At 43.8% G+C, this 288358-nt stretch overlaps 1 protein-coding gene and 1 long non-coding RNA gene across 2 annotated transcripts; one reads left to right on the forward strand and one right to left on the reverse strand.

Annotated features, from left to right (window-relative positions):
• The first annotated feature begins 72025 nt into the window (after positions 1-72025).
• HTR2A (5-hydroxytryptamine receptor 2A) lies at positions 72026-242652 on the forward strand. Its single transcript, XM_063952802.1, has 4 exons — positions 72026-72444; positions 72826-73592; positions 149684-149884; positions 239541-242652. The coding sequence occupies exons 2-4, from the start codon at positions 73142-73144 to the stop codon at positions 240338-240340; spliced, it is 1452 nt and encodes a 483-aa protein (XP_063808872.1). The 5' UTR covers positions 72026-72444; positions 72826-73141; the 3' UTR covers positions 240341-242652.
• Positions 184170-224482, reverse strand: LOC135015477 (uncharacterized). The gene is made up of 3 exons (XR_010213730.1): positions 224314-224482; positions 220204-220340; positions 184170-184726 (listed from the first exon to the last, which is right to left on the reverse strand). It is a non-coding gene; the product is annotated as an uncharacterized LOC135015477 (long non-coding RNA).
• Positions 242653-288358: the final 45706 nt, after the last annotated feature.

The following is a 288358-nucleotide window of genomic DNA, read 5'->3' on the forward strand; positions in this document are numbered from 1 at the left end:
GAAATTCACATTGTAGCACACTGAATGAGCCGAAATTTACATTGTAGCACACTGAATGAGCCGAAATTCACATCATAGCACACTGAATGAGCCAAAATTTACATTGTAGCACACTGAATGAGCCGAAATTCACATTATAGCACACTGAATGAGTCGAAATTCACATTGTAGCACACTGAATGAGCCGCAATTCACATGATAGCACGCAGAATGAGGGAAAATTCACATGATAGCACGCAGAATGAGGGAAAATTCACATTATAGCACGCAGAATGAGGCAAAATTCACATGATAGCACGCAGAATGAGGGAAAAATCACATTATAGCACACTGTATGAGGCAAAAATGACATGATAGCACGCAGAATGAGGCAAAATTCACATTATAGCACGCAGAATGAGCCGAAATTGACATTATAGCACGCAGAATGAGGCAAAATTCACATGATAGCACGCAGAATGAGCCGAAATTGACATTATAGCACGCAGAATGAGGCAAAATTCACATGATAGCACGCAGAATGAGGGAAAAATCACATTATAGCACACTGTATGAGGCAAAAATGACATGATAGCACGCAGAATGAGGCAAAATTCACATGATAGCACGCAGAATGAGGCAAAATTCACATGATAGCATGCAGAATGAGCCGAAATTGACATTATAGCACGCAGAATGAGGCAAAATTCACATGATAGCACGCAGAATGAGCCGAAATTGACATTATAGCACGCAGAATGAGGCAAAATTCACATGATAGCACGCAGAATGAGGCAAAATTCACATGATAGCACGCAGAATGAGCCGAAATTGACATTATAGCAGGCAGAATGAGGCAAAATTCACATGATAGCACGCAGAATGAGGGAAAAATCACATTATAGCACACTGTATGAGGCAAAAATGACATGATAGCACGCAGAATGAGACGAAATTGACATTATAGCATGCAGAATGAGGCAAAATTCACATGATAGCACGCAGAATGAGGGAAAAATCACATTATAGCACACTGTATGAGGCAAAAATGACATGATAGCACGCAGAATGAGGCAAAATTCACATGATAGCACGCAGAATGAGCCGAAATTGACATTATAGCACGCAGAATGAGGCAAAATTCACATGATAGCACGCAGAATGAGGCAAAATTCACATGATAGCACGCAGAATGAGCCGAAATTGACATTATAGCACGCAGAATGAGGCAAAATTCACATGATAGCACGCAGAATGAGCCGAAATTGACATTATAGCACGCAGAATGAGGCAAAATTCACATGATAGCACGCAGAATGAGGGGAAAATCACATTATAGCACACTGTATGAGGCAAAAATGACATGATAGCACGCAGAATGAGGCAAAATTCACATGATAGCAAGCAGAATGAGCCGAAATTGACATTATAGCACGCAGAATGAGGCAAAATTCACATGATAGCACGCAGAATGAGGCAAAATTCACATGATAGCACGCAGAATGAGCCGAAAATTGACATTATAGCACGCAGAATGAGGCAAAATTCACATGATAGCACGCAGAATGAGGGAAAAATCACATTATAGCACACTGTATGAGGCAAAAATGACATAGCACACAGAATGAGGCAAAATTCTGCCAAATAATGCAGGGAGAAGAGGGGGGGGGAGAGAAATGGGAGACACACACACACACTCACACTCACACACACTCCCACCTCATAGATGGAGGCCGGGTCCCGCCGCGGTATTGGGAACGGGGTGCAGAGCGGTGCAGCGCGGCGGAGGACGAAGACAGAGAGAGAGCGTCCTGACGCGCGTACAGGAAGGAGGGGGCGTGGTCAGAACAGAGGTCACTGTACGCGCGTCAGGACGCTCCTCTCTCTCCTTTTACCCCGCCGCGCTGCACCGCTCTCCACCCCGTTCCCAATACCGCGCCGGGACCTGGCCTCCATCCCGGAGCCGGTATATGTAGGGGGGGCGTTCGCCCTAATCGCCCCCCGCTAAATCCGCCACTGGGTGGAGCCCTGTCTGCCTGTATGCTTATGCCATCATCTATCAATTTCAGGGGTACGTAATTGGCTAGTCAGTATCTACAGTAGCATAGGAACTAAGAAGGGCACAGTCACACATTACTGTGTATGTACCCTAACACACCACACTACAGCTGCCACTGCAGATGCTACCTTGCAGTGATCTTCTAATGCCTAGCACTCTTTCAGATCAGAATTGCGTGTTGTATGTCTGGAGTAATGGGGAGAGGGCCCCCCACCTTTATAGCACTAAGAGGGAAAAACCTAGGGTTAGGGTATTAGGGTTAGTTTAGAGGTTTTGGTTAGGGCATTATGGATAGTGTATTAAAGTTGGTGAAATGGTTGATTTAGGGTATTAGGGTTAGTTTAGGGGTTTCGGTTAGGGTATTATGAATAGGGTATTAGGGTTGGTGTAGCGGTTTTGGTTAGTTTTGTAAGTTTAGGGGTCCGGGTTAGGAATTGGGTATTAGGATTGTGTAGGGTTTAGCAGATTGGGTTTGGGGTTAGGGTATTAGGGTTAAAGGTTATAGTTAGGGTGAGGTTTTGGGTTAGGGATGAGTTAGGGTCAGGATTAGGATAGTGATGCTAGGAGTCCTGGATTTACAGATCTAAATATCTTTGTGTAGATTAAGGCCCAGAGTATACAGTTTTTAACTACTGTGTATAGTGGAATTACAGTCTCCTTTACACTCATCTATACAGCTAGATCCTGTCCAGTCCAAGAAATACAAAGCAGAACCAATAATCCTGAGAATGCAGCCTGTTGACTATAAGGACTAGTGACCTAGGGCCTGATTCAGATTTGTATGCAACACAGATGTTCATGCAACTGAGCGACTTTTGATAGACTGCACAAGCACCGCGATCGTACTACACATGTGTCAGGACTGGCCGGCTGATTCTACAGATAGGTCAATCTGAGAATCACCACCAGTGATTTATGGTTACCTCAGCATGTATGGTTCATGAAACCCGGTAACTGCCACCAGCAAAGGAACCCAAAAACAGAAATTTATGGACACCAAACAGTCCTTTGCAGCTTTTTGCATCCAGAATTATTAATTGCACACTCACTTACACTTCAGTAAGTAGCTTTGGCCTTACAGGCTCACAGATTCACCAAGAGACACAGAGAATACACTAGAATCTTTTAATTCGAACAAAATAATCCAAGGTATGATTATAAAATAAATATAAGATTACAAATATGGGCAGAAATACAGTACATAAACCTCAGAAAAATTAATACAGGAGACAATATTTCAGAAGCCTAACACTTACTCAAAAGAATGATGTAGGGGACTTCACAATTGAGCATATAGGTTGCACTCCTCAGCACGTGGCTGAATCCCTAGAAGAAATAAACACAAAATATTGAGAAGTGCAGTTATACTTACTTGCTACCTCCCACCTTTTTATTTTATCTAGCTCAGTGCAAGACATTGGACATTTAAGGAATCATACACTCCCAAGTCTGTAAATCAGTAAATAGGAGAGGGGAAGGTAGCCCAATGATCACAGAAATTCGACCCTTCCCTAGATGGTGAAACTTTCATAACCTTGTTTACAATTTCCTGACCTGGTCTGGTTGTTGGAAACTGAATGTCCTCCCGTCCTCCGGTTTATTGGGGGTTCTGGATAAGAGATCTTTATCTAACATTCTGACTGGCCAAGAGACATCAATTCCTTTCTCCAAGGCCTGATATACATGGGGTCAAAATATAGGACACAAGCTATTAATCCATCTAGTTGAAATAAAACCATTTCTTTACATACTCTTACATAAGATACAATTCTGATACTGCTGACTGCGTGTAAATGTCACATCTCTGTCACAGCATGCACCAAGGTAAATTTATGATGCACATTCTTTAAGCAAATATACAGTAATCAGAAGGAGGCACACAAATGAAATTGCAGTCAAGGGGCAGGTAGCATAATTTAACCAAATCTCCCCATTATGGGGACCACTGTTGATCGGTCAGCATGGCAGGATCCCCCCCACCAGGTGGCTGCAGACAATAGCAGCCGCTGGGGAAGTGAAAACTGCCCCCCCCCACCCCCACCCCCAAGTGTGTACCTGGTGTCTGCTTGGCTGATAATGAAAGTCGCAATGTTTCCAATCTTCCTGATGTTCCTTTGGTGCCAATCGATGTTCTGATGTTTGAAAAAAAAATTATATTTTTTACAAATATAAAAGAGAAATGTTTCTTTTTGTTTTTAAATAATGTAATTTTGGATAAGTATAAATATATGTTCTTCACCTAATTCACTCATAATAAAATGACAAATTCTGAGCGTAAAAATAAAAGTTATGGTCAGTTAAGTGGTGAAAAGCAGCTCACAGCCAGTGTAATTGGTGCTGTCATAGACTGCTTGACCAAGTGCTGAACTGCGGAAAGCACAGGGATGGGGCCTCCTCTCACAGACAGAGCAGTGGCCGTTGTGTTCCGAGTGTTGGAAATGGTGTGTTTGCTGGTGTTTATATTGCAGTCATATAGGCACATACCAGCAGATGACTAAAACTATGAACAGCCCAGTTACTTAACCAGTGGTGTTGGCTTATTGAGTGATAGCAGGTACAGCCATACCCACTGTTACATATACACTGGTGATGAAGCGGAGTGGGGTTTCATACAGCTCACAAGGCGGTGAGTGTATACTGCAAACGGGTAGCTGTGAATGGATGCTAGAACAGCTTTATAGCAGGTGTTAACCATGTCTCTCATAGGAGCTGAGCAGGAGACTTCTGTCTCCCACCAAGTCACTACATAGTCATACAGAAAAGAAATAAGATTGCTGCTATACATTCTCAATAGTGATCTTGGTGGCCATCCTGCGATAGGACATGAGGCCTCCCATGAGCACAGGGAGACTAGAGTGAAAACACACTTTTCTTCCAACACCCACCTCCACCAAGGTACAGCCTCCCTGTTCTCCGTACAGTACAGGACTATGTGCGGGACTGTGTGATTGTACTCCCATCATTCTCTCCCTGTCACCCACTGGCTCTCCCTGTTACCTCTACCTGTCAATCAGTGCCTCTGTTTGCCACCCACTGTTTCTCCCTCTCATCCTCATTGCATATTATGAACTTGTGGTGGGCCAAAGGAGGGGGGCCCAAAGTATATGTTTGACCCTGAGCCCACCACTCACAAGTTCCACCACTGTCCAGTGCTTCTTGAGAGACACCTCTCTCCTCATGACCCTACCCATGAACCTGTGTGCACCTTCCTCCTGCACCTGGTGTGATCCCACTCTCTCTCCCTGCATGTGGGGCTTAGTGGGCAGAGTTGTCGCACTGGGCTGCGCAGTACTTAAGTTGTCCTATCCCTTCTGCCGGCTTCCTCCTTTCCAGGAGCCATGGCGCTGAGCACGCTACCCCCACCATTCATGCTGGCCCACGAAGGCATAGCTAGAGATGCCCGGCAGCATCCTGTCTACGGGACATGAGGTGAGGAGGCCAAAGGACGTATTATTCATTAGACTGAAGCCTAGAGGCCCTGGGGGGAATAGTGGCCTGTCATTTTTTTTTTTACTGAGGCACTGTTACCTGCACCCTAGGGCTCCCTTGGTTAACAGCACTAATGTATGGTTTGAAACAATGAAGGAGGTGGGGGGAGAGGAGAGACAGTGGACTTATAGCACATTAGCAATATTCCAAAAGAAAAAAGTAAAGGAAGAACGAATGCGCTGTGGGAAAAGAGTTTATTTTAGACTTTATTTTAACTAGATTTTGCTGTCCGTGTGAATACTGAGAGAGTGTAAATGATGGCATTAGCTCTGTTTCTTAAATGTCAGCTGTAGTCGGGTGAAAGATTGAAGTGTTGGAGGGGCCCAAAATACCTGGAAGCCCAGTTGCCTCACCATGGGTTAATATGGCACTAGGCATAGTCAGAGATATACACAAGCAATAGATGGTTGCAGACTAGCGCTGAGTTTAAAAATAATGAAATTTATAAACAACTTGAGACTTTTCAATCTTCGTCCAAAGTTTCTTTCAAGCTCTTTCCACACATCAGAAAGACACTCACTTTATTATTCTGTCTCGCTTTCATGTAAAGGTATCTTTCTATCACCATACATCCACGGTACACTTCACTTGCAATGGACTTAGCTATTGGAATAACACTTACATTAGTGTCCTATCCCGCGTACACATCAAGGTATCTTTCGTATCCCTCACAGTATGGGCGGCAGGAATAAGGCAGACCAGTATTTTTCCAAAAAACACACGGCTTCTTTATTCATCCAATACAGCAAGTAAGTGATCTGGTATGATGGTTAGCAGCAAACTTCAACGCGTTTCGGGGATACCCTCCCCTTCCTCAAGAAGTAAAATGTATGTTCTAATCAGCCCGGTTATATTTAGGCTTCACAAGGTCACATGATCCATTTTGACCAATCCCTCACCATAGACAATTAACAGGTGTATATGTTTAAACAATTAAGAACTCCCACAACAGGAGTAACTTGCACATAAATCATACAACATGTTTTCAATTCACAGATTAAAAATATGTAAACCTAATTAAACACATTCAGCGTTGGTAATGATTAGGATCAGAATATCTGGAAACCTATCTGAGTTTAACTGTGCTTAACATACAGCGGGTCCTATTTATATCGTATCTAGTGAGAGAATATTCTCCACGTTTCTAGCGCTCTATATGGGCACATAAACTAAACAGTGCGTTTTGGTTTTGTACTGCTTGTTTTCTTAAAACTAAACAGGTCTGCTTTAATGCATGTTTTGCTTATGAGGATCAAACATTCTGATCCTAATCATTACCAACGCTGAATGTGTTTAATTAGGTTTACATATTTTTAATCTGTGAATTGAAAACATGTTGTATGATTTATGTGCAAGTTACTCCTGTTGTGGGAGTTCTTAATTGTTTAAACATATACACCTGTTAATTGTCTATGGTGAGGGATTGGTCAAAATGGATCATGTGACCTTGTGAAGCCTAAATATAACCGGGCTGATTAGAACATACATTTTACTTCTTGAGGAAGGGGAGGGTATCCCCGAAACGCGTTGAAGTTTGCTGCTAACCATCATACCAGATCACTTACTTGCTGTATTGGATGAATAAAGAAGCCGTGTGTTTTTTGGAAAAATACTGGTCTGCCTTATTCCTGCCGCCCTACTGTGAGGGATACGAAAGATACCTTGATGTGTACGCGGGATAGGACACTAATGTAAGTGTTATTCCAATAGCTAAGTCCATTGCAAGTGAAGTGTACCGTGGATGTATGGTGATAGAAAGATACCTTTACATGAAAGCGAGACAGAATAATAAAGTGAGTGTCTTTCTGATGTGTGGAAAGAGCTTGAAAGAAACTTTGGACGAAGATTGAAAAGTCTCAAGTTGTTTATAAATTTCATTATTTTTAAACTCAGCGCTAGTCTGCAACCATCTATTGCTTGTGTATATTTCGTGTGGTTCATAGGGATAAATAAGGGAACATCCCACGTGTTGCAAACAGGCTGCTTTTAACTGGCAGCGCAGGGCTGCATACAAAAACTATTGTCAGAGTGTGTGTTCCCTTGCTGTGTGGCCCAGCTGCCGCCTTTTATCCTAATTTAACCTTGTTTTAGTAGTATTAAACTTTGTCTATTAACATGTTTAAACACAGGAGAGAACGTAGGGATTTACTACAGAGTGTATTTGATCCCAATGGTAAAGATATTACATTGCAAGATGATACTCTAGAGAGTGCAATGCGCAAATTAGAAAAATTACTTCTAAAGGAGGGGAATTTATGGTGGGAAATTGCCACCTTAGAAAGGTATATTAAAGATAACCTTATACCACGGGGATTAAGACTTAATAAATATCCCTCTTTCGAAGGGGAATCGGACACTTTCAAAAAGGAGTGGTTTTCAATTCTGGATTCTTGTCCACTATAACCGGGCTGATTAGAACATACATTTTACTTCTTGAGGAAGGGGAGGGTATCCCCGAAACGCGTTGAAGTTTGCTGCTAACCATCATACCAGATCACTTACTTGCTGTTTTGGATGAATAAAGAAGCCATGTGTTTTTTGGAAAAATACTGGTCTGCCTTATTCCTGCCGCCCATACTGTGAGGGATACGAAAGATACCTTGATGTGTACGCGGGATAGGACACTAATGTAAGTGTTATTCCAATAGCTAAGTCCATTGCAAGTGAAGTGTACCGTGGATGTATGGTGATAGAAAGATACCTTTACATGAAAGCGAGACAGAATAATAAAGTGAGTGTCTTTCTGATGTGTGGAAAGAGCTTGAAAGAAACTTTGGACGAAGATTGAAAAGTCTCAAGTTGTTTATAAATTTCATTATTTTTAAACTCAGCGCTAGTCTGCAACCATCTATTGCTTGTGTATATTTCGTGTGGTTCATAGGGATAAATAAGGGAATATCCCACGTGTTGCAAACAGGCTGCTTTTAACTGGCAGCGCAGGGCTGCATACAAAAACTATTGTCAGAGTGTGTGTTCCCTTGCTGTGTGGCCCAGCTGCCGCCTTTTATCCTAATTTAACCTTGTTTTAGTAGTATTAAACTTTGTCTATTAACATGTTTAAACACAGGAGAGAACGTAGGGATTTACTACAGAGTGTATTTGATCCCAATGGTAAAGATATTACATTGCAAGATGATACTCTAGAGAGTGCAATGCGCAAATTAGAAAAATTACTTCTAAAGGAGGGGAATTTATGGTGGGAAATTGCCACCTTAGAAAGGTATATTAAAGATAACCTTATACCACGGGGATTAAGACTTAATAAATATCCCTCTTTCGAAGGGGAATCGGACACTTTCAAAAAGGAGTGGTTTTCAATTCTGGATTCTTGTTCATTTAAATTGATGGAACATATAATTAAAGAAAAAAAGCACATGCTTGTAGATATAGAGAAAGAAATTGAAATGACTGAATCCTTAATTAAACCATCATCCGATTTGAAAGATTATAAAGAACTAGAAGACCGTATCTCGATTAGAGTAAGAAGAAATGAACAAGAACTTATGAAAAAGAAACAAAAAAAGTACAATAGAGACAAAAACGATTATAAAGAAGGTAATGTGCACGAGGTTAATACCAATGTGGGGGTCACAACAGCTCCACCCGATCGGGATGTACAAAATCCCCCTTCGGGTCGTAACATGTTGAGACCTGACAATTATAGCAATGATATACCTCGTGAACAGAGATCCCGTTGGTTAAGGAGAGGTCGGTTCCCATCATATAGGGATAGTGCCACACCTAATCAAAAGAGACGTTTTGAGGATAGAAACACGAATCATTCTAATATTAATCGTAAATATGTAGGAAGAGCTTCACCTAGCAGAAATGAATATCTCATGAGAAGACCACCTGTTCACGATAAGGAAATTGGTGATTTAGGTTACCGTGAAGAAAGGGAGGAAAATATCAGCCATAAAAGACAGTACGAGAAAAATACTTTTTTAGAGAGACGACCCACAAAATACAGACAAAAGTAAAAGGAAAGCTTAACACTAACAAAAATATAAGAGGTTGTAGAGCGGGCAAATTCAAAGGAATGTCAAAAAAGAAAAGATTACTCCTGAAGAAAGAGGGAAAACAAAATGACCAGCCATTAGAAATTATACAGAAAGAACAGAGTAAAACCAAGATATACAATTTGAGTAGTTACAGTCTGTCAAAGGACGAACAAGATCTCCTGGAAAAGGGTTTAAAATTTGCCCCCTCCAGTAAAATTGATAACTTTGGTACCTACATAGACCTACAGTGTTTCATCCGCAAATTAACTTTAAAAAGATTTTTTGCGGACACAACAGATGGTAATACTCTCAAAGATGAAGAACAAGAACAAGTAAAGGTCTTTAAAAAGAGATCCACCTTTTTCCCTAAACATAAAAGGGGTTGTTTTGTCGAAACCTTTGAACGGTTAGTTAAGGAAGATCTAGAAAAAACTCTCTTTAAGCCCCCTAAAAAATGCAATTTAACCAAAAATCAGAGGAATGCAATAGGGACCCTTAGAAGTAACGATCAAATAGTAATTAAACCCGCCGATAAAGGCGGGGGGATAGTCATCCTGAATAGGGATGACTATCATACAGAAGTGGTACGCCAGCTGTCGGATACCACTACTTACAAAAAACTGAAGGGAGACCCATCCACGACAATCATAAAAAAACTAGACACATTTATGGGTTTATATAAGACACTAGGGACATTAACTTTGGATGAACAAAATTATATTAAAATCGATAATCCTGCCATTCCGGCATTGTACGTTTTACCCAAGGTCCACAAAAGTATAGATCGACCCCCAGGCCGTCCCATTGTAGCTGGGATTGGCTCCGCCCTTTCAAATTTATCAGAATTTTTAGACCAAAAAATTCAACCGCTTGTAGTGGACACAAAATCTTATTTAAGAGACACTATATCAGTTATCAATAAGTTGGCTGCTGTACAATGGAAATCACATTACCTCTTGGTAACAGCAGATGTGAAGTCCTTATATACGATTATTTCACACGATCAGGGATTAGAGGCACTCCAACATTTCTTAACTGAAGCAAACACCCCTGTTGTAGATATACAATTTATCTTGGAGGGAGTATCACTCATATTGCACAATAACTTTTTCTGGTATGAGGGAGATTTTTACTTACAGCTGCTCGGAGCGGCGATGGGTACTAGACTGGCACCGAGTTATGCTAATTTATTTATGGCCCACTGGGAAAATCAGACGATTTGGTCTGATCACCAGTGGGGTGCCAGTCTAGTACTCTGGACGAGATATATAGATGACGTCCTGTTCATTTGGGACGGAGATCGTCCATCTTTGGAAACGTTTTGTGCATACCTCAATTCAAACAACAGAAATATTGAATTTACATTTAATATTAATACTACAGAGATTAATTTTTTAGATTTATGCATATACCCAGAGGGTGAAAGATTGGTTACAAGGAATTTTACAAAACCAACAGATTGTAACTCCTTTATGAATTCCGACAGCAATCACCACTCCAACTGGCTGAGGAGTATACCCAAAAGCCAGTTTAGGAGATTACGTAGGAACTGTACGGATATAAGTGCATATGATGCACATGCTGAAATTATGGAGAAACAATTCCTAGATAAAGGATATAATCCTGTAATAGTCACTAAAGCTCGTGCTGAGACTCGGATGTTAGAACGCTCCACCATGCTTAATAGTCAGAAAAAGGATCCCCGTATGAATCAAGAAGTAGCATTCATAACCCAATTTAACTCTCAACATAAACAGTTAGAGCAGATTATTGGAAAATATTGGCATATATTAATGAAGGATCCGTTACTGTCTGGTAATATTAGGAATCGCCCAAGATTCATTTACCGTAAAGCTAAAAACTTAAAAGATATGCTCGTAAAGAGTGCTTTGCCCATCGAAAGAATGCAAACTAGAATTACCTCAAAAGGTTTTTTTCGATGTGGCTTCTGCCCTATGTGTAAAAGCTGTAATGTAAATAGAAAAATAACAGAATACACATCAAATCAGACACAGACCACATATCCGATTAAGGATTTTATTACCTGCTGCACAAAGAATGTCATATACCTTCTAGAGTGTCATTGTGGACTGCAATATGTGGGGAGAACGGGAAGAATGCTAAAAGAACGCCTATCAGAACACACTAGGAATATAAAGAAGGGGTACGAGTTGCACAGTGTATCTAACCATTTTAAAAATAAGCACAACTGCAACCTCGGAGGTCTAAAAAGTTTTATAGGCATAAAAACAGTTAAAAATAACTGGAGATCTCGGTGCACAGAGAAACTTTTAGCACAAACAGAAATGAAAACTATACACCACTTGAGAACTCTAACACCAAGTGGTTTAAATTTAGAGTTCGAGATTAAATGGTTTCTGTAATGCTATATGTATTGTAGTCTGCCGCTCCTAAATTCTCCTTTTTTTTGTGTTGTCTCTGTCATCTTTCATGTTTCATCTTTGAGTCACAATCATGTGCTTTATGCGGAATAAAAAAACTGACCCACGGAAGACAAGAACTGTAACAACAATCCAGCACCGTTTGAGACAACCAGATGAAGCTCTCTGCACCCAATGACTCCTGGACGTCTGTTACAATATGATATCTCTACAATGTTGTGCCACAGTTTATATGTCGGGGGGTCTGTTTAAGTCAGAAAACGAGTATTATATACGCCAAGAGAGCATTCCCATTCGGGTCCGTTTTATCTGCACCGCCAGTCATCTGCCGACTGCATTTATTTTCTGCATTTATTTTCTGCATTTATCCTTCAAATTAGTTTTACTTGGGTATATTAAACCCGCATCGACGGCTATTTGCCGGTTTAATATCTGGAAACCTATCTGAGTTTAACTGTGCTTAACATACAGCGGGTCCTATTTATATCGTATCTAGTGAGAGAATATTCTCCACGTTTCTAGCGCTCTATATGGGCACATAAACTAAACAGTGCGTTTTGGTTTTGTACTGCTTGTTTTCTGAAAACTAAACAGGTCTGCTTTAATGCATGTTTTGCTTATGAGGATCAAACATTCTGATCCTAATCATTACCAACGCTGAATGTGTTTAATTAGGTTTACATATTTTTAATCTGTGAATTGAAAACATGTTGTATGATTTATGTGCAAGTTACTCCTGTTGTGGGAGTTCTTAATTGTTTAAACATATACACCTGTTAATTGTCTATGGTGAGGGATTGGTCAAAATGGATCATGTGACCTTGTGAAGCCTAAATATAACCGGGCTGATTAGAACATACATTTTACTTCTTGAGGAAGGGGAGGGTATCCCCGAAACGCGTTGAAGTTTGCTGCTAACCATCATACCAGATCACTTACTTGCTGTATTGGATGAATAAAGAAGCCGTGTGTTTTTTGGAAAAATACTGGTCTGCCTTATTCCTGCCGCCCATACTGTGAGGGATACGAAAGATACCTTGATGTGTACGCGGGATAGGACACTAATGTAAGTGTTATTCCAATAGCTAAGTCCATTGCAAGTGAAGTGTACCGTGGATGTATGGTGATAGAAAGATACCTTTACATGAAAGCGAGACAGAATAATAAAGTGAGTGTCTTTCTGATGTGTGGAAAGAGCTTGAAAGAAACTTTGGACGAAGATTGAAAAGTCTCAAGTTGTTTATAAATTTCATTATTTTTAAACTCAGCGCTAGTCTGCAACCATCTATTGCTTGTGTATATTTCGTGTGGTTCATAGGGATAAATAAGGGAATATCCCACGTGTTGCAAACAGGCTGCTTTTAACTGGCAGCGCAGGGCTGCATACAAAAACTATTGTCATAGTCAGAGATAGACATTGTAGCATTATGGGTTTATTACTGTATGTGTAGTAAATGTCCATCCACTCCTTCCCTTATATACATTCATCACACCCACACCTTCCTTATATAATTTAATTAATTATTTTTCTCTCACCCCCACCCCTTATATAATATATTTAATGACCTTCTCCCACCCCTCACCTCTGAAAGATTTCATGATAACCCCCCTCCCCCCCCCCATCTCCCCTTATACAGTACATTGGGGCAGATGTATTAAGCCTGGAGAAGTGATAAAGCAGTGATAAGTGCAAGGTGATAATAATGCACCAGCCCTTGAGCTCCAATATGTAAATCAATAGTTAGGAGCTGATTGGCTAGTGCGTTATCACCTTGCACTTATCACTGCTTTATCACTTCTCCAGGCTTAATACATCTGCCCCATTGAATGATCCTCCCATCGCCCCCATATCTTATATATTATATTTCATAATCTCCCCCCTCTCAACCCCTACACATTTAATGATTCTGCCCCCATCCCTTATCATATATATACAGTATTTAATAATTTTCTGACCTCAGCTGCTGACTGGGGTGGGCTAGCTGCATTAAGCTCAGTCTTCCCAGCATCCCAGCATCATATTCCTACCTCCAGCTCCTCGTAGCCTACTTGGGGCTACGTCTCATCCCACAGTAGCAGACTTAATAGTGCAGCCGCAGCGCGTTGTTTCATCACCACCAAAGGAGGGGAGCAAGTAGGCACAGATACATACAGGTGCCGGCCACTGACCAAGGACTAATTCTGTTGGTCACCTGGTTGTCTGTGTGTGCAGGCAATGTTTGCTGTGTTTTGAAGCTTGCGAGTCAGATTGTCTGGAGAATATTCTGTAGGCTAGGCAATGGTATCACTAGGTGGGAGCAGAGCGGCTGAGTGGGCCAAATGTCCCCCTTTGTTGCTCACAATGCTCACCTTTGTGATCATTTTTCACATTTTTGGAGGGGGCGTGACTCAATGATGTGCGGTGGTGTGAGCAGGTGAGGCAGAGCCTTTTCTGTCATACTAACGTATATGCCAGAGATTTGATTATATAAAGTATATAAACAATACAAAGAATATATAATAAAATATTTTCTTTGCATTGTTCAAATTATTTTTATAGTTAAAACTCTGGAGTAAAAAGTCTATAGCAGGTGAGGCAGTGCCTCCCCAGCTTATCTTTTCTGCACATCTTTGGTCAAAGCTCAGCAAATTTCCAGCAATATACACTGCTGCACCAGTGTATAATGCCCATATGTACCCTTTGACTCATATATTGTGTGTAAATCTGGCTCTGGTACTAGTCAGTGCCTCCTAAGCCATTTGCCTCACTGCACGTCCCTGTGTGACCATGCTCCCCGGATTTGTCCACAATAGAGATGAGCGGGTTCGGTTCCCTAAGAACCAAAACACCCCGAACTTCATGCTCCGAGCCTGGTTCCGAGCCCGGCTCGGGACTTCCTGCCAGACTCCAAAACCAGAACGAGGCAAAACGTCATCATCCCGCTGTCAGATTCTTGCAGGATTTGGATCCCATATAAACAGCCGAGTGTCACCGCCATTTTCACTCCGAACTTGGAGAGTGAGGGAGACATACCTCTGTCTCTCTCTGTGGGTGGTGGCGTCGGGTGGGTTAGTTTGTGCACTGTATGGGTGCAGCTGCAGTCACTGTGGTGTACCTGTGCTGTGTTAGGGGTGCTGTCCTGGCTGTCATTAGCTGTCACTGGTGTTTTATGTGCTGCAGCTGTACATGGGTGTTGCTGTCCTGGCTGTCACTGTGTTGTACAGTCTGCAGGGGCACTGTCCTCCTGTATGATGGACTATATAGGGGTGCTGCTGGCTCTGTATTTTGTAAAAATTCAGGGGTGCAGTTGTTAAAAATTAAAAGCACACTGCTCCTATATGCTTTAAAATATTGGGGTGCTGCTGGCCCTGTAGGTTGTAAAAATTCAGAGGTGCAGTTGATAAAAATTAAAAGCACACTGCTGTATGCTGTAAAATATAGGGGTGTTGCTGTTCAAATAACATTACACTGGCCCTGTATGCTATAAAAATTCAGAGGTGCAGTTGATAAAAATTAAAAGCACACTTCTGTATGCTGTAAAATATAGGGGTGTTGCTGTTCAAATAACATTACACTGGCCCTGTATGCTATAAAAATTCAGAGGTGCAGTTGATAAAAATTAAAAGCACACTGCTGTATGCTGTACAATATAGGGGTGTTGCTGTTCAAATAACATTACACTGGCCCTGTATGCTATAAAAATTCAGAGGTGCAGTTGTTAAAAATTAAAAGCACACTGCTGTATGCTGAAAAATATAGGGGGGTTGCTGTTCAAATAACATTGCACTGGCTCTGTATGTATGTTGTAAAAATTCAGGAGTGCAGTTGTTAAAAATGAAAAGCACACTGCTGTATGCTGTAAAATATAGTGTTGTTGCTGTTCAACTAACATTACACTGGCCCTGTATGCTATAAAAATTCAGGGGTGCAGTTGTTAAAATTTAAAAGCACACTGCTGTATGCTGTAAAATAATAGGGGTGTTGCTGTTCAAATAAAATTACACTGGCCCTGTATGTTGTAAAAATTCAGGGGTGCCGTTGTTAAAAATTAAAAGCACACTGCTATATGCTGTCAAATATAGGGGTGTGCTGTTCAAATAAAATTACACTGGCCCTGTATGCTATAAAAATTCAGGGGTGTAGTTGTTAAAATGTAAAAGCACACTGCTCCTGTAGGCTTTAAAATATTGGGGTGCTGCTGGCCCTGTATGCTATAAATATTCAGAGGTGCAATTGTTAAAAATTAAAAGCACACTGCTATATGCTGTAAAGTATAGGGGTGTTGCTGTTCAAATAACATTACGCTGGCCCTGTATGCTATATAAATTCAGAGGTGCAGTTGAAAAAATTAAAAGCACACTGCTCCTGTATGCTGTTAAATGTGTGTGTGTGTGGGGGGGGGGGGATCCTGGCCCTGTATGCTATAAAAATTCAGGGGTGCAGTAAAAATCAATGTACACTGGCCTTGTCTTGTATGAGGTAATAATTCTAGGGTGCAGTGAAAATCAATGTACAGTGCACTAGCCCTGTCTTGTATGCTGTCATTATTCTAGGGTGCAGTTAAAATAATTGTACACTGGCCCTGTCTTCTATGCTGTAATTATTCTAGGGTGCAGTGAAAATCAATGTACACTGGCCCCGTCTTGTATGCTGTAAAATTACAGGGGTGTTGTGAAAATACAGGGGTGCTGCGGTTGCGGCCTAGGCCTTACCTTCACAGCATTTGCACGCCCCCTGCAAGTAATGGGAAGAGCACCGCCAGTCCAGTTGCTGATATTGAGATTAAAGATGTCACTGTAGAAGTACACCAGGATGAGGAGGATATGGGTGTAGCTTGCGCTGCGGAGGAAGTTGACGATGAGGATTCTGATGCTGATGTGGTTTGTTTGAATAAGGCACCAATGAAGACAGCTGTTGGCCATGGGATGAAAAAGCCCATTGTCATGCCTGGGATGAAAATGCCCAATGTCATGCCTGGGCAAAATACCCAAAAAGCCATCTCTTCAGTGTTAATCCATCTGTTGCCTTTGTCAATCCATAATAAGTAGGGGTAAGGACGTTAACTACCTAGGAACATCCTCCCTTATACGTCATCTGCAGCGGATTCATCAGAAGTCATTGTCAAGTTCAGAAACTTTCGGTAATAGCGTAAGCAGTCCACTGACACCTAAATAATGTGGTTTTGTTTGAATATTATATTCCTGTGAGGAGGAGGATGTAAACACTGAAAGGGAGAGGGGGAATCTGAGGATGAGGACGACATCTTGCCACTGTAGAGCCAGTTTGTGCAAGGAGAGATTAATTGCTTCTTTTTTGGTGGGGGCCCAAACAAACCAATCATTTCAGCCACAGTCATGTGGCAGACCCTGTCGCTGCAATGATTGGTTTGTTAAAGTGTGTATATCCTGTTTATACAACATAAGGGTGTGTGGGAGGGCTCAAGGACAATTCCATCCTGCACCTCTTTTTCTTCTTTGCATTATGTGCTCTTTGGGGCCTAATTCTTAAAACTACCATCCTGTCTGACACTGCAGTGCCACTCCTAGATGGGCCAGGTGTTTGTGTCGCCCACTTGTTTCGCTAAGCTTAGTCATCCAGCGACCTTGGTGCAACCTTTTGGCCTAAAAACAATATTGTTCAGTGTTCAGTGTTCAGAATAGACTAGAAATGAGTGGAAATTAATGTTATTGAGGTTAATAATACCGTAGGATCAAAATTAGCCCCAAATTCTGTGATTTTAGCTGTTTTTATGTTTTTTTCAAAAATCATCCAGATCCAAAACCAAAACTAAAACCCGAAAGGGTGGTTTTGGCAAAACAAATCCAGATCCAAAACATGAGCGGGGATCCAGATCCAAAACACAAAACCCGAAAAGTGCCCGCCGCACATCTCTAGTCCACACCCCCATGAGTTACCACGCCGGGTGACTTGTTTCGCTAAGCTTAGTCATCCAGCGACCTCGGTGCAACCGTTTGGCCTAAAAACAATATTGTGAGGTGTTCAGTGTTCAGAATAGACTGGAAATTAGTGGAAATGAATGTTATTGAGGTTAATAATACCGTAGGATCAACATTACCCCCAAATTTTGCGATTTTAGCTGTTTTTATGTTTTTTTAAAAATCATCCAGATCCAAAACCAAAATCCGAAAGGGTGGCTTTGGCAAAACAAATCCAGATCCAAAACACGAGCGGGGATCCAGATCCAAAACACAAAACCCGAAAAGTGCCCGCCGCACATATTTAGTCCACACCCCCATGAGTTACTATGCCGGGTGACACCAACCCTAGTGACACCACTGCCACTCAATGTACACTGGGGATAGGATGTCACAAACTAGTGACTATCCCCATGAGCAGCTGGGCTTGTATTTCTCAGTCTGTAGCCATGCTCAGGGACTCAGGGGTCTATTTACTAAGCCTTGGATGGAGGTACAGTGGACAGAGATAAAGTCCCAGCCAATCAACTCCTAACTGCCATGTCACAGGCTGGCTTTGAAAATAACAGTTAGGAGCTTTACCTGCATCCAAGGCTTAGTAAATACACCCCTAAGGCTACCCTGAGATCTACACACCAGCTGCTGCTGCTGGGTCACACTAAGTGGATTGTCTGCTCCTGGTCACTGCCTTTTCCAGTCACCCTTTCCCTGACACCCATTGCCACACCCAGTCATCCTATACGTCACCCACTGCCTCACCTAGCATCTCCCAATTCCTCCCCCTGTCACCCAATCCCTGGCATCACCCTCTGCCTCTCATTGTCATCATCTCCTGTCACCCTCTGCCTCTCCCTGTCACCCACTGACTCACCCTCTACCACTCCCCTGTGTCACTATCTCCCCATCACCCTCTCTTTGCTGTAACCCTCTATCTCTCCAAGGCAACACCCTTCCCCCGTCAAGCGGATATGGCTTCCCTTTGAGGACACCCCCTTGTTGAAAAGCCACATTCTTGTTGGAGACCAAGACCATTTTTCTAGGAGTGCACATGCAAATAATACCCTCTATTCTTCACACGGGAGTTTCTGATTTTCACGGTTATAAATATAAATGAGCGTTAAAAATTTGGTAAATCTATAAATATGTAAATTTTAGACGTCTTAATGTAAGTAAATATTAATCCATGGTTTTTAAAGTTACACGAGGAGCACCCGTAGCAGATACGGTAAAAAGTGACTGGACCATTATTGTAGTTTATTAAATTCTACAATCCACATTTTGATCCAATTGTCTATTTTGGTGTTATCATTCATGCAACGCAAGCCACGCATCGGTGATAACGTCATTATGTCAACATTGTTGATGTTTATCCCCTTAGAGGAGGTTTATTAACATTCTAATTATGTAGTTTTCTTATTTCCCACCTGAAGAATACTTATGTTAAATTTCAGCTTCCTAACATATCGGGAAGTAAGAAGGAAGGCAGTTACATGACCAGTGGTCAGGAGACTGCCGGTCACAATACTGACGCCGGAATCCCGCACCCTTACAGTCCGGCATGTTTGGAATGCCGACTAAAAGGGACTATTCCCACGACACCCACAGAGGGGTAATATAACCTGTGGTGAGCGCAGAGATCCTGCAAGGGGCTTCGTTTCACTTGTTCCCTCGCCGGGCATCTGCAAGCCGGGATTCCGGAGTCGTTATGGTGACCAGCAGTCTCCTGACCACCAGTCACACATACCCAACCCAATAAAAGAATAAGTGATGGGTCAGTCAGTCAGTGAGTGAGGACTTTCGCATTATATATATTTATTTCAAGCCGCAGGATTGGCAGAAGTATCACAAAGCCTGGGATAGACATAACATAGTAACATAGTAATTGAGGTTGAAAAGAGGCAAAATGCCCATCGTGTTCAACCTGTATTCTGTGTTAAATTGAGTTGATTTTACTGTACCTGCTGAAGAATGTTTTTATGACTAGTTAACAACTATAAGTCATCTTACACCGGATTAACAACGTCAATATTTTAAATGTTGTAACCTTGGATATCCTTTTCAATCAGAAATTAATCCAATCCTTTTTTAAATGCATTTACAGTGTCCGCCATTATCACTTTCTCTGGCAAGGAATTCCAAATCCTGATTGCCCTAACAGTAAAGATCCCTTTCCTCCGTTGTGTACAGAATTTTTTTTACTCCAGCCTCAACAAGTGCCCACGTGTCCTAAACAGAGTTCTTTTAATAAATAATTAATCTGATAACTCTTTGTAATACCCCTTTACATATTTGAAGACATTAATAATGTCTACTTTTAGGCGCCTCTTTTCCAGTGTGTACATATTCAATCTAGTAAGCCTTTCCTCGTAATCCTGTCCCTCTAGCCCTTTAATCAATTTAATAGCTCGCCTTTGAACCCTTTTAAAGTTCCCCGATATCTTTTTTATACAGTGATGCCCAAAACTGAACACAATATTCCAGGTGCGGACGTACCAATGATTTGTACAACGGCAGTATTACATCCTCGTCCCTTGTCTCAATTCCCCGTTTTATTCACGCTAGCACCTTACTTAGACAAGCTGCAGCCGTGTTATTACTAAATACAAATAAATGTTAGGTTGCTTAACTCTGCTGGATTTCAAAGATTTATTTCTCCCTTTCAAATAAAATAATCAAAAGTTCTAATAAATTTAGAAGAATTCTAAGCTTAAACAACTATACTAATATTAGTTGATGGTAAGTTCTTCCATATCATTAATTGTTGCCTAATATTTCTTAATAATAAATGAATGAATAGGATATACTTTAATTTGTTTTTCCACAGATATACTTCTGAAGATATTGAAACCAATCAACCCAAATTAATCCATATATCTTGTTCTGTTAATGTAGTGCAAATAATATAGAGCTATCCAAATTGATTTAAATATCCAAGTAAACCGCCAGTACATTGTGCAGAGAGGATAAGATAACAAACAGAAGCGTATCATCAACATCATTTGATCTTACATTGCTTGTGCCAAGGCCTACACTACCAGAGCAAAACTGATAGGAGAGAGAGAGAGAGAGCATTTACTCCTCCTATTTAACACAAACCTTTCAATCTCTGCCTTCAGGTTTGTTATATAACAACTGTATCTATTAAACAAATTTGGCCAAAGGTCATTTACTTTATAACCACCCAGAAATATAGCCACTCAACAGAATCAAAGACTTTGGTTGTGTCTAAAGAGGCTGTGCATAAGGGTCCCATGCAGTGGCGGATCCAGGGGGGGGGCACTCGGGCCCGTGCCCCCCCTGTCATTTGTGGCCTTCTGTCCCCCCCCCCCGGCGCCGCACAGGGAGATGACGGGCGCCCGCTGAGATTGTGTCACCAGCGGGCGCCCGTCTCCCTGCACAGCGGCAGCCGGAGGCAGGAGCTCAGTACTGAGCTCCGGCTTCCGGCGCTGTAACTGTGCACCGTGCGCTATGGGAGAGTCGTCAGTCATGACGTCTCTCTCATAGTGCTGACTGAGGAGCGGACGCCAAGGGAGGAGGAGGACTGCAGCGGCCTGGAAGCGGAACGGGGCTCGGTAAGTATGTTTTTTTCTTCCTTAATGCAGCGGGGGCATCTACTGGGGGCAAACTACGGGGGACATTACTACTGGGGGGGCATCAACAAAGGGCATTACTACTGGGGGGGCAGTGGCGGATCCAGGGGGGGGGCACTCGGGCCCGTGCCCCCCCTGTCATATGTGGCCTTCTGTGTGTCCCCCCCCCCCCCCGGCGCCGCACAGGGAGATGACGGGTGCCCGCTGAGATTGTGTTACCAGCGGGCGCCCGTCTCCCTGCATAGCGGCAGCCGGAGGCAGGAGCTCAGTACTGAGCTCCGGCTTCCGGCGCTGTCACTGTGCGCTGTGCGCTATGGGAGAGACGTCAGTCATGACGTCTCTCTCATAGTGCTGACTGAGGAGCGGACGCCCAGGGAGGAGGAAGACTGCAGCGGCCTGGAAGCAGGAACGGGGCTCGGTAAGTATGTTTTTTTCTTCCTTAATGCAGCGGGGGCATCTACTGGGGGCAAACTACGGGGGACATTACTACTGGGGGGGCATCAACAAGGGGCATTACTACTGGGGGGGCATTATAACTGGGGGGCATCTACTGGGGGCATCACTACTGAGGGGTCTTCTATTGGGGGCAGCTACTGGGGGACATTTTTACTGGGGGTCATCTACTGGGGGCATTACTACTGGGGGGGTCATCTATTGGGGCAAACTCGTAGGGGGCATTATTACTGGGGGGTCATCTATTGGGGGCAGCTACTGGGGGCATTATTACTGGGGGCATCTACTGGGGGCATTACTACTGGGGGGGTCATCTATTGGGGGCAGCTACTTGGGGACATTTTTACTGGGGGCCATCTACTGGGGGCATTATTACTGGGGGGCATCTACTGGAGGCATTACTACTGGGGGGTCATCTATTGGGGGCAAACTCCTAGGGGGCATTACTACTGGGGGCAAACTACTGGAGGACATTATTACTGGGGGGCATCTACAGGGGGAAAACTGCTGGGGGACATTATTACTGGGGGGCATCTACTGGGGGCAAACTGCTGGGGGACATTATTACTGGGGGGGCATCTACTGGGGGCAAACTACTGGGGGACATTATTACTGGGGGGCATCTACTGGGGGCAAACTGCTGGGGGACATTATTACTGGGTGGCATCTACTGGGGGCAAACTACTGGGGGCCAACTACAAAGGTGCTAACTACTGGCGGCGTAACTACAGGGGCATTACTACTGGCGGCTTAACTACAGGGCCATTACTACTTGGGGGCTAAACTACAGGGGGGCCAAACTACTGGGGGCTTAACTACAGGGGCCAAACTACTGGGGGATAACTACAGGGGCCAAACTACTGGGGGCATTACTACTGAAGGCTAAGCTACAGGGGGGCATAACTACAGGGGCTAAACTACAATGGGGCAAACTACAGGGGGGCATTACTACTGGTGGCTAAACTACTGGGGGCATTATCACTGGGAGGCTAAATTAAAGGGGGGGGTAAACTACTGGGGTCATAACTGCAGGGGAATTACCACTGGGGGCATAATGACTGGGGGCATTACTACAGGCAACATTACTACTGGGGGCAATACGGGCATTGCAAAAGGGGCACCACTACTATGGGGTCTATATAAGGGGCACTACCAGTACAGTGGACATTGCATAATGAGCGCTACAACTGTGGGCATTGTATAAGAAGCGCCACCTCACATGCACCGAAGCCGCACGCAAATGTGCTTGCCCCTTCCATGGTGCCCCCCCTATCATTTTTTTCTGGATCCGCCCCTGGTCCCATGCTCTAATGTGTTCTAAAGCTGGGATTTTGGTCGTTTTGCCATCGGTTTTAACTTTTGTAAATGGTCAGTCTGCAAAACTGATTGGAAAAATCATCAAAAACTCAAAAGTGACCTTTAGTAAATTTATCCCATAGACCAGGCCCACAAGTCCCATCATGCTTTGCCACAGTTTTGCTATTAAGGAATGCTAAAACTGTGGCAGGGCATGCTGGGATGTGTAGTTTCACAACATCTGGAGAGCCACAGGTTGGCCAGGCCTGCCATAGACTCTTGATTCACATGATAAGCTTGTAAACCCTTCACCTTAAATGCTGTGGATATCCTTGGGATAAGGCCAGTCTCAGATGATTACCATGTTTAGAATAACTGTTAAAATTTTTAGTTATAGTTTATCAGTGAGATAAGCCAATGTGAAGCGCATTTAGTAGGGACTGTTCCTGATTTTAATATTTATGTAGTAAGAGCTTGACTTATTTGGGGAGGGAGTAGCCATTTTGAAAGGCCTTGTTCTGCAACTGTAATAATTCAGGAAACATTCCCCTAGATTTTCTATATACAGTACAATTCTGTTGTAAACAATCAAGAGTGCTATGTTGATGTGATAGCTGAATTTACCTCATCCAGGCCAATGCATACTTTGTGTGTCCCTTTTTAGGAGAATCCCGTAGAGGAGATACAGCTGACCATTTTGAGGGCGCCACCAAAATGCCATGAATTACGAGGCTGAGGGAAGGTACGGGGCTAAAATGAAGCAAATAAGCAAATTGTGTCATTTTACGCCTCCCCCCTCAATACTGCCCTGTGGTTCCTGGTATAATCTCCCCAACCTGCCTACTTCACTGGGAAGTAGGTGGGATACGGGAGGTCCACCCACTCTTCCGGGGGGGTATATTTGTGAACCTCCCGCACTTTCCGGGAGAGAAGATAAGTATCGGCCACTGTCAGCCACCATCTATTCAGTCTTAAGATATAATAGTGACAGATTTACAAGATATTGTAAAGTGCTACGTAATGTTTTGACACTTTATAAATCAATTATAATAAGGTAGGGATGGAAAGAGATTTGGACATTTATCAATATAGCAAATTACATATTTTGTTTGATCAAATAAAGAGAAAAAAAAGGAGGGTAATTTATGGATAATTAGTGGCACAATGTCAAATGTATTTCTGGTGCACAAATTGTTTGTAAACTTTTCAGATTTCCAGTGCCATTTGAATTGCCCAATAGTCACCCAAATGAGTACAGTAGTCATCAAACTAGGAGAAAAGTATTTGCAGCACTTAATATACTGTATATTGCAGAAAATTGCACTAAGGCGGATACAAGCCACATCATTTCATCATGCTTTATGCACCATAGAACAATAAAGTCTCCAAATAATTATTATAAATATCCATTTGTTTACTCCAAGAAGGTATTGGTCAAAAATACAAAAATAAAAGAAAATGCAAATTTCCATTTTAAACTAATGTTATTGCTAGTGCTTCCTTATCCTAACTGTTATTCTCTTCACATCTTTCCATCTGTCATCCTGTTTTCTTAAGTCTTGACCACATGAAAACTGGATGATTAATGCATTAGAAATAAAACAGATGGTATATAATTGTGTGGCATTTTTCAGCTTACAATATACTTAAGGCAGAAAAGCACATCCAACACATATTGAATATGTGATACACAGGTATGGTAGTTGCTCAAATTAATATATTGGTACATCACATGTGCATGTAAGGGAGGGGTTAATCTAGATTAGAAAAAATAAAATAAAAAATAACCGCAGCACCAATAATGGACAAGCAAAAGAGATATACTTTATATCCATAGGTGTGCGCAGGGGGGGTTCCTGGTGCGCACAGGCACCCCCTAATGTCTGGCACCCCGATCTCAGATGCCTGATGCAGCGATCGCCAAGCAGGCTGATTACTGTCCCCTCTGCGCTGCACCCTGTCAGGATTGCATTACTGACTGGACACATGGGTTAATCAAGGGTATCACTGCCACCGGCTTTCAAACTCCATGCACAAAAACATGCTCGCACGCCCACCTGCCACACCCGCCACATGCCCACCTCTCTCCTTCTATGCTATGCCAACGCCAGCCACTGATGAGGATCAGCATGCAGCCAGGAAGACAAATTCAATACTGGCAGGCGGTCAGCAGCAGCATTGACACGTCACTCGTTTTTCCAGCAGCAGCAGTACTAGTCTGCGACTGTCAGTGAGTGAGTGACTTGTAAGTAAGCTGCTGCATCTTGCAGGGGAAAGAGACGGGGATCCAGACCAGGCTGAGGAGGAGCACTGTAATTGCAGTGAGTGCAATCAGGGGTGTTTGTTTGGTGCACACCACAACATCTGACAATGTATCTGCTTTATTAGGATTGGTACATGGGTGGATATTTTATATTGCGTTGACTGTCAATAGATGGTGCTAGACACGCCCATAAGGCAGTGCTAGACACACTCCTCCGATGGTGCACCCCCTAATAAAATGTGCTGCGCACGCCTATGTTTATATCCTACTGTACATGATAATAGTAATGCAGAAACCTCAGTTACATTTGCAAACATATGGCAATCCACCAGCCCCGGCAACGCATCTCTGCTTTGGTGATCGTACATATTGAATGTGTGTAAGATTTTCCTGTGTCTGTGCATTTAGTACTGCAAGTGGCAACTTGCCCTAAGAAAATCATTTGGTTTGATAATGGACTTATAACAGGATAAGGACTCAATTAGAATATGTTTCTTGCAGCTACAAAATTCAATTACACATTAAGTTATTTGTTGCATATAGTGTATGCATATTACACAGGACTGCAAAAAGATTATATAATGTTTTACATCAGTCCCTGTCCCAATGGAGTTTATAATCTACATACCTACCACATGGACAACCACATACATTAGGTTTCATTTATTCAGAAAATACAGTTGTAGTCACGCTCATCATGGCTCCATCTCAGCGTGCCACCGCATGCACGTCTGGGTGCTTCTGAATGGGTGCGTCAAATGCCGCAGCTCGGTATGGCTAGGCGCGGCCATGCATATCCGCGGTAAGAGTGCATGTTTGCCACAGATGTAGCCATGATAAGCGTGGCTACATCAGTAGTTAAGTCTTCGGCATACCAATTGTGTGGCCTGGGCCTGACATAATAGGCAGAGCCCCCCTTCCCAGCCATCAACCCTACTGTCTCTCCAGCCAAGTCCCTTTTATCCCTCCTACCAGTCCCCCTTGTCTCTTCAGCCAACCCCCCGTCAGTCTCACCAGACATACCTCGCTTATGTGTCTCCAGCCAACCCCCACTTCTCTGTCTCCAGCCAGTCCCTTCTTTTATGTCTCCAGTCAACCCTCTTCTCTGTATCTTGAGCTCCAGCCCTTGATCCAGTCATCTCAGCGCAAAGACACTTCCCTTCTCCTGTGACTTCTGGCTGCAAGTGTCCTCTACATGCTGCAGCCAGCTCCTTTGTCTGATGACACCTGGTACATCAGTGCCTCTCCAATCTGCCCTGCCTGATGCTGAGAGCAGGGGTATTTAAATAGAGGAGGGGGCCCCTGTGCCGACTCCGGGCGGCATCGTAGTCTATGGCATTGTGCTGGAGTCTACTGCGCATGCGCAGGTCTCTGAAAACATGGTGCCCACCACGTTCGGGAGATCAATGTCAGTACTGCGCACACACGACAGCCATTTTGGAAGAGATTTTTTCTGCAGCTGCAGCGCCCGATTCTGGACTCCGGAAAGGTAAGTATTAAAATATGGGTGCAATGTGTGTGGTGCGGGCACACTGGAGCCAGGGGCACCCATTATAGAAACGCTAATGGCTGAGAGAGTGGCCCACCATTTTCAGGGTAGGTGAAGCGTCCCAAGATACCAGGGAGGTGGCTAGGCACGGAAATGTTCGATAGGATACAGTGACTTGCGGTGGGGTAAGGCAGGTGAGGCAGTGCTTTATCTGTCATACTAACATTTGCTCCAGAGTTATGACTGTATAAAGTATATGAAAAATACAAGGAATATGTTAGAAATATGTACTTTGTATTATTCTAATAATTTTTATAGCCAAAGCTATATGGTAGGTCTATGGAAGGTGAGGCAGTGCCTCACCTGCCAATCTTTTCCACACAGCTCTGATCAACACTCGCCAAATTTCCAAGCGTTTATACCTCTACACTTGTGTAAAATGCCCACATGAATCATTTGGCTCATATATTGTGTGTAAATTTAGCTCTGGTACTAGCCAGTGTTTCCTGAGCCATTTACCTCACTGTATGTCTCTGATAGGCAGGCCGTGCAATTCCAGTGCAGTCCCAGGAGGGTCCAGTGGCAGGAGCAACAGGGAGCTGGCTGTGATGGTGGTGAGGGAGGTCAGCATGCTGCAAAATGGTGGTGGCAGTCCTGGTCATCAGGGCCGGTGCTACCATTAGGCAGCTTTAGGCAGCTGCCTAGAGCGCCGGCCGCTGGAGGGCGGCCACCTCTGTCCCCTTACAACCCACAGGACCATTTTTTTTTTTAATATATATTTTTGCTCATTACGGAGGGCAGGGGGGATTGGAGAGGCAGAAGCCGTCCGCCCCCTCACCAGCAGCAGCCGCCCGCCCCCTCACCAACAGCAGCGCCAACCACGCGTTTATGTAGCTGGGGGCAGTAACAGGAGCAGTGCCTCCCCACCAGTAGGAACAGTGCTGCTAAACCGGCGGTTGTCAGTGGTGTAACTACCACAGGTGCAGGGGATGCAACTGCTATGTGGCCCCGGCTAACTCCATGGCCCGCGCAGCTCCCCTGCACCCAGTCACACTCACACCGAGAACAGGAGACAGGCTGAGGCTGCTCAGGGCTCAGGCACACTGTCCGCGCCAGTACTAGAAGAGAAGGGGAGAGCCGTAGGGAGGGGGCGTGACCATATGCAAAGCATTGCCCATTCACTGGCCAGATGCTGTACCTGAAGCTCCTCTGCAGTAGCCGCCGAAGCCCCGCCCACCCGCGGCTCCTGGTGCCCCGCCCCCATTTTGGCTGTCACCCTCCAGTAACTGTTGGGAACTCTGGCACTGAAATTATGAGAAAAGGGCAGCTGCAGGGGCTGAGCTGCCTACAGGAGTACCAGAAATACCAGAAATACCAGGATGAAAAATGCATGGACACAGGGCAGCTGTCAACGTCTGTGAGGTGAACTCTGCATGTATCCTACAGGTCAGTGCAACGCCTGGAGCTGCCTCACACACACACGCTGCCTCATAGCCTCACAGTCACACGCTGCCTCATAGCCTCACACACACACGCTGCCTCATAGCCTCACACTCACACGCTGCCTCATAGCCTCACACTCACATGCTGCCTCATAGCCTCACACTCACACGCTGCCCCCACACACGCTGCCCCATAGCCTGACACACGCACGCTGCCCCATAGCCTGACACACACACGCTGCCCCATAGCCTGACACACACATGCTGTCTGCCCCATAGCCTGACACACACACGCTGCCCCATAGCCTGACACACACACGCTGCCTCATATTCTGACACTCACACACGCTTCCCCATAGCCTGACACTCACACGCTGCCCCATAGCCTGACAAACACACGCTGCCCCATAGCCTGACACACACACGCTGCCTCATAGCCTGACACACACACGCTGCCCCATAGCCTGACACACACACGCTGCCTCATAGCCTGACACACTGCCCCATAGCCTGACACTCACACGCTTCCCCATAGCCTGACACACACACGCTGCCCCATAGCCTGACACACACACGCTGCCCCATAGCCTGACACACACACGCTGCCTCATAGCCTGACACTCACACGCTGCCCCATAACCTGACACTCACACGCTTCCTCATAGCCTGACACACACATGCTGCCCCATAGCCTGACACACACACGCTTCACCATAGCCTGACACACACACGCTTCCCCATAGCCTGACACACACGCTGCCCCATAGCCTGACACACACACGCTGCCTCATAGCCTGACACACACACGCTGCCCCATAGCCTGACAGCGATCACCGGCATTACACTGCAGGGGGCGTGGCTATGATGACGCGATTCAGCAAGAATCACGTCATCGACTGCCCGGACCGCCCACTTTACACACTAAGTGGGCGGACGGGCAGGGGGGACCCCGCAAATCGGGAGACTTGCCTGCTCTTCCGGGGGGCCAGGAGGGTCACACAATTTTCGGGAGCCTCTCGGCTATTCCGGGAGAGTAGGCAAGTATGGTCACAGTGCCAGTAGCCTCCAAATATCCAGAGGCAGAAATTAGCACAGTACCCGTAATCACCATCCACCCAGCGCCAAGAACGAACATAGTGCCTGTAATCATCAACTACCCAGAATTAGGAACTAACTCAGTACCAGAGCCAGGAGGACCTACACATCCACAACCTGTAGCCATGACGTAGCACAGTCACCAGCTACCCAACATCAGGCACTAGCACATAGAGCCTGACTCAGAGGCACAGGCAATACACCGACTCTGCATAGAAACATAGAAACATAGAATTTGTCGGCAGATAAGAACCACTTGGCCCATCTAGTCTGCCCCTTATTTTTTTTATTTTTTTTAATATTATTTTTTATCACTAACCTTATTTGATCCTTATTTCTTTGTAAGGATATCCTTATGTCTATCCCATGCATGTTTAAATTGCTCTACTGTCTTAACCTCTACCACCTCTGATGGGAGGCTATTCCACTTGTCCACTACCCTTTCTGTGAAATAATTTTTCCGCAAATTTCCCCTGAACCTCCCCCCCTCCAGTCTCAGTGCATGTCCTCGTGTCCTATTGCTTCTCTTCATTTGGAGAATGTTTCCCTCCTGGACTTTGTTAAAACCCTTCATATATTTGAAAGTTTCTATCATGTCTCCCCTTTCCCTTCTCTGCTCCAAACTATACATATTGAGATTTCTTAGTCTTTCTGGGTATGTTTTGTGATGTAGGCCATGCACCATTTTAGTTGCCCTCCTTTGTACAGTTTCTAATGTATTAATATCCTTTAGAAGATATGGCCTCCAGAACTGAATACAGTATTCTAGATGAGGCCGTACCAATGACCTATACAGTGGCATTATTACTTCTTTCTTTCTGCTGCTGATTCCTCTCCCAATGCAGCCAAGCATCTGACTAGCCTTCCTCATTGCCTTGTTACATTGCTTACCTGCCTTTAAGTCATCTGAAATAGTGACTCGTAGATCCCTTTCCTCCTCAGTAGTTTCCAGTATAGTGCCATTAATACTGTATTTAGCTTTAGGATTTTTGAGACCCAAGTGCATGATTTTGCATTTTTTGGCATTAAACTGTAATTGCCAGACTCTTGACCATTCCTCTAGTCTACCTAGATCCTCAATCATTTGTTTTACCCCACCTGGTGTGTCTACCCTGTTGCATACCTTTGTGTCATCTGCAAAAAGGCATACTTTCCCTTTAATGCCATTTGCAATGTCACCAATAAAGATATTAAAAAGCACTGGTCCATGTACAGATCCCTGGGGTACTCCACTGGTAACATTTCCCTCCTGTGAATGCACTCCATTTACCACAACTCTCTGTTTTCTATCCTTCAACCAAGATCTTATCCATTCAATAATCCTAATATCCAATCCCAAACTTTCAAGTTTATTTAGCAGTCTGCGATGTGGAACTGTGTCAAAAGCCTTACTAAAGTCTAGATAAGCTATATCCATGGCTCCACCTTTATCCATCACTTTAGTCACACAATCAAAAAATTCAGTAAGATTTGTTTGACATGATCTCCCCCCAGTGAATCCATGCTGTTTGGGATCCTGTAAATTGCCGGATTTGAGATAATCTACAACTCTTTCTTTTAAGAGTGTTTCCATCAATTTCCCTACTACTGATGTAAGACTCACTGGTCTGTAGTTGTTTGCCTCTTCCTTGCTTCCACTTTTGTGCAGTGGGACTACGTTTGCTCTTTTCCAGTCCCCTGGAATTTCTCCTGTAGCTAATGACTGGTTGAATAATTCTGTCAATGGTGCTACCAGCACCTCTTTAAGTTCTTTTAGTATCCTTGGATGTATCCCATCTGGCCCCATAGATTTGTCCACTTTCAGCTTTGAGAGTTCTGTTAGGACCTTCTCCTTTGTAAATGTACTTGTTTCATTTTCCTGAATATCCCTGCAACTTAACTGTGGCCCCTTTCCCTCTCTTTCAGTAGTAAATACTGAGCAAAAATAATCATTAAGATGATCTGCTATTAAATTGTCTCCTTCAACAAGACTCCCAGTGTCCGTCTTTAGTTTTATAATTCCGCCTTTTGTTTTTCTCTTTCCGCTTATATACCTAAAAAAAGTTTTGCCTCCTTTACCCACTGACTGGGCCATTTTCTCCTCAGCTTGTGCCTTTGCACATCTGATTACCTTCTTTGTCTCCTTCTGTCTAACAAGATATATCTTTTTGTCTTCATTATTTTGTGTCTGCTTATATTTCCTAAAAGCCATCTTTTTTGCTCTCACAATATTTGCTACTTCTTTTGCAAACCACACTGGCTTCCTTTTCCTTGTGTTTTTCCTAACAGTTTTGATACAAAGGTCTGTTGCCTTCAATATTGCACATTTGAATGTTTCCCACCTCTCCTGCACTGTTTCCAAGTTCCTCCACTCTGCCAAAGAATCACTTACACATTTTCCCATCCCTACAAAATCAGCCTTCCTAAAATCCAACACCTTTGTTTTTGTATGGGACGAGTCAGTCTCTGTCTTAATGCTGAACCATACTGCTTGATGATCACTGGATCCCAGGTTTTCACCCACTTTTACGTCCGATAATCTGTCTCCATTTGTAAGTATTAAGTCTAATATTGCGTCTTTCCGAGTGGGCTCCCTCACCAATTGGTGGAGGGATGCTCCCTGAAGGGAATTTAAAATGTTCCTACTTCTAGTGGAACTAGCAACAGACACCTCCCAGTTTACATCAGGAAGATTAAAGTCTCCCATGATTATTACCTCTCCTTTTAATGCCATTTTAGTTATGTCCTGCAATAGGTTCTTGTCAAGTTCCTCTTCCTGACCTGGTGGCCTGTATATCACGCCAATACGAATAATCAACTTTTCCCCTGTTTCTATGGTCACCCAAAGGGCCTCAGTTTTTTCTTCAATACTTTGTATTAATGTAGTATTTATGGCATTTTTTACATACATTGCTACCCCTCCTCCGATTTTTCCAATTCTGTCCTTCCTAAATAAAGTATATCCCGGTATAGCTATGTCCCAGTCATGATTTTCATTGTACCATGACTCTGTAATTGCCACAATGTCTAGATCATCCCTTGTCATTATTGCAGTTAGTTCTGGGATTTTATTTCCTAAGCTCCTAGCATTTGCACACATAGCTTTTAGAGTTTTGTTTGTGCTTTTTCTGTTCCTAGCTATGTTCTTCTCTCTGCCTATTTTTATTTGGTTTTGATCTGAATTATCTTCTGTTGCTGTGGATATGCTTCCTATTCCCTTTGCCTGCAGAAACAATACCTCTGTGTTGGGGGAGCAGATTTCTTTATTCCTATTTAGCTCACTGCCCCCCTTTGTTAGTATAAATAGTTCTTGATGAAGCATCCAAACTGTTCAGTTAGTATTCTCGTTCCCCTTGAAGATGGGTGCAGGCCGTCACTTTTGTATAAGCTCCTATCTTGCCAGATGATGTGACTATGGCCTTTTCACTTTACTGACTGGGGAAGTGGCTAATTGATGGTGTTGGGGGGGCAGTAGGCAGACGTTTTGCCTAGGGTACCAAGTAACCTTGCACCGGCCCTGCTGGTCATGGTGCTTTCTTTCCCTCTGCTTCCAGCTCACATGCAGAAGAAGGCTCCTGGGGCATTTGTTGGTCAGCGGGCTGCTCCTGGCGATGGTGTTGAAGTCACATTTGAAGCAGGAATGTGTGGTGAGGTACTGTAAATGGTTGAAGAGGTCCTAGCTAGTACCAGAGCCAGATTTACACACAATATATAAGCCCAAGGGTTCATTTGTGCATTATACACAGGTGTAGCAGTATATACTGCTGGAAATCTGGTGAATTTTGATCAGAGATGTGCAGAAAATATAGGCAGGGGAGGCAGTGTCTCACCTGCCATAGACTTTGTACTCCAGAGTTTTGGCTATAAAATTGATTAGAATAATACAAAAAAGATATTCCAGCGGGGTACTAGCGGGTCTGGAGTCATGTAGATGGGCTGAGCAAGGGACACTCACACTGGAACAATCGGTGGAGCAGGGCTGGTGCGGGGTCCAATTCGAGTGGATCATTGAGTGGGCCAGTTGATGGTAAGCTGGACCCCAGGGAGAGTGCCCCCAAAGCCTGCGCTTCCCCCGGGAGAGACCTCCAGAATGCCTGATCAGCTGAATTTCCCAGCAAATAAATTTATATGAGGTTTATATTAACCCAGTTTAGAAGGGAAAAGAACAGGATCTAATATCTACTTATACTTTTGACATCAATTGCTAAATCATCATGATATATCATATTAACAATCATTTGCAGTACGTAGAGTTAACAGACGTAACCCTTAGAAGCAGTGCTACAATTAGCATAAAAAAGACCCAAGACAGAAAATAATTGGGCCATTCCCCTTGCCACCACCGCCAACTACAACAACAGTAATAATAATAATTATTATTATTATTATTATTATTATTAATAATAATAATAATAAAAATAATCTCTATTCTTTACCAACAAATATCTCAAAGATGTCGATATTATAAAATACAAATGATAAGTCTTCAGTCTTATGCTATTTGCAATCACACTGGTCAATACCAATGAGTTTAACTAATGTAGAGTGCATGACAAGCTAGGGGCACACAGGGGAGAGCCAGTGGCTGCAGTTAGCATGTTGGCTACATAGCTTACTTAGCCTGACAATATTCTCCTCCAACTTATTATTTCTCAAGCATCACCTCACTCTTGCCTACTCTACACTCTCCTTCACCACATCCAATTATTTACTCTGCATTGTCCACCTCCTATCACCAGCCATTTTTGAATTGTTCCTACTATTTCCAGCTGTCATACTGTATCTCTATGGATTGTAAAAACATATTAAATGAATACGTACAATTCTAATATCATGGAATTTACATTGGAACCTGCTTAGAACCAAATCAAATGCCTTCTCTTGACAAATAAGGTACTTTAGCTAAAGTACCCCGCATATACACATTAGCTTTAACACGATGCTCCACTGACACAGCTCTAGAAGTCTTGTAAGGTAAGCATGGTGGAGACAATTTAGGCATATAATATTCCTTTAAATAAGCTGAGACATTCTGTTAGAGGCATAAATGAAATTACCATGGAATCTTTAAGAAGAGCATAATATTATAAACACATGGCTTAAGCATACATGTTTCCTCTCATAAATCCCTAAAGCTACTAAAAGCTGGTCTAAAAAAAAACCAGACACGCTAAGAGCTATATCCATACAGATGGCGGGTCACAAATCCATCTAAACCACTAAATCATAGAGTCAACACACAGAATGGTAAACAATGAAGGGAATTCATGTCTTAGAATTTGTTTAGTAATTACTTTGGCTGCATATAATTAACTGCAATTAATTAAAAAATAAGTGTAATCTTTATTAAGGTTATTGCAATGAAAGAGTACATAAAACAGGGAAACATAAAACATTACATGAACAATGGGGGTGGACAAAATAGTAGTAGGTTGGACTTATACATGTATGTCAGTTTTACCATATATTTTCTAGAGTTTCCCCCAAACTAGGTGCAGGTTGTGGTTGAGATAGCTGTGTACCTAGAAATGTAGTGGACAATTAGGATCCCTTATGCGCATAGTTATGTATTACAGGTCCAAAGGTTTTAGAGGTTTACTGAAGTGCGGTATTATTAAATTGTGTTTTTATGTGTAGGTTTCTAAGCAGTGTGGCTTACTACAGGCCAAGCAGCAATCAGCATTATTTACTATTATTATTATTATTATTATTATTATTATTATTATTATTATCTTTTTAAAGTACTACACAATTTTCACAGTGCCGTACAAGCAATATACAGGTATCAATAAAAACAGATATAGTATATCAAATGTACAGTTACAGTAATCTGACATAACAATGGAACAATACAGTGCAAGGAACTGGCAAACTAGGCACTGCGCGGTTGGGCAGACGGTTGAAAGACATATATATACATATATTTTATTTTCTATATATATATATATATATATATATATATGTATATATCTGCTGGAAATCCTGCACTCTCATCCACACTATGGATAGTCCTTTAGTGGAGGGTGCTCCCAATAGACCGGGTGGGTCCACAAATGTACCGCAAAAGTTCCAAAGATTTGGAGGTGCACTCTTACAAAGACAACTCTTGTATCAGCTTCTCATTTAGATCACCATTACTTTATTGTCGACGTTTCGGTCTGGTCACAGGCCTTTATCAAGACAGGTGATGTAATGTGTCACATATTCAATGCTTTTGACAAATAAGATAAATCTGCAAATAGACAGTAATGACAATTACAAACAATAAGCCTCACCGGCCCCTATCAGGGCCAATTCACAAACACAGATCCACCACCAATATTCACCTTAAGGTGATAAAAGACATTCAATAAGGTGTACATATGAAGTGAGTTCACAAATACCTTGAGGACCTGCTGTTGTCCACAAACTCTCGCAAGGGTTACAAGATCACATGATTTTAAAATCATACTTGAAAAAATCCATACTGTAAAAAAAAAAGAACCAATACATATAGCCATAAATCCATGTATGGTGTACAAACAGTACCTATCTGACCATATTTAACCGAGAAAATTCAAATACCTGGCTCAGGTGGCCTAGATGTATGGATGCAGCAGCTTCAATAACAAGGCTGACGCCTATAGCCGTCCAGCTGCGAATGGCAATCTAACCAAATAACAATAGTTTCAATGTCTAATCTTATTCATGGTCATGGCAACATCACTCGGAAAAAACAAAGAAAGTAAGTACTTACATCTGACAGGAGCCGCTGGCACGCACTGCTGCATGCTGGCTCACTGCCAGTGAACTCTATGTAAGCTCCCCGGACCGGAAGTGCCCTCAGTTACCGGAAGTAACTATCAGTAATGAGGCGAACTCCAAAACCGCTCCCTCCAACGAACCCCCACACGAGAGACTAAACCACAGATCCCCCAAACAAGCAGCCGCATGCAGAGCACAGGCATTGCGCCCACCAAAACGGTGCTGCATACGAAGCGCTTTTCGATTCCTCTCACTTCCGGGCGTGTCAACTCCCGGAAGTGCGTCATTATGCATTCCACCGCTTATCAGCGGGGACGCATGATCCCTGCATCATCAAGCGTTCCAATACCAGCCAGCGGGGAAAACGCCCAGCGGCGCGCAGTCATACACTGTCCTGTTAGTGACACTATGGGTAAAATAGTGTTCTGATATATATCTACTCATGGGAATGCTGCGCTGTGCGTGCCTCCTCACATGTAGGTGGAACGCTCTAGCACAGCCAATTCCATTTCAACTTACTAATGGTTAGATGTACTAGTCAATCATCCACCTCACTCCAATACATTCTGCATCTATGACTGCAGAAAAACTATTTACATATAATGCTAATCAGGAATTTAGGGAAAATATTAAAATATTCAAGATATGTATTGATGCTGGGTCAACCTATAGTCAGGCTTCCCCATCCTTAGCTTGTGCATCAGGCTCTAAAACCCTAAATTCCACAATAGGAATTTATATACTTTTTAATTTATGGACTTTTAAACATGATCCGTGTTGTGAGAAAAGGTCCTGAAGGGGCCGGTGAGACAATCACAAGATAGGTCCAAGCATACACACATAATGCATAACAAACATACAAACATTAAACATGTAAATTTAAAAAAAATGCCAGTGCATGTGAAATCTACAGATACAAGATAAGCCATCATTCCTTGTATTAGTGAGCGGTCCATACTCCTACTTTATTTATCTTCAAGACAATCAGATGTCATTTCCTAAAGCATCAGTGAGTTCAACCCATCACAGAAATATGTTTAATGAATTGGCCTCGTTGAGGCCCCTAGGTGCTACCGTATCCAATGCATGGATCCAATAGCACTCTCGCTGTCGAAGGGCTAGAGTGCGATCCCCTCCAGTTGGATTTGGAGGAATCCAATCTATGAGTTTGCACTTCAAACTTGCCACTTGATGCCTGGCTTCCAAAAAATGGCGTGCTACCGGCTTATCTGTTTGACCTGTGAGGATTGCCGTGTGGATGGATGACCTGTGATTGGCCATCCGATCGCGGAATACACGTGTGGTGAGTCCGACATAGTACAAACCACACGGGCATTTTAGTATATATATATTACAAAATCAAGGCGGCAATGCAAATGGTATTTGAGTCTGATCACCTTTCCCGTATGGGGATGGGTATACGTGGGTCCCACAATCATGGACCTACACGTGGTGTAACCCCCACACGAGAAGCACCCCGGTTTGGCCTGCATCAAGGAGGTCCAGGGGTTTTTACCTTTTGCTTCCTCCGGGAACATTCGAGGTCTCATAAGAATTTGTTTTAAATTGGCCCCTCTCCTATACGCCATCATTGGTGCTCCCATCCGTCCAAAGGGCAGACTATCATCTGTTTGGACGATGGGCCAGTGGCGGTGTAATGCCTCTCTCATCTGTGCTGAACTTCCGTCGAACTGTGTGGGAAAAACCAGACGTTCCTGAGATTGTCTTTTAGATCTTGTGCCCATAAAGATCTGTTCAGCTTTTTGTAAACAACCACGTAGCTGTCTATTAGAGTAACCTCTCTCTCTAAATCATATAGTGGTCTCGTCACATTGTTCACTTCTGCGTGTCATTTCTGAATTCAGTCTCATTACCCTAAGGTATTGTGAAATAGGGAGACTGTCCTTTAAAGCAGGCGGATGATGACTAGTGGCCTGTAGCAACTGATTACGATCGGTGGGTTTACGGAAGAGTGTGGTAATCAGCCGTGTCCCTGTGTTAATAAGGGTGACCTCCAAAAAATTGATTTCTTTATATGAACAAGATACAGTAAACCTAATGGGGCTGACAAGTGAGTTTAATTCATTAACCATTTGTTCAAATGCAACCTGTGTGCCTCTCCATAATAAGAAAATATCGTCAATGAATCTGCGAAAAAAGACAATATTCTGGCCATATCGGGGAAAAATGTAAGTAGCTTCGTACCATGCCATGAATAAATTGGCATATGCCGGGGACAAATTGGACCCCATTGCCGTACCTGAGTTCTGCATATAAAAATCCTTCTTGTATAGAAAGTGATTGTTAGTAAGCACTAATTCAACTAACTCCAACAAAAATTCAGAGGGATAACCAACACAGGGAGTTCTCTCAAATGCTCGTCTTAATACTTCCACTCCTTCCGAGTGGGGTATCACTGTATAAAGTGAACAGACGTCAAGGGTCACCAGCAGAATCCCGCTGGTATCCTTAATGTCCGACACACATTGCAAAAAGTCTCCGGTGTCTTTCAGATAACTAGGAATTGAATGGACCATGGGTTGTAATACACTATCCAAGAAGATAGCTAGTGGTTGGAGTAAAGAGCCTTCAGCGGCAATAATGGGCCGTCCCGGAGGGTTCGTGAGTGTCTTATGGATTTTCGGCAACAAATATATGATCGGGCATCGTGGATGCTCAACCGTGAAGTATTGTGCTAAATCATCCGTGATCCATCTTTGTGCTAGGCCCCTTTTGATGGCCTCATCTATTTTATTCTTTACAGCTGATACGGGATTGGTTTTAAGCCGTGTATAGGTGGTGGTGTCAGAGAGTTGTCTCATGACTTCTTTGTCGTAATCATGCCAGTCTTGGACAACAATTGCCCCACCTTTATCGGCTGGCCGGATTACTATGTTAGTTGCATCTTTTAGCTGTTTCAGAGCGATGCGCTCACTAGGTAAAAGATTGTCATACATTCTTTTGGGTGGTGTACACTTAGTGTCCCTCTGGACCAAACGTAAAAAAGTTTTGATGCTAGAATTAGCAGAGGGTGGGTCAAATGTGGATTTAGCTTTAAATTTGGGGTCGACGCAGACGGAATTAAACATGGTGTTTAATCTATCTTCAATGGCCTAAGATGAGGCCCAATTGGGTCTCCTTTCAAAAGGGCTCTCTTTTGTGCCAACATGTGAAGCAAACTTGTTTAGACAAAGTATTGACCAATTCAAATTTGGACGAACCATGCGTCTGCGTGAGTTCTTCTCGGATATTACCCCAGTGAAAGAAAGGACCAAATTTAAAGCTAAATCCACATTTGACCCACCCTCTGCTAATTCTAGCATCAAAACTTTTTTACGTTTGGTCCAGAGGGACACTAAGTGTACACCACCCAAAAGAATGTATGACAATCTTTTACCTAGTGAGCGCATCGCTCTGAAACAGCTAAAAGATGCAACTAACATAGTAATCCGACCAGCCGATAAAGGTGGGGCAATTGTTGTCCAAGACTGGCATGATTACGACAAAGAAGTCATGAGACAACTCTCTGACACCACCACCTATACACAGCTTAAAACCAATCCCGTATCAGCTGTAAAGAATAAAATAGATGAGGCCATCAAAAGGGGCCTTGCACAAAGATGGATCACGGATGATTTAGCACAATACTTCATGGTTGAGCATCCACGATGCCCGATCATATATTTGTTGCCGAAAATCCATAAGACACTCACGAACCCTCCGGGATGGCCCATTATTGCCGCTGAAGGCTCTTTACTCCAACCACTAGCTATCTTCTTGGATAGTGTATTACAACCCATGGTCCATTCAATTCCTAGTTATCTGAAAGACACCGGAGACTTTTTGCAATGTGTGTCGGACATTAAGGATACCAGCGGGATTCTGCTGGAGACCCTTGACGTCTGTTCACTTTATACAGTGATACTCCACTCGGAAGGAGTGGAAGTATTAAGACGAGCATTTGAGAGAACTCCCTGTGTTGGTTATCCCTCTGAATTTTTGTTGGAGTTAGTTGAATTAGTGCTTACTAACAATCACTTTCTATACAAGAAGGATTTTTATATGCAGAACTCAGGTACGGCAATGGGGTCCAATTTGGCCCCGGCATATGCCAATTTATTCATGGCATGGTACGAAGCTACTTACATTTTTCCCCGATATGGCCAGAATATTGTCTTTTTTCGCAGATTCATTGACGATATTTTCTTATTATGGAGAGGCACACAGGTTGCATTTGAACAAATGGTTAATGAATTAAACTCACTTGTCAGCCCCATTAGGTTTACTGTATCTTGTTCATATAAAGAAATCAATTTTTTGGATGTCACCCTTATTAACACAGGGACACGGCTGATTACCACACTCTTCCGTAAACCCACCGATCGTAATCAGTTGCTACAGGCCACTAGTCATCATCCGCCTGCTTTAAAGGACAGTCTCCCTATTTCACAATACCTTAGGGTAATGAGACTGAATTCAGAAATGACACGCAGAAGTGAACAATGTGACGAGATCACTATACGATTTAGAGAGATAGGTTACTCTAATAAACAGCTATGTGGTTGTTTACAAAAAGCTGAACAGATCTTTATGGGCACAAGATCTAAAAGACAATCTCAGGAACGTCTGGTTTTTCCCACACAGTTCGACGGAAGTTCATCACAGATGAGAAAGGCATTACACCGCCACTGGCCCATCGTCCAAACAGATAGTCTGCCCTTTGGATGGATGGGAGCACCAATGATGGCGTATAGGAGAGGGGCCAATTTAAAACAAATTCTTATGAGACCTCGAATGTTCCCGGAGGAAGCAAAAGGGGAAAAAACCCTGGACCTCCTTGATGCAGGCCAAACCGGGGTGCTTCTCATGTGGGGGTTGCACCACGTGTAGGTCCATGATTGTGGGACCCACGTATACCCATCCCCATACGGGAAAGGTGATCAGACTCAAATACCATTTGCATTGCCGCCTTGATTTTGTAATATATATACTAAAATGCCCGTGTGGTTTGTACTATGTCGGACTCACCACACGTGTATTCCGCGATCGGATGGCCAATCACAGGTCATCCATCCACACGGCAATCCTCACAGGTCAAACAGATAAGCCGGTAGCACGCCATTTTTTGGAAGCCAGGCATCAAGTGGCAAGTTTGAAGTGCAAACTCATAGATTGGATTCCTCCGAATCCAACTGGAGGGGATCGCACTCTAGCCCTTCGACAGCGAGAGTGCTATTGGATCCATGCATTGGATACGGTAGCACCTAGGGGCCTCAATGAGGCCAATTCATTAAACATATTTCTGTGATGGGTTGAACTCACTGATGCTTTAGGAAATGACATCTGATTGTCTTGAAGATAAATAAAGTAGGAGTATGGACCGCTCACTAATACAAGGAATGATGGCTTATCTTGTATCTGTAGATTTCACATACACTGGCATGTTTTTTAATTTACATGTTTAATGTCTGTATGTTTGTTATGCATTATGTGTGTATGCTTGGACCTATCTTGTGATTGTCTCACCGGCCCCTTCAGGACCTTTTCTCACAACACGGATCATGTTTAAAAGTCCATAAATTAAAAAGTATATAAATTCCTATTGTGGAATTTAGGGTTTTAGAGCCTGATGCCCAAGCTAAGGATGGGGAAGCCTGACTATAGGTTGACCCAGCATCAATACATATCTTGAATATTTTAATATTTTCCCTAAATTCCTGATTAGCATTATGTGTAAATAGTTTTTCTGCAGTCATAGATGCAGAATGTATTGGAGTGAGGTGGATGATTGACTAGTACATCTAACCATTAGTAAGTTGAAATGGAATTGGCTGTGCTAGAGCGTCCCACCTACATGTGAGGAGGCACGCACAGCGCAGCATTCCCATGAGTAGATATATATCAGAACACTATTTTACCCATAGTGTCACTAACAGGACAGTCTATGACTGCGTGCCGCTGGGCGTGTCCCCGCTGGCTGGTATTGGAACGCTTGATGATGCAGGGATCATGCGTCCCCGCTGATAAGCGGTGGAACGCATAATGACGCACTTCCGGGAGTTGACACGCCCGGAAGTGAGAGGAATCGAAAAGCGCTTCGTATGCAGCGCCGTTTTGGTGGGCGCACTGCCTGTGCTCTGCATGCGGCGGCTGCGGCGGCTTGTTTGGTGGATCTGTGGTTTAGTCTCTTGCGTGGGGGTTCGCTGGAGGGAGCGGTTTTGGAGTTCGCCTCATTACTGATAGTTACTTCCGGTAACGGAGGGCACTTCCGGTCCGGGGAGCTTAAATAGAGTTCACTGGCAGTGAGCCAGCATGCAGCAGTGCGTGCCAGCGGCTCCTGTCAGATGATACACAAGGGAAAAGGGGAATGGGTATATTTCTGCACAAGTTTTATTATTAAATAGGTCTCCAATTATTCATGTCATCTGTAATAGGATCCACAAAGTGGGGGTGCTGCCTAAGACAACGAAGATAGAAGACAAAAAAACGAAAGAACAGAATTGTCTTTTTGTTGGCGCACTTAGAAAGGAGATTATTGTATTGTTGTATTATTAATTTTAATAAGACTTAACCTTTATTATATTAGTTATAATTATCCTGTTTGGTGAAATATAAACATACATATGTGAAAAAATTTATGAAAAGTGATAATAAAATTGGCTTTCAGGTTCACTGTGTTGTTATTTCTGTATTCCTAAGCTGTGTGTGTAGTTTCTAAATCTTTAACAAATTCTATACAGGAGGTCTATGATCATCTATACAATCCTATTAAATATCCCAAGTGGGCACAATGTCAGCTTATATTTATCACATAGGTGGATTGATTGGAAAAAGGGAAGGACAAGGAATATTATTATGTATGGAAATAGGATAAGTACAGGAGTAGATAGTAGGAAGCGGAGATCCTCCAATTCAGTTGAAGGGAAATATAGTAATTAGCAATAGTAAGAAATGTCAGTAATGTGAAGCCAAGATACAAGGAGAGTACAGGTTTAGATGTTACTCGGATAGTGAATTGTACAGCCGACTCAGCACAGATACTAGAATATGAAACTGTAACCGAATGCAATCGTTTCCAGTATAGTTACAATTTAATATACAAACTCAGCCATTGGCACAGCTGATTTGACATAGAATATGATTCACAAGGGTGTGTTTTCCCATGCGGCCATAGTGTATTAGTGGGGAGCTGCTGGGAGGGCTGTTTTGATACGGAATGTAATATGTGAGAAACTGCTTCCCTAATACAGCCACAGTGTATCGGTAGGAATTAAGAGGGAGACTGAATAAATCACACCGTGAATAGAGATAGGCAGTATCTCGATTATCCATGATAATTTAAAATATTGGAACAAATCACGAGATGTTTATATCAATATGAATTGTACAGCCGACTGAGCACAGATATTAGAACATAAAACTGTAACTGAATGCAACCATTTTCAGTATAGTTACATTTCATTTCAATACAACAACTCAGTCATTGATACAGCTGACTTGACACAGAATATGACTCATAAAGGTGTGTTCCCTAATGCAGCTACAATGTATCAGTAAGGAGCTGCTGGGAGGGCAGTCTTGATACGGAATATAACATGTGAGAAACTGTTTTCTAAATACAGCCACAGTGTACTGATTGGAATTCAGGGGAACAAATTACATGAGATACCTATACTAACAGTACACACCCATCCCTGTGTATTATAAGTTCCAATTGAATAAACATTTTTTTCATTTTCATTTTGGAATGAAGTGCAAGGGATAATATTGAGAGTACACACTCACTCCTGTACACTATAGCTTCAATGGAATGATATTTTCTTTATTATCATAATTGAAATAAACGGATTCAATGATTATTACCCTTGGAATTGGAGGAACCCTGATTATACTTTAAAAATTAAAAAATAATCATCCCAGTGTGTTCAATGTCCATATTGAAATAATCTATGGGTGAATGACAAGGACACAATGATTATATTATATATATGATGACACACATGACAGGTCTGTATGATTAGACATGGTGTCTATGATGTAATTTTATACATACCTCCATACCATTGTTGATCAATAGTGGGACTCACAGATACATTAAAAGAACCTGTATACTAGACGTGATGCATGTTTACCTTTTTGTGTGAATATATCATTGTCAGCAGGTCATACATAAAAGAGTCCATATACAAGACGTAAAGCAGGATTATAATGTGGGCTGCATATTAATAAAGATACATAGACAGTATCCACTATCTGCTATGTCTAAAACGACATTGTATAACTTGAACCTCTGTCTGAATTACAGACATGGTATGGAAAAGTGAATAACACCATAGTTAGCAGACTTGCTTTATGTGGGATATAATAACAATATTCCTTGTCCTTCCCTTTTTCCAATCAATCCATCTATGTGATAAATATAAGCTGACATTGTGCCCACTTGGGATATTTAATAGGATTGTATAGATGATCATAGACCTCCTGTATAGAATTTGTTAAAGATTTAGAAACTACACACACAGCTTAGGAATACAGAAATAACAACACAGTGAGCCTGAAAGCCAATTTTATTATCACTTTTCATTAATTTTTTCACATATGTATGTTTATATTTCACCAAACAGGATAATTTTAACTAATATAATAAAGGTTAAGTCTTATTAAAATTAATAATACAACAATACAATAATCTCCTTTCTAAGTGCGCCAACAAAAAGACAATTCTGTTCTTTCGTTTTTTTGGCTCCTGTCAGATGTAAGTACTTACTTTCTTTGTTTTTTCCGAGTGATATTGCCATGACCATGAATAAGATTAGACATTGAAACTATTGTTATTTGGTTAGATTGCCATTCGCAGCTGGACGGCTATAGGCGTCAGCCTTGTTATTGAAGCTGCTGCATCCATACATCTAGGCCACCTGAGCCAGGTATTTGAATTTTCTCGGTTAAATATGGTCAGATAGGTACTGTTTGTACACCATACATGGATTTATGGCTATATGTATTGGTTCTTTTTTTTGACAGTATGGATTTTTTCAAGTATGATTTTAAAATCATGTGATCTTGTAACCCTTGCGAGAGTTTGTGGACAACAGCAGGTCCTCAAGGTATTTGTGAACTCACTTCATCTGTACACCTTATTGAATGTCTTTTATCACCTTAAGGTGAATATTGGTGGTGGATCTGTGTTTGTGAATTGGCCCTGATAGGGGCCGGTGAGGCTTATTGTTTGTAATTGTCATTACTGTCTATTTGCAGATTTATCTTATTTATCAAAAGCATTGAATATGTGACACATTACATCACCTGTCTTGATAAAGGCCTGTGACCAGACCGAAATGTCGACAATAAAGTAATGGTGATCTAAATGAGAAGCTGATACAAGAGTTGTCTTTGTGAGAGTGCACCTCCAAATCTTTGGAACTTTTGTGGTATATATGTATATATATATAAATATATATATATATATATATATCCAGATGACACGGTATGTACAGCAGCATTCATGATGGACTGAAGTGGGGAAGGCGAGTGAGGACAGGGAGAGGCAGAGAGAAGGAGGTTACAACAGTCAAGCCGGGAAGTGATGAGTGCATGGATGAGAGTTTTGGTGGCATCAGGGATGAGAAAGGACTTGATTTTAGAGATGTTGCGGAGGTGGAAGCCACAAGAGTCAGATATATTTTGAATGTACAGGTGATTTACAATTAGGAGTCATTAGGAGTCAATTAGGAGTCATAGGATACCCAGGTAGCAGGCTTGGGACAAAGTAGGGCGATGTCAAAAGAAAGTGTGAGAGAAACATGTATTTGAAACCACCCTACATGAAACCACCATCATGAATTTTCCACATGGAAAATATACAAATTATACAATTTACTGATTTATGGCTTGTTAAATCCCATGGCAAATCTACAGAAAAAAGGCAGAAATGTTAGACTTAGTACTGAGAGGCGAGATTGCCCAAATTGTCATTTCAGTATGATACCTACAATAAAACAAAGCATTTCTGCTTCTGAGACTCTTTATTATCTGCAGTCATTTATGTGTGATATAAATCACTCCAGATAATATAGATGATGTAGTTAGCATACTTATATCAATATTTGAATTGAGAATTTCATTCACTGCATATTTTGTTCCCAATGGAGGGAGCTCTTTGTTTGCTGTTAGACCTTGTGCTACAAGAAAACAAACTGAATTCTCCAGACTTATTATCATGCAACACAACTGCCCAAGCAATGGGAGCTGCAGGGACCAAGGGACAATAAGGAAATAGTTTATCTAAGTTTTTTCTATCTCTCTTTGGTTGCCTGTGTATGTGTCAAATCTCAATTACTGTATGCTTCCAAAGAATCATTTTATTTTCGTTAACCTTTACTTTGTGCAGATTTAAATTTGTACCCAGGGCCGGTGCTAGGGTGTTCGGCGCCCCCCTGCAAACTATAAATTTGCGCCCTCCCATATTCCTTTGGCGCGCGCCGGGAAAAGGGGTGTGGTCTCACAAGTAAGGGGCATGGCCACACAGTAGTACCCCCATTTAAAATTACGCCACAATGTAGCACAATCTTATTAATCTTATACGTAATGCCCCACCCATAGAAGTAGCGTCCTTATACGTAATGCCCCACCCGTAGTAGTAGCGTCCTTATTTGTAATTCACCCCAGTAGTAGTAGCATCCTTATACATAATGCCCCCCCAGTAGTAGTAGCATCCTTATACATAATGCCCCCCGAGTAGTAGTAGCATTCTTATACATAATGCACCCACAGTAGTAGTAGCGTCCTTATACGTAGTGCACCCCCAGTAGTAGTAGCATCCTTATACATAATGCCCCCCCAGTAGTAGTAGCATCCTTATGCATAATGCCCCCCCTGTAGTAGTAGCGTCCTTATACGTAATGCCCTCCCGGTAATAGTAGCGTCCTTGTACATAATGCCCCCCCGTAGTAGTAGCGTTCTTATACGTAGTGCACCCCAGTAGTAGTATCGTCCTTATATGTAATGCCCCCAGCCCCAGTAGTAGTAGCGTCCTTACACGTAATGGCCCCCCCAGTAGTAGCGTTGTTACACGCAATGCCCCCCTGTAGTAATAGCGTCCTTATACGTAATGCCCCCCCAGTAGTGGCGTCCATAGAGCGCGCGCACAGACATACCTCACACACACACACACAATTCACACATATATACACACACATACACACCCACCATACACACACACACACACACACTTCTCTCTCACCCTCCACTTACCTAATCCAGTCTCCCTCTGTACAGCAGCCAGGTCCGTGTAGCTCCGCCCCCTTATGGCCCGTTAGCCACGCCCCCTACCGTCCCAGGTAGCTCCGCCCCCTTCTGTCCCGTACTCGGCGCTCTCACACAGATGAGATGAGGTGAGGGGAGGGAGGTGGCGTATCATGCTGCAGGTGCCCGCTGCCAGTGCCTGTCATACAGTGACAGACACAGCAGTGGCAGCAGCAGCAGCAGCAGGGGGGACAGGACGGCGCAGCAGGGAAGGAATGCAGAGCAGGGGGAGCGCCTTTCCGTCCCAGCGCCTCCCTGCACTGCATCCTTTCGCTGAGCGGGTAGCGCCGGGCCTGTTTGTACCTTAATGCGTAATCTAGTGGTTTTCTATAGGCCGCATGTGGTTTATTATAGACTGCCCAGGGTTTTTGACTTTGCAAGCTGCAGAACATTGGATGCAGTCTGAGTTTTTCTCACCCAAGACCAGTATAATAAATCCTGATGTTTGTCTTGCTAGCCACATGAGATGCGTGGAGCTTTGCAAACTGAACACAAAACTGCTTTTGAGTAAATTTCCACAATAGTATTTTGGAATGCAAACAGACTTATTCAGAAACATGTCAGAGTACACCAAATATTACATTATTTCTTAAGCAAAGGTATCTATTCTGACAGCTAATGCGATTCATTCAACTAAAAACGTATAATTGCCAGTAGTTTTTATTTTAATTACACTTTAAAGAGTTCAGTCACTGTTTGACATTATCTACATGAAAGGCTGTGTATTACTGTCCTGAATAAAATGCATGAAATAACTGCAGAGTTTATACTTAACTAAATAAGTTATTCATGCTCTATTTCATTCCTCTGCAGCAGGCTGCCTAGGGATAGCCATCGGCCATCGATAATTCAATAGCATTGATGGTCTATGATCAATGTCAAATACTTTTACCATCGATAGGGGAGAACCACATGGTTTCCCACCATCTGTGATATAGAAGCAACTGAATTTTTGACTTTTTTCTTTAAGGAATGGGACATCAAGCTTAGCTCCCCCAATGCTCCCACTAAGCCCCGCCACTGGGCTCTGATTTGCCAGCAGCCTTGTGTATAGTATAGCAGGGTTGACCATCGATGGTTCTCTTGCAGAGGGTTTAACACCATTGAGGTTATCCATCAATGCAGAGCCGGCCCTAGGCATAGGCAAACTAGGCAAATGCCGAGGGCATTTGGCATGACTAGGGGCACAAGCAGCTTCTGCTGATTAAAATGATATGCGGAATGCCTATATTCTGTGTGTGACTGCGTCTGTATCTGCATACGAAATGTTACGTCACAGCTTATTCCTGGAAATCACTGTAATGTAGCATTTTGTATGCAGATACAGCCACAGTGTATGTTTATAAGGACATTAATAATGGGTGTCATATGTGTAAGGGGCATTACTGTGTTGGATTATGTGTATAAAGGCATTACTAATGTGTGGCATTTTGTGTATAAGGTGCTCTACTGTGTGGTTTAACATATAGAAAGGGCACTACTGTGTGATCTAATGTGAATAAAGTGCAATATGGTGTAGTGTAATGTGAATAAGGAGCAATACTGTGTGATCTAATGTGAATAAGGGGCACTACTGTGAGGAGTAATGTATATAAGGTAGAGTGGTACTACTGTGTGATGTAACATGAATAAGGTACACTATCACATGATAAAATATGAGTAGAGTTGCACTACTGTTGCATAATTTGAATTGGGGGTACTAATGTGTGGCCATGCCCCTTCGCAGCAAGAACACACCCCTTTTTGGGCTGTGTGCCGAATGTGTGCACTGTTCCTATATAAAATATAGGGGGTAGGAGCACCAAAAAGAAGAACTGCTATGGTGCTGGGAAAGGGGTGCAGGGTCAGAGGCAGAACTAGTGGCAGTGCTAGGGGGCACCAGCCAAAATCTTGCCTAGGGCATCATATTGGCTCTGCATCAATCGTACCATCGATGTATAACCCACCAATGGCCATCCCTAAGGCTGCCATGTTCGGAGGGATGGTGCTTCCCTTTCCCAAACAGGGAGGGACAAGCAGTGACTGACAGCTAGTAAAACTTGTATCACAGATTTGCTCAAAATGGGTTGGTTGATTGATTCAAACAAAGTGATGGAACAGAAACTCTCAGCCTTTTTATCTGTATTATTTCCCATGTGGACAATAAACATGTAGTTTACATTGAACAATGTTTCTTATTTTTAATTTTTATATCTGAAAATTACAATTTTAAAATCTTAGGGATTAGGTACAGTATCCCATTATTAAATTATTATTATTATTATTATTATTATTATTATTATTATTATTATCATCTATCCTACTGTATATATTGTTAATTATATTCTCTTTGCACAGGTTCCCATACAGTACTTGGGGGGTCACTCCGACCTGTTCACACGTTGCTTTTTTTTTTGCAGCCGTGTGAACGGGTCCGGAATGCGCATGCGCAGTGGGCGCAATGCGCAGGCACGTCGCTGTCCAGCGACGGGGAATGCCGGGCAGCAACTGAATCAACAAGGAAAATTATCGCTGCCGAGATAGCAACGAGATTGACAGGAGTAAGGCGTTCCGAGGTGTCAAATGACCGGTTTCTGGGAGTGGAGTGGAAAACGCAGGCGTGTCCAGGCGTTTGGAGAGTGGATGTCTAACGTCAATTCCGGGACCTGACAGGCTGAAGTGATCGCAGTGGGTGAGTAAGTCAGGACCTGCTCCTAAACTGCACAAAATGTTTTTGCATAACTCGGCTGCACAAGCGATCGCAGCCTTGCTATGCAAAAATACACTCCCCCATAGGCCCTCATTCTGAGTTGATCGCTAGCTGCCGTTGTTCGCAGTACAGCGATCAGGCTAAAAATCGGCATTTCTGCGCATGCGTACGGGCCGCAATACGCACGCGCGAAGTACTTTCACACAAAACTATGCAGTTTTACACAAGGGCTAGCGACGCTTTTCTGTCGCTCTGTTGAAAGGTGAGTGATTGACAGGAAGTGGGTGTTTCTGGGTGGTAACTGGCCGTTTTCTGGGAGTGTGCTAAAAAACGCAGGCGTGTCAGGTAAAAACGCAGGCGTGCCTGGGGAAATGGGGGAGTGGCTGGCCGAACGCAGGGCGTGTTTGTGACGTCAAAGCAGGAACTAAACTGACTGAAGTGATCGCAAGGTAGGAGTAGGTCTGCAGCTACTCTGAAACTGCTTGAAAATTTTCACGAGCAGTTCTGCTAACCTTTCGTTCGCACTTCTGCTAAGCTAAGATACACTCCCAGAGGGAGGCGGCTTAGCGTTTGCACGGGCTGTAAAAAGTTGCAGCGTGCGATCAACTCGGAATGAGGGCCTTCATTCTTTAATTAGCTAAGAGGCTTTCTTTCCTATGTCTATTCAAAGCTCTTTCCTATTCTATGTCCAATTCCCTTACTCAGTTCTCACTGTAGATGCTGGCAGGATGCTGTAATGAGTGGGAGAGAACAAAGAGCAAAATTCAACAGGATCTTTATCAAAGAGTGCCCTTAGTAAAGTAAAAGTAAGGGAAATAAAATTGTGGTTAGAGTGCTATTAAGAACAAATGTTATGATAGATAGATAGATAGATAGATAGATAGATAGATAGATAGATAGATAGATAGATAGATAGATAGACAGACAGACAGACAGACAGACAGACAGACAGACAGAGAGATAGAGAGACAGATAGATAGATAGATAGATAGATAGATAGATAGATAGATAGATAGATAGATAGATAGATAGATAGATAGATAGATAGATAGATAGAGATAAAATAAAGAGATTTGTGCATTCTGCTTCTCTTACTTAATCAAATTTATATATTGGGAGTTAACTTTTCTTGTACCCTTTCCCTGAATTAATAATTTGCTGTTATTAAAGCCAGACAACAGTAATTGCTGCTTAAGTTGCAAGTGCATTTAAGTAAACAATGAAAGAAGTGGGGGGGTTTCTAATTTTGTAAATAAAAGAAATTGATTTCACAATTTTACCTAAAAGAAGCTCTGCTGGTTACTAAATAAGAAAATTCACAAGTGTATACTGAGAAATGAAAATGTTTCTAATTTATAACCACCAATGTCTTGTGTGGAACATCTCATTACAGAATATTTATAGTCAGCTTAAACCTCCAAATAATGATGATCAATAAAATGAGACACAAAAGGCCTTATAGGAAAAATATAATATAACCTATAACAACTATACTATAACAACTAACCTATAACAACTTTGCAATACTCTAAACATTAAAAGTTATTATAGTACAAACATAAATATACAGTATGTGTCTATATTCTACATCTGGACAACACAAACTCATGTTAAAATGTTGCATACAAAATAATTTCTCCACACAGGAGAGAATAGAATATAAAATAGTATTTATTTACATGGGGTCACTGCTGGTGTTTGAGGCAACCATATTTGTGATTCCATATGTGCTGACATTATAGAAATAATCCATGCTGGCCATCATCATGGAGACATCAGGATCTGTGTAGTCAGGAGAAAGGAGGTCACTGGGAAGAGACTCCATCACAGATTTAGCTGGTGTAGGATTCATATCGCTTGGTGCTGTCTTCTTCATACTGGACAACCACTGCTGCTGCATTTGTCCCCTGGTGATCTGACCCTCTGCAGGTGGCATATAACTTATCTGTGTCAGTCCAGAGTACTGAGCTTGCCGAGTCCCATTGGATATTGGATATTCTCTCTTTGGGTGCTATATGGTACTAGGACCAAGGAATTACATGGCCAATATGGTCCCGTATGAGGTTCCTGATGCCAGCCATTGAGTGCCTCAGTTCCAGCTTGAACTAGGTGTAGGGTCTCATAGCAATGCAAAGACCTCTGTGTGGGAACTGCTTGCGGCCATGCATGTCTTTCAGCATTTAGAGCCACGTTTAAAGAGTGGACATTAAATGCACCCAAGGTATGTCCTGGGGAAAAGGGAAATGTGAAATAAAGAGAATGAGTATTGGAAAACAATAATATTTGCAATAAAATAAACAGTTTCCACATGTTGCAGGTTAAAGTTTTAAGGCTCATATTAAAGAATAAAGCAGATAATAGTTATCAACACATTACGAAGTACACAAGAGAACTGCCTTCAACCAACTGGGTAATTAACAAACCACAGGAATACACATACTGTATGCAGTCCAGTATTATATTCCATACAGTAGCTACAGTACACTTAATTGCCATAACCAGGAGGGCCCCCTGTCTTTAGTGCCCCAGGCCCACCGAAGGCTTAATCCGGTCCTGGTCACATCAGATCTACGTTTGAATCACAGCAGGTCCAGGTGCCTCATGTGCTGCTTGGCTGTTGCTGAGCAACCGGACCTGTGCCAGATACTGCCGCATGGCATATATCCCAACTGCTGGAAGTTCAAATCATAACATGAGCTCCATGATCACACCTGTACATATATGAAGGAAGTAGCACATTTCACTTACAGAAGGAGATATATCAGATCTTTGGGAGATATAAAGGGACGAGAAATAAACTACCAGCCAATCAGCTCCTAACTGTCATATTTCAAACACAGCTTTCAAAATGGCTGGCTTGATACTTATCTCCCACATTATGGTTAGCGCGAATTATGGTGGTGATATATTTTAGCAGTCAAACTGAGTTGTTAATCTAGAAACCCTCATCCTAACTCACCGCTCTATCCTCCAGGCTCACTGTCTCTCCCCTGTCTATCATTGCTGTATTTCTGTCCCCCGTCCCCCCTCACTTTATATGGTAAGCTCTCACAAACAGAGCTTTTTCTTTCCTCACTAATATGACCTCCCTCTCCAACTACACCTTGAAAGTTGGCTTTACCGTATGTGGCCGATATTTGTGCAGCGGTGACATGTCACAGTGAACTGAATTCCCCCCTATGAGTAGTCAAAAAGAGGATTATGTGTAAGTGGAAAACTCTTACGAAGATGTTGCAGTATTTATGTGCTGGTGTCAGGCATATTTATATTCAGTCATATAGATTTTATTTTATAAGCTCCTACTGTATTAAGTTTTTTAATGTCATGTATCTGTAATGTATTTACATCATTTGAAGTACACTCCATCAGGGTTTACTCTCCTTTCTCTCTGCGTGTTGCAGCTACCTATCGCCCACCTGGGCATCCCAAACAATTTCTGGAAGATTTTTCTGCCTGGTTCCCTCACTTCCTATCCTCTGACATCTCCACCATCATCATGGGTGATTTCAATATTGCTATTGATTGTCCAAAAACTGCTGCTCACGCCTCCAAACTACTCTCTCTAACCTCCTTTCTCGGCCTCTCCCAATGGACTGACTCCTCTACTCATTGGAAGGGCCACTGCCTTGATCTAGTATTCACCAGACTATGCTCCATTTTTGAACTCACTAACACTCCTTTCCCACTCACAGATCACAACCTTATCACCTGCATGCTCTCCTCTGTTAATTCAAACTCTGTGTTGCTGAAGTCCTCCAATCCTCCTCAAACCCGCAGAAATATTAACACAATCTTCAAGAACTTTCCACCTCACTCCAACAACTGCTTTCACCTATTTCTGCATTCACTTCTCCTGAGATGGCTGTATCACACCTGAACGAGACTCCAGAACTAGCCCTTGATGAAGTGGCTCCAGCTACCCATCACATTCCACGTAGCCCTAGATGTCAACCATGGCACTCTGAATTAACAAGACAACTACAAAAACTCACACGTAAACTTGAACATCAGTGGCGTAAATCTCGTATTTCAAGTGACTTCCTCACATATAAGACTGTCTACCACTCTTAAAGAAATGCCCTGGACACTGTCAAACAAACATATTTCCAAACTCTTATCTCTGCTCAAGCCTCTAACCCCAAATGACCCTTTAATACATTTAAATCACTTCTGAATCCTCCCTCACCTACCCCACCAGCCACTATCAAGGCACAAGATCTTGCTTCCTACTTCAAGGAGAAGATTGATAAGATCTGAGATGAAATGGTATGCTCGTCGGCAACGAGTGACCTGCTCAGTTCTTTACCTGAACCCTCTGGCACTCTCTCTTCATTTGATCCCACAAATAAAGATGAAGTATCATCACTCTTCTCATCCTGCTTCTCTACTACCTCTCCTCTTGATCCTTTACCCTCACAAATAAGTAAAGCTCTGTCTCTGGTGCTCATCCCTACCTTAACTGACATCTGTAATCTCTCTCTCTCTCTCTCTCTACTGGTATTTTTCCTTCACTCTTCAAGCATGCAGTGATTACTCCCATTTTGAAAAAACTAAATTCTGATGCTACCTCTTTCTCAAACTACCGCCCTATCTCTCAGCTCCCTTGTCTCTCTAAGCTACTTGAGAGACTTGCCTACACTCGACTCACACACTTTCTTAACTCACACAATTTATTGGACCCACTTCAGTCAGGCTTCCGTTCCCAACAGTCCACAGAGACAGCACTGACTAAAGTGGTTATTGATTTGGTCACTATGAAGTCTAAAGGCCATTACTAACTACTTATTCCTCTAGATCTATCTGCTGCCTTTGACACTGTTGATCACTCTCTTCTCATACAAACACTACAATCCCTAGGTCTTAAAGACACAGCCCTTTCTTGGTTCCTATCCTACTTATCTAATTGCTCCTTCAGTCTTTGCTTCTCTGAATCTGCCTCCTCTTTGCTACCTCTTTCAGTTGGAGTACCACAAGGCTCAATCTTGGGTCCTCTGCTTTTCTCTATCTATACCGCATCTCTTGGTAAACTAATCAGCTCTTTTGGATTTCAGTATTATCTGTACGCAGATGATACTCAAATCTACCTATCCTACCCTGATTTGTCCCTATCTGTACTGGGCCATGTCACTGAATGCCTATCTGCCATTTCATCTTGGATGACATCTCGCCACCTCAAACTTAATATTTCAAAGACAGAGTTAATTATATTGCCACCGGCCAATAGTTGGTACCAACCTGATATCTCTATCACTGTTGAAAACTCAACAATCTACCCTACCCCACAAGCTCGCTGTCTAGGTGTCATCCTTGACTCTGATCTGTCCTTTGTTCCCCACATTCAATCTGTCTCAAAATCATGTTACATGCATCTAAAAAACATATCCAAAATACGACCATACCTTACACAAGACACTGCTAAAACTAATCCATGCTCTCATTATCTCCCGCATTAATTATTGCAATAGTCTCCTAACTGGTCTTCCCAAAACGAGACTCTCACCACTACACTCCATTCTGAATGCAGCTGCAAGGCTAATCTTCCTCGCTAGACGTTCATCGTCTGCAGATCCACTCTGTCAGTCCCTCCATTGGTTACCTGTATTCTACCGTATTCAATATAAAATACTTTTACTCACACAAGGCCATTAACCAAACTACACCAACAAAATAAAAGCAGGTTTAAAACCAAAGAATTAGAACAAACGGTTCAAAAATGCATAACCCATAGTTAAATAGGATCCATTTAACTATGGATGAGCTCTGAGAGGACCACAGTACACTTTATTGTTGATTTACTGCTGATTGGTTTATACGTCTTGGACTGCTGTAAGAGTCAGGGATACATCTTTAATACTCTTGAGTCTGGTCACTCACTAGACCGCATTATATCTATGGATCCCATTTAACTATGGGTTATGCATTTTTTAACTGTTTGTTCTAATTCTTTGGTTTTAAACCGGCTTTTATTGATATATACAGTGAGATTAACACTCCCATGGAATAGCTTAAATTTCTGGCACCCGAAATTATCCCTGAGGAAGTCCCAGAAAGGGACGAAACGCGTTGTTTTTTTTGTTCAAGTACTATTATCCATCTGTGCCATATGCTGTTAAGGAAGAATTGTCACAAGTCATAAGTCATATCCAGGACTTCCATCAACAGAAAATCATTGAACTTATTGAATATGTGATATATAAGAATTTGTTGAATTTTCACTGTGTTTTTTATTTATTGTGATTTTCTTTTTATTTATATATATATATATATATATATATATATATATATATTCTTTATGCATTGTGTTTGCTGATGTTATGAGGTTGATGTACTGTAGTTTCATGGACTTTATATTAATACTTGTTTATTTACCATCTTCTAGGATGCCCTTTGTAATTCTAGCATTATATAGTTGATTCTGGTGACACTGTATTAGGAATCTCTATATTGGGGTCTGCAATGTCCTTTTTAGATTAATATAGCTGTATACATTAATCGCCACCAGGTAATAAGAATTGCATGATATTTAGTATACAGTACATGTGTCTTATATCTGTTATGGATTCGATTTTGAGGTTCGTTTTATATGATATATTTTTTATAAAATTGAATGTATCCTGACTCTTACTGCTGTTTTGTCATTACTGCTTTTGTTGTTTTCTGCACGATGGGTAATGTTTTGTTATGCGGTTAATCGGTTACCACTAGTTTGTCTGGGCATGCAAGGGAGTGTGCGTCGCCAACTGGTGATGGCAGTGGACCCATCAGGCGGCGTGGGGACTGCGTTCTTCACTGGAGTTGGGGGTGCTATAAAGGTAAGTAATGTTTTGTATTTTGTGTAATCCTGAGGAAGGTTAATTACAACCCTGCGCGACTCTTCTCCTTGTGGCCACATCCAGAAAAGATGTGGCCGCAAGATGATTGACAGCGGTAGACATTCGTGGGACGTTGGTGTGGTGTTAGGGGGTGACTGGCTGAACAGGGGTGGGCCCGGAGCATTTTCGGGGAGGCTGCATTACGTCACACGCAGCCGCTCCGATTAAAAAATGGCCACGGATCTCGTGACAGTGCAGCCTGGGTCAACTTTAACTCGCAAATGATGGCCCCTCACACATCCCGGGCGGCCCTCAGCATGTGAGGAGATGGACGCAGATCTGGCTGCATCTGCAGCGATCTGCGTTCATCTTTGAATCAGCCCCTATGTCCTTTATTTTACACAGAGATCATCATGAAATATATTTTGCATTGACAGTGAACAATGTTTCATCAAAATATGTTATTAAAAAAAGTGTGATTTTTTTTTTTCTATTTGAGATGTGGTCGTGCCATTGGATATTTCTTTATAAAAGCCTACATTTCACACAACAAAGGGCTTCTACAACCATGAATTGCTTTCAAAAACAGTCACTTTTCAGCCTAGCGTTCCTACTGTATAAGCTGTAACAAAGCCTGGCCACATTGTTATCAATGTCACAAAATGTTCTTTTATATAACTGTGAAGTGTTAAACAAGTATGACTGCTCTTCCTACTGCTGTTCTCAAAATATATGTACGGGTTTTTTTGCAGTGAAAATGTTTTTATTCAAAGGAATTTTTTCAATATGTATAAAACCCACCACTTTCATCTCCTTACACATGGTAGAAACTAACATAACAAAACAGGAGAATGCACATTTATCTATTAAGCAATAAGAGTCATATGTGGAAATTTGGATTTTTGGATTTTCAGAAAAACTTTCACCAAGGCCAATTTCTTTCACTTTTTTTTTTTTTTTTTTTGGGGGGGGGGGGGGGGGGGGGTACAGCTGAAAAAGCTTGAAATTTTATCCCTCTGTGAACAATGATTAATTTGGTGCAAACTTCATTGCCCCTCTTCCAAAAGCTATATATGCGATACAGTATACAGTAAGGGCACAGAGCAGTAACAAGACATTTTGGTGCCCTGTGCCAGAAAAATAATTGGTGCCCCCTCCCCCCATATTCAAAATAGTGACATTGAGGCTGATCCAGGTGTGGTCACAACATTGGTCAAAGTTTTATTACTACGCATGCGTGTGAGCCGCAGTGCGCTTGCGCAGCGAGTTAATTGCGATGACGGTCACATTGAGGAATGAGTCGCAAAGTGAGTGACAGGAAGACAGCGTTTGGAGGTGGGAACAGGGAGTGGTCGGGTAAGCTCAGGCGTGTCATGGCCGTTCAGACTCTGTTTTGTGGGCGTGCATAAATTAGGATTTGTGATCTTACTTGCTACTGGAGAGCCCTCTGCATCCCAGGAGAGCAGCTCAGCCTGCACGTCCTCAGACTCTGCAACTTGACCCAATCTGCAACAATGGTAATGATGGCTCAATAATTACAAGCTGCTGGACGAAAATACTGCAATAGCAGTGGGCGTTTCTATGCTCAGGTTAGCTTCTGCCAATATCAGCATATAATCGCAAAAGATATGGCAAAGATAGCAACAGCAAGAAAACAACACCTGATTGAGCATCAGTGTGTGTATAAGGCATGCATCAAACCAATATAGGGGCATAGCTTCAGGGGTGTCGCCACAGAATAGTACCAATTCACATTACATAGTAGTGTCTGATAGTCACATTACACTACATGGTAGTACCCGTTATACATGTTATTCCACACAGTAGTACCCCTTATACATGTTGTGCCACACAGTAGTACCCCTTATACATGTTATACCACACAGTAGTACCCCTTATACATGTTGTGCCACACAGTAGTACCCCTTATACATGTTATACCACACAGTATTACCCCTTATACATGTTATACCACACAGTAGTGTCCCTTATACACATTACACTGCACAGTTGTAACCCTTATACATGTTATGCCACACAGTAGTACCCCTTATATATGTTATACCACACAGTAGTGCCCCTTATATACATTACACCACACAGTAGTAACTCTTATACATGTTATGCCACACAGTAGTACCCCTTATGCATGTTATGCCACACAGTTGTACCCCTTATACATGTTATGCCACAACGAGGCACCCCTTATACATGTTATGCCACACAGTAGTACCCCTTATACATGTTATACCACACAGTAGTACCCCTTATACATGTTATGCCACACAGTAGTGCCCCTTATACATATTACACCACACAGTAGTGCCCCTTATACATATTACACCACACAGTAGTGCCCCTTATACATGCTATGCCACACAGTAGAGTAGCTTATACCCATTACACCACAATGGAGCCCTTATACACATAATGTCATGGTAGGCGAGATGCTGTGCCGTTACAAGCTTTTCAATGTCACTGCAACAGCAACTAGCACCATTCGCCTGCAGTTGGTTTACCCTCTTATAATAGATTAGCCACTAAGCCACAATAGATTAGCCACTAAGCAACTTTCTCCTTGGCACAACACACACTGAGTACGTATAGAGCATACTCAGCATATAGAGGAAATGGTGGCTCCCTAGTATGATGAATACCTACTGTAAACCCTGACATTAATAATAAACTTATTTAAGATACTAAATTATCTGGCAAATCAATCAAATTTCCTCAATTTATAAAAAATGCTGTAGGCAAAACCAGAACCCAGATAGCTTGTATATATTCTTCTAAAAATGCTTTGATTGTGAACATTATACTGTAGATTTGTTTCATTCTAACTTACGGCATTTATTAATGTGACAGGTCTTGTAACATTTTATTTTTAAAATTACTATTAAAGCTGCTTTTGCATTCTAGACACAGTGCACTGAAAACATTAATTACATTTAGATAGATTGTAAAGAACATATACTGTTTGTTATGCAGCATAAAACATCACTAGAGAAGAAATGTTTGTTGCTGATATCAATTATTTCTCAATAGATTCAATTAATGATCATTATTGAGTGGGTAATACCTTATAATATAGACCTGATCAGTTTAGTAAATCAGAATTACAAATCAAACGTACTGTACTGTACAGTATTGCCAAGATTCTTCTATGTGAAGCACACCAATAAATTGCTTGGACTTTCTGACATATCTGGGAAAGTCAATTGTAAGCTAGATTTCCTAAGTATTCCTGGGGAAAACAGGAATTTTTATTATCTGGAATTCCATTCTTTATTATCTAGAAAGATTCCGTGCCATGTAGGCACTCAGAAGTGGGAAAATGCAGCAGGGAAATATTTAGAAATGACTGCTGTCAGAAGAACGAATTTATGTTTGTTTAAATCAATCTTTCCGTGAGATGCCCTTTAGATGTCTATTACATAAAGAAGATGAAATCATTCTAACTGAAAATTAAATATTGAAATTCTGCATACTACTGTTTCATCTTTAGAGAGTATTATACTGTGCATGAAATAATGTACAACATTTATATTAGAGACAATAGTGTTTTTTTAACATGTAAGATTCAAATGCTGTGTAAAATGATCTCATGTCACAAGTAAATACAGTGTTAAAATGTATATATTTCATGACCAGGGCTGTAACGAGGGGTGTACAACCAGTGCTATCGCCCAGGACGCAAGGCATAGGAGGCTACCCAGACAGACACACCGCTGCATACATAGTACTCTATTACAGCTTCTAGGATGCCTGGAGAGGAACCCCGCTGTGTAGAAAGGTGAAGGGGTACCTCTCTAGACACCCCACAAGCTGTGTCCATCTTTCCCAGTACTGTTTATAATGTCATGTGGGCTGGTGTAGGGGATGCCAGTCCAGGGGCACCCTTGTGTGCTGCTACTACACTGTTATTGACCTGTTAAAATGACTCAATGCATTTAACACTATGGACAATCCAAAAAGAAGCATTACAATGTGTAAAGCATTAAATTAAAGTAGGCATAAAATATAAATAAAGGGTATGTACTTATACCCCCCCCCCCCCCACACACACACACACACACACACAGCACTAGGTAGTCTGTGCTGCAGCCCAGCTGCCCCTGCTCCCCAGTCACTTACTATCTCCCTGCCACCCCAGTTATCCACTATCTCCATGTCACTACTGCCTCCATGATCACCCACTATCTCCCTGTCACCCCTGCCACCCCTGTCGTTCAATATCTCCATGTCACTACTGCCTCACTATCTTCCTGTCACCTCTGCCTCCCGAGTCATCTACTATCTCCATGTCACCCCTGCCTCCCCAGTTCCTTGTGCACTATCCCTTTACAAAGTATATCCCATCAATGGGTGTCAAAATCTATATTCGCAGTATGATAACTTTGTTATTGATTACATGTGAATTGTAAGATACTGTACATATGAGGGTAGTGAGTTGCTTGAGCTGTGGTTTGTATGAGATACAAAGAAGTTTATAGTGTGGTTTTTCTGCAAATGGGAATTTTATATGCAGGAATGTGATACATGTAAGAGATGGCTGCAAATTGTTAAGGTTAGCAAGGGAATAATGGCTACCACTAAGGGGTTAACTGTCTCTGCATTATGGGGTCAAAGATGCTATAGATAAAATATAAGAAGAACCAGGTGCTAATAAATAATAAATATACTAACATATACAAATAATAAATGTGATATAATTATATAAGAAATATAATAAGTGTACTAATCTACAAGACATACTAATATAGAACAGTGTTATCTTTGCTAGTAAACTTGTGATAATGGCACAAATGAGTCAATGATACACGGTGTATAGATAAATAGGAAATTTAATAAAAAATAACCAAAACTGGTTATCATACAATATGGCAATAAAAAAATGATTTGTAAATAAATAAATTAATAAAACTGCAAGTAAGTAGGAATTCAAAAATACATACATAACAAATACTGTCTTAGTACTGTTGGATAACCATTGTTGCTGTTGGGGCATCCATTGCCTAAGGTACAGTACTGTGACACAATGTCCTAAATGATAAAACAGCGGTGATCAGAACAATATAATGATACAGGAACAGTAGTGTCCCAGTGTGAGGTGAATGTAGCAGACGCTTTAGAATTACATAGGACTCTTTACAAATTGATTGGAGAAATGTCCGAAGGGAGTCTCAAATAGGTCCAGCGTTAGACAGGTGGCCACCAGTAGTGATGCATTGTGCTTATCTTCATTCAATCACAAAAAGCTGCACTCTGCAGTAGGCCAGTAACAGCAATCAAACAAAGAGTCCCAGCAGTAATTGGAACAAAGTCTTTGAAAAAGCCTTAATTTGATGAGGTGAAACATGCCAGATCTGTGGTGTTGATATCCCAGTCCATTCTCTAAATCCTCTGGATTTGTACCAATTATAGTCAGTGAAGAAATGAGTTGTTTGCTTGTAGCACATTTACCTTGTGGTTATGAGACTGCATATGAGAAACAAAAGTGGAGTTTGTGAAACAAACTCTATGCTCACATAGTAGGACATACCAACACACACACACACACACACACACACACACACACACACACACACACACACAATAGGCATTATACTGGGCCACACCACAGACAAACTCACAAATATACAAAAGGATAAATAATATAATGTATTGTATTATGTATTACCATCTATGCTTGTTTTACACTGGTTTATGAGTAAGGAAAGTTATTGAAGATCAATATGTTATTAATAAAATGTAATAATAATAATAATAATAATATCTTAAATGTTGAATTCAATCTTTCTTGATATGGGATGTAGTTGGCATCCCAACGTTCATGATGCCGGCAGTCAGAAGACCATCACCAGAATCCCGACAGCGCTCAGAATCCTGACAGCCAGAATCCCATACGTATAGTAAGTATGCCGGGGAGGATTAGGGTTAGGCTGCGGAGGAGAGTCTAGGGTTAGTCACTAGGGGGATAATTAGGGTTAGGCTGTACAAGGGGAGAGTTAGAGTTAGGCTGCAGAGGGGAGTCTAGGGTTAGTCATTGAGGGGATAATTAGGGTGAGGCTGTGGAAGGGGAGAGTTAGGGTTAGGCAGCGGGAGGGGAGGGTTAGGCTGTGGAAGGGGAGAGTTAGGGTTAGGCAGTGGGAGGTGAGGGTTAGGCTGTGGAAGGGGAGGGTTAGGGTTAGGCTGTAGAAGGGGAGAGTTAGGGTTAGGCTGCAGAGAGGAGTCTAGTGTTAGTGATTAGGGGGATAATTAGGGTTAGGCTGTAGAAGGGGAGAGTTAGGGTTAGGCGGTAGGAGGGGAGGTTTAGGCTGTGGGAGGGGAGAGTTAGGGTTAAGCAGTGGGAGGGGAGGGTTAGGCTGTGGAAGGGGAGAGTTAGGGTTAGGCTGCGACGGGGAGTCTAGGCTTAGTCATTGGGGGATAATTAGGGTGTGGCTGTGGAAGGGGAGAGTTAGGGTTAGGCTGCGGAGGAGAGTCTAGGGTTAGTCATTAGGGGGATAATTAGGGTTAGGCTGTACAAGGGGAGAGTTAGAGTTAGGCTGCAGAGGGGAGTCTAGGGTTAGTCATTAGGGGGATAATTAGGGTTAGGCTGTAGAAGGGGAGAGTTAGGGATAAGCAGTGGGAGGGGATGGTTAGGCTGTGGAAGGGTTAGGCTGTAGAAGGGGACAGTTAGGATTTGGCTGTAGAAGGGGAGAGTTAGGGTTAGGCAGTAGGAGGGGGGGTTAGGCTGTAGAATGGGAGAGTTAGGGTTAGGCGGTGGGAGAGGAGGGTTAAGCTGTAGAAGGGGAGAGTTAGGGTTAGGCGGTGGGAGGGAAGGGTTAGGCTGTAGAAGGGGAGAGTTAGGGTTCGGCTGTAGAAGGGGAGAGTTAGGGTTAGGCTGTAGAAGGGGAGAGTTAGGGTTAGGCAGTGGGTGGGGAGGGTTAGGCTGTAGAATGGGAGAGTTAGGGTTAGGTGGTGGGAGAGGAGGGTTAGGCTGTAGAAGGAGAGAGTTAGGGTTAGGCTGCAGAGGGGAGTCTAGGGTTAGTCACTAGGGGGATAATTAGGGTTAGGCTGTGAAAGGGTAGAGTTAGGGTTAGGCAGTGAGAGGGGAGGGTTAGGCTGTAGAATGGGAGAGTTAGGGTTAGGTGGTGGGAGAGGAGGGTTAGGCTGTAGAAGGGGAGAGTTAGGGTTAGGCTGCGGAGGGGAGTCTAGGGTTAGTCACTAGGGGGATAATTAGGGTTAGGCTGTGAAAGGGTAGAGTTAGGGTTAGGCAGTGGGAGGGGAGGGTTAGGCTGTGGCAGTGGAGATTTAGGGTTTGGCTGTAGAAGGGGAGAGTTAGGGTTAGGCTGTAGAAGGGGAGAGTTAGGGTTAGGTGGTGGGAGAGGAGGGTTAGGCTGTAGAAGGGGAGAGTTAGGGTTAGGCTGTAGAAGGGGAGAGTTAGAGTTAGGCGGGGGGAGGGGAGGGTTGGGCTGTGGAAGGGGAGAGTTAGGGTAAGGCGGTGGGAGGGGAGGGTTAGGCTGTAGAAGGGGAGAGTTAGGGTTAGGCTGTAGAAGGGGAGAGTTAGGGTTAGGTGGTGGGAGAGGAGGGTTAGGCTGTAGAAGGGGAGAGTTAGGGTTAGGCTGTAGAAGGGGAGAGTTAGGGTTAGGCGGTGGGAGTGGAGGGGAGGGTTAGGCTGTGGAAGGGGAGAGTTAGGGTAAGGCGGTGGGAGGGGAGGGTTAGGCTGTGGAAGGGGAGGGTTAGGGTTAGGCTGTGGATAGGAGGGTTAGGGTTAGGAAGAAGGAAGGGAGTAGGGTTAGCTTACCTTTCAAAATGTGTAATTCTTCTGCCAGGGATGCGCTGTCGGTATTCTGACCGTTGGCATGCTGACTGACGGAATCCCATGCCCAACCCCTTGATACATGTATACATTAATTTAGAGCAGAAAATATATTATGAGATCTATTTATGATACAGAAAAAGAATACAGCAAAGATTGGTGTTTTTGTTAGACATAGGGCTGTCCTATATTTTAGGAGGCCCCTAGTTAAATGATAGCTCTAGCCAGGTATCACTGATAATAAACACCACTGACCAGCATCTGATAAGACGTGTTTACCTCTACACTAACTTGGCAAAGAGGCAATTTGTGCTTTCATTTTGCTATTCAGATTCACCAGAGAACTGACCACAATCACAGTGGTAAATAACAATGATAGATTTTCTATCGCTGTAACAAGCAGTTATAGAAGATCTTTACTATCAAAGCTGTTTGTTAAATATAACCCTGGATTCATTTGTTGGATTAACTGGAAACTACTGCTGCAAGTGGCTAAATACTTCTATTTATAAATCATTATTAAATGGTCAATAGCATATTTGGAATGTCAGTGCTATGAGTACCGATCCAAAGGTTTGTACTTCATTTTTCTGTTAATAAAATAAGACTTAATATCTGGTGGGAGGAAGACCCACTATCATTCACTAGTCTTCGGAAGCAAGTCTTAAAGCTGCAAGGTGCACTCCCACCAATTCAGGCTCTAGAGATGATGTTTCTTTTTCTAACTAATTTTCCAAACATCATCTTATTAAAAAAGAGAGGATGGGAGATGGGATTAGGGATGAGATTGCACTTGTAATGCAGCAGGATATGATTTTATAAAATCTTTAACAAATATGCATAAAATCTGTCTCTGAGGTGCAGTAAAGTAAAGCATATGGCTTTATTTATGATTATAGAACAGGAGAGATTGTAAGTAAATATAGTCCTTGGTGAACAAGATGCCTTTCATTCTGATTAAGGGGGTCATTCAGACCTGGTTGCACGCATGCGTTTTTTTGCACTGCTGCAACCAGGTAATTGCGGCCTACAGGGGAGGGAGTAATTGCTGTGCAGGGGTTCGATCGGCTGTGTAGTGAGCTGCACAAGTTTCTGCGCAGCCCAGGACTTACTCAGCCGCTGCAACGACTGGGCCGATGCTGACGTCAGGAATCCTCCTCCCGAACGGCTGTGCACGCCTGCGTTTTTCCGGACACTCCCTGAAAACGGTGAGTTGCCGCCCACGAACGCCCTCTTCCTGTCAATCTTCTTGCGATCCTCGGTGCAATCGTTTTCTTCGTTAGTTCTGTCACTGCCCGGTGATCCCCGACGCCGCCGGCTGACGCACCTGCGCATTGTGGTGCATGCGCATGCGCTGTTCAGACCCAATCGCACGGCTGCAAAAAAATAAGATTGATGCTATTATGGAGATAATGTGCAATACTTACCATCTTCTTATTCCCTACTAATGAGACCAAGTGATTATGGGCATATATCCTTAAGATAAATATAGAAATGCTCCAATTCATGAATGGCTGCAGATGTATGGAATTGTAGATCACAGCCTGATGGTATGCCATCTTCAAAACTAACTTCTTTTGCAGGATTTGATTAAATGCAATTGAACCTTTGAGCCGTGCGGCTTTGTGTTCAGGTTCCGTACAAATTCAATGGTAATGCAATGTCTCAAATTAAACATGAGAATTGATTTTCTGGCTACATGATTGCTTTAAGTAACTAAGACAGTTTGCCTGACACCAAATCACACATTCATTATCATAGAAATTAATAGTTTAAATGTACAATACAAATAAAATTGACTAATAAAGTAACTGCTGTAGTTGTAAGTTTAATTAAAAAGAAAACATTTCTATAGCTATAAAATTGTTGTGATTAACAGTAGTAGTTTAAGATGACCTGATGTACTTAGCTTTGCAAAAACCATGGATCCTAACCCCAGACAAAAGTGTTGACTAGTCTACATGTCAAATGTATATCATGAGTTGCCCCAAATACCTTATTTCTAGCAGTGTTGACCGCCAGCATGCCATCACCCGGAATATCGTATGTATCCCATTTCAGCTACAGCCTTCATCCAGGCTGGTAAGTAACAGGGGCCCAACAGAGGAGACCATGCCTCTGGATGCCTGAAATTATCTTCCACCATTGAGTCTATATTGTAACCAGTCAGCAATATATTGCAGAGAAATGTCATTCTTGCAAGCCACAATTTGCAGATAAGTTGGCTTCTATCCCGTATATGTGGATGCTGCTTGCACATGTGCAATGGGACGTTTTTGTCAGAGAATGATTTGCGTTCTATGGGTTTTTTCTCAATAGTTATATTTTGAATGCTTTTAGTGTGTTAAGTCGGCCCAGTGTGTCGTGATGGGCCGATTCAAATTGACGTATCGGGCATATCACTCAATGTGTATGCCCGACATGTGGGTGCCCGTGGTTGCTAGCGACATTGCTTGGTCGGCCCTGCTGCATGGCCAACAGGGCGATAACACTAGCGACCACACCATGTGTAATGAGGGAAAGAGCGACATATCGCTCTGACCTTTATTATATCATTCAATGGTTCCAACATATAGGCTGGGGACACATCATCCCAGTGTGTATCCAGCTTAAGTGCTATCCTGAAATATTTGTTAAATAGGCTGCACCATGCTAATGTTAACGCCCGCAGTAACCACTTTTATGACTTGGGCAAAATTAATACAGGCTGTCTTTTCTACATAGAGCCTTAAGGTGTATACACACGGTGAGAATTATCCTCGCAATTCTGAGTATATAGTCAAAATCGCAAGGAAAGTTATTGCAAATCGCACAGTTAGTCAAGATTGACTTGCCTGCAGTCTATATTTCCTTGCGATACCGACCCCGCGGGAGTGCGCATTGGTATCACATCGCAAGGCTAGATAGACTGTGCAGGCAAGTCAATTTTGACTATATAGTGTACTATCTACTGTAGTACAAAGTATAGTCAAAATTGCCACTTAGTCAAAATCACACATAGTCAAAATCGAAGGTACAGACAGTCAAAATCGGTGCTTCTGGGCTCTGGGGGAGTTCAAGGGAAATTACATATTCAAAATCGGTGATAGTCAATGTCTCACCATGTGTACACACCTTTACACTTGTCGTTGGGACCAGTGATGACTCTGTGATGCCTTTCAATGTTGCCTGCTCTATTTACTCCCATTTAATACAATTAACAAAAGCATCCTACTGACTACAAGTGTAAGTTACCAGCACCACATGTCAAACATGATTACATTGTTTTACCACCAGTGGGTAGCCAGCCTTGGTTGCTGGGAGCGGACATTGGGCCTAATTCAGATCTGATCACTGCTGTGCGCAGGCACGTCGGACGGCCACAACGGGCATCGGCGGTCAGCAATGGGATGGTGCGAAGGATCCATTCGCATGGGCGTTCACAAGGTGCTTGACAAGAAGAGGCCATTTGTGGGTGGCAACTGACCATTTTCAGGAAGTGTCAAGAAAAACACAGGCGTGCTCAAGCGTTTTCAGGGAGTGTATCTAATGTCAGCTCCGGACCCGATCAGCAGGATTCAATCCCACTGGATAAGTAAGTCCTGAGCTGCGCAGAGACTGCGCAATCTGATTTTTGTGCAGCTCTGCAACACGTGAATGCACAGTTGCACAGTGATTTTACCCTCCCCCTGTAGGTGGCGACTAGCTGATCGCAGGGCAGCAAAAAATGCAGCCCAGCGATCAGATCTGAATTAGGCCAATTAGGCCCATTCTCCCTAAAGCTGAGTACACACCTAAATGATGGTGCAACCCAGCAACGCTGTGATGTGATGAAACAATATATCACATCGCTATACACACTATACAATGTGCCATATGACAACGTGATATATCATTGCATATACTGTATAATGTAACCACACCGCTTCATTAATGGCATCGTTCCATCTGATGTACTGCACAAGTGATGAAGTGGGTGTGAATTGTGTAAACACTAGATGATGGCTGTTGCGTTATATCGCAACCATTGTCCAATTTATCGTATAGTTTGTACCCATCTTAACATTAGGGTTAAAATGATTGATAATTATTACTTGTAATTGTGGATGTTCATATTCCTTTATTATAAGACATACCTCATGCAATATTGTCTCAAAGGATCAAGCTGTCTCAGTTTATACTATAATACTGAGGCACACAGCTTCTTCTAGAGCAATTTCTGCTTCCTGAAATGGAACTGCACCTGAATGTTATCCAGCTCATGCTGTGAGTTCAGTTTCCTGTGAATCTTCTGATAACCAAAAACTCTTTCTAACCTCTACATCCTTTCAGAATCATTTTCTTTTATACATTAATTGAATTGTCTGTAGTTCTATATTTAGAATGATTTGATAGTGGAATTACTGTACTTCATTGTTGAGGAAAAGGTCCGTGTATATTGGATATTACCTAGTACTTTCAGGTTTTCTTATCTCTTCTGTACAAATCCTTTGTTGCTGTACAAATCCTTTGTTGCTGTTCCCATAATAGTTCATATTTTACAGCTTACTTTACCTTTTGTTAATTCTTTAACTCTTTCTTTAGTATAAGCTATGCACTAAGATAAATTATAACCAATTTTTCATCTAATATGGAAAAATGTAGTTTTATACATTTTATTTTTAAAGTGACCATGTCTTTATCTGAGATGAATCTATAAGTCCAGAAATGGCAGTATGAAGTTCTCTATACTGTACTTGTGTAATCTGAGTGAAAGGGCTCAGGGTCAGACACAAAGGGGGGTTTCCACATGCTTCAGGTTGGAGCGAGCATGCATAGCATTTATCAAGTGATAGCAAGGCCTCCTGCAGAGCTTATGTGATACTATAGTTGATCTCCTTACTCAGTGGATAGTTTAAATAATGCTATAAAAGTCTAACGATCTTGATCAAGGGTATAATTAGAACTTTGTGATCCCCATAGAAACATTTTGAAAGGTCCTCCAACGCTTCTAGAGAGACATCTCTCTATGCAGTCATTGATCCTTTTATGTGCCATGGTTCGCATTATGCCACACAGTACCTCCATGGCGGGCAGGTAGAAAAGGACAGTCTACAAATTACTTGCCACTATCTGCTGTATTCAGAACACTGTATTGAATACACTATTAGTAGTGTGTAGTTTGCAGACTATTCTTTTTTCTATTGAGTCACCTAGTTCTTCTTACTGCGTTGTTCAGCACTAATGTCAATGTGAGTTGGATCCATGGAAGGCAGGACCTGGATGAGGGCCCTCTAAGCCTCCAGGCCCCATAGCACTGGCACCCCCTGCACCCACTACAGTTACGCCCCTGGTATTGATACTGTGTTTTATACATTGTACACAGTGGATCTGATTGAGAGTCGCACATTTGCACCCGTTTCCAGCAATTAGAAATCCATGCACATCCGTCCGCTCTGTATTCAGAGTTGCCCACATCTGTAAGAAACCTACAGTAGCCACATCTGTAAGAAACCTACAGTGTTGAGCTGGAGCTCCATCCTGGACACCGCTGGCTCCTTTCCTATGGAGTCATCAGGTCAGCACTAGAGGGGCCGTGGCGCTTACCGCTACATAACTCTCCCCCTTCCTTCTCCCTGCTCCATTCTCTCAGGCTGACATCCGATGGTTTATCCCATTTAGGGGTGTCAAAATCTATATTCGCTAACCAAAAAATGTAAGCCAGGGCCGGCCTTGGCTCGGCAGCACTGAAAGGAGAGACACTGAGGGACTGAAGCTGGGGAGACAGAAAGGGGCTGAGTCACAGATGGGAGAAAGGAAAGACAGAAGTATGCTGGGGAGACACTGAAAGGTTGATGCTAGGGAGGCAAAAGGGAGCTGGAGAGACACTGAGGTGCTGAAGCTGATGATGCAGAAGGGCATTAAATAACCTCTAATAAGGACCGATAGGGCAGGTCAATCAGGACTTTCAGAAAATGTCATTGAGCAATGAGTCAGTACACATGCCAATTTTACTGTATGAGTTAAATAGCTGTCTCAGTTTTTTTTTTAAATATGTGATACTTCCCATGTAAATATGGCCATTTAAAATAAATATTTAACCTCAGCATCTACTGTATGACACTATGTGCTGCCAGAGATAGGCTTTTATATTATGCACATGCTCAAGAGCCAGTCTGCGCATGCGCATTACACTTTCACCCGGCAAGGACTTGGTAATTCCTGGAATCCTCAACTGGAGCCAGACAGGCTTTTTCTGGGTCCCCATTGCGATAATAGGGACTGGATCATTATATATATAGATGGTGTAAGCGGTAGTGACAAACAGAGGTAAGCTAAGCTTACTACTGTTTGTTACCAACTGAAAAGAGGGCATTACCCCTTTAGTGAGTGCTAAAGGGGTTATGTCTCATTGTTAAACGGGTCCCCATGAATCAGTTCAGTTGTGTGACATTGCCTGACTTAAAAGGATTTGGACACCGGATATTTATTTCATCCTATCATGTTTCCAGTGAAAACCAGTGAAAGATTTCTGTACAAATGCATTCCCCTTGTACTCTTCTCCATCTTTTATATTAATCAAAATATAACTCACAATTGCTTACCATAATATTACTAGCATCGGTAATTATGATTAGTTTTTATACAGTTGCAATGCCTGCTGCGCTGCTTAAATATTTAGAACCTTGCTAATGCCCATTAATACCATTACAGATTATTCATGAAAGTCACGTCTAAAAAATAAGAGAAGGCCTTTCTCTAACTAGTTTAACCAGACATCTTCCATTGCACATAAGGAGTTTATGAGGATTATAGTGATCGCAGTAATATTACTATACTACAGCCAAGCAGATTGCTGTAGACAGACACAATAAACCACACAACATGCCTGGAGTGATTAGATTGTTCCAAGATCTTGTTCTTATATAATTATGCTTGGAGGGAAACCTGCATAAATATCAGATTGTCACAATCAGAATAATTGTCATTGAATCTGTCACATATGTTTTTTTAAATAGGAACCAATTTATCCTAAATAAACTATAACAAAATCCCCTGCCTACTGCAATCTATAGAATTAACCCCTGTACAGAATGTCTGCTATGTGTATTTTTAGATTTCTTTTTTTCCAAAAACGACACAATCCATTCTTAAATCATGCTGCGTATAAAGATGAGAGAAGAGCATAGATTTCGGAAGCACACAGACTTCTGTTGTTGGTTTGCTGTACGCTGTTGCTACCTAGCAGTTTATGACATGGTTTGTGGTGGGAGGTCTGAAATACTGAACGAGGCACTCTGAAAGAAATGACATTCCTGGTTAAATCACTATGTAATCTCATTGTGCAGACTGCTCTTTCTAGTTAGAGAGCTGCAGCCACGTAAATTGTAATTAATAACAAAACAAGGTTTTGATTTTTCTGTTAGATTTTTTTGGATCATCATCTGTAGCTTTTTACTACAATGCATAGTGGGAAAGTCAACAAGCTGGCCAGATGTTTGAGATTGAGACAAGATTTCTATTACAAGGACTGTTTCCAATCTGGCAGAAGCCTGTGAGGTCCAAGGAAACTGTGTTCAAATTTTATCACCTTTTTGAAACTGAGAAATGTTCAGAGTGTAAGGTGAGAGGTAGAAAAGGAGGGAGCCCAGCCTGGTATGGAATTCACATTATGCAACACCTGTAAGTGACTTTCTAAGTGTGTCCTTTGTTTTTGTGTTGGAGTTTTTGTGTATGCAATGTTGTGATGCTATTTTCTGATATATTTTATTACTGCTCTGTTCTTCTCAGCAAATGTACATTATTATTTTTTTACAGATGTTTAAACAGTTCTTAGACACGATCAATATCAAAAGTCAATCTGAGTCTTTCACATTGGCTGTAGAGCTGAAGGACACTATTATCACAACGGGCAGTAATTTCTCTTATTATTGATCAGATGTCAGAACTAAAGATTCACATTAAGATAACCATAATAGAAGTGAAAGGTTCTCAGTTTAAGTGATGTTTTTTGTTCTAGGATGACCTGTGCTTATGTGTTAACTATTGCACTTGTTTTCTCAGACACTCCAGGAGATGCTGGACACACACAAAGGTAGGATCATACTTTACAATGATTGTGTACAGAAGAAATCTTCATGATTAGAATATTTAGAAGCAGGGTGACATCTTTTTACACTGGATTGAACTCATCTGCTATCTGATGCCCGAGTTTAAAAGGAGCCGGAGAAAATTGTGCTAACCCCCTGCAATCATGGTAAGGAACCTATATGGACTTTACAGCATACAGGCTGGATGTGGACATACAACCAGGGAGGGCATCAGAAACACTCAGGACCAACTATTATGATTCTCTCCAACGTGGATTAAAATCAGACCAATGCTGGAGAAAAGTTATTCCCTTCTGTTCTTTCAGATCATTTCTCTACAGAACTCAGGATTAAATATGGATATTCTTGACAAGGAGCAGTTTGTGAATGTCACCAAAAGCTCCCTCTATCAACTCAACCCAGACAGGAGACTCTACAGCAGCAATCTGGGAGCAGGAGGAGCTAATGTGTCTGACATTTTTAACTGGACCCTGGGTTCGGAAAACTTAACACATCTCAGTGCACAAGGAAGTTCCTTTTCCTTAGAAAAGAACTGGCCGGCCCTTCTGACAGTCACAGTCATTGTGATAACCATTGCTGGAAATATACTAGTGATTATGGCAGTTTCTCTGGAGAAAAAGCTTCAGAATGCCACTAATTATTTTCTTATGTCCCTAGCCATAGCTGACATGCTAATAGGCTTCCTTGTGATGCCCATCTCCATGCTAAACATACTCTATGGTAAGTACTATTCTGATACAAAGTACTGTTATCAGCACCGATTGTAAATACAACACAGACTTTTTGCAATAAACTGCATTTATTTCCATATTGTCTTCGTGGACTGACAAAGGCAATCTGTTTTCCCGAGCTTTACTAATATATGCATCACAGTAAAATAATTACCATGGACCGAATTCATAAATGATCCATCTCACATATGTCAGGTCTAGCACATTATATAGTGCCTCAGCTTTGTGCTGGGCTTCATTCAAGAGTTTACTTAGAAATCCACAATGTGAATATTCATTTTTAATTAGAAAAGAAACAATTTACTGCAACTAGACTAATATAACGTAGGCATAATATACAGATGATAACTATGCATTAACAGGTGGGGGAGATTATTTATTCATTTTTATTGTACCATACAGTGTTAACAATACAGTGAGTGTGATTTCTTCAACTACGCTGAGAGAAAAGCATGACTTAAACATCCCAACTGTGCTGCTGAGTAATGATTTCTCAGCTCTATGTAATAAAACACGTAGAATATATATATCTAAATATATATACATACATACACACAGTATATATATGGTATATAAATATATAGAGCTATGAGTCATATTAATCAGCAGGCAGCTGTTTGTAATCATTAGGTTGTTTTGCAGCACTACAGCTTCCCCTGCTGGTAATGATTTATTTCCATCCCTGAATCCCTACAACAAATAGACTGCCAATGCAGCAAATAAGTCCAGATTATAGCGGAAAGAATTTCTAAAAGGCATCTTTGGGTGGCCAGTTATGCAATAAACTATTAGTAGTTCTGATTAACATTTTTAGATTATTGACATATCAAAATATACAAATGAATGCACTGTCTATAATAACTATAGTCTGTTCAATGTATAAGGCCCCCAAAACAAGCATAATGACCTATAATGTGATCTGATCATATTATTTTAGATTGCTATCAGACATGCCCCCCAATCTTGTCAGAAGATGATGCTATATACCTTTGGGGTGTGGTATTCAAGGTCGACCACAATTAGGTTGACAGTGTCTAGGTCGACCACTATTGGTTGACAGTAACTAGGTCGACAGGGATTCTAGGTTGACAGGGTCTCTACTAGGTCAATATGGTCTAGGTCGACAGGTCAAAAGGACGACATGAGTTTATTTATCTTTTTTGGTTTCGTTTTCGCCATACAGTGACCAGGAACCCCAATTAGTACACTGCATCCCCTCGCATGGCTCGCTTAGCTCGCCATGCTTCGGGCAAGGTGACTCGCTGCGCTCGGCACAGGTTACTGTCCCCAATCGTAGTCCACGTGGATCATAAAGTATGAAAAAGTTCAAAAAAAGAAAAAACATGTGAAAAAGTCATGTCGACCTTTTGACCTGTCGACATAGAACATGTCGACCTAGAGACCCTGTCGACCTAGAAACCCTGTTGACCTAGTTACTGTCGACCAATAGTGGTCGACCTAGACACTGTCGACCTAAGTCTTGTCGACCTAGAGACAAGATACCATACCTTTGTGTGTAGTCAATTTGGAATTGATGAAAAGAGAACTTCACAATGAGAGGCTTAACTGGTCCAAGCACCTCCTGGGCCAGACCTTCAGAAGTTCATGGGAGGAGATTTGGCAAACCCAAACAAAGCTCACACACTGCAGTTAGGATCATTCCCTCTGGGCTGATAAAAGCGATAGGTGATCCACCAGATCCATGGATCTTTGGCATTTAACATTTGTATTAGCACATCCCAACAGGGGCATTTTAACAGAGGAGGGGGCTTGTGTGCATACTCCGGGTTGACCCCTTCTCTCTGTGTAGCAGTAGGCATTGTGCCGGAGTCTAATGCGCATGGACAGGTCTCCGAAAACATGGCGCCATGTTCCGGAGGCTAATTTCACTACTGCGCATATGTGGCAGCCATATTGGATGTGATTTTTGCTGCATCGCCCAAAGTATTAAAACATTGGCCTCATTCACACCAACAGCCCCTCTTGCTCCGCCAGGTCCCAATGAATCAGTCACGCCAAGCCTCTTTCTCACTCAAAATGTGCATCTTATTTGCATGCATAAACAACTGGAAGCGATGAAACTACCCTGCCGATCACTTTTATTTGCAACCTTTGTACATTTGTGTGCAACTGAGTATGAATCTGTATACAAAGTGCTACGATGCAACCGCCGCAGCTTTTTCTCATGCCAAGTTCAGTTGTCCTTCCTATGCGACTTTGTACATGTTTAAAACTAATTCCTTTGAGGTTAAAATCGCGGCCCAGCATCTCTGGTACACTTTGAGTGGTGTTTCGCTGTGTCTGCAATGCGAATAAGATGCAAAATGTAAAGAAAAAGATGCTATTCCTCTCTGTGCACCAGGCATCTTGCGCCATATGGCATATAAATGCTATGTGTATGAGGACATATCTTTAGTTGCAACTAGAATGTCCTGTGTTTTGTATACTAGCCACTAGAAACGGCTGTATTGTAGTCATCAGGAACATGAGGTAGTCAGCAAGATGCCCTTATTATCGCTGTTGAGATGCCAACATTTCTAAAGGTAACTTATACCAAATCAAGTTATACAAAACCAGGCAGAATGGCTAGAACTTTATTATTTAGAATATTCAAGATTTTGTAATCTACAAATGAATATGTATTGTTTGCAGCTAGGTTTATACTGTATATCAATATTAACTTTGGACTATTGTTTAAATGTGCCTGACCTGGCCATGGATATCCCAGTTCTGAAACAGGATTTCCATCTCACAGAATACATAAGGGGGATATTCAATTAACCCCTGAACATCTTTCAGATGCCAAAAAATGGGGTTTCTGCAATTTTTTTTTACTTTTTTGCTTTTTTTTTTTCAGGAAAATTCAATTATTCCATTTTTCTGTGCCCGAAATTTTTTTAATTTTTTTATTTTTTAAAGCAGAAATCATTTACAAAGCAAAACAAGGTTGGTGTTGCCTTGTAAATGATTGCTGCTTTAAAAACTGGGCAGACTTGCACAAAGTTCCCGCACCTCTGGAACTATTACATTTAGCCAATGGTGACTTGCTGTGCTGAGTACTGTAGTTGTCCATCCCTGTGATGACATGGCTAGAAACATTTTGCATGATATATACTATTAAATGAAACCAACACTAGATTCCCTGTACAATACAGAATTTCAAACCTCTAATACGAAAAACTAATTTTATTTCCTATACCCAATTCAAATGTTATCAAGTTATTCTTTTATCTTCTACTTTATCCAAGTTATCTAAAATAAATAAGAAAAATGACACACAAACAATACTGTATTTATTGCTTTTGTGTACTATAAGGAATGTAGTGTTAAATCCCAGTCCCAATATATTCACATACTATACTCAGCAATTTCTGTGTTTGGCTGGTTGAACCAGAGACCGTAACAGTATTAAACAATGGGACAATAGAGGCAATGATACATTTCCTGCTAACTAAGACTTACTACAAACATGGATATAACACATTTTGCCAGTTACACTACTGACCGATGTGTCCCCATACATTGTTGCGCAGCTGCAGCAAACAGCCCCTCTCGGCGCTTCAGGTCCAGTAGACTCTGCTAGCGTCAGCTGTCTTTTTGTAATTCAGTATGACTGTGCTGATTAGTTTAATATGTGAGACTTGTATATCTTCATGCAACTGAATCTGAATCTGTATATGAACTGAAGTGCTACAATGCAGCGACTTTATTTCCACACCAACTTCCATTGTGCTACATACTGTATACAGACTCAGTTGCACACAGATATACATGTGTCGCATAGTCTCTTGGTACGTTCTAGTCGCATTGCAATCAGAGTTGCATGAGACCTGTTGGCTCATTCCCGCCAGGCATATAGCGACACATGGCGTATTGAGCCCAGGTGTATGAACGAGATCGTTCATATCGTGCAGTGGTATCGGCATGTGTGTAGGGCCTATAAGTGCTGTTATGTGTAAAAAAGTAATAATAAATATTATAATAATAAATAATAATAATAATATTTATATAGCACTTTTCTCCTGATAGGACTCAAAGTTTACATTTGCATTTACAGCACAAAATACAAAGTAAGCTTAATATGAGTGAGCATTTGGGATGTATTCTATTTTTAGGAACTACAGAGATATTAGTGAAATGCTTGAGTAAGACAGGCAAATCTAGAGTCTGTTGTTTAAGGATTCTAGAATGGAGGCCTCTCAAATTGTGCAGAGCAACGCGAGCCATAGAGTTGGAGCCGTAAAGCTTGACTCCCCAGTGAATCCAGGTAGATTCTACAGTAAGTACTGCTAATAGTCCTCCATCTACACATCGCAGTAAGTAAATGTGGGGTTTAAGGAATCAGAAACTACTTCAGGTATTTTGGGCCCTGGTTATGTAGGGCTTGGAAAGTGAGTAAACAAATCATGAAAAATATTTACCATCTTACAGGCAGCCAGTGAAGGGAGTAGAGAATGGGTGATTATGGCTGGAACAGGACTGGTTGGTTAATAGCCTGGCAGCTGCAACAAGTACCAGCAGCAAGTCATGCAATTCTTTTGCTGGGAGACCAAGGTAGAGGGCATTGCAGTAGTCTAGGTGTGACGATACAAATGCATGAATGACTTTCAGCATATCTTCTGAGGGAATTAAGTGCTTGATTCTGGCTATGTTCCTCAGATGAAAGAATGAGGATTTTATTGTGGTTGATACATGATGTTTAAGTGTCAAGCCACCATCCAGGACAACACCAGGATTCTGAACATGTTCAGTGTTTTGTAATTCTGAACCCCCAAGCATATGTCCTGTTGGTTGGCTAAGCTGCAGTCTTGTCCTTTGACCTATCATAAGGACCTCTGTTTTATCAGGATTCAGTCACAGACGACTGGCACGCATCTACTCCTGGAGCTCAGTAAGACAGCCATTTAGGGTAGTTATTGGGTTCTCAGCACCCAGAATAAAGGACAGGTACAATTGTGTATAATCTCAGTGGCGCACCCAGGGGGGGTTTCCGAGTACCCAGAAACCCCCCTCCACTAAAAAAAAAAAATATATATATTTATTTTTTTTTTTTTATAGCTGCATGAGTATTATTAATGACTGTCTAGCGTCCTCTGCAGCCTGCTGTCTTCCTGGTGGCACTTGCAAGTGCAATAAAAGTTTACTTTATTTTAATTATAGTACATATCCATGTGCCTACATATATACACATGTATATACATACATACATACATATAAACACACACATATGATAGATAGATATATATATATATACATGTTTATATATATATATATGTGTACTGTATGTGTGTGTATATATATATATATATATATATATGTATGCATGTTTAATATGCTATGTATATGTGTATATGGGTTCACTACGATCTCCCGGCGGCCGGCCTCCCGGCAACCAGCATACCGGCGCCGGGAGGCCGGCCGCTGGCTTACCAACAGTGTGGCGAGCGCAAATGAGCCCCTTACGGGCTCGCTGCGCTCGCCATGCTACGCGCGCCACACTATTCTATTCTCCCTCCAGGGGGGTCGTGGACCCCCACGAGGGAGAATAAGTGTCGGTATGCCGGTGGTCAGGCTCCCGGCGCCGGTATGCTGGTCGCCGGGAGCCCGACCGCCGGCATACTGAAGACCACCCGTGTATATGTATGTGTGTATGTGTGTGTGTGTGTGTATATATATATATATATATGTGTGTGTGTAGATATATGTATGTATATATATATATATATATATGTGTAGAGATATATATATATATATATATATATATATACACACACACACACACACACACTAGTTTTACGGACCCAGCATATACTGGGTCACCTCAGTCCCCACCCCCGTGATTGGCTCCGCCCAGTTCTGGAAACCCCCCCATGCAAATCCTGCGTTTGCCACTGAATCTACATAGTAGTAATAGACCAGGCCAAGATGTCTGATTATTTTACTCAGTGATTGCATGTACGCTGCAAAAAGCTAGTATAAAATCTTGGCAATGATGAGTATAAACCAGAAGGAACTCTCTGTGACCTGCCAGTGAAAAATTATGTGAACTGGCTAAGGCAGAGGTTCTCAGATGCAGTCCTCAAGGTACCCCAAAGGTCCAGGTTTTAAGTATATCCAAGGCTCAACACAGGTGATTAAATCAAATTGAAAATCAAAACAACAGGTACTAATTAAGTCACCTGTGGCCAAGCATGAATATACTTAAAACCTGGACCATTGGGGTGCCTTGAGGACCATGTTTGAGAACCTCTGGGAAAAGGACTGTGCCATCCAGTCCACAGAAAGTTTTCAGACGTTCAATCAGAATCCCATGATCCACGGTATCAAATTCTGCAGAGAGATCCAGAAGGATTAAGACTGAACAGTCACCTCTGTCTCTTGCCATCAGAACATCATTTAACACATACACCATGGCTGTTTCAGTGCTATTTCTTTTCCTGAAACCTGATTGGAATGAATCATAAATCTCATGGGTTCTCAGGCGGGTTTCTAGTTAAGATGCAACCACTTTCTCAATAACCTTTCCTAGAAAAGAAAGGTTTGATGATACTGGTATGTAGTTGGTCATGAAGCCAGAATCTAAATGAGTTTTTTTAAGCAGAAGTCTATTGCTTCCTTTAGCAGTTCAGGTAAAAGAAAATGCAAAAATAAAAAGTGCACATATGCACTAAGACCCCCAGCTTCTAGTGACAGGATCAGCTGCAGCCCCTAGATTCAATTTAGGCTGGTGGATAGACTGAGTGAGTTCCCTTTGGAAGCTCTTTTTGCTTACCATAGTCCAGATTGACAGAAAATACCTCCCCTCAGTGATTGCTGGTTCGGCGTACAATTAATAAACAGCACTTCCAATGAGCCACCATACTGAGGGTCTAGATAAAATCCATAACTGGGGAAGAGTAGCAAAGCTATCTCACAGGAACTTCAAATGCACACAAATTAATTTCTCTTAATCCTAGAACAATATTCAACCCCATACCTTTTCGTAATAGGACACATTAACTTACCTCAACCATATTCCAGAAGGAACATCAAACCAGGATCAACTCACTCTTCTACAAATACTTTTATTTATTTTGAAATATGAATAATAACATTGATAACAGTGAAATGCCATTAAGTCGACTTATGGCTACCCAGTGGATAGCTGTCATAAGCAAATGTCGATCTTCAGTCAAGCGGCTCAAAGTTAATAGTGTGGTATCAGGGGCAAACGCAGGATTCACAGGGGGGAAGGTTCTGCTATGTGCATTGTGCATACGTGCGTGCATATATGTATATGTTTTTTTGTGTGTGTGTGTATATATATATATATATATATATGTATATATATATATATATATATATATAGTTCCAAAAGGTCGCACACATAAATCCTTCAATAAAGTTCACTGTGGGTGCAGGGTCAGCAATAGTTAATATGTAAAAAGCCAATCAGTCCACTTCCTGGAACTGCCTGCCTGGCAGTCCCCTGAGGAAGTAGACACTAAACAGCTGTTGGGACATGCTGAAATGCTGTAGCAATGAGGGTTCAGAGCACAGCTCCCTGCACTGACTGTGACATGCTGCAAGTATGTGATGTTTACCTTGAGTCAGGTTTATGACTATACATGCTGCTATATGTTTATGCTGCTAACAGAATTATTAAATAAGTGTTTGGCTATGTGCAAAGATTTGTGCTGGTTTATCCCTGCAAGTTCCAGGAAGTGGACTGTTTGGATTTTTACATATATATTAGAGATGAGCGGGTTCGTATTTACTCGGTTCTCTACACCAGAATTATCACCATTTCGTATTTTATGGATATTTCTTATTGGCTAACCAAAACACGTGACGTCCGATAACAAATAAGGAGATTCAGGTAGATCCAAGTAAATCCAAGTAAAACCGAACCCGCTCATCTCTAATATATATATATATATATATATATATACAGTGTTATATATATATAACACACGTTACATGGAACACATGCGCACAAATGGACACATAGAACACCTACATATATGCACACACATACATACACATAGAACACATACTCACAGACACACTCATAAAACACATACATACACACGTACAAATAGAATGCATACATAATATATACACACACACACAGACAATGCAATAGTGTACACACATATAGAACACATAAACACACAAACACACACACTGATATGCGGAGCCTGTATAGATGGCTGCTGCAGGAGGTCATTGCTGGGGATCTATGGCTGAGCAGGGGAACTTTTATTTAAAGCCCCGTCCCCACTGCAGAATGCCGCAATTCAGTGATGTGCGGTGAGGTCTGTGGCTGGGGAGGCACTGGATGATTCACTAGCCGCCCCCCCCCCCCCCCCCGATATTATTAAACTAATATGCCATGCTAATATTGTTCTCTAAAAGTTTATTGTACAGGGTCTTCACCTGGGGGGGCAGCGGCCTTTGGGCAGCTCTTTCCCATGGGCGCCGCCTCCCAGAACTTCCCAGCGTCTTCTGCTTCGGGTGCTCTTGCACGCTTCCTCCCCGCCGGCGGACTGACAGCCGCATCCTCGCGCTGGCTTTTATAAGCCCAAGGGGCGGGCGATGACGCGGCAAGCCGGATTGGCTCACGGCGGCCATCTTAGATTTTAAAAATGATGCTAACGGCGGCATTTTTGAAATTGGAACTGCTCTGCTCCGCAACTCTGCAAAGTGACAGGCAGGGACTGGATCCAAGAGGATCCAGTCCTGCCGTTATGCCAGCCATTCCCGCTGGGTACCACCACCGCTCATGCCCACACCTCCGCCGCACATCCCGCTGTATCCAGTGACAGATCCGCTGTCCAATCACTTCTGGATGACAGACAGGGGCGTGCTTTCATGTGCAGTGGGACCAATATAGGTAAAGAAAAAACATTCGGTCCATTAGGGGGGGGGGGGGGGCTGGGTACTCAGAAACCCCCCCTGCGTGCCCTAGTGTGGTAGCCATAGTTATTGAGATTGTATCAAGCCATCTCACTGATGGTATTACCCTTTTTCGTTTCCTTTCAACGTTTCCAAGTATAATGTCTTTCTCTAGAGATCCTTTTTTTTGCATGATGTGTCCAAAGTAGGAAAGGCGCAGTCTTATTATTTGTGCTTCTGGGAGAGCGTAGGTTTTATCTCATCTAATACTGATTGAATTGTTCTTTGGGCAGTCCATGGTATCCATAGTATTCGTCTCCAGCACCATAATTCAAAAGCATCAATAATCTTCCTATCTTGCTTCTTGACTGTGCAGCTTTCACACCCATACGATGTTACTGAAAAAAACACAGCTTGAATAAGTCGTATCTTTGTATGCAAGACACATCTTTGCACTTGAATATCTTATCAAAATCCCTCATGGCTGTTTTAGCAAGTGCTATTTGTCTTTAGATTTCTGGTCTGCTTGCTGTTTTAGTGTTGATTAGTGATCCCAGTAGGCTAAAACTATCTAAAGTTTAAATTTCTTCTCCATTTAGGTGAAAATGACTGACATTGCCATTTGTTAAAATCTTTGTCTTCTTCACATTAAGATACAAACTAATTTTCACACCATATTCTTTCAGCTTAATTATTACCTGTTTCAGATCTTCATTTCTCATACATCCTAGAGGATGCTGGGGATGCTTCAAGAACCATGGGGTATAGACGGGATCCGCAGGAGACATGGGCACTTTAAGACTTTAAAAGGGGTGTGAACTGGCTCCTCCCTCTATGTCCCTCCTCCAGACTCCAGTTAGATTCTGTGCCCAGTGAGACTGGATGCACACTGAGGAGCTCTCCAGAGTTTCTCAGAAAAAAAGACTTTATATGTTAGGTTTATTATTTTCAGGGAGACCTGCTGGCAACAGGCTCCCTGCATCGTGGGACTGAGGGGAGAGAAGCAGACCTACTTCTGTGAGTTTCAAGGCTCTGCTTCTTAGGCTACTGGACACCATTAGCTCCAGAGGGTCTGATCGCCAAGTACGCCTAGATGCTCGTTCCCGGAGCAGCGCCGTCACCCCCCTTGCAGAGCCAGAAGTCAGAAGCCGGGTGAGTAGAAGAAATCAGAAGACTTCAGTGACGGCAGAAGATTTCAGTGACGGCTTTCGCCATGCTCCCACATACAAAACGGCACTGCAGGGTGCAGGGCGCAGGGGGGGCGCCCTGGGCAGCATAAAAACCTCAATGGCAACTGGCATCAGAGTATACAGTGCCTGGGCACTAAATACAGACCCCCGCCAATATAAAAATATAAAAATAAGCGGGACTGAAGCGCGCCATTAAGGGGGCGTGGCTTAGCCCTCATAGCTCTAACCAGCTCCATTTTCTCCTCACAGAGACGCTGGCCCTTCGAAAACACTGCTGTATAGTTCAGAGTGAAAAACGAGGGGGGGCACAGTTGTTTGGTGCAATATAAGTTATAAAATAAAAGCACTATATCATGAGCGCGGTGTAAATGAGCTGATAAACTCCTTATATGTTTCCATGACAGAATGTACTGGGGTCTATCGCCAGTGTAATGTCGGTGGGTGTTTGGTACACGTGTGTCGGCATATCTGAGGCTGAGTACTCTGCCACAAAGGGAATGACTATGTCGACGCTGTCGACTCCTACTTGGTACATGTAAATCAATGTCAACATGTCAGTAGAGATATATTTTTCCCGAGAGAAAACTATATGGGAGACACAGACGTGGGCAACAACAATATCTGACTGGGTGGATATTGACATGATAATGTGATATCAGAAAGTGCTATACCTATATGTATATGTACGTATAGTAAGGTTACATTGGTCTGTGGCACGATCACAGACGCGATAATATTTATGGAGGGAGTCATATTCCTAGAATTGTTTTCTCTCAGACCCCTCGGGATCGCAAGAATGTTATTTTGCCCAGTTACTACTCCCTGAGATCGACTCGAATAATGTTTCTTATGTCGACCATAATGTTTCCTGATCAGATCCACAAAATCGGCATTCAGTACCTGTTCATACACATTGGAATGTATTAACGTCACTAGGGACCCTGCTGTTCCTGACAAAAGGACATATGTATACGTATTAGATATATATATATAGATATAAGTGTGTATAGGTGCATTTGAAGGTATATTTATGTGTATATATATATATATATATATATTTATAATGAATGCTGAGGTAAAGTTATTCCTTCTCATGGATAGAAGAAAATGAGAGTCACCCTTGTTCTGCACGGGGCCCTGTCACATAGGATCGTATGCAGGAAAATATGTGATACTCTAATTATGTGTCCGCATGTACGTTGATTATACTATACATTACATGCACATGGGGGAGTAGTTGTATGCAGGGTACTCCTGAAGTTGAGTCATGTCTATATCATTGCAGTATACTGCCGTGCGACTACAAGGGATGTAGGACTCTTGGGTTCGCGGGCCACTTCCATGGCGGTCTCGACTAGGAAGACGTTGTGGATTCACCAATGGCATGCTGAGACTGACTCCGAGAAGTACTAGAGTATCTTCCCTATGAAGGTGAAACCTGGTTTGGGGATGGCTTTGTTAAGTTGATCTCGGCAGATACCACTGGTAAGTCTACCTTCTTGTGCTATGTTCCCTCACAATAGTTGGTGACGCATTTTTGTAGGATGCAGTCATTTCCACCGGTTGGATACGGTTTTTCCCCTTCTTTGCAGGTAGAGGAAGGTGAAAAGGTAAGAGGTCAGCAGCCTTTTTCAAGTTCGCAGAAGCAGAAATCATCCTCTGTTTCTACCACATCCACCGCATGTCACTGGGTCTATCTTGCGAGAGCCCACACCGGTGGGACCACGTCTAATACTCTTCAGTCAGTCCTAGAATGGCTATGAACCAGTGAGTTAAGAATAGAGTCCCAAGGGGGACATACTGGTGTTTCCAGACGATTCCCCTCACTGATTTTTCAAATAGATCTTACCGATTCTCCTCTGGACGGGGAGAGTTGGGTCAGGATCAGGACATTGTCCTGCTGTCCCGGTCACAAAAAAAAAAAAGCTGTTATTCAAGCCTTTTCGTACTTCTGAGCCCGGACGGCTCGGTCAGAACAATCCAAAAAAAAATTCTACTTAAGAAGTTGAACTACAAGATGGAATCTCTCAGGGCAGGGATCTCCAATCTGTAAAAGGAGAAAGAGGGTCTAAGTACGGTTTCTTCCGCTTTAGGCTTACCTGGGTTCAGTATGATGGTTTTCCTTCAATAGTAAAAGCCATTATTATTCTGTACTGGGACGCTCTCCTGACTACGGCGAGGTCATGAAACAAGTGGTGCAAATGTTGTTTTCTCTTTGACAGTTCTTCAACACAGTGGTTGGCTCCTGAACTGGCCAGAATCACTGTTCATCCCAACGACGCAGATGTCGAAGTTGGGAATAAGGTTAGATACAGAACTGTTGAGAGTTTGTTTGTTCCAGTGGAAAGAGATCTGAGGATCTAGAGTTGGATCAGATTTGCAACAGTGTAAATCCATCAATACGTTCCGTTGATGAAGAAGATGGTTGCGGCCTACGAGGCCATTCGGTGAGCAGGTTAAATGCCAGAGTGGTTTTAGCGGGACCAGTTGGACATGTGGTCCGGGTCTCACCTGCACATGCACCGGAAAATAATCCTATTTTCCAGGACCAGAATATCTCTCCTGTGGTGGCTGCACAGTACTCAGCTCCTAGAGGGACTAAGGTTCGGGATCCAGGATTGGATCCTGGTGTCCATGGATACAAGTCTCCGAGGCTGGGGAGCAGTCTTTCAAGGGGAAGAATTTCCAGGGAAAAAGGTCAAACTGGGAAGCTTGTCTGCAATAAGCATTCTGGAATTAAGGGCTATTTACAATGGCCTTCTGCAGGCGGTACATCTTCTTCGCGATCTGCCCCTCTTAATTCAGTCGGACAACTTAACAGAAGTGGCATAAGTAAACCACTAGGGCGGAACGAAGAGCAAAGCGGCAATGGCAGAAGCCACAAGAGTTTTCCGCTGGGCAGAAAGGCATGTAAATGCTCTATTAGCGGTCTTCATTCCGGGCGTAGACAACTGGGAAACAGACTTCCTCAGCAGACACGATCTCCATCCAGGAGAGTGGGGTCTTCATCAAGAGGTTTTCACAAAAGTGACAAGTCTTTGGGGAATTCCTCAAATAGACATGATGGCGTCTCGTCTCAACAAGAAAATTCAGAGATATGGTTCCTGTTCGAGGGACCCTCAAGCAATAGCGGTGGACGCCCTGGTGACACCGTGGGTGTTTCAGTCGGTCTATGGGTTCCCTCCATTTCCACTCTTTCCGAAGGGATAAAGATCATAAGAAGAACAAAGGTTCAGGCGATCCTCATTGTTCCGGACGGGCCAAGGAGGGCTTGGTATCCAGATCTTCAAGAATTACTCATAGAAGATCCATGGCCTCTTCCTCTACGAGAGGACCTGTTACAGCAAGGACCGTGCGTGTATCAAGACTTTCCGCGGCGGCGTTTGACGGCATGGCGGTTGAACGCCATATCCTAGCCGAAAGGGTATTCCCAGTGAAGTCATTACCACACTGCTTCAGGCTAGAAAAGAAGTAACGGCGTAGCTAAACCACCGTATTTGGAGAAAATATGTGTCTTGGTGTGAATCCAAGAAGACTCCTACGAAAAAATTTCAGCTGGGACATTTGCTCCATTTTTTGGCAAGCAGGTGTGGATGCCGGCCTAAAGTTAGGCTCCATTAATGTACAAATTTCGGCCTTATCTATTTTCTTTCAGAAAGAATTGGCCTCCCTTCCAGAAGTTCAGACCTTCGTGAAGGGCGTGCTGCACATCCAACCTCCCTTTGTGCCCCCAGTGGCACCATGGGATCTTAATGTGGTGTTGCAGTTCCTGCAATCTCATTGGTTTGAACCTTTACGTAAGGTTGAGTTGAAATTCCTTACTTGGAAAGTGGTCATGCTGTTGACCTTGGCATCCGCAAGGCGGGTGTCTGCATTGGCGGCTTTGTCTCACAAAAGCCCTATATAATCTTCCATGCAGATAGAGCGGAGTTGAGAACTCGTCAGCAATTTCTGCCAAAAGTGGTTTCATCGTTTCACGTAAACCAGCCTATTGTGGTGCCAGTGGCTACTGACGCCTTGGCAGAATCAAAGTCTCTCGATGTGGTCAAAGCTTTGAAAATCTATGTCGCCAGAACGGCTCAGGTTAGAAAAACAGAGGCTCTGTTTGTCCTGTGGGCTCCCAACAAGATTGGGGCTCCTGCTTCCAAGCAGACTATTGCACGCTGGATCGGTAATACGATTCAGCAGGCTCATTCTACAGCGGAATTGCCGTTACCGAAATCGGGAAGGCCCATTCTACCAGAAAGGTGGGCTCATCCTGGGCGGCTGCCGAGGGGTCTCGGCATTACAGCTTTGCCGAGCTGCTATTTGGTCGGGATCAAACACCCTGCGAAGTTTTACAAGTTTTATACCCTGGCTGAGGAGGACCTCTTGTTTGGTCAATAGGTGCTGCAGAGTCATCCGCACTCTCCCGCTCGTTCTAGAGCTTTGGTATAAAGCCCATGGTTCTTGAAGCATCCCCAGCATCCTCTAGGACGTATGAGAAAATTGGATTTTAATACCTACCGGTAAATCCTTTTCTCTTAGTCCGTAGAGGAAGCTGGGCGCCCATGTCCCAGTGCGTACTGTATCTGCAGTCATTGGCTATGTTTACACACATGGTGTGTTGTGTTTAAGTCAGCCTGTTGCTAATGATATTCATGCCATAGCATGCGTTATGCCGTTACTGGTTGTGTTTACACACATAGGTTGTGTTAAGTTTTATGTCAGCGTATTGCTGCATATTCTTCGTGCCGTCGGCTGGTGTTCTATTGAATGCCACGTTCTGCGGCATACTGGAGGTGTGAGCTGGTAAAATGCTCACCGTGGTTTAACAATAAATTCTTTCCTCTAAATGTCCGTCTCCCTGGGCACAGTTCCTATAACTGGAGTCTGGAGGAGGGGCATAGAGGGAGGAGCCAGTTCACACCCATTTTAAAGTCTTAAAGTGCCCATGTCTCCTGTGGATCCTGTCTATACCCCATGGTTCTTGAAGCATCCCCAGCATCCTCTACGGACTAAAAGAAAAGGATTTACCGGTAGGTATTAAAATCCTATTTTTCCACTATCATCAACATAATAGAGGTTATTGATAAGTCCACCAATTTTAACACCCCATTTTTTTTACGTATAGCCTTGAAATTGAATCTGTGATGATTTGTTCTGCAGACAGGCAGAACAGATATTGGGGTCTATTCATAAAGCAGTGAAAAGTGTGGAGAAGTGAGCCAGTGCATACTATAAAATTATACAGAGTAGCTGATTGATTGCCATGGGCAACTTCTCCACTGGCTCACTTCTCCACACTTTTCACTGCTTCATGAATAGACCCCTTAGGGAGAGGATGCAGCCTTGTCATATACCTGTGCTGATTTTAAACCAAACAACAGTGATAATACAGGTTGAGTATCCCTTATCCAAAATGCTTGGGACCAGAGGTATTTTGGATATGGGATTTTTCCGTATTTTGGAATAACTTCATACCATAATGAGATATCATGGTGATGGGACCTAAATCTAAGCACAGAATGCATTTATGTTTCATATACATCTTATACACACAGCCTGCAGGTCATTTAATACAATATTTTTAATAACTTTGTGTATTAAACAAAGTTTGTGTACATTGAGCCATCAAAAAACAAAGGTTTAATTATCTCACTCTCACTCAAAAAAGTCCGTATTTCGGAATATTCCGTATTTTGGTGCTTTATCTCCATCCACTTTAGCTTCATCCAGGACTCCATTTTAAGTAGCGATCGCTCCGTGAGTACCCCTCTTTAGTAAATAGACCTCTTAGTTTCCAAGTCTTCCACTTATGACTAAACAAAATATAAACATTATTGTGCTAAGTGCAAAGAAAGTGTCAAGAAGACAAAGAATTGTAGCAAGGGAAGGCTAAAACTTCCTGAATTATATGTGATTGATCACAGGAATTACTGGACAGTGCCAGGGCAAGTGTAGTCTGCATTGTGGTGGAGAAATAAATGATTACATAACCCCGATTTTATAAGGTCTCAAAATGTTATGATTATCACTTCATTGTTGTGGACACACATCTGTACTAGTCATGACTTTTAAGACTGGTAAGTTTTCAAAGCTGTTTTATTTGTTTTTAATTCATGATTTATTTAATTGTTTAGTATAGTGGAAACATTAATTTAATGAACGAAAGCTTTCTTGAATTACTGTGATATGACAAATTGCTCAATTTGTCCTATTTAAGAGGAAATCTTGAGAAAAGTTTAATGTAATATTGTTCTTTGTATGTTGCTAAGAGGCCGATTAGGGAGACCAATCCCGGGCCGTTTTTCCAATTCGGGGATCAGGATTGAAAAATGCTTAATCCCGATTGTTTCTGTACTTCATTAACCCCCGTCTCAAGTTCATAATTAAAAAATAAAATAAGAAAAAAATTATATATCTATATATACATACAGCTCGGCACTCTGCTTCAGGGAATAAATTGCCCCGGTGCCCTCAGTGATGGAAGCAATAGGATAAATGAATGCTGTGGCACTCTGAGTCGTTTAAACATCAAAGGTGTATTGGAAAAATCATGATGTGATTTTTCCAATACACCTTTGATGTTTAAAAGACTCCGAGTGCTGCAGCATTAATCTATTCTATATATATAGATATATATAATACTCACTATGGAGTAGAGGGGTCACTGAGGTCCAGAGGCAGGCAGCAGAGCAGCACAGCGTGAGTAACTTTGACATACTGTCATGTGTCACTCACAGTCCGCCTGCTTTAGAGTCCTCCTTACCTTAAAATGATGGCGGGCGGGAGGGCTGGCTGGCTGGTAGGCAGGCGCATTAAAGGGCGAATGCGGCAGAAGGAGCGGGCATGGCTGGTAAGGGGTTGTGCAGCGTGACCTCGCTGATGTCACGCCGCACACAGCAGGGCAGCCGGGACCGGGCAGCGTCTGAGGCTAAGCTGAGTGCTAGTGCTCAACGGCGCTGCCCGGTCAAGAATCAATAGTGAAGGCTCCAATCCCGGGATTCAAATCCCGGCATTTTTGGCCTCCAATCCCGGAATCCCCCCGATCCCGGGATTGGCCACTCTAGGGCCGATTTATTGCCCTTTTTCACACCCTTTTTACAATATTTTAGTTTCACCCAAATGTATTAAAGGCCTTTTGGAGCATTTTTTTTAGTAACCCATATCACATTTCCCATAATTATAATGAGAAATGCGATCTGGACGAATTTATTATAAAAAAAAAAAAAAATTAAAAAAATACCACAGTGAGTCCTGTGATAATTACATGAGCTTCACTGGCACTGTGATATGAGTACCTCTGCACAGCTTTCTCTGCCCCTGGCAGAGAAAGCTGTGTGTGGAGCCAGCCATGTGATCAGCTCTGTGTGTCCGATGAACACACAAGCTGATCATAAATAAAAATAATAATAAAAAAAGAGTATCATACTTCCTCATCCAGGAGCCCGTGCTCAGTGTTCCAGCACTCTGGTGAGCGCTGCTGGGCATTGGGATCTCCTGCTGCTGTGCTGTGACCCCTGTGTCGTAAAGTGATGCTGCAAAGTGGCAGCTCACTTTACAGCACCACGGGTCACAGCACAGCAGCAGGATCCAGCGCCAGGCAGCCTTCCCGAAGCAGGGTAAGTATAATTACCAGTGGGAGGATCTCGGTGCGGCATGAGGATAGTCTCAAGGAGGGGGGCGGGAACTAGGCAGCGCATGCACAGCAGGATGTCAGGATATTTTTTGTGAAAAATAGCGCGATAATGCTGTGGAAGGCATTCACAGGAACAGAGCTTTCTTGCAAGCTCTATCCCTGCATGCGATAATTGTTTCATCCATGCGATGTACTCAGTTATCGCATTGTGAGTTTGGGTGTTTTTATTACCTGTCATCCACATCATCAGATGCAGATGGTGATAAATGTGGCCCTAAATAACTAATATGGAGGACAACTAGGTATCTATAAATAGGCTGGTCAGAATTCTTTAAATAGAGGTGAGATGGATGGTGTAAATGACAGGCATTTATACTGTATATTGATTTTATTTTAATTATTTATTTGTGTACTGTCTTTACAATTTTAAATCTTGATTCTGTATTTCTGTTTCTAATAATGAAAGGCCAAAAGAGGTGCGAGCATAGGCAAATGCAGGGGGGGGGGGTTTCTGGTTGCCCGTAAACCCCCCTCCTCTTGGCAAGTAGCTGAAATTATAGGGGTAATTCCAAGTTGATCGCAGCAGGACATTTTTTAGCAGTTGGGCAAAACCATATGCACTGCAGGTGGGGGCAGATATAACATTTGCAGAGAGAGTTAGATTTGGGTGGGTTATTTTGTTTCTGTGCAGGGTAAATACTGGCTGCTTTATTTTTACACTGCAATTTAGATAGCAGATTGAACACACCCCACCCAAATCTAACTCTCTCTGCACATGTTATATCTGCCTCCCCTGCAGTGCACATGGTTTTGCCCAACAAACTTGAAGCTGCGATCAACTCAGAATTACCCCCTATGACAATAGCAATGGTATGTAATGAGATTACTAGAGCTGACACCACATCATGCAGTTTAAGGGACAGAGCAGAGCTGCTACACATGCCCAGTGGTAGCAGCTTCTTCTTCTACCAAGTTTGCTGTATGTGTGGATCTGAGCAGAGGCGGAACTACCGCCAGTGCAACCAGTGCGTTGCACTGGGGCCCGCCTCTGTCCAGGGGCCCAAAGCATGTAATGAGTCAAACTGACTCATTACATGCCGCTGTGCACTGCGGGCAACCGCTGCCCGCAGCGCACAGCCGCCCGGAGAGTGGAGAGGAGCAGCGGTGCGGGGGAAGGAGGAGGAGGGAGGTGAAGGAGGGAGCCGAGCAGCGCTTTACTACTGGTGGAGGCGCTGCTGCTGCTGCCCCTCTGCTTCACTATAGGCTGTCTTCCGAGAACAGCCTATAGTGAAGCAGAGGGGCAGCAGCAGCAGCGCCTCCACCAATAACACAGCGCTGCTGCGGCTGCCTCCTCCACCTCCCTCCTCCTCCTTCTCTCCAGCCTGGGAATCGTCTGACGCTGCACCGAGAAGCCTGAGCCAGCGGAGAGGGTAAGTATAATTCTTCTTTCTTTCTGTCTCTTTCTTTCTTTCTTTCTTTCTTTCTTTCTTTCTTTCTTTCTTTCTTTCTTTCTTGGGACTGCCTGCCGCAATGTGTAAAAATGGGGGACTGCCTGCCGCAATGTGTAAAAAGGGGGAATCTGCCTGCCGCAATGTGTAAAAAGGGGGAATCTGCCTGCCGCAATGTGTAAAAACGGGGGACTGCTTGCCGCAATGTGTAAAAAGGGGAAGGGAATCTGCCTGCCGCAATGTGTAAAAAGGGGGGACTGCCTGCCGCTATGTGTAAAAATGGGGAATCTGCCTGCCGCTATGTGTAAAAAGGGGGAATCTGCCTGCCGTAATGTGTAAAAAGGGGGGACTGCCTGCCGCTATGTTTAAAAATGGGGAATCTGCCTGCCGCTATGTGTAAAAAGGGGGAATCTGCCTGCCGTAATGTGTAAAAAGGGGGACGCTGTCTGCCGTAATGTGTAACAAGGGCACGCTGTCTGCCGTAATGTGTAAAAAGGGGACACTGTCTGCCGTAATGTGTAACAAGGGCACGCTGCCTGCCGCAATGTGTAAAAAGGGGGAATCTGCCTGCCGCAATGTGTAAAAAGGGGGAATCTGCCTGCCGCAATGTGTAAAAACGGGGGACTGCTTGCCGCAATGTGTAAAAAGGGGAAGGGAATCTGCCTGCCGCAATGTGTAAAAAGGGGGGACTGCCTGCCGCTATGTGTAAAAATGGGGAATCTGCCTGCCGCTATGTGTAAAAAGGGGGAATCTGCCTGCCGTAATGTGTAAAAAGGGGGGACTGCCTGCCGCTATGTTTAAAAATGGGGAATCTGCCTGCCGCTATGTGTAAAAAGGGGGAATCTGCCTGCCGTAATGTGTAAAAAGGGGGACGCTGTCTGCCGTAATGTGTAACAAGGGCACGCTGTCTGCCGTAATGTGTAAAAAGGGGACACTGTCTGCCGTAATGTGTAACAAGGGCACGCTGTCTGCCGTAATGTGTAAAAAGGGGGACGCTGTCTGCCGTTATGTGTAAAAAGTGTACGCTGTCTGCCGCTATGTTTAACAAAGGCACGCTGTCTGCCGTTATGTGTAAAAAGTGTACGCTGTCTGCCGCTATGTGTAACAAGGGCACGCTGTCTGCCGTTATGTGTAAATAGGGGACGCTGTCTGCCGTTATGTGTAAAAAGTGCACGCTGTCTGCCGTAATGTGTAAAAAGGGGGACGCTGTCTGCTGTAATGTGTAAAAAGGGGGACGCTGTCTGCCGTAATGTGTAAAAAGGGGGACGCTGTCTGCCGTAATGTGTAAAAAGAGGAATCTGTCCGCTGTAAGGTGTAAAAGGGTCTCTACCTGGTGTAGTGGTGCTACTGTGCGGCGTAATTTGAATAATGGAGACTACTGTGCACCGTTTTATGAATTGGTATTATTTTGTGGCCACACCCCTTCCCCACAAAGCCACGCCACTATGTATTTTTGCGCGCGCCTACGGCGCGCACTGCCCCTGTTTTGCATGCAGGGGTGGGGCTCCGATGCTGTTTCTTGCACACAGTGCTAAAATGTCTAACATAGTATCTGAGGTTGAAAAAAGACAATTGTCCATCGAGTTCAACCTATTTGTGGTTTCCTATGCATGATGATTTGACTAACATTTCTGACTGATGCTGATGTCAGCCGTTACATTTTATCCCTATTTATAGTAACTATAATGCATGACTATGCACCATACCCCTGGATATCCTTATCCATTAGGAATTTATCTAACCCATTCTTAAAGGTGTTGACAGATTCCGCCATTACAACTCCCTCGGGCAGGGAATTCCAAACATGTATTGTCCTTACCGTGAAAAAGCCTTTACGCCGTATTGTGCGGAATCTCCTCTCCTCTAACCTGAGCGTGTGTCCACGAGTCCTCTGTGTTGATCTAACCAAAAACAGGTCCCGCGCAAGCTCTGTGTATTGTCCCCTTATATATTTGTAGATGTTGATCATATCCCCTCTTAGTCTCCGCTTTTCCAATGTAAACATGCCTAGTCTTTCAAGCCTTTCCTTGTATTCCATCGTCTCCATGCCCTTAATTAGTTTGGTCGCCCTCCTCTGTACCTTTTCAAGCTCCAGGATATCCTTTTTGTAGTACGGTGCCCAGAATTGTACACAGTATTCAAGGTGTGGCCTTACTAGTGATTTATATAACGGGAGTATAATACTAGTTACGGCACTGTTGCTAGGTATCCATTTCTCTGGCCCTGAGCAGGTCCCCTCACCAGATCCTCTCCAGGGGTGAGGGGGTGGACTTGGATGGGATTTGGGGCGGGGGGGGGGCAAAGCATTTTGTCGCACCTGGGCCCACCGCTCGCTAGTTCCGCCACTGGATCTGAGTCCTCAATCACTGCACTGGACCAAAGAGTAGCTACCAGGAAGAAGAGACAGGAACCTTACCATGAGGTGGGAAAAAAAGTGTACTTATAAAGTACAGTACTGGTTCTATTATGTTTGTGTATTTATTATGGTATGCGTAACATTTTCCTGACCATTTATCTATATTATGTAAATGTTTGATACACCCTATACTATAGACCATCTATATTGTTAAATATTAATGCTGTCTTCCATGCAGCATCCAGTGTATAAAAACACCAATGTTTACATTAATGTCCAGGTCGTTACTAGGATTGTCTACCGCTCCCCCAGACTCCTGCACTTGCTCCAATGTTCCGCAGAGTGGTAGATTGTGGACTATATTTGGAACCCCCCTCTAGAAATCCTGCGTTTGTCACTGGCGAGGGGGACATGACGGTGCCCCCTCTGGCCCAAAGCATTGCTGAGCCACTTCTAATAGTAAAGTAATGCCAGCTGACATGTCATCTAGCAATACTGTAGCTCACTGTTAACAGTGACCTACTGCTACAGAAAGGAAAGTGAGACATAGGGGTCTGTTCATGAAGCAGTGAAAAGAGTGGAGAATTGAGCCTGTGGAGAAGTTGCCCATGGCAACCAATCAGCTGCTCTGTACAATTGTATATTATGGAAATTATAAATGTTACTTAAATGCTGATTGGTTGCCATGGGCAACTTCTCCGCTGGCTTACTTCTCCACATTTTTCACTGCTTAATGAATAGACCCTATAGTCAGGGATGGACTGCAGGGGAAACCACCGGTGGGCCTTAATGCCTGGGGGCCCATCTACTCCTCTAGTGATCAGGTTCCAGACTGTAAACTTGAATTATACATTATACATGTGTTACATTATACTGCACAGGACTATGATGTATTTTCTACAGTGCATTTCTGTTATTAATGTGGTACATTGTCAATTGTCATGCATACACTAGCAGTATTTGCAATATATATTTATCATGGGGCCAAATCATGCACCCAACTAGAGACTGGCCTCACTACTAAACATGGGCCACTTCCACCTCATTCCCCCGGTGGGCCCTTCATGCCCCAGTCCGACACTGGACATGGGGGGGTGATTCGGATCTGATCGCTGGGCTGCAAACTTTGCTGTCCTGCAGTCAGATAGTCGCCGCCCCTATCGCATGTGTATGCCGAGCTGCAAAAATCCAGTATGTGCAGTGTGTGCGCAGCCCAGGACTTACTCCTACAGTGCGATGACAACAGGCTGATCGGAGTTGGAGCTGACGTCAGACACCCTCCCTGAAAACGCTTGGGCACGGCTGCGTTTTTCCGGACACTCCCAATAAACGCACAGGTGCCACCAACAAACGCCCATGCGATTGGATTTTTCGCACCATCCCGTTGCTGACCGGCGATACCCTTTGTTGTTTTCCGAAGCATGTGCGCATTGCGGTGCATACGCATGCGCTGTTAGGACCTGATTACCTGCTGTGCGAAAACGCACAGCATAGATCAGATCTGAATCACACCCATGGTTCACATTGTTTCTGCCATAATTTTATGAAGATCAGTCCCTCGAAGATCTACCAGCATTGTTTCTTAGCTCTGTATTGTGGATTTCATTATAACTTACAGTAGCTGACTTTAGGGATCCCACACAGGATAGGTCCAAGTAGCAAGTGCAAGGTGCATGGCCACCCTGCCCATGCCATAATGCAGGGGTTTCCAGTTCCTCTTTCACAAAAAAGAAAAAAAATTTAAATAAACTTTTTTCTGTTTTAAATCTAAAGATAAATATTACTTTCAGTACTGATCCCCAGCGATAGCAATAAGAACAGTGGCAAACACAGGATTTAGTAAGGGGGGTTTCCACCGTGGTGTGAGTGTATGCATGTATACAGAGTACATATATATATATATATATATATATACTGTATATACTGTGCGTGTTTTTTTTTTTTTTTTGTGTGTGTGTGTGTGTGTGTATATATATATTAGTGATGAGCGTGTTCGGTTCCTCGGAAACCGAACCCCCCCGAACTTCACCCATTTTACACGGGTCCGAGGCATACTCGGATTCTCCCGTATGGCTCGGTTAACCCGAGCACGCCCGAACGTCATCATCCCGCTGTCGGATTCTCGCGAGATTCGGATTCTATATAAGCAGCCACGCGTCGCCGCCATTTTCACTCGTGCATTGGAAATGTTAGGGAGAGGACGTGGCTGGCGTCCTCTCCGTTTATATTGTTGATGCAAATATTTGTGCTTATTGCTTAATTGTGGGGACTGGCGAGCAGCTGTATTATGTAGGAGGAGTACAGTGCAGAGTTTTGCTGATCAGTGACCACCAGTTTTATCCGTTCTCTGTCTGAAAAATGCTCCATATCTGTGCTCAGTGTGCTGCATATATCTGTGCTCACACTGCTTAATTGTGGGGACTGGGGACCAGCAGTATTATATAGGAGGAGTACAGTGCAGAGTTTTGCTGACCAGTGACTACCAGTATTATACGTTGTCTGCCTGAAAAACGCTCCATATCTGTGCTCAGTGTGCTGCATATATCTGTGCTCACACTGCTTTATTGTGGGGACTGGGAACTAGCAGTATTATATAGGAGGAGTACAGTGCAGAGTTTTGCTGACCAGTGACCACCAGTATTATACGTTGTCTGCCTGAAAAACGCTCCATATCTGTGCTCAGTGTGCTGCATATATCTGTGCTCACACTGCTTTATTGTGGGGACTGGGGACCAGCAGTACTATATAGGAGGAGTACAGTGCAGAGTTTTGCTGACAGTGACCACCAGTATATATAGCAGTACGGTACGGAAGGCCACTGCTCTACCTACCTCTGTGTTGTCAAGTATACTATCCATCTAGATTCTATACCTGTGGTGCATTTTAGTTTTGCAGTTTGCTGACAGTGACCACTAGTACATATAGCAGTACGGTACGGAAGGCCACTGCTCTACCTACCTCTGTGTCGTCAAGTATACTATCCATCTAGATTCTACACCTGTGGTGCATTTTAGTTTTGCAGTTTGCAGACAGTGACCACCAGTATATATAGCAGTACGGTACAGAAGGCCACTGCTCTACCTACCTCTGTGTCGTCAAGTATACTATCCATCCATACCTGTGGTGCATTTCAGTTGTGCGCAGTATATATAGTAGTAGGCCATTGCTATTGATACTGGCATATAATTCCACACATTAAAAAATGGAGAACAAAAATGTGGAGGTTAAAATAGGGAAAGATCAAGATCCACTTCCACCTCGTGCTGAAGCTGCTGCCACTAGTCATGGCCGAGACGATGAAATGCCATCAACGTCGTCTGCCAAGGCCGATGCCCAATGTCATAGTAGAGAGCATGTAAAATCCAAAAAACAAAAGTTCAGTAAAATGACCCAAAAATCAAAATTGAAAGCGTCTGATGAGAAGCGTAAACTTGCCAATATGCCATTTACGACACGGAGTGGCAAGGAACGGCTGAGGCCCTGGCCTATGTTCATGGCTAGTGGTTCAGATTCACATGAGGATGGAAGCACTCATCCTCTCGCTAGAAAAATTAAAAGACTTAAGCTGGCAAAAGCACAGCAAAGAACTGTGCGTTCTTCTAAATCACAAATCCCCAAGGAGAGTCCAATTGTGTCGGTTGCGATGCATGACCTTCCCAACACTGGATGGGAAGAGCTTGCGCCTTCCACCATTTGCACGCCCCCTGCAAGTGCTGGAAGCAGCACCCGCAGTCAAGTTCCTGATAGTCAAATTGAAGATGTCACTGTTGAAGTACACCAGGATGAGGATATGGGTGTTGCTGGCGCTGGGGAGGAAATTGACAAGGAGGATTCTGATGGTGAGGTGGTTTGTTTAAGTCAGGTACCCGGGGAAACACCTGTTGTCCGTGGGACGAATATGGCCATTGACATGCCTGGTCAAAATACAAAAAAAAATCACCTCTTCGGTGTGGAATTATTTCAACACAAATGCGGACAACAGGTGTCAAGCCGTGTGTTGCCTTTGTCAAGCTGTAATAAGTAGGGGTAAGGACGTTAACCACCTAGGAACATCCTCCCTTATACGTCACCTGGTCCGCATTCATCATAAGTCAGTGACAAGTTCAAAAACTTCGGATGACAGCGGAAGCAGTCCAATGACCACTAAATCCCTTCCTCTTGTAACCAAGCTCCTGCAAACCACACCACCAACTCCCTCAGTGTCAATTTCCACCTTACACAGGAAAGCCAATAGTCCTGCAGGCCATGTCACTGGCAAGTCTGACGAGTCCTCTCCTGCCTGGGATTCCTCCGATGCATCCTTGAGTGTAACGCCTACTGCTGCTGGCGCTGCTGTTGTTGCTGCTGGGAGTCGATCGGCATCCCAGAGGGGAAGTCGGAAGACCACTTGTACTACTTCCAGTAAGCAATTGACTGTCCAACAGTCCTTTGCGAGGAAGATGAAATATCACAGCAGTCATCCTGCTGCAAAGCGGATAACTTAGGTCTTGTCAGCCTGGGTGGTGAGAAACGTGGTTCCGGTATCCACCGTTAATTCAGAGGCAACTAGAGACTTGTTTGAGGTACTGTGTCCCCGGTATCAAATACCATCTAGGTTCCATTTCTCTAGGCAGGCGATACCGAAAATGTACACAGACGTCAGAAAAAGAGTCACCAGTGTCCTAAAAAATGCAGTTGTACCCAATGTCCACTTAACCACGGACATGTGGACAAGTGGAGCAGGGCAGACTCAGGACTATATGACTGTGACAGCCCACTGGGTAGATGTATTGCCTCCCGCAGCAAGAACAGCAGCGGCGGCACCAGTAGCAGCATCTCGCAAACGCCAACTCGTTCCTAGGCAGGCTACGCTTTGTATCACCGCTTTCCATAAGAGGCACACAGCTGACAACCTCTTACGGAAACTGATGAACATCATCGCAGAATGGCTTACCCCAATTGGACTCTCCTGGGGATTTGTGACATCGGACAACGCCAGCAATATTGTGCGTGCATTACATCTGGGCAAATTCCAGCACGTCCCATGTTTTGCACATACATTGAATTTGGTGGTGCAGAATTATTTAAAAAACGACAGGGGCGTGCAAGAGATGCTGTCGGTGGCCCGAAGAATTGCGGGCCACTTTCGGCATTCAGCCACCACGTGCCGAAGACTGGAGCACCAGCAAACACTCCTGAACCTGCCCTGCCATCATCTGAAGCAAGAGGTGGTAACGAGGTGGAATTCAACCCTCTATATGCTTCAGAAATTGGAGGAGCAGCAAAAGGCCATTCAAGCCTATACATCTGCCCACGATATAGGCAAAGGAGGGGGAATGCACCTGACTCAAGCGCAGTGGAGAATGATTTCAACGTTGTGCAAGGTTCTGCAACCCTTTGAACTTGCCACACGTGAAGTCAGTTCAGACACTGCCAGCCTGAGTCAGGTCATTCCCCTCATCAGGCTTATGCAGAAGAAGCTGGAGACATTGAAGGAGGAGCTAAAACAGAGCGATTCCGCTAGGCATGTGGGACTTGTGGATGGAGCCCTTCATTCGCTTAACCAGGATTCACGGGTGGTCAATCTGTTGAAATCAGAGCACTACATTTTGGCCACCGTGCTCGATCCTAGATTTAAAACCTACGTTGTATCTCTCTTTCCGGCAGACACAAGTCTGCAGAGGTTCAAAGACCTGCTGGTGAGAAAATTGTCAAGTCAAGCGGAACGTGACCCGTCAACAGCTCCTCCTTCACATTCTCCCGCAACTGGGGGTGCGAGGAAAAGGCTAAGAATTCCGAGCCCACCCGCTGGCGGTGATGCAGGGCAGTCTGGAGCGAGTGCTGACATCTGGTCCGGACTGAAGGACCTGGCAACGATTACTGACATGTCGTCTACTGTCACTGCATATGATTCTGTCACCATTGAAAGAATGGTGGAGGATTATATGAGTGACCGCATCCAAGTAGGCACGTCAGACAGTCCGTACGTATACTGGCAGGAAAAAGAGGCAATTTGGAGGCCCTTGCACAAACTGGCTTTATTCTACCTAAGTTGCCCTCCCTCCAGTGTGTACTCCGAAAGAGTGTTTAGTGCAGCCGCTCATCTTGTCAGCAATCGGCGTACGAGGTTACTTCCAGAAAATGTGGAGAAGATGATGTTCATCAAAATGAATTATAATCAATTCCTCCGTGGAGACATTCACCAGCAATTGCCTCCAGAAAGTACACAGGGATCTGAGATGGTGGATTCCAGTGGGGACGAATTAATAATCTGTGAGGAGGGGGATGTACACAGTGAAAGGGGTGAGGAATCGGAGGATGATGATGAGGTGGACATCTTGCCTCTGTAGAGCCAGTTTGTGCAAGGAGAGATTGATTGCTTCATTTTTGGTGGGGGCCCAAACCAACCAGTCATTTCAGTCACAGTCGTGTGGCAGACACTGTCGCTGAAATGATGGGTTCGTTAAAGTGTGCATGTCCTGTTTATACAACATAAGGGTGGGTGGGAGGGCCCAAGGACAATTCCATCTTGCACCTCTTTTTTCTTTCATTTTTCTTTGCATCATGTGCTGTTTGGGGACTATTTTTTTGAAGTGCCATCCTGCCTGACACTGCAGTGCCACTCCTAGATGGGCCAGGTGTTTGTGTCGGCCACTTGTGTCACTTAGCTTAGCCATCCAGCGACCTCGGTGCAAATTTTAGGACTAAAAATAATATTGTGAGGTGTGAGGTGTTCAGAATAGACTGAAAATGAGTGTAAATTATGGTTATTGAGGTTAATAATACTATGGGATCAAAATGACCCCCAAATTTTATGTTTTTGATGGTTTTTTGTAAAAAAACACCCGAATCCAAAACACCCGAATCCGACAAAAAATTTTCAGGGAGGTTTTGCCAAAACGCGTCCGAATCCAAAACACGGCGGTGGACCCGAATCCAAAACCAAAACACAAAACCCGAAAAATTTCCGGTGCACATCACTAATATATATATATATATATATATATATCAGTGAATATATATACATGAATACATATATACAGTATATATATATATATATATATATATACATACACACATACATACATAGCACACACATTCATACATACACATACATACATACATACATATATATATACATATATAAACACACAAGCACACACACACACATACATACATACAAACTGAATATACAGTATACATACTGTTTATGTTATACTTACATACAGTACCACCAGGGCATAGGAGTCGGGGGCAAACCAGCGGCACTGTGTGAGGATGGAGGGAGCAGGGCTGTTTCTAGCCAATTTGGCGCCCAGTGCGAGATTTAAAAATGCGCCCCCCCATGACATAAAAAAAATGTGCCCCCCCCCCCACACACACACACACACACACCTAGATTTTTAAAAAAAACTTGTGCGCGCACCCGTCGAGGGGGCGTGGTCTCATCTAAATGGGTGTGGCCTCATTTAAATGGGCATGGCCTCGTCTGAAAGGACTACCTCACAATCCAGTTTTTGACCCTGCCCCACACAGTAATGCCCCCTGCACCATATTATGCCACACACCGCAAAGCCCTTGATACATTAAATACCCACACTACGGCAGGCAAGAGTCCCCATTTCACACATTATGGCAGGTGTCCCCATTTTACATATTGAGAGAGAGAGAGAGAGAGAGAGAATACTTACAGAGGCGATTACCGCTCTTCGGCCCGCCTCACCAGTCGCTCCTCGCGCCGGCCTTTCCCTCTTCCTAACTTGGATCCCCCTCTGTACTCCGCTCGGGGGGAGTTTCATTCCGTGAAACTCCGCCCCCCGAACGGGTTACTCGGGGAGAAATAGGAGGGGCAAGCAGGGAGCCACAGTTAGTGCCGCGGCGGGCGCCCAGTGCGGTTGCACTGCTCGCCTGCCCCAAGAAACGGCCCTGGGAGGGAGCTACTGTGGCTGAGCATGCGCAGCCAGCAGCTCCCCCCAGACATTCTCTACTGCAGCAGGTCCGCGGTCGCGATCGCGGCTTTTACGGAGACACTGCAGTCTCCGTCTCAAAAATAAAAAACTTGTCTCATCAGAAGGTGTTTCCAGGTACTTGGAAACTCCCCCTGTGTGCGCGAGTGAAGAAGGCTGTTACAGTACTACCTCGTTCCTTCTTACACAGAGCCACAGAGCCACAGAGCCCAGTGAAAGATGTTGCCGTTGAATGCTTTTACCAACAGGGGAGCTTATAATAAATAGGCATTTAAAAGTCTGTATTAAGAAAACTGTGAAACAAGAAGTATAACTCCATAGTGTTTGCATTCTGTATAGCCTTCTTGTCTCCTCTTTTTATTTAAATATTATCTAATTGTGTGTATTTAGTTACAGTGTGACAGATTGAACCAAATTTATTAAGTTTCTTACATTGTAAACACAGTAATCAGGATTGTTAGACTTCCAGATAACTGCAATACGTTAATCTGCAAATGGCACAAATACCTGGTGTGAAAATTAGTCAAAGTCGTCACAGTTTTACATTCATGATTTAGCCCCCACAGCACTAGCTCACAGGAGGGTTACATCAGCTGACTCAGTTACTGTTTCCAGTAGGTGCTGACATTTGCATAAATTGTTCAGTTATCCTGCTGCTCTGCAGGTCAATCTATACATCCTGTATCACCTGCAGGGCTGCCAAGAGAAATCCTGGGCCCCGGTACAACAACTTCCTGGGCCCCCCGGAGTGGGTGTGGTCACAGTATGTATATTTAATTTATCTATTTCTATATATAGGAAAACATGTATACATATATATATATATATATATATATATATAAACACTAATGGTAATGTATGGATGCACGTATTATCTAATATTTATAATTAATATTTATATAGAATTTATAAGACTCAGTGCCGTGTCTGTCACTCACAGTCACAGTTCTCAGCTCACAGGGTTGCAGCCTAACAGACTAGCTCCCGACAAGATGACCATCCCTGCTGCTGATTCTTACAACTGAGATGAGCTGCGCCACTTCTTAAACCCAGAGGCCACGCCCAGCCAGCTGCATGCCTGCCCCTCTGAGTCCCTGCCCACCTCCCGGAGCTTGCTGATTTTGAGGAGGCCATCCAGAGCCGGCTGCAGAGATTGATTTGCGAGATGATGATATTATCTTGCGAGATCCTAGCAGCGGTGCAGCAAGTGGAAGTGGCTGTGAAGGACGTGCATGACAAGGAACAAACAGCCAGGTGCACTCGTGATATGTCGGATCCCGCAGGAATGGCTGGGATAGTAAAAGATACACTGTATGCAAAAGGACGGCATACGATGTATCTTTTACTATCCTGCTGCCCGGGAGGCTGCCGGAAGGTAGAAGGGAAATCCTAGGCGAAATTCCGGACCATCATGTCGTATAAGTGTATGGGGCCCTTAACTCTCCTCTCTCCTCCTGGCTGGCTGCGATAACAGAGCTGGCCCTAGCCTTGGGAACGGATGCCCCTGGGCATTCCAGATGCCCTCGACATTTGCCTATAATGCCTATTGGCTAGGGCCAGCTCTGGGTGAGAGTGTGTTACTGCCGGTGTCTGTCAGCACGGCACTACACTAGTGATCAGACTAGCAGCCCTTGCTGCCGGGAGCTCCCAGCAACAAGGGCTGCTGGGAGCTGTAGTTTATTTTGAGTCTGATTACAAGTGCGGTGCTGCCAGACACTAGTCTGATCACTAGTGCAGTGCGGTGCTGACGGACACCGGCTGCGTGCCGGCAGTAACAGACTTTCACCAGGTACAATCTGACAGTACTACTCTTCTACCCTTTGGCCGCGGGTGGCACCTCCAGGCGACGCCCCCTCCTTGCCTGGCGCCCCTGGCGAATGCCATCCTGGCCAGTGGGTAGATACACCCCTGCTGGGCACCCTGGCATGCCTGGGCCCGGGTAATCTGTACCCCCTCCCCCATCTCTCTCAACACCACTGATCACCTGCACTACACTATGGAAGAAATCCACTGAGCACTGCTCTGCTAAGGAATTCTTGTAATATATACAGGATCTGTACTGCGTGTGCGCCAGTCTCCTTCTGTGCTGCTCACAATTCCCCCTTAGCTGCAGCATGATTGACATGCTGTGCCATTTGGCGGCGGCAGCGGAGACTGCTCTACTAGTCACCCCTGTTTTGTAGGCGTGCCAAGCCCAAGGTCTGCTCTTCTGGCGCAGACATCCTGGCCCCAGCTGAGCCATTCTGCCAGTCATTCTGAGTAAGCTGATGGTGATCTGATGCAGCACGCAGATCTGCAATGCTGTTAGGGGGCGTCTTTTGTACTCAGATGCCTCCCGCAGCATTAGAATGTTTTCTGACAGACGCAGTAGCTATGAGAACAGCGCCCATCTCTGAATCAGGCACAAAGTTAAGAAACCCTGTTTCACATGTCATATGACAAAATCCTTCTGTCCCATATGTGTCCACATGTGCATTAGGCAGTTCTTAATTACAGTACTGTAGGTTACCAAGATTCCATTAATGTAAAAAAAAGAAAAAATAAATTAGATTGGTAAATAATAATAATATGATTTATACTCAGCTTGTAGCAGTATGGGCAATAGTAGATACCCTAAGCTTGGCCATATGTTGTACTGCCCCAGTTATTGATATTTAATGTGGCCACTTTGCAGCACAAGAAAAAATATTATTTAGGACAGAGCACTTTGGTGCCAAAGCCAAAATTTGGAAATGTTGCCCCCTCAACCCCCACCTCTCTGCACTTTTTATGTTATACCCAGGGGCGTAGCTAGAACTTTGTGGGCCCCATAGCAACATTTTGAAGGGGCCCCTATCCTAATGCTTTTAGAGAGACACCTCTCCACAGCAGCTGTTAATTTTATGCCCTCTAATAGTGCCCTTGCTCCTTTTCTGTACCACAGTATGTCTTATTTAATGTTATGCCCCATATTAGTGCCTTACTTTATTTAATGAACCATAGTGGTGCCCTAGTTCACGTTATGTCACATTGTAGGACTCCCAGTACACATTGTGCAACACAGTACCCCCAAGTCACATTATGACATACCGTGTAAGGGCCCTTATGTACCACCCAATAGTATATAACACATGTAACTTTGACAGGGAAGGAGGGCCCCACTCAGCTCTGGGCCCCATAGCAGCTGCACTCCCTGCACCTATGGTAGCTACGTCCTTGGTTATACCCTTTTTCCAGTAACAAGAAAATAAAGAGTTATTGTATGTGAACCTGGGAGTTTTGTCAGTGGACGGATTGGGATGGGAAACCAGCCGGGGAAATTTCAGGATGCTGCCCTAATGGAGGTGGGGTTTGTCAAGGGGCGGGGTGTGTAGAGGGAGGCAGAATACTACCTCCACGTAGAGCCTGATTTTGAGTCACGCACACCTTTTTGCTGCAGACATTGACATACAGACACTGACATAAGAGGTGACACCAGGTATAGTGACACCCGGTGAGCACTCTCCCCTATCTCCTCGGCACTGGAGGCTCAGATGCCCAGAAAGGGAGTGTGGCCTACAGAGGGGCATGGTCTAATGAGGATCTTCGTTTCAGGGCTGAGTGCAGTGCTGGTTCTTCATTTGTGACAGGAGCCGAGTACTGCAGGTGAATATCACACTGCAGCACTCTGCTCCTATCATTGCAGAAGAGCCGACACTTTGGTGTCACCCCTTTTGAAGGTGACACCCAGATGTGGGCCGCACACCCCGCACCCAGCTTGTGACGCCACTGGCTGACATACAGACAGACACTGACCCACAGACTCTGACACTTGAGTGTAGGCAGAGTCATTTTTGGTCCATGCGGAGGGAGGGTCTTTCCGGCTGTTGGTTTGTGAGCAGGGGGTGTTTCCAGGACCCCCCTGCATGCATATAGTGAATACTGTGGCTGTGCAGGAGAACCACCATGTGGGGACACTACCATGAAAACTGCCGCCTTCCCTCTCCTCTCAGCCTGCTTAGGTCTGACAGGCCTGCTGCGATGCTGCCGGGAGCAGCAGAGTACAGGACAGGGGCTGCATCTTCTGACTATTGGCACCTAGAAGTGTTTGCTAGCCGGGCAGATGACAGCTTCCGTGTTGTGGTGCAGTGGAACATAAATCCCAGAATTGCTGTAGCATCTGGATCAATTTCTGAATGTGTGTGTTAGGGCCGTCTGTCAGGTAGGGTGAGCCGGCTGGACAGAGTGGGGTCTGAGGCGGGGCAAGCTGGATCTGTCCCACTATCCCGGCAGCCAAATCTGCCCCTGGAAAGGGTTCATCCCAGATCCAGTGACCCAGGAATCCAGCCCTGCTAGCAAGCAGGGTTCTCCCGAGGAAGGACCCAGGTAATACTCAGTGTAAACGAGTAACCTGGATCAATCCAATCCATGACCCATTTACAGCATAAGAAGAGCTGGCGCTAGGAGATGATCTTATCTCCAAAAGCCTGGGCTGCACCTGTGCATCTGACGACCTGGCAATAGGTTGGGTCCTGCCGCCAGTCTGAAAGTGGTCTCAGCTGGGTCGCCTCCTGGTTGCAGTCATCTACAAAAACCTGCGTGCGACCCTTCATTTCAATCTAAAGGAGTATTAGCTGGCCACAGTTTTGTTACATGTTGCCAAAGCATCTTAAAGTTACTTTTACAATGTAGGATCATTGATCCCTGTAGCAACACACCTGTTCATGTGTTTCAATTAATGAAATTATTTACATCTGTTGGACTTTTTAATGTGTGCTACCATGTGATATGATGGCCTAAATGTAATAGGGTGCGAGTGTTTTGTGCGGGACAAACCCGCACCTTCTTGCACATTTTGAAGGTGACCCTGTTATGAGCCACGGCTGTGGCTCATTCCTGTTTTGCATTTTGGTTCTGTATTTTATGTTATACTTCTGTTTATGTTCCCCGTGGGTATCATGGGGTGCTCGGAGCTCACCCTTAAGGAGGGGATACTGTTATGAACCACAGGTAGTGGTTCATTTCTATTTTATGTTTATTAAGTTGTCTTGCATGCCAGGATTTCCTGTTGCTCTGTTTTAGTATGCTCTTGTCTGCTGCCGCTGGTTAGTCTGTGTAATTGCAGCTTGTTCCATGTGTTCAGCCTCACCTGGCTGCTAATTGCATCTTGTCAGCTGGAATCATGCAATAGGCCAGCTGCTCTGGATTATTAATTAGGCCTCTCTGTTATATGCTGGCTGATTGCAGTTCACAGACGCTGGTGATATTTCTGGGTTTTCAGTCTGCTTGAGTTCTGAGCTTGGTTCCTGCTAGTTCCTGAGCTTCCTGTTTGCCTGTGTCTGCTGCAGAGAGTTCCTAGTCCCGGTCTTTTCGGTTGTTCCTGTCCTCAGAGATCCTGTACTCGGAAGTTACCATCTGTTCCTGGAGTCTGACCGAGCACCGTTAACATCTGGTGGTGTTCGTGAGTCGCGGCGCAGCCGTGTGTTGCGGCTTGTCCGCTTCTGTTTATTATTTTGTTTAATTGTGTTCTGGAGCTTTGCGGAGGATTCCGCTTCCACAGATCCACTCTGGTGTCCGGCGGAGCCGGATAGGAGTGTCGGATCAGTGGATCCTTGGTTGTCCTTTTTCCTGGCGGCTAGTCTGCACATACCTTTTGATTTAGTTATTTAGCTTGTAACCCCTGGCCTGGTTGCTTAGTCAGAGGGCCCCTTGTTATCACCCTGTCTCGGACTTCCCCTTGTCTCCCATTAAGACCTGCGGGGGCATCGGGGTTGGGCAGACATAATCCGCCCTTCGAACGCGGCTGCCATGGGCTCAAGCAACCATAGTCTCGCAGGGGATTTCTGATAACACGGGCGAGACAACGGAGTTAGGGCGCCAGGGGTTACTAGGCTATCCAGCTCCCACAACCAGCTTATTTTCCTGTACTCAGATCCCTGCCATAAGATCTCCTCCGGTCTGGAGTACAGGAATCATAACATTATCACCAGCCATACCACAAAAAAGAAATAAAACTTTTTTTCTTTTTTGGCCCAGTCCAGTGTCTAGTCTAGTATCCAGTCCTGTATAGAATTCAGTGTGCAGATTCCAGTCTGGTGTTTAGAATCCAGTCTGGTGTTTAGAATCCAGTCCGGTGTTTAGAATCCAGTCCGGTGTTTAAAAAAAAAAAAGTCTTGATTTGTTTAGCAAATTTAGTCTTGTCTTGTCTTGTCTTGCCTTGTCTTAAATCCTCCTATGTCTACTATGCAAGCCCTGCAGGCATCTCTCGAAGCCCTGAACTCTGTATTCAGTGCTTTGAGACCAGAGCGACTACAAGTTTGGCAGCAATCCCTAAAGCAACTGCAAAACCTTCTGACTAAAATCTTGCTCATTTTGCCAGAAGTCGTTGAGAGTACATCTATCTCTAAAGAGACTCTTGTTCACAGTATGGTGACAAGAGAATCCTCTGGTTTAATTGAAGAGAAAAGGTTTAAAAGTTTTCTGCGGCCCAGGCTCTCAGAAGAGGAGCGTCTGCGTCGCAGAAACTTAAACTTATGCCTATATTGTGGGGGTTTAGGCCATTATCTGCAGACCTGTGAGTTGCGCAAGCCAAAGTGTGGTGATGAGTCTTGCCCTCTGGCCAAGTTGAGTCATGATACAAGACCTACTCCTGTCTCTACTGTGGCAGAGGTACTTGTCACACAACCCACACAAAAAAGCTCTCTGTCCTATAATTGGGGTCCTTGGGCAAGGGAGCCCCATTATAGATTCAGGAATCAAAAGAGAATGTTTCTCTCCTCTCTTGAGGTTCCTGTGGAAGCGGAGTTGCAAGTCCCTGGAGGGGTGCCCGATGCCCAGGTTCCTGGAGGGGTGCCCGATGCCCAGGTTCCTGGAGGGGTGCCCGATGCCCAGGTTCCTGGAGGGGTGCCCGATGCCCAGGTTCCTGGAGTGGTGCCCGATGCCCAGGTTCCTGGAGTGGTGCCCGATGCCCAGGTTCCTGGAGCGGTGCCCGATGCCCAGAGTGCTGGAGCGGTGCCCGATGCCCAGAGTGCTGGAGCGGTGCCCGATGCCCAGAGTGCTGGAGCGGTGCCCGATGCCCAGAGTGCTGGAGCGGTGCCCGATGCCCAGAGTGCTGGAGCAGTGCCCGATGCCCAGAGTGCTGGAGCGGTGCCCGATGCCCAGAGTGCTGGAGCGGTACCCGATGCCCTAGCTTATAGAGGGACATCAAATATTATAGTTCAGGTGTCCATACCGGAAGGGGTCTCAGAAGCTGTTACCCCAGGTAGGGATTTGAAAAGCGCAATCCCAGAAAGGGTATCTAAAACCATAGTTCTTGAAGGGAACTCGAGAAGCAAAACCCCAGAAGGGATCTTTGAAGTAATATCCCCAAGTGGGGTCTCGAGAGACGCAGCCCCAAAGAAGGGTCTAGAAGTCGCTTCCCCAGAAAAGAACTTAAGAAGCATAGCATTAGTGGAGGATCTGAACGTTATGGCTTCAGCAAAAGTCCCGGAAGTCATAGTCCCGGGAGAACTTTCGATAATTATCGACTCAGAGAGGGAGGCCGATGGCCCGATCCCAGTCAGGGAGGCCAACGGTCCGGTCCCAGTAAAAGAATCCGAGGTGCTGACCCCAGCGGGGTTCCCGGAGGCCACTGCCCCAGCGGGGTTCCCGGAGGCCACTGCCCCAGCGGGGTTCCCGGAGGCCACTGCCCCAGCGGGGTTCCCGGAGGCCACTGCCCCAGCGGGGTTCCCGGAGGCCACTGCCCCAGCGGGGTTCCCGGAGGCCACTGCCCCAGCGGGGTTCCCGGAGGTCACTGCCCCAGCGGGGTTCAGAAAGTCACTGCCCCGGGTGGGGTTCAGAAAGTCACTGCCCCGGGTGGGGTTCAGAAAGTCACTGCCCCGGGTGGGGTTCAGAAAGTCACTGCCCCGGGTGGGGTTCAGAAAGTCACTGCCCCGGGTGGGGTTCAGAAAGTCACTGCCCCGGGTGGGGTTCAGAGAGTCACTGCCCCGTGTGGGGTTCAGAAAGTCACTGCCCCGGGTGGGGTTCAGAGAGTCACTGCCCTGGGTGGGGTTCAGAGAGTCTCGGCCTCAAGTAAGGTCAATAGTGACCAGGTACTAGCAAAGCACTTCAGTCAGTCAGATGGGAAGGAAACAGATCCTGACTCTGATATCTCAACATCCATAATCTTTGATGGGGACTTAGCCCAATTTCTGGCGCTTTACAAACACTATTACATTATTATGTTGTCTAGACCATTTCTGGGCATCACTCCAGAGAACCTTGTGCTCTATCTTATTTATTCTTTTAAAGGAGAGCCTTTTGAGTGGGTGACCAGCCTAATGAAAGCTGAAGATCCCATTCTTCAGGATCCCCCAGCATTCAGTGATGCAATTATTAAAAGATATGGTTCCAAAGAAATTGGTTCAGGTTCCTCTAAGTCACCCGTCTTGTCTTCTGAGATTCCACCAAATACTGTAAACTCGGCACAAGAGTCCCAGCCCGTTGTTTTGACTGCAGGATGTGCTTTTCTGACTTCTTCTTCTTCTAATAATAGTACTTTGCCAGAAAGTTCAGCTCCCAAGGGTAAGAAACCTGTCTCTGATTTGAACGCAGCCTTGTTGGGTGGTACCATCAGTTCAGACAATGTTTGGGGAATTACCTTGGTCAGACCTAAAGAGCTTTGTAAAAAGAAGAAGAAGAAAAAGAAATAATTTTTGACTCTTGCCTTAAAAAAAAAAAAAAAAAAAGATTTTTTTTCCTTATCTTGTGTCCAGTGGCCACCGTCAGGGGGAGGGCACTGTTACAAGCTGTGGTTGCAGCTTGTTTCTGTTTCCGTGTCTGTTTGACCAATGTGTCAGGTTTTTTTTTTTTTTTTTTGTATCCCTTGTTCTGGATAGTCTGAATTTTGGGGTCTTTTGACCCCTCCTCAAGAGGGGGGTAATGTTATGAGCCACGGCTGTGGCTCATTCCTGTTTTGCATTTTGGTTCTGTATTTTATGTTATACTTCTGTTTGTTCCCCGTGGGTATCATGGGGTGCTCGGAGCTCACCCTTAAGGAGGGGATACTGTTATGAACCACAGGTAGTGGTTCATTTCTATTTTATGTTTATTAAGTTGTCTTGCATGCCAGGATTTCCTGTTGCTCTGTTTTAGTATGCTCTTGTCTGCTGCCGCTGGTTAGTCTGTGTAATTGCAGCTTGTTCCATGTGTTCAGCCTCACCTGGCTGCTAATTGCATCTTGTCAGCTGGAATCATGCAATAGGCCAGCTGCTCTGGATTATTAATTAGGCCTCTCTGTTATATGCTGGCTGATTGCAGTTCACAGACGCTGGTGATATTTCTGGGTTTTCAGTCTGCTTGAGTTCTGAGCTTGGTTCCTGCTAGTTCCTGAGCTTCCTGTTTGCCTGTGTCTGCTGCAGAGAGTTCCTAGTCCCGGTCTTTTCGGTTGTTCCTGTCCTCGGAGATCCTGTACTCGGAAGTTACCATCTGTTCCTGGAGTCTGACCGAGCACCTTTAACATCTGGTGGTGTTCGTGAGTCGCGGCGCAGCCGTGTGTTGCGGCTTGTCCGCTTCTGTTTATTATTTTGTTTAATTGTGTTCTGGAGCTTTGCGGAGGATTCCGCTTCCACAGATCCACTCTGGTGTCCGGCGGAGCCGGATAGGAGTGTCGGATCAGTGGATCCTTGGTTGTCCTTTTTCCTGGCGGCTAGTCCGCACATACCTTTTGATTTAGTTATTTAGCTTGTAACCCCTGGCCTGGTTGCTTAGTCAGAGGGCCCCTTGTTATCACCCTGTCTCGGACTTCCCCTTGTCTCCCATTAAGACCTGCGGGGGCATCGGGGTTGGGCAGACATAATCCGCCCTTCGAACGCGGCTGCCATGGGCTCAAGCAACCATAGTCTCGCAGGGGATTTCTGATAACACGGGCGAGACAACGGAGTTAGGGCGCCAGGGGTTACTAGGCTATCCAGCTCCCACAACCAGCTTATTTTCCTGTACTCAGATCCCTGCCATAAGATCTCCTCCGGTCTGGAGTACAGGAATCATAACAGACCCACAGCTTACAAATGTAATAGCCTGCAATTTTTTGAGTTCAAAGCTATTACATATGCAAGTCAGAGCGAGTTTTTTTAGTGCTAAAACTCGCACCTTGTAATGCAAGTTTCATTGCAACGTGCGAGTTTCTCTGAAGCTTGCACAGATCAGTGAGTTCCATGCATGCTGCTGTGTTTAAAAAATATTAAAAAAAATGAAAAAATAAGAATAAAAGCAACATGGGGTTGTAGTGCCTTGTAGTGGTGGATTTCCCACTAGGTACGTGAGGCATTGTAGTCAATGATGGGTACCGTAAGGTTATTAGAGTTTAACCTTACAGTTCCCATAGTTAACTACAATGTATCAGTTCCCATCATTGAAATCAATATAGCAGTTCTCACCATTGACTTCAATGGGGGAAGCAGTGATTGACAGTCTGGGCATACACAGCCAATCAGCGGGCTGCTGCTACAGAAGCGGCTGTTGGTTGGCTGCCAGATCTTCTAGTGACAGTCACGTGGAGGCCAGCATTCATGAGAGGAGCTCTGGGCTACACGTGAATGTCCGTTGGTTTGGGTATATAATTTTTTTAACCCCTTGGATGTCTACAGAGAACGTAGAGGACCTGATCTACACAAGGAATAGGTGAATATGGTTTTTTGTTTACAGCTACCAAATGCCGCCCGAATTCGGCGGCCGTGCGGTATCCCGGCCGAACTCTGACGTTTTTATAAAGGGGCAATTACTTACACGAAATGGTTTTGCTTTGTTAGTAATTGCCCCTTTAAAAAAAAACGTTCCAGTCAGACTTAAGCTGCATTACATCCCGTCCCATGGATTCTACTAGAGAAGGGTATGCGATCTAAACAAGGAATAGGTGAGTATGTGTGAGTGTGTGAGTATATTAATCGTTTACTTTCACAGTGTGTGTGCCCTTTCATTTTTATATTCTTTTTGTTATCAACTCAGCACACACAGTCCAAGGGTGCCGGGGAGAGCCTTGGGCTTCAGCACAGGCCGTGGGTTCCTGGAGGGGGAGACGCCTTTATTGGGAGGTCCCCTGTCCCCATTAAACCCCAGGCTGGGCTGACTAGTTAGGCGGAGTAAAGCATCAACCACGGGACCCCATCTAGTATGTTCCCTGGCTGTGGCATTACCTCCCTACTAGCGGAGCCTGGTGCTGGTTCTAACAATACATAGGATTCTTACCTATCCCCCCCCCCCCCCCCCTTCATAGTTTTAGAGCCAGGACCGGTCCAATAGCCAAGTACTGATTAATTAAATTCAGGGGAATCACACACATTTTTTTTCATGTACCTTAAGAACCAGGGCTGGTTATGCTTTAGAGTCAATGCCATTTTTTTCTTATTTTTTACTTTTTTTATACCTTTTGCACAAAGAAGCATGCACGGATCTTGCTGATATATGTATGCTTCTCCCAAACTCAGCTATCTGAATCTGGTCTATTTTTAAAACTTGCATCCTATTACATTGGGCAAGTTGTATGGAAACATCTGGATGCGAGTTTGGCTATTGTGAGTGCAGGAAACATGTAAGTTTGCCTGTTCTCAAACCTTATTACATGGCAAAATGTGCAGGTTTTGCAGTAAACTTGCAAGGAATGGTTTGATTACCTTCTCCTACTGGTATTTCATACCTCCCAACATGACCCTCTCCAGGAGGGACAAAACACTCTGTTTCTGGACTTTCCTCTTAATTTCAGATTGCTGTCACCTGTTTTGAACAGGTTAATGAATAAGAAAGGTGTATTACGACAGGTGATACCAATCATAAACTAAGAGGGAAGTTCAGGAGCAGAGCATTGTGTCCCTCCTGGAGAGGGTCATGTTGGGAGGTATGGTATTTGAAGCTCAGCTAGTGTTGAATCAGGGCATAGAGTGTGTTGCAGTATAATCGGTATGGCCACGCCCCTAATGAGCGTGTTTAACATATATATGCAGTTCTTTGCTGCACTCAGTGGAAACAATTATCTGAAGGACATCATGGCGTCAGTCTTGGAAAGCACAGTATGTATGTGTCAGCTTTGAGTGTATAGGACAACTGGGGATGCAGAAGTGAGGAAATACTTAAAGGTATCAAAACCTTGCAGTACCTTGGTAATCCATGCTAGGGATGGGACGTCAAAAGACAACATCGATTTTCACAATGGTTTCTCCATCATCCATAAACAGTGCAGGATTACAAACTAACAACAGAGTAGCAGGAACAGCCACTCAGGGGCCCCCACAAATATATCTACATCACCTGCATGGTGGGCACCATAACATATATAAACTAGGGCCTCTGTTTGGCATATGTGAACTGGGGGCACTACAGTGTCGTTAATACATTTATGGTACTGGGAGTATTTACACATTATGGGGGTAATTCTGAGTTGATCGCAGCAGGAACTTAGTTAGCAGTTGGGCAAAACCATGTGCACTGCAGGGGGGGCAGGTATAACATGTGCAGAGAGAGTTAGATTTGGGTGGGGTGTGTTCAATCTGGACAGACAGCATCAGAAATGGGCGGCTATCAGTGGGATAGGGCACGGATAATGATGGTAATTTAATGAATCCCCTGATAGACAATACAGGGTCTTGTGAACTATCTTTCTTTACCACAAAATATATCACTACACAGGATGGCGACTTGTAGTCTATGAAAACCCTAGCTCCAAGTGCTATGTTTAGGTGTTTATGGGGTCTATGTACTAAGCCTTGGAGAGAGATAAAGTGGACAGAGATAAAGTATCAGCCAATCAGCTCCTAACTGGTATGTCACAGGCTGGGTTTGAAAAATGACAGGAGCTGATACTTTATCTGTCTACTTTATCTCCATCCAATGCTTAGTAAATAGACCCTTTAGTTTTAAACAGGTAAAAAGTCACATATGAAGTTCGATAGAACTTGGTTTGAGCCACGGCTGCAGCATCGCAGCTGTTCATATATAGATTCAGACTCATTCGCACACAGATGTACAAGTGTCACACATCAAATTCCGTGTTCTACATATACACAAGAAAAATTAGAGTAGTCCACAGGCGCCACTAAATATGGGACAATCCAGATATACAATCTTCCCAAGTATAAACTCTGGTTTGGAGATTCCTCAGCCAATCAAGATTCCTCCTTTATAGATGGGTTCGCACCTCAAAACTGACCTCCACACCATACGGGATGTACATCAAAAGGTTTCTTTATATCACCATTTGCCTCACTTCTTATAATTTCAACTGGTCATTGTCCTAACCCATATAGGAGACACTCACCTCCAGTCTGGGCCCTATGTTCCTTAAAAGGTTTCTTTTATTCTGCGTCACCACTTCAAGCTCTGTCGTAATTTCTTATGTCATCCACCATCGACACTAGACAGGATGGGCGCAGACGGGCCAACCCTGAGTATATAGTATGAAAAGGAATTATACGTATATCCAAAAAAAGGAATTTATTCCAAGCAGCAGTATAAAACACATAAAAACAGTAGAATACAATAAAAAAATATAGTGAGTTGATCCTCTGCCTACAGTTTGTTCCAGCACATGCCCCTCAAAACATGGAAAAGGAGTAACTTCATAAATCTCCAAATGGGGAAAAATACAGCAAAAGCAGGTACCTGCTTTTTGTGATATAGACCCAGGTCTGTAAGTTGTTCCTTTTGCTGTATTTTTCCCCATTTGGCGGGAGAGGGTTAGGGTTAGGCTGCGCCCCAAGGGGGTTAGGATTAGGCTGCAGGGAGGGGGTATTAGGTTTAGACGCACCACCCAGGGAGGGTTAGGTTACGGGGGAGGGGGGGTTAGGTTTAAACTGTGGGGAGGGGGGTTAGGGCTAGGCCCCCTTGGAGAGGGTTCGGGTGAGGCTGCACGGAGGGTTAGGTTTACGCTGTGGGGAGGGTGGGTTAGAGTTAGGGGAGAGGTAAGTATACTTACATTTTCATGCACAAAATTATTAACAATATTGTATAAACTTACCTTCAGGCTGTGTATATCAGATGTATATGAAACAATTGCATTCTGTGTTTAAACTTTGGTCCCATCCCCAAGATATCTCATTATGTATGGTATGCAAACATTCCAATATATGGAAATATGCAAATCCAAAATACTTTTTGTCCCAAGCATTTTGGATATGGAAGACTTAACCTGTAATTCATTGAGGGGAAAATTAATAATTGGAAGAACAGAAACTGTTGATAGTGATAACTGAAAAATTAGACTGATGACATAAAAATGTATGATGTGTCAATGATTTTAGAGAAAAGAGGTACTCCAAACCGCGCTTATCAAATTACAGTGGCTGCCTGTGTTTGTCAAAAGAATCCTTCACAAGACTCCATACACACATAGTTAAACCAAACAGAGTGAAAAACACGTGGCGCTACTATAAATCAAGTCCACCTCGGCTCTTACAGATAAAAAGAGGAATGCTCACACATAATAAACAGTGATTAAAATACACATCCTTTTGCTGAATGGGATCACTTTCCCCACATGATCTAAAAATTAAAAACAGAAGAAAATAGTGCAACACCAGACGATAATCAGCCTTAAAGATCCTTTAATTGGTTCCACTCACATAGATGTAAGAATACTGTGCATATCATCCTCATATGATGCTGTTCAACACTTCAAAATACTTCAGTGGAAGGCTGGAGGCTTAGAAAGATAGATATATAGTGCAATACAGTCTTACACCAAACAAAAAATGTTAATAGACAATTGCACTCGCATAGGAAATAACAATAAAAGCAAATAACTGCTGCTCCCAGCTGGAAATCCCGCTGTTCAAGAGTCCCGGAAACCTGCTGCTGCCAGATGGGAAAAGGCAAGGTGAGTTCCCTCAGTCCCGGGTACTGTGGATGATTACCGCACAGGCTGTTGTTAACAGGGTCTCCTGATGTGGGGTCCAGCGGTAAATGTCCCTTAGCTGAAACGCGTTTTCGGTCTTAGGACCTTCATCAGAAGCATGGCAATGAATTTATTCAATGAGTACACACACACTTTTTTCATTCTGTACCTTTTTATACTACAACTTTTACCAGAAAATGTAAAGCTTTTTCCATTGCACCCTGTAACCTGAGTGCTTTTTCTAATGGCTCACATATTCATTTTAGAGCAGCTGTCTTCACAGCAGAACAATGCTGAATTGTTCCAAGTGATACGTAACGGGATACAATTGGATACATAATCATCAGGGGCCATCCAGCCCCTTTATGAGAAGTTTGAAACACTTATCATATTAACTGGTAATACTCCGACCCAGCTAGAGCACTTAATATTTTGCACAAAATCTGTTCCATCCGTGCTATTGGCCCTTGTTTAGTGCTATAAACAGGACTATGCTTCAATTTAGGGTCACATAAATGATCATGCTAAATTGCCCTAGGAAGGATTTAGGCAAAATATCTACTCTTTGACTACTGAGGTGTAGCTATTAAATAATGAGACTGTACTTGTAAAAATTAAATCATACTGCGTAAGTTAAAAGGAAGTGGGGGAACATTGACCTCGGACTATCCCAAATGGTTTTGCAAGTTTCACCCCTCTCGCACAGATAGTTTGTCACACAGCATTATTACAAGATGTGTTTTCCCCGTGCAGCATAAAAATGGTTGGGCCAGCCACATGTGGCTGGAAGTCCAATGTCTTGGCCGAATGAGGTCGGAATATCAAGCAACAGGTATCATAAAAAAACTTCAGATATTCAGCTTTAAGGGGGTACCAGACATGGACCGTCAACTTATAAAAAATTGGGGATAAATTTGGCCAGGTCCTACTGGCTGGAATCATAAAAAACTTCAGAGTCTGTACATTCCGATGAAAGTGTGGACTGAGGGGGTGATTCAGATCTGATCGGTGCTGTGCGTTTTCAAACAGCGGGCAATAAGGCACTAACTACGCATGCGTATGCACCGCAATGCGCACGCGGATCAAACAGGAACAAAGGGCATCACCGGCCAGCGACAGAATGGTGTGAAAAATCTGATTGCATGGGCGTTTGCAAGGTGATTGACAGGAAGAGGCCATTTGTGGGTGGTAACTGATCATTTTTTGGGAGTGTCCGGAAAAACGCAGGCGTACCCAAGCGTTTTCAAGGAGTGTGTCTGACGTCAACTCCGGCCCCGATCAGCCTGATGTCATTGCACTGTAGGAGTAAGTCCTAGGCTGCGCAGAGATTGTTCAAAGTGGATTTTAGTAGCTCAGCGTACACATAGGATCGCACACTTACACGGCTAATATACACTTCCCCTGGAGATGGTGACTATCTGAATGCAGGACAGCAAAATTAGCAGTCCAGTGATCAGATCTTAATGACCCCCTTAGTCTCGGGAAAGCCTTCAGCCAACTCCCGCAGCTTGGAAGTGTAATATCTTGGCCACCATAAAAACTTCAGCGTTTGCAGTTTCTTTTCCCTAAAGTCAAATCTGTACTCAAGGGAACCCATTTTGCTTTGGGTACTTACAGGGCCAGTTCTAGCCCTTGTGGCACCCCAGGTGAAAATAGGGCATTGCTTCATAAAGGGGCATGGTCAGGTATGCCCCCTGTATGGTTGTGCCCCCATTTGTGCCCCCTGTAGAGTTGTGCCCCCATTTGTGCCCCCTGTATAGATGTGCCACTGTTTGTGCCCCCTAGTTTGTGGCGCTTACAAAAAAAAAATAATACTCACCATCCCTGCTCCTGATTCCCAATCGCTGCTGACCTCCGTCTCCGGCCGCCGGTGCTGCTCCTCTGATCTATGGGAGAGACGTCATGACGTCTCTCCCATAACACCGCATAGACACTAGAGGTCAATTATGAACCGTAGCGTCTATGTGCTGGACCCACAATGCCGTGCGGTGCGTGATGACATCATCGCACACCGCACAGCAGTGACAGCACAGCACCAGGGGGCACCACCAGTAGCGGATCTTGTCACGGCGGCGGCGCCCTCTAGAAGGCGGCGTCCCGGGCAAAAATCCTGTGTGCCCGTAGCAAGATCCGCTACTGGTTACTGAGGTAAAGAAGAAAACGACTAAGCTATTGAGACAGCTGACAGGTAATGAACTACAACATGGTTTTGGCCAATGGAAAATAAGAATGTGTGGATGCAGAAAGTGAACGGAGATAAATGTACTTAATATAATGAAATGTAAATTATAGCGTCAGTCTTGTTATTTAATAGCGAGATACACAATACTCCTTTTTCCCAAAGGTGGCTCTTCTTTCTCCAAATTTAGAGATTTTGATAACAGATAGTCAACAGAAAATGGTGATATTCCATCACTTTAATACCATATTGGTGAGTAGCACTGTGCTCAGGCAGGCTGGAACAAAATATGAAGCCCATGGAAACAATATAAAACTGTTGACCCTACATTGTACCAAAACCATTATATATATATATTGTATATAAGTGTTTCCATATCCTGATAACCTGTAGCTGAATGACAGGTAGCTGCGGCAGTCCTTGTTTTTTTCTTTATTATACTGTAATTACAACATAGTATACACATTTACTATCCAAGCTGAAAACTATACAATAACCAACATGTACCGGTTAGCACAATTAGCTTTAAGGGCAGGTGTTATAGGTGACAATTTGGGTTCTGGTCAGAATTATTACATTATGAGGTGTTTTTAATAGCAATCTGGGCCTGATTTATAATTTGGTAGGATACAAGAATTTGTATGCAGGATATATGTTCCAAGATATACTAACTCAAAAGCTGCTCTCTGGGTATAGATTCTTTTTTTGCAAATATATTTTAACTCTGTGATAAATGAGTTGAAAATGAGAAGTTACTGTACTACTAGCATCTATACGCCAAATGGCACAATATGCCCAGTGCAACTGAAACACTCTGAGAAGTGCAGTGCATCCTATTTTTCATTATATTTTGCATCTTACTTGCGTCACTGATGCAGCGAAACACCACCCATAGGGGCTAATTCACAGTTAATTGTACATGTGCTAAATTTAGTACATCTACGATCATTTACTCTGACATGCGGGGTGGGCATCCAGCACAGGGCTAGTCCGCCCCACATGTCAGGCCCTACCCCCCACCCCCACCCGCACAAGTACAAAAGCATTGCACAGTGGCGATGCTTTTGTACTTGAAAAGTAGCTCCCTGCCTGCGCAGCTCCTGTGCACTGGCAGGGAGCTACTTGTCGCATCCCGGGTCACAGCAACTGCATGTGGCGTCATGGCGTCATGCAGGGGCAGCGGCCCGCCCCCCACATGGTATGGGCACGCCTGCGTTGCCCGGACCGTGCCCCCCCAAATGGCGGCCAAATGCAGCAGGCCCGCCCCCTCCCACCCAGCGAACGCCTCTGCCTGTCAATCAGGCAGAGGCGATCGCTGGGCTGAGATGCACTGCGGCGCCGGCATATGCGCAGTACAGAACTGATCACCCGCTGTGCGAAAACACACAGCAGCTATCAGATCTGAATTAGCCCCATAGTGTACTAGAGACACTGGGCTGCACAGGAATTTGTTTTGAACAAAGTGGCAGATGAAACAACATGGAACTTGGCATAATAAAAAGCTGCGGCTGCTGAATTGGAGCACTTCGTACACAGATTTAGACTCATTTGCACACAGATGTACAACTGACGCACAACAAAATGATCAGTGTAATCTAGTAAAGACGTTTTGTTGTTTGGCATGGCAGTGTCTTCCAGAACCTGGCCCACTGAGAGGGTTTATTTGCCGTGACTTCAGCAACACTGTATGACGACACATCTGTAGTTTATAATAGAGATGAGCGGGTTCGGTTCCTCGGAATCCGAACCCGCCCGAACTTCAGGTTTTTTTTACACGGGGCCGAGCGACTCGGATCTTCCCGCCTTGCTCGGTTAACCCGAGCGCGCCCGAACGCCATCATCCCGCTGTCGGATTCTCGCGAGGCTCGGATTCTATCGCGAGACTCGGATTCTATATAAGGAGCCGCGCGTCGCCGCCATTTTCACACGTGCATTGAGATTGATAGGGAGAGGACGTGGCTGGCGTCCTCTCCGTTTAGACTAGAGTACTAGAGAGAGACACAAATTTTGGGGAGCATATTATTAGGAGGAGTACTACTTGCTGCTGATAGTGTGACCAGTGACCACCAGTTTAATTAATCCGTTCTCTGCCTGATAAAAAACGATACACAGTGTGACACAGTCACATACCATATCTGTGCTCAGCCCAGTGTGCTGCATCATATGTAATACTGTATATCATTATCTGACTGTGCTGAGTGCTCACTGCTCACACAGCTTAATTGTGGGGGAGACTGGGGAGCAGTTATAGCAGGAGTACATATTTTAAGTACAGTGCACACTTTTGCTGCCAGAGTGCCACTGCCAGTGTGACTGACCAGTGACCACTGACCACCAGTATTGTGATTGTCTGCTGACCACCAGTATATTGTGATTGTCTGCCTGAAAAAGTTAAACACTCGTCGTGTGGTGTTTTTATAAACGCATTCTGCAGACCGTGTCCAGCAGGTCCGTCATTACATAATATATACCTGTCCGGCTGCAGTACTAGTGTGATATATATATATATATATATTTTAATTTTATCTCATTATCATCCAGTCTATATTAGCAGCAGACACAGTACGGTAGTCCACGGCTGTAGCTACCTCTGTGTCGGCAGTCGCTCGTCCATCCATAATTGTATACCACCTACCCGTGGTTTTTTTTTTCTATCTTCTTGATACTAGTAGCTTACTTTAGGAGTCTGCAGTGCTGAGTCTGACAGACAGTGTCCAGCAGGTCCGTCATTACATAATATATACCTGTCCGGCTGCAGTACTAGTGTGATATATATATATATATATATATATATTTTAATTTTATCTCATTATCATCCAGTCTATATTAGCAGCAGACACAGTACGGTAGTCCACGGCTGTAGCTACCTCTGTGTCGGCAGTCGCTCGTCCATCCATAATTGTATACCACCTACCCGTGGGTTTTTTTTTTTCTATCTTCTTGATACTAGTAGCTTACTTTAGGAGTCTGCAGTGCTGAGTCTGACAGACAGTGTCCAGCAGGTCCGTCATTACATAATATATACCTGTCTGGCTGCAGTACTAGTGTGATATATATATATATATATATATATATATTTTTATTTTATCTCATTATCATCCAGTCTATATTAGCAGCAGACACAGTACGGTAGTCCACGGCTGTAGCTACCTCTGTGTCGGAAGTCGCTCGTCATCCATAAGTATACTAGTATCCATCCATCTCCATTGTTTACCTGAGGTGCCTTTTAGTTGTGCCTATTAAAATATGGAGAACAAAAATGTTGAGGTTCCAAAAATAGGGAAAGATCAAAATCGACTTCCACCTCGTGCTGAAGCTGCTGCCACTAGTCATGGCCGAGACGATGAAATGCCAGCAACGTCGTCTGCCAAGGCCGATGCCCAATGTCATAGTACAGAGCATGTAAAATCCAAAACACCAAATATCAGTAAAAAAAGGACTCAAAAATCTAAAATAAAATTGTCGGAGGAGAAGCGTAAACTTGCCAATATGCCATTTACCACACGGAGTGGCATGGAACGGCTGAGGCCCTGGCCTATGTTCATGGCTAGTGGTTCAACTTCACATGAGGATGGAAGCACTCGGCCTCTCGCTAGAAAAATTAAAAGACTCAAGCTGGCAAAAGCACAGCAAAGAACTGTGCGTTCTTCGAAATCCCAAATCCACTAGGAGAGTCCAATTGTGTCGGTTGCGATGCCTGACCTTCCCAACACTGGACGTGAAGAGCATGCGCCTTCCACCATTTGCACGCCCCCTGCAAGTGCTGGAAGGAGCACCCGCAGTCCAGTTCCTGATAGTCAGATTGAAGATGTCAGTGTTGAAGTACACCAGGATGAGGAGGATATGGGTGTTGCTGGCGCTGGGGAGGAAATTGACAAGGAGGATTCTGATGGTGAGGTGGTTTGTTTAAGTCAGGCACCCGGGGAGACACCTGTTGTCCGTGGGAGGAATATGGCCATTGACATGCCTGGTGAAAATACCAAAAAAATCAGCTCTTCGGTGTGGAAGTATTTCAACAGAAATGCGGACAACATTTGTCAAGCCGTGTGTTGCCTTTGTCAAGCTGTAATAAGTAGGGGTAAGGACGTTAACCACCTCGGAACATCCTCCCTTATACGTCACCTGCAGTGCATTCATAATAAGTCAGTGACAAGTTCAAAAACTTTGGGCGACAGCGGAAGCAGTCCACTGACCAGTAAATCCCTTCCTTTTGTAACCAAGCTCACGCAAACCACCCCACCAACTCCCTCAGTGTCAATTTCCTCCTTCCCCAGGAATGCCAATAGTCCTGCAGGCCATGTCACTGGCAATTCTGACGAGTCCTCTCCTGCCTGGGATTCCTCCGATGCATCCTTGCGTGTAACGCCTACTGCTGCTGGCGCTGCTGTTGTTGCTGCTGGGAGTCGATGGTCATCCCAGAGGGGAAGTCGTAAGCCCACTTTTACTACTTCCAGTAAGCAATTGACTGTCCAACAGTCCTTTGCGAGGAAGATGAAACATCACAGCAGTCATCCTGTTGCAAAGCGGATAACTGAGGCCTTGACAACTATGTTGGTGTTAGACGTGCGTCCGGTATCCGCCGTTAGTTCACAGGGAACTAGACAATTTCTTGAGGTAGTGTGCCCCCGTTACCAAATACCATCTAGGTTCCACTTCTCTAGGCAGGCGATACCGAGAATGTACACGGACGTCAGAAAAAGACTCACCAGTGTCCTAAAAAATGCAGTTGTACCCAATGTCCACTTAACCACGGACATGTGGACAAGTGGAGCAGGGCAGGGTCAGGACTATATGACTGTGACAGCCCACTGGGTAGATGTATGGACTCCTGCCGCAAGAACAGCAGCAGCGGCACCAGTAGCAGCATCTCGCAAACGCCAACTCTTTCCTAGGCAGGCTACGCTTTGTATCACCGGTTTCCAGAATACGCACACAGCTGAAAACCTCTTACGGCAACTGAGGAAGATCATCGCGGAATGGCTTACCCCAATTGGACTCTCCTGTGGATTTGTGGCATCGGACAACGCCAGCAATATTGTGTGTGCATTAAATATGGGCAAATTCCAGCACGTCCCATGTTTTGCACATACCTTGAATTTGGTGGTGCAGAATTATTTAAAAAACGAGAGGGGCGTGCAAGAGATGCTGTCGGTGGCCAGAAGAATTGCGGGACACTTTCGGCGTACAGGCACCACGTACAGAAGACTGGAGCACCACCAAAAACGCCTGAACCTGCCCTGCCATCATCTGAAGCAAGAAGTGGTAACGAGGTGGAATTCAACCCTATATATGCTTCAGAGGTTGGAGGAGCAGCAAAAGGCCATTCAAGCCTATACAATTGAGCACGATATAGGAGGTGGAATGCACCTGTCTCAAGCGCAGTGGAGAATGATTTCAACGTTGTGCAAGGTTCTGCTGCCCTTTGAACTTGCCACACGTGAAGTCAGTTCAGACACTGCCAGCCTGAGTCAGGTCATTCCCCTCATCAGGCTTTTGCAGAAGAAGCTGGAGACATTGAAGGAGGAGCTAACACAGAGCGATTCCGCTAGGCATGTGGGACTTGTGGATGGAGCCCTTAATTCGCTTAACAAGGATTCACGGGTGGTCAATCTGTTGAAATCAGAGCACTACATTTTGGCCACCGTGCTCGATCCTAGATTTAAAACCTACCTTGGATCTCTCTTTCCGGCAGACACAAGTCTGCTGGGGTTGAAAGACCTGCTGGTGACAAAATTGTCAAGTCAAGCGGAACGCGACCTGTCAACATCTCCTCCTTCACATTCTCCCGCAACTGGGGGTGCGAGGAAAAGGCTCAGAATTCCGAGCCCACCCGCTGGCGGTGATGCAGGGCAGTCTGGAGCGACTGCTGATGCTGACATCTGGTCCGGACTGAAGGACCTGCCAACGATTACGGATACGGACATGTCGTCTACTGGCACTGCATATGATTCTCTCCCCATTGAAAGAATGGTGGAGGATTATATGAGTGACCGCATCCAAGTAGGCACGTCAGACAGTCCGTACTTATACTGGCAGGAAAAAGAGGCAATTTGGAGGCCCTTGCACAAACTGGCTTTATTCTACCTAAGTTGCCCTCCCACAAGTGTGTACTCCGAAAGAGTGTTTAGTGCCGCCGCTCACCTTGTCAGCAATCGGCGTACGAGGTTACTTCCAGAAAATGTGGAGAAGATGATGTTCATTAAAATGAATTATAATCAATTCCTCCGTGGAGACATTGACCAGCAGCAATTGCCTCCACAAAGTACACAGGGAGCTGAGATGGTGGATTCCAGTGGGGACGAATTGATAATCTGTGAGGAGGGGGATGTACACGGTGATATATCGGAGGATGATGATGAGGTGGACATCTTGCCTCTGTAGAGCCAGTTTGTGCAAGGAGAGATTAATTGCTTCTTTTTTGGTGGAGGTCCAAACCAACCCGTCATTTCAGTCAGTCGTGTGGCAGACCCTGTCACTGAAATGATGGGTTGGTTAAAGTGTGCATGTCCTGTTTATACAACATAAGGGTGGGTGGGAGGGCCCAAGGACAATTCCATCTTGCACCTCTTTTTTCTTTCATTTTTCTTTGCGTCATGTGCTGTTTGGGGAGTATTTTTTTGAAGGGCCATCCTGCGTGACACTGCAGTGCCACTCCTAGATGGGCCAGGTGTTTGTGTCGGCCACTAGGGTCGCTTATCTTACTCACACAGCTACCTCATTGCGCCTCTTTTTTTCTTTGCGTCATGTGCTGTTTGGGGAGTGTTTTTTGGAAGGGTCATCCTGCGTGACACTGCAGTGCCACTCCTAGATGGGCCAGGTGTTTGTGTCGGCCACTAGGGTCGCTTAGCTTACTCACACAGCTACCTCATTGCGCCTCTTTTTTTCTTCTTTGCGTCATGTGCTGTTTGGGGAGTGTTTTTTGGAAGGGCCATCCTGCGTGACACTGCAGTGCCACTCCTAGATGGGCCAGGTGTTTGTGTCGGCCACTAGGGTCGCTTAGCTTAGTCATCCAGCGACCTCGGTGCAAATTTTAGGACTAAAAATAATATTGTGAGGTGTGAGGTGTTCAGAATAGACTGAAAATGAGTGGAAATTATGGTTTTTGAGGTTAATAATACTTTGGGATCAAAATGACCCCCAAATTCTATGATTTAAGCTGTTTTTTAGTGTTTTTTGAAAAAAACACCTGAATCCAAAACACACCCGAATCCGACAAAAAAAATTCGGTGAGGTTTTGCCAAAACGCGGTCGAACCCAAAACACGGCTGCGGAACCGAACCCAAAACCAAAACACAAAACCCGAAAAATTTCAAGTGCACATCTCTAGTTTATAAGGATTGTTGTATACTGTATACATTATACAGCAAATTGACATACGGTAATGTTGCATATCTACTTTTAGCAGTAAATTATTATTATTATTATTATTATTATTATTATTATTATACCTATACTTGAACAATGGGATTAGATTAGATATACTTTTACAGTAATGGCCCGTATTATTATTACTCAGAGTACTGGATTGTTAATTGTTTAACTTCACATAAATAGGAAGAGCAGAAGTACATAACAAAAGTCTGTAGAATATGGCAGCACAGTGGAGTATGCAGAGTTTGTACGGGATACGGTCATTAGGTCGACAGTCATTAGGTCGACCACTATTGGTCGACATGCATTAAGTCAACATGGTTACTAGATCGACATGGTCATTAGGTCGACACGAACAAAGTAACTTTTTAAAAATGTTCACTTTTTAAAAAAAAAATTAATACTTTACGATCCACGTGGACTACGATTGGGAATAGTAACCCGAAGCATTCAGTGGAGCAGGGACTGATGTGTATAGCCAAACATTCTTTAAGAAACTCTGCAGAATATGTATGCACTATATACATAACTGGTAAAAAGATTATGGTAATACAGTAGTATATCTATCTGATGAAGTCATAGTGATGATACGTGTTGGTAGAAGAGCATAGGTTGACATTTTACTTCATTGATCTATGCCTGCTTTTGGTCATAATCTGGGGTGTAGCGAGGGTGGCTCTGGTGGCGCACGAGCTCCAGGTGCCGGAAAAGTTAGAGGGCGCGCAGTAGACCAGGAGGAGGAGCAACAGAGGAGGCGCACACTGACTCGGACTCAGAGACTAGGTAGGGAACAGGGCAGGCAGAGGTGACAGCAGGAGGCACAGACAGCCAGCACATGCTGAAGCTCTCCCTGCCCCTCAAGCTGCTGCAGAGCGGCTATTTCTGCCCCTCAGGCAATTCCAGGACATTATTTTCATTGAGAAATTGGGAGATTATCAGATCTATGGAGGGGGGCAGTTTTGGGGCATTATTTTCATTGAGAGATTGGGAGGATTATCAGGTCTGTGGAAGGTCACATTTGGGGCATTATTTGCATTAAGGGATTGGGGGGTTGTGAGGTCAGGTCTGTCGGGGCATACATAGTGGTTTTAATTTATTTGAATTAAAAAAAAATTGAATACAGCTACTTCCATGGTGGCTCTACTGTGGTGTAACGTGTATGAGGGGATCTACCATGGCATAACATGTATAAGGGGCTTTACCAAGTTGTAACGTGTATAAGGGGCTCAACTGTGGCATAATATGTATAAGGAGCTCTACTGTGGCATAATGTGTTTAAGCAGCTCTTCTGTGTGGTATAACGTGTTCTTCTCCGTGGTGTAATGTGTATAAGCAGCTCTACTGTGGCGTAACGTGTATGAGCAGCCCTACTGTGTGGTGTAATGTGAGTAATGGGCACTCCTGTGCAGTGTAATGTGAATTGGTACTATTATGTGACCACGCCCCAATATTTTAGTTGTGCGACTTTGGCACACACTGTCCTTATTTTATACAAAGGAATCTTTTGCAATGAGCTATACAAGGTCTAGAACTGACCCTGTCACCAATTTAATTATTGTTTCTTTTCAAATGTAACATGCTATCACATGTTGGCCAGGCCCCCAATTCAGTACAGGGGAGAGGGGCGCCAAAACACACCCTTGCTCCGGGCACCATGGTTCCTAGCTACACCTCTAGTCATAATGTACTAACACGCTACAATAAGAGAAGCTCCACATTTTTATACATCTGCTACGGGATTTGTGAATGATTTAATGTAATAAAAATTAAGTTTAAACCATGAAGGGGGGGGGGGGGGTTTATTATGTTTTAGAGGTTTAGCTAAATTTGCATGTATAATCTAAATACAATTCAATTATATTTCTACATCAATAAAATCATAAGAAATCCTTCCACAAAATGTTAAAGTTATTTGGGGATATCTGATATTGAAGTTTAATTAAGGAATATTCTTCCTTTTAGAACAAAAGAAGCAAACACCTTTTATGTTTGTTAATGAATGTAAACAGGATGTGACAGCAGAGGTTATATTCAGGGGCTGCCAAGAGAAATCCTGGGCCCCAAACAACAAATTTCTGGGGCCCTAGGCGAGGCGTGTGACCACAGCATGCTGGGAGCATGGCCACACCTCTTTGGGCGTCTGTCTAGCACATGATACACCCACTCACAGGAGCATGGCATACCTTCCAGCCATGACAGTGGAGAGTCTGGCTGGGCCTAAGTACTAATCACAGGAGGCATGGCCACACTGCAGCCCAGCACACAGTAGCGTGTGCTGGGCAGAGAAGAAAGCTAACGTAAGGTGTGTGGGGGGGGGGGGGGGGGGGGGGGGGGACACCTGGGGCCCCCACTGGGCGCCCCTCCATCAGACCTGGGGCCCAGGTCATTTGTACCCTCTCCCCCGCCCCCCCCCCCCCCCCTCCTCTCGGAGCCACTGGTTATATTATCTAATGCTGGGGTACACACTGGCAGATATATTGGCCAATCAGTTGTCCAATATATCTTTTGCTGATCTGCAGGTGTGTACAAGCAATATGTCTGTGAAAGACGTCTTTCACAGATATATTGCATCTGCTGTGCGACACAGCAGATGACCAATATATCTGCAGATATATTAGTGCATCTTTCAGTGTGTATGAACAATCTCCATCTGCTTATATAGCTGCAGATCGATTGAACAGCAGATATATCTTTAAGATATATTGGTGCATCTTTCTGTGTGTATGAACAACCACCATCTGCAGATATATCTGCAGATCGATTGAACAGCAGATATATCTGCCAGTGTGTACCCAGCTTAAGACACAACACATTTTGTAAAGATTTGCTGTTTGGGGATGGGGGTTGTTTTTATTTTCTGTTGCTATGACTGTGTGGGGTGTGGATCACAGGGTCAGCAGTAACAAGGTCAACAGTCATTAGGTCGACCAAGATTCTTGTATCTTTGAGTTGACTAGAAATAGAATTTTTATGAAAAAATACAAAATACACTTTGTATTGTTAAAATGCACATTATTATAAAATAGTGCTCTTGATATAAAATATACTTATTGCACACAATTCCTACCGAAATCCTCTATTTAAGAATTAAATATGTTATAATATGTCCAGAGAAGGAAACAATGCTGTGTTAGTGGGATTGTGGGTGTGATGCACCCATTATCTAGTAATTTAGTGCTCAACCTCCAGCTGTTCTGGAGAGCCTGTCAGACCACAAAGCCTGACTAACATAGTTTGTGTTATAACTGGTAGAGAATACAGCATTGAGATCCTTTTATGACATTTTTATATTGGCCTGATTCATTGTCCAATACGGACGAATTCAACGTTCTTGTTGTGTTATTTCCATACTGATATCCCTGTGGGAACAGCATTACTGATAAATCGGTTATTGATCCCATAGAGCCCTTTCAACATCTATTGATATGAACCCCTGATGAAGTCCTTTGGTACGAAACGCGTTGGTTGAGGTTCAGATGTGAGAACATCAGAACATTCATTGAAAGACATCATTGGATGAATTCATTTAGAATTTTTATATCAGGTTGTGTATCAAAGTCTGTATTTTAAACTTTGTCAGGTACACATTACTCACTGCAAATGTACTGTTCAAGGACAATATGTGAATAAATTTATTTTAATGATTCTGTGGTCAAATAATCTTGGAAAAGAACCTACATCTAAAGTTACAATTAAACAGCTCCCTTAGATATATATATATATATATATATATATATATATATAGATGAGGTTGTTTCTTTTTTTTATTTTCTGTTGCTATGACTGTATGAGTGTGGATCACAGGGTCAACAGTAACTAGGGCAACAGTCATTAGGTCGACCACTTTTGGTCGACAGTGACAAGGTCAACACCTGAAATAGGTAGAAATGGTCATTAGGTCGACATGGAAACGGTCAACATGAAAAAAGGTCAACATGAGTTGTTTTTTTTTTAAATGTGTAATTTTCTTCGTAAAGTGGCCAGGAACCCCAATTAGTGCACAGCATCCCCTTGCATGGCGAGTGTTCGGGCAAGTTACTATTCAGAATCATAGTCCATGTGGATCGTAAAGTATGAAAAAGTTAAAAAAATTGAAAAATATTTTGTAACGAAAAACTCAAGTCGACCTTTGCCATGTTGACCTAGTGACCATGTCAACCAAATGACCATGTCGACCTAATGCATGTTGACCAATATTGGTCGACCTAATGAGCGTCGACCTAAGTGCTGTTGACCTAAAGACCGGATACAATCAGATACAGTGTACACATGCATTTATAGGAATACAGCAGAGTCAGAGTACAGAATATAAATGTTCACTGTAACTAACAATGATAGAAACAAAGTTATAGGGTAGTTTAGGGTGCAGTTTTGGGAGGGTGGAGGAGGGGAAGGTTGTTACCAATATGTTAAAGAGGCAGAGATGGAATGTGGCACATTATTTTGAAGGAGGAGTGCCTTTAGTTAGGTACACACTATAAGATTATCTGTCCAATCTTTCTGGTAGGAATGAAAATCTGGTAATGTATGGAAGCAAATGACAATTGATCATTTGCTCCGAAACACTGGAAAATAAACAAAAATGGGCATGCAAACAAATTGGCTAAATCCATTTAATTTAACCAATTTTTCCGAATGACCATTTATGTCCATTTTCCTGCTTTTGGGAGCAAATGGTTGATTGTTATTTGCTCCCATACATTACCAGATTGTTGTTCTAACCAGAAATATTGGACAGATAATCTTGCACTGATCACCCTGCACCCCCCCCCCCCCCCCCAGGTCCACCCTTGGTTGAAATCCGATTTATCCCATTTAGACAAATGTGTCAACTGTAGAACATGAGAGAAGACGCTCCAGGTGAGCCTAGCTGCATAGGTAAATGCAGGGGGTGTTTCAGTTGCCCAGAAATCCCCTCCTCTTGGCAGGCAGCTCAAATTATGACCACAATATCAACAGAATATAATACAATTACTAGAGCTGCTGCCACGACATGCAGTTTAGGGGCATAGTGGAGCTGCTGCACATATCCAGTGGTATCAGCTTCTTCTACCAAGTTAGCTGTGTGTGTGGATCTGAGTGCTCAGTCAGTGCAATTGACTAGAGAGTAACTATCAGGAAGAAAAGAAAGGAGCCTTACCACGAGGTCGGAGAATGTGGAAAAGTGCAGTTCTGTCTCCTGCTGGTTGTATTATGTTTGTGTATTTATTTATCATGGAGTATTTAACCTTTTCCTAATCACTTATTTTATTTATATTAGTTAAATATGTTTGATACAGTCAGTGGCGGAACTAGCGAGCGGTGGGCCCAGGTGCGACAAAATGCTTTGGGCCCCCCCCCCCCCACATCCCATCCAAGTCCACCCCCTCACCCCTGGAGAGGATCTGGTGAGGGGGACCTGCTCAGGGCCAGAGAAATGGATACCTAGCAACAGTGCCGTAACTAGACATTTTAGCACTGTGTGCAAGAAACGGCATCGGAGCCCCACCCCTGCATGCAAAACAGGGGCAGTGCGCGGCGTAGGCGCGCGCAAAAATACATAGTGGCGTGGCTTCGTGGGGAAGGGGTGTGGCCACAAAATAATACCAATTCATAAATCGGTGCACAGTAGTCTCCATTCTTCAAATTACGCCGCACAGTAGCACCACTACACCAGGTAGAGACCCTTTCACACCTTACAGCGGACAGATTCCTCTTTTTGCACATTACGGCAGACAGCGTCCCCTTTTTACACATTACGGCAGACCGCGTCCCCCTTTTTACACATTACGGCAGACAGCGTGCACTTTTTACACATAACGGCAGACAGCGTCCCCTTTTTACACATAATGGCAGACAGCGTGCCCTTGTTACACATAGCGGCAGACAGCGTACACTTTTTACACATAACGGCAGACAGCGTGCCCTTGTTAAACATAGCGGCAGACAGCGTACACTTTTTACACATAACGGCAGACAGCGTCCCCCTTTTTACACATTACGGCAGACAACGTGCACTTTTTACATATAACGGCAGACAGCGTTCCCTTTACACATTACGGCAGACAGCGTGCCCTTGTTACACATTACGGCAGACAGCGTCCCCCTTTTTACACATTACGGCAGGCAGATTCCCCATTTTTACACATAGCGGCAGGCAGTCCCCCCTTTTTACACATTGCGGCAGGCAGTCCCCCGCTTTAACACATTGCGGCAGTCAGATTCCCCATTTTTACACATTGCGGCAGGCAGATTCCCCCTTTTTATACATTGCGGCAGGCAGTCCCCCTTTTTACACATTGCGGCAGGCAGATTCCCCCTTTTTACACATAGCGGCAGGCAGTCCCCCATTTTCACACATTGCGGCAGGCAGTCCCCCATTTTTACACATAGCGGCAGGCAGTCCCAAGAAAGAAAGAAAGAAAGAATTATACTTACCCTCTCCGGCGTCTCCGCTGGCTCAGGCTCCTCGGTGCAGCATCAGACGATTCCCGGGCAGTAGAGAAGGAGGAGGAGGGAGGTGGAGGAGGGAGCCGCAGCAGCGCTGTGTCATTGGTGGAGGCACTGCTGCTGCTGCCCCTCTGCTTCACTATAGGCTGTTCTCGGAAGACAGCCTATAGTGAAGCAGAGGGGCAGCAGCGCCTCCACCAGTAGTAAAGCGCTGCTGCGGCTCCCTCCTCCTCCTTCTCCCCCGTACCGCTGCTCCTCTCCTCTCTGGGCGGCTGGGCGCTGCGGGCAGCGGTTGCCCGCAGCGCACAGCGGCATGTAATGAGTCAGTTGTACTCATTACATGCTTTGGGCCCCTGGACAGAGGCGGGCCCCAGTGCAACGCACTGGTTGCACTGGCGGTAGTTCCGCCTCTGGATACAGTCTATTCTATAGACCAGGGGTGTCAAACTCAAATTCATCGGGGGCCGCATCAGCAGTTTGGTCCCCATCAAAGGGCCGGTTGTATCTGTAGGTCTATGTGTCCACTCTTTATTATCATAAATTAATGTCACTGCATTCAATTATTATGTGCCCCCTTTTATAGTGCCCAGCCATCTGCCCCCTTTTATAGTGCCCAGCCATCTGCCCCCTTTTATAGTGCCCAGCCATCTGCCCCCTTTTATAGTGCCCAGCCATGTGCCCCCTTTTATAGTGCCCAGCCATGTGCCCCCTTTTATAGTGCCCAGCCATGTGCCCCCTTTTATAGTGCCCAGCCATGTGCCCCCTTTTATAGTGCCCAGCCATGTGCCCCCTTTTATAGTGCCCAGCCATGTGCCCCCTTTTATAGTGCCCAGCCATCTGCCCCCTTTTATAGTGCCCAGCCATCTGCCCCCTTTTATAGTGCCCAGCCATCTGCCCCCTCCATTTACTTTACTTACCTTTTACTTCTTTCTTTCTTTTACTTCTTTCTTCTTGCTCCTCTCCGCGGCGTCCACGCGCTCCTCTGATCCCTGGAGATGTCGGGCGGACGTCACGTGATGACGTCACGTCCGACACCCAGGGAGCAGTGCGGGGCAGGAAGAAGTCGGGCCAGGTCCCGGAAGGTAAGTAAATTTTTTTTTTTTTTTTTTTAACTTGAGCCATTTTTAAAATGAATTTACTCCGTGCAGGGGAGGCTGCAAGGCTGGCGGCGGCACCGCGGGCCATCAGACGAGGTCTGGCGGGCCGGATTTGGCCCGCGGGCCTTGTGTTTGACACCCCTGCTATAGACCATCTATAGTGTTGAATATTAACACTATATTCTGTACAGTATCCAGTGTATAAAAAGACCAATGTGTACATTAATGTCCCCAGACCCCCGCACTTGCTCCAAGGTTCCACAGAGTGGGAGATTCTGGAATGCATTTGGAAACCCCCCTCTACAAATCCTGCGTTTACCCCAGAGATGTTTCTAGGATGTGCCAATGGTCTTTTTTTATTTTTGGATGACTGACCCTCCTTGGCTCTCAGTACAAAAGTAGGGTTCTATTGCAAAAGGACTTATTGTGTGTCATATAGAGTGTTTAGCCCCTATTTTTTAAGTGACTCTACATATAGAACTCTATATTATGGGCATTTATAATGGATGCAATGTGTGTGGTGCACATGGGCCCCCGGGGGCCCACACCGCACACCCTGCACTCATTATTTTTCATACTCACCCTCTTGGCTCCTGCAGCGCTGCAGAAATCACTGGCACGGCACCATTTTCTAGGTGTTTCGCGTATGCATAGAAGGCAAATCACTGGGAAAATGGCCACCACACCATTTTCCTGAGATCTGCGCATGCTCTCTAGACTCTGGGACAGTGCTAGGGTCCCCTAGGGACCCTAGTGCCCAGAGCAACTGCGTTGCCAGCTAGAGAGGAGGGAGCTAAGATGGATCCTGCACACAGGCCTACTCCTCTCTAGAAATGCCCCTGATTACAGGGGTGCTGCCACAGACTGATAGTTGTAGAAGGGCACAGAAAAAGGAGAAGTCTGTAAGTGGTGCATTAAAGAAAGATATTATTAAAACCTAAATTGTATTATTCTGCAATAATACTACTATTCATTGGATTTACCATCAAAAAAAGTATACACATTATCAGTTACACTGATTTCATATTATGAGTGTTCTATCTGCTCTGCGTGACACATTACAGTGAGGATTTCTCCGATATGATCTGAACCTTTAATCTGAAATAGACCTTTTATTTTATTTGATATAGTAGTGTATGAAGCTGCTTTATTTCATTTAGAGTTTGTCTGCACTAATGACTGCTGCAATATAATATTGTATCATACTTACAAGCAAATGATACACTTTAACGTTGCTTCCCTACTGCCACAAGATATGTTGAATCATAGAATGCTGCATTACAACTGTGCACACTAATACATAAGTGACATTGTAACAATTGTATTACAAATAATAAAGTAGACACAATAAATGGACGCAGCTGATATTTTAATATCACTTTATTTATTTTTTATTTATTTATTTATATATTTTTTTCACACTTGTTAATATTTTAACGTATATTTTGCTGTCCTTATACAATTTACAGAATATAATAATAATTTTAATAATTACATAATAAAAGTTAGATTTTAATAGTATCTTTCGTTAGTGCGCCACTTACAGACTTCTCTCTTTTTTTCTGTGCCCTCCTTGGCTGTGTCTGCAGTAATGAAATAAGCAAGTCCTATTAGCTTCTCCCTTTATTTGTAAGCTCTGGTAAACACGTAATGACTTAATCAGCAACAAAATTAGAAATACATCAAGCATCCCCAGTTCTGCAGAATGGAAGTAATCATAGAGGTAAATTGTTTCCTTCACATCAGGGGGGTGGTATGAAATAATGTGCAACAATATGTTCCTGCATCCTCCACTATGAAACTACTATAAACACATATGCCCACAGCATCAATAAAAGGAAACACCCCGCCCTCAAAAAAAAATATATATATGCTTTTACGAATATCTATAACATTTTTATATCTTTGAGTTGACTAGAAATAGAATTTTTATTAAAACATACAAAATACAAACTTTGTATTGTTAAAATGCACATTATTATAAAAGAGTGCTCTTAATATAAAATATACTTATTGCACACAATTCCCACCGAAATCCTCTATTTAAGAATTAAATATGTTATAATATGTCCAGAGAAGGAAACAATGCTGTGTCAAAGTCAGAAAAATATCTCTATGCACACTGCCATATTTGCACCTCACACAGGTCTGCGCTGCGCATGCGTGCGCTCTCCCGTGCGTGCGCATACTCGCTGTTGCGGGCACCCGCGGGCGCGCGGTATGTGCATTTACGGTAGAGTTCATGTGTTCGTAGCGTGCGACTCAATCGTTACATATTTTCACTATATAATGTATTTTGTAGATCATGGTCCCTTTGATAGATTCTGAAAGTTTGGTTAATGTAGAATGTTCATGAACAGAGAAATCCCCCTTTGTTTGATACGAAGGGTCAGACAGGAGTAATACAGTGGTGTTTAGTATCCATCGGAAGAGTATTTAATTAGCAATATTCCGGTGTTGGTTTGAAGCGGATTAATCGCTCGTGCGAATAATTATGGACATAAGAAGTTTATGTCCATTTACTATTATTTGCACTTAATTATCCATGCGGCGGGAAACCCAGTTTCCCTCCCACCTGAGCTGTTGGAAATAGTCACAGCCCACCTGTATGAATCAACCTATGACCTTTTGTTATAATGCGAGGAGGAATTCCTGTGTCCAATGAACAATGAGATTGTAGGGACCATTGAATTGTATTGTGTGTGTGGGGCATAAATAGACAGGCCGATCACATCCAGCGCTCACTCTTCAACGGTTATCATTGCTGAAAATCGGGAGCTGGATGTCCAGAGGCGCATGCGATCGTTTCCTTTGTGCGTAAGTTTTCTCCGCAATCATATTGTCTTTCCTTGTTGTTATGGGCCATATCTCTCTCTCTCTCTCTCTCTCTCTCTCTCTCTCTCTCTCTCTCTCTCTCTCTCTCTCTCTCTCTCTCTCTCTCTCTCTCTCTCTCTCTCTCTCTCTCTCTCTCCTCTTTCTCTCGTAATCCCTTAAACGTAGTAGTATTGTATTGTATTTCATGTGTAGTTATCTGGTTAGGTAGTCTATGTTATATTGTAGTGTATGACTTGTATTGTATTAATTCTTTTGCAAGTATAACATTCATAATATATATATATTAGGCGTTGGACCCTAAGCACGGTATCTGTGTATTTCTTATAGTGCTAAGTATTCTCAGAGCGTCGGTGACGCTCAAACAGCTTTTAAATTAACAAGGTTACACTGTGTTGCATCTACACCCTATCTCTACACTAAGGTTTTACAGCATATTACATTGTCTATGGTTTAGATATAAAGGTTTAACATTGTGAGCGTCAGCGCCGCTGGTGATCTCCTCGTGGTCCCGAGCGTCCGCTACGCTATAGCGAATCATTACGTTAGTCAGCAGCCAATAGCGTGCCTGCCTGTGATCTCTTGGCCGTGAGCGAACGTGACGCTTGAGCGTCTTGACCACGGCTAAGCGATTGTTACGCAACTAGCGTACCCTTACGGTACTCCATACGTAAATAGCGTACAGTGTTCTTAGACCTCATAAAGGGTTTTATATAAGATAAATATTTAGCTTTATCAATTGGCTGCTCGTCCTGTCCTTCACATATCTCTGCTAGGTAATTTCAGCAGACATTATCCATCAGCAAAGGGCGGGAGATCATATTCTTCGCCGTGCTGACGGGATAAGCGTCTGCTTCGCTTAGTAAAGGGTGCTGAAGGAATCCGGGAACCGGAGGTAAGAACAAAACGCTAGTATCTTTTAAAACTTTTATTTCTGTTTTGCGTACACACGCATATAGCTGCATTTCTTTTTCGTGTATTTTCATGTCACTCTCCTGTTTGCCATTTCACAATTGAAAACGTGCTGAGAAAGATTTGTTGCTATTGGTAGTTAAAAAGTAAAAACGATACATTAAGGGGTAATTTGTAAAACACACGCACAGCTTCGCCTGAGATACAAGGAAAGACCTGTGTGGTGCTTGGTAGATGATTACAGTTAAAGATCATCTACATTGATAAACGTGCTAATTGTATTTTTGTATGGCCAGCGTACACGTGTCTCTAACAAAAGGCTGAGACTCGTGAACGCAACACAAAGGCCGACGCACGCAGCGTATATTACGCAACGGAGCGTCTGGGTACGCCCACCGAAACGCAAATCGCACAATAGCATTGTTTTAGTGGGGGCGGTATAGCATAGCCACGTGATAATAGCACAAATTGATTTTAGTTTTTCCAAAACTTAGTTTAAATACCTTACTTTACTGTAATGCCTCTGGGGACAGCTATCAGACTACGGGAAATGATTTTTCTGATCAGAAAACTATAAGAATGATAGTGGGTTGAAAACGGTATGAGTGTATTGAATCCCGCTTTGTGAACTGAGTGATCTGGGTGATCTTTGGTGGAACGTGATGAGCACGGTCTGAGTGAAAACGTGCAACAGAGTGTGATAAAGTTTTATGAGCACGGTCTGAGTGAAAACGTGCAACAGAGTGTGATAAAGTTTTCGTTGTATTACGCTTTGGCTGTTTTGGAGCACAGTAGGGAGACTCCAATGATCCTACCATTTATGGGCAATAAGTGTCTATAAGTGGTACGATTGGACCGCATGGTTGTATGTGTGACCAATAACGCAACGTGATATGAGGTAGTATATAGCCCTCATACGTGTTGTAGGGAGCACATGCAAGCGTGATTTGTGTAAAGAAGGGAATTTTCACTGGTCACAGGAAAATCTCTAGAGATAGGGCCTGCAACGGTTACACGTGTCTGCTAGAAGGCGGACCGGAGATACTCGGAGCAGAAGAAGTTCAGTGGAAGAGCTTTAAGGATTTTCACCGTAGACTGTGTTTGGTGCATTTTTGGAAGTTTTTTTCTGTGTTAAAAGAGGTCCACAATGGAAGCCAAGTGCACAACACAGGGACGTTCAGCAGTCAGGGTTCAGACTGCAGAGGCTTGCAGACCCCGAGGGTCTGCTCGGTTAGTAATGTGGAGGAGGTATGGTCCCCACACTGAGACCTTTTGTGATTAATGGACACGAATGACTGCGGGGGATAAAGCACCATTTCCTGGGATAGGTAGTTTTGACTTAGAGGTATTGCATAATTTAAGGCAGAGGATCTGTCTCATAAAATCCTGGAAGCAACGGATCAGACATTATGATTGTTTACAGTTATGGCAACAGGAAAGTGAAATGCAAAGAAATGTAACTTACATACCTAACTTTCATCTTGAGAGGAGAGACATGGCAATGGAGAGGATTATGGTTGCGGAGAAAGGCACAATGGGGTGCGATAAAAGTGCACTTAGTAACTATATTAAGAATGAATGTAACAAACGTAATAAGGTTTATAAAAATGAAAGTGTTAAATGTACAACTATTAACCCATGCAAGTCGCACCCCTTGTTAAACTTTCCTCAGGAACACCAACAAGAAAGTGAGCCCAGCACAATGTCGGAGCCTTTTCCAGCAGCCATCACACAAGACATCCAGGTGGACGCGACCAAATCGGTAAAGACTGTAATCAAACCCCCTAACGGAGGGTCAGGTGAGGTCGTGTCCACAGGTACGTATGGTATTATACATCACGCACAAACAAATGTACCTCATATCGTGGAATCAATTCAGAATGACGTTACTGGACTTAATCCTGTCAGGGTAATTGCAGTACCAAATGGGAAAACTGACTCTTCAGGAGTCACTCCTGTCAGGAACATCGCCATGTACTGCCCCTTTTCCCGAACAGAATTAAGAACAATTCTGTCTGAATTTCCTGATCCCAGGAAAGACTTAGTTGCTTGTCAAAAATACATAAGAGTGCTAGGAAACACTGCAGAGCCAAATAACAAAGATTGGAGGACAGTTTTGAGGGCATGTTTACCCCCCGATGTTGATTCATTGAAATTTATCGCTGATTGTAAGCTAGATGAGGAAGTACCACTAACAGACAAGTATAACCAAGATAATGTAAAAAGAATCAATCTACAGTTGAAAGAATATTTTCCTACAGTAGTAAAGTGGAATAAAATCTTTACAATAAAACAAAAAGAAGGTGAATCCGCATCAGAGTATTTTCACCGGGCTCTGCAGGATATGGCTAGGTACACTGGTATAGATGACATTGAAACTAACGTACACCACAGAGAGGTAGCTGTGTCTGTATTAATGGACAGCTTAAAAGACACACTAAAAATCAGGGTACAAACCTCCATACCTCACTGGAGAGGCATCTCGGTGGCTGCATTAAGAGAGTCCGCTATCGAGCATGACCGCAATATCCAAAGAACCAGGGAAGCGCAGGGAGAACGGTTGATGGCGATGAGCATCCGAGCGTTTGAGGAGACATCAAATCAACCAAGACCTCAGGTCATTGACACTTGGAGGAAACCAAGGATTTGTTATCATTGTAGAAGAGAAGGGCATTATGCCAGCAACTGTAATAACCCACATAAAGTCAGACCCCCTAGACAAAGATATGAGCAAAATTATAACACACACAATTATAAACAGGGATAATATAGAAAAAAAAAATTTGAGCCACACCCATAATGTGCAATCAGGAAAGGTGATCATTAGGACTGATGGTAAGCCTGAGGTTATAGTTAATAAATTGGGAGGTCATTCCCTGAAGACACAGGAATGACCGGGTGAAACGTTGTAAATGTATTTGTGAAATGTTTCTTTTTCTCTCTCCCCATCTCTGACGATTATTGGTAGGATTCAAACATTGCATATATACTTGGTCTTTGCAGAAGTCTACCAAACCCCAGCATGACCTATCCGCATCAATGTATTCTGGCCAGATACAGACAGTGGAATATGGAAGTGCTGGGGGGAGGGACTGCGCAAGGAAACCATTGGACATGTAGATATGACAGCCTGATGATCTGACAATGTTTTAGAAAACGTTTATGTTTGAAAAATGTTTTTTTTTTCCCTGTTGTTGTTCTCTGTTGATTTATGTGATATATACATATATGAATTGTTCTCTCTCTTGTTTTTTTTGTTTTCGCTCTTCTTTCTCATGTTTTCATGTTTTAAAGATGGTATGTCACACCTCAGTTAGGCAAATGGTAATGCAAGATTTTTTGCTCCTTACAGAAAGATCGCTGGTTTGGAGGGAATATTGCATCACCGGAATGTTCATTTGGAAGACTGAGAGACAGCACCTTTGAGATGACAGCAGAACAAGAAGAACAACAAGACTAGAGAACTTAATTATCGTAACAAGTTTCTCTCCCCCTCAAACTGTTTTCCTGTACCCCCATTACAAATTTCTTCTTTTCTCCTCCTGTAAGATGGACTTGCCCCAAGAGACTGTGATATGGATTTTCCTGTTGACCATGATGTTGACCAGAGCAGTCTGTTCCGGCGAGAGTACCAGTGAGGTCGAGAAAGGATCCAGAAAGGTTCCGATGACTGAGACGGAGGTGTAAATTTCCAATAGCAACACAACCACCAAGCAAAAGGCGAGTACCGGAAACGATCTAGCAGCCATGTTATTTGTAAACATTGTTAGCTGAAAAGAAAACTGTATCTGTAGGCTCTGTGACAATGTAGTTGAGGATGGGTGCATCAAGAAATGCCAATCCAGTTTTAATATCCACATGGACCGGCATCCCTTGAGTGACTATCACTGGGTAGTGTGTTAAATCAAACAGATTGTTGGGTATGCTCTCAAGTACCTCAAGGTCATAGCAAATCAGGACTAGTACCATTTCCTTTAACGATAGGGGAGGTACTTGAGCTAAGTGGTGGGAGGCCGGTGGACAGGAGGTTTAATATCTCCAGTCCTCCTAGTTTGAAGCTCCACCAATATCATGTGGATAGATCTCTCATATGTTTTAACATTTCCAATCCCCGAAAGCCGGGAAATTGGGAAGTGTCATGGAGTAACCAAACCATGACCTTTTCATATAGAGCAGATAGAATGCCGACAGATACAGAGCTTATACGCCACATAGCTGGTAGTGGAAAATATTTACGATATAGGTATACCCTAGGAAGTAGGATTACGAGAGTTGGAGAGGTATCACCAGGATACTGTGCACATATCGTACAAACTGATACGTGTACTGGACAGATGGGAGAATTAGGGTTAGGAGATTTCACATGGAAGATGTGTAATATGGTTATGTCCTACTCCGTCCCATATGTTCTCCCCGATGATGCATATTTCATATGCGGGAGGAAGGCGTATAAGTGGCTTGCCCCAAACTCTGAAGGATTGTGTTATATTGGAAAAGTACTGCCTGAAGTAATGACTGTATCACATGCCAAAATGAAAGATATACACCGTGTTGCCCAAGCTCCTTATACTCACACCCATTACGAGCACGTAGTTAAACGGCACCTGATAGAAAGAACAGAGCATCCGGCCTCTGACATGATCCACGAATCCACCGGGATTCAGGTTCTAATCGCGTTAGATTTCATTCGCACCGCCAGAGGAGTGTTGAATTATAAATACATATCTGCGCTCGCAAATTTGTTAGACAATATCACAGAAATGTATGATGACACGTTTAGGTATACTGGAAGAGAACTTCAAGCTTATAAAACAGAACTAGTTCAGCATAGAATGATTCTCAATTATCTCACGGCAGTAACAGGTGGATATTGTGTCACACTGGCAACGCAGTACGGCGTGAAATGTTGCACATATATTACAAATAGTACCGAGGACCCGGTCGTGGTCATAGACCAAAAGATGGACGATATTCTCCAACTGAAGTGGGAATTTCGCAGGAGACACAATCTCACCCTTGCTGCTGTGAGTAATGAGCTGACTGGTTGGGTGTCATGGTTGAACCCGCGAAATTGGTTCTCCGGTTTAGGAGAATGGGCTCAAGGAATCATAATGGATGTAGGGAAGTTTCTCCTATGTATCTTAGGTGTTATCATAACGATTGGCTTGATATTTAGATGCGGTCAGGCTTTAACGAAGTGCAAACGAAGTACCAGGGTGATGAGTTTAAGGAGTGAGGAAACTGTAATTCCCATGGATTTGATTCATGACCCGACGGTAGAAACAATGATGTAATGAAAATGCGATTTCTACGGTCCGTTTCTTTCACCTGTTTTTCCGTTTTTCTCCAAGGTAAAAAGACCCACTTGGACGAGGAATTTGATGAGCCGATATACAGACAACGGATGGATTAAAGAAGAAGTTTTGACAACCTGATACACAGATTTTTGATGAACTTTGCCATAGATCCCCAGTTTCCCTAGAAATTTTAAAATTACGCTAGCCCAACACTTTTGTAAATCTATGGACATTGACAAAGCTTTTGCTCGCACCTTATGGGCAAAATCACAAAGAAGACTGCATTCAACAGACACCGAACAAGACTTCAACCGACAAATGTTCATTTACCTGACATAGAATACCACTGCATTTACCGTAATTATGTCTTTTCTTCATCTCTACAACCTTCAGGTAATTACACACATAGTATAGGGAATACAGGCACAGATATCAGCAATCACATATTCCCCCATTCATGTATCATCAACTAAAATGTGCTCCCCATTTTGTTACAACCACAGCCGAAAAGAGCTCGGTAAAGTTTGACAGCCCATCCACAGACCCGTACCACGGGATAAGAAGGAATTCAAATGTATACTTCGCAATACCTCGAAGCTTGATTTAAAACACGTACGGCACGATGATACATGACCCCCAAACACGGATTCATACACACATGCTTCTGCTATCTCACTAGGTCATACCCTTTTCCTACCTTCTCCTCTCCTCCCCTACCCAACCATGTAAATGTATTAACCCCTGACATATATTTTTCTCTTTTTGAAATGTTTTAGGAAGTGGCAGTTATTGTTGACTGCCAAAGGGTGGACTGTCAAAGTCAGAAAAATATCTCTATGCACACTGCCATATTTGCACCTCACACAGGTCTGCGCTGCGCATGCGTGCGCTCTCCCGTGCGTGCGCATACTCGCTGTTGCGGGCACCCGCGGGCGCGCGGTATGTGCATTTACGGTGGAGTTCATGTGTTCGTAGCGTGCGACTCAATCGTTACATATTTTCACTATATAATGTATTTTGTAGATCATGGTCCCTTTGATAGATTCTGAAAGTTTGGTTAATGTAGAATGTTCATGAACAGAGAAATCCCCCTTTGTTTGATACGAAGGGTCAGACAGGAGTAATACAGTGGTGTTTAGTATCCATCGGAAGAGTATTTAATTAGCAATATTCCGGTGTTGGTTTGAAGCGGATTAATCGCTCGTGCGAATAATTATGGACATAAGAAGTTTATGTCCATTTACTATTATTTGCACTTAATTATCCATGCGGCGGGAAACCCAGTTTCCCTCCCACCTGAGCTGTTGGAAATAGTCACAGCCCACCTGTATGAATCAACCTATGACCTTTTGTTATAATGCGAGGAGGAATTCCTGTGTCCAATGAACAATGAGATTGTAGGGACCATTGAATTGTATTGTGTGTGTGTGGGGCATAAATAGACAGGCCGATCACATCCAGCGCTCACTCTTCAACGGTTATCATTGCTGAAAATCGGGAGCTGGATGTCCAGAGGCGCATGCGATCGTTTCCTTTGTGCGTAAGTTTTCTCCGCAATCATATTGTCTTTCCTTGTTGTTATGGGCCATATCTCTCTCTCTCTCTCTCTTCTCCTCTTTCTCTCGTAATCCCTTAAACGTAATAGTATTGTATTGTATTTCATGTGTAGTTATCTGGTTAGGTAGTCTATGTTATATTGTAGTGTATGACTTGTATTGTATTAATTCTTTTGCAAGTATAACATTCATAATATATATATATTAGGCGTTGGACCCTAAGCACGGTATCTGTGTATTTCTTATAGTGCTAAGTATTCTCAGAGCGTCGGTGACGCTCAAACAGCTTTTAAATTAACAAGGTTACACTGTGTTGCATCTACACCCTATCTCTACACTAAGGTATTACAGCATATTACATTGTCTATGGTTTAGATATAAAGGTTTAACATTGTGAGCGTCAGCGCCGCTGGTGATCTCCTCGTGGTCCCGAGCGTCCGCTACGCTATAGCGAATCATTACGTTAGTCAGCAGCCAATAGCGTGCCTGCCTGTGATCTCTTGGCCGTGAGCGAACGTGACGCTTGAGCGTCTCGACCACGGCTAAGCGATTGTTACGCAACTAGCGTACCCTTACAGTACTCCATACGTAAATAGCGTACAGTGTTCTTAGACCTCATAAAGGGTTTTATATAAGATAAATATTTAGCTTTATCAGCTGTGTTAGTGGATTGTGGGTGTGATGCACATTATTTAGTAATTTAGTGCTCAACCTTCGACTAAATATGCTTCTATCCAAGTGTGGCTGCCACAGATGGTGACGACCACCTGCTCAGAGTATGCACGTTGAGGGGTTGTAAATAATACAGTAGATGTATGCTAGACCAGTACAGTATCTTTGTATCTATCACAAAGTCTGACAAGTCCTATCTGTTGAACTTTAACAAAGAAAAGTTTTGTATTGTGATATAAAGGTTTTCATTTCAAATGATAAACAAATTTGATTTATTTGACATACTAGATAAATGTGTTACTTATGTATTACGTATTCCATATGATATTGACTGATCAGCAGTACGTATGTTTTGAAAACAATCTGAAGCCTTGAAGGAATGAATGAAGGCCAAGTAAGAAGTTAATTGGAATAAATAAGGACCTTAAGTCCTGTTGGAGAAAGAGCGCTATATAAATAAAATTATTATTATTATTATTATTATTATTATATAAGGAAATATTTAATTGCATGAGGGTGGAGAAGTAGATATGTAAGTAGGCATCAGGGTTTTGCCCTAACTTTGTACCCTTGAAGGATAGATGCAATGCCACCCCAATAAGCAGACATTTGTATTGCTCTAATTGCTCTGTATGGCATAGTTCTAGGTGCACACAGAGCACTAAAGCTGGTGTAGCTGTGTTAAATGAAGCATTCTATCCTGTCATATATAATATCAAAATACATTTAAAAAAAATCATATAAGACAAATTAGGTTAATATATATGTGAATAGCTAAGAATGATAATACATAGTTATAATACTTATCAATACAATCATATGGAAAATAATGCACAAAACCATGTGTCAGATAACGATTGTAATTGCAAATGTGAAGTTGCTGTTAATAGTGTCTATCTAGGTGAGATCCTGGCATGAAATAAAGTGTCAGCTCAGCATTATTACACTGTAGCTTGCCGTTAGACTATGTTGCATAATTACATTTTGACAAGATATATTTTTTAAACAGTCTTCAGATTTTATGTAGAAGAGCAGTAAATATTTTAGGCATTTCTTGGAGAAAGCAGTGAGTTATATGTATGTTCTTTACTCTTTATACTTCCCCCAATTTGTAGATTACAGTTATTTAATAACCAGGAGACTATAAACTAAAGGCAAAGAATGGTACACATTGCAGTGTCTTAAGTTATTATACTGTAATAATCAGACATCCTTAACATTGCATGACAGCTCCACCTTTCTTTATACATGCCAAATGTATGTTCTTAACTCTTTATACTTCCCCCAATTTGTAGATTACAGTTATTTAATAACCAGGAGAATATAAACTAAAGGTGATGTATGGTACACTTTGCAGTGTCGTAGACATGGGTCCTCCTGGTTGGTGTGGCAAGGCTGCCTCAGGGCATCATTATTGTAACACTTAATCTAACGCTTTTTTGTACCTAATCTGCTTTAGCACCTAACACTTTTTACACCCTAATTACTACTTCTCACCTCTGTAACACTTTTACTACTGAGATGCTACTTCTTATTTGTAACACCTTTTAACACTTAAACTGCTGCTTCTCACTAGTGTGACGTCTTGGGGTGGTTGCGTTTTGCTGGCCCACGGGGTCCCCATACTCTGGACTTGAACCTTAGGAATCTTAGGGACCCACCAGATGAGGTCATTTGGCCGTTAAAAGTGGGCCCTTATTTTTTTGTCCAAAAATGATGCTAAGAACCTCAATTTTACTCCATATTAAACTGCCGAGTTTATTATACTTGTTCTGCTTGCCAGTGCTCTTAGGGGGTCATTCCGACTTGATCGCATGCTAGGTTTTTTCACTGCGCTGTGATCAGGTCAGATCTGTGCATGCGTATGCACCGCAATGCACATGCACGTCGCATGGGTACAAAGCAGATCGTTGCTGTGCAAAGGGTTTTACGAAGAATCCATTCGCACGGGCGATCATTGACAGGAAGAAGGCGTTTATGGGTGTCAACTGACCGTTTTCTGGGAGTGTTTGGAAAAATGCAGGCATGTCCAAGCGTTTGCAGGGCGGGTGTCTGACGTCAATTCCAGGACCAGACAGGCTGAAGTGATCGCAAGGGCTGAGTAAGTTCAGAGCTAGCAGACAAACAATAGTAGTTGCTCAGTCATTCCTGGAGATAATTATGTATCAGGTGCTGAAAAGGGGGAGGGGTCACAGACAAACAGACAGAGAGGGGGGGTTGCAAATCCCACCCCTACATTTCCCTTCAGCACACTAAAAATTACCTGTAACCATACCTGAACCTATCTGGTAATAGAAATTCAGAGAATTAGTTTACACATTTTTGCAAACACATGTTTAAGCTGCTTTGCCACTTCAAGGCTTCTCCGATGTCAGCAGTCCTAACACTACATAATAGCAGTGCCCACATAGGGCCATGTAATTTGTCACAGTAGGCCTCATGATAAAGGCTATTACTAAAACACATCCAGATAGAGAGCTAACTTACCCAGGAGCTACTCAGAACTGCACAAAATGTTTTTGCACAGCTTGACTGCACATGCGATCGCACACTTGCAAGGCTAAAATATACTCACCTGTGGGCAGCGACTATGCATTCGCATGGCTGCTAAAAACAGCTAGCGAGAGATCAACTTGGATTGACCCCCTTAGTGTTAAGAGTGTGCACCTGCATTTTCTCTCTTTTTTCTGTGTGGCACTGCTGTACAAGTCTTAGCATGGTACCACATCTTATTATAGAATTGGGGTGTGCAGTCCAACCCCCCCCCCCCCCCCATACTAGAATAAGACATCCTTAGACATGGCACGGCAGCTTCACCTTGCTTTATAGATGTCAAATTTTCTTCACAATTATATGTCAATGTTATCTGCTGTATATATTAATAACAGAGGGACGACTTTTGTGAGTTACTTAATTCTATGATTCTATTGACTGAGCAGGGCACATCATATACCAAATGAAAGCTCTTGGTCTGTGGATGTGCAGACTTATATTGACATTTTAATTGGTTGCTTTGTTTTGGAGTTATGTGGCAAAACGTCTGCCTGCCATTTACAATGCATCACCATTGTGCTCTTTGAAAATGCCGCGTGACCTGGAAAATGTGACCTGCTGGGTGACCTGGAAAATGTGACCTGTTGAGTGGCCTGGAAACTGTGACAGATATTTGCAACCACCACAAAGCAGGGATTTTGTTTTTTTACGTCGAAGAGGTTGAAGAGGGGTAAAATGAAAACCTTTGCCCAGTTGAAACTGGGCACATCAGCTAGTTACATAATAATAATAATAATAATAATTATAATAATAATAATTATTATTATTATTATTAGTTATCTTTATCATAATAATTATAATTTACAATGTGTGCTCTTTCTTTTTTTATTCAATTTCCAGGCAATTCTGCCTTTAAAATAAAAAAAACTATTATAAGCTGCAAAAACGCATTATAATCACTTATAAATATTATTTTTGTTTCCTAGATTATGAATGGCCTTTACATAGGAAACTTTGTCCTGTGTGGATATATTTGGATGTACTGTTCTCCACTGCTTCTATCATGCACCTCTGTGCAATTTCTCTTGATCGGTATATTGCAATACGAAATCCTATCCATCACAGCCGCTTCAACTCAAGAACCAAGGCTTTCACCAAAATAATTGCTGTGTGGACTATATCTGTAGGTAAGTGCAGTAATATTTCAAGCATAGGTGTCTAATTATAAAGACAAACTGTGACAGAATAACAGCCACCTTACAGGTGCCGGAGACGTGACAGATTGCTATTTCTATAGCTGATCTCTTTATTAATATGTAATATTTCTAGCTTATTGTGTAGAGAGGAAACCTGTGAAATAATGATACCATTCTATTTGTAATGGTAAAGCAAATCTTCATTAATAACTGTGTTCATTTAATCACTGACACCCAGACATTTATGGAGAAAATGTGCACACGCCTATCAGTATAGCCAGACATTGAAGCATGGATCTCTGATTTTGGCACAGATCTGTTTTTCTTCAAACAAATAAAACCTTCCACGTTACCTAATACTTAATATAATGGAAAGCAATTGTCATAACAAAGATGTATTCAATAGAGATGAGCGGGTTCGGTTTCTCTGAATCCGAACCCGCCAGAACTTCATGTTTTTTTTCACGGGTCCGAGCGACTCGGATCTTCCCGCCTTGCTCGGTTAACCCGAGCGCGCCCGAACGTCATCATGACGCTGTCGGATTCTCGCGAGACTCGGATTCTATATAAGGAGCCGCGCGTCGCCGCCATTTTCACACGTGCATTGAGATTGATAGGGAGAGGACGTGGCTGGCGTCCTCTCCATTTAGATTAGGAGAGAGAGAGAGAGATTGACCTGAGGCTGATACTGTAGAAGAGAGTGCAGAGTTTAGTGACTGACCACAGTGACCACCAGCAGTGCAGTTGTTTTATTTAATATATCCGTTCTCTGCCTGAAAAAAACGGTACACACAGTGACTCAGTCACATACCATATCTGTGTGCACTGCTCAGCCCAGTGTGCTGCATGCCTGCATCATCTATGTATATATTATATATCTGACTGTGCTCAGCTCACACAGCTTATAATTGTGGGGGAGACTGGGGAGCACTGCAGTGCCAGTTATAGGTTATAGCAGGAGCCAGGAGTACATATTATATTAAAATTAAACAGTGCACACTTTTGCTGCAGGAGTGCCACTGCCAGTGTGACTGACCAGTGACCTGACCACACTGACCACCAGTATAGTTAGTAGTATACTATATTGTGATTGCCTGAAAAAGTTAAACACTCGTCGTGTGACTTCACTTGTGTGGTGTTTTTTTTTTTATTCTATAAAAAACTCATTCTGCTGACAGACAGTGTCCAGCAGGTCCGTCATTATATAATATATATACCTGTCCGGCTGCAGTAGTGATATATATATATTTTTTATATCATTATTTATCATCCAGTCGCAGCAGACACAGTACGGTAGTTCACGGCTGTAGCTACCTCTGTGTCGGCACTCGGCAGTCCATCCATAATTGTATACCACCTACCCGTGGTTTTTTTTTCTTTCTTCTTTATACATACATACATACTACTACATCTCTTTATCAACCAGTCTATATTAGCAGCAGACACAGTACAGTACGGTAGTTCACGGCTGTGGCTACCTCTGTGTCGGCACTCGGCAGTCCGTCCATAATTGTATACCACCTAACCGTGGTTTTTTTTTCTTTCTTCTTTATACATACATACTACGACATCTCTTTATCAACCAGTCTATATTAGCAGCAGACACAGTACAGTACGGTAGTTCACGGCTGTGGCTACCTCTGTGTCGGCACTCGGCAGTCCGTCCATAATTGTATACCACCTAACCGTGGTTTTTTTTTCTTTCTTCTTCATACATACATACTACGACATCTCTTTATCAACCAGTCTATATTAGCAGCAGACACAGTACAGTACGGTAGTTCACGGCTGTGGCTACCTCTGTGTCGGCACTCGGCAGTCCGTCCATAATTGTATACCACCTACCCGTGGTTTTTTTTTCTTTCTTCTTTATACATACATACTACTACATCTCTTTATCAACCAGTCTATATTAGCAGCAGACACAGTACAGTACGGTAGTTCACGGCTGTGGCTACCTCTGTGTCGGCACTCGGCAGTCCGTCCATAATTGTATACCACCTACCCGTGGTTTTTTTTTCTTTCTTCTTCATACATACATACTACGACATCTCTTTATCAACCAGTCTATATTAGCAGCAGACACAGTACAGTACGGTAGTTCACGGCTGTGGCTACCTCTGTGTCGGCACTCGGCAGTCCGTCCATAATTGTATGCCACCTAACCGTGTTTTTTTTTTCTTTCTTCTTCATACATACATACTACGACATCTCTTTATCAACCAGTCTATATTAGCAGCAGACACAGTACGGTAGTTCACGGCTGTAGCTACCTCTGTGTCGGCACTCGGCAGTCCGTCCATAATTGTATACTAGTATCCATCCATCTCCATTGTTTACCTGAGGTGCCTTTTAGTTGTGCCTATTAAAATATGGAGAACAAAAATGTTGAGGTTCCAAAATTAGGGAAAGATCAAGATCCACTTCCACCTCGTGCTGAAGCTGCTGCCACTAGTCATGGCCGAGACGATGAAATGCCAGCAACGTCGTCTGCCAAGGCCGATGCCCAATGTCATAGTACAGAGCATGTCAAATCCAAAACACCAAATATCAGTAAAAAAAGGACTCCAAAACCTAAAATAAAATTGTCGGAGGAGAAGCGTAAACTTGCCAATATGCCATTTACCACACGGAGTGGCAAGGAACGGCTGAGGCCCTGGCCTATGTTCATGGCTAGTGGTTCAGCTTCACATGAGGATGGAGGCACTCAGCCTCTCGCTAGAAAAATGAAAAGACTCAAGCTGGCAAAAGCAGTAGCACCGCAAAGAACTGTGCGTTCTTCGAAATCCCAAATCCACAAGGAGAGTCCAATTGTGTCGGTTGCGATGCCTGACCTTCCCAACACTGGACGTGAAGAGCATGCGCCTTCCACCATTTGCACGCCCCCTGCAAGTGTTGGAAGGAGCACCCGCAGTCCAGTTCCTGATAGTCAGATTGAAGATGTCAGTGTTGAAGTACACCAGGATGAGGAGGATATGGGTGTTGCTGGCGCTGGGGAGGAAATTGACCAGGAGGATTCTGATGGTGAGGTGGTTTGTTTAAGTCAGGCACCCGGGGAGACACCTGTTGTCCGTGGGAGGAATATGGCCGTTGACATGCCTGGTGAAAATACCAAAAAAATCAGCTCTTCGGTGTGGAACTATTTCAACAGAAATGCGGACAGGTGTCAAGCCGTGTGTTCCCTTTGTCAAGCTGTAATAAGTAGGGGTAAGGACGTTAACCACCTCGGAACATCCTCCCTTATACGTCACCTGCAGCGCATTCATAATAAGTCAGTGACAAGTTCAAAAACTTTGGGTGACAGCGGAAGCAGTCCACTGACCAGTAAATCCCTTCCTCTTGTAACCAAGCTCACGCAAACCACCCCACCAACTCCCTCAGTGTCAATTTCCTCCTTCCCCAGGAATGCCAATAGTCCTGCAGGCAATGTCACTGGCAATTCTGACGAGTCCTCTCCTGCCTGGGATTCCTCCGATGCATCCTTGCGTGTAACGCCTACTGCTGCTGGCGCTGCTGTTGTTGCTGCTGGGAGTCGATGGTCATCCCAGAGGGGAAGTCGTAAGCCCACTTGTACTACTTCCAGTAAGCAATTGACTGTTCAACAGTCCTTTGCGAGGAAGATGAAATATCACAGCAGTCATCCTGCTGCAAAGCGGATAACTGAGGCCTTGACAACTATGTTGGTGTTAGACGTGCGTCCGGTATCCGCCGTTAGTTCACAGGGAACTAGACAATTTATTGAGGCAGTGTGCCCCCGTTACCAAATACCATCTAGGTTCCACTTCTCTAGGCAGGCGATACCGAGAATGTACACGGACGTCAGAAAAAGACTCACCAGTGTCCTAAAAAATGCAGTTGTACCCAATGTCCACTTAACCACGGACATGTGGACAAGTGGAGCAGGGCAGGGTCAGGACTATATGACTGTGACAGCCCACTGGGTAGATGTATGGACTCCCGCCGCAAGAACAGCAGCGGCGGCACCAGTAGCAGCATCTCGCAAACGCCAACTCTTTCCTAGGCAGGCTACGCTTTGTATCACCGGTTTCCAGTATACGCACACAGCTGAAAACCTCTTACGGCAACTGAGGAAGATCATCGCGGAATGGCTTACCCCAATTGGACTCTCCTGTGGATTTGTGGCATCGGACAACGCCAGCAATATTGTGTGTGCATTAAATATGGGCAAATTCCAGCACGTCCCATGTTTTGCACATACCTTGAATTTGGTGGTGCAGAATTATTTAAAAAACGACAGGGGCGTGCAAGAGATGCTGTCGGTGGCCAGAAAAATTGCGGGACACTTTCGGCGTACAGGCACCACGTACAGAAGACTGGAGCACCATCAAAAACTACTGAACCTGCCCTGCCATCATCTGAAGCAAGAAGTGGTAACGAGGTGGAATTCAACCCTCTATATGCTTCAGAGGTTGGAGGAGCAGCAAAAGGCCATTCAAGCCTATACAATTGAGCACGATATAGGAGGTGGAATGCACCTGTCTCAAGCGCAGTGGAGAATGATTTCAACGTTGTGCAAGGTTCTGATGCCCTTTGAACTTGCCACACGTGAAGTCAGTTCAGACACTGCCAGCCTGAGTCAGGTCATTCCCCTCATCAGGCTTTTACAGAAGAAGCTGGAGACATTGAAGGAGGAGCTAACACGGAGCGATTCCGCTAGGCATGTGGGACTTGTGGATGGAGCCCTTAATTCGCTTAACAAGGATTCACGGGTGGTCAATCTGTTGAAATCAGAGCACTACATTTTGGCCACCGTGCTCGATCCTAGATTTAAAGCCTACCTTGGATCTCTCTTTCCGGCAGACACAAGTCTGCTGGGGTTGAAAGACCTGCTGGTGAGAAAATTGTCAAGTCAAGCGGAACGCGACCTGTCAACATCTCCTCCTTCACATTCTCCCGCAACTGGGGGTGCGAGGAAAAGGCTCAGAATTCCGAGCCCACCCGCTGGCGGTGATGCAGGGCAGTCTGGAGCGACTGCTGATGCTGACATCTGGTCCGGACTGAAGGACCTGACAACGATTACGGACATGTCGTCTACTGTCACTGCATATGATTCTCTCACCATTGAAAGAATGGTGGAGGATTATATGAGTGACCGCATCCAAGTAGGCACGTCACACAGTCCATACTTATACTGGCAGGAAAAAGAGGCAATTTGGAGGCCATTGCACAAACTGGCTTTATTCTACCTAAGTTGCCCTCCCACAAGTGTGTACTCCGAAAGAGTGTTTAGTGCCGCCGCTCACCTTGTCAGCAATCGGCGTACGAGGTTACATCCAGAAAATGTGGAGAAGATGATGTTCATTAAAATGAATTATAATCAATTCCTCCGCGGAGACATTGACCAGCAGCAATTGCCTCCACAAAGTACACAGGGAGCTGAGATGGTGGATTCCAGTGGGGACGAATTGATAATCTGTGAGGAGGGGGATGTACACGGTGATATATCGGAGGGTGATGATGAGGTGGACATCTTGCCTCTGTAGAGCCAGTTTGTGCAAGGAGAGATTAATTGCTTCTTTTTTGGGGGGGGTCCAAACCAACCCGTCATATCAGTCACAGTCGTGTGGCAGACCCTGTCACTGAAATGATGGGTTGGTTAAAGTGTGCATGTCCTGTTTTGTTTATACAACATAAGGGTGGGTGGGAGGGCCCAAGGACAATTCCATCTTGCACCTCTTTTTTTCTTTTATTTTTCTTTGCGTCATGTGCTGTTTGGGGAGGGTTTTTTGGAAGGGACATCCTGCGTGACACTGCAGTGCCACTCCTAAATGGGCCCGGTGTTTGTGTCGGCCACTAGGGTCGCTAATCTTACTCACACAGTCAGCTACCTCATTGCGCCTCTTTTTTTCTTTGCGTCATGTGCTGATTGGGGAGGGTTTTTTGGAAGGGACATCCTGCGTGACACTGCAGTGCCACTCCTAAATGGGCCCGGTGTTTGTGTCGGCCACTAGGGTCGCTAATCTTACTCACACAGTCAGCTACCTCATTGCGCCTCTTTTTTTCTTTGCGTCATGTGCTGATTGGGGAGGGTTTTTTGGAAGGGACATCCTGCGTGACACTACAGTGCCACTCCTAAATGGGCCCGGTGTTTGTGTCGGCCACTAGGGTCGCTAATCTTACTCACACAGTCAGCTACCTCATTGCGCCTCTTTTTTTCTTTGCGTCATGTGCTGATTGGGGAGGGTTTTTTGGAAGGGACATCCTGCGTGACACTGCAGTGCCACTCCTAAATGGGCCCGGTGTTTGTGTCGGCCACTAGGGTCGCTAATCTTACTCACACAGTCAGCTACCTCATTGCGCCTCTTTTTTTCTTTGCGTCATGTGCTGATTGGGGAGGGTTTTTTGGAAGGGACATCCTGCGTGACACTGCAGTGCCACTCCTAAATGGGCCCGGTGTTTGTGTCGGCCACTAGGGTCGCTAATCTTACTCACACAGTCAGCTACCTCATTGCGCCTCTTTTTTTCTTTGCGTCATGTGCTGATTGGGGAGGGTTTTTTGGAAGGGACATCCTGCGTGACACTGCAGTGCCACTCCTAAATGGGCCCGGTGTTTGTGTCGGCCACTAGGGTCGCTAATCTTACTCACACAGTCAGCTACCTCATTGCGCCTCTTTTTTTCTTTGCGTCATGTGCTGATTGGGGAGGGTTTTTTGGAAGGGACATCCTGCGTGACACTGCAGTGCCACTCCTAAATGGGCCCGGTGTTTGTGTCGGCCACTAGGGTCGCTTATCTTACTCACACAGTCAGCTACCTCATTGCGCCTCTTTTTTTCTTTGCGTCATGTGCTGATTGGGGAGGGTTTTTTGGAAGGGACATCCTGCGTGACACTGCAGTGCCACTCCTAGATGGGCCAGGTGTTTGTGTCGGCCACTAGTGTCGCTTAGCTTAGTCATCCAGCGACCTTGGTGCAAATTTTAGGACTAAAAATAATATTGTGAGGTGTGAGGTATTCAGAATAGACTGAAAATGAGTGGAAATTATGGTTTTTGAGGTTAATAATAATATGGGATCAAAATGACCCCCAAATTCTATGATTTAAGCTGTTTTTTAGTGTTTTTTTAAAAAAAACACCCGAATCCAAAACACACCCGAATCCGACAAAAAAAATTCGGTGAGGTTTTGCCAAAACGCGGTCGAACCCAAAACACGGCCGCGGAACCGAACCCAAAACCAAAACACAAAACCCGAAAAATTTCAGGCGCTCATCTCTAGTATTCAATGCATTACAGTACACAAAAAACTCCTTCATAGCTTGTCACTAAGGGGTACATTTACTAAGCAGTGATAACAGCGGAGAAGTGAGCCAGTGGAGATATTTCCCCATCAACCAATCAGCAGCTCTGTATAATTTTATAGTATGCAAATTATAGATGTTACTTCAGTGTTGATTGGTTGATGGGGCAACTTCTCCACTGGCTCACTTCTCCGCTCTTATCACTGCTTAGTAAATGTACCCCTAAGGGCTTAATTTAGACCTGATCGCTGTGCTGCGTTTTCGCGGGTGTTCAGGTCTAAATTGCACATGCGCATGCTCCACAGTGCGCAGGCGCTTCGCACGGGTACAAAGCGGATCGCCGCTCAGTGATGGGTTTGTGCGAGGGATCCATTCGCACGGGCGTTCATAAGGAGATTGACAGGAAGAAAGCATTTGTGGGTATCGACTGACCGTTTTCTGGGAGTGTTTTGAAAAACGCAGGTGTGTCCAAGCATTTTCAGGGAGGGTTCCTGACGTCAATTCCGGTCCCGGACAGGCTGAAGTGTTCGCAACGGCTGAGTAAGTCCTAGGCTGCACAGAGACTGCACAAAATCTGTTTGTTCAGCTCTGCTACACATGCGTTCGCACACTTGCAAAGTGAAAATACACTCCCCTATGGGCAGGACTACAAAAAAACAGAGCGAGCGAACAGGTCTGAATTAGCCCCTTAATTCCTTGCTCTTCAGTGCTCCATTCTCCTTTCAAGTGCTACTTACAATAATTTGTAAAAAATAAAACAGGTGTCTAATCTAAGGTAAATAAACGGTAAAGTGATAAATGGGAGATATGTTTGTCCCAGGTGTTTGGTCTATGTATTTTAAACCCCCAGGAAATGTCTGTTTTGCTAAACAGACTTGATTAGAGTTTGGACTTTTCGTAAAAGACAGATAATGAGTCCTGGGGGTATGTTTGTGAGAGAGAAGGGAGGGCTCCGCCCAAAAAGCCCATTTCAGGTTTTTAGGCCTTCAGCCTAAGAGCAGGCTAATGAGTTCCTGCACCAGTAAGAGGCTGATATAAGCTGTATAAGGGCTTGGCTCAGGGTCTCACTAAATGGGGAAACAGGCAGTAGCCTCTGTCATTTAGTGCCTGTAAGTACTGTGCATATGCATGTGTGTGTGGTAGGGGGATTAGGTCCTATTACTTTGAGAGAGGTCATCTATAATGTTTACTTAGTGCCCAGATGAGCTAGGATTTATGTTTTGTTTTTGTACTGCACAATAAAACTAGCCACTGCTAGATTGCACATAAACTCTGGACTGGTGTGCTGTTTTCCTAGGTGCTGTGTGTTTTGAAGTGCCCATCTACCCCAGGAGAGGGCACCACTACCCTGATCTCCTCACAATATGCATTCAATCATTTCAGTGTTTTTCTTTTTCTCTGAAACCTTTGCTTTATTAAGTCTTACCTATATCTAGCATAGAGTAGACATAATGATTTTGGCTCCTATTCAGTAAGGGATGCAAAAGTACAAAAATCGCAATCAAACAGCGGTCGCAATGATCGTATCCCGGACGGATGCAATCACAATTTGATTGACAGCAGCGGCACTTGGTGGGCGGGGAGGGGAGGGGAGGGGGGGTGACACAGCATTTTGTCAGACTGCTACTCAGACTGAATAGGGTCCTATATACAGTGTCAAAACTGAACTTTACATTTACAGAAACAGCAACAAGAACTAAAGTGAGTAGCTGTAAATACAGTACATCCTTCTTTATAAGTGTGCATTTTTTTATCTTGTTTTCGTAGCCAGGGCTGTTTCTAGTCAATTTGGCTCCCAGTGCGAGATTTAAAAATCCCCCACCCCCCTCATTGACAAACAAATAGATATAAAAAAAACACAAATTTGCACACGTGCTCCTGGTGAGGGTGTCTGGCCTCGCTAAAATGGGCATGGCCTCACAGGAAAAGACTATTTTATACTACAGTTTTTGACCCTCAACCAACAGACCTCGGCCACCACAGGGCAAAAAATAAATTCAACCATATGAAGCCCCACAAAGTAAAGCCCCTTGCACCATATAATGCCTCCAACACCATATTACGCCACACACCGCAATGCCCGTGATACATTATGCCCTAGAGTACAGCTTATAATTACTTTTAAATTACCTGCTCATTGTCAAGGGTTTCACACGCTGGGTGTCACACTCGATGCCAGGGTTTTCATACACTGGGTGTCATGCTCGTTGCCAGAGGTTTCACGGGCTGGGTGTCTTACTCGTTGCCAGGGGTTTCATGCTCTGGGATCCATGCTCATTGCCAGGGGTTTCATGCCCTAGGATGAGTGTCATGCTCGTTGCCAGGAGTAATGCCCGTTGCCAGGGGTAATACTCGTTGCCAGGGGTGTGTAATGCTAGTTACCAGGGTTAATGGTTGCGGCTGTATGGATGGTGTAATGGTTAGCATTACTGCCTCACAGCACTGAGGTCATGGGTTCAATTTCCACCATGGCCCTAAATGTGTGGAGTTTGTATATGCTCCCCGTACTTGCATGGGTTTCCTCCAGGTGCTCCGGTTTCCTCCGACAATCCAAAAATGTACTGGTAGGTTAATTGGATCCCAACAAAAATTAATGCTAGTGTGTGTGTGTGTGTGTGTGTGTGTGTGTGTACATGTGATAGGGAATATAGAGTGTAAGCTCCATTGGGGCAGGGACTGATGTGAATGGCCAAATATTCTCTCTGTAAAGCGCTGCAGAATATGTGTGCCAGTGGCGTGTGGTGAGGTCAGTGGCTGGTGAGGCACTACAGCCATAATGTCCGCCGAATCCTGCCAATGACCCCTACCGCCGCTGAGCCAATGCCCACTAATGCCCCTGCGCCAATGCCTGCTGCCACCGCCAATGGCTTACAAACTCGCCCACCATCAACTGACCCAGCCCTCCGTCACTAATTTGCATCTCAGTCCGATGCCGCCGCTGCAGCCAATGCCCGCTGCCTGCCTGCTCATCATACTTGTGATATATTGTACATTTTTATAGAAGAAAAAAAAAAATTAGTGTTTGGGACTGGGAAGGGATTGGGAGGAGGACATGAATGCAATTTTGTTGTCCAGGGCTTCCATTAGTCAAATTACGCCGCATAGTAGCGCCACTTACACAAATTACTCCAGGCAGAGCTCCCTTTTACACATTACGGCAGGTAGAGTCCCCTTTTACACATTACGGCAGGTACAGCCTCCTATTACACATTACGGCAGGTAGAGATCCCTTTTTTCACATTACGGCAGACAGTGTCCCCTTTTTTCCCATTACGGCAGACAGCGTCCCCTTTTTCTCTATCGTCCTAGTGGATGCTGGGGTTCCTGAAAGGACCATGGGGAATAGCGGCTCCGCAGGAGACAGGGCACAAAAGTAAAGCTTTCCGATCAGGTGGTGTGCACTGGCTCCTCCCCCTATGACCCTCCTCCAAGCCAGTTAGATTTTTGTGCCCGGCCGAGAAGGGTGCAATCTAGGTGGCTCTCCTAAAGAGCTGCTTAGAAAAGTTTAGCTTAGGTTTTTTATTTTACAGTGAGTCCTGCTGGCAACAGGATCACTGCAACGAGGGACTTAGGGGAGAAGAAGTGAACTCACCTGCGTGCAGGATGGATTGGCTTCTTGGCTACTGGACATCAGCTCCAGAGGGACGATCACAGGTACAGCCTGGATGGTCACCGGAGCCTTGCCGCCGGCCCCCTTGCAGATGCTGAAGTAAGAAGAGGTCCAGAATCGGCGGCAGAAGACTCCTCAGTCTTCTTAAGGTAGCGCACAGCACTGCAGCTGTGCGCCATTTCCTCTCAGCACACTTCACACGGCAGTCACTGAGGGTGCAGGGCGCTGGGAGGGGGGCGCCCTGGGAGGCAATGAAAACCTATTTTTGGCTAAAAATACCTCACATATAGCCTCCGGGGGCTATATGGAGATATTTAACCCCTGCCAGAATCCGTTAAGAGCGGGAGACGAGGCCGCCGAAAAAGGGGCGGGGCCTATCTCCTCAGCACACAGCGCCATTTTCCCTCACAGAAAGGCTGGAGGGAAGGCTCCCAGGCTCTCCCCTGCACTGCACTACAGAAACAGGGTTAAAACAGAGAGGGGGGGCACTAATTTGGCGTTAGAAATATATAAAAAAGATGCTATAAGGGAAAACACTTATATAAGGTTGTCCCTATATAATTATAGCGTTTTTGGTGTGTGCTGGCAAACTCTCCCTCTGTCTCTCCAAAGGGCTAGTGGGTCCTGTCCTCTATCAGAGCATTCCCTGTGTGTGTGCTGTGTGTCGGTACGTGTGTGTCGACATGTATGAGGACGATGTTGGTGAGGAGGCGGAGCAATTGCCTGTAATGGTGATGTCACTCTCTAGGGAGTCGACACCGGAATGGATGGCTTATTTAGGGAATTACGTGATAATGTCAACACGCTGCAAGGTCGGTTGACGACATGAGACGGCCGACAAACAATTAGTACCGGTCCAGACGTCTCAAAAACACCGTCAGGGGTTTTAAAACGCCCGTTACTTTAGTCGGTCGACACAGACACAGACAGGGACACTGAATCCAGTGTCGACGGTGAATAAACAAACGTATTCCTTATTAGGGCCACACGTTAAAGGCAATGAAGGAGGTGTTTCATATTTCTGATACTACAAGTACCACAAAAGAGGGTATTATGTGGGATGTGAAAAAACTACCGTAGTTTTTCCTGAATCAGATAAATTAAATAAAGTGTGTGATGATGCGTGGGTTCCCCCCGATAGAAAATTATGGGCGGTATACCCTTTCCCGCCAGAAGTTAGGGCGCGTTGGGAAACACCCCTTAGGGTGGATAAGGCGCTCACACGCTTATCAAAACAAGTGGCGGTACCGTCTATAGATAGGGCCGTCCTCAAGGACCAGCTGACAAGGCTGGAAAATATAATAAAAAGTATATACACACATACTGGTGTTATACTGCGACCAGCGATCGCCTCAGCCTGGATGTGCAGAGCTGGGGTGGCTTGGTCGGATTCCCTGACTAAAAATATTGATACCCTTGACAGGGACAGTATTTTATTGACTATAGAGCATTTAAAGGATGCATTTCTATATATGCGAGATGCACAGAGGGATATTTGCACTCTGCATCAAGAGTAAATGCGATGTCCATATCTGCCAGAAGATGTTATGGACACGACAGTGGTCAGGTGATGCAGATTCCAAACGGCACAAAGGTGTATTGCCGTATAAAGGAAGAGGAGTTATTTGGGGTCGGTCCATCGGACCTGGTGGCCACGGCAACTGCTGGAAAATCCGCCGTTTTTACCCTAAGTCACATCTCTGCAGAAAAAGACACCGTCTTTTCAGCCTCAGTCCTTTCGTCCCTATAAGATCATATCTGCCCAGGGATAGAGGAAAGGGAAGAAGACTGCAGCAGGCAGCCCATTCCCAGGAACAGAAGCGTTCCACCGCTTCTGACAAGTTCTCAGCATGGCGCTGAGACCGTACAGGACCCCTGGATCCTACAAGTAGTATCCCAGGGGTACAGATTGGAATGTCGAGACGTTTCCCCTTCGCAGGCTCCTGAAGTCTGCTTTACCAAGGTCTCCCTCCGACAAGGAGGCAGTATGGGAAAAAATTCACAAGCTGTATTCCCAGCAGGTGATAATTAAATTACCCCTCCTACTACAAGAAAAGGGGTATTATTCCACACTATATTGTGGTACTGAAGCCAGAAGGCTAGGTGAGACTTATTCTAAAAAATTTTTTTGAACACTTACAAAGGTTCAAATCAAGATGGAGTCACTCAGAGCAGTGATAACGAACCGGGAAGAAGGGGACTATATAGTGTCCCGGGACATCAGGGATGCTTACCTCTATGTCCCAAATTTGCCCTTCTCACTAAGGGTACCTCAGGTTCGTGGTGCAGAACTGTCACTATCAGTTTCAGACGCTGCCGTTTGGATTGTCCACGGCACCCCGGGTCTTTACCAAGGTAATGGCCGAAATGATGATTCTTCTTCGAAGAAAAGGCGTCTTAATTATCCCTTACTTGGACGATCTCCTGATAAAGGCAAAGTCCAGGGAACAGTTGGAGGTCGGAGTAGCACTATCTCGGATACTGCTACAACAGCACGGGTGGATTCTAAATATTCCAAAATCGCAGCTGATCCCGACGACACGTCTGCTGTGCCTAGGGATGATTCTGGACACAGTCCAGAAAAAGGTGTTTCTCCCGGAAGAGAAAGCCAGGGAGTTATCCGAGCTAGTCAGGAACCTCCTAAAAACAGTGCATCATTGCACAAGGGTCCTGGTAAAAATGGTGGCTTCCTACGAAGCAATTCCATTCGGCAGATTTCACGCAAGAACTTTTCAGTGGGATCTGCTGGACAAATGGTCCGGATCGCATCTTCAGATGCATCAGCGGATAACCCTATATCCAAGGACAAGGGTGTCTTTCCTGTGGTGGTTATAGAGTGCTCATCTTCTAGAGGGCCGCAGATTCGGCATTCAGGATTGGATGCTGGTGACCACGGAGCCCAGCCCGAGAGGCTGGGGAGCAGTCACACAAGGAAAAAATTTCCAGGGAGTGTGATCAAGTCTGGAGACTTTTCTCCACATAAATATACTGGAGCTAAGGGTAAATTTATAATGCTCTAAGCTTAGCAAGACCTCTGCTTCAAGGTCAGCCGGTATTGATCCAGTGGGAAAAACATCACGGCAGTCGCCCACGTAAACAGACAGGGCGACACAAGAAGCAGGAGGGCAATGGCGAAAACTGCAAGGACTTTTCGCTGGGCGGAAAATCATGTGATAGCACTGTCAGCAGTGTTTCATCCCGGGAATGGAAACTGGGAAGCAGACTTCCTCAGCAGGCACGACCTCCACCCGGGAGAGTGGAAACTTCATCGGGAAGTTTTTTCCACATGATTGTAAACCGTTGGGAAATACCAAAGGTGGACATGATGGCGTCCCGTCTGAACAAAAAACGGGACAGGTATTGCGCCAGGTCAAGAGACCCTCAGGCAATAGCTGTGGACGTTCTGGTAACACCGTGGGTGTACCAGTCGGTGTATGTGTTCCCTCCTCTGCTTCTCATACCTAAGGTGCTGAGAATTATAAGACGTAGAGGAGTAAGAACTATACTCATGGCTCCGGATTGGCCAAGAAGGACTTGGTACCCGGAACTTCAAGAGATGCTTACAGAGGTCTTATGGCCTCTGCCGCTAAGAAGGGACTTGCTTCAGCAAGTACCATGTCTGTTCCAAGACTTACCGCAGCTGCGGTTGTCGGCATGGCGGTGGAAAGCCGGATCCTAAGGGAAAAAGGCATTCCGGAAGAGGTCATTCCTACCCTGGTCAAAGCCAGAAAGGAGGTGACCGCACAACATTATCACCACATGTGGCGAAAATATGTTGCGTGGTGTGAGGCCAGGAAGGCCCCACAAAGAAATTTCAACTCGGTCGTTTCCTGCATTTCCTGCAAACAGGAGTGTCTATGGGCCTCAAATTGGGGTCCATTAAGGTTCAAATTTCGGCCCTGTCGATTTTCTTCCAGAAAGAATTGGCTTCAGTTCCTGAAGTCCAGAAGTTTGTCAAGGGAGTATTGCATATACAACCCCCTTTTGTGCCTCCAGTGGCACTGTGGGATCTCAACGTAGTTCTGGGATTCCTCAAATCACATTGGTTTAAAACCAGTCAAATCTGTGGATTTGAAGCATCTCACATGAAAAGTGACCATGCTCTTGGCCCTGGCCTGGACCAGGCGAGTGTCAAATTGGTGGTTTTTTTCTCAAAAAAGCCCATATCTGTTTGTCCATTCGGACAGGGCAGAGCTGCGGACTCGTCCCCAGTTCTCTCCCTAAGGTGGTGTCAGTGTTTCACCTGAACCAGCTTATTGTGGTGCCTTGCACCTACTAGGGACTTGGAGGACTCCAAGTTGCTAGATGTTGTCAGGGCCCTGAAAATATGTTCCAGGACGGCTGGAGTCAGGAAAACTGACTTGCTGTTATCCTGTATGCACCCAACAAACTGGGTGCTCTTGCTTCTAAGCAGACTATTGCTAGTTGGATGTGTAATACAATTCAGCTTGCACATTCTGTGGCAGGCCTGCCACAGCCAAAATATGTAAATGCCCATTCCACAAGGGAGGTGGGCTCATCTTGGGCGGCTGCCCGAGGGGTCTCGGCTTTACAACTTTGCCGAGCAGCTACTTGGTCAGGGGCAAACACGTTTGCTAAATTCTACAAATTTGATACCCTGGCTAAGGAGGACCTGGAGTTCTCTCATTCGGTGCTGCAGAGTCATCCGCACTCTCCCGCCCGTTTGGGAGCTTTGGTATAATCCCCATGGTCCTTTCAGGAACCCCAGCATCCACTAGGACGATAGAGAAAATAAGAATTTACTTACCGATAATTCTATTTCTCGGAGTCCGTAGTGGATGCTGGGCGCCCATCCCAAGTGCGGATTATCTGCAATACTTGTACATAGTTACAAAAATCGGGTTATTATTGTTGTGAGCCATCTTTTCAGAGGCTCCGCTGTTATCATACTGTTAACTGGGTTTAGATCACAAGTTGTACGGTGTGATTGGTGTGGCTGGTATGAGTCTTACCCGGGATTCAAAATTCCTCCCTTATTGTGTACGCTCGTCCGGGCACAGTACCTAACTGGCTTGGAGGAGGGTCATAGGGGGAGGAGCCAGTGCACACCACCTGATCGGAAAGCTTTACTTTTGTGCCCTGTCTCCTGCGGAGCCGCTATTCCCCATGGTCCTTTCAGGAACCCCAGCATCCACTACGGACTCCGAGAAATAGAATTATCGGTAAGTAAATTCTTATTTTACACTTTACCGGCAGACTGCGTCCCTTTTTACACATTACGGCAGACAGCGTCCACTTTTTTTACACATTACGGCAGACAGCGTACCCTTTTTACACATTATGGCAGGTAGAGATCCCTTTTTTACACATTACGGTAGACAGCGTCCCCTTTTTACACATTACGGCAGACAGCGTCCCCTTTCTACACATTACGGCAGACAGCGTCCCCTTTTTACACATTACGGCAGACAGCATCCCCTTTTTTACACATTACAGCAGACAGTCCCCCTTTTTTTACACATTACAGCAGACAGTCCCCCTTTTTTTTACACATTACGGCAGCTACAGCCCCCTTTTACACATTATGGCAGGTAGAGCACTTTACACCCCCCTCTACTCTTAGCAGTGGCGGATCCAGGGGGGGGGGCACTCGGGCCCGTGCCCCCCCTGTCATTTGTGGCCTTCTGTCGTCCCCCCCCCGGCGCCGCACAGGGAGATGACGGGCGCCCGCTGAGATTGTGTCACCAGCGGGCGCCCGTCTCCCTGCACAGCGGCAGCCGGAGGCAGGAGCTCAGTACTGAGCTCCGGCTTCCGGCGCTGTAACTGTGCACCGTGCGCTATGGGAGAGTCGTCAGTCATGACGTCTCTCTCATAGTGCTGACTGAGGAGCGGACGCCAAGGGAGGAGGAGGACTGCAGCGGCCTGGAAGCGGAACGGGGCTCGGTAAGTATGTTTTTTTTCTTCCTTAATGCAGCGGGGGCATCTACTGGGGGCAAACTACGGGGGACATTACTACTGGGGGGGCATCAACAAAGGGCATTACTACTGGGGGGGCAGTGGCGGATCCAGGGGGGGGCACTCGGGCCCGTGCCCCCCCTGTCATATGTGGCCTTCTGTGTGTCCCCCCCCCCCCCCGGCGCCGCACAGGGAGATGACGGGTGCCCGCTGAGATTGTGTTACCAGCGGGCGCCCGTCTCCCTGCATAGCGGCAGCCGGAGGCAGGAGCTCAGTACTGAGCTCCGGCTTCCGGCGCTGTCACTGTGCGCTGTGCGCTATGGGAGAGACGTCAGTCATGACGTCTCTCTCATAGTGCTGACTGAGGAGCGGACGCCCAGGGAGGAGGAAGACTGCAGCGGCCTGGAAGCAGGAACGGGGCTCGGTAAGTATGTTTTTTTCTTCCTTAATGCAGCGGGGGCATCTACTGGGGGCAAACTACGGGGGACATTACTACTGGGGGGGCATCAACAAGGGGCATTACTACTGGGGGGGCATTATAACTGGGGGGCATCTACTGGGGGCATCACTACTGAGGGGTCATCTATTGGGGGCAGCTACTGGGGGACATTTTTACTGGGGGTCATCTACTGGGGGCATTACTACTGGGGGGTCATCTATTGGGGCAAACTCGTAGGGGGCATTATTACTGGGGGGTCATCTATTGGGGGCAGCTACTGGGGGCATTATTACTGGGGGCATCTACTGGGGGCATTACTACTGGGGGGGTCATCTATTGGGGGCAAACTCCTAGGGGGCATTACTACTGGGGGCAAACTACTGGAGGACATTATTACTGGGGGGCATCTACTGGGGGCATTATTACTGGGGGGCATCTACTGGAGGCATTACTACTGGGGGGTCATCTATTGGGGGCAAACTCCTAGGGGGCATTACTACTGGGGGCAAACTACTGGAGGACATTATTACTGGGGGGCATCTACAGGGGGAAAACTGCTGGGGGACATTATTACTGGGGGACATCTACTGGGGGCAAACTGCTGGGGGACATTATTACTGGGGGGGCATCTACTGGGGGCAAACTACTGGGGGACATTATTACTGGGGGGCATCTACTGGGGGCAAACTGCTGGGGGACATTATTACTGGGTGGCATCTACTGGGGGCAAGCTACTGGGGGCCAACTACAAAGGTGCTAACTACTGGCGGCGTAACTACAGGGGCATTACTACTGGCGGCTTAACTACAGGGCCATTACTACTTGGGGGCTAAACTACAGGGGGGCCAAACTACTGGGGGCTTAACTACAGGGGCCAAACTACTGGGGGCATTACTACTGAAGGCTAAGCTACAGGGGGGCATAACTACAGGGGCTAAACTACAATGGGGCAAACTACAGGGGGGCATTACTACTGGTGGCTAAACTACTGGGGGCATTATCACTGGGAGGCTAAATTAAAGGGGGGGGGGGTAAACTACTGGGGTCATAACTGCAGGGGAATTACCACTGGGGGCATAATGACTGGGGGCATTACTACAGGCAACATTACTACTGGGGGCAATACGGGCATTGCAAAAGGGGCACCACTACTATGGGGTCTATATAAGGGGCACTACCAGTACAGTGGACATTGCATAATGAGCGCTACAACTGTGGGCATTGTATAAGAAGCGCCACCTCACATGCACCGAAGCCGCACGCAAATGTGCTTGCCCCTTCCATGGTGCCCCCCCTATCATTTTTTTCTGGATCCGCCCCTGACTCTTAGGATGTAGTGTGTAGTGTAGTGTAGTGTACTGTAGTGTAGTGTAGTGGAGTGGAGTGTGTAGTATAGTGTAGTGCAGTGTCAGCCACTTACATGATTTCTTCTTCCGGCTGCAGGCTCCTGACCCGGCGCTCCCTCGGTCTGTACATTGCACTGCAGGCCAAGAGGAGTGAGGGGGCCGCAGGAGCTCAGCAGTCAGCACGGGGGTCCAGGAGAGGAGGCATGCCATTCAGCACAGGGGCTAAGGGAGCGGGGGGGGGGGGGTGCGGGAGCGCAGCTGAGTTCGCGGGGGTTAAGGGAGAGGGGGGGCGAGACAGCACAGCAGACAGAGGCTCCCGCTGGTCCTGCAAGAGCGGATCGGGAATGGGAGGAGCGGCTGTGAGCAGCGGGGATATGCGGCCACTCGGAATGGGGGCATCTGACTCTGCCCATCCGTTCCAGCCCACCCCCTGCCGCTGTCCAATGATTGACAGGGGTGTGCCTTGATGTGAGCTCAAGGCACAGCCCCTGTCAATGAGGCAGATCTGCTTGGGTGCCGCAGCTCATTCAATTTTCAATGGGCTTTTCCAGCCCATGATTTGGCTCCGCCCCTTCTTCAGACACTTCACTATTGTCACTGGGAGGCAGCGCTCTCGCTGCCTCCCATAGAGATTTAGCTATAGTCTCAGGTTAAAAATGACTAAAATAATACAAAGTATAATGTGTTATTATCATTGTATTATTTAAATCATTATGGCAGGGGAGGCACTGCCTCCCCTGACTGCACATCCCTAATGTGTGCGCTATATAAATAACTGGTAATAAAATAATAAATAAATAAATAAACAATGCTAGTTGCCAGGGGTGTGTAATGCTAGTTGCCAGGAGTGTTGCCAGGGGTAATGCTCGTTGCCAGGGTTGTGTAATGCCAGTTGCCAGGAGTAATGCTCGTTGCTGGGGGGGGATGTAATGCTAGTTGCCAGGGGTAATGCTAGTTGCCAGGGGTAATGCTAGTTGCCAGGGGTGTGTAATGCTAGTTGCTACGGGTGTGTAATGCTAGTTTCCAGGGGTAATGCTCGTTATCAGGGGTGTGTACAGCCAGCCAGCTCTCGCCCGCCAACCAGCTCCCGCCAGCTCTCCTCAGCTGAGTTTCATGAAATGACATGTAATGTCATGATGTCACAATGCAAATGCTTCATTCCGCAAAACTCTGCTCCCGAGCGGAGTACTATGACAAGGAGGAGGGGGAGCAATCGGGACAGGGGAAAAGTGCCGCGGCGGGCGCCCCGTGCAGTCACTCCGCTCGCCCGCCGCTAGAAACTGCACTGTTCATAGCATTCATTTCACTTTTTTTGTGGGATGTGTGTAAAATCGTTCGCTTCTGTTCTGAGTGGGATGAAATTGGCTTTATTTGTTTGATGGCCCTGGAGCCAGATTTACTAATTTATGCTAATGTACGTATCTGTACTGCTAATGCGCAAATCAGTGTGACTTAAAGTGGGGAACTGCACCGCAACTGTAATCACCGACACATGCACCGTAGGGTGTCTAAAAAAAGTGTTTTTCTAAAACTCCTGCTCCCCAGGGTTTTTCCCATTCCTCTTGTTCCCAAAAGTGAGTATACGAAATTTGAACTTCGTAGGTGCAGGGAAAAGTTTGCCCTTAGGGACCAAAAGTTTCCAGTATTTCCTCCCTATTTCGAAATGTTTGAGGGGAACTCATAATAATTTAAAACTGTTATTATACATTGATAACAGTACCCTAAATGTGAAAATTATCATTTCCACCTTCCTTGATGGTCCAAAACGCACACCAAATGTATTGCAAAATAGTAAAAACTAGCTAATTTGAAAGAAAAGTTTTATTGCATGACCTCACCAATCACCATCATTACTACTGCTGCGCCGCCGCCGCCGCGGATGCTGAGTGACTGAGTATGTACATGTACAACAGACAACAGTGCGTGCGTGCAGTGGTTGTCACGTGGTGCACACACACATTTCGTTGTTCAGTCAAGACAGTCAGGCAGTGAGCGAGTGAGATTGTTCAAGTGTTGACGTGCTGAAACGTGCACATTTTGTAGGATGTGCTTCACTTCACTGTTTCTGTTAGATGAGTTGGAAGAAGAACGCTGATTTTATAAACTTGTGTTTTTTTAGTTTTACGTTTTTTGATGCACCGTTAATCGTTATAACTGCTGAAACATGCTAAAGCCTAGATGATGATGATATGGTGGTCGCTGCATGGATGCAGTGGTAATACTAATACAGTTTATTAATGAGTGTTGTTGCATCTGACATTCACAACTGTCTGTTGCTAGCTGTATTGTGTACTTCTTATTATTATTGCTTGCCTGAGCTGGTATAAAGTCCAGTGACGTCACTCTGTCTCCTCCTCTGAATCCTCCTGAGCTCCGTGTGTCTGTGGCATTTGCTGTGTGAGTGACTGCTGCTGCCAGTGGCGCTGAGAGAGGGGGGGAGAGGGTACAAATTACCTGGGCCCAGGTCTGAAGGAGGGGACCAGTGGGGGCCCATGCCCACGCCACCTTTGATTAGGCCATGCCCCCTGAAAAGTACATGGGCCCAGCAAGGCTCTCTACTGCCCTAGCTGGGAGCATGCCATGCTCCTGTAAGTGGATGCTTCTCATGTGCTAGACATGCACCCAAAGAGGTGTAGACTTAACTTTTGGGGGGGCGGTTTAAGAATTATGACTCCTCCCCCTAATAATAGCCCCTCCCACTTAAAGATGCAAAGATAATTTGATCGATATGTATTTGTGATATTATTATATTATAGTTATTCTAATTTCTAACGCTTTTGACAATAAGCCTAATTTGTCACCACTCATCTTTAAAACATCTAGAGATAGAGAAGGACCTCTATAGGATTTGCAAGAGTTAGAACATTGGCATGTCAGAATGGCTGTCCAATTATATAATTTATTTTCTGTTTTGAGAATAAAGTGACACTGAGGCTATGGATCCAGCAGAGAGGTATATTGCATAAGCCTACAGGAAGTTGATTGTTTTGGAAACAGTGGTGTCACCTAAGAGCAGTCCATTGAATATAGAAATATAGCCATACGGGGTTGCATAAGAGGTCTTTATCTGTCATTGTGTTAGGATCCCCTGCTCTGTGCTGCCACGTCGCCATGGCAACCGGGAGGCAAGTGTTAGCGAAGTAACCTGAGCGCAGCTGATACTCCGGTCCGGGTTTTTACTGTGTAGTGGTTACAGGCTCTGTGCACGGCAGGGAATCCGGCGCTGGTTTTGTGCTCACAGTCTGTGTGGTCTGAGTGGGGCGTGGACAGCACCTGCTATATAAACCATCCTCTCAGGCTAGGCAAATGCTGCTGAATCTTTGTTTGTTAGTCAGTTCCAGAGAGTTAGCTAGTACTGTGTGACTTTGTATTTACTTGTTGCTTACTGCGAATAGGCCTTGGGATTCGGTACTTCATTCTGCCAATCCGGACCTAGCAGTAAGACTGGAGTCAGTTGTTTGACCTGCTGGGGTTCTTTTGCTATTCTGTGAACCCAGCAGGTTTGCGGCTGTACTCTCAGACCTGCTTGCTTAATCCTCCCTCACTGTGCAGGGCGTCCAGGTGTCAGTTTAGTGGCAGTAAGCTGAACCTGTGCCCTGCAAGTGGGGGTTAGGATTGTGGATACTCTCCTTGTGTCTATATTTCTATCTCTGACCAAGGAGTTTATTCCCACACCCGTTGGTAACCCTTTGGGGTTTTTCCTGTTGCTCTTAGCAACATCATTTCAGGTGCTCCACATGTGAAATCATTACACATCGCTTCATTGTCCGCTCTATTCCATCTGAGCATTCCTGACACTAGGGAGACACGCAATTCCTGAGCCTTTGGGCTTCTCCGTTCACTTTGTGTTTATTAGTTATTCCATCACCTCCTTTGTATGTTATGTTATACTGTCTGTGAGTTCGTTTTCTTCGCTTCCCTCTCTGTTCATACACCGGTATACTCCTGTTAGCACTGGTGTGCGTAACATATTCAGCAGCCCTACTCCTGTTGAAATTTTGTGGGAATATGGAGCATACTCCTCAAAATACTTTGCAACAGGTGGTCGATCAGGTGCAGGTCCTGACTCGACAATTTAATGAGATGTCCATTAAAATGAACACCCCGCAGGCCGCTAGCGGAGCTCCCGCAGCAGCAGCGGCAAGTTCAGGGGTTAAGGAGCCGAAAGTAAATCTCCCGGATCGTTTTTCTGGAGATCGCTCGCAGTTCTTTTGTTTCAAGGAGAGCTGTAAGCTATATTTCAGGTTTAGGTCCCAGTCTTCTGGGTCGGAGATTCAGCGGGTGGGCATGGTGAATTCCTTGCTACAAGGAGACCCACAGGTCTGGGCATATGGGTTACAGGCTGACTGTCCGTCGCTTAAAAGTGTTGATGCTTTTTTTACGGCACTGGGCATTTTGTATGATGACCCTGACAAGATGGCTTCAGCCGAGGCTCAGATTACGGTTCTTAAGCAAGGGCGACGGCCAGCTGAGGTTTATAGTACGGAGTTTCGGAGGTGGCTCATGATACCCAGTGGAATGACCCAGCCCTGAGAAACCAGTACCGAAGGGGCCTTTCTGACCAGATAAAGGACCAACTGGTACAATATCCCTCGCCTGATAGCTTAGATCAGCTCATGCAGTTATCCATCCGGGTGGATAGACGGCTGAGAGAGCGTAGGCTTGAAAGGGAGGCCGCAGTTTCCTTTTTTCCCAAGGGAACCTCAGACTCTGAGGAATATTCCGAGGAGCCTATGCAGATTGGGGCTACCCGCCTCTCCTCGCGTGAGAAGACGCGGAGGAGACAGCAGGGTTTGTGTTTGTACTGTGGGAATAAAGGTCATGTTGTAGTATCATGCCCAGAAAAACCGGAAAACTTCAGGGCCTGAGGGTGATGGGAAATATCCTGTCAGGCCAGAAGTCAGAATTTCCCAAAAAGACTTTTCTCATTCCGGTGACTTTGGAGATCCTCGGTCAAACTGTCAAGACTGAGGCCTTTGTTGACAGTGGGGCCGATGGGGTTTTCATGGACCGTCAATTCGCCCTGGAACACTCTGTTCCCTCAGTACCTTTGGCATCAGAGATTGAGATCTGTGGGTTAAACGGGGAACCATCGTCCCAGGGTAAAATTACCTCCTGCACCAGCCAAATTCCTTTGTTTATTGGAGCCACACACTCTGAAAAATTGTCTTTTTATGTGACTGTCTGTTCTTTTGCCCCATTGGTTTTGGGGTTACCCTGGTAAAGGGCCCATAACCCTCAATTTGACTGGGTCTCTGGGGAGATTCTTAGTTGGGGTAGTGATTGTTTCAGGAGTTGCTTGAGCCTTCCAGTCAGGCTCTCGCAGCTAAGTTTGCCAGGATTGCCAGGATGTTATGCAGATTTTGCGGATATGTTCTCCAAAAAAGTTGCGGAGGTACTACCTCCCCATCGCCCCTATGACTGTGCCATTGATTTGTTGCTGGATGCTAAGCTTCCCAAGAGCAGGTTGTACTCCCTGTCACGTCCTGAGACTCAGGCTATGGCAGAGTACATTCAGGAGAACTTGGCTAAGGGATTTATCAGACCCTCACAGTCCCCAGTTGGGTCGGGGTTCTTTTTCGTGGGTAAAAAGGATGGTTCGTTGCGACCCTGCATCGACTTCAGGGAATTGAACCGTATCACGATTAAAAACTCGTACCCACTGCCTCTCATTTCGGTTTTGTTTGACCAGCTTCGTACTGCCACCATTTTTTCTAAGATTGACCTACGCAGTGCTTACAATCTAATCCGAATAAGAGAGGGGGATGAATGGAAGACTGCCTTTAATACCCACTCAGGGCATTATGAATATTTGGTGATGCCTTTTGGGCTCTCTAATGCCCCGGCAGTCTTCCAGGAATTTATGAACGATGTGCTCAGGGAATATTTGGATAGATTCTTAGTTGTTTATCTAGATGACATCCTAATCTTCTCTCATTCCCTGGAGGAACATCGGAGGCATGTACGCTTAGTCCTCCAGAAACTCAGAGACCACCAGCTTGGGGCGAAGCTGGAGAAGTGCGAGTTTGAAGTCCAGCAAATCGCATTTCTAGGGTATATTATCTCCTCAGAAGGTTTCCAAATGGAGGGTTCTTAGGTACAGGCAGTCCTGGATTGGGTGCAGCCCACTAGTTTGAAGGCGCTTCAGTGTTTTCTGGGCTTTACGAATTTTTATAGACGGTTTATCGCTGGATTTTCGTCTATAGTGGCCCCCTTGGTGGCACTCACTAAGAAAGGGGCGGATGTTGCTCACTGGTCTTGTGAGGCCAAAGCGGCCTTTGCCCGTCTCAAAAGGGCATTTGTCTCGGCCAACGTGCTGCGACACCCAGATCCAGAGCGTCCTTTTGTGGTAGAAGTGGATGCCTCTGAGATAGGTATTGGGGCAGTGCTCTCTCAGATGGGGGTGTCTGATAATCGCCTTCATCCCTGTGCTTACTTTTCCCGTAAATTTTCGTCTGCCGAGATGAATTATGATGTGGGTAACCGGGAATTGTTGGCTATAAAGGATGCACTCGGGGAGTGGAGACACTGGCTTGAGGGGGCTAAGTTTGTGGTCTCAATTCTCACCGACCATAAGAATCTGGCATATTTAGAGTCAGCGAAGCGGCTCAATGCCAGGCAGGCACGATGGGCTTTGTTTTTTGCTCGCTTTAATTTTTGATAACATATCGCCCTGGGTCAAAAAACATCAAGGCTGATGCGCTCTCGCAGAGTTTTGCTCCAGTTCAAGAGACCACCGAGGAGCCATTGCCCATTGTGTCCCCATCATGTATTAAAGTGGGCATTATCCAGGACCTCTTGTCATTAGTCCTTAGAGCACAGGAGCAGGCTCCTCCAGACCTTCCGGTAGGTCTCTTGTTTGTGCCTCCTAGGTTAAGACAGCGAGTGTTCCTGGAATTCCATGCCAAGAGGTCGGCAGGGCATCCGGGTATTGCCAGAACTCGGGAGTTGCTGTCTAGGGCGGTGTGGTGGCCCTCGGTGGCTAGGGATGTGGATCAGTGGGTTCGGGCATGTGACGTTTGTGCCCGAAATAAAACTCCTAGAGGGGTTCCTGTCGGCCCATTACATCCACTCTCTATTCCGTCTAAGCCATGGACCCACATTTCCATGGATTTTGTGGTGGACTTGCCCAAATCCTCGGGGATGACAGCCATTTGGGTTGTCGTTGACAGGTTTTCGAAGATGGCGCATTTCGTTCCACTGGTTGGGTTGCCATCGGCCAGACGCCTGTCTGAGTTATTTATGCAGCATGTTGTGCGCCTCCACGGGTTGCCACTTGATGTGGTCTCTGACCGTGGATCCCAGTTTGTGGCCAAATTCTGGAGGGCATTTTGTTCTGATCTCCAGATTTCTGTGAGCTTGTCGTCAGGCTACCATCCACAGTCTAATGGGCAGACTGAGAGGGTGAACCAGTCCTTGGAGCAGTTCCTCAGGTGTTATGTCTCAAAGTGTCATACTGACTGGGTTGCTCATCTGTCCATGGCGGAGTTTGCCTATAACAACGCGGCTCACTCTGCTACAGGGATCTCTCCCTTCCTTTGTGTGTATGGGCATCATCCTAAGGCCAATTCTTTTGACCCCCTGGATTCCACGCCTGGTGGTTCCTCTGTTGTTTCGGTCCTTAGGGGTATTTGGAGGAAAGTGAAGAAAGCCCTTGTGTCTGTGTCATTAGTGACCAAAAGGGTTTTTGATAAGCGGAGAAGACCCTGCAGCTTCAAATTAGGAGACTTCGTCTGGTTGTCCACCAAGAATTTGAAGTTGAGACAGCCATCTCATAAGTTAGGCCCCCGGTTCATCGGCCCTTATAAGATCACCAGGGTTATCAATCCGGTGGCATTTCAGTTAGATTTGCCCCGTTCATTGGGTATCAATAAAACATTTCATTGTTCCCTTTTAAAACTGGCGGTTAGTAATCCTTCTTCCAGTGGAAGACCTTCTCCTCTTCTGATACGGGGTCAGAGGGAGTTTGTGGTTGAAAGGGTTCTTGACTCCAAGATGGTTCGGGGTCGGCTGTCATTTTTGGTGCACTGGAAGGGGTATGGGCCGGAGGAGCGGTCGTGGGTGCGCAGTTGTGATCTTCATGCCCCCAGACTGATACGCTCTTTCTTCTCGCAGTTCCCCGATAAACCCGGTGGTAGGGGTTCTTTGACCCCTCGTCAGAGGGGGGGTACTGTTAGGATCCCCTGCTCTGTGCTGCCACGTCGCCATGGCAACCGGGAGGCAAGTGTTAGCGAAGTAACCTGAGCGCAGCTGATACTCCGGTCCGGGTTTTTACTGTGTAGTGGTTACAGGCTCTGTGCACGGCAGGGAATCCGGCGCTGGTTTTGTGCTCACAGTCTGTGTGGTCTGAGTGGGGCGTGGACAGCACCTGCTATATAAACCATCCTCTCAGGCTAGGCAAATGCTGCTGAATCTTTGTTTGTTAGTCAGTTCCAGAAAGTTAGCTAGTACTGTGTGACTTTGTATTTACTTGTTGCTTACTGCGAATAGGCCTTGGGATTCGGTACTTCATTCTGCCAATCCGGACCTAGCAGTAAGACTGGAGTCAGTTGTTTGACCTGCTGGGGTTCTTTTGCTATTCTGTGAACCCAGCAGGTTTGCGGCTGTACTCTCAGACCTGCTTGCTTAATCCTCCCTCACTGTGCAGGGCGTCCAGGTGTCAGTTTAGTGGCAGTAAGCTGAACCTGTGCCCTGCAAGTGGGGGTTAGGATTGTGGATACTCTCCTTGTGTCTATATTTCTATCTCTGACCAAGGAGTTTATTCCCACACCCGTTGGTAACCCTTTGGGGTTTTTCCTGTTGCTCTTAGCAACATCATTTCAGGTGCTCCACATGTGAAATAACTACACATCGCTTCATTGTCCGCTCTATTCCATCTGAGCATTCCTGACACTAGGGAGATACCCAATTCCTGAGCCTTTGGGCTTCTCCGTTCACTTTGGGGTAAATTTACTAAGATTCGTATTTTCCCGTTTCAGGTCAAAGTTCAATCACGAATGACATCGAAAGTGTAAAACTGCAACTTTTTGAATTGATTACGACTAATTTACTAAGCTGTCGTATTCGGGTTTTTCTTTTGTTCCGATGTCGATGTCATTCGTGGTTTTTTTTCTATTTTTACGGCAGTGATTAGCAAAACACTGCCGACTTTTTTACAATGAATCTCGGCCGGATCTGTGTGATCCATGTTGGGGTTCATTTTTTTTGTTTTTTTTAAATTAAACACTGTCAAATATTTAAAAAAAAATTGCGTGGGGTCCCCCCTCCTAAGCATAACCAGCCTCGGGCTCTTTGAGCCGATCCTGGTTGCCGAAATATGGTAAAAAAAATGACAGGGGTTCCCCCATATTTAAGCAACCAGCATCGGGCTCTGCGCCTGGTCCTGGTTCCAAAAATACGGGGGACAAAAAGAGTAGGGGTCCCCCGTATTTTTAAAACCAGCACCGGGCTCCACTAGCTGGACAGATAATGCCACAGCCGGGGGTCACTTTTATATAGTGCCCTGCGGCCGTGGCATCAAAAATCCAACTAGTCACCCCTGGCCGGGGTACCCTGGGGAAGTGGGGACCCCTTCAATCAAGGGGTCCCCCCCCAGCCACCCAAGGGCCAGGGGTGAAGCCCGAGGCTGTCCCCCCCCCATCCAATGGGGTGCAGATGGGGGGGCTGATAGCCTTTGTTGTAAAAGAAAAGATATTGTTTTTAGTAGCAGTACTACAAGTCCCAGCAAGCCTCCCCCGCATGCTGGTACTTGGAGAACCACAAGTACCAGCATGCGGCGGAAAAATGGGCCCGCTGGTACCTGTAGTACTACTACTAAAAAAATACCCAAAAAAACACAAGACACACACACCGTGAAAGTATAATTTTATTACATACATACACACATACATACATACTTACCTTATGTTCCCACGCAGGTCGGTCCTCTTCTCCAGTAGAATCCAAGGGGTACCTGTTGAAGAAATTATACTCACGAGATCCAGGGGTCCAGGGTCCTCGGGGAATCCAGGTGTAATCCACGTACTTGAAAAAAATAACAAAACGGACACCCGAGCCACGCACTAAAAGGGGACCCATGTTTGCACATGGATCCCCTTTTCCCGACTGCCAGAAACCCAATCTGACTGATGTCTAAGTGGGTTTCTACAGCCAATCAGGGAGTGCCACGTTGTAGCACTCTCCTGATCGTCTGTGTGCTCCTGTACTGAGTGACAGGCGGCACACGGCAGTGTTACAATGTAGCGCCTATGCGCTCCATTGTAACCAATGCTGGGAACTTTCTGCCCTGCGGTTGACCTAAAGTGACGTCACCGCTGAGCAGAAAGTTCCCAGCATTGGTTACAATGGAGCGCATAGGCGCTACATTGTAACACTGCCGTGTGCCGCCTGTCACTCAGTACAGGAGCACACAGCCGATCAGGAGAGTGCTACAACGTGGCACTCCCTGATTGGCTGTAGAAACCCACTTAGACATCAGTCAGATTGGGTTTCTGGCAGTCGGGAAAAGGGGATCCATGTGCAAACATGGGTCCCCTTTTAGTGCGTGGCTCGGGTGTCCGTTTTGTTATTTTTTTCAAGTACGTGGATTACACCTGGATTCCCCGAGGACCCTGGACCCCTGGATCTCGTGAGTATAATTTCTTCAACAGGTACCCCTTGGATTCTACTGGAGAAGAGGACCGACCTGCGTGGGAACATAAGGTAAGTATGTATGTATGTGTGTATGTATGTAATAAAATTATACTTTCACGGTGTGTGTGTCTTGTGTTTTTTTGGGTATTTTTTTAGTAGTAGTACTACAGGTACCAGCGGGCCCGTTTTTCGCCGCATGCTGGTACTTGTGGTTCTCCAAGTACCAGCATGCGGGGGAGGCTTGCTGGGACTTGTAGTACTGCTACTAAAAACAATATCTTTTCTTTTACAACAAAGGCTATCAGCCCCCCCATCCGCAGCCCATTGGATGGGGGGGGACAGCCTCGGGCTTCACCCCTGGCCCTTGGGTGGCTGGGGGGGGGACCCCTTGATTGAAGGGGTCCCCACTCCCCCAGGGTACCCCGGCCAGGGGTGACTAGTTGGATTTTTGATGCCACGGCCGCAGGGCACTATATAAAAGTGACCCCCGGCTGTGGCATTATCTGTCCAGCTAGTGGAGCCCGGTGCTGGTTTTAAAAATACGGGGGACCCCTACTCTTTTTGTCCCCCGTATTTTTGGAACCAGGACCAGGCGCAGAGCCCGATGCTGGTTGCTTAAATATGGGGGAACCCCTGTCAATTTTTTCACCATATTTCTGCAACCAGGATCGGCTCAAAGAGCCCGAGGCTGGTTATGCTTAGGAGGGGGGATCCCACGCAATTTTTTTTGAAAAAATAATCACTTTCCCACCCCTTCCCACTGATATACATGCACGGATCTCATGGATCCGTGCATGCCTATCCAATCACGAATAAAAAAAAAAGGTCTGTTTTTTTTTAGCACTTTTTTACGAGTTGTAATTTTTCACGGCAGTGTTTGTTTGTTTTTTGCTTTGCACTTCTTAGTAAATGACCGAGATTCATACTTAAACAGCCGCGTTTTGACCGATGGTGTATTCATTCGTGATTTTTTTCCTAGGACTTCAAAATATTACGAATGCCCTCATCACTGCCGTGATTATTGCTTAGTAAATTACCGAGATGACACTTTGATGAAAAAACGGCATCTCGGTCAAAATCGGGAGCTTAGTAAATTTACCCCTTTGTGTTTATTAGTTATTCCATCACCTCCTTTGTATGCTATGTTATACTGTCTGTGAGTTCGTTTGCTTCGCTTCCCTCTCTGTTCATACACTGGTATACTCCTGTTAGCACTGGTGTGCGTAACACATTGGTCACAATGATAAAAGTGGAGAAGCTGCCAATGCCCATGAAAAGGAGACGTGGATACTGATTGGTTGAAGACCAGTTAAATACCTGGGTCTCTACCTGCCCTCACAAACCTTCTGAAGAAACCGTCAACACATTAGCACAGAGAAACCGGTCAAGGAATTCATTTGATTGGCTTGTTTTAGCTTAATTGTGCTTTTATAACCATAAGCACCTAAATGCTTAAATGTCCAGATCCAGTGAGGGGATTCATAGAAACATAGAATTTGTCGGCAGATAAGAACCACTTGGCCCATCTAGTCTGCCCCCTTTTTTTTTTTAATATTATTTTTATCTCTAACCTTATTTGATCCTTATTTCTTTGTAAGGATATCCTTATGTCTATCCCATGCATGTTTAAATTGCTCTACTGTCCTAGCCTCTACCACCTCTGATGGGAGGCTATTCCACTTGTCCACTACCCTTTCTGTGAAATAATTTTTCCGCAAATTTCCCCTGAACCTCCCCCCCTCCAGTCTCAGTGCATGTCCTCGTGTCCTATTGCTTCTCTTCATTTGGAGAATGTTTCCCTCCTGGACTTTGTTAAAACCCTTGATATATTTGAAAGTTTCTATCATGTCCCCCTTTCCCTTCTCTGCTCCAAACTATACATATTGAGATTTCTTAGTCTTTCTGGGTATGTTTTGTGATGTAGGCCATGCACCATTTTAGTTGCCCTCCTTTGTACAGTTTCTAATGTATTAATATCCTTTTGAAGATATGGCCTCCAGAACTGAATACAGTATTCTAGATGAGGCCGTACCAATGACCTATACAGTGGCATTATTACTTCTTTCTTTCTGCTGCTGATTCCTCTCCCAATGCTGATTCTATCCTTTGTCTTAAGGCAGGGGCGGCCAGACTTTTGGAGTCAGTGATCTACTGTGAAAGCTAAAAAGCTTTTGAGATCTACCTAGGAGGAATAATAGCGCGCGCCGTAGGCGTGCGCAAAAAAAGGGGTGTGGTATAACAAAAAGTGGGCGTGGTATAACAAAAAGTGGGCGTGGTATAACAAAAAAAAGGGACGTAGCCTTGCTGCGCAGAGTGTAATGACTGCCTCACACGAAATAACACATTGGCCCCCACAGGTAAAAACCTCAAACACATGCCCCCACAGTGCCAGATACACATGCCCCCACAGTGCCATGTGCCCACAGTGCCAGATATGCCCCCACAGTGCCAGATACAGATATGCCCCCACAGTGCCATGTGCCCACAGTGCTAGATACACATGCCCCCACAGTGCCATGTGCCCACAGTGCCAGATATGCCCCCACAGTGCCAGATACAGATGTGCCCCCACAGTGCCATGTGCCCACAGTGCCAGATATGCCCCCACAGTGCCAGATATGCCCCCACAGTGCCAGATATGCCCCCACAGTGCCATGTGCCCGCAGAGCCAGATATGCCCCCAGTGCCACATATGACCCCACAGTGCCAGATATGCCCCCACAGTGCCAGATTACAGATATGCCCCCACAGCGCCAGATTACAGATATGCCCCCACAGTGCCATGAGCCCGCAGTGCCACATATGCCCCCACAGTGCCAGATATGCCCCCACAGTGCCAGATATGCCCCCACAGTGCCAGATACAGATATGCCTCCACAGCGCCAGATTACAGATATGCCCCTACAGTGCCAGATATGCCCCCACAGTGCCATGTGCCCGCAGAGCCAGATATGCCCCCACAGTGCCACATATGACCCCACAGTGCCACATATGCCCCCACAGTGCCAGATTACAGATATGCCCCCACAGTGCCATGTGCACGCAGAGCCAGATATGCCCCCAGTGCCACATATGACCCCACAGTGCCAGATATGCCCCCACAGTGCCAGATATGCCCCCACAGTGCCATGTGCCCAGTGCCAGATATGCCCTCACAGTGCCATGTGCCCACAGTGCCAGATATGCCCCCACAGTGCCAGATATGCCCCCACAATGCCATGTGCCCGCAGAGCCAGATATGCCCCCAGTGCCACATATGACCCCACAGTGCCAGATATGCCCCCACTGAGCTATGTGCCCCCACAGTGCCAGATATGCCCCCATAGAAGAGCTCACCGTGCTGTGTGTGGAGAGCGCAGCGCAGCACGCGCTTCTCCTGTCTGCCGCTCTGCCTCCTCAGTCTGATCTCCGGCGGTGACGGCAGCGTGTATGGCTCAAATCAGGTGCCGGTCCGCGAGCTCTCATTGGCTAACGAACCGGCACCTGATTTGAGCCGTCACTGCCGCAGACCAGACTGAGGAGGCAGAGCGGCAGGCAGGAGAGGCGCGGCTTCGGGTGGCTGGGCGGCGGATCGCGATCGACTGGTCGCATGTCCGCGATCGACCAGTCGATCGCGATCGACTGTTGGCCACCCCTGTCTTAAGGGATTCCATATGTCTATAGTGTTGCACCAAGGGAACCAACGCAACAGGGGACAAGAAGCCGAAAAATAGTATACGACCCCAGCAGTTTCAAACTCATAATGGGAGCGGACTGCATTTTCAATAGCATCAATAGTAGGAACCATTGGTGTGCGCCACTGATGGGCAATCAGTAGTTTAGTTGAGATAAGAATATGGCCCATTATATAACGATCGCTAGGTGATAAGTCACCATAATATATATGGAGAGTAGCTAACTGTGGATGTGGGGGTCCCAGAGAATCAGGGACGGATAAAGACTTTTCTTTAGGGGGGGTGGTTTACTGTTTAATCTTGACTCCTCCCTCTACAGTCCCAACTCCTCCCATCTGCAATCCTAACTCCTCCTCCTCCTCCTCCTCTCAATTCTGACTGAACATTTTGAGTGAGACTGAGATAGAGCTTTGTGATTGTTCTATGTACATGTGACTGTGCTATGGGGTAATTGTATTTATTAGCCCTAGTACCCACACACCAGCAAGTGAGGGGCAAATGCTCTGTAACCCTTGCTCTCCTGGCTCCTCTGTGCTGCTGTGGTATAATCTGCAGCACATCGTTCTGCCTCAGGCTCTCCCCGGAGAGCTCTCTTCTGCTCAAAAGTGGCCGTGGCTATGACTGAGTTAGGGCCCCCCCCGCCCCCCCTAGATCTGGCCCTGCAGAGAATCCTCGAACCATAGTAATGAAAGCAAATACTGATTTCCAAAGGCTTGCAATGGCGGGACATGACCAAAAAATATGAAGCAAAGTTCCCACATTTCCACAATTAGGCCAACAGAGATTGGGGGTGGAAGGCCTCATAGCATGTAAACGGAGAGGTGTTAATTATAGGCGGTGGAGAAGTTTATAAAAGAGTTCAGTATAGGACAAACATCGCGAAAGTCGGAAACATTCCTCCTCCGATATAGTACATGCTAGATCAGCTTCCCATTCATCCTGGGATGGAAATTTCAGTGGGGTTTGGGGACTATGAATGAGGTTGTACCCATGCACAGTGTATTTTTATCACATTTTCATTTTCTTTACACACTTTTCTATATCTGTATTTTATTGAGCTGGTTTTAATAAAAATCTTTTATTAGAAGAAGAAATAAGACATTCTTTTTACTTTCTATTTTTAATATTGCAAATTTATGATCTGTCAATAGTAGCACCTCCTATTGAGATTCGCTCATCAGATGGAATTGATGAGTTAGGGGTATCTCTTTTTTGGACATATATAAATATATATATATATAGTGAGGGGACATGAGAGAAGAGGGCCCTGCTCGTGAGAGCTTACAGTCTAAAGCAATACAGGAGAAAATGTAAATCAGTCACACAGATATATATATATATATATATATATATATATCTGTGTGACTGATTTACATTTTCTCCTGTATTGCTTTAGACTGTAAGCTCTCACGAGCAGGGCCCTCTTCTCTCATGTCCCCTCACTTTTGCCATCATCTCCTCACAAGTCCCACAATGTCACCAAACCTTTGGGTTCTGCCATACTGCTACTGCTTTGGGTATTAAGACTGCTGATACAGCTTGTTTATAGACCTTGTCCATGTCCTGCAATGTTTTGTACTGTAAGTCACTTTTGCTGTTTTGATCATGGTGTTCCTGTTTATGTACTTTTTATGGTGCTGCAGACCCCTTGTGGTGCCAAATAAATTATTAAATAAATAATAAAAATACAATAATAATAATAATAATAATAATAATACAATCCGGGAAACATTGAGAGCTTGGGAGATATGTGTAGTCAATTTGGCAATGTTGTAAAACTGTTCAGTCACTGTTGCCTGAGGTTTGGTACAACATAAGAGTACTGTAGATGGTAACGTGTTATCTTGATAATGTCCTCTTCTCTGTATGTTATTAGAAAGATTGGCAGTGGTAGTGTTCGTATCCCAATGGTCTGACTGTCAGCACATTTCATTCTTGATAGGAAACCTTTTTAAGGACCCTATAATCAGAATCAGAATCAGAATCAGCTTTATTGGCCAGGTGTACTCACGTACACTAGGAATTCTTTGTGGTACAATGCATCGCCAAGCAGCAACATGAAGGGGGAATACATAGCATGCGAAGGGGGAAGAACATAGCATACATTACACACATTACACGTATGAGTTGATACTGCACATTGCAACTGTACAATAGACTCAACATATTAGACATATTATACACGTAGGACTAAACACAAAGGCTGCTTGGCAGAGCAGCACCGAGGCAGCCATCCGCGGCGCCAACTAGAACTCAAACAATGCACATAATACAGAAGATTTAAGTATTACATCAAAAGATAAACCACACAGACAATAAAGACAGAAAGCATAATGCAGGGTTGGTGTAAGCATTTTGGGTAATAACCTCCAGGGGTTGTGTATTCCACCCTCACAAGGTACCAGGTGCGGCAGCCATCTTAGGCGCTCTGCGTAGGATTACCCAGGGTGGAATAGTCCACCCCTAGAAGAGAACACAAAACGGGGAGATTGCAGAGTCCTTAGGTTCAGAGTAGGGTTCCAATAAAACCATCAGGTCCATGTATTTTTCACCCCATCCACAAGTTTACCAGATAAGGCAGCCATGTTGGGCGCACTACGAAGGTTACACAGTGGGAGATGAGCCATACAAGGGCCAAATGCATTCACGGGAAAACTGACACGAGTGTAGGAGTATGCTATACCCTGCATGGAAAGATCCAAATGAAGCACACCCTGCCCATGGAGGAACCATCCGAGGCAGCCATGTGAGGCGCACTGTGTAGGTTACTGCTGGCAGGGTGTGCAACCAATGGAGGTACACATTACAGGAATAGCACACAGTGGGGGGAAAGTACCCTGTAAGAAGAAAGAAGAGAAAGACACATTTGCAGGAAAACATTAATTTGTGAAAATGCTAAATGTCCTGGTCTCAAGAGAGCAGTGCGGGTGGGTGTGAGAGTGTGGGGAGCAGTGCGGGTGGGTGTAAGAATGTGGAGTGCACACTAATGTCCAATGGAACTGACCCAGCAAAATCTGGTCCTGATGCGTACGCCCCTCAGTTCCCTGCTCAGCTTGAGGGGTAGTCTTGGGGGCAGTCATGATGTTCTTGGACAGAGAAGTAGTAGGCATTGGTCCTGGTGTTCTCAAGGCAGAGGTGAGGAGAGGCCACATGATAGTCCTGAGTTGCAGTGTTTAGGGAAATTGTTTTATTCGAGATTTTAGCGTAGTCCAAATCCAGTTCAAACTCCGGTTCTAACTCCATTCTTAAATCACATTCTTAACAAATGCATTCTTCACAATTGCAAGCAGGCCAAGTCCTGACTGCAGGCCTTGATAATATTGCTCTTAAATGCTCCAACTATATCAGCTGGCAAAGGGGGAGGTATGCAATCAGAAGTTCAGCTAATTAACAGAGGTTATTTTGCATTGAAGAAGGATCACAGACATTTGCAGACAAAGGGGGTCATTCCGAGTTGTTCGCTCGCAAGCTGCTTTTAGCAGCTTTGCACACGCTAAGCCGCCGCCTACTGGGAGTGAATCTTAGCTTATCAAAATTGCGAACGAAAGATTAGCAGAATTGCGAATAGACACGTCTTAGCAGTTTCTGAGTAGCTCCAGACTTACTCGGCATCTGCGATCAGTTCAGTCAGTTTGGTTCCTGGTTTGACGTCACAAACACACCCAGCGTTCGCCCAGACACTCCTCCGTTTCTCCAGCCACTCCCGCGTTTTTCCCAGAAACGGTAGCGTTTTTCCGCACACACCCATAAAACGGCCAGTTTCCGCCCAGAAACACCCACTTCCTGTCAATCACATTACGATCACCAGAACAAAGAAAAAACCTCGTAATGCCGTGAGTAAAAAACCTAACTGCATAGCAAATTTACTTGGCGCAGTCGCACTGCGGACATTGCGCATGCGCATTAGCGACTAATCGCTCCGTTGCGAGAAAAAAATAACGAGCGAACAACTCGGAATGACCCCCAAACTTCCTTGGGGTGTGAAAAGTGTAGCCAGAGAGAGATGAGAGACTCAGATATACAAGCATGAAGATGGTGTTTTAAAATACATACAGTATATTATATAACATATGGAACAATGGAAATAACAAATATAAAAATAAAGGGAAAAGAGGAGAAATAAAAAAGAAAAAAATGAAAAAGGGACAATTACATGGTATGGAGTAAGTAAATAGAAATGGCGTCAGTATGTGCAGTGTTTTGCTGGATGACATGCACTTCCTCAGGCAGAAAAAGTTGCACAGTTTTAAATGCTATAGGTCTCTATTTGTGGAGGTTAATATGCTTATCTCCAAACATTACATGCCTATCAAAATGCCTCTGTAATCAGATATCAGCTTGTCTAATGGTGCCCATACACTTGTGCGATGCCCCGCGACGCGACATCGCGGGGCATCGCACCGGCAGTTCAGGTGCGATGAAATCGCACCTGAACTGCCAAAAAGATTGCCATGCGATCATGCAATAGGTCGCATGGTAATCACGTGATGGGCACGTCACCGCCGAGTGGGAGCGACCTTTGGCCACTCCCGGCAGGTACCCATCGCACATCGCAGTGCGATATATAGCATGTGTTTCTAGAAACGCATGCGATCGCACTGCGATTCGATAAATATTATGTGCAGCACATAATATCTTGAGACACGATATTCGACCGGCGTGCACGCACACCGCGTCGAAAGGTACAAAAATGTGCATACAATCCTTCGATTTCTCTCACAGATGTGGTCGAAATCGAAGGATAGTACCGATAATCTCATAAGTGTATGGGCACCATCAGAGGCGTAACTAGGGTTTTTCGGAGCCCAGGGCAAGATGAAGAGTGGCACCCCCCCCCCCCCCAAAAAAAAAAAAAAAACACCAAAAGAAGTAAAAAAACTCCAGAAGGGGTGTGGCCACTGAAAATGCCCCACAGTGCCAGTTACATGCCCCACAGTGCCTGTTACAATGCCCCACAGTGCCAGATACATGCCCCACAGTGCCAGTTACATTGCCCTACAGTGCCAGTTACAATGCCCCACAGTGCCAGGTACATGCTCCACAGTGCCAGTTACATTGCCCTACAGTGCCAGTTACATTGCCCTACAGTGCCAGTTACAATGACCCACAGTGCCAGATACATGCCCCACAGTGCCATATACATGCCCCACAGTGCCAGTTACAATGCCCCACGGTGCCAGTTACAATGCCCCACAGTGCCAGTTACAATGCCCCACAGTGCCAGATACATGCCCCACAGTGCCAGATACATGCCCCACAGTGCCAGTTACATGCCCCACAGTGCCAGTTACATGCCCCACTGTGCCAGATACATGCCCCACTGTGCCAGATACATGCCCCACTGTGCCAGTTACATTGCCCCACAGTGCCAGTTACATGCCCCACAGTGCCAGATACATACCCCACAATGCCCCTCCCCCGCTCACTCACCGCTTCTTCCCGTTCCCGTGGCTGTGCTATGTGAGGGGAGGAGAGCGCAGCGCCTCTCCTGCCCCTCACCGCTCCAGGTCTCCGGCGGCAGCTGTGTGGCACCGGTTCGCTAGCCAATCAGAGCTCGCGGACCGGCAGCCAATCAGGAGCTGGTCCGCAAGCTCTGATTGGCTAACGCCGCCAGAGACCGGACACACGGAGCGCTGCTGACAGCGGCGGTGAGGGGTGGGAGAGACGCTGCGCTCTCCTCCCTTCACATTGCGGCGTGACGGGGGCGAGTGGGGCATGATGCCCTGGCCGCCGGTGGCGCCCCCTCTGCTGGGCCTGTCAAGGCACCCAGGGCACGTGCCCCACTCGCCCTACCCTAGTTACGCCTCTGGGCACCATAACACTTTTAGGGCTCTTATACCAGGAGAATTGGGATGAGGGGTAGGCAAGTGTTAGATAAATACCTTAAGACTTATAAGTGTAGCAGGCCCTAGGAAATGTGATCTATGTGTTAGACATATTCACAGACACGCTGGTTAGGAGATATAACATCATGGATCTAGTGGTGCCGAGAGGAGGGGAGAGTAGGCCACACCCCCATCTCCACCCCCACTGAAAAGTACTTGGGCCCAGCCAGGCTCTCTACTGCCCTGCATGTATCTTACAAGAGATCTGATGTAAAGAATCATGATGAGGATGATGAGGACTCCAGCAACACTATCTAACAGCTTTTGATGTTCTATTTGCATATACTGTACACTGTAAGCCACTTCAGTACTTAGGGGGTAATTCCAAGTTGATCGCAGCAGGATTTTTGATAGCAACTGGGCAAAACCATGTGCACTGCAGGGGAGGCAAATATAACATGTGCAGAGAGAGTTAGATTTAGGTGGGTTATATTGTTTCTGTGCAGGGTAAATACTGGCTGCTTTATTTTTACACTACAAATTATATTGCAGATTGAACACACCCCACCCATATCTAACTCTGTCTGCACATGTTATATCTGCCTCCCCTGCAGTGCACATGGTTTTGCCCAGTTGCTATCAAAAATCCTGCTGCGATCAACTTGGAATTACCCCCTATGTTTATTATTTTTTCATACATCTTTTCCTTTTCATATTGGTCATAGACTACTTTACAAAAAATAAAAAAATAAAAAGACAGTTACTGCTGCGTTTATATAGTGGTGAATGAGACGTGATGTGAGGGTGTTTGTATTTAATCACATTTGAAAAGGAAAATGCTACTTTCACATTTATCAGCAGCACTGTTAAGTCGTTTTTCTCGCTTGTGTATATAATTATGGTACACTAGTATTTAGGTGTACGTATATATATTTGTGTATCAGACATAGAAATAATGCTATTTTTACAGTTGAAAGTGTCTTGATATGTGCAACTAAACATAAACACAGAAGACCACAATTTTTGCAACAGAATTTTTCTGAATGGATTCTGACAGCAAAACACATCAAACTGTAAATGAGACTTGATGTGTACAAATGCTGTGTGCGGCTGGGGCTGCCCAGGCTGTCCAGATTTATCTGGGAGCCTGCCTGTCATTGTACTTACTTAGTGACATGTAAGTATACATGTTTCACATTCACTTTGTACAGTCACATATTTAAAAGATAAAGGATCAAAAACTGTTCACACTGCAGTCCATGAATATGTTTTGGCATTTCAGATTCAATCACAATGCAGATTATTGGAAGATAAAGTTGAGTTCATAATAATTCTTATTCAGACCAGCAAATTTAATACATATTTATTTATTTATTTATTTATTACCAGTTATTTATATAGCACACATATTCTTCAGCGCTTTACAGAGAGTATTTGGCCATTCTCATCAGTCCCTGCCCCAGTGGAGCTTACAATCTATATTCCCTACCACACGTACAAGCACACACATTCACGCTAAGGTTAATTTGTAGAGAGCCAATTAACCTACCAGTATATTTTTGATTTGTGGGAGGAAACCGGAGTACCCGGAGGAAACCCTCGCTGGCACAGGGAGAATATACAAACTCCACACAGTTAGGGCCATGGTGGTACATAACATATTGGGGCCATGGCATATTGTACTCATAGACCATTTGTACCCACACAAGAACGCTATGCACTTCATGCCTCTAGGATACTCCCTGTAATTTGGAATGCTTTCTGTATGGTATGGTAGAAAGTAGGATGTTCTCTGTATGTCTGTCACTGGGATGGTGTGTGTATTGTATGGCAAGCAATAGCTGCTCTTTCAGACATGGCTGCTATCTGTACGGTATTGTGGTCTGTAGTATGCTCTCTGTAATATATACTTTTTACTGGGATGTTCTTTGTATGGTTTGGCAGTCACTAGGATTCTCTCTGTATGGTACAACAGCCAATGGCATGCTTTCTACATCATATAGCAGTCACTGTGATGTACTCTGTATTTTATGGTGATCACTGAGATGTTCTGTGTATTGTATGGTCGTCACTAGTGTAGTGTCTGTATTGTATCTAGTATGTTCTCTATATTGTATGGTAGTGACTGAGATGGTCTCTGTATGGTATGGTGGTCACATGGAATGTTCTCTAATATGTTATGGAGGTCATTTGAATGCTCTCTATTTTGTGTATTGATCACTAGGATGTTCTCCGTACTGCATGCAATTAGGACTGTGTAAGTGTTGGCTGGCAGGAGACAGAGGCAATGTGATTTATTTTTCTCTTTGTCTCTGTTGGACAAAACTTATTTTAATCATGCCTGCCAACATGAAGCCACTTTCATAATTTATTCCAAGGCCACTTTAAGTTCCCAGGCCAGTTGGTAAATGGGAGAAAAAGACCAAGTACTGTAACAATGCACCTTGGTAAAACCATGTTGCACTATGGTTGGGGTAGATATAACGTGCAGAGCGATTTAGATTTGAGGAGGGCGTGTCCAAATTTTAATCTAAATTGCAGTGTAAACATAAAGCTGTGCAGTATTTGTGGGCTAAAGTACAGCCAGTATTTACCCTGCATCAGAGCCGTTTCTTGCGGCAGGCGAGGCGTGCCTCCACCAGGCTGCCGGCTGCTCCTGAATCCTGCCTGGTGTTCCCACTCCTCCCTGTCATTACTACTCTGCTCAGGGGGAGGGAGTTTTGCATAATGATGCGTTTGCGTTGTGACCTCACGATGCAAACGCGTCATTACATGAAACTCCACCCCCCAAGCGGAGTAGTAATGACAGGGAGGAGGGGAGCACCAGGCAGGATTCAGGAGCAGCCGGCAGCCTGGCGGAGGGGGGGGGGGAGATGCCGGCGGGCTGGCAGAGCAGAGTGACCAGTTTCATTTGCTCCTCATCGAGGCCAGCTCTAGCATTGTGTTGACCCTCCCCTTTTCCAGTTTGGAGCACTTCACAACTCCCCCCCCTTCCCTCTCGCATTGCTTCCTTTAGCAGTAGGGAATGCATTCTTAGCTCCTGGCACTAGCAGTGTGGTACATGGCTGTGCAATAAAAGGTCAAGCACCACACACTCATTTATAACACAGACATGGAGGAAAATCAGCTGTAAGTAGCAGTTGGCTGCTTCTCCTTGTCAGCATCCAGCACACCTCCATGTGTGATCTACATAAAAGGCCTTAAGAGGCCTTAAAATCACTGGATTAGTGACATTCTAAGACATCTTCAGAATTTTAAGTGACCCCTTACAATGGGTACAAAGGGCCCTGCCTTGATAGCTTACATTGTAAGAGAACATGCAGCATATTGTAGACAATGCCTTTTCTTGCGGCGGGCAATTCGTGCCACGGCACTTTAGGTGTCTAATGGTGCTTCCCCTCCTCCCTGTCATTACTACTCCGCTCGGGGGTGGAGTTTCATGTAATGATGTGTTTGCCCCTTGACATTTTTGTATTTTTTTATATCTATGGGGGCGCGTTTTTCTTATGTCAATGGAGGGAGGGCGCATTTTTAAATCTCGCACTGGGAGCCAAATTGGCTAGAAACAGCCCTGCCGTGCATGCATAAAAAAGAAACATGTAATTACACCTCTTGCATTGCAACATGGCCTTCCCCAGATACAAAGTTAGTGTACTTGGTTTTGTTTTTGCTTTCCTTCCAACTTAGAATCAGCCCCTTGGCCTCATGTTATCAGTAGCAAAGTAAATGAAATTCATTCAAAAAAAGAATTGCTGTTAAATTACTAGATCCAAGGCAAGATGGATTTTCTGCTGGGAGGTCATGTAAATATGTCTACTTGATTTTTGTGGTTGTGTAACTAAAGTGATAGATCAGAATGGATCAGCGGATGCAATTTAAGATTTTGTAAAAGCTTTTGATGTACCCTGTAATAAATCAATTTATGAACTGAAAATCCCTAGGTTTGACCCAGAGACTCAATTTTCAGGAAAGAATGTACACAGTTAATATTGAAACATTTGAATGTAGGAAAGGCATTATGGAGTTCAGGAAGGCTGCGTATGTAAAAGGAGATGATTCTGAGGACAAGGGTACACACTTTTGAATACAGAGAACTTTTCTTTATAGAAAGGGTAGATCCATGAGATCCCAGCAGTTGTATTGGGGTGCACATAGAGTAGTAAAAGAGACAACATATTGCCATAGTAAATATAGCATGTTTTATTACAATTTTATACGGTACAGTCTTTTTATATTTTTCTATTGTATTCTACTTGATATCAATACAACTCATTGTTACTTTTTAGTGAGTTAATGCTGTTTGTTGTGAGAAGCCTATTGCTTTAGTTCTTTTGTGACACACGGCTGGTAATCATTTTATTTGATATTTGTACCGTTTGTTAGCGCAGTGGAATTATCTATTTATTTATTTTTGTAACCTGGACTCTTGGCAAGAATCCCTCCACTTTCACAAGGCCCTTAAGAGTATATTAGTTTGTTTTATTTAACATCTTCAGCATTTCCTGCAGACAATCCAATTCTTCAATCCTCTGTGATCATAAATTCATCATATTCCATGTGAGTTTCAGTCTCCTCATGGAGTTTAATGATATATGGTGGTTAATGGTGGGAAAAACTGCAGACACAGAGCAGCAGAGCAGTAATGGTTGGAACGCCTCTACATCTCAATATGAACCCATAGTTAAAACCAGGGTTTCCCAACATTGGTCCTCAAGGCATCTCAACGATGCATGTTTTAAGGATATCCATAACTAGGCACATATAGTATAATCAAACTGACTGGGGTAGTAAACAAGTCACCTGTGATTAAGCATAGATATCCTTAAAACCTGGACTGTTAGGTAGGCTTAACATACCATCCCTTTAAACAAGGACACTCATAGATTACACAGGTTCTGTGGCTGATTAAAACCAGGTGAAATGCAGGCTTGAAGTAAGGCCACAGAACCATAGCCAGATTGAGGGTGGGATGCAGGGCATACTGTAACCCGGGCCCCCCTTTGTCAGCCCGCCCCCCCTCCCCCCCAGCCAGAGCACACTGACATCACTAGCTTTCCCTCTTAAGCAGCAGTAGAACCAGCAGCCAGAATGTGAGAAGGACAGTATGCCATGAAGGCAGAGACACAGGCGTATCATTTTTCATGAGCTACCAATAAAGCATTCTGACCAGTGGAGAGATAGGACGGTACAGAGAGCTGTAAGTTACACATGGATCCCAGCTCCTCCCTTCCCATCCGGCTGCACTCTCCTCCCTCTGTGCTCTCAGTCCACGTGTTCCCTGTCCCCAGGGGGAAAAAGCATGTATATACTATATATACATGAAGTTACACCTCCCCCCCCCCCCCCCCCCCAAAAAAAAAAAAAAAAAGATCTGTGAATGCACTCATGAAAAAAAATGTAATAGAAAAGTAGGGTTACATACATATATTAGTTGAGCCAAGCATTCACTAGTTTCCAGAGTGCACTTATAGATCTCATTCTTTCCTTTTTACTAGTAACTATTCATATACAATGATGAGATTGGTGTGGTAGCACCACATCTCTTTTAGGGGAATATCCAATTAGCCTTGGTAATTTACCAGGACTAATTGTCCCGCCGGGGGCTATCTTATTACCTGCGATAAGCCAGCACGAGAGGTAGCTTATCGGGAATTACCTGATGCTGCACCGGGTGCCGGCTGCTAACAGCTCCCGGTGCAGCACTGCTCCTCTGGCTCCCCCTGGTCACATGGGCGCTCTCCCTTCATGTGACCACTGCCAGGGTCGGGGGAGTTGCAGTCATGGCGCTGCCCCGGCTTCCCCGCCAGGGGTCACCATGCCGAATGGCAGCTTCTGGGCTGCGGCGCCATGCTTGCAGTCCCAGCCTGCTGCAGCATGGGACGCTGAAGGTTGTCCGCGGTCATCGGGGACCAAATCCCCAGAAACAGCCCCATTTTCGTGCAAAAACGGGGCTGTGTCTACCAAAAACACACAGGTTTCACTGAACCTGTGCGTTTTCAGGAGAAAGGGCATTTGTTTTTACAAGCGATCAATCTGTAAAAAAAAAAAAATCGGGGAAACATCGGGAAAAATCGCACCCGATGTTTCACCGGGGCTAATAGGATATCCCCCTTAGTATTAGCATATAGAAATATAGGTGATGATACTCATACTGTGTGTCACAATGTGAATTTCAGCTCATACTGTATGGCGTAATGTGAATTTCGGCCTGTACACTGTGACGTAATGTACATTTTGGCTCATACTGTGTGGCATGATGTGAATTTTAGCTCATACTGTGACGTAATGTGAATTTCGGCTCATAATATGTGGTGTAATGTGAATTTCGGCTCATACTGTGTGACATAATGTGAATTTCGGCCTGTACACTGTGACGTAATGTACATTTTGGCTCATACTGTGTGGCATGATGTGAATTTTAGCTCATACTGTGACGTAATGTGAATTTCGGCTCATAATATGTGGTGTAATGTGAATTTCGGCTCATACTGTGTGACATAATGTGAATTTCAGCTCATACTGTGTGGCGTAATGTAAGTTTTGGCTCATATTGTGTGGCGTAATGTGAATTTCGTCTCATACTGTGTGGCATAATGTGAATTTTGGCTCGTACTGTGTGACGTAATGTGAATTTTAGCTCATACTGTGTGGCGTAATGTAAATTTTGGCTCATATTGTGTTGCGTAATGTAAATTTCGTCTCGTACTGTGTGACGTAATGTAAATGTTGGCTCATACTGTGTGACATAATGTGAATTTTAGCTCATACTGTGTGGCGTAATATGAATTTTGGCTCATACTGTGTGATGTAATGTAAATGTTGGCTCATACTGTGTGACGTAATGTGAATTTTAGCTCATACTGTGTGGTGTAATGTGAATTTTAGCTCATACTGTGTGGTGTAATGTGAATTTTAGCTCATACTGTAGGCGTAATGTGAATTTTGGCTCATACTGTGTGACATAATGTGAATTTTAGTTCGTAGTGTGTGGCGTAATGTGAATTTTAGCTCATACTGTAGGCGTAATGTGAATTTCGGCTCATACTGTGTGGCGTAATGTGAATTTCGTCTCATACTGTGTGGCGTAATGTAAATTTTGGCTCATATTGTGTGGCGTAATGTGAATTTCGTCTCATACTGTGTGGCATAATGTGAATTTTGGCTCGTACTGTGTGACGTAATGTGAATTTTAGCTCATACTGTGTGGCGTAATGTAAATTTTGGCTCATATTGTGTTGCGTAATGTAAATTTCGTCTCGTACTGTGTGACGTAATGTAAATGTTGGCTCATACTGTGTGACATAATGTGAATTTTAGCTCATACTGTGTGGCGTAATATGAATTTTGGCTCATACTGTGTGATGTAATGTAAATGTTGGCTCATACTGTGTGACGTAATGTGAATTTTAGCTCATACTGTGTGGTGTAATGTGAATTTTAGCTCATACTGTGTGGTGTAATGTGAATTTTAGCTCATACTGTAGGCGTAATGTGAATTTTGGCTCATACTGTGTGACATAATGTGAATTTTAGTTCGTAGTGTGTGGCGTAATGTGAATTTTAGCTCATACTGTAGGCGTAATGTGAATTTCGGCTCATACTGTGTGGCGTAATGTGAATTTCGTCTCATACTGTGTGGCGTAATGTGAATTTCGGCTCATACTGTGTGGCGTAATGTGAATTTCGTCTCATACTGTGTGGCGTAATGTGAATTTCGTCTCATACTGTGTGGCGTAATGTGAATTTCGACTCCTACTGTGTGGCATAATGTAAATTTTAGCTCATACTGTGTGGCACAATGTAAATAAGGGGCACCACTGTCAGCAGCTGGTAAGCATGTGGACATTTGTGACAAATGTTGGTGTATAGCAGAGGAGGGGTCTGAAAGAGGCAGATGTGGCTCTGACGGCACATGTGTACATTTTAAACTTTAATTGTGTTATATTAAAGCTGAAATGTTCAGCCCCCTAAATCTCCTCTACTTTTCAGAGTGGCTCACTCAAAATCGGGGTGTAGGTGCTGGTAGGGTGCAAGGGGGGGGGGGGGGGGGGGGAATGCATATGCACCTAGGCCCTCCACTCTCTAGTTCCGCCAGTGGGTCTGGGATAGGTTGGGAAGTGTAAGCAGTGATAGGGTGCAGCTGCAGCTAGGACTCGGAGTTATGCCGAAGTGGACAGTCAGTACTGGGCAGTGGTTACACCAGTATGTTTCATTTTATTTCTCTGGGGTGTATTATATCTACTTGTAGTATTAGGAACAAGGGAGAAATTAGACTAAGCCATATGATTTTACTGAATGTAAAATAGTGCTAGACAAGACACGCCCAAAAGGTGGTTCTAGATACGCCCCTTCTGCGGTGCTAGACATGCCCATCCTGCGGTGCACCCCCTAATACAATTAGCTGCGCACACCTATGTACACAATCCACACATCCCCACATGACCCATTCCAGGAGGGACAATATGCTCTCTACCTGGACTTCCTTCTTAATTTATGATTGCAGTCACCTGTGTTGAAACACTTTTCTTATCAATTAAATAGTTCAACACAGGTGACGCCAATCATATATTAAGTGGGAAGTCCAGGTAGACAGCATTTTGTCCCTCTTGTAATGGGGCATGTTGGGAGGTATGCATAATCTAATATAAACCCTTCCACCGGGGCCCCCCTGTCTTTAGTGTGCCAGCCGCCTCCAAGGCTTAATCCGGCCCTGCACAGAACCTGTGTAATTCATAGTGTTCCTGATTGAAGGGATGGTATGCTAAATCTACTCTTAGGGTGCCTTGAGGATCTAGGATGGGAACCACTGGCTTAAAACCTGAAAAGTTTGGTAAAGACCCTTGCAGACATGTGACCCGGGATCTCAGCTCCGTTACCCTGGTCGGGAGCAGGGTCAGGAACCCAGGACTTAGTTGTGTCCTTTCACACATGCAGAAATCCCGGGTTGATGCACGTTCACATGCCAAAACCCGGGACTTAGCTGTATTTTTGAAAGGAGCATTAATGCAGAACCTTTAGATTAATTCCAGTTGTTCAGAGGGAGCTGAGGTAAGAAATAGATCAGAAGCTTAGTCACCTGTGTTGGTAAAAGCTCTGGGGAAACAGCTGTTGCTAAGCAACAAAATGGAGCTCATAAAGATGCCACACAAGGAGGTTCAGCAAAATAGAAATCTGTTAAAACTAAAAGCCTATGTATAAGCTCTGATATGACAATAATAAGTAAATTTAAGATGTGTATTAATAGTGCCAGAACCAAACAACAAAATGCAAGTGAAATGCAAGCAAGCACAAAACAAAACTCCATGCAAGACAGTCTACAAAGTCAAAAATGAGACTGTCTGACAGCTACTTGTAAAAATGCAGGAACACAAAAACTCAAATCCAAAACAAGTAAAAATATAAATATTCCAGAGCCAGACAAAAGTCACTTGGCAGGTGAAAAATGAAGTCCAAGGCATGCAGTATACAAAGCCAGAGAATCTACCTGAGGGACAGAAACAAACAGTATATAGATCAGTGTCGGATTTCCCACTAGGCATGACAGGCACATGCCTAGGGGCGACACTTGCTTGGGGTGGCACAGCAGGCTGCTGTGGAGGTACATGGGACTGGGCAAGGCTGCTGTCAGAAAGAGAGAAGTGGAGCTGCTGCAGATCCCTGGCCAGCCAAATAGTGACAGAACTACTTTGCTGCTTGTGAGGTAAACGTGTGTGTGTGCAGTGTGAGTAGTAGGCAGTGGTGCAAGTGGGCGGGTACGGGTGAGTACGGAGTACCCTTAAGAATTTAGCCGTGGGTACGCCGTACCCACACCGACGGGCCGCCGCTCCTCGCACCGCCGCTGATGTGAGGGAAGGAGAGCGCAGCCTGTGCCTCTCCTTCCCCTCAGTCTCCGGCGGGTGTCATAGTTTAATTCAGCGCCGATCCGTGAGCCAATCAGAGCTTGCGGTGCGAGCTCTGATTGGCTCACGGATCGGCGCTGAATTAAACTGTGAGACACCCGCCGGAGACTGAGGGGAAGGAGAGGCACAGGCTGCGCTCTCCTTCCCTCACACAGGACGGCAGCGGCCAGCGGCAGCGGTGAGCAGGGAAGGGGGGGAGGGGGAGAGGGGGGACATGTTATACCTGGCACTGGGGGATATCTGGCACTGGGGGGGCATTTCTATCTGGCACTGGGGGATATCTGGCACTGGGGGGGCATTTCAATCTGGCACTGGGGGATATCTGGCACTGGGGGGCATATATACCTGGCACTGGGGGATATCTGGCATTGGGGGGCATATATACCTGGCACTGGGGGATATCTGGCACAGGGGGGCATGTATACCTGGCACTGGGGGGGCATGTATACCTGGCACTGGGGGATATCTGGCACTGGGGGGCATATATACCTGGCACTGGGGGATATCTGGCACAGGGGGGCATGTATACCTGGCACTGGGGGATATCTGGCACAGGGGGGCATGTATACCTGGCACTGGGGGATATCTGGCACTGGGGGGGCATGTATACCTGGCACTGGGGGATATCTGGCACTGGGGGCATATCTGGCACTGTAGGGGCATTTCTGTATCTGGCACGGGGGGCAATGTATATCTGACACAGTGGGAGCATTTGTGTATCTGGCACTGTGGGGCAATGTGTATCTGGCACTGTGGGGCAATGTATATCTGGCACTGTGGGGCAACGTGTATCTGACACTGCGAGGCAATGTATATCTGGCACTCTGGGGGCATTTCTGTATCTGGCACTGTGGGGCAATGTGTATCTGGCACTGTTAGTCAATGTGTATCTGGCACTGTGGGGCAATGTATATCTGGCACTGTGGGGCAACGTGTATCTGGCACTATTGGGGTCATACGTGTATCTGCCCCTCCCCCATATGTGTATAACGCCCCATTTTCATTGGCCACGCCCCATGTGGCATTTGGCCACACCCATTTTTTGCGCGCGCGCCTTCGGCGCGCGCACACAGTACCCGTGAGACATTTTTTCTACTTGCACCACTGGTAGTAGGGTGTAGTGTGGGTGAGGGGTGGAGGGTTATGGGGCACTGAGCATTGATGGGAGCAATGTGAGCTGTACGGGGACAGTGAGGGGTGGGGGAGCAGTGAAGCAGTATGGGGCAGTGTGTGTGTGTGGGGGGGGGTGATGTGGCAGTGAGCTGTGATGGGGAAAATATGAGTAATAGGGGGATAGTGAGGAATGAGGGAGCGGTGAGGCACTAGGGAGTGGTGTGGTGTGTGTGGGACTGATGGGGTAGTGAGCTGTGATAGGAGCATTGGGAGCAGTAGGGAGGAAGTGAGGGGTGGAGGAGCAGTTATCCAGACAGTAGGTGTGATTGGGTAGTGAGCTGGGCAGGAACAGTCTCCCTCCAGATCTCCTAATAACCTTCTCACTACCACTTTCATTGCTTTATTCAGTTCACTCCATATGTCATTGCCCTCCCCCTCTCCACAGCTTACACTGTTTTCCTCACACCTCACTGCCCCCCCTCCCCCCACCCACCCCCCCTCACACTGTACTGGTCCCTGCCCAGCTGGGATCAGCATGAACTAACTGCAATCAAAATCCCGACAACAATTGACCGATGGTCAAAATACAGACAAGGTCAAAATACCGGCAAGGACAAAATACCGACATTTAAAATGTCGACATGGTCAAAATACTGACATTTAAACTGTCAACATGTCAAAAAGTCGAGACAAGTTTTTCATTGTTTTTTTGGTGTGTATTTCGACATGGGTCTACATGGACATCATATAAGTGTACCACGTCCCCTCGCATGGCTCGCTGCATTCAGCATGCTTCGGGCACGGTGCCTCGCTGCGCTTGGCACACTATTATATTCCTGCTCCAGGTCCACTGGGATGGTAAAGTATGAAAAAATCATGAAAAACTCATGTTGCCTTTTTGACCTGTCGACATTTTAAATGTCGGTATTTTGACCTTGTCAGTATTTTAAATGTTAGTATTTTGGCCATGTCGGTATTGTGATGTTGTCGGTATTTTGACCATCGGTCAATGGTTTTCGGTATTTTGACCATCAGGATTTTGATTCCAGGTAAATTGACTGCATCCCACAGTAAGACGCACATATTTTTCCTTGAGAGGGGGTGCAGTCAATAATGTTGTGCCTGGGGTGGGGGGGGGGGGGGGGACTGACTCCTGAATCCACCTCTGGGCCAGGGAAAAATGATGATGGATACTCCAGACAGACAATACAAAATTAAATGACAGATTGTCAGCCTCAGTTTTCTACCTAAACTAATTACCTGCAGGTACTGTAGGACAGGTAGGGCATCTAGATGATATCAACCGCTTCCAGTGCGAACAGTCAAACTGTGCACTCCCTCCTTCACCCTGGAAATTTTCAAAATGTTCACATTTTTGAGAAGCAAAGGGTGGAACCTTTGTGTACACCCTAAAAGGAGGTGTGACCTCGCAGCAAGGGGTGTGGCAGGAAAATACTACATTACACCCCAGTTTTGTACCCTGCTCGCCCACACGTTCGCCACCACAGGGGGAAAAACACACACACATTGGCCCCGACAGGGAAAAAACCACATTAATCCCTATAAAAAATGTAAAATAAAACACATTGGTCCCCACAGAAAAAAAATAAAACACATTGACCCTGACAGTAAGAAAATCAAACACATTGGCCTCCTGACTCAAAAAATAAAACACACATTATTGCCTCAGCACCCCACAGAAGACTTACTTGACCTGTAGGTAGCACTGCAGAGAAAAAGAACAGTGCAGCCTCAGTGATGCCGAGTGTGTGGGCGGGACTGCATCATCATATAGATGTGCCTTCATACATCTTGCCTTAATATGCTATGCATCATGAGATGCGTGGTGCGAGTGAGCCGCCAGGACCCATGAAACTCTGCTAGTGACTTAATTACAACATGATGCGACTATGGGGGTAATTCCAAGTTGATCGCAGCAGGAAATCTTTTAGCAGTTGGGCAAAACCATGTGCACTGCAGGGGGGCAGATATAACATGTGCAGAGAGAGTTAGATTTGGGTGGGTTATTTTGTTTCTGTGCAGGCTAAATACTGGCTGCTCTATTTTTACACTGCAATTTAGATTGCAGATTGAACACACCACACCCAAATCTAACTCTCTCTGCACATGTTATATCTGCCTCCCCTGCAGTGCACATGGTTTTGCCCAACTGCTAAAAGATTTCCTGCTGCGATCAACTTGGAATTACCCCCTATATGCAACAGGAGACTGTGGTGATTAATTATATATGCAATACCAGGGACGTGCAGTCAGGGGAGGCAGTGCCTCCCCTGTGATAAGAAGATACTTATGACACATATTCTGTGTCATAAGTATCTTCTTTATTGAATCCTAATAATTTTTCTGCTTTAAAGTACTTTGGGAGGCACTGATAGCAGTGCTTCCCGTGGATAATGGGAACGGGGACAGTGCGGGGGGTGGAGCCTAGCATTGGGCTGTAAAAGCCCATGAAAAACCATAGGGAAAGTGGCACTGTTCCAAGTGCCTCGCTGACAGGGACACCACCCCCATGTCAGCGAGGCACCTGTGATTGGACAGCGGATCCAGGGCTTGTCCAATCATCCACATGCGGCGCTGGAGGCGGCGGGTCCCGGCGTTAATGATAGCCAGGAGTAGCGGTGGGCCTTCAGCGTGTGCGGCTCCCCCCCCCCCCCCCCCCTCCTGCTCCGGCTCCCGCTCACCGCACTACCAGCAGCGGCGGTCCTGCGGAGCGTGCAGCTCTCCCCCCGTCCTCCCCTTCTGGCTCCGTCCTCCCGGCTCCCGATCACCTGACAGGCAGCAGCGGTGGCCGTACAGTACGTGCGGCTGTCCTCCTCCGCTGGCTCCAGCAGCAGGTTAGTTTTTCTCTCTCTCTCTCTATCTCTCTCTCTCTCTCTCTCTCCCCTCCCTCCCTGGATCATATGTCAGTATAATGTTCATTTTTACAGGTGCCTCTACCCCTTTGGATTCTACTGGACAAGTGGACGTGACCGGCGTGGGATGTAGGCAAGTCATCTCTCTCATTTTTACAGGTACCCCTTTGGATTCTACTGGACAAGTGGACGTGACCGGCGTGGGATGTAGGTAAGTATGTGTGAGTGTGTAAGTGTGTTTTAATAAAACTTTACTGTCACTGTGTGTGTGTTTGTGTTTTTATTTGGGTATTTTTTTTGTTGTAGAACTACAGGTACCAGCGAGCCCATTATTGCCCCGCCTGCTGGTACTTGAGGTTCTCCAAGTACCAGCAAGCGGGGGAGGCTTGCTGGGCCTTTTAGTTCCACAACAAAAAACAATATTCTTTTTTTACACACATGGCTATCAGCCCGGCACCCACCGCCCAGGGGTGCTGTGGACAGCCTCGGGCTTCACCCCTGGCCCTTGGGTGCCTGGAGGGGGGGACCCCTTGATTTAAGGGGTCCCCACTCCACCAGGGTACCCCGGCCAGAGGTGACTAGTTGGGGGGGTAATGCCACGGCCGCAGGGACCTACATAAAAGTGTCCCCCGGCTGTGGCATTATCTTCTGACTAGTGGAGCCCGGTGCTGGTTTTAAAAATACGGGGGACCCCTACATCTTTTGTCCCCCGTATTTTTGGAACCAGGACCGGACTAAGAGCCCGGTGCTGGTTGTCTAAATACGGGGAACCCCTGTCCATTTTTTTTTCCAGTATTTAAACAACCAGGACTGGCTCAAAGAGCCCGAGGCTGGTTATACTTAGGAGATGGGGACCTCACGCATTTTTTTTTTTAACCCATTCAGACCCTTCTCCATTAAGTTAATGGAAGCCCTGGACAACAGAATTGCATTCATGTCCCCCTCCCACTCCCTTCCCAGTCCCAAACACTAATTTTTTTTTTCTATAAAAATGTACAATATATCACAAGTATGATGAGCAGGTAGGCAGCGGGCATTGGCAGCATCGGACTGAGATAGAAATTAGTGGCGGAGGGCTGGGTCAGTTGATTGTGGGCGAGTTTGTAAACTATTGTCAGTGGCAGCGGGTACCAGCTCAGAGGCAGTAGCAGGCATTGGCTAGGGGTCATCGGCAGGATTCGGCGGACATTATGGCTGTAGTGCCTCACTAGCCACTGACCTCACCGCACGCCGCTGTGCGATACTTGTATATCTGTGTGCGACTGAGTCTTTATATGAAGCACAATGGAACTTGGCATACAGTAGAAAAAGCCATTGCTGCTGCATTGTAGCACTTCATATGCAGATTCTGAGAGTTCAGAGATTCAGGGGTCTACAGCCTCTACACCCACACCATGGGGTATGCAGGTGTAGAGACTAGTCACATCTGTGCTGCATGATAACACATGTTCTGGCAATACACCCAAGCCCTTTATGGTAACTAGTAGAGCAATAGCATATTTAAATAGGAAGGTATATGTTGTACACATGGATTAAGCACTGACTCAAGATAAATGGATATGGGCTGATATGAAGAGCCCCCTGTCTATATTATCGGATGTCTGGGGTGATTGAGGCTATTATGAAATATAAGAACTAGATAGTTATGCAATCACATGTAGCACCACCTTACTGGTGTATCTGCTGACATGCCCTTGCAGCTTGTCTCATGTGGGCAAAACCCAGCGCCAATTAAAAGAGTGCAACAACACAGAATGGCCATTAGACAAGCTTTAGGCATTGGCCGCAGTGATCAACCAGTTGCCAGACATTGCTTACAGGCAAAGCATGCAGTTGCCAGCATTCGGGCAATGATCGCTGATCATGTACCGGTGCACATAACAGGAGGGAACAGGGAGAAGTTCTCTCTTTTTAGAACTTTTTTGTCCATTATTAGGCTTCCCCGGGCTCTGCCCTGCTTTTAGCATGTTAGCACCTTGGGGTTTGCACTCTGCACAGCATGTGTCCACCTCCATAACTGTCCCTAAGGCCAGCAGCATCTTAACAGTAGTGTACGCCCTTGGGCATCTCCAGGATCTTGGAGATGTGGGCTCAGGAGCAGAAGCAATCCACCAATAAATATATAAAACTGCATCCCAGGCGTGTGAAGCTGGAGTAGGGACTGGCTGCTGGAAGGCTGATATCTATGGTAGATACAAACTGCCAGTGTCCACCGAAAGGTGAGAGTTCCAGCTTTTGGGCGATACCCACAGAAAAACTCTAATTTAGACAAACCCAAGATATCGAAGTCTGACAGAGTTGGAAATAACCAGTCAAGATAGAAATTAACAGACACAGATGGGGACCATTGCTTTGAAGTCGGATATCTTCGGTTCCCCGGGGGCAATTTTTTAAAATCAGATGCCCCTAGAAAGAGGAAACCCTCTGCTATCAATCCAGGGCCTGTGATGTTAGTATATTAGAATGCATAATATTTGTAGACACTCCCTTACTAATCTGTGTAAGCCTGAATCTTCAGTGATGGTCCCTAGGACCAGGGGGATGCTGGGAAGTGGGTGGTCCAGTGTGCAGTGTGTCTGGAGTTGGTGATGGAATAAACAGCACAGCAGTGAACTCACATGTTTCTGTGTCCTGATGACTGGATTTACAAACATATGAACAAAACATGGGGGGTAATTCCAAGTTGATCGCAGCAGGATTTTTGTTAGCAATTGGGCAAAACCATGTGCACTGCAGGGGAGGCAGATATAACATGTGCAGAGAGAGTTAGATTTGGGTGGGGTGTGTTCCATCTGCAATCTAATTTGCAGTGTAAAAATAAAGCAGCCAGTATTTACCCTGCACAGAAATAAAATAACCCACCCAAATCTAACTCTTTCTGCACATGTTATATCTGCCTCCCCTGCAGTGCACATGGTTTTGCCCAATTGCTATCAAAAATCCTGCTGCGATCAACTTGGAATTACCCCCATGGTGTCAGAGGAAGTATAACTTGGACTGCTAGTGCTCTCAGAGTGTGAAAGAATCCTGCAGAAGTCTGTAAGGCTGGGATAGTGTCTACAAAGCCTGCCGTGTGCTCCTCTCTTCAAACAGTGAGTAACCATGGATAAACTGGGTCCTCCAACCGGCATGCTGATGTCTGGTAACTTGTCTGAAAATGGGAAAAGATTTAAGCAAAGGTTTAATATATATCTTGCTGCATGTGAAGCTGATACAGAGGCTGACAAAACGAAGGCATCCATTTTCCTCCATGTGATAGGAGAGGATGTGCTGGACATTTATAATAGTTTTCAGTTTGCTGAGGGGCAGAATATGGTGCTATCTTCTATAATGCAAAAGTTTGAAGATTACTTTGTGCCAAGGAAAAATGTGACATATGAAAGATATAAGTTTTTCACATGTGATCAGAAGTCTGTAGATGGATTTGATCAGTATGTTACAGAACTGCAATCACTCAGTAAAACCTGTGAGTTTGGTGATTTAAAGGATTCACTGATTAGAGATCGTATTGTCTGTGGAATACCTGATAATGGACTCAGAGAGAGATTGTTGAGAGAGCAAGACCTAACACTAGAAAAGGCAGTGACTATGTGCAGATCTGCAGAAATAACTAGATTTCAAGCCAAAAAGTTACACAAGGAAATTGATGCTGCTGTCCATGTAGTGCAGAACACAGAGCCAAGCAAACCTCCATTCTCAAGAATGAAGAAGTCTAAGCCACAGTCTAACAAGGAAATGTGTAGTAGATGTGGAAATGCTCACAATCCTAAAATGTGCCCTGCTTATGGTAAAACCTGCATGAAATGTGGTAGACTTAATCACTTTGCCAAATGCTGTAAAATTAAAAGTGAAATCAAAGTGCATGCTATTAAACAAACAGAGGAATTCTTTGTGGATTGCATTGAACTTTGCAGTGCAGATAAGAAAGAATGGATTGTCCCTTTAACTGTGAATGAGATTGTCATTCCCTTTAAGCTTGATACTGGCGCGCAGGTGAATTTAATATAATTTCAAGACTAAGACTTTTAGAGTAAAACCTAAAATTCATCCAGCCAAAGTGAAAGTTACAGGGTACACTGGGGAGGAAATTCCTGTGAAAGGTACATGCTTAGTGACACTGAAATATAAGGGACAACAGTTTAAAACAACTACTGATTGTGGATAAAAATGTGCAACCGATTCCAGGATTAAGTTCCTGTGAGAAACTAAGCTTGCTAAAGAAAGTTTTTATGGTGACATCACAAGTAGAAGATGACTGCAAATCGATGTTTACAGAATACAGAGACTTGTTTGAAGGTCTAGGTTGTTTGCCTGGAGAGCATAAAATAAATATAGACACGCAAGTTTCTTCAGTGATACACCCCTGTAGAAAAGTGCTGTTTGCGCTGAGAGAAAAACTGAAACAAGAGTTAAATCGCATGAAAGCCTTGGGTGTGATACAGAAAGTTGATGAGCCTACTGAATGGGTAAGCTCCTTAGTAATTGTTGAAAAGAAAAATGGACAACTCAGAATATGTCTAGACCCCAGAGATTTAAACAAAGCTATTAAACGAGAACATTTCAAACTACCAACCAGAGATGAAATCATGTCGCAATTTGCGGGAGCAAAATGGTTCGGTAAATTGGACGCATCTTCAGGATTCTGGCAAATGAAGCTAGATGAGGCCAGCTCAAAGCTTTGTACGTTTAATACACCAGAAGGTCGATACAGATTTCTTCGACTACCATATGGAATATTGTCTGCTCCAGAAGTATATCACAAAAATATACACGTAATTTTTGAACATATTCCAGGTGTTGAAACAATGATGGATGACATTATTGTCTGGGGATCTACAAAGGAAGAACATGATTCTAGATTGAGACAAGTAATGGAACTTGTCAAGAAAGTGAATCTAAAGCTAAACAATGACAAATGTGAATTTGGCGTGAATACACTTACCTTTATGGGCGACGTGGTCTCTGATCAAGGTGTAAAACCAGACCCAAGGAAAATATCATCCATAGTGAACATGGAATGTCCTAACAACAAAGACGACATCAGAAGATTCCTAGGAATGGTTACTTACTTAGGAAAGTTTATTTGTCAACTCTCTGAATGAACAGCCTCTCTTAGATGGTTGTTGGACAAAGATAACGAGTGGATGTGGTCACATGAACAAGAAGAAAGTTGGCAAAACTTGAAACAGATCATTACAGAGCAACCAGTGCTAAAATTCTTTGATCCTGCGAAAAGAATAAGAATTTTAGCAGATGCTTCACAATTTGGTCTAGGCTCAGTGCTGTTACGAAAACATGAGGATACATGGCAACCAGTAATCTATGCATCAAGAGCACTGACAAGTGCTGAAACAAGGTATGCTCAGAAAGAAAAAGAACTTCTAGCAATCACATATGCATGTGAGCGATTTCATCAGTTTGTGTATGGTCAAACATTTACAGTGGAAACTGACCACAAGACATTGGTAGCTATCATGACTAAATCATTACATGACTGTCCCATGAGAATTCAACGAATGCTTATCAGACTACAGAAATATGATGTACACTTGCTGTACTGTCCCGGCAAATACATGTACATTGCTGATACACTTTCTCGTGCTGTGGACAAAAGTGAAGGTTCCAAAAGTCTGATGGATGAAGAGATAGAAGCCTATGTTAATTTGATCGTAGCTTCTCTACCAGTGTCTCTTGCAAGACAAGAACAGATTAGGAAAGAAACTGAGACAGATGACACAATGAAAGTGTTGAAAGATATCATTCTGAAAGGTTGGCCCGCAGAAAAACATGCGTGCCCGCTGTCTATCCATGATTATTGGATGTACCGCAGTGACCTTATAGTTGTCTATGGTATTATTTACAAAGGCAATAGGTTTGTCATACCTGCACGACTAAGAAAAACTATACTGTGCAAGATACATGAAGGCCACTTAGGAGAAGAAAAATGTAAGCGGAGAACGTGTGAAGTTATGTATTGGCCAAGAATGAACCAAGACATAGCACAGACTACAGCTACATGTGAATTATGTTTTACGTATAGACCGAAACAACAAGTCGAGCCACTGAGTCCTCACGCAGTGCCAGAGAGACCGTACCAGAAAGTTGGCGCGGATTTGTTTGATTGTAATGGGAAAACGTACATTGTCGTGACTGATTATTACTCTAACTACCCTGAGGTGAAGACACTACATACAACTACTAGTATAGCTGTAATCAATTGCATGAAGTCAATCTTTGCAGGGCATGGTGTTCCTATGGAAGTGTTCACTGACAATAGTCCTCAGTTTTCCAGTGCTGAATTTAGACAATTTGCTGATGGGTGGGAATTTGTCCATACTACGTCAAGTCCCCGCTATCCACGCTCAAATGGGTTGGTGGAAAGTTCAGTAAAAACTGTAAAGAGTCTCATGAAAAAAGCTCAAGAAGGTAATGAAGATTTCTACAAAAGTCTTTTAATCTACCGCAGTACACCTTTACAGAATGGACTTTCTCCTGCACAAATGCTGATGGGAAGGAGGATTAGAGTAAATTTCCCGATACATGATGAACTGCTTAATACACATAACTCAGCGTTGGTCAGACTGAGTAAGGAACGTCAACAGGCGAAACAGAAACTGTTCCAAGACATGCAATCAAAAAGCTTATCTGATCTAAAATCGGGTGACAACGTCCGTCTCAGAGATCACGAGAAAGGTATTTGGGTGCAGAAAGGTATTGTGCAAGCACAAGTAGCACCAAGATCTTATACTATACGTACAGAACGTGGAATGGAAGTAAGAAGAAATCGGGTGGATTTAAGATCTCAACCTAACCATAATGAATACAACATGACTGAAGAATACCCTTCATCTGACATGTATGATGATACTGATAATGGTGAACAAACCACGATTCTAGAAAGGTCCAACATGGCCGATGAAACACAGACTGTGTATGAAAGACCCAAAAGGGAAATACACAGACCTGAGAGACTCACTGAAACGTGTTAGATGATGTTCTTAATATGACGTTGTTAATTGTTGCATTGAAGCGTATAGGGCTTATCTTTAAAGAAAAGAGGATGTGATGTTAGTGTATTAGAATGCTTAATATTTGTAGACACTCTCTTACTAATCTATGCAAGCCTGAATCTTCAGTGATGGTCCCTAGGACCAGGGGGATGCTGGGAAGTGGGTGGTCCAGTGTGCAGTGTGTCTGCAGTTGGTGATGGAATAAACAGCACAGCAGTGAACTCACATGTCTCTGTGTCCTGATGACTGGATTTACAAACATATGAACAAAACAGGCCCTTAGAATTCTGGGGCTCTTGGGCAACTACCCATTAAGCCCAATGGAAAAGATGCCTCTGTCCAAGGCATCATGGGAGCTGTAGTCTTAATTACCACAGCTGCAACAGGGATATTGCTGGGTATCTTACTAGTGGTGGGGGTCCAATTGTAGTGGGGGACTCTAAGCTGCAGCCTACTCAGCCAGCCTGCCCTTAAATCCGGCCCTGCCAGTGTCTATGAGGGAACAACTGACAAGTGGCCTAACGCACCCATGACTCACATGTTGACTTTTACCAAGTGTGTAATCTGTAATGCCTGCAGGTCTCAAACCATGTCAGCATCTATAACAGTTCCAGAAATTATAGCTAAGTGAGGGACAGACCCCCATCTGGGTGCTTTTCAGGAGGAAGGATTTTTTCAATAGGCAGACATTTTATGTTGGGTGATCTGAGTTGTCTAGTCAAAGGTTATGTTTTATTCTCATAACGTTCTAAATAAATGACTAAATTTATGCTTAAACATAATGTATGACGTTTTATGTATAATTACTGTAGTCTTGTATTTTGTTCCTTCTTACTAGTAAATTGAATCTGTTGTCCATGAACAGAAGGAACTGTAATGTGGTCAGTGTTACAGATGGCTGCACTTATGACCAGTTACCAAAGGGGAAAAAAATTCTCTATGGCGCTGACTAAAAGCAGTCAGCGAGATATACAATGCATAATGCTTAAAAGAAACTAGCAGGACGTTAGAAAACGCAGCTGTTATGGGAGGTTCTATCCTCCTGACAGAAATCTTGAAAAGGAAAAAACCAAGAGCAGCACACCAAATTATTAATTTAAAAAAGATTAAATAATGGAAGGTCTCTTGTTTATCTGAACAGTTATGGAAAATAAAAAAACATAAAAGCAATAAAAATCAAAACAAAGTAATGAAAACACAACAGTACATACAATTAAAATAATATAAAACAAACTAGATTCTGAGAACAACACAGTAACCATTATGAACAGTGTCAATGCTGATGGATCTGATTTCAATAAATAAAAAAAAGTTATTAATACTTTAGCCACTTTGTATCAATCACAAGAAAAGTCAGCACATTGGCTAACAGCTTAACTATATTCAAAGTGCAAATGTAAATGTTAGGGGCAACAGTGTGTTCTCTGGAGCATTTCCAGCATTTAACGGGACGAGATAAAGGGTGTCATTCCGAGTTGATCACATATAGCAACTTTTTGCTGCCCATGCGATCAACTCAACGCTGCTAATGGGGGAGGGCTTTTTTGCATAGCAAGGCTGCGAATGCTTGTGCAGCCCTGCTATGTGTAAAACTAGACCAGGGTAACACTTACTTACCCTGTGTGATCGATCCAGCGATGCAGGTCCCGGAATTGACGTCAGACATCCGCCCTCCAAACGCCTGGACACGCCTGCGTTGGACTCACCACTCCCAGAAAACAGTGAGTTGCTGCCCCGGAACGCCTTCCTGCTGTCAATCTTCTTGCGATCGCGCTAGCGATCGCTTTCTTCGTTCTTCTGGTCATTGCCCAGCAGCGGCCATCGCTGGGCAACGACGCACGTGTGCATTGCAGGCGAAGAGCCGACCCGTTCGCACCGCTGCGACAACCAGCAGTGTGCGATCGGGTCGGAATTACCCCCAAAGTACCAACCAATCAGTTCCTGGTTGTCATTTTTCAAACACAGCCTGTAACATGGCAGGCTGGTATTTTTCTCTTACCACTTTATCACTCTCCAAAGCTTAGTACATCCCCCCCAAAGTATCCAACTCCAAACTTATCAGCAGCATTTTACACAATATTAGTGACTGAAGATGTCCATAGAGATTAGCATAAACAATTATGAACCCCTCTTCTTGAATGTATATACAACAGCAATTCCCATTGTTAGAGCTAACAGTTTGAGGTAAGTAATCTCCATCTCCCAGGTTCCCTCTTAAGCTGTAATGTGAGGGCGGGGTCAGGTGCTAAAGATGTGGATAAGGCAATATTACGTTACAAAGTGCTCCACCTAGTGAATAACTCAGTGCTGCTTGCCAATGAGCATAACATTACTTTGTCCAAAAAGAATCTGACCAAATAGTGGGATCAATGTTGTTGAATAAATCATTTGTAATTTCATTTAATGCGTTTCATAGAGGATAGACATGATTTCTTCAGAGGATTAGTAGTAACATCACATACTACACTATTTTAATACCCATCTTATTAGTACCATCTGTTATGGTTTTTTTTTTAATTATTATTATTTTAGTTGAAGTAACTATATTGCTGTGATTTACCTTTATTTATTTATTTATTTATTTATTTATTTATCATTTTGATATATATAAATGTGAAAGCCCTCAATGACTGACTGACTCATCACTAATTATCTTCCTTCCTGATATGTTAGGAAGCTGAAATGTAATATAGGTATTCTTCAGGTGGGAAATATGAAAACTAAATAATTAGAATTTAATAAACCTCCTCTAAGGGGATGAAAAGGACGTTGACATAATGACGTAATTACCGATGTGTGGCTTGCGTTGGTGAACAATAACGCCCAAATGGACAATAAGATTAAAACTTGGATTGCACCTCCAGTGTGTAAAATTTAATAAACTACAAAAATGGTCCTGTCACTTTTTACCGTATCTCCTACGGGCACTCCTCGGGTAACGCCAAGAACCATGGATTAATATTTACTTACATTAAGATGTCTCAAATTTACATCTCTATAGACTTAACAAATTATTAACATTCATGTGTATGTACAACCGTGAAAATCTGAAACTCCCATGTGAAGAACGGGTAGAACAGCTAGTTTAGAATAAATGTGTTATATATATATATATATATATATATATATATATTTATTTATTTATTTTTAGATAAACCAGGGATTATTTATTAATAATATGTTGGGACAGATCACTGTGTAGGTCTTGGTGTGTTTCCTTTGCCCTTATGATCAGCTCTGCACCCAACTTCCCAAATACTGTGATCTTCTTCTCACATATGTAAAGCCGCAAATCATTTTTGACCTTAGAAAGAAATATTTCAGCACATCAAAGACAACATTGTTTTGAAGATCCACTGTAGTTCAACTGTGTTTGCTATTGTATTGTAAACTCTGAACTTACTCTGCAGCTTGCTGCTGATGCCATAACATCTGTGAACATGGAGAGTTCAGTGTCAATGATGTAGAAGAGCAGTGAACAGACACACAGCTAGCCCAAACCATCATATATTTATAACACTGATCATCTAATGGGCCCTACACACTGGCAGATAATACTGAAAGATATGAACGATCTCATTCATTAATGAACGAGATACCATTCATATCTTTCAGTGTGGAGGCACCAGCGATGAACGATGCCCGTCCCCGCGCTCGTTCATCGCTGATGCCCCGTCACTGGTGCATGCAGGCCAATATGGACGAGATGCCCCCCGTCGCTAGGTCGCCCGTCGGCTGTATCCGCCGTCAGGCAGCTCGGCGGGGGATCGCAAAGTGTGTAGGGCCCATAACAGTATTGCATCAATATTAGTTGCCTAAAAATGTCTATGCAAATAATGCTTCTCTGGTACAGTAGCCCCACACACCGTTTCTACCAACAACTACAATTGTTATTTCCCTATCTTATGTAGACCTCTAAGATGTAAACTTATTTGGGTGGGATCTTTGCATGCGAATTTATGTCATTGTATGTTATTTCTTTCTTTCAAGATCCCCTATAAGTACATATGTTGGCACATAATAACATCGATACTACATTATTACAGAACTACTCTGGTTCCACTCATGATATCCAACTGCCAGTGTGTATGATGCTTTAAAAAACATATATGGGCAGCACAGTGTAATGGTTAGCATTACTGCCCAGCACTCAGACCATGGGTTTGATTCCCACCATGCCCCTAAATGTGTGGAGTTTGTATATTCTCTCCATGCTTGCGTGGGTTTCCTCCGGGTACTCTGGTTTTCTCCCACAATCCAAAAATATACTGGTAGGTTAATTATCTCCTGACAAAAACTAACCTTGCATGAATGTGTGTGTGTACATGTGGAAGGAACTATAGAGTGTAAGCTCTAGAGAATGGCCAAATATTATCTGCAAAGCGCTGCGGAATATGTGTGTGCTATATAAATAACTGGTAATAATATATGCTTCAGATACAGCATACAGCTGTGAGTAGACTTGGAATGGTAATACCCCGTCCCCCTAACAAAAAGAAAAACCCACAGGATTACACACATACACAGAGACACTCAGCCTATGTGGTATGGAGTCAGAATATCGACATTCACAGTGTCAATAGCAGAAGGTCGATGCTGATGCAGACAAAAAAGTGAAAGTGTCTCCACTTCATGCAGTAAAGAGTAAAGGCCCATACACACTAGCCGATTTAGAGCTCAAAGTAGCTCACTTTTGGCGTTTTGAGCTACTTTAAGCTCAAACTCGGCCAGTGCGTTTGGCCAGGCGATGAGTGGTGAGCGCTGATGCGCGCTCCCGCATCATCGCTGGCCACCGCCGTCCGTCAGCTTGTTCTACCAGCTGAGTGAACCACTGTCCATGGTCTCCTACTGTGGAAAGTGGTTCACCCCCCCCCCCCCCCCACCCCACGTGAACATCACTGGGCACAATGAAAATTGCTAAGTGTGTATGCACTGAGCTATTTTTCTGAAAGCGATGTTCATGTTGTCGCCCAGTGTGTATGGACCTTAACATCTTTGTACATCCATCCTCTCTGGCCTCAATGCAGAAAGCACCAGGAATAGTGTGGCTGAAATAGATATATATCTATCTTGTAATATTTGCTATAGGAGAAATTGAGGGCAAATGTTTAAATAAATTACTTTGTTCCTTTGAACTGTTACCATGGCTGAACCGAAACCATTGCTGTGTAAGACACATTACATTATAAAGCACATCTAGAAACAGCGCATGTCAATGTATAGAATGTAAAATATGTTTATTTCTTTTGAATTAAAGAGAAACTAATGGTTACTAATGCTTTGCTCAATAATTCTTTCAAGATGTTTATTTTTCCCCATGTGCATAACCTAATATCTAAAGCATTTATGTTACCATTGCTTTATACACAGACCACAATAATAAAAACAAATCATGTGTTCATCGCTATCAGTGCATTTCCATACAATAAACACTTCATAGAGAAGACATCATAAACAATGTTGTTTATGTTACAAAATGGCCTTTGAACTGTGCAAATATTATTGAGTTAAAACATGTATATTATTTTATTATGTAATGCAGAAATTGCATTACATACATAAAAACTAAAGTATTTTGCCACAACATAAACCTTGTTCTGTCACTTAGTAGTAAATATTTATATTAGGCTGTATGATAAATTACTTACTATATTACGATATATTTGCATTTCTGTGTTCAGAATTATAGAGATTTTACAAATGTTTAATTCATACTATACTATTATACTATAGACCAGCGGTGGCCAACCAGTGGCTCTTGAGCCGCATGAGGCTCTTTCTTTAATTAAATGTGGCTCCCAACACTCTAAATCATGTGACCACAACCAGGGCTGCCATCAGGAATTGTGGGGCCCGGGACTGACAAAATAGGCAGGGCCCTTTCCCAGTATGAGAAGTTAAATGCATGTCACATTGTTTACAACCTGGCTGAACACACACATTATCAATAAATAATAATCAGAATTACATGAAAAAAATATCAATAATATCCCTTTTACACTGACAATTTTGTCCCGGGATTTTGCACGTGAACGCGCATCGTCCCAGGATTTTTGTCAGTGTAAAAGGGTACACTTTCAATTTCCCGGTACGAGAATCCCGGGATTTCAACCCAGGTCTCGACCTGGGTTGAATCCGGGACCATCCCGGGAAGCTGTGCAGTGTAAACGGGTATACCGGGTCAAGGCGACCCGGCACCTGTTCTCTGCATAGGAAGAGGCGGTGCTCGGAGAAGATTATCTCCAAGCACCGCCTCTGGGAGACTCAGCGGTGACGTCACCGACCCGGCAATATGCCGGGTCAGCCCGCTAATGTAATAGGGTCATTCCCGGGAATGTGTCCTGGGAAATATCCTGGGACACATTCCCGGGAATGACCTCAGCCTGCGAGTGTAAAAGGGGTATAAGAGGTCTAGAGTGGGTGCCCGCATAAGAACGCCTCTGTCTGGGTTTAAGCATTAAGATGTGAAGGGCCTGGAATAAGTAGTAATATTGATAATAGACAGTAATTGGAAATAAATGGTCAGATAGGAGATGAACATGGATGATGATCTGTCAGCCTGCTGTGAGTTCTCAGGGACAATCTCCAGGGAGCCCATAGATGGCACAAGCCTTCCCGGTAATTAAAAGATGATCTGTGCTAGAATACAATATATGTAAAAAGAGCAGCTCTACTTCAATGTTGATTTGTAATAATAAAAAAGGAGGGATGGGTAATTTGGGATCTGGTCAGGATCCCAGCGGACAGGATCCAGGCAGTCAAAATACCGTTGTCAGAATCCTGACACTGATTGGAATGCCAGCACCGGCATCCCGACTAGGATCACAAGCCTAGCGCCAGAATGCTAATAGCCAGGATAGTCATTGCCAGGCTGCCGGATGGGTAAGCCGCACGGGGAGAGGGTCAGGTTAGGTTTAGACTGCAGGGTGAGGGTTAGGCTGTGGGGAGGGGGATTAGATTTATGCTGCCGGAAGGGATCGGTTAGGTTTAGGCACTCCCAGGGAGGATTAGGGTTAGGCTGCGGGAAGGGGAGGCTAGATTTAGGCACCACTGGGGATGGATAGGGCTAGGCTGCGGTGGTGAAGGGTTAGGTTTAGGCTACGGGGAAGGCGGGGGGGGGGGGGTAGGGGGTGAAGGTTTACACACTTATCCGCCCCTGTCGGAATTCTAACCATTGGGATACTATGGTTGGTATTCTGACCACCGGCATATCAGCACCAACCCGGTTATTTAGCTATTTGCACTGTATAGTAAAGTGTGTGTGGCACTTTACAAAATTAAAAATAATAATAAAAAAAAATTAATATAAATGTTTATAGTATTTTTAGATTATTGTAAGTCAGTGAGACTTCTCAGCGGTGCAGGGTGCCAGCAAAAGGTAGGTAGTATAGGGAGAGATAGTTAGACCAACTGCTAAATGCCACTAGACTTCATTATCAAGAATAACATTGGGTGGAAACTCCCTATTTCACTTATCATTCTTACCTTTGTTCTACCTGAGGGCAAGCAGTAGAAGGAGCTGCAGGGGACCCAGCAGCAGGCAGCACATTGCGGTCCTTCTCCCCATAAGGTTGCAGTGCCGGGCTCCGGGGCACAGTTAAACGCAGGGAGCACACCGAGCATCTCACTTCCAAGTTCCTCCTGTCCCTTAGCTACCGCCGCGGGAGGGAGGGAGCGGGTAGCTTACGCTGCGGGAGAGAGCAGGGTCAAAGGAGATATGGCTTGGAGGAGAGAAGCCGGGACCCAGGGGAGCGGGGAGTGCTGAGCGTCAGCACGACCATGTGCAGGAAGAGGGAGAGAGGCTGTTGCTCACTGTGTCTTGCAGACGCTGCTCCGCTCCGCCCTCCTCCTCCTCCACCACCACAGTGTCAACGTCCTGCACCGCACAAGATTTAGAAGTAGAAGCCAGTGGCAGGGCCCCCATCTCTGTCCGGGCCCGGGACTAGAGTACCCGTAGCCCCCCCTTGATGGCGGCCCTGACCACAACAGATACAGAAACTGCTACACTCCAGCCAGACATGCAGCAGCAGTACAGGGACTGAAAACTGAAGGAGCCAGATACTAGAGGCGAGAGACACCCACTGGCAAACAGAGAGCACATTAGGGGTTGCAGCAATGGCATGACTTGGTGGGGGAACTTTAGTGACACATGAGGGTGGGCTAGAGTGACACAAGGCGGAGCTGGCTGGAGTGACACAGAAGGGTCCTGGGCAGGAGTGACACATGGAGGAGCTGACTGGAGTGATGAAGGAGGGTGCTGGAAGTAGTGACACATGGGAAAGCTGGCTAGAGTGACATAGGAGGGTGGTAGCAGGAGTGACACATGGGAGAGCTGGCTGGAGTGACATGGGGGGGTGCTGGCAGTAAGGACATAGGAGGGTGCTAGCAGGAGTGTCGCATGGGGAGCTGGCTGGAGTGACATAGGAACGTAAATAGGGGGTTAGGTTTAGTCACTAGGGGGTGGGTTAGGCTACTGGGGGGAGTTAGGGTTAGGCTGCAGGTAGGGAGGGTTAGGAAAGTAGGGGGCAGTGTCACATGGGGAGCTGGCTGGAGTGACACATGGGGGAACTTAAGTTTATTATGTGAATCTGGCCTTTTCAATTATTTTATGTGGAAGTGGCTTTTTCAATGGATCTATTTTTTATTTTATGTCGTTCTGGCTTTTTCAATGTATTTTATACCAGGGGAGTGGGCTAGCATGTACAAGGCCACATTCCATTTTTGCATGCGCGCCTTCGGCTCGATGTCGGCTCTTTGACGTACCTAACAAGGTTTTTTGGCTCTTTGTCACTGACTGGTTGGCCGCCCCTGCTATAGACTATATATTTTTTTTTTTCAATGTAATGCTATTTAATGGGGGATATTCAATTGTTTGAAAAGTCAGTTGGGTGTCTGTTTTTTCCTATCTAATAGACAGAAAAAAACAGACACCCAATCGACTTTTCAAACATTTGAATTCCCCCCATATGTGAAGATTATATTTGAATTTGATTTAAGGGCAAATCATTATCTTTATAAAAATCTGTATTCATCAAAAAATGGTGAAAAGACATGAAATGGCAAAATGAGCTCACAATTTATTAATTCAGTTAAACAGGTCCCTACTTATTTAGCTTCTTCACCCTGCTACATAAACGTATTAACCGATCAGTAAGTCCTATTTCTGTGTTTGCTGTTTTTTTCCTTTTATAATATTTTAGTTCCAAACCTTAACAATAGCCACATGTGAAGCTGGCCATTTCCCATCTACGTCCCCCCCCCCCCCCCCCCACACACACACAACTGAATGATAAGTAGGTAAACATTGTCCAGCAGTGGTCATTTACTTTTTTCACACTCGGCACCAGGACAGCAGACGATTCCTGGTACTGAGTTGGACATCTCGGCATTTATCGAGAACTCCAACAGCATCTCTCTGATGGTGCAGGAGCCTCTGCAAACCTCAGCAAGCTTCAGTGTCAGGGTGCAAGGTGTGGGGATCTCCACAGTCACCAGAAGCTCCAACCCCTGGCCACAAACTGCTCTGGGCACAGGGGTCCTCCACAGACCCCAGTAAGCTTCAGCTGCAGAGCATAAGGCACAGAGACCTCTGCAAATATCTACAAGCTCCAGCCACAGGGGACCTCCACACGCCACTCTAACCTCCAGGCACAAACCCCTGCAAGGAACTCAGCATAATAAGGTTATGCTCCAGAGCAGCCAGCTGTTAGCAGCATGTGTTTTACAGCTCACACATAGGATGTATATTGAAGATGCAGGCCATGCAGGATGCAGGTTTGATTATGTGGAATGCACAGGTGATTACATACTTTACCGTAGATAAAAAACTACCTATACATTTATGACTGCTGTGTACTACATAATAACATAGTTGATGAGGTGGGATCAGTACGAGAACCCGGCAGTCGGAATCCCAGCGGTCAGGAGACCGATGCCAGGAGCCCGACAGCCGGGATCCCGTCGGCAAGCGCAACATCTTCCCTCGTGGGCTTGCTGCTCTTGCCATGCTTTGGGCCCGGTGGTGACCCTGAATCTAACGCTCTAGTGCCTGCCCCTAACCCTCTCCCTGGTGCCTAACCCTAACTGTCCCCTTCCGCGATCATGAAACATCATGTGTCAACCTTTTTTGTGTTGACCATTTGCATGTCAACCTTCTGACACTGACAACCCCATGTCAACCATTTAGCTGTTGACCTCTTGACCCTGTCATCCTTTTGTCCATGTCGACTAATTGGCTGTCGACCATCTGGTGTTGACCTATTGACTATTTACTGTTTATCTTCTATCTGGATACCGTAAAGCTGAGGATGGTGCTGGAAAACTGGAAACTCCTGTTCTCAGAATTGTCTGCTTAGCTATGCTCCGATTGCCTGAGATGCACATCACACACACAGCCACTCAGAGCACAGAAATGCCCCATCCTATACTGCTGTGAATGGAAGTAGCTGGCCAGGTGAGAGATGGAGCATTGCGGCTGCTGGTTGCTCCTCATCTGCATCTGGTAGTGTCTGCGAGATTTATACTATGGAATTGTACGCAAACCCGATGGTTTACATCCAGATCTAATTGTTGGCGGTCTGCGTATGTGCAGAATGGGTCCTGTGATGTATCTCTTGCAGTCCCCCCTTAGCCACAACATGACTGACAGGCTGCAGTGTTTGGGGGGGTGGAGCGGGGGCATTGGTTGTGTCCGTTTTACAAAACTGTGGCATCTCACCCCTGTCCGGGTCCATGGTCTGTGTCGTCGGATGCAGACTTTCTGGACCCAGCTGATCTGTTCCGACGGCCAATCGGAGTCCGCTGGTCGTGATAGCGATATGATGCTGTGTCTCTGGATGCAGCATTTCCGTACGGCTGTGCAAAAAAGTACAAATCAGAATCATGCACTGTGTATTGGTCATTGGAACAGTTCCAACAAGGGGTTAGTGCAATGTACTGGAGCCCTGGGAGTAATGTTCTACAGTCATACTGGTGTGAGTACAATGTTCTGCAAACTTACTGATGAGAATGCAATCTCCTGCAGCCCTGGGAGTAATGTCCTACAGTCATACTGGTGTGAGTACAATGCTTTAGCACATTTGATTTTCTCGGTTTCGCAATTGCTGATATTAGCGATGCCACTGCACAGAAATGAAAAGAGATGCCCACTGGAGCCATTGCAATCTCATTGCAGCCTATACACAAAAATGAGGAACAACGGGTATAAGGGTCAGCCTATGGCTATGCAGACTTGACACGGCAGTAGTGATGCAGGCGCCACGTTTTTGCACATACACGCTTGCACCTGTTGGCAGATACACAATCCAAAAAAGGCAATTTAATGATCACCAGTTTAATGATCATCTATCTATAAAAAAAAACAGATTTTTGTTGTATTGTCCTTTTTGTGTAAAGATTACTAATAGAAATTCTTTACATCAGCCACAGCTCACACTAGCAGCAGACGCTGAGATGAGAAGCCTGCTGTCACATAGGGTCAGCAAGCTGTGTTCTTTCCTGCCAGGGTACCAAAAGGGGCTGTTGTGAGTTGACAGCAGGGACTGCTGAGCATCGACAGCAGTCATACTGACTGCAGCAACTCAGTATTTCTGCCCAGAAACTCCTTGGTGATCCAGCATCGACAGCAGTCATACTGACTGCAGCAACTCAGTATTTCTGCCCAGAAACTCCTTGGTGGTCCCTCAGCAGGCTGAGGTGAGCTGCCCTTGTCTCCGTCCTCCACCCCTTCCATCCCTAATACCTAAGCAACATTCATGAACTTAACTTGAGAGCTCTTTGCTATTGGTCACACTGGCCTTTATTTCATTTCAAGATGCTGACATACCCAGGATTCATACTCACTGCATGTGGCATTGCAGTCAGACATTCTATTAATTGAACTACAGTATCTACCTTTACACAGAAAGCTAGAGAATTGTATTTGAAATTTTCAAGTACTTAAGTTATCAATAAGCTGGATGTAACTGTCAAGATTGTAAAAAGTAATTAGCAGCTTAGCAGCTCTTTCAACACACCCATGAGGTGGCTGCCTAACGTCCTGTTTTTTTTTTTTTTTTTTTTTGGGGGGGGGTGTCGCCAGTAGCCCTAATCGCCAGCTTTCTTTTCTGTTTAGTTAGATTAGGTTATACTTTTTTTTTGTGCAGGGTAAATACTTGGTGCTTTTGCATGTAACACACACATATTAGACAGCTTTGTTTTTATACTGCAATTTAGATTTCAGTTTGAACTCACCCCACACAAATCTAAATCTGTCTGAAAATATTACATCTGCCCCACCTACAATGCAACATGGTTTAGCCCAGTTGTTAGCTTTTTTGCTTTACTTACAAACATGAATCAGGCCCTTTGTGTAGTCCCACAAAGGGCATGCACAAACAGTGCCGGCTGTAATCTTGCCAGTTCTGATAAGTGTGTCACCTCAGAGAAGGGAGACAGCAGTGAATGTAATATTGGGGTCTATTCATGAAGCAATGAAAAGTGTGGAGAATTGAGCCAGTAGAGAAGTTGCCCATGGCAACCAATCAGCTGCTTTGTATAATTTTGTAGTATGCAAATTATGTTACTTCAATGCTGATTGGTTGCCATGTGCCCACTTCTCCACACTTTTCACTGTTTCATGAATACACCCCATTGTACTCTATGTTCAGTAAGTTTAAATTTACAGATTTATTTAAAGAAAAATGTATCAATTATGTTCTTATTTACTGTTCAGAAAAGGTCGCTGGATTGCTAAGCTAAGCGACACAAGTGTGCAGCACAAACACATGGCCCATCTAGGAGTGGCACGCAGTGGCTGAATGTCGAAAGTTGCCCGCATGCCCCTGTCATTTCTCAAAAAAATCTGCACCACCAAATTAACTGTATGTGCAAAACATGGGACGTGCTGGAATTTGACCAGATGCAATACATGCACAATATTGGTGGCACAGGAGAGTGTACCCCTAAACCACACGGGATCCGGTCTGAAGATCGACAGTGTCTAGGTCGACAATGTTTAGGTCGACCACTATAGGTCGACAGTCACTAGGTCGACATGGATGGAAGGTCGACAGGTTTTCTAGGTCGACATGTGCTAGGTCAACAGGTCTAAAGGTCGACATGAGTTTTTAAAAAAAAAATTCTTTTTTTGATTTTTTTCATACTTAACGATCCACGTGGACTACGATTGGAACGGTAAAGTGTGCCGAGCGAAGCGGTAGCGGAGCGAAGGCACCATGCCCGAAGCATGGCGAGCGAAGCGAGCCATGCGAGGGGACGCGGTGCACTAATTTGGGATCCCGGTCACTGTACGAAGAAAACGACACAAAAAATATATAAAAATCCTTATGTCGACCTTTAGACCTGTCGACCTAGCACATGTCGACCTAGAAACCCTGTCGACATTCCATCCATGTCGACCTAGTGACTGTCGACCTATAGTGGTCGACCTAAACATTGTCGACCTAGACACTGTCGATTTGATGAAACACACACACATGGCAAAGCCTGTAAAAATAATTTGGATAATAATAACCCTTTTATTTGGACGGAGTTATATAACAATATGATACAAGTGCGCTTTGGGCAATGCACTTCTGCACACACCTAGTTACGGCCCTGAAAAACAGTAAGGACCTATTCTAATTCCACTTTCAACTCTCTTCCCAGGGTTCCAGTAACAGCATAACAAGTCTCTTTACACTATTACATGCTGCTAAAACTGTCACACAGGTACAAGTAAATGGAAAGCATATAGGCACTTATATATACAGTACTAGAGACATAGGTGTGCGCACTGGGGGTGCCTGGTGCGCACAGGCACCCCCTAATGTCCGGCACCCCACACACACTACGCCTGCTGCACAGCGATCCCCACAGAGCCTGCTGATCAGTCCTGACTCCTGTTCTATCCCGCGCTGCCAGTAGCGGATTTACCGGTATGCTTGCTGATCTCTTGGGACGCGCAGCTAGAGGAGCTCTCAGCTCAGGCAGTCTGGGCAGCGGGTTCCTCTCTTACACCGTACTGCATCAGCCTCCGCCGCGTCTCTGCTTATCTGATTTCATCAGCCACGTCCTCCTGTATCTTTGATTTCCCTCACACCTCCCGCGTCTCTTGCCCGGCTGTGGTGGTTACCCCGCCAGAGACACTGCACAATCCACCAAAGTGCCTGACAGGAGGGACTGCAGAGACTCCTCTCAACTTCCAGGTAAACTGCTCTCCCACTCCCTCCCATGCCCCTCTCTCTATCTCCCCCCCATGCCCCCTCAGCCTTCATGCCCCCCTCTCCATGCCTCACTCTCTCCATGCCTCTCTCCCCATGCCCCCTCACCCTTCATGCCCCCCTCTCCATGACTCTCTCTCCCCCCATGCCCCCTCACCCTTCATGTCCCCTCATGCCTCTCACTCTCCCCATGTTCCCCTCTGTCCCAATGCCTCTCTCGCTCTTCATGCCTCTCTCTCCTTGTGCCACCCCCCTCCCCCTCCATGCCTCTCTCTCTCTAAATATATATCTATATCTCACATCTGGAAACCCCTTCCTAAAAATCCTGCATTTGCCCCTAAGACTGAGCCCGGACAGTGGCAGGCAGGGGTGGAGGACTGCCTATTGTGTCAGTCCCAGCCCGTCAGGGCCCCGCATAAAGGGGCAGATGTAAGAACGTGCGCTAGGTGCTTTTTGCACATAGCACACACTAACTGCCGCTGTTACTGCATCATCGCTATGTATGATGTGGCTCACAGCGGGTTCTTAAGGAATGCAGGAAGCGAACGCTGCCAGTTCGTCTGTGGCGCTTAGCCTTTAAGAAGTTGCAGGCTCCCCGATGTATGAAGGCTGGGTCAGTAACTTACCGCTTGTTAAGCCCCATCTATCACTTCGTCAGGTCAGGGCTGGCACTGCAGCACTGTAGCTGCTTTGATGTGGGATTTTTTGGTGTTTTATATTTTTTATTAAACTTTATTAATAACCCAGGGCGTCTTTAGGGCACCTCCGCGCATGCGCCGGGTCACACAGCACGGCTCGCTGGGCACTGGGGAGAAGGCGCATGCGCGCTGCCACGCTTGTCTCAGGTTCCCGGAGTCCTTACAGAGGATTCACACATGTGCAGGGTGACAGGCACGGTGGATGCTGGGAAGTGAGCACACTGCGCATGTGCATGTGCAAGTCCACAATGAACACTGAAGAGAGGGGTGTGACTGCATCGCCACCCCTGGCCATAACAAATTCTTTAAGGGGACGGAGCACCAATCATACATTAGGGAGAAGGATGAGTTCTAAACGCAGCGATAATGCGGTGAAGTGCCAAGTGCACATAAGGAATGTTAGGGTATAGTTTCATACATCTGCCTCAGTGTGTGGAGTAATGTGAATTTTCGCGCATACTGGGGGTAATTCCAAGTTGATCGCAGCAGGATTTTTGTTAGCAGTTGGGCAAAACCATGTGCACTGCAGGGGAGGCAGATATAACATGTGCAGAGAGAGTTAGATTTGGGTGGGTTATTTTATTTCTGTATTCAGTTCTTAAATACTGGCTGCTTTATTTTTATACTGCAATTTAGACTGCAGATTGAACACTTGTATATAAATACAGCTGGAGATAAATCTCAAACTGTATAAATCTGGCGCTATAGATAATAGTAATAAATTAACCAGTTGGTGATCGATACAAAAATAGTGAAATTACGGCTGCTGAGCAAAACAGCTGGCTAGGCTGAAAAACACTATGAAACACAAACAAAAGAAATGCTCTGCGCTCCCAATCACTTTGATTTAATTGACCAATCAATTAAAGGCAGTCTATCATGGAGAATAATTGACTCAATGAGGCTTGACCCTTTTTAAAAAAAAATATATTTTATCAAACAATTAGATACCACATAAACACATAAAACAAACAATACATGAAAAATTGACAATTTAAAAATTCAGAGGTTAATACCTCTAGCATATGTAAGCAGAAACACTGTATCTATAATTGTAAATGTGCTATTGAGACAGTATACAATGTAACTAAAGTGCAAAATTGAATATCTTGAGAGAGAGGCTCTCTAGCAGAATGTCAATTGATTCTACCACTGGCGTCCCAGTGTAAAATCATATATACTGTCCACAGAAGGCTCCGCAAAAACTAGTATGGGACTATTAAGGCAAAACAAACAATGATAATTACCCCCGTGCTGGTTCCTGGAGTTTATCACAGGGTCCTGTATGCGAATGCACGAGGTAGATGTAATAATTTTTAGTTGATGCCTCAGTGATAATTGGAAGGCAAACTTGCTGAAGTGCTCTCACCTTCGTTAGAGAAGCCGGCAATTGACCATATGATGATAATATATTAGGAACTTCCCAACAAGGGATGTGATTGATTCAGCTGGTGATAACAGTGTGGTAAGGCAAGATTGCAGATTGAACACACCACACCCAAATCTAACTCTCTCTGCACATGTTATATCTACTTCCCCTGCAGTGCACATGGGCCCTCATTCCGAGTTGATCGGTCGCAAGGCGAATTTAGCAGAGTTACACACGCTAAGCTGTCGCCTACTGGGAGTGTATCTTAGCATCTTAAAATTGCGACCGATGTATTCGCAATATTGCGATCACAAACTACTTAGCAGTTTTAGAGTAGCTCCACACTTACTCTGCCTGTGCGATCAGTTCAGTGCTTGTCGTTCCTGGTTTGACGTCACAAACACACCCAGCGTTCGCCCAACCACTCCCCCGTTTCTCCGGCCACTCCTGCGTTTTTTCCGGAAACGGTAGCGTTTTCAGCCACACGCCCATAAAACGCCGTGTTTCCACCCAGTAACACCCATTTCCTGTCAATCACATTACGATCGCCGGAGCGATGAAAAAGCCGTGAGTAAAAATACTTTCTTCATAGCAAAGATACTTGACGCAGTCGCAGTGCGAATATTGCGCATGCGCACTAAGCGGAATTTCACTGCGATGCGATGAAAAATACAGAGCGAACGACTCGGAATGAGGGCCATGGTTTTGCCCAATTGCTAACAAAAATCCTGCTGCGATCAACTTGGAATTACCCCCACTGTGTGGTGTAATGTGAATTTTCGGCTAATACTGAGGCAGATGTATTAACATCTCCTTACCGTTCCTTATTAGCGCTGTGTCACTTATCTTGTTTTTCGCGGTGATCTGCTTGCGCAGATCACTGGAATGTATGACCCGCTGGGCAGCTGTCATAGCGATGCGCTATGACAGCCCTGCAGCAATGTCTTCTTGGGCTGTTTGTTGAGGGTGCGCACATGCACTGTCACCTCAGCTCCCAGTGAGTCCTGCGGAGTGAGCCGGCGCATGAGTTGTCAGGCTGGGCATTGAGGAGACGTGGGGAGACATGTGGGGGTAATGTCAGAGGCCGCTGGGGAGACGTTTGTGGCGGCGAACAATAAAGTTAATTTGATGGACAAAAAGAAAACCTGTAGCGAACCAGCAGCAGAACGGCACCGCCGGCCTTGACCAGCCAAAAGGACAGAGGGGGCTTACTGAATGGTAAGCCACTGCCCCAGCCTTAATACATCTGGGAGCCTTCACCTGCAGATAGGCACAGCACCGCAGATGAAACTGCAGCGTGCACTACCTGCTTTCCTTAAGGAGCCGCATCATACACCCCGGTGATGCGGTAACAACGGCAGTTAGTTAGTGTGCGCTATGTGCAAAAAGCACATAGCGCACGTTCTTACATCTACCCCACTGTGTGGTGTAATGTGAATTTTAGCTCATACTGTGTGGTGTAATGTGAATTTTAGCTCATACTGTGTGGAGTAATGTGAATTTCGGCTCATACTGTGTGGCGTAATGTGAATTTCGGCTCATACTGTGTGGCGTAATGTGAATTTCAGCTCATACTGTGTGGCGTAATGTGAATTTCAGCTCATACTGTGTGGCGTAATGTGAATTTTCACTCAGCACCCCCTAATATAATTAGCTGCGCACGCCTATGACTAGATAAGTGGAACATGTGTATTTTAAACATGCGTCACTCTACATACACATATATTAGACACAGTTTATTCCCGATTGGATAGTGTAAATTATATATTACTATATGGAAGATCTCAATCTCTAGGGTGAACTGACTTTCTTATTACCTGATACATTTGACAATATAATTTTGAAGAAGCAGATATGTAATATAATGTTGACATTCTAAGTTGGACTCATAAAGCTGTACTAATGCTCTACATTGCACAGGGATTTCACATTGCCACTTCCTCTAGATGACCTAAATCTTATGCTTTCCGCAGCCCCCCTTCCTTGCTTCGTGACTCACGCCTTAGTGTGTTGCCGCATGAAAGACAAAACTGATATAGATAGCAAAGGGGGAATAAAGGATTTGGGAGAGATAAAGACAAGAGTGAAAATATCTTTTGAGGATCATTTTATGATGTGGAAGTAAAAGGCAGTGGGAAAAATAGTATAAAAGTAGTGATCAGCACAGTGGAAAAATTAAGAAAACTTTTTTTTTTTACAAAGCCAGATTTAAAACACTTTAATGTTTGATTCATAAAATGAAATGAACACAACCATATTTAACATTTGGTTTTGTGCTTCTTTTCACCAATAAAGGCATTCTGCACCTATTCATATTCCCAAACTCATAATAAGTTTTAAATATTGTTAATTCTTCTTCTAATGCTAATGAAAGTTGTTCCATTGTGGATTTTCCAAGCCTAGTCTGCTGTAAAAAAAGAGACTATACTAGTTGTAAGGTCACAAGACATAGCCAGTGTCGGACTGGGGCATGTAGGGCCCACCAGGGAATGCAGTGGTAGGGAACAGTCCGCAGAGCAGGTGTGGCCTGCTATCTCATTGGTCTGACTAACCATTAGAGAGTGCAACGTCTGGGCCCCTTCATAAATATATACAGTAAATTCAGCTGCTGCATGCATGATAATGTACCAGATTAATAACAGCAATGCACTGTAGAAAATACACCATAGTCCAGGATAAGGTAACATATGTATGATGTATAATTCAAGTGCACAGTCTGCAACCTGATCCTTAGAGCAGGAGGTTTCCCCTGTACCCCTGTGGGCCAGTCCTAGCTTGGACATAGCCCTGTCTGGCAGATATATAATAAAACCTCATACAAAGCATACTGCATTATGTTGGCATGCTGGTAATGCAAAGCCCAGTAACTAGTAGACATAACAAAGTTCTTTTCTACCAAGGTATCCCCTCTTACCTGGGCTCCACTCAGTGGCATAACTACTGCCCCCGCAGCCACTGCGATGGCTTGGAAGCACAGGGCTGCGGGGGCGCCACCGCCGCCACTGATTGCTGCTGTTTTGGGAAGAGCCGGAGGGCACAGTGCTGTGTGTCCCTCCTGGGTCTCCGGCGGCAGCGGTGTGTCTGTTAAATGAAGTGCCTGTTTGTGAGCTCTGATTGGCTCATGAACAGGCACTTCATTTGACAGACACGCCGCTGGAGACACAGGAGGGATATACAGGAGAGGCGCATGCTGTGCCCTCCCGCTCCTTCCCAAAACAGCAGCCGGGGATCCCGGGGAGCCCAAGGAGGGTGTGTACCTGGCACTGGGGGGGCATATTTGGCACTGGGGGTATATGTGTACCTGGCACTGGGGGGGGGGGGGCATATTTAGCACTGGGAGTATATGTGTACCTGGCACTGGGGGGACATATTTGGCACGGGGGTATATGTGTACCTGGCACTGGGGGGGGCATATTTGGCACTGGGGGTATATGTGTACCTGGCACTGGGGGGGGCATATTTGGCACTGGGGGTATATGTGTACCTGGCACTGGGGGGGCATATTTGGCACTGGAGGTATGTGTGTTGCTGACACTGGGGGGGGGGGGGGCATATGGGGCACTGGGGGCATATGTGTATCTGGCACTGGGGGCATATGTGGCACTGGGAGCACAGCCCTAGCAACAAGCATTAGCCCCTGGTTACAAGCACAACACCTAGCTTATGAAATCCCTAGCAACAAGCATTACCCCCTGGCAACGAGCATGACACCCAGCGCATGAAACCCCTGGCAACGAATATTACCCCCTGGCAACAAGCTTGAAACCCAGCACATGATACCTCTGGCAACAAGCATAACACCTAGCACATGAAACCCCTGGAAATGAGCATGACATCCTGAGCATGAAAATCTCTGGCACTGTGCATGAAACCAAGAGCATGAAACCCCTGGCAATGAGCAGGTAATTTTAAAAGTAATTAGAAACCTTACTGTAGGGCTTAATGTGTAATGGGCATTGCGGTGTGTGGCATAATGTATCATAGACATTGCGGTGTGTGTCATAATGTGTGACAGGCATTACGGTGTGTGGCATACTGTATCACGGGCAATGTGGTATGTGGTATAATGTCTCAGGGGCATTGCAGTGTGTGGCATAATGTATAACCGGCATTGCAGGTGTGGCATAGGGTATAACGGGCATTGCGGTATGTGTCGCAGGCATTACGGTGTGTGGTAGACTATATCACAGGCATTGTGGTATGTGGTATAATGTCTCAGGGTCATTGCAGTGTGTGACATAATGTATCACGGACATTGCAGTGTGTGGCATAATGTATCTCGGACATTGCGGTGTGTGTCATAATGTGTCACAGGCATTGTATGTGCAATAATGTATCAGGGGCATTGCAGTGTGTAGCATAATGTATAACGGGCATTGCGATGCGTGGCATAATGTGTCACAGGCATTACGGTGTGTGGCATAATGTGTCGGGGGCATTATGGTGTTTGGCATATTGTGTCATGGGCATTATTGTGTGTGGCATAATGTCTAAGGGCCCTTGCAGTATGTGGCATAATGTATACTGGGCATTACTATAAGGAGGAAAAATGACAAATAATGTAAGGGGCATGAATCAGGATTATTTTTTTTCCTGTGGTGGCCAACGTCTGGACGTGCAGGTTGCAAAACTGGGGTATAAGGTAGTCTTTTCCTGCAATGCCAAGCCCCTTTTATGCACAACCACACCCATTTCAGCAAGGCCACGCCCCCTTTTTGAAGGCACGCGTATTCATCACTTTACTAGTGCCAATTATGGGGGGTGGGGGGCGCCAGAGAATGTTTTGGCTTGTGGGAGAAAATTTCTAGTTACGCCACTGGCTCCACTATCACTCTAGTGCCCAGCTTCTGGCCCACACTCAGGGCCAGCAACAGAAATATTAGTGCCCAGTACACTCAGAAATCTTTAGCTTCCACCACCTCTAAACTACACATACTACTGTCATTAAGTAAGGTGATCTGGGAAAAGCACTCATATACACTGTAAATTTCAATGTGTGGTGGTTGGATGGTAGAATCAAAGCTCATCCCAATTAAATAAATTATACAGGAGCTAAGGTTGTTAGTTATTATCTCTCAGATTTACCTTCCTCCAGATGAATATAAAACAAACACATATTTTTTAAATGAATAACTAAACCTACTCTATCTCACTGAAACAGTAGCAAGCCATACCTGTTATACACCCCCCACCCCCTCCCCCGACACACTATCGGGAGTTTCTGTATAAAGCATCATTGCTGCTGTTGTGCCATAAAGTCCCCCGCCAGGTCCCGTGAGACTCTGCAAGCGCCGGATGTATTTTTTACCCGAAAATGTTTCTTAGTCACAATCCGATGTGACAGGGAGATTTTGCTGATTAATTTGATATGTGACACTTGTATATAAGTGTGCGACTGAGTCTCTGAATCTGCATACAAAGTACTACGATGTTGCGGCCATGGTTTTTTTCCATGCCAAGTTCTTTTTGATTCGTATACAGACACAATCGCACACATAAGTACTGCATATCAAATTAATCAGCACATTCTCCTGGTGCATCCTAGTTGCATCGTGTTGCGGCAGAAAAAGATGCCCAACCAGAGTTGCATGTGACCTGGCAACTTGTCAGACATCTCGCATTCCATGCCGTATTGAGGCTAGAAGTAAGAGGACACATCTGTATACATAGAGGTGGACAATTGGAAAATCTTATAATTGACCAATTTGCTCTTCTGACCATTCTCAATCATCACTTTGCTACATCCCCAACTTTCCTTTAAGGTTATTATCTAATCTACCAATAGGGCTGCAATAGAATTCAGTAATATTGTTACATCATCTTTGGACATTACTACTAATCAGTGACAAATAAAACCACAGCCCTGGCCCTCTTATTCTACACAGGAACTCACTATAACTGATACAAGCTGAAGGCAGTACACATAGTAACATAGTTGGGGCAGGATGTATTAAAATACATCACCGCCACTTGCCGCCCACTGCAGCGATGCTAATCGCATATGTACATGTATATTAACATCGCAATGCAGTGACAGAGATACCTGTGAGAAGGTTTGCAGGGGGTCTCGGTGGGGTCCGGCACCTCCTAGCCCCGGGAGGTGAAGTTTGCTGGGAGTCCCCGTTCTCCTCCTACTCTTCCCTGCAGCCAGAAGCAGAAATGGCTGTGCAGCGGGGAGAAGGAGCTGGGGATCGATGAGTGGCACCTGGACACAGGTGAGGGGGGAAGCAGGTGCGGCGCTGGTCGGCAGTTGCAGCGTTCGGCAGCGAGTGCAGGTGCAAAAGAAGCCCATAGACTTCTATAGGTTATCGCCATCTACCGTTGGTGGTGAAAACCCGGCGACCGGGTCTTAGTACATATAAAAATGCGGTAAAACCCCTGAAAATTGGGTTTTTACTGCATTTTCCCTTTAATACATCCCACCCTGAATGAGGTTAAAAAGAGACAAAATGTCCATCCTGTAGCTCCAAGGATGGCTTTAATAATTCAGACTATAAACCTACAATCTCTCTTGCTAATCAGCCATCTTTCATTCCTTTGAAATAGGGATGAGCGAGTTCGGTTCCAAGAAATCCAACCCCCCGAACTTTGCGATCCTAGCCGGGAACTGAATCCGGCTCGGGACTTCCCCCCTTCCTTGGATCCCAAGACGAGGCAAAACGTCATCATCCCGCTGTCGGATTCTCGCGGGTTTTGGCTTCTACTCCAGCATTGGAGAGTGTCCTGTACAGACGTGTCCATCTCCAAGACTGTGTCTGGCATGGCGTGGGGCAGGTGCTCTGTCTGCTGTATCTAAAAGGGGTGCTTCTGTATCTGAAAGGGGTGCTCTGTCTGCTGTAAATGAAAGGGTTGCTCTCTCTGTCTGCTGTATCTGAAAGGGCTGCCCTGTCTGCTGTATCTGAAAAAGGGGTGCTTTCTCTGTCTGCTGTATCTGAAAAAGGGGTGCTCTCTCTGCCTGCTTTATCTGAAAGGGGTGATCTGTCCATACATCCAGGGGTTTTGCCCCAGTGTAAAATTTAAATAATGAAAGCTAAAACCTAAAAGCCTAAAATTATAATTCTAAGAGAAAAAAAAATTGTTTGTGTACTATACAATTTTTATTTTATTTTCATAAGTACTGTGACACTGCCAGTCAAACCACAGTATATTATTACCTACTCATAAATGTATTGTGCAATGCTGTTGGCGAAGTCAGCCGCAGTGTGTAATTATTATATACATTTCTGACTCATTTGTGCGACACTTTCGGTGAAGTCAACCGCAGTGTGCAATTATTATATATATTTCTGACTCATTTGTGCTATGCAATTGGTGAAGGTGAACCCCACTTTGTGTTTATAGAAATGGAGGCTACTACTGGTGCTGAAGCTGCTGCCACTAGTCATGACATTGACAATGCAAGTCCAGCAACGTCATCTGCTAAGGCAGATGCCCAGGGGCATAGAGGGCTTAAGTCAGAGTATGTAAAATCATTTCATTTTAGAGTGGTAAAGAAAAAAAAATCAAAAGGAAAGTTAGCTGCAGAGGCAGTAAGACAAACTGCGCATTCAGAATCAGAACCATTAGACATTCTTGAGGAATGTTTAGGGGTGTCCACGACAGCTATGTGTGAGTCTATCATTTCTCACGCTGTCCTTATAGAGAAGCCTCTTTCACCTCCTTCCACTATTTATGAACCATCTGCACATGTGGGGAGAAGTATAAGTAAAGATGGTGATGAATCTTATGAGGAAGACATAATACAAATTGAGGATTGTGTGTGGAAGTGGGGCACAAGGGGAATATGCATGTACTATCGGACAGTGAGAACGTTGATGATGATGTTGTTTGTGTAATTCAGCCACTGGTGGCTGCAGTTGTTAACCGTGATAAAAAGAAAGCCATTGCGATGCCTGGGCATAAGACCAAAAAAGCCACCTCTTGGGTGTGGGATTACTTTTACCCCAATCCTGAAAGCATTTGCTCCATTTGTGAGGCCAAATTTAGTAAAGGTAGTGACGTTAACCATCTAGGCACCACCTCCATGTTACGTCATTTGCGGCGAAGACATGAAATTTATAGTACAAGATTATAATGTAATGAACACCTCATCATCAACATCCTCAGAGTAATTACTTAACGAAGGTAGACCTTCTAAACAAATTGTTTTGTGAGGGACCAAATAAACCAATCATTTCAGCCACAAGTGATGGTCCCTGTCGCTGAAATGATTGGTTTGTTAAACTGTGCATGTCTGATTAATATATACAACATAAGAGTGGGTAAAAGAGGCCAGGGACAGTTCTATCTTGCGCCTCTTTTCTTTGCAGTATGTGCTCTTTGGAGCATTTTTTTGGGCATAGTTTATAAAACTGCCATCGTGTCTGCCACTGCAATGCCACTCCTAGATGTGCCACGTATTTGTGCCACTCACGTCTATCGCTAAGCTTAGTCATTCAGCTACTGTACCACGGTGCAACCTTTTGGCCCAAACTGGATGAAAACAATATTGTGAACTGTGAGGTGTTCAAAATCGACTGGAAATTAGTGGAAATTAATGTTATTATACTGTAGGAACAAAAACACCCCCAAATTCTAAGATTTTAGCTGTTTTTATGATATTTAAAAAAAAATACAGATCAAAAACGAAGACAAAAACCCACAAGGGCATTTTTGGCAAAACCAATACAGATCCAAAACACAAAGGAGATACAGATCCAAAACCAAAACACCAAACCGAAAAATGACCCGGTGCACACCCCTACTTTGAAAGAACCATTCTAAGTCAGGATGACAACTTACCCATCTTCACCTGAGCAATTGGCTTCTTTCATTAATAGCTGACAGTGATTCTGTATACTTCAAAGTGGATGCAGTCATTATGTCGACATTGACCACGTCAACATCTGCAGACTGTCGACATGTGAAATGCCAACATTCTCAGAATGCCGAAATTTAGAGTTAGGCTACGGAAGGGGAGGGTTAGGCTTAGGGGTTAGCGATACTCAGCACCAGAACAGCCAAAAGTCACTGTTAGTTGATCCGTAAGAAACCACTGAACCAGGTTTGTCACCACTGAACCACAAGGAACATTTTGTCAACATTCTAATCATGTTGACATTTCATCAGTGTCAACATGATGTATGTCTACGTGGTCAATGTCTACATGCCATGCCATTCTCATGTCAATATTATGACTGTCAACAAGATATACCAAACCCCTTCGAAGACAGACTGGGCACAGGCAGCGGTTATAGATGAAAATATGGATAATGAATTCTGTTCTAAAGTGTAAATTCTCTGCAGCTTAGTGTAAAGGGCCCCATACACTAGTCTGATAATGCCCGATTTCAGACCAATTCGGGCATTCAGACTGATATATTAGGTGAAATCGGGCATTTTCTATGTGCTTTTACCCCGATCCGATCCGATCCGATGCATGTTCCCATGTGCATCGGATAGGATCCCCCTAGATCCGACATATCACAAGTGCAGACCCTCCAACATGACCCGCCCCACTAGGTACAAAATGCTCTGCTTCTGGACTTCCCTCTTAACTTATGATTTCCATCACCTGTGTTGAACTAGTTAAATGATAAGAAAGCTGTTTCTTCACAGGTGATGGCAATAATAAATTAAGAGGGAAGTCCAGAAACAGAGCATTTTGTACCGAGTGGGGCGGGTCATGTTGGAGGGTATGCAAGTGCTGCACTCGTTATATGTCGGATCCCGCAGTAAATGGATGGGAAAGTAAAATATACATCGTATGCAAAAAAAAAAACTGCATACGCTATATCTAATACTATCCTGCCAACGGGGAGGCTGCCGGGAGGTTGGAGGAAATCTTATATGACATGGGATTTATAACAGAGATTTATAACAGACATCTGATTAGCAACTCATTCATCAGCAAGCAGCTGATATAAAACAAGTGAATTCACATGTTGATTCACAAATGTAAAAAGAAAAAGAATAAACTATTTAAAATAGTTCAATACAGAACAGTTCTTGTCTCTTGACTACATGACATTTAATTCCCACAGTGTGTTATTTACACAGAAATGTTAAATGAGCAAAATGATAAACACTGAGGAGCTCATGCAGAGTGTGACATATTCTTACAGTATGTAAGAAATAAACAGTAAATAAAATGTGTATGCTACACTGGATGCATCTTATTTGTTTCAAAACATATTAAAAACACTTTTGGATTTAATTTTTCATAATATTCAAGACATAAATGGGGCAGATGTACTAATGGTGTGTACCCACGGTGAGATATTTTCTTACGATTTTGACTATATAGTCAAAATCGTAAGAAAAGTTAGTGCAGATCGCCAGGTGAAAGTCACCTTGTGATCCCGATTCGATGCCGATGCGCTGTCCCGCGCGGTCGGCATCACAAGCCTAGATAGACTGTGTAGGCAAGTCAATTTTGACTATCTCATTCTCTATAGAAGGGATAGTCAAAATTGATAGCCAAAATCGCACATAGTCAGTATCGCAAGCACACTCATTATGTGCTTGCGATGCCGACCTAGCCCCTGTCGCATAGTGAGAATCGGGCATAGCCCGAATCTCACCGTGTGTATGGGCCTTAAGCCTTGGAGATAAAAGTGGATTGAGACAAAAAGTACCAACCAATCAGTTCCTAACTGCCATTTTTTCAAACTGCCTGTAACATGGAAGTACTTTATCTCTGGTACTTTATCTCTCTCAACTTTATCTCCATCCAAGGCTTAGTACAGTACATCTCCCATAATTGGAAAACATACGGCCTTGTAATTCATATGCTCTTGGGTGAAATGGGCGCTTCATTACAGACTGGAGTATATGAACACATATTAAGGACAAGCAAAAGACTCCAGATTAATATGGATCAGAACTTTTTATATACAATGGTGGGAATTCAATTAGCCATGATGAGCCCCGAATGCAGCCCGCAGGCTGCAGTTAAAGGGGATGATAAATAGACTGTTTTCGGGTGCCGTAGCCGTGTTAATTCATAGGTCCAGAAATTTATGCTGGATTCTATCGGTTAACACAGTAATTTACCAGGTGTAAAAATGGGGCTCTAATTGAATAGCTCCCGTCGGTAAAACCAGAGGCTACCATCCTTTTCCGCACGCGGTTAATTACTGCATCTATTTGAATTCCCCCCAATGTTTTAGTCATAGTGTAAAGACCTAATAGGAAATCGCAGTCATCATATTTGGAAACAAATTCTATTTCTTCTTATTACAGTACATCAGTGCTGCTCACTAAGCTTCTGCGTAACAGCAGGATTTTCATTATTTTCATTAGTGAACTGGGGGAAATCCTTCTAAACAGTGGGAAAGTGGATAAGAGGAGAAGTTAGCAACCAACCAGGTTCTAGCTAGCATATATCTAGTACATCCTACAGAATAATAGGTAGAAGTTCATTGGTTGCTGTGAGAAACTTCTCCACTTGTCCACAATTCCACTGTTTAGAAGGCTTGATACATTTCCCCCAAAGTATTTTCAAATATCTATTTAAATATGCATCTAATACCAAATATTGCAAACAACATGTGTTGTGTTAGATTGTAAATGGTAACTCTAATAATAACTAAATTACAGAATCATGTCATTTTCTGTAGTAAATTACAAACTAATTTACAATATATTCTCCATCAGCTATTAGATAATAGTGAGCATTTTAGACTTATATAATTGTAGCAATGACATACTGTAGTTATTAAAGCTGCACTAAATGGGCGTGCTCAGAACTATACGCGGACCACAAATAACAAACCGCAATTAGGAGAGTCCTACCGGCTCAAATAATCCCTATGCCACTCCCTCCACCACTCTCAAATAATCCCTATGCCACTCCCTCCACCACTCTCAAATAATCCCTATGCCACTCTCACCACCAAGTGCTGGGCAAAATTGATTTGCTGGTGGAACCTTGGGCAGAATGACTACATGTAGCAGCCCACATCCCTTTTTCAAGCTATGTTCCCCTGTATACAACAAAACATCTTCCCTTTACTGTGGAACATTCAGTTTTCCAGAGATAAGGAAGGACACTAAGGAGGTAATTCAGAGTTGATCGCAGCAGCAAATTTGTTAGCAGTTGGGCAAAACCATGTGCACTGCAAGTGTGGCAGATATAACATTTGCAGAGAGAGTTAGATTTGGGTGGGTTATTTTGTTTCTGTGCAGGGTAAATACTGGCTGCTTTATTTTTACACTGCAATTTAGATTTCAGTTTGAACACACCACACCCAAATCTAACTCTCTCTGCACATGTTACATCTCCCCCACCCTGCAGTGCACATGGTTTTGCCCAACTGCAAATTTACTGCTGTGATCAACTCTGAATTACCTCCTAAATGTGTTCTGTTTTACCCCCATACTAGCAGATACACACTCAGGGGTACCTGTTCTCTAAATAAGGGATTCCCCATTTCGAAAACAATATGCCCCCCTTAGTGGTTACTATCTTGTGATATTGTGATCGAACACCCAACACTATTGAAAACATTAGGTTCTCCAGAGCTTTGGGGGGTTCTTATGGACATACAGTATTTCCCAATCCTGGGTAACATTACAAATTTTAACTAATCACCTCATTTGATGTGGCAGGTTCTCTAATTTTCAAGGTGATATGTTTGTTGTTCCACATTATATTTACAATCATTGTATGTGCTTAATTGAAGACAATGAAAACTAACAAATAAAAATGCACTGTAACATGATAGATAGATAGATAGATAGATAGATAGATAGATAGATAGATAGATAGATAGATAGATAGAATTTCCATGTCATTTTGGTAATAATAAATTAAGCTTTTTTTTCAATATTTTGGTTAGATTTTTTACAATTTAGAATGAGTAAATTACTACATGTGGAACATTTAAAGTATTATGGGAAAAAAAGCAAGGTGTAAGCAAGGTGTAATTTAGCTACTGGATTGCATAAAATATTACTGATATTGTTAGAATGTGACCAGTACAGCATGTGGGTGAGTAGACCCTCAGCGACAAAAGTGTTAAAGCCACCCATTTTAACAGGCAAGACAGTATTTAGAAACCACAAAAGGGATAGTGATTGTGTATAGAGATGTGCACGGACCACCATGTTTTAGTTTTGTCAATTCAGCATCGTGTTTTGGTTTTGCCAAAACTGCCCTCAAATGTTTTCATTCAGATTTGGATTTGGATTTGGTTTAAAATCAATCTTAAAAAAAATTGATAATCATTGTTAAAAATGTTTAAAAATCGATAAAAAAACAGCCAAAATCATATAATTTTTGCAATCCAAAACCCAAAATTCAGATTTAAAATCCAAATTTTGAACCATGGGAAGATTCGAATCAGGACTCGGTTCGGATCGGACCTCCTCGTGGGATATCGACCAGGTTTTGGTACAAATCCACAAAGTTCCGGTGGATTCAGATTTCTAAAGAACCGAACCACACATCTCTAATTGTGTACAGTATTTTTCCACTATCCCATGATTTCTTTATTATAAACAAATCCTACTATAATAGTCAGAAGAGATTCCCCCCTCTTACTGTACTTGCAAACTTGATTCTGGACAATGTGTTACTAAGTGGTACCTGTCCAGTTTAACTGAAAATATAAATATGGTTATATGGAATTGACTAATGTTTCATTGTTAAAGTAATCATTAAGAATGCCATAATAAAGGGGAATTGGTATTCCCTAAAAGAAAAGAAAAAATATATATATAATCAAATCATCAATACTGTATAAGCCACATTTTCAGCATACATCCTAAACATTATCTAACACTCTTTATTTGTCTTTCCCAGGTATTTCCATGCCGGTGCCTGTGTTTGGACTGCAAGATGACAGCAAAGTGTTCCACCAAGAAAACTGCTGTTTGTCCGATGAGCATTTCATCATCGTTGGTTCTTTTGTGGCATTTTTTATCCCTCTGATCATAATGGTGATCACATACTTTTTAACTATAAAATCGCTACAGAAGGAGGCTGACCTATGTATTAGCAACATGAGAGCTAAAAGTAAGCTTGCTTTGTTTAGCTTCCTCCCGCAAACATCTCTGTCGTCAGAGAAACTCTTCCAGCGCTCCTTGCAGAAAGAACTTGCTCCATATGGGAGGAAAACTATGCAGTCAATCAGCAATGAGCAGAAGGCCTCCAAGGTCTTGGGCATTGTGTTTTTCCTTTTTGTGGTGATGTGGTGTCCATTTTTCATCACTAACGTAATGGCGGTGTTCTGCAAGGAGTCATGCAACGAGCATATTATTGGAGAACTGCTGAAAGTGTTTGTGTGGATTGGTTACCTATCTTCTGCGGTTAATCCACTGGTATACACACTCTTCAACCAAACCTACCGCTCTGCGTTTGCACGCTATATCCAGTGTCGGTACAGGGAGGAAAAGAAGCCCTTGCAGCTAATTTTAGTAAACACCATCCCAGCACTGGCTTACAATTCAGGTCAACTGCAGCTCGCACAAATGAAGCGCCTCAAGAAAGATTCTAAAATGAAAACAAATGACTATTCTTTGGTTACTATAGGATTACCCGCTTTAGATAAAGCATCTAAGACTGCAGTCTGCTCACTAAATGAAAATGTTAGTTGTTTGTGAATGTGGCTTGGCTGCAAAAATCACCTTTGCATATTTGTTGTCTACATTGAATATTGAGCCGGGAGAGCTTCATTTGTGATGGTTCTGAAAGAAATATGAGGAAGAAATAGACCTTTTTAGAAATACAGATCTCCACTTTATTTTCTAATGGAATCCAGGGTGAGATTTTCTATAAGAACAATATTTAAATTATATATATGTGTGTGTATATATATATATATATATATATATATATATGACAAAAAACATTCAAGCAGAATGATACTACATGTAACAAAAGTCTTTTTGTATGAGGCAAGTCTCGGCTGTCTTTTTGTACCTCAAATATCTCCCTGCATCTGACTGTGAATGAGCACTTTAAATGGGTTTATGTTCTAGCATGGGGAAATTGTATTTACAGAGATTTCAATAGCTATTGTGCCTATTGAGGTGTAACGTTTTAGACTTATTTATAAGTAGTTGCATCAAAACAACTCAGAAATCATTTTATTCAAAGCAAAATAAGTAACTAAGGTATCAATGAATAGTTGTGTAAAGAAAATACTTGCAAAGCATTCATAAAAGGAGAGCTTTCATTTTTTTTTAAGTAGAGAACGTTTGCACATAGTAAATAGGATGATTAGTTCTCTGAAGGATCCTCTACCCCTATAGGATGAATATTTCAAAATTGACTGTCAATGTTTATTAAAGGCAAAACATGCCTTTAAAGCATTGCTGTTTTCAAAATGTCTGGCAAAATCAGAGAAAATCAGTGAATTTGGAAACCACAGCTCAATACATTTAACCCAAGATGGGTATTCCTCATCCATAGATAAAATTGATATCATATCAATGTCTTTTCAATTTCAGCCCCTTTTTGACCTCTAAGTGATGATATAATCATTAAAGGGGGCAGGATATATTGAGTATTAAATGTTGGATGCCGTTCACCTTGAGCTGGGCACATGTAAATTGGTTTGGTATAAATGCGAGTGGACACATAACAGAATGGTGAGGTTTACCTAAATGGAACAAAGTTTGGCCAGATGAGCCCAAACAGTCTGCAGAAGCAAACATCACCCTACTAAACGATATACTTGTTTACAAATATCTGTGTATCTAGTATAGAGAGACAGAGAATCCCAAAAACAGTTATCACACATTTTGGATCATTTTTCTAGGTGAAAAATTGTAATATAAAACATCTCACCTTTTCACAGCATATATTTACCGACTATGGTATGAATATGGGGCATTATTCAGACCTGATCGCAAAAGCAAAATCTTTCTCTAATGGGCAAAACCATGTGCACTGCAGGGGAGGCAGATATAACACGTGCAGAGAGAGTTAGATTTGGGTGGGTTATAGTGTTTCTGTGCAGAGTAAATACTGTCTGCTTTATTTTTACACTACAATTTAGATTTCAGTTTGAACACACCTCACCCAAATCTAACTCTCTCTGCACATGTTACATCTAGGGATGGCCATCGACCATCGATGATTCAAAATCATCGATGATCTATAGACGAGGTTGAATACTTTTACCATCAATGGTGTATAACCAGATGGTTATAAACCATCGATGGTAGCTGTATGCACAATGGTTTATACCCCCACCTTTCAATTTTGGGACTGCCTGTTGCTGCACAGGGCTGCTAGGCTGTCAACCCTCAGCCTCCGGCTCTTACACTATGTGTAAGAGCCGGGAATGGGATGTCCCTCCTCTTTAAGAGGCAGAGCTATCACTCACAGCTCAGCCTCGCCCCCAGCTCTTACACATAAGAAGAGCAACTAGCCGTGCATTTGCATAAACACAGATGGTAAAAACCATCAATAGTTATGCAAAGAACACTTTGCTGCCATCGATGGTTTGTCTCACCATTGGCAACGATGGTAACCATTGATGGCAGTAGCGCCGATGGCCATCCCTAGTTACATCTGCCCCACCTGCAGTGCACATGATTTTGCCCATTAGAGAAAAGTTTGCTGATGCGATCAGGTCTGAATTAGGCCCATGGATAACAAAGAGCAGCTGGTTATGTGAATATTTTGGTAAGTTTTATGACCATAATTTTCAAATACCATTCAAAAAGGTCACTGAACTGTGGATTTTACTGTACACTTTAGCTTAAGTAAATTATCCTGAAATTGATCATTGAATGTACTTGTGGCACTTGTACCCTTAACCTGCAATTTGTTTTCCTTTTGCTAATTCATCTCTTGATGTTTTTATTTTTAACAACAAATTGAGAAATGTTTCATTTATGTAAAAAATGCATTGTATATTTTTGAGCAATATTATAAATTAAATCAATGCAGTTATTTTTAATAATTTTGTTTTGTTTTCAGGTTATTTGGATATATCCAAAGGCTAAACACATGTCAAACCATTTTAAAATGTGAAATAATAAACTTCATACATTATAGCGGGATGCGGTTAATATATACCGCCTGTTGGGATCCCGGCGCTGAGGAAACTGACGCTGGAATCCCGACAGCGGGGGAAGTGCCAGCAGTTGGAATCCCAACCAGAGCCCAGTATTCCCACTCGGGTGGGGGGTCCATGCCACCACCCAAGTGGGAATATAACCTGTGGTGAGCGAAGCTCGCCAACATGCCGGAAGTGTGGTAAGTGCAGCAAGCCCACGAGGGGACTGGCTGACAGGATGCCGCTGTCAGTATACTGACAGCCTGCATCCCATCATCCGGTCTCCCATGGTATTCCACTGTAACAAGGGAATCTTGCAGCTTATGACAAAAATGTCACTTTGAAGACAAAAAAACAGTATTAGGTCCTTTTAACATTTATTTACAAAGCCTGGGAAATGCTCTTTGATACTAGGACTCAGACAAATGATATAAGAAAAGTGACCTGTACACACACAAGCTATGTGACGAGTGTTCACTTCTTGTTAATTGCAATACTGCCTGCGGTGATGACAACTCATAAAGGATTTTAGTGTGAGCCTTCATTAAGTACACAGTACGCTATGGTTCAGTGGAAATTTGAGAACATGCTGGAAACCTTCCAGAGAGATACTGCTACAGCACGGACTGGTTTTCACTTAGAAAGAGAATCTACAATTTGTTCATGGGACAATCCCCTGGGAAATTCAGCACCATGTAGACCATAACAGTGGGACCCCAAACAAACATCTGACTGCAAACGTAACAACTTTTTTTTATTCCTTATTGATTTTTGATGCGTTCATTAATGTTAATACTAGTAAAGCAGTGATTAGTATCCCAGCTCCAAGTACTCAGGCGGCTTTCTTACTTCTGTCTAAATATACAAATATATCCTCTTGTCACATTACTGTACATGCGATTTTACTGTGGTATTATCTTGGAGCACTACACAGTAATTTATATACTTATTTATGTCTCCTCTTGGATATGCCTCCAGACTTACCCTTATATCAGTGTCACTGGTCTATGACAAGCGCTTGCACATGAACACTATTAACGAGAAAAAGTTCACTTTCCTGTGCTCCTCCAATCCTTCAAATTAGCAGTTCCATCTGTAATGATTCCAGCAGGAGTTCCTTTCTTCTGCAGGCTGTTTTTTCACAGTTACTGTAGACTTTCAGGAGTCAAATCAATTGCCTGCAGATTGCATAGTGATGTTCTGTAAGGATCGACGCTATAGCCACGTTGTAGGAGGTACTGTATATGGTAAATATATGTGCACCATTGCATTGCAGCACTTTGCACCCTCAATTGAATTAACCCCTCAGTGTCAATCTCCCACAAGCTTCTACTCTTCTATATTTAGTCATACATTTTTAGGATTTATCAATGACCATGGATGATTATTGTTAAATTATGTGACATTTACAACCTTAAGGGTCCAAAATTCCTATCCTACTGTCATAAAGTATGCTCTGAATGATGATGCCCTATCGCACTTTTCCTTTCCAGCTGTCTTGCTATGACTGTACAAATGATTCGGCTCACTTATTATTAGCAAACTTGCACACAAACTGAGAGGAAGAAGATCTTATATAAACAAATTCTCAGGAATTGTGTAATTTAAACCAAACATGTGCAGATTGGCAACACATTTATTGTGGTCCCGGATCTTCAACTTTTACCATCTAAAGCAAGGCCAGAGTTAGTAATCAGTGCTAGGTGATTGCTAGTGTTACTTTGTATTGTTACTGTACTACACACCTCATTCCTGTAATGATCTTCTGTGTACTGACTTTGGTATTCATTATAGGGGAGTAGTAGGGTATGCCGGCATACCAACAGCTGGGCGAGCGCAAATTAGCCCCTTGTGGGCACGGTGGCGCGCCACGCAAGCCACGCTATCTATTCTCCCTCCAGGGGGAGTCGGGATGCCGGCGCCGGTATACTGTGCGGTGGGATCCTGACAGCCGCCAAACTGAAGATCACACGATTATAGACTTCTAATATGCCTTCTCCCTTGCCTGTTGATTACTGTGTACCAAACATGCTGTTAATAACCTGTTTCCCTATGCCTGTCCCTTTCTATCTGATAAAACAGTATACCAAGCCTCAAACTTATATAAAGCTAAGCGCATATATATATATATATATATATATATATATATAGTACTGTGCACACATTTTAGGCTGGTGTGGAAAAAATGCTGCAAGTAACAATGCTTTAAAATATAGAAGTATTAATACTCTATTTTTTATCAATTAACAAAGTGTAATGTGAATGAACAGAAGAGAAATCTAAATCAAATCAATATTTGGTGTGACCGGCCTTTGTCTTGAAAATAGCATAAACAGCATAAATTCTTCTAGGTACAAGTAGGTTTGCTCAAATCCCTCTTCATGTACAACGAATGATGTAGTTTTGCACAGGGTCTAGCGATGCATTTCAGTCGCACTGGTTGCCGGAGAGTGATTGACATGAAGTTGGCGTTTCTGGGTGGCAACTGACTGTTTTCAGGGAGTGTTTGGTAAAACGCAGGCGTGCCAGAAAAAATGCAGGCGTGGCTGGGTGAACGCTGGGCGGGTGTGTGACATCAAATCCGGAACTGAATAGGCTGAAGTGATCGCAAGCGCTGAGTAGGTTTTGAGCTACTCTGAAACTACACAAAAAATTTTTGCATGCGCTCTGCGATACATTCGTTCGCACTTCTGCTAAGCTAAAATACACTCCCAGTGGGCAGCGGCATAGCGTTTGCACGGCTGCTAAAAACTGCTAGCGAGCGATCAACTCGGAATGACCCCCTTAGTAAAGCTCCCTCTGGCCAAATCTCAACTTCCCTAGTAGTTGGTCGATCCCTCCCTAATACCGACAAATATCTGGGAATTAACCAGAGTGATGAGTGATCGGACTGCCAACATGAGGACACAAAAGACATTTGTATGCATGTTTAACATTAGTATAAACATGGTCGAGAGTATAAGCCCCCCGTGTTGGTACCAAAACATTCTGTACAAATTTAGGAAACACAGATCTTAAATTCGCCTGTTTAAAATCTCCAGCAACAATAAATGCACAGTCCGGGTGTAGAGTCAGCTGTTTGGAAAAAGAAATAAGCAAGATATATAATGCCAAAGCAATATTTGCTTGCGGAGGGATGTACACTGCGGCTACAAAACCCTCCGAAAATTCCCGTGGCAAATAAAATGGTCTACACCGCATAAGCATAAGTTCCAAATCAGCAGAACAAAAGGTCTCAATCAGATCCGCGTTGGAACACCATTTATCATGGATAGATATGCAAAGACCACCGCCTTTTTTCTTTCCAGACTCAGAATATCACTGACCTGGTTTGGAAGTGTTGTGGACTCGGGGTTTCTTCCGGTGACCGGGAAGAGGAACCGCCACTGGGTCGCAGTAGAGATGGCCGAATGTAGGTTTTCCTCATGCAGGATTAGGACGGTAGGCAGAAGGCACGGGTGGACGCTTGAAGGTCTCCTGAAAGACAAGACTTGCAAAGGTGCTGATGAATTGGTGAAGAATACCATAAGCTCACTGAGAGCGATGCTGAGGTGCTAGAGGCACTGAGGTGCTAGAGGCATTGAGGTGCTAGAGGCATTGAGGTGCTAGAGGCATTGAGGTGCTTGAAGGCGCTGAAGCGCTTGGAGACGCTGAGGTGCTTGGAGGCACGGAGGTGCTTGGAGGCACGGAGGTGCTTGGAGGCACGGAGGTGCTGGAGGCACGGAGGTGCTTGGAGGCACGGAGGTGCTGGAGGCACGGAGGTGCTGGAGGCACGGAGGTGCTTGGAGGCACGGAGGTGCTGGAGGCACGGAGGTGCTTGGAGGCACGGAGGTGCTTGGAGGCACGGAGGTGCTTGGAGGCACGGAGGTGCTTGGAGGCACGGAGGTGCTGGAGGCACGGAGGTGCTTGGAGGCACGGAGGTGCTGGAGGCACGGAGGTGCTTGGAGGCACAGAGGTGCTGGAGGCACGGAGGTGCTTGGAGGCACGGAGGTGCTGGAGGCACGGAGGTGCTTGGAGGCATGGAGGTTCGTCTGGAAGCGCTGACGCCACAGGGATACGGGAGCTCTGGAGATCACAACTACAGCAGCAGTAACGATGATTTGTACTTCCCGCCAGCACCTGATTGGGGAAGCGCCGATGACGTCACCCGTCCCCCAGTGGACGCCGGGCGCACCCGCAACGTCCACACTACGAGCGCCGGACGGAGCGCCGGGTGCCGGAGACCACCATAGAGGATGGCCGCCCGGAGAGCCAGCACCCCCGGAGAGGCAAGTACGGCGGCCGCGACGGTGGCATGACAGTACCCCCTCCTCTAGGGGTGGCCCCTGGTCACTTTCCTGGTTTCGTAGAGTGTCTAGAATGGAAAATCCGGATTAGTCGAGGAGCCGAGACCTCAGAAGCCTTTATCCAACTTCTCTCCTCAGGACCATACCCTTTCCATTCCACCAGATATTGCAGATTCTTGTGAAGGTAACGAGAGTCCAGAATAGTTTTGATCTCGAAGTCTGTTCCTGTTTCAGTTTCCACTGAGGTGGGGCTAGAGGACTTTGAATGAAAATGATTAAGGACGAAAGGACGAAGAAGAGAAACATGGAAGGCATTTGGTATACGTAGGTGAGAAGGTAAACCCAACTTACAGACCACGGGATTCAGGACTTGTAGCACAGGGTAAGGACCGATGAATCTTGGAGCAAACTTCATAGTGGGCACCTTCAAACGGAGATTACGTGTGGACAGCCATACCCTATCACCAACCTTGTATTGAGGAGCTGCTCGCCGTTTCTAATCTGTGAAGAACTTGTATCGGACTGAAACCTTTTTAAGACTAGCATGAATCTTACTCCAAATTTGTCTGAAGTGTAGTAGAGTGGACGTTACAGCGGGAACCTCTTCTGTCGGAAGACTTGGTAATTCCGGAACTCGTGGGTGGAACCCATAGTTGACGAAGAACGGAGACTCACCAGTGGAAGAATAAAATGAATGGTTATGGGCAAACTCCGCCCAAGGTAACAACTCCACCCAGTTGTCCTGTGAAGGGGAGAGATAAAGGCGGAGGAAAGTCTCTAGATCTTGATTGACTCGTTCCGTTTGTCCATTCGTTTGGGGATGATAAGCGGACGAAAACTTAAGTTTAATCTGCAAGGCCGAGCAGAGAGCTTTCCAAAACCTTGCGGTGAACTGTACCCCTCGATCAGAGACTATTTCCTGAGGCAACCCATGCAATCGAAAATGTTCTCTGATGAATAATAGAGCTAGTTTAGGAGCTGTCGGCAGACCAGTCAATGGAACGAAGTGCGCCATCTTCGAAAAACGGTCGACGATCACCCAGACGGTGTTGTAACCTTTGGAACAGGGCAAGTCAGTGATGAAGTCCATGGAAATGTGAGTCCAGGGTTTCATAGGAATGGGCAGAGGATGAAGCAACCCAGCAGGAGGCAGGCGAGGAGATTTATGTTGTGTACACTGTGGACAAGAATTAACGTAATCCTGTACATCCTTCCTCATGGTGTCCCACCAGTAAGATCTTTGCAGAAACTTGTACATCTTCTGGGCGCCGGGATGACCGGAAAACTTGGAGATATGGGCCCACTGTAGTATTCTCGGCCGGAATTTAGCTGGTACGGACATTCTTCCAGAGGGAGGAGCTGGAGTAGTTGAGGCAGCGGAGACAGAAATTGGATTTAGAATTAAACTCCGCTCGAAAGAATCATCTTCGTCTGTGGAAGTTTGTAAACGGGACAGCGCATCCGCTTTAGTATTGAAAGTCCCGGCCCGTTACTTGGTAACAAAAGAAAATCGAGTGAAGTAGAGTGCCCATCTAGCTTGGCGAGGATTCAAGCATTGTGCGGTTTTGATATACAACACATTTTTGTGATCAGTGTAAATGGTAATCACATGTTTGGCCCCTTCTAAGAGATATCTCCACTCTTCCAAGGCAGATTTAATTGCCAAAAGTTCCTGGTCTCCAATAGTGTAATTTCGTTCGGCCGGAGAGAATTTACGAGAGTGGAAGCCACACGGATGTAATTTCTTGTCTGAGGAGTACTGAGAGAGAACGGCCCCAACTCCGACGGAAGATGCGTCAACTTCTAGGAAGAAAGGTTCTTCGAAATTTGGTTGTTGGAGTACTGGAGCGGACATGAAAGCTGATTTCAAGTGGGAAAAAGCCTCAATGGCTTCGGGAGGCCACAAACTCGGGTTAGAGCCCTTTCTCGTCAAGGCAGTAATGGGCGCAACAATGGTGGAGAAACCCCTAACGAATTTCCTGTAGTAATTCGCAAAGCCCAGGAATCTTTGTATTGCTTTCAAAGAGAGAGGCTGAGTCCAGTCACGAATGGCAGAGAGCTTCTCCGGATCCATGTGAAGCTCCATCCCCGAGATGATATAACCGAGGAATGGAACCGATGTCACTTCGAAGGTACACTTGGAGAACTTAGCATAGAGACGATTCTTTCGTAAACGGTGGAGCACCTCTTTGACCTGAGTCCTGTGTTCAACAAGATCTTTGGAAAAAATCAGTATGTCGTCTAAATATACCACAACACTTCGATATAACATGTCTCGGAAGATTTCGTTGACGAATCCCTAGAAGACGGCAGGAGCGTTACTAAGGCCAAACGGCATCACCAGGTATTCGTAATGCCCATCCCGGGTATTGAAGGCGGTCTTCCATTCATCCCCTTCTCGGATGCGTATTAGATTATAAGCTCCCCTCAAATCGAGCTTGGAGAAAACGCGGGCGCCACGAACCTTATAAAATAACTCTGTGATTAGTGGCAAGGGGTATTTATTCTTGATGGTGATATCGTTTAAGCCGCGGTAGTCGATACATGGTCTCAACCCCCCGTCCTTCTTCACGAAAAAGAAGCCCGCTCCAGCAGGGGAGGAAGAGGGGCGAATGAATCCCTTGAGCAGATTGGACTTAATATAGTCCGACATAGCTTGCGTCTCGGGAAGTGACAAAGGATATGTGCGGCCACGGGGCGGCATCTTCCCTGGGATAAGGTCAATAGGGCAGTCCCAAGGCCTATGAGGTGGTAACTGGTCAGCCGCCTGTTCCGAAAACACATCCTTGAACCCCTGATACGCCTCCGGAATATGCTCTTCATCCGACTTAGAAGAGACACGGAGCGGACGAACGGGAGTGAGACAGTTAGCATGACAAAAAGAACTCCAAGACAGAATTTGAGAGGACTTCCAGTCAATGTGGGGATTATGAATTTTGAGCCAAGGCATTCTGAGGACCAGATCATGATGCATTTCCGGAATCACCAAGAATTCCAGACATTCTTGATGTAGAGCCCCGACCTGCAGCTTAACTGGCTCTGTGCGCCAGGTTATGAGACCCTTGGAAATTCTAGTACCATTGATAGCCGTCAGCGAAATAGGCCGATCGATAGGCCGTACCTTTAAATCCATGCTTTGGACACAGGAAGAAGAAACAAAGTTCCCCGCAGCTCCGGAATCCAACAGGGCCTCACAAGACTTGGAGACTGACTTGGTGATTAAAGACACAGGAAGCAAACAATCCAAAATCGGAGAAGATTTAGTCGTGACCCCCAACTTGACTCCTCCAGAACAAGCTAGGCCTGCCCGTTTCCCGGACGAGATTTACAAAACTTGAGGAAATGATCTGCGGCTCCACAGTAAAGGCAAAGTTTACCCTCACAACGACGCTGTCGTTCCTCCGGAGACAGTCGGGACCGGTTAATTTGCATGGGTTCGTCCGAGGTGGGCACAGCCGCCGGCCTAGGAGGAGGATGCCGGAACCTGGAACGATCTGAACGACTACGTTTTCCTCCACGCTCCTGCATCCGAAGATCCACCTTGACGCAAAGGGAGATCAACTCTTCTAATGGATCCGGCAGATCCCTAGTGACCAACTCATCTTTCAGCCGGTCGGAGAGACCGTTCCAGAAGGCAGCCCTCAGGGCGTCATTATTCCAGCGAAGTTCAGAGGCAATGGTCTGGAAATGAACCACGTACTGACCCACGGAGCGGGAGCCCTGACGAACACGGAGCAAGTCAGAAGAAGCAGTGGTCATCCTGCCGGGCTCGTCGAAGATTCTTCGAAAGGACATAATGAAGTTGGTGTAGTTGGAAACCACGGGATCAGATCGTTCCCATAACGGAGACATCCAATCCAACGCTGACCCTTCAAACAGGGAAATGATATACGCTACCTTAGACCGATCCGTAGGGAAATTATGAGAGAGAAACTCGAAGTGCACCTCGCACTGGTTTAGAAAACCACGGCAATTCTTTGGATTCCCATTATAGCGGGAAGGAGTAGGAAGCTGAAGGCGTGACCTGGTACCGGCCGGAGGTTGGGCGTTACTAGAAACGGCAACTGGAGCAGTTACGGGAACTGAAACCGGAATTACGGAAGCTAAAGATGCTTGAATTTGATCCAATCGGCCGGACAATTCCTGGAGATATTGCATCACCTGGCCCTGTGTCGCCTCCTGAGTCTGAACTCGGGAAGCCAAACTTTGGATGGCGCTCAACTCTGTGTTCCGATTCCCCGGGTCCATGTGACCTGAGTATACTATCACTGACCTGGTTTGGAAGTGTTGTGGACTCGGGGTTTCTTCCGGTGACCGGGAAGAGGAACCGCCACTGGGTCGCAGTAGAGATGGCCGAATGTAGGTTTTCCTCATGCAGGATTAGGACGGTAGGCAGAAGGCACGGGTGGACGCTTGAAGGTCTCCTGAAAGACAAGACTTGCAAAGGTGCTGATGAATTGGTGAAGAATACCATAAGCTCACTGAGAGCAATGCTGAGGTGCTAGAGGCACTGAGGTGCTAGAGGCATTGAGGTGCTAGAGGCATTGAGGTGCTTGAAGGCGCTGAAGCGCTTGGAGACGCTAAGGTGCTTGGAGGCATGGAGGCACGGAGGTGCTGGAGGCACGGAGGTGCTTGGAGGCACTGAGGTGCTGGAGGCACCGAGGTGCTTGGAGGCACTGAGGTGCTGGAGGCACGGAGGTGCTTGGAGGCACGGAGGTGCTGGAGGCACGGAGGTGCTTGGAGGCACGGAGGTGCTGGAGGCACAGAGGTGCTGGAGGCACGGAGCTGCTTGGAGGCACGGAGGTGCTGGAGGCACGGAGGTGCTTGGAGGCACGGAGGTGCTGGAGGCACGGAGGTGCTTGGAGGCACAGAGGTGCTTGGAGGCACAGAGGTGCTGGAGGCACGGAGGTGCTTTGAGGCACGGAGGTGCTGGAGGCACGGAGGTGCTTGGAGGCACGGAGGTTCGTCTGGAAGCGCTGACGCCACAGGGATACGGGAGTTCTGGAGATCACAACTACAGCAGCAGTAACGATGATACTCAGGCGCCGGAGGCACGGAGGTGGTGGAGGCACTGAGGTGCTTGGAGGCACAGAGGTGCTGGAGGCACGGAGGTGCTTGGAGGCACGGAGGTGCTGGAGGCACGGAGGTGTTTGGAGGCACGGAGGTGCTGGAGGCATGGAGCTGCTTGGAGGCACGGAGGTGCTGGAGGCACGGAGGTGCTTGGAGGCACGGAGGTGCTGCAGGCACGGAGGTGCTTGGAGGCATGGAGGTGCTGGAGGCACGGAGGTGCTCGGAGGCACAGAGGTGCTGGAGGCACGGAGGTGCTTGGAGGCACGGAGGTGCTGGAGGCACGGAGGTGCTTGGAGGCACGGAGGTTCGTCTGGAAGCGCTGACGCCACAAGGATACGGGAGCTCTGGAGATCACAACTACAGCAGCAGTAACAATGATACTCAGGCGCCGGAGCTCTGCCCGGCGTCTGAATTTGTACTTCCCGCCAGCACCTGATTGGGGAAGCGCCGATGACGTCACCCGTCCCCAAGTGGACGCCGGGCCCACCCGCGACGTCCGCACTACGAGCGCCGGACGGAGTGCCGGGTGCCGGAGACCGCCAGAGAGGACGGCCGTCCGGAGAGCCAGCACCCCCGGAGAGGCAAGTACGGCGGCCGTGACGGCGGCATGACACAGAAGTCCTGTCGAATCTAAACAAAGTCCTATCAGGCAATTCAAAAGGACAATCCAGATCACTGACCCCTAGCCAAGTCTCAGTGAATATCAACAATTAGCTAATGTCCTGTTGCAGGCAATTTTCAGCCTAACCTCATCCAGCTTGTTAGTGAGATATCTCACGTTTGCTAAAAATATACTGAGCATAGGAGAGTTAAAGGGCTGATGCCTCAATCTTGCCAGAAGACCAGCTCTCTTACCCCTTTTCTGCTTCCTCAACCTGCTGGGGTGCTGACTGAGCTGTGAATATTGTTGCCAGCTCTGCCTTACCTCCCAATGCCTAGACCCTCCACGGCTCTGATGCTCTCCTCTCCGCCAGCTGCGGTGATAGGATTTCTCCCCCTTAGTGCCGCCAGCAGCCTCAGGAGGTGCGCCCACCGATGCTCCCCTCAGCACCTCCGCAGCTCCCCTCTGCCTTCCAGGGTGAAAACTCTCTCCCCGCATGCCCTCCTCTGCAGAAGCTCCAGGTGCACCAGCATCAATACCATGGAGCACAGCGCCAGACACCGGGACCGGAGACACCAGAAACACTGCCCAGGTGACCCCAGCAACACCATCCGAGGACTTAGATACTCTGGATAGAAGTGACATTGAAATGTTTTTACATCACATACAGGATTCTGCAGGTTTCATGGTGGATGCCATGAAGGACCTTGGTCATCTGAATGCAAGGACGTCTTCCATGGCTGTCTCGGCATGCAGGGGACTCTAGCTATGCTAATGGTCTGCGGATGCGGAATACAAGAAAAGTGTGGGGAACCTACCCTTCACAGGTCAGGCTCTGTTTGGGGGGGGCATTGAATGCATGGATTGCCACGTCAACGCGGGTAAGTCAACCTTTCTTCCCTCAGCCACTCCGTCAACGAGAAAATCTTTTCCTATGTCTACAATGCAGTCCTTTCGGACCGCAAAGGTTAAAAAGTCCAAGCCTCCTTCCACTTTCTTCAGGTGGTCGAGAGAAATCCAGAAAACCTGCTCCAACAGGTTCCCAAGAACAAAAGCCTGGTCCTGCTTCCTCAAAATCCTCAGCATGGCGGTGGACCTCCCAGCCTGGAGATCAGGCAGGTGGGAGCACGACTACGAAATTTCAGTCACGTCTGGGCGTCATCAGGCCTGGACCCCTGTGTGCAAGATATTGTGTCCCAGGGGTACAGACTGGAGTTTTAAGATCTCCCACCTCACAGATTTTTCAAATCAGGCTTACCAGCTTTGCTGACAGAAAGGGCTATGCTACAGGAAGCCATTCAAAAATTGGAAAAGGCAAATGTCACTGTTCCAGTTCCACATCATCTGGAAAACATGGGTTACTACTCCAACCTATTTGTGGTACCGAAACCGGACGGTTCGGTCAGGCCAATATTGAACTTAAAATCTTTAAACCCCTATTTGAGGAAATTCAGGTTGAAGATGGAATCTCTGAGAGCGGTGATCTCAGGTCTGGAGGAGGGGGAATTCCTGGTATCCCTGGATATCAAGGATGCATACCTTCACATTCCGATCTGGTCACCTCACCAGGCTTATCTAAGATTTGTGCTGGTGGACTGACACTATCAGTTCCAGGCACTGCCATTTGGCCTCTCCACGGCAACGAGAGTGTTCACCAAAGTAATGGCAGAAATGATGCTACTCCTCCACAAGCAAGGAGTGAACATAATTCCATACCTGGACGATCTACTGATAAAAACATCTTCCAGGGAAAGGTTGTTACAGGGCATTGTTCTCACAACTCAACTGCTCCAGGATCATGGATGGATCCTGAACCTTCCAAAGTCGCATTTGGAGCTGACAAGGAGATTCTCCTTCCTGGGGATGATCCTCAACACGGAGGTTCAAAGGGTGTTTCTGCCAGAAGAGAAGGCATTGGTGATACAAAGCAATGGACCGGGATGTCTTGAAGTCAGCCCGGGTATCGGTTCATCAGTGCATTCGCCTTCTGTGGAAGATGGATGCCTCCTATGAGGCTCTACAGTACGGAAGATTTCATGCACGGTCCTTTCAACTGGATCTCCTGGAAAAATGGTCAGGATCTCATCCTCATATGCACCAGCGGATACGTCTGTCACCGAAAGAACAGGATTTCGCTCCTCTGGTGGCTGCAAACCTCTCACCTACTAGAGGGCTGCAGGTTCGGGATTCAGAATTGGCAAGTCTCAGAGGTTGGGGAGCAGTCACCCAAGGGGAAAACTTCCAAGGAAGGTGGTCAAGTTTGGAATCCATCCTTCCAATAAACATTCTGGAACGAAGGGCCATGTACAATGGTCTTCTACAAGTGGCACATCTTCTGAAAGATCAGGCCATTCAGGTTCAGTTGGACACTGTAATGACAGTGGCCTACATAAACCGACTGGGCGGAACGAAGAGCAGAGCTGCAATGTCAGAGGTAACAAGAATCATCCTGTGGGCGGAAAAGCATGCGGTGGCGCTGTCAACAATATTCATTCCAGAAGCGGACAACTGGGAAGCGGACTTCCTCAGCAGACACGATCTCCATCCGGGAGAGTGGGGCCTCCACCCAGAGGTATTCACAGAGGTGACAAGTCTTTGGGGCGTACCTCAAATAGACACGCCTCACGCCTAAACAAGAAGCATTGGAGGTACTGTTCCAGATCGAGGGATCCACAGGCAGTGGCAGTGGACGCCCTGGTAACTCCGTGGGTGTTCAAGTCAGTGTATGTGTTACCTCCACTTCCACTCATCCCAAGGATTCTCAAACTGATCAAAAGAACAAAAGTTCAGGTGATCCTCATTGCTCCGGACTGGCCAAGAAGGGCTTGGTACGCAGATCTTCTGGCGTTACTGCTGGAAGATCCGAGGCCTCTTCCTCTTCATGAGGACCTTCTGCAACAGGGGCCGTTCACTTATCAAGAATTACCACGGCTACGTTTGACGGCATGGAGGTTGAACGCCAGATCTTATATCGGAAGGGCATTCCGAACAAAGTTATTCCTACCCTGATACAGGCTAGGAAAGGAGTAACGTCAAAACATTACCATCGGATTTGGAAAAGGTATGTGTCTTGGTGTAAATCCAAGAAGTTTCCTACGGTGGAGTTTCAACGTGGACGGTTTCTCCTCTTCTTGCAAGCAGGAGTGGATGTGGGCCTGCGCCTGGGCTCCATTAAAATCCAGATTTTGGCCTTGTTCATTTTCTTCCAGAAACAATTGGCTGCCATCCCTGAGGTTCAGACTTTCTTGAAAGGGGTTCTGCACATCCAACCTCCCTTTGTGCATCCTACGGCACCTTGGGATCTTAACGTGGTGCTGCAGTTCCTGCAATTGGATTGGTTCGAGCCTTTACAGGAGGTTGAGGTCAAGTTTCTTACTTGGAAGGTGGTCACACCGTTGGCTTTGGCATCTGCTAGACATGTTTCAGAATTGGGGGCATTGTCCTGCAAAAGCCCTTACTTGATTTTTCATGAAGATAGAGCTGAGCTCAGGACGCGTCAGCAATTTCTTCCGAAAGTTGTGTTGGCTTTTCACATCAACCAACCTATTGTGGTGCCACTGGCTACTGACTCCTCAATTACCTCAAAGTCTTTGGATGTTGTGAGGGCTTTGAAATTTTATATGAAGAGAACTTCTCGTCACAGGAAGTCGGATGCTCTGTTTGTCCTTTATGATCCCAACAAGGTTGGGTGTCCTGCTTCTAAGCAGATGATTTCTCGCTGGATCAGGTGTACTATCCAGCATGCTTATTCTATGGCAGGCTTGCCGTGTCCAAAATCTGTTAAGGCCCACTCAACTCGTAAAGTGGGTCCTTCCTTGGCGGCTGCCCGGGAAGTCTCGGCTTTACAACTTTGCCGAGCTGCAACTTGGTCAGGGTCGAACACATTTGCTAAGTTCTACAAGTTCGATACTTTGGCCTCTGAGGACCTAAAGTTTGATCAATCGGTTCTGTAGAAGCTTCCGCGCTCTCCCTCCCGTACTGGTAGCTTTGCTACATCCCCATGGTATTAATGCGGACCCCAGCATCCTCTAGGACGTAACAGAAAATAGGATTTTAAATACCTACCGGTAAATCCTTTTCTCGTAGTCCGTAGAGGATGCTGGGCGCGTGCCCAGCGCTTCGTTTTTCTGCAGTTGTTACTTGGTTAAGTACTGCATTGTTACGTGGTTAAGTACTGCATTGTTACTTGGTTAAGTACTGTTGTTCAGCCATTGCTGATTTGTTTCAAGCTGGTTGGGCTTGATTTTCTGTTGTTATGTGTGAGCTGGTGTGAATCTCACCACTATCTGTGTATTTCCTTCTCTCAAAGTATGTCCATCTCCTCGGGTACAGTTTCTAGACTGAGTGTGGTAGGAGGGGCATAGAGGGAGGAGCCAGCCCACACTATTAAACTCTCAAAGTGCCCATGGCTCCCGAGGGACCCGTCTATACCCCATGGTACTAATGTGGACCCCAGCATCCTTTATGGACTACGAGAAAAGGATTTGCCAGTAGGTAATTAAAATCCTAATATATATATATATATATAGAGAGAGAGAGAGAGAGAGAGAGAGAGAGAGAGAGACTCACCAGAGCAGCGTGCAACAATGAAAAAGTTGCTATTGCTTACATTTCTTCAGAAAATGTTGATGTTTCGGTCACTTAAGACCTTTGCCAGGATAAACTGCAAAGCATCCTAGTCAGCAAAGCAGAAGTCTGAAAAAGTAGTGTATATATATATATATATATACATATATCATTTTTTATTTTCCTATTAGTTACTCTGCAGTTGCAATGTGAAGGACACTCTCTAGGTTTATTGAATGAATAAAGCACATTTGTTTTAACAAGATAAATTCATTTTGTATGAATTAATCTTGTTAAAATAAATGTGCTTTATTCATTCAATAAGCCTAGAGTGCCCTTCACATTGCAACTGCTGAGTAACTAATATTTATGGATTGTCCTAGGATTTTATAAAAATGTTGATGTGAGTGCAAAACTTTTTCTGAACTACATATACAGTGGGGCAAAAAAGTATTTGGACAGCCACCGATTGTGCAAGTTGACCCACTTAAAAAGAAGAGAGTGGTCTGTAACTTCCATCATAGGTACACTTCAACTGTGAGAGACAGAATCTGGAAAAAATTAAAATAAACAGGAAATTATATTGTATGATTTTTAAACAATTTACTTGTATATTCTTGTGGAAAATAAATATTTGGACACCTACTGTACCAAGCAGCAAGATTTCTGGATCTCACAGACCTGTTACTTCTTCTAAAAGAAGCTCTTCTATCCTCCACTCGTTACCTCTATTAGTGGCACCTGTTTGAACTGGTTATCTGTATAAAAGACACCTGTCCACAGAGCCGGCCCTAACCAATATGATGCCCTAGGCAAGATTTTGGCTGGTGCCCCCTAGCACCACCGCTAGTTCCGCCTCTGACCCTGCACCCCTTTCCCAGCACCATCACCCCCCACCCATAGCAGTCCTTTTTTTTTTCCTACCCCCTGTAATTTAAATAAGAACAGTGTGCACATTCGGCGCACAGCCCAAAAAGGGGTGTGTTTTTGCTGGCAAGGGGCATGGCCACACAATAGTACCCCCAATTCAAATTATGCCTCACAGTAGTGCAACTTTATTCACAATTTATCATACAATAGTGTCCCTTATTCACATTACATCACACAGTAGTACCAATTTACCTTATATACGTTACTTCTCACAGTAGTGCCCCTCATTCACATATCATACTGAATTGCTCCTTATTCACATTACACCACACCATATTGCTCCTTATTCACATTACACCACACCATATTGCTCTTTATTCACATTAGACCACACAGTAGTGCCCTTTCTATGTTATGCCACACAGTAGAGCACCTTTTACACATAATGCCACACATTGGTAATGCATTTATACACATACCACACAGTAATGCCCCTTACACATATGACACACATTATTAATGTCCTTATAAACATAATGCGCCTTACACATTATGCCAACCCTTATTAATACCCTTATACACATAATTTCCCTTACACATATGCCACACATTGTTAATGCCTTTGGGGGTAATTCCAAGTTGATCGCAGCAGGAATTTTGTTAGCAGTTGGGCAAAACCATGTGCACTGCAGGGTGGGCAGATATAACATGTGCAGTAAGAGTTAGATTTGGGTGGGGTGTGTTCAATCTGCAATCTAATTTGCAGTGTAAAAATAAAGCAGCCAGTATTTACCCTGCACAGAAATAAAATAACCCACCCAAATCTAACTCTTTCTGCACATGTTATATCGGCCTCCCCTGCAGTGCACATGGTTTTGCCCAACTGCTAACAAAATTACTGCTGCCATCAACTTGGAATTACCCCCCTTATACACATTACACACATAATGTCCCTTACACATATGCCGCACATTATTAGTGCCCTTAAACACATAATGACATACATAGTGCCCCTTACACATATGTTACACATTATTAATGCCCTTATACAAATAATGACACATATAGTTCCTGGCATGAGTCAGCTGGCAGCTCGGCTAACGTCGGGTGCCTATATTTTTATGAAAATGCATCTTATTTGCATTACTATGTGGCTAGGATGCACAAGCAGCTTCTGCTGATTAAATTGATATGCAGCATGCCTATATACTGTGTGCGACTGGCTGTATTTGCATACAAAATGCTACATACAGAATATAGGCATGTTGCATATCATTTTAATCAGCAGAAGCTGCTGGTGCCCCTAGGCATACCAGATGCCCTAGGCAATTGCCTAGTTTGCCTATGCCTAAGGCCGGCTCTGCCTGTCCACACCCTCAAACAGTCAGACTGCTACCTTTCCACCATGGCCAAGACCAGAGAGCTGTCTAAGGACACCAGGGACAAAATTGTAGAGCTGCACAAGGCTGGGATGAGCTACTCGACGATAGGCAAGCAGCTTGGTGAGAAGAGATCAACTGTTGGCGCAATTATAAAAAAATTGAAGAAATACAAGATCACTGACAATCTCCCTCAACCTGGGGCTCCATGCAAGATCTCACCTTGTAGGGTATCAATGATCTTGAGAACGCTGAGGAATCAGCCCAGAACTACATGGGGGGACCTGGTCAATGACCTCAAGAGAGCTGGGACCACAGTCACAAAGTTTACCATTAGTAACACACTACGTCATCATGGATTGAAATCCTGCAGCGCCCAAAAGGTCCCCCTGCTTAAGCCAGCACATGTCCAGGCCCGTCTAAAGTTTGCCAGTGACCATCTGGATGATCCAGAGGAGGATTGGGAGAATGTAATGTAGTCAGATGAGAGCAAAATCGAACTTTTTGGTATAAACTCCACTCGCCGTGTTTGGAGGGAGAATGATGAATGGCATCCCAAGAACACCATACCCACTGTGAAGCATGGGGGTGGAAACATCATGCTTTGGGGCTGCTTTACTGCAAAGGGGACAGGACGACTGATCCGTATTAAGGAGAGGATGAATGGGGCCATGTATCGTGAGGTTTTGGGCAAAAACCTCCTTCCCTCAGTAAGAGCATTGAAAATGAAATGTGGCTGGGTCTTCCAGCATGACAATTACCCCAAACACACCGCCCGGGCAACTAAGGAGTGGCTCCGTAAGTAGCATTTCAAGGTCCTGGCGTGGCCTAGCCAGTCTCCAGATCTCAACCCAATAGATAATCTGTGGAGGGAGTTGAAAGTCCGTGTTGCCCGGTGACAGCCCCAAAACATGACAGATCTAGAGAAAATCTGCATGGAAGAGTGGGCCAAAATATCTGCTACAGTGTGCGCAAACCTGGTCAAGAACTACGGGAAAAGTTTGACCGGGGTAATGAGATTCCAGATGCACAAAAAGTATTATATTTACAAACAAAGTGAACATTAAATTTTTTCAATGTATTCGCCGATAATAGAGTCTATGCAAAGGTGAAGCAGCTGGACCAGCCTGAAGCAAGTATGTCTGCTACATGTGGATGAAGGTCTCCACTGCAGCTTTCAGTGACTCAAAATGAAAAGCCCATGCATCTTGCGCTTGATTTGTGGAAACACGAAGAAGTCGCAGTGGGTCAGGTCTGGACTGTATGGCTCCTGGATGCATTCATAGGCTGGATCCTGGACATGTGAGCAGGAGCATTGTTGTGGTGTAGAAGGGCACCACAAGCGCCTGGAAATTATTTCCAGCACTTGCGGCAGGCATTGGTTGGCATAGTAGTCCCCAGTGACGGTGAACTGCTACACAAAGTGGTACGGTAGAAAACAGCCAGTCTAATCCACAAAAAAAGGCTTCCACCTGCTTGGCCACGCTATGCTCATTTTGGAACTTTTGTGGTGGCACACCTCCAACTGGGGTCCACTGGGTCAACTGTTGTGTGGTCTCAGGGTCTAAACTGTAGAGCCAGGATTCATCGCTACTGATGATCTCCCAGATAGAGTTTGAGCAACCGCCGTCAAAGCTTGCCAGCATGTTGCGGCACCAAGTCACCGAAGCTTCCCTCTGCTCTTGAGTCATCTGATGAGGCACCCAGGTTGCTGAAACATTGCTCAAGCCAAGCTTTTCTTGGGGTATCAATGCCTAACTGCTTTTCTAATTGGGCAACTGTTCACCCTGGCATCCACCTCAACTATGGCCTGCATGGCAGCAATGTTGTCCTCAGTAATGGCGGACACAGGTCGTCCACAGCGCTCCTTGTCTTCCAGGGGCTGTCTCCCATGCAAAAATTCCGCAAACCACTGAAACACAGTGGTTCAGGATGGGTGTAGTATGGTATGCTGGTCGGCAGGGCTCCCGGCAACCAGCATACCGGCGCCGGAATCCCGACTGCCGGCATACCGACAGCGTGGTGAGCGCAAATGAGCCCCTTGTGGGCTCGCCACACTGCGGGCACGGTGACGCGCTACGCATGCCACGCTATTTATTCTCCCTCCAGGGGGGTCGTGGACCCCCAAGAGGGAGAAAAAGTGTCGGTATGCCGGCTGCCGGGATTCCGGCGCCGGTATACTGTGCGCCGGGATCCCAACAGTCGGCAAACTGAAGACCACCCTTGATGATGGTACTTCCTCCCCAAAAGCAGCTCACAGTTGGCCAAAATCCTCCTGCTGTCGCAGACCACTTTTGTAGTCATAGATGACCATGGCTCTCCAGTGGCCTCTGTTGAGCTCCATAGGAGTCTGTGAAGGAAGTGAACATGCTGACTTCTTCGGCGTGCAGTGCTTCTTATAAACGGTTCTATGACTTGACAATTCACAAGAACTTTAGCCAGAGATTACAGTTCACAATCAGACAGTCAGATTGTGTCTACTCTACCCATGCACTGCACATCCAGAAACTTATTGCACACCACTTGTATATAGTAACAAAGTTGAGGACTTGCCACAGAGGATTTGTAATCTAGTGAAAATATCTGTTTTACTGAAAACAGGGTTTTCCACTATTTCATTCTATTCAAGAACTGGGTTACCATGGAGAAGTATCAGCAGCGCCCCCGCTCCATGTCTGAACCTAGGCTGACCATATTATCCCTTTAACCTGGGACACTCATGGATTACACAGGTTCTGTGGCTGGCTGACTACAAGCCTGCATTTCACCTGGTTTTAAACAGACACAGGACTTGTGTAAGTCATGAGTGTCCCCGGTTAAAGGGATAATATGGTCAGCCTAGGGAACCGCTTCTCCAGACAGTAGTATGGTACAGCGATCCATAGAAGAATGGAAAGCTCAGCTTTCCATTCCTCAGCTGTTATCATATTAACCATCTACGGATGGCAAAAACAGCCTGGAGAAGTGCAGGGAAGACTGCATATGCCAGGTCACATCACTCTGCTGATTACCCGCTACCACCGCTGGCTGCACACTCTGCTCCCCACCCCCACTGCTGCTCTGCACATATATATTTAGGAAGTCTTCAGACTTCAGACTGCCCTAGACTTCAGACTGCCCTATGCCCGTCCCTTACCCATGGCTGGTTTGCCCTAAACCCACCCCTGCTCTATCCTAAAGTGGCCCGTCATTTGTTCTTTTTATATATATATATATATATATATATATATAAAACACAATCTCCCTTATTGCGCTATATTATAAATAGAGATGAGCGGGTTTGGTTCGTCGAGCTCCGAAACCCCCCCCCCCCCCCAAACTTCACGTATTTTACACGGGTCCGAGGCAGCCTCGGATCTTCCCGCCTTGCTCGGTTAACCCGAACGAGGCCGAACGTCATCATCCCGCTGTCAGATTCTCACGAGATTCGTATTCCATATAAAGAGCCACGCGTCGCCGCCATTTTCACTCGTGCATTGGAGATTGAACGGAGAGGATGTGGCTACGTTCTCTGCCTGAAAAGCTCCATATCTGTGCTCAGTGTGCTGCAAATATCTGTGCTCAGTGTGCTGCATTGTGGGGACCATCAGTATATTATATTAGTACAGTACAGTAGGCCATTGCTGTATCTTGCAGCTCCGTGTCAGACTCAGTTCTAGACAGTATCCTGATCAGTGCTCAATATCTGCTGCATTGTTGTGTGACCAGTATATACTATATATACATAGTAGTACAGTGCAGCATTTTGGTGACCAACAGTATATAGTTGTACAATACAGTAGGCCATTGCTGTATCTTGCAGCTCCGTGTCACTTCAAGTATCCATATCTGTGCTGCATTGTTGTGAGCAGTATATATATATAGTATTACAGTGCAGCATTTTGGTGACCAACAGTATATAGTTGTACAATACAGTAGGCCATTGCTGTATCTTGCTGCTCCGTGTCACTTCAAGTATCCATATCTGTGCTGCATTGTTGTGAACAGTATATATATATATATATATATATATATATATGTGCTGTGTATCGGGTGAACCAACAGCGCCAAAAAATAGTAGAAAAATATTTTTTTCACAGTATGTCAGTTGTAAGCTTAACCCAGAACCACTAGTCACTGTGTGCCACTTCCTTTTGTACAGAGGGCGTCTGCTAGATCTTAAATAAAACTCGCACTTGTACGTGTGCAAGATATGTAAAAACTGGAAAGATGAATAAGATCGAAGCGACCATAGGTGGCATATATTTTTTAGGGACTACGTGTTTTTTTTTAAAAACAATACGGGGTTTATTACAGACAATGTTTAAAAGACATATACATAAAAAGAACAGCATTGATGGTTTTTAAACACCGTTAATAATCTAAATGGCCCATAAAAGACAAGAAAAAATAGTGTAAAAAAACTCATGCACTTAAAAGTAAACACATTAAAATTAGCTGTGTTTCTAAAATTAAGTGTATAAAAAGAGCAGCTTAACTGAGGATTCAATAGTAGCAGGATACAACCAACGCGTTTCGTATGGTCTGACTTCATCAAGGGGTAGCAGACATAGTGGGACACATCATCTATATATACCCTTATGGATAAGGAAGTGACTGATTACCTCACTTCCTGTAATTAGTTTGCATTAAGGAACAGGATTCAAAAAATACATATTAACTATAACTACTATAAAGGGGGACTGTAGATATATCAAAGCGCTATGTTTGCGCTTAGAAACTAGGTGGAGAGTCATTGTATAGCTCCAAATTAGTTTAAGACCGTCCACTTCCGGTCCGGGACGCAACTCGCGTCATTTCCGCCCAACATCCGGTGTCCGGGAATTCTCTTTGCGCATGCGCCGGCTGGTATGAAAGGAGGTGCGGCGGCCATCTTTATGAAGTCCATACTTTAAGACAGTCTCATATAGTGAAAACGGGTGCCGGCGGCCATGTTTTCACTGACATTAGTCATTCAAATAGATTGGTAGTTTACAGTTCCATTGTCTCCAAGCCAGAAAAGCACATAGAAAAGAGATAAGAAAATGGAATCAATGCTTACAGAAGAGGGGGTTCATAGCTTGAGAGTCATATGTAATCTACATTGTATATACAGATTACTTATATTATTAGAGAGCTTGTTCTATATTTAAATAAATTATATGAGCTTCATTATGTAAAAACATATGCAACACGAGATATTACGCAGTGTCTCCTTATGTCCAGCGGGGAATGACACCCTGCCGGATAATAGGCAAATATGGTATCAGGAGACTCATCTTTGATTGAAAATGTTAGATATAAATTATATACTTGAAAAATTATTATATATATATGGCAATCAGTGTCACATTAATAGCGTTATATATAAGTTGATACCGTCATATATGGAGGTAAAAAAAAAATAATTTTTTTTTGGATTGAGTTTAGAAGTAATGCGCCCCTGATCCAATTTATATTACAGCACCCGGTCTTCCTGGGCAGTTTCCTAGCCCTATACTGGCCGGGCCAACACTGCTTGGCTTCCAAGATCGGACGAATTTGGGCATATCCAGTGTGGTATGACTGTAAATTAGGATCTGGGCAGCAAAGATATAAGAAATGTCCAGAAGTTGGGGAGCCCTGCACGGCGCTTCAACCTTCAAGGACCTAGTTATAAAGGAGAAGGCATGTTGACGGTTTCAACGAAGAAAAAGACAAACAACTGAGAATAATAGGCTTACGTTCATAAAAAAGGAGCTATTTCGTAATTTTCATTGAGTCCGTCTGGGTGGAGTGATTTCATTTCGTATATCCAGAACATCTCTCTCCTTGATAGAAGGTTGGAGAGGTCCCCCCCTCTTTCTCCGAGTGTTACCAGTTCTATACCTTTGAACGTGAGTTCCTCAGGATTGGAGGCGTGATGTTGCAGGAAATGCCTGGATACAGCATGTAAATTCGGCTGGGTCTGGAGAGCTGACCAAACATTTGCAATGCAGCTAAGGTGTTAAAGGCTTAGATAAATGTCACCACATTTAAAACAAGAAATACAATACAAGAATTTTAAGCCCTTTCTACACACTCAGCGCAACATAAAAATATACGTCCCTTTATTTTCTTCCTTGGACGTTGGTGACTTCTTCTTGCAGATCTTCTGACAGCTAATCTCTATTCCGTTGACTCCAGAATGTGAAAATAAAAACAGAAATAACAACCACCAATGTGTAGTTCTTTCTTATTTGTAAATAGTCTCTATATCAGTTATCTCTATATCGAGATTTAACTCCAGCGTACCAAGACTCACACAAAATGAGGTTAATATGTGCTCATAAAGGTATCTTTATCCTCTCTTTTCAATCATCCAGTGTTTACTTCACCAAAGAATGTGGAAGTAGAAGTGAAATGTTTAAGTGAAGGATAGTCTGATTGGGAGCGTACCCTAAAACTCACACAGAGGATGCAAGCTGTAAGCACATCTAGGTATCTTTGGGGTATAGCGCACTGCGTACCCAAACTCACAATGCACGACGTAAGATGACTCCCATAAAGGTATCTTTCAGGAGTTATGATTCGTCGGTCCTTTCTCCAACCAGATGTCTTGTGTGTTCAGTGTTAGCTTGAAAAACAAGATATACAATAATGTGTGGTACGTTCTCATGGGTCAATTTATATATTAAACAAAAGCCGTTTGGACCAACTCGTACCTACACACCAAACATAACATGTGCCAAAAAGATGTCTATATGCCCTTCCTTTTAACTCCTTTGTGTAATGAAAATACACCACAGAGTGTGGAGGGGGAAAAATAGAGGGGAGTTTTATCCAAAAAAGAGAAAGAGCTGAGTAGGATGCGTACCCCAAAACTCACAGAAAGAATGTAGCTGGTAAGCACATCTAGGTATCTTTGGGGTAAATTATACAGCGTACCCGAACTCACACTGGAGGATGTATGGTAACTCCTATAAAGGTTTCTTTCAAACACTGTTTGTTCACATCCATACGTCTCCGACCTTACAACTTTGTAGGCTCAGAAGTGGGGGGGGGGGGGGGGGAAGTAGAAAAAATGTGTAGTAGGTTCTGGAATAAGCTGGTAAACTTAACAACAATATTCAGATCGAAGCGTACCCCCACTCACACAAATAGGGAATGGTGTACACATATCGAGGTATCTTTAGATGTTCTTATCCTAGCAGATGTAAAAACCGAAATGAGGGCCCCAGAAGAAAACTGATCACTAAAGGATGCGTACCACAACACTCACAGAAACGGTGCAGAGATCAAACACATCACGGTATCTTTAACATGTGCAATATCCACATATATCTCGCACCCTGACTCACACTCTGAAATGGAATGCTGCTCCTATCAAGGTATCTTTTCTAGGCGCTCAGTGAAGTGTCTTTTTCTCCAGCTTATATCCACCCAAATGGCATGTATCCACAGGTTTTTTCCATAAAAACGAATTTATTGGTACAGAACAGTTAAAAAGTCCATAATATAAAAACCATCCACATAGAAAAAATGACAAAAAATGTCCAAAAGGAAAAAAAAAAGGTGTATACAGAGATAAAAACTTTCACAGATGAAAAAATGTTGTTGGCTACTCACACTCCTGATGGCAGTATCTGAATATTGTTGTTAAATTTACCAGCTTATTCCAGAACCTACTACACATTTTTTTCTACTTTTCCTTCCCCCCCCCCCCCCCCCCCACACTTCTGAGCCTACAAAGTTGTAAGGTCGGAGACGTATGGATGTGAACAAACAGTGTTTGAAAGAAACCTTTATAGGAGTTACCATACATCCTCCAGTGTGAGTTCGGGTACGCTGTATAATTTACCCCAAAGATACCTACATGTGCTTACCAGCTACATTCTTTCTGTGAGTTTTGGGGTACGCATCCTACTCAGCTCTTTCTCTTTTTTGGATAAAACTCCCCTCTATTTTTCCCCCTCCACACTCTGTGGTGTATTTTCATTACACAAAGGAGTTAAAAGGAAGGGCATATAGACATCTTTTTGGCACATGTTATGTTTGGTGTGTAGGTACGAGTTGGTCCAAACGGCTTTTGTTTAATATATAAATTGACCCATGAGAACATACCACACATTATTGTATATCTTGTTTTTCACGCTAACACTGAACACACAAGACATCTGGTTGGAGAAAGGACCGACGAATCATAACTCCTGAAAGATACCTTTATGGGAGTCATCTTACGTCGTGCATTGTGAGTTTGGGTACGCAGTGCGCTATACCCCAAAGATACCTAGATGTGTTTACAGCTTGCATCCTCTGTGTGAGTTTTAGGGTACGCTCCCAATCAGACTATCCTTCACCTAAACATTTCACTTCTACTTCCACATTCTTTGGTGAATTAAACACTGGATGATTGAAAAGAGAGGATAAAGATACCTTTATGAGCACATATTAACCTCATTTTGTGTGAGTCTTGGTACGCTGGAGTTAAATCTCGATATACAGATAACTGATATAGAGACTATTTACAAATAAGAAAGAACTACACATTGGTGGTTGTTATTTCTGTTTTTATTTTCACATTCTGGAGTCAATGGAATAGAGATTAGCTGTCAGAAGATCTGCAAGAAGTCACCAACGTCCAAGGAAGAAAATAAAGGGACGTATATTTTTATGTTGCGCTGAGTGTGTAGAAAGGGCTTAAAATTCTTGTATTGGATACAGCATGTGTTTGGACCTTGTTCTTAATATTTCTTATGTGCTCCTGTATGCGGATTTTTAGTGGCCTCTTTGTCTTGCCGATGTATTTCATCTTGCAGGAACATTCCAGGAGATAAATTACTGAGGATACATTACAATTGATGAAATGTTTGATCTTGTACTCCTTGGTTTCTCCTGTATTCTTGAATGTCTTTCTATTTGGGTTCACGTATTTACAGATATTGCAATGACCACACTTAAAACATCCCACACACTTAGGTAGTGTCCCTTTTGGTGTTTCATGGTTTCTTAACATACTGGGTGCGAGGAGGTCCTTCAGATTCTGGGATTCCCTAAACACCACATGGGGTTCAGTTGGTAAGCAATCTTTGAGAATAGGGTCCATTAACAATATATTCCAATGTGATTTGAGTGCTTGTTTAATCAGGTTATCATGTCTATTGTAGGTGGTGATAAACCTTATGGTATCCTCATTCTTCTCCTTGGATTTATATTCCAAAAGTTTTTTTCTCTCTAGAGTCTTCGCTTTAGCGTTAGCTGTTTCTAGAATGTGTTCAGGATATCCTTTTTCTTTGAATCTCTCCATGTAAATGGACAATTGTGCATCACGATCCTCCACTTTTTTGCAGTTCCGTGCGATCCTAGTGAACTGTGAGAGGGGAATGTTATTCTACCATCGTTTAAGATGGTTACTTTGATAATGAACGTAGCTGTTCGTATCAACATCTTTAATGAAGTTCCTTGTTACAATCTCTTCTCCTATGTGAGTCAGTACCAGATCCAGGAATTCTATTTGTTCCGTACTGTTATTGGATGTGAATTTCAGATTCATGGTATTGTCAGATATATAAATAAGGAAGTTTTTAAAAGAAGATTCATCACCATCCCATATGATTAAAATTTCATCTATATACCTTTTGTAAAATATGATGTTTGACATAAAAGGATGGTTGGTAAAAATATATTCATTTTCCCAGTGGCCCATAAAAAGATTGCCGAAACTTGGCACAAATATAGTGCCCATCGCTGTCCCACAGGTCTGGAGGTAAAATCGATCCAAGAATTTAAAATAATTGTGTTTCAAGATAAAATTCATAATTTCACAAATAAAAATCTGGTGATCCTCCGTGATGAGGTGGTCCTTATCCATAAAAAAATGGCACGCCTGAATTCCCTTCTCATGTTGGATGCACGTGTAGAGAGACTGTACATCTATCGTGACCCATCTATAGGTGTCTTTCCATTCTTGTGATTCCATTAGGTTGAGAACTGAGGTGGTGTCTTTGAGATACGCGGGTAAGTCCATGATGTACTTTCTTAAAAGAATATCCACGTACTCTGACAAGTGTGATGTTAGAGAGTCAATTCCTGCTTGGAGACAATGGAACTGTAAACTACCAATATATTTGAATGACTAATGTCAGTGAAAACATGGCCGCCGGCACCCGTTTTCACTATATGAGACTGTCTTAAAGTATGGACTTCATAAAGATGGCCGCCGCACCTCCTTTCATACCGGCCGGCGCATGCGCAAAGAGAATTCCCGGACACCGGATGTGGGGCGGAAATGACGCGAGTAGCGCCCCGGACCGGAAGTGGACGGTCTTAAACTAATTTGGAGCTATACAATGACTCTCCACCTAGTTTCTAAGCGCAAACATAGCGCTTTGATATATCTAAAGTCCCCCTTTATAGTAGTTATAGTTAATATGTATTTTTTGAATCCTGTTCCTTAATGCAAACTAATTACAGGAAGTGAGGTAATCAATCACTTCCTTATCCATAAGGGTATATATAGATGATGTGTCCCACTATGTCTGCTACCCCTTGATGAAGTCAGACCAGACGAAACGCGTTGGTTGTATCCTGCTATTATTGAATCCTCAGTTAAGCTGCTCTTTTTATACACTTAATTTTAGATACACAGCTAATTTTAATGGCCCTCATTCCGAGTCGTTCGCTCGGTATTTTTCATCGCATCGCAGTGAAATTCCGCTTAGTGCGCATGCGCAATATTCGCACTGCGACTGCGCCAAGTATCTTTGCTATGAAGATAGTATTTTTACTCACGGCTTTTTCATCGCTCCGGCGATCGTAATGTGATTGACAGGAAATGGGTGTTACTGGGCGGAAACAGGCCGTTTTATGGGAGTGTGGCTGAAAACGCTACCGTTTCCGGAAAAAACGCAGGAGTGGCCGGAGAAACGGGGGAGTGGTTGGGCGAACGCTGGGTGTGTTTGTGATGTCAAACCAGGAACGACAAGCACTGAACTGATCGCACAGGCAGAGTAAGTCTGGAGCTACTCTAAAACTGCTAAGTAGTTTGTGAGCGCAATATTGCGAATACATCGGTCGCAATTTTAAGATGCTAAGATACACTCCCAGTAGGCGGCGGCTTAGCGTGTGTAACTCTGCTAAATTCGCCTTGCGACCGATCAACTCGGAATGAGGGCCAATGTGTTCACTTTTAAGTGCATGAGTTTTTTGACACTATTTTTTCTTGTCTTTTATGGGCCATTTAGATTATTAACGGTGTTTAAAAACCATCAATGCTGTTCTTTTTATGTATATGTCTTTTAAACATTGTCTGTAATAAACCCCGTATTGTTTTTTTTTAAAAACACGTAGTCCCTAAAAAATATATGCCACCTATGGTCGCTTTGATCTTATTCATCTTTCCAATATATATATATATATATATATATATATATACTGAAAGAAATGAGGGCGCACTTAGTGAGATAAAATATCCAGTAATTTTACTACAAATAACACATGCTCACGTACATCATAGTTTAAAAGCACCAGTGTGAATTCTTTCTCTGGCGTGGCTAATGAAGGACGTGACCTTACCTGATGTTATCAGCATTAAGTCCGAGAGCTGAGACGCTTATCTACGAAAGACTGCAGACAGAGTTGTGCGGGGCGAGCCCCAAGCTGTGATCCGGAGACAGCGGTGCTTCCTCTTCACACTGGTGCTTTTAAACTCTGATGTACGTGAGCATGTGTTATTTGTAGTAAAATTACTGGATATTTTATCTCACTGAGTGCGCCCTCATTTCTTTCAGTGCATTTTCCTTGGAATAACAATGTTGGTAACATTGTTTAATTAGAGGTGCCGGCACTTACATCATTGGAAAACTCGGACTTGACTTTTATAAGGACGGACACAGAACATTGATAGCGCGACCATTTTCTCTACATATATATATATATATATATATATATATATATATATAGTAGATATTCGGCACTCACTTTAACAAGAAAAAACAGCATGCCGGGTGCCATCCATAGTGGAACTTCACAGCATAAACAGGACAGAAATTGGCGGCACTCACGGACTTTTCAAAAGCTAAAGGACCACAAGTGCCTTCTAGCGCTTAACGTTTCGGTTTATTTCAACCGTCATCAGAAGCAATACACATCTTACAAATAGACATACCTTTATACACAAAAATATCACCACACATGCATGATCCCCGGAGCCCCGGGGGCGGATATCCGGTTGCGTCATCTCACACTGACAAGCCTGCCCAGCCGATGACGCTTCCCGGCTTCTGTGTACACCATCACCATGGAAACATCTACAGAATGCATGAAGAGATCCGGCTTCAATGTTACAAAAAAACATGATACGTAGCAATATGACATAAAGCTGTAACAACTTCAGAATACTTATATACAACAATAGAATCCTTGTCAATCCCGATCAATCGAGATATATTAATATCAGTGTCTTATCTAATAATTGATGCTGGTGACACCTGACGCTTCCCGTTACCCATGGGGTAATGAAGCATGTTATAATCGGAAAGAAAAAAAAATGTAAAGATTTTTTTACATTTCTATAAATGAAATAGCAGTTATAGAAAACAATTGAGGGATAGAGTCTCATTTAGACCAAAGGGAGACACCGTATTTAAACGGTGTATCCATCGTGCTTCCCTTTGGAGTAACTACACTTACATCATTGGAAAACTCGGACTTGACCTTTATAAGGACACAGAACATTGATAGCGTGACCATTTTCTCTCTCTCTCTCTCTCTCTCTCTCTCTCTATATATATATATAGTACAGTGCACAGCATTTTGGTGACCAACAGTATATAGTTGTACAGTACAGTAGGCCATTGCTGTATCTTGCAGCTCCACGGTGTCACTTCAAGTATCCATATCTGTGCTGCATTGTTGTGAGCAGTATATATATATATATATATATATATATATATACCTATATATATAGTAGTATAGTGCAGCATTTTGGTGACCACCAGTATATAGTTGTACAGTACAGTAGGCCATTGCTGTATCTTGCAGCTCCGTGTCACTTCAAGTATCCATATCTGTGCTGCATTGTTGTTAGCAGTATATATATATATATATATATATATATATATATAGTAGTACAGTGCAGCATTTTGGTGACCAACAGTGTATAGTTGTACAGTACAGTAGGCCATTGCTGAATCTTGCAGCTCTGTGTCACTTCAAGTATCCATATCTGTGCTGCATTGTTGTGAGCAGTATATATATATATATATATATATATATATATATAGTAGTACAGTGCAGCATTTTGGTGACCAACAGTATATAGTTGTGCAGTACAGTAGACCATTGCTGTATCTTGCAGCTCCGCTGTGTCACTTCAAGTATCCATATCTGTGCTGCATTGTTGTGAGCAGTATATATATATATATATATATAGTAGTACAGTGCAGCATTTTGGTGAAGACCAGTATATAGTTGTACAGTACAGTAGGCCATTGCTGTATCTTGCAGCTCCGTGTCACTTCAAGTATCTATATCTGTGCTGCATTGTTGTGAGCAGTATATAGTAGTACAGTGCAGCATTGTGGTGACCAGTATACTACAGTACAATAGTCCAGTGCTGTTCTCGCTGCTCAGTGTCAGTTCTCCGTAGTATCATCAGTGCTCAGTAAAATCAGTGCTCAGTATAATCAGTGATTGATCAGTATAATCAGTTCTCAGCATAATCAGTCCGCCATTAGTGCATTGGGATTTAGACAATTGATGAAGTAATTGTGTCCCCAGTACAAAATCCCATCTAGATTCCACTTCACTAGGCAGGCGATAGCGAGATTTTACCAATTAATATCAGTGATTTATAATTAATTATTAATTACAGTGATCTTGCCAAATAATTCCAGTGATTTTGTCATTTTCTTCCAGTGATTTGGACCAATAATACCATTGATTAGAACGAATAATTCCTGTGATTTTGTAATTTTCTTCCAGTGATTTGGACCAATAATACCATTGATTAGAACTAATAATTCATGTGATATTGAGGTGTTTGTGTCGCTTAGCTTAGCCATCCAGCGACCACAGTGCACCTCTTTTTCTCTTTTCTTTGCATCATGTGCTGTATGGGGACTATTTTTTTAAGTGCCATCCTGTCTGACACTTCCGTATATGTCCAGTGGTACTGTCATTTGATATAATTCCCGACATTACTGCCATTTAATTCCAGTGATTTTGTCATTTTCTTCCAGTGATTTGGACCAATAATACCATTGATTAGAATGAATAATTCCTGTGATTTTGTTGTTTTCTTCCAGTGATTTGGACTAATAATACCATTGATTAGAACGAATAATTCCTGTGATTTTGTCATTTTCTTCCAGTGATTTGGACCAATAATACCATTGATTAGAACAAAATAATTCATGTGATTTTGTCATTTTCTTCCAGTGATTTGGACCAATAATACCATTGATTAGAACGAATAATTCCTGTGATTTTATCATTTTCTTCCAGTGATTTGGACCAATAATACCATTGATTAGAACGAATAATTCATGTGATTTTGTCATTTTCTTCCAGTGATTTGGACCAATAATACCATTGATTAGAACGAATAATTCATGTGATATTGAGGTGTTTGTGTCGCCTAGCTTAGCCATCCAGCGACCTCAGTGCACCTCTTTTTCTCTTTTCTTTGCATCATGTGCTGTTTGGGGACTATTTTTTTTAAGTGCCATCCTGTCTGACACTTCCGTATATGTCCAGTGGTACTGCCATTTGATATAATTCCCGACATTACTGCCATTTAATTCCACTGATTATGTCATTTTCTTCCAGTGATTTGGACCAATAATACCATTGATTAGAACGAATAATTCCAGTGATTTTGTCATTTTCTTCCAGTGATTTGGACCAATAATACCATTCATTAGAGCGAATAATTCCTGTGATTTTGTCATTTTCTTCCAGTGATTTGGACCAATAATACCATTGATTAGAACGAATAATTCCTTTGATTTTGTAATTTTCTTCCAGTGATTTGGACCAATAATACCATTGATTAGAACGAATAATTCCTGTGATATTGTTATTTTCTTCCAGTGATTTGGACCAATAATACCATTGATTAGAACAAATAATTCCTGTGATTTTGTCATTTTCTTCCAGTGATTTGGACCAATAATACCATTGATTAGAATAAATAATTCCGGTGATTATGTCATTTTCTTCCAGTGATTTGGACTAATAATACCATTGATTAGAACGAATAATTCCTGTGATTTTGTCATTTTCTTCCAGTGATTTGGACCAATAATACCATTGATTAGAACAAAATAATTCATGTGATTTTGTCATTTTCTTCCAGTGATTTGGACCAATAATACCATTCATTAGAACGAATAATTCCTGTGATTTTATCATTTTCTTCCAGTGACTTGGACCAATAATACCATTGATTAGAACGAATAATTCATGTGATTTTGTCATTTTCTTCCAGTGATTTGGACCAATAATACCATTGATTAGAACGAATAATTCATGTGATATTGAGGTGTTTGTGTCGCCTAGCTTAGCCATCCAGCGACCTCAGTGCACCTCTTTTTCTCTTTTCTTTGCATCATGTGCTGTTTGGGGACTATTTTTTTAAGTGCCATCCTGTCTGACACTTCCGTATATGTCCAGTGGTACTGCCATTTGATATAATTCCCGACATTACTACCATTTAATTCCACTGATTATGTCATTTTCTTCCAGTGATTTGGACCAATAATACCATTGATTAGAACGAATAATTCCAGTGATTTTGTCATTTTCTTCCAGTGATTTGGACCAATAATACCATTGATTAGAACGAATAATTCCTGTGATTTTGTCATTTTCTTCCAGTGATTTGGACCAATAATACCATTGATTAGAACGAATAATTCCTGTGATTTTGTCATTTTCTTCCAATGATTTGGACCAATAATACCATTGATTAGAACAAATAATTCCTGTGATATTGTCATTTTCTTCCAGTGATTTGGACCAATAATACCATTGATTAGAACGAATAATTCCTGTGATTTTGTCATTTTCTTCCAGTGATTTGGACCAATAATACCATTGATTAGAATGAATAATTCCTGTGATTATGTCATTTTCTTCCAGTGATTTGGACTAATAATACCATTGATTAGAACGAATAATTCCTGTGATTTTGTCATTTTCTTCCAGTGATTTGGACCAATAATACCATTGATTAGAACAAAATAATTCATGTGATTTTGTCATTTTCTTCCAGTGATTTGGACCAATAATACCATTGATTAGAACGAATAATTCCTGTGATTTTGTCATTTTCTTCCAGTGATTTGGACCAATAATACCATTGATTAGAACGAATAATTCCTGTGATTTTGTCATTTTCTTCCAGTGATTTGGACCAATAATACCATTGATTAGAATGAATAATTCCTGTGATTTTGTCGTTTTCTTCCAGTGATTTGGACTAATAATACCATTGATTAGAACGAATAATTCCTGTGATTTTGTCATTTTCTTCCAGTGATTTGGACCAATAATACCATTGATTAGAACAAAATAATTCATGTGATTTTGTCATTTTCTTCCAGTGATTTGGACCAATAATACCATTGATTAGAACGAATAATTCCTGTGATTTTATCATTTTCTTCCAGTGATTTGGACCAATAATACCATTGATTAGAACGAATAATTCATGTGATTTTGTCATTTTCTTCCAGTGATTTGGACCAATAGTACCATTGATTAGAACGAATAATTCATGTGATATTGAGGTGTTTGTGTCGCCTAGCTTAGCCATCCAGCGACCTCAGTGCACCTCTTTTTCTCTTTTCTTTGCATCATGTGCTGTTTGGGGACTATTTTTTTTAAGTGCCATCCTGTCTGACACTTCCGTATATGTCCAGTGGTACTGCCATTTGATATAATTCCCGACATTACTGCCATTTAATTCCACTGATTATGTCATTTTCTTCCAGTGATTTGGACCAATAATACCATTGATTAGAACGAATAATTCCAGTGATTTTGTCATTTTCTTCCAGTGATTTGGACCAATAATACCATTCATTAGAACGAATAATTCCTGTGATTTTGTCATTTTCTTCCAGTGATTTGGACCAATAATACCATTGATTAGAACGAATAATTCCTTTGATTTTGTAATTTTCTTCCAGTGATTTGGACCAATAATACCATTGATTAGAACGAATAATTCCTGTGATATTGTTATTTTCTTCCAGTGATTTGGACCAATAATACCATTGATTAGAACAAATAATTCCTGTGATTTTGTCATTTTCTTCCAGTGATTTGGACCAATAATACCATTGATTAGAATAAATAATTCCGGTGATTATGTCATTTTCTTCCAGTGATTTGGACTAATAATACCATTGATTAGAACGAATAATTCCTGTGATTTTGTCATTTTCTTCCAGTGATTTGGACCAATAATACCATTGATTAGAACAAAATAATTCATGTGATTTTGTCATTTTCTTCCAGTGATTTGGACCAATAATACCATTCATTAGAACGAATAATTCCTGTGATTTTATCATTTTCTTCCAGTGACTTGGACCAATAATACCATTGATTAGAACGAATAATTCATGTGATTTTGTCATTTTCTTCCAGTGATTTGGACCAATAATACCATTGATTAGAACGAATAATTCATGTGATATTGAGGTGTTTGTGTCGCCTAGCTTAGCCATCCAGCGACCTCAGTGCACCTCTTTTTCTCTTTTCTTTGCATCATGTGCTGTTTGGGGACTATTTTTTTTAAGTGCCATCCTGTCTGACACTTCCGTATATGTCCAGTGGTACTGCCATTTGATATAATTCCCGACATTACTACCATTTAATTCCACTGATTATGTCATTTTCTTCCAGTGATTTGGACCAATAATACCATTGATTAGAACGAATAATTCCAGTGATTTTGTCATTTTCTTCCAGTGATTTGGACCAATAATACCATTGATTAGAACGAATAATTCCTGTGATTTTGTCATTTTCTTCCAGTGATTTGGACCAATAATACCATTGATTAGAACGAATAATTCCTGTGATTTTGTCATTTTCTTCCAATGATTTGGACCAATAATACCATTGATTAGAACGAATAATTCCTGTGATATTGTCATTTTCTTCCAGTGATTTGGACCAATAATACCATTGATTAGAACGAATAATTCCTGTGATTTTGTCATTTTCTTCCAGTGATTTGGACCAATAATACCATTGATTAGAATGAATAATTCCTGTGATTATGTCATTTTCTTCCAGTGATTTGGACTAATAATACCATTGATTAGAACGAATAATTCCTGTGATTTTGTCATTTTCTTCCAGTGATTTGGACCAATAATACCATTGATTAGAACAAAATAATTCATGTGATTTTGTCATTTTCTTCCAGTGATTTGGACCAATAATACCATTGATTAGAACGAATAATTCCTGTGATTTTGTCATTTTCTTCCAGTGATTTGGACCAATAATACCATTGATTAGAACGAATAATTCCTGTGATTTTGTCATTTTCTTCCAGTGATTTGGACCAATAATACCATTGATTAGAATGAATAATTCCTGTGATTTTGTCGTTTTCTTCCAGTGATTTGGACTAATAATACCATTGATTAGAACGAATAATTCCTGTGATTTTGTCATTTTCTTCCAGTGATTTGGACCAATAATACCATTGATTAGAACAAAATAATTCATGTGATTTTGTCATTTTCTTCCAGTGATTTGGACCAATAATACCATTGATTAGAACGAATAATTCCTGTGATTTTATCATTTTCTTCCAGTGATTTGGACCAATAATACCATTGATTAGAACGAATAATTCATGTGATTTTGTCATTTTCTTCCAGTGATTTGGACCAATAGTACCATTGATTAGAACGAATAATTCATGTGATATTGAGGTGTTTGTGTCGCCTAGCTTAGCCATCCAGCGACCTCAGTGCACCTCTTTTTCTCTTTTCTTTGCATCATGTGCCGTTTGGGGACTATTTTTTTTTAAGTGCCATCCTGTCTGACACTTCCGTATATGTCCAGTGGTACTGCCATTTGATATAATTCCCGACATTACTGCCATTTAATTCCACTGATTATGTCATTTTCTTCCAGTGATTTGGACCAATAATACCATTGATTAGAACGAATAATTCCAGTGATTTTGTCATTTTCTTCCAGTGATTTGGACCAATAATATCATTCATTAGAACGAATAATTCCTGTGATTTTGTCATTTTCTTCCAGTGATTTGGACCAATAATACCATTGATTAGAACGAATAATTCCTTTGATTTTGTAATTTTCTTCCAGTGATTTGGACCAATAATACCATTGATTAGAACGAATAATTCCTGTGATATTGTTATTTTCTTCCAGTGATTTGGACCAATAATACCATTGATTAGAACAAATAATTCCTGTGATTTTGTCATTTTCTTCCAGTGATTTGGACCAATAATACCATTGATTAGAATAAATAATTCCGGTGATTATGTCATTTTCTTCCAGTGATTTGGACTAATAATACCATTGATTAGAACGAATAATTCCTGTGATTTTGTCATTTTCTTCCAGTGATTTGGACCAATAATACCATTGATTAGAACGAATAATTAATGTGATTTTGTCATTTTCTTCCAGTGATTTGGACCAATAATACCATTGATTAGAACGAATAATTCCTGTGATTTTGTCATTTTCTTCCAGTGATTTGGACCAATAATACCATTGATTAGAATGAATAATTCCTGTGATTATGTCATTTTCTTCCAGTGATTTGGACTAATAATATCATTGATTAGAACGAATAATTCCTGTGATTTTGTCATTTTCTTCCAGTGATTTGGACCAATAATACCATTGATTAGAACAAAATAATTCATGTGATTTTGTCATTTTCTTCCAGTGATTTGGACCAATAATACCATTCATTAGAACGAATAATTCCTGTGATTTTATCATTTTCTTCCAGTGACTTGGACCAATAATACCATTGATTAGAACGAATAATTCATGTGATTTTGTCATTTTCTTCCAGTGATTTGGACCAATAATACCATTGATTAGAACGAATAATTCATGTGATATTGAGGTGTTTGTGTCGCCTAGCTTAGCCATCCAGCGACCTCAGTGCACCTCTTTTTCTCTTTTCTTTGCATCATGTGCTGTTTGGGGACTATTTTTTTTAAGTGCCATCCTGTCTGACACTTCCGTATATGTCCAGTGGTACTGCCATTTGATATAATTCCCGACATTACTACCATTTAATTCCACTGATTATGTCATTTTCTTCCAGTGATTTGGACCAATAATACCATTGATTAGAACGAATAATTCCAGTGATTTTGTCATTTTCTTCCAGTGATTTGGACCAATAATACCATTGATTAGAACGAATAATTCCTGTGATTTTGTCATTTTCTTCCAGTGATTTGGACCAATAATACCATTGATTAGAACGAATAATTCCTGTGATTTTGTCATTGTCTTCCAGTGATTTGGACCAATAATACCATTGATTAGAACGAATAATTCCTGTGATATTGTTATTTTCTTCCAGTGATTTGGACCAATAATACCATTGATTAGAACAAATAATTCCTGTGATTTTGTCATTTTCTTCCAGTGATTTGGACCAATAATACCATTGATTAGAATAAATAATTCCGGTGATTATGTCATTTTCTTCCAGTGATTTGGACTAATAATACCATTGATTAGAACGAATAATTCCTGTGATTTTGTCATTTTCTTCCAGTGATTTGGACCAATAATACCATTGATTAGAACAAAATAATTCATGTGATTTTGTCATTTTCTTCCAGTGATTTGGACCAATAATACCATTCATTAGAACGAATAATTCCTGTGATTTTATCATTTTCTTCCAGTGACTTGGACCAATAATACCATTGATTAGAACGAATAATTCATGTGATTTTGTCATTTTCTTCCAGTGATTTGGACCAATAATACCATTGATTAGAACGAATAATTCATGTGATATTGAGGTGTTTGTGTCGCCTAGCTTAGCCATCCAGCGACCTCAGTGCACCTCTTTTTCTCTTTTCTTTGCATCATGTGCTGTTTGGGGACTATTTTTTTAAGTGCCATCCTGTCTGACACTTCCGTATATGTCCAGTGGTACTGCCATTTGATATAATTCCCGACATTACTACCATTTAATTCCACTGATTATGTCATTTTCTTCCAGTGATTTGGACCAATAATACCATTGATTAGAACGAATAATTCCAGTGATTTTGTCATTTTCTTCCAGTGATTTGGACCAATAATACCATTGATTAGAACGAATAATTCCTGTGATTTTGTCATTTTCTTCCAGTGATTTGGACCAATAATACCATTGATTAGAACGAATAATTCCTGTGATTTTGTCATTTTCTTCCAATGATTTGGACCAATAATACCATTGATTAGAACAAATAATTCCTGTGATATTGTCATTTTCTTCCAGTGATTTGGACCAATAATACCATTGATTAGAACGAATAATTCCTGTGATTTTGTCATTTTCTTCCAGTGATTTGGACCAATAATACCATTGATTAGAATGAATAATTCCTGTGATTATGTCATTTTCTTCCAGTGATTTGGACTAATAATACCATTGATTAGAACGAATAATTCCTGTGATTTTGTCATTTTCTTCCAGTGATTTGGACCAATAATACCATTGATTAGAACAAAATAATTCATGTGATTTTGTCATTTTCTTCCAGTGATTTGGACCAATAATACCATTGATTAGAACGAATAATTCCTGTGATTTTGTCATTTTCTTCCAGTGATTTGGACCAATAATACCATTGATTAGAACGAATAATTCCTGTGATTTTGTCATTTTCTTCCAGTGATTTGGACCAATAATACCATTGATTAGAATGAATAATTCCTGTGATTTTGTCGTTTTCTTCCAGTGATTTGGACTAATAATACCATTGATTAGAACGAATAATTCCTGTGATTTTGTCATTTTCTTCCAGTGATTTGGACCAATAATACCATTGATTAGAACAAAATAATTCATGTGATTTTGTCATTTTCTTCCAGTGATTTGGACCAATAATACCATTGATTAGAACGAATAATTCCTGTGATTTTATCATTTTCTTCCAGTGATTTGGACCAATAATACCATTGATTAGAACGAATAATTCATGTGATTTTGTCATTTTCTTCCAGTGATTTGGACCAATAGTACCATTGATTAGAACGAATAATTCATGTGATATTGAGGTGTTTGTGTCGCCTAGCTTAGCCATCCAGCGACCTCAGTGCACCTCTTTTTCTCTTTTCTTTGCATCATGTGCTGTTTGGGGACTATTTTTTTTAAGTGCCATCCTGTCTGACACTTCCGTATATGTCCAGTGGTACTGCCATTTGATATAATTCCCGACATTACTGCCATTTAATTCCACTGATTATGTCATTTTCTTCCAGTGATTTGGACCAATAATACCATTGATTAGAACGAATAATTCCAGTGATTTTGTCATTTTCTTCCAGTGATTTGGACCAATAATACCATTCATTAGAACGAATAATTCCTGTGATTTTGTCATTTTCTTCCAGTGATTTGGACCAATAATACCATTGATTAGAACGAATAATTCCTTTGATTTTGTAATTTTCTTCCAGTGATTTGGACCAATAATACCATTGATTAGAACGAATAATTCCTGTGATATTGTTATTTTCTTCCAGTGATTTGGACCAATAATACCATTGATTAGAACAAATAATTCCTGTGATTTTGTCATTTTCTTCCAGTGATTTGGACCAATAATACCATTGATTAGAATAAATAATTCCGGTGATTATGTCATTTTCTTCCAGTGATTTGGACTAATAATACCATTGATTAGAACGAATAATTCCTGTGATTTTGTCATTTTCTTCCAGTGATTTGGACCAATAATACCATTGATTAGAACAAAATAATTCATGTGATTTTGTCATTTTCTTCCAGTGATTTGGACCAATAATACCATTCATTAGAACGAATAATTCCTGTGATTTTATCATTTTCTTCCAGTGACTTGGACCAATAATACCATTGATTAGAACGAATAATTCATGTGATTTTGTCATTTTCTTCCAGTGATTTGGACCAATAATACCATTGATTAGAACGAATAATTCATGTGATATTGAGGTGTTTGTGTCGCCTAGCTTAGCCATCCAGCGACCTCAGTGCACCTCTTTTTCTCTTTTCTTTGCATCATGTGCTGTTTGGGGACTATTTTTTTTAAGTGCCATCCTGTCTGACACTTCCGTATATGTCCAGTGGTACTGCCATTTGATATAATTCCCGACATTACTACCATTTAATTCCACTGATTATGTCATTTTCTTCCAGTGATTTGGACCAATAATACCATTGATTAGAACGAATAATTCCAGTGATTTTGTCATTTTCTTCCAGTGATTTGGACCAATAATACCATTGATTAGAACGAATAATTCCTGTGATTTTGTCATTTTCTTCCAGTGATTTGGACCAATAATACCATTGATTAGAACGAATAATTCCTGTGATTTTGTCATTTTCTTCCAATGATTTGGACCAATAATACCATTGATTAGAACGAATAATTCCTGTGATATTGTCATTTTCTTCCAGTGATTTGGACCAATAATACCATTGATTAGAACGAATAATTCCTGTGATTTTGTCATTTTCTTCCAGTGATTTGGACCAATAATACCATTGATTAGAATGAATAATTCCTGTGATTATGTCATTTTCTTCCAGTGATTTGGACTAATAATACCATTGATTAGAACGAATAATTCCTGTGATTTTGTCATTTTCTTCCAGTGATTTGGACCAATAATACCATTGATTAGAACAAAATAATTCATGTGATTTTGTCATTTTCTTCCAGTGATTTGGACCAATAATACCATTGATTAGAACGAATAATTCCTGTGATTTTGTCATTTTCTTCCAGTGATTTGGACCAATAATACCATTGATTAGAACGAATAATTCCTGTGATTTTGTCATTTTCTTCCAGTGATTTGGACCAATAATACCATTGATTAGAATGAATAATTCCTGTGATTTTGTCGTTTTCTTCCAGTGATTTGGACTAATAATACCATTGATTAGAACGAATAATTCCTGTGATTTTGTCATTTTCTTCCAGTGATTTGGACCAATAATACCATTGATTAGAACAAAATAATTCATGTGATTTTGTCATTTTCTTCCAGTGATTTGGACCAATAATACCATTGATTAGAACGAATAATTCCTGTGATTTTATCATTTTCTTCCAGTGATTTGGACCAATAATACCATTGATTAGAACGAATAATTCATGTGATTTTGTCATTTTCTTCCAGTGATTTGGACCAATAGTACCATTGATTAGAACGAATAATTCATGTGATATTGAGGTGTTTGTGTCGCCTAGCTTAGCCATCCAGCGACCTCAGTGCACCTCTTTTTCTCTTTTCTTTGCATCATGTGCCGTTTGGGGACTATTTTTTTTAAGTGCCATCCTGTCTGACACTTCCGTATATGTCCAGTGGTACTGCCATTTGATATAATTCCCGACATTACTGCCATTTAATTCCACTGATTATGTCATTTTCTTCCAGTGATTTGGACCAATAATACCATTGATTAGAACGAATAATTCCAGTGATTTTGTCATTTTCTTCCAGTGATTTGGACCAATAATATCATTCATTAGAACGAATAATTCCTGTGATTTTGTCATTTTCTTCCAGTGATTTGGACCAATAATACCATTGATTAGAACGAATAATTCCTTTGATTTTGTAATTTTCTTCCAGTGATTTGGACCAATAATACCATTGATTAGAACGAATAATTCCTGTGATATTGTTATTTTCTTCCAGTGATTTGGACCAATAATACCATTGATTAGAACAAATAATTCCTGTGATTTTGTCATTTTCTTCCAGTGATTTGGACCAATAATACCATTGATTAGAATAAATAATTCCGGTGATTATGTCATTTTCTTCCAGTGATTTGGACTAATAATACCATTGATTAGAACGAATAATTCCTGTGATTTTGTCATTTTCTTCCAGTGATTTGGACCAATAATACCATTGATTAGAACGAATAATTAATGTGATTTTGTCATTTTCTTCCAGTGATTTGGACCAATAATACCATTGATTAGAACGAATAATTCCTGTGATTTTGTCATTTTCTTCCAGTGATTTGGACCAATAATACCATTGATTAGAATGAATAATTCCTGTGATTATGTCATTTTCTTCCAGTGATTTGGACTAATAATATCATTGATTAGAACGAATAATTCCTGTGATTTTGTCATTTTCTTCCAGTGATTTGGACCAATAATACCATTGATTAGAACAAAATAATTCATGTGATTTTGTCATTTTCTTCCAGTGATTTGGACCAATAATACCATTCATTAGAACGAATAATTCCTGTGATTTTATCATTTTCTTCCAGTGACTTGGACCAATAATACCATTGATTAGAACGAATAATTCATGTGATTTTGTCATTTTCTTCCAGTGATTTGGACCAATAATACCATTGATTAGAACGAATAATTCATGTGATATTGAGGTGTTTGTGTCGCCTAGCTTAGCCATCCAGCGACCTCAGTGCACCTCTTTTTCTCTTTTCTTTGCATCATGTGCTGTTTGGGGACTATTTTTTTTAAGTGCCATCCTGTCTGACACTTCCGTATATGTCCAGTGGTACTGCCATTTGATATAATTCCCGACATTACTACCATTTAATTCCACTGATTATGTCATTTTCTTCCAGTGATTTGGACCAATAATACCATTGATTAGAACGAATAATTCCAGTGATTTTGTCATTTTCTTCCAGTGATTTGGACCAATAATACCATTGATTAGAACGAATAATTCCTGTGATTTTGTCATTTTCTTCCAGTGATTTGGACCAATAATACCATTGATTAGAACGAATAATTCCTGTGATTTTGTCATTGTCTTCCAGTGATTTGGACCAATAATACCATTGATTAGAACGAATAATTCCTGTGATATTGTCATTTTCTTCCAGTGATTTGGACCAATAATACCATTGATTAGAACGAATAATTCCTGTGATTTTGTCATTTTCTTCCAGTGATTTGGACCAATAATACCATTGATTAGAATGAATAATTCCTGTGATTATGTAATTTTCTTCCAGTGATTTGGACTAATAATACCATTGATTAGAACGAATAATTCCTGTGATTTTGTCATTTTCTTCCAGTGATTTGGACCAATAATACCATTGATTAGAACAAAATAATTCATGTGATTTTGTCATTTTCTTCCAGTGATTTGGACCAATAATACCATTGATTAGAACGAATAATTCCTGTGATTTTGTCATTTTCTTCCAGTGATTTGGACCAATAATACCATTGATTAGAACGAATAATTCCTGTGATTTTGTCATTCTCTTCCAGTGATTTGGACCAATAATACCATTGATTAGAATGAATAATTCCTGTGATTTTGTCGTTTTCTTCCAGTGATTTGGACTAATAATACCATTGATTAGAACGAATAATTCCTGTGATTTTGTCATTTTCTTCCAGTGATTTGGACCAATAATACCATTGATTAGAACAAAATAATTCATGTGATTTTGTCATTTTCTTCCAGTGATTTGGACCAATAATACCATTGATTAGAACGAATAATTCCTGTGATTTTATCATTTTCTTCCAGTGATTTGGACCAATAATACCATTGATTAGAACGAATAATTCATGTGATTTTGTCATTTTCTTCCAGTGATTTGGACCAATAATACCATTGATTAGAACGAATAATTCATGTGATATTGAGGTGTTTGTGTCGCCTAGCTTAGCCATCCAGCGACCTCAGTGCACCTCTTTTTCTCTTTTCTTTGCATCATGTGCTGTTTGGGGACTATTTTTTTTAAGTGCCATCCTGTCTGACACTTCCGTATATGTCCAGTGGTACTGCCATTTGATATAATTCCCGACATTACTGCCATTTAATTCCACTGATTATGTCATTTTCTTCCAGTGATTTGGACCAATAATACCATTGATTAGAACGAATAATTCCAGTGATTTTGTCATTTTCTTCCAGTGATTTGGACCAATAATACCATTCATTAGAACAAATAATTCCTGTGATTTTGTCATTTTCTTCCAGTGATTTGTACCAATAATACCATTGATTAGAACGAATAATTTCTTTGATTTTGTCATTTTCTTCCAGTGATTTGGACCAATAATACCATTGATTAGAACGAATAATTCCAGTGATTTTGTCATTTTCTTCCAGTGATTTGGACCAATAATACCATTCATTAGAACGAATAATTCCTGTGATTTTGTCATTTTCTTCCAGTGATTTGTACCAATAATACCATTGATTAGAACAAATAATTCCTGTGATTTTGTCATTTTCTTCTAGTGATTTGGACCAATAATACCATTGATTAGAATAAATAATTCCGGTGATTATGTCATTTTCTTCCAGTGATTTGGACTAATAATACCATTGATTAGAACGAATAATTCCTGTGATTTTGTCATTTTCTTCCAGTGATTTGGACCAATAATACCATTGATTAGAACGAATAATTCATGTGATTTTGTCATTTTCTTCCAGTGATTTGGACCAATAATAACATTGATTAGAACGAATAATTCCTGTGATTTTGTCATTTTCTTCCAGTGATTTGGACCAATAATACCATTGATTAGAATGAATAATTCCTGTGATTATGTCATTTTCTTCCAGTGATTTGGACTAATAATATCATTGATTAGAACGAATAATTCCTGTGATTTTGTCATTTTCTTCCAGTGATTTGGACCAATAATACCATTGATTAGAACAAAATAATTCATGTGATTTTGTCATTTTCTTCCAGTGATTTGGACCAATAATACCATTCATTAGAACGAATAATTCCTGTGATTTTATCATTTTCTTCCAGTGACTTGGACCAATAATACCATTGATTAGAACGAATAATTCATGTGATTTTGTCATTTTCTTCCAGTGATTTGGACCAATAATACCATTGATTAGAACGAATAATTCATGTGATATTGAGGTGTTTGTGTCGCCTAGCTTAGCCATCCAGCGACCTCAGTGCACCTCTTTTTCTCTTTTCTTTGCATCATGTGCTGTTTGGGGACTATTTTTTTTAAGTGCCATCCTGTCTGACACTTCCGTATATGTCCAGTGGTACTGCCATTTGATATAATTCCCGACATTACTGCCATTTAATTCCACTGATTATGTCATTTTCTTCCAGTGATTTGGACCAATAATACCATTGATTAGAACGAATAATTCCAGTGATTTTGTCATTTTCTTCCAGTGATTTGGACCAATAATACCATTCATTAGAACGAATAATTCCTGTGATTTTGTCATTTTCTTCCAGTGATTTGGACCAATAATACCATTGATTAGAACGAATAATTCCTTTGATTTTGTAATTTTCTTCCAGTGATTTGGACCAATAATACCATTGATTAGAACGAATAATTCCTGTGATATTGTTATTTTCTTCCAGTGATTTGGACCAATAATACCATTGATTAGAACAAATAATTCCTGTGATTTTGTCATTTTCTTCCAGTGATTTGGACCAATAATACCATTGATTAGAATAAATAATTCCGGTGATTATGTCATTTTCTTCCAGTGATTTGGACTAATAATACCATTGATTAGAACGAATAATTCCTGTGATTTTGTCATTTTCTTCCAGTGATTTGGACCAATAATACCATTGATTAGAACGAATAATTAATTTGATTTTGTCATTTTCTTCCAGTGAT

Source organism: Pseudophryne corroboree, chromosome 2 (genome assembly GCF_028390025.1).
Source record: "Pseudophryne corroboree isolate aPseCor3 chromosome 2, aPseCor3.hap2, whole genome shotgun sequence".
Classification (NCBI taxonomy): Eukaryota; Metazoa; Chordata; class Amphibia; order Anura; family Myobatrachidae; genus Pseudophryne; species Pseudophryne corroboree.

What these genes read in the sequence shown, in the direction of transcription:
- HTR2A (XM_063952802.1), top strand. Translation starts at nt 73,142, where the DNA reads ATGCTGGAGAAAAGTTATTCCCTTCTGTTCTTTCAGATCATTTCTCTA. An exon ending in CATGCTAAACATACTCTATG is followed by an intron (nt 73,593 to 149,683) that starts GTAAGTACTATT and finishes TTTGTTTCCTAG; the next exon opens with ATTATGAATGGCCTTTACAT. An exon ending in TGTGTGGACTATATCTGTAG is followed by an intron (nt 149,885 to 239,540) that starts GTAAGTGCAGTA and finishes TGTCTTTCCCAG; the next exon opens with GTATTTCCATGCCGGTGCCT.